This window comes from Notamacropus eugenii, chromosome 6 (genome assembly GCF_028372415.1).
Source record: "Notamacropus eugenii isolate mMacEug1 chromosome 6, mMacEug1.pri_v2, whole genome shotgun sequence".
Lineage (NCBI taxonomy): Eukaryota > Metazoa > Chordata > Mammalia > Diprotodontia > Macropodidae > Notamacropus > Notamacropus eugenii.
Genome location: NC_092877.1, coordinates 256,460,484 through 256,748,841, shown reverse-complemented (window position 1 = coordinate 256,748,841; position 288,358 = coordinate 256,460,484). Strand labels below are relative to the sequence as shown.

Below are 288,358 nucleotides of genomic sequence, written 5' to 3'. Positions count from 1 at the left end.
GGATTTGTTGATCTGTGAAGTTAAGAATTTTGCTCTGACTCAGGGAGGTCTGTTTAGGCAACCATCTTTGACACTAAATCCATTTGTTTTTATTTTACCAAAAAGTTTACCATGTTACACTCGTGACATACTGTAGGCTTCCATAATATTTATAATTTAAATTACATTTATATATAATACATAACATTTACAAATACATAAAATTTATAATAAATATATTTATAATATAATATCACATATGTTGTATTAAAACAATATAGGCATATAATATATTACTAATAGATAATGTAAATATGTGATATTTATATATAATATAGAAATATATGATATTTATAATATATAATAGTATAATGCATAAATATAGTATCAATATATTTATAACATAGTGAATATATAATAAAATAATATAAAATATAATATACTATATAATATATGTTATATAGAAATATATATAAGTTAAATTATATTTATAATCTCACTAACATTTATGGCAAGAAATGTTCCAATATGATCTAATATAGTCCTTGAAGTATACAGGATCTGTCTTTCCATGACAGAATTGATTTTGTGTGTTGGCAGTGGGCTTACAGAATCAAATTGTATAGTCTAAAATTCCCTAATTTTAGAGAATTCTCTAACATGGTAGAGGGATAACAGCCTAGTATGCTGTTGTATATACTTTGGCCAAACTCTGAGGCCTGGTATGAAATCATTAGACAAAGTGGTTGCTTGTGAGATCTTTGTATTTCATTCTTATGGCACACAGGATGGTGGGTCCCCAGAAAACCTTCAACATTTGAGAAAGTAAAAAGAAAGAATTAAAAAGGAGACAAGTGTGAAGATAAGACAGAAAGCTGGATAAAGATACTGATGTAGTGATGGTGAATTATATGATAATTAATTAATTCAATAAATACATATTAGTTATTGTGCACAAGGCCTTATAGGGAAAGATACATTAAGGTAGGGTCTGTACCCTCATGGAGCTCCTCCAACATTTCCTTCTTTTTCGTCAATTTGACCAATTTGATGGATGTGAGGTAGAACCTCAAAGATGCTTTAATTTATATTTCTCTAATTATTAATGATTTGGGGTATTTTTCCTCCACATGGCTATTGATAGCTTGGATTTCTTCCTTTGAAAAGTGGCTTTTTTTATCCTTGGACTATTTATCATTTGGAGAATGGAGCCACTGAACATTTATAGGCAACAGAGTTACAAATCAGAGTGATGTTTTAGGGAGATTGCTGTAGTAGCTGTGGACCACATGGAGTGGAAAGAAGGAAGGTCAGAGGCAGGTAAGGATCCTAAGACAATAGTATAGTCCTGCTCTTGAATAGTCAAAACTTATCTTTGAAACATAACATAGGTAAAATTACTTAGGCAAGATAAGCAGGATTTTTTAAAAGCAGGAATTGTGGCAATTTAGGAACATAGATGTGGTTTTTATTATGTGACAGAGTTGAAAAGCAATATTCTTAGAGTTTGGGAATGAATTCCTGCTCTAACCCATAGTGGTTATCTCACCCTGGCAAGTCATTTTCTCTCTGTGTCTCAATTTACAGATCTTTAAAATGGGTATAATAATTCATTTCCTACTTCATAGATTTGTTTGAAGGAAAACTCTGTGAAAACCTTAAAGTTAAATATCAATATAAATAATTATTATTGTGATTATTGCGAACATACTTCCTTTTTTCCATAATTGTTTTTATTTGTGGGAAAAATGTGTACAACTCCAAGTTCAGAATGAAGACAGCAAACACTACAAAATAAAACCAGTAAAAAAAAAAAAGGTTGTGAATTCTTGAATAATTCTACTTGAAGGAGGCTGAAGAGAGAGGTATGGACTAGACCTATGATTTTGTTCGTGTAGTGAACTCTCAAGTGAGGGAACTCCCTTTGCCAATGAGATGAGAGATACACAGAAAGATAAAGGCAGAGATGGATGGGCATAGAGATAGAGGAGGGGGGAAGGGGAGACATAGAGAAAGGCAAAGGGGGAGTGGGAAAAGGAAAATGGGAGGGAGGGAGAGGAGGAAAGAAGGGAAGAGGAAGAGGAAAGAGAAGGTGGAAAGAAAGGAGGGAGAGAGGAGAGGAAGAAAATATGCCTGGAATAAGCATGAAATGGAGGCATGAATCTGTTATTCCCTCTGTCAATCTCAGTTCCCATCCTAGCTCTTATAGAATGAGTATCTTGCCTGATGAGTGCAATTCTAGAATCTCCTCTTCATCATAGCCCCAGCTAGTCTATTCATTCTGTTTAGACAGGTAGAGTTAATGAGAGTCAGCCTTTGTTGGCCTACCTAGCATTCTTGGTCAAGTAGAAGGTCCCTGATACTTTCCTTTGAAGTTTTTGTAGCCTTTCAAGTCTTATGGTAAAGCAAGAAGAAACATGGGGTGGTGTGATCGCCATCTAAAATATTCACACTTTTATGTGAAGTCCTTTTCAGTATTTTCCTCTTATCTGTTTTCCTGCTATTTTTGTTTTCTTCTGTTTGAATATAAGTGCCTGTTACCTTATCAATAGTGTAGTGGAAAGTTATATAAAATACATTTTACATATCATTTTTGTATTGAGACCTCTTCAGATCAGTCTACTGGCTGCCTCCTTTTAAAGAGACCCTATCTGCTTTCTAGATGCAACTTTAAAAGATATATTAAGATTAGTTTGTTTAATCTCTAATTAGTTTTTAATATATGTTTCTTTGTAAACAAAGTAGGATCTTTTGCTGTTTTTTAGTATAATCAAGTGCCTCAGATTGAATCTTGCCTTTGTCAAGCAAAAGTCCTTACTAGGAGTAAAGTACAGAAACAGAGTTTCTTTAACTAGAAACAAAATATGTATTTGTATTATTAATCTGATTAAAGATCTTCCCCACCCATCAATGGGTCTGCCCATTAAAGGGAATTTGATTAGGGCAGATTTGTAGGCAGGTCCACACCTTATGTTTGGAAGTGCTGTCTGTTGATTTCCTGAACTAAGTGAATGATATACATGCACGATTAAAGGAGATTGTTAATTCCTCAAAAGTTGCCTTTCCTTTTTTTTTTATGTTTTATTTTTATTTTTTTATGTAACTTTTAACATTCATTTTCACAAAATTTTACATTCCAAATTTTCTCCCCATTTCTCCCCTCCCCCACCCCAAAACACTAAGCATTCTGATTGCCCCTATCACCAATCTGCCCTCTCTTCTATCATCCCTCCCTTCCCTTGTCCCCATCTTCTCTTTTGTCCTGTAGGGCCAGATAACTTTCTATACCCCATTACCTATATTTCTTATTTCCTAGTGGCAAGAACAGTACTCGACAGTTGTTCCTAAAATCTTGAATTCCTACTTCTCTTCATCCCTCCCTCCCCACCCATTCCCTTTGGGAAGGCAAGCAATTCAATATAGGCCATATCTATGTAGTTTTGCAAATGGCTTCCATAATAGTTGTATTGTGTAAGACTAACTATATTTCCCTCCATCCTGTCCTGCCCCCTGTTGCTTCTATTCTCTTTTGATCCTGTCCCTCCCCAAGAGTGTTGACTTCAAATTGCTCCCTTCTCCCACTGCCCTCCCTTCCATCATCCCCCCCACCCTGCTGATCCCCTTCTTCCCCACTTTCCTGTATTGTAAGATAGGTTTTCATACCAAAATGAGTGTGCATTTTATTCCTTCCTTTAGTCAAATGTGATGAGAGTAAACTTCATGTTTTTCTGTCACCTCCCCTCTTTTTCCCTCCACTAAAACGTCTTTTGCTTGCCTCTTTTATGAGAGATAATTTGCCCCATTCCATTTCTCCTTTTCTCCTCCCAATATATTTCTCTCTCACCGCTTAATTTCATTTTTTAAAGATATGATCCCATTCTATTCAATTCACTCTGTGCTCTGTGTGTGTGTGTAATCCCACCAACTACCCACATACTGAAAAGTTTCAAGAGTTACAAATATTATCTTTCCAGGTAGGAATGTAAACAGTTCAACTTTAGTAAGTCTCTTATGACTTCTCTTTGCTGTTTACCTTTTCATGCTTCTCTTCATTCTTGTGTTTGAAAGTCAAATTTTCTTTTCAGCTCTGGTCTTTTCATCAAGAATGCTTGAAAGTCCTCTATTTCATTGAAAGACCATTTTTTCCCCTGAAGTATTATACTCAGTTTTGCTGGGTAGGTGATTGTTGGTTTTAGTCCTAGTTCCTTTGAGTTCTGCAATATGATATTCCATGCCCTTCAATCCCTTAATGTAGAAGCTGCTAGATCTTGTGTTATCCTGATTGTATTTCCACAATACTTGAATTATTTCTTTCTAGCTGCTTGCAATATTTTCTCCTTGACCAGGGAACTCTGGAATTTGGCCACAATGTCCCTAGGAGTTTCTCTTTTTGGATCTCTTTCAGGAGTTAATCAGTGGATTCCTTGAATACTTATTTTGCCCTCTGGTTCTAGAATCTCAGAGCAGTTTTCCTTGATAATTTCATGAAAGATGATGTCTAGGCTCTTTTTTTGATTCTGGCTTTCAGGTAGGCCCATAATTTTTAAATTGTCTCTCCTAGATCTATTTTCCAGGTCAGTTGTTTTTCCAATGAGATATTTCACATTATCTTCCATTTTTTCATTCTTTTGGTTTTGTTTTGTGATTTCTAGGTTTCTCACAAGTCATTAGCCTCCATCCGTTCTATTCTAATTTTGAAAGAACTATTTTCTTCAGTGAGCTTTTGGATCTCCTTTTCCATTTGGCTAATTCTGCTTTTGAAAGCATTCTTCTCATTGGCTTTTTGGACCTCTTTTCCAACTGAGCTAGTGTATTTTTAAAGGTGTGATTTTCTTCAGCATTTTTTTTTTGGGTCTCCTTTGGCAAGCTGTTGACTTGCTTTTCATGATTTTCTTGCATCGCTCTCATTTCTCTTCCCAATTTTTCCTGCATCTCTCTGATCTGAAAAGGATACTTTAAATATTTCTGCTTTTCTGCTTTTAACTATAAAATTTTTATGTACTAATATATGCTCAATCTTTGTAAGGTACCATGAGAAAAAAGTGTATTCCTTTCCATCTTTCCATTTCCATTCAATTCTCTCCAGATATCTATCAAATCTAGTTTATTTAAAATTCGATTCATTTCCTTAACTTCTTTCTTATTTATTTTTTGGCTAGATTTACCTGTTTCCAAGAAGAGGAAGATAAAGTCCCCTACAATTATAGTACTACTACTATCTCTACCTGTAATTCATTTAACTTTCCTTTTAAAAACTTAGAGGCTATAATATTTGGTGCATATAGATTCAGTAGTAATATTCCTTCATTGTCTGTGGCACCTTTTATCAAAGTGTATTACCCTATTTATCTCTTTTAATTAAATCTATTTTAGCCATAACTTTCTCTGGGATGAAAATTGATACCTTTCCTTTTCCACATCAGTTGAAGCATAATAAATTCAGCTCCAACCCTTCATTGAAACTCTGTGTGTATCTCATTTTTAAATGTGTTTCTTGTAAGCAATATATTGTTGGATTCTGATTTTTAATCTATTTTGTTGCCTGTTCCCATTTTATGGATGTTTATCCCATTCACACTAAAAGTTGTAAGTACTATTTGTGAATTCCCTTCCATCTTATTTTATTTTCAGCCTCTTTCCCCCCTATCCCTGTGGTTTTTTTCCCCTTACCCTCTTATTCCTTATTTTACCCATTCCTCTAAAGTATTTCCCTTATCTATTTACCCCACCCTTCTAATCTTAAACTATACACCCTTCTAAACAAATATGATACAGATACCAAAACCAGGAAGAGTAAAAACAGAAAAAGAAAACTACCAACCAACTTCTTTAATGAATGTGGATGCAAAAATCCCAAATAAAATCATAGCTAAAAGATTACAATAATATATAACAAAGATTGTACATCGTAATCATTTGGGATTCATAAGAAGAGTACAGGGATGGTTAACATAAGGAAAACTATTAACATAATTGATAACATCATGATAAAAGTTTTAAAAAATCATATGATTATATCAACAGATACAAAAAAAGAAACTTTTGATAAAGTTCAACTCTCATTTCTGTTAAAAAAACACTTGAAAGTATAATATAAGTGGATTCTTCCTTAAATTGATAAAAAAAAAAGCATTTATCTAAAACTATCAGCAGGCATTATTTGTAATGAGAATAAACTAGAGGCTTTTCTAGTAAGATCAGGTCTGAAACAAGGATGCCCATGGTCACCAATATTATTCAATATCATGTTGGAAATCCTAATAATAGTGATAAGAGAAGAAAAAGAAATGGAAGGAATCAGTGTAGAGAATGAGGTAATAAAACTCTCTCTTTTTGCAGACAGTATAATGATACTCTTGGAAAATCCCAAAGACAACTAAAAAATTAGTTGAAACAATTAATAATTTTAGAAAAGTAGCAGGATAGAAAGTAAATCCACATAAATCATCATCATCCCTATATAGTACAAACAAAATTCTGCAAGAAGAGATAGTAAAAAAAAATACCCTCTTTAAAGTAATTCTATAGTACTTGGGAGTGCACCTGCCAAAACAAATCCAGAAACTACATAAACACAATTATAAAAAAAAAAAAACCAGATTTAAATAATTGGAGAGATATTGTTTATGGATAGGCAGGGACAATAAAATTTAAAATCACAATTTTACCTAAACTAATTTGTTTATTCAATGCCATCTCAATTAAATTACTGAAAAACTATTTTGCTGAATTAGGAGAAAAATAATAAAATTCATTTGGAAAAACAAAAAGTCAAGAGTACTAAAGGAAGTAATAAAAAAGTGTAAAGGAAGGAGTTTAACAGTATCAGATGTTAAACTGTATTATAAGGTAGTAATTACTTAAAAAAACTACCTGGTATTGACTAGGAAATAATAGAAAGGTACATCAATGGAATAGAGTAGATATACCATTTATAGCAACAAATAATAACTTTGTGTTTGAAAAGTGTAAAGACTTAAAATTTTATGATAAGAATTCATTATTTGGTTAAAATTGTTGAGAAAACTGGGAAACAGTGTGGCAAAAATTGGGCATGGATCAATATCTCACACCATTTACTAAGGTGAGATCAAAATGTATACATTACCTAAATATAAAAAGAGATTTTGCAAGAAAATTAGAAGAACATAAAAAATATTACTTATCAGATTCATGGATAGGTGAACAATTTGTGAACAATCAAGAGATAGTAAAATTAAGTATGAAATGTATAATTTCAATTACATTAAATTAAAAAGAGTTTGTGCAAATACAGCAAACATAGCAAAAAAACCCCCCCAAATATAGCTATGATTAGAAGGAAAACAGAAAATTGGGAAAAAAATTTTATAGACAGTTTATCAGATAAAGGTCTCGTGCCTAAAATATATAAAGAACTTTGTCAAATCTATAAGAACACGAGTCATCCCTCAGTTGAAAAATGGTCAAAGGATATGAAAAGGCAGAAATCAAAATAATTTATTGTCATATTAAAAAATTGCTCTAAATCATTATTGATGAGAAAAACACAAATTAAAACAATCTTGAGATATCATTTTACACCTACCAGGTTGTCTCAAATGTTAGAAGGAGAAAGTGACCAGTGTTGGAGAGGATGTGTAAATATTGGGACACTAATTCATTGTTGGTAGAATAGTAAAATGGTCCAATCATTTTGGAGAGAAATGTATATATATATATATATATATATATATATATATATACATATGTGTGTGTGTGTGTATAGAATTATGCCTGAAGAGTTATTAAACTACCTATGTCCTTTGACCCAACAATACACCTACTTGACCTATTTCCAAAAAAGAAAAAGAACTCATATGTACTAAAATGTTTATAGTAGCTCTCTTTGTGGTGACAAAGAACTGGAAATTGCAGGGATGCCCATCAATAGGGGAATGGCTCAACAAGTTGTGGTATATGATTGTGATGAATGCTGCTGTGCTATAAGAAATGATGGACTTGATGATTTTAGAAAAACATGGGAAGACCTGCATGAAGTAATGAAGAGCAAAATGTGCAGAACCAAGAGAACACTGTATACAGTAACAGCAATATTGTTTTAAGAATGACTTTGAGAAAATAAGTTATTTTTTCTATTATACGTTCCCAAATAAACTATAAAAGATATGAAGAAAGATGCTATCTGAATTCACAGAAAGAAATGACAAATATAAGTATTTATAGGATAATTTTACATATATACAAATATATGTGTGTACACACATACACACATGCATATAAATATATTTGTGCCTAATGGTAGCCATTTCTAGGGCAGTGTGGGAGGAGGGTAGAAAACAAAGAAATTTACCTGATAATTTTGTTGTATATTTCAAAGCAATAGCAAGTTGTGCATTGTAGATGTGCAGTTTCATGCACAGTCATCTTTTTTAATTGTACTATGTTATGGAAATGCTTGTTTTATTCCAAATATCAAAAATAAAATTAAAAAATAAAATATGCTTTATGAGAGTTCAGAGATTTTCAAGATAAATTTTTACTATACTTGTTTTTAATCTTGCAGAACCTAACCCTTTAGATTAGTTTTCAATCAATCAATCAATCAACGTATATTAAACACTTATTATGTGTTTAATCACATCACAGTTTAATCAAATCACATCACAGATTGAAAAGAATGACTAATTGTGACTGCAGGATGAATTTTGCTGAAGGTCATTTGAGAGTGGGAAGATATTATAAACAAGATGTTGTAGATGTCATCTTGTATAACCTCCCATGCTATGTTGGAATTCTGTTCTTTCAAAATGATTTTATTGATTTGTTAGATCACTTCCATTACCAAATTTATCCTCCCCTCCCTACATTATGTGTTATTTCCTATAACAAAAAATAAAAGAGAAAACAAAGCAGTTCAACAAGTCTAATCAGCTAATCCACTGAATCTGACAATTTATTCAATGTTTCATATCCCTAATCCTTCATTCTTCCAGTGAAGGTACATTTTCTTATTTCTTCTTCAAAGATAATCTCAATACTTAAAATCAAGTACCATTCAGTTGATTTTTTTCCCCATCCTTTTCATTTACATTGGTGTACTCATTAAGTATATTTTCCTGGTTCTTCCTATTTCACTCTCTATTGATTCACATTAGTCTTCTCATGATTCATCATTTCTTTCAATACAGACATGATGAATCCCTTCTATTCTAGCCTAGACAGATGGTCATCTAACTTCTGTTTAAACATTTCCCCATTATAGGGAGTTCCCTATGTCATGAAGCACCCACTCCTTTGTCCCATAGCTTTTATTGTTGAAATAAATATACTTCCTTAAATTGGGCCAAAGTCTGTTATTATTTAATTTTCACCCATTTTTCTTAGTTCTGTCTTATGGAGTTACACAGAATGCAGTTTATCTGTATGTACATTTCATTCTATTCAATTTCCTTCTTGACAGTTCACATCTTTGAAGATATTAAAGATCATATAGGAGAGTATATTTTAGTTATGGTAGTGTTTGATAGCAGGAAATATTGATTTTAGTCCCACTGTAAGAATTGAAGATTTTATGTGTAGGTTAAAAAAAAAATTTCATAACTTCATGAAGCAACATGATTTGGTAGAAAGAACATTGGATTAATAGTAAAGGAATTTCTAGTTTTGGCTCTCTGATTAGCTAAGCAACCTTGGGCAAATCTTTCTCTCTTTCTGGCTCTCAGTTTCCACCTTTGTGAAATGAAGGGATTGAAATGGCTTCCAGCTTCGATAGCCCATGATTCTATGAACATTCATTTATATTTCAATAGATGTTCATTAACATTTATAAAGAACCTTGGTTACTTGTTGTCTTTTTCCTTTTTTGGTTCTATGGGACAGAATAGTTGGAGTCTTTTAAGGGAACAAGTCATCACCCTTCTGTTTTTTTTTTCTTATACGGAGACAGTGTGGCATTATGGGAAGACTTGTTTTAAGAGTCAAGAAATGTGCTCTTTAATCTCAGTTCTGCCACCAACTAGCTGTGTGACATTGGACAAATCATTCAGCGTCTTTAGCCCTCTGCTTCCTTATTAGTAAAATGATGGAATTAAATTAGATTAGCTAAAAAAGTACCTTCCAACTCTAACATTTTCTTACTGAGTCAGTTTTATTTCTGTATTGTGAATCAGAAACTTTGATTTTGTTATTTATTCCATTTGTATAAATTAATGGGTACATTACATTCCCCCTCCAAGGAGCTTCATGCACAGGGCAGTTCTGCTTATTTTTATATTATGTCTGTTATCAGTGCTAAATGTGACTATCCATTGTCCATATTGAACCTGACCTTTGCAGTCTTGGATCCCACCTGGGGCCAGCATAAAAATAAATAAGGAAACCTTTGATGTCTTCTTGTGTTTATACAATGTGGGGCTGTGAGGAGGAGGAATAGGGACTCAGACACTCCCTATTTCAAACACAGGCAGCCAATATTGTATGTACTCATCACTCTCAGGTCAGTCTCCTCATTGTCCCAGTAACACCCTGTGCCTTTGTATATTCTGCTCCAGTCAAATGAAATGCCCTTCTCTCTTCCTTCCATTTATTTCATTTCCACCCATCCTTCTGCCTTAGCTTTACCTCTTCCATGAAGCCTCCTGTGACTACTACTGTATTTGCTTTTCTCCCTTTTCTACGATACCATAGCCTTTATCAAATAATCTAACACTTTAATTAAATATGCTCGCTGTCTATTTTTCTCAAAGGCTTTGAGTCACCTGTCTCCCGGACTCTATGAGGGAATCCTTCTGTGTCACACTTACTCTGTTTCTCCCACAACCTTCTAACTATGGTAAGCATGAAGTGTGTGCTCAATCAGTAATTGAAGGCTCAGAACTGGAGGTACTATACCTATAATGACATACTTGTAAACTGTGTGGCTAGTTGTGTGAATTTATTTTCCTCTTTTTTTATTCTTTGTTTTAAGGAATGGCTCTCTTGCAGGAATGGGGTGGATTGCAAATGTAGATTCTATAAAAACAAAAGATATCGATGAAAACTTATTAAAGAAAATCTCTTTTAGGTGGTTGATGGGTTGGTGTCCCAAAAGAAAGAATGGTGGTAGCTTGGGAAAAGCAGAAGAAAACAGGATAACTGAGGGACATCCTACATACTCCATTGGTATCCGTTGGTATATGGCCAAGAGAAAGTGAAGACAGATCCCAGCAAGTTGAATGGATCCTGGGTATTGAACTTATTGGAGGATGTGGACAAAGTTATATAGGATTGACAGAAATGTATGAGTTGTGATATGCATGTTGGAGGAAATGCTCATATTGATGGGATTACAGATTCATTTGAGTACTCATTCAAATATTACACACACACACACACACACACACACACACACACACACAAACACATACGTTAAGTTTATCTCTGCTGTGATTCTCCTCCATAGACCACGAACTTAGCAATACTGCTGCTTAGGACCTTCTATTTCTTGCCAAATAAATTGTGATAGAATAGAAAGCAGACCAGATATGAATTCAGAAGACCTGGGTTCAATTCCTTGCCTTGCCACTTAATTAATTAACTGAATATAGGCGTGACCCTGGGGTAATTTCCTCAATCTCTTTAAGTCTCAGTTTTTTCATCCATTATATGGCAGTGAATGGGGATGAAGATTGTACTAGATGACCTCCAAGATCCTTCCCAGCTCTTAATTCATGATCCCACAATAAGAGTGTATAGAAAGATTTTCTAGAGCAGTTGTGAAGTAGAGAGTAGAAACATGGAAGCCTGGGGTGAAGCTCCCTCTTTTCTGTACCTATAAGGGCACATTGCCAGACCTGTCACAGGCTGTAAGGGCATAATGAAGCCCACGATGCACAGAAACATACAATGTGACCTTGTTTGAGAGCTCTTGCTTCCTCTGAAAACTTGCATGTAATGAAAGGATTCTGTAGTCCCAATAAAATACCTGTAGGAATTCCCAGGTTGATCAAGAGTCCCCAGGTTGAGAAAAATCTGTGACCAAAATTTTCCAAGTCTTGCCTCATTCCAAAGCTCACATGTTTTGAAAAGAATGAACCAAACCATTCAGCCAGACTTTATAAGGGGCTGGAGGTGGAGTTTGCTAATTACACTTGTTCCATTTCTGAGATGCAAAATCCTTACACAACTTCAACAAAACGTAACTTGGAAACATTTGAGAGCATAAAAGTGATATACTTGTGTCAAAGAGAGAAGGAACTTGTGGTCTAAGTATGATATATCAAAGGGTTTAATAAAAGCCCCCAACTCCAAAGCACGTGGCATATTCACAAAAGGGATAAATTACAAAAATAACTTTTGAGTCACTGTTGCGTTTTCTTCAGCTGGGGTCTCTTTAGTGTTCAAACTTAAGGTCATAAGGCTGCCTCTTCTACAGTGCCTTTATGTGTATGTACATATTCCCAATTTTGTATGTGCACATACATAATACAGTAGCTTAGTGAAATCACTATAGGGTACAAATATTTCTGCCTATTCTGAGGTTCTCAGACATGTTTCTTTTATTTTCCACTCCCATGCCCTGTCCAATATAAGCCACCGTTCATAACTCTAGCACAAACTTGGCAGCAAGGTTGCATTTGCTATTTTCTTACATTAAACTCCTCCATCCAGCTGTATCCGTTTAAGGGAGACTGAACAGCCTTGCACTCAACTTTCTTGCTTCCTAAGGGTATTGAAAACTCATGGGGAGCTCATAATTTATCAGGCAGTGAAAAATAACTGAGACTGTCATGTTTCCCAAAGTGCGTAGGTTCTTTGGAGTCCAGGGTCACATTAAGACACACTATATCACTTCTTCCCATCTTTTTATGTGGGTTTGAGAGGAGAATGTCCAGAATTATCACCTATCCAAATGATAAAGCACTTAATTTTTTTTCAAACTGTTTAATCTCATTTGATCCTCCAAACAATGAGGTACATAGTGCCAAGATGACTTCTGAGAGAGAAAATAAGACTTAAGAGGATGTTAAGAGATTTATCCAAAGTCATGCTACCACTTGAGAGAAAATTTGAGACTAGAACACATCTCTATGTTATTAGCCCATTGAGCATTATAAGTCACTTAACCTCTCTGAGCCTCAGTTTCCTTTTCTGTAAAATGGGGCTAATAATAGCATTTACCTCATGGGTTACCTCATAGGTGAGACTCAAATAAAATAATGCATATAAAAACTACTTTTGGATTTGTTGAACCAATGAACAAAAAAGTCTTTACTATGTTCCAAGAAGTGTGTTAATATATAAAAATTAAGACAGCCTCTTCCCTCACCTAATAAGGTGAGATAGTATGTATTAGGGAGGGATGAGGTTGGAAAATCACAAGGTTGGTGAGTGGAAGCATAGCATAGATTGACAAACCCTTTTCAATAGCAGTGACAGTATTGGTTTGATTTTGTGTTTAGAGCTGGAAAGCAGGATCGAGTATGGTGGGTTCTATGACTTAATAGAATTCTTCCAACAAACGACAAACAAGTCAGTGATGAATCTCACTAAGGTCTTAGTAGTTCTAGTAGCTGAGTGTTGAATTTCTTGAGTTTCACCTAGGATTACCTTAGAGTTAGAGGCCTTGCAGAGTTGAAGGGTATCTGGGAAGGGAATTTTTTCCACTGAAGACCTTTTTCCCCCTAAGTTCTTCAATATTTCAAACATCTGTGAGTTTATTGGTGGGGGTACTCTTTCCAGTGAAGTGGATCATATGTCCTCTATTCCTTAGAGCAAGGATTTTTTTTTTTTTGGAGGGGGGAAGGCAAGGCAATTGGGGTTAAATGACTTGCCCAAGGTCACACAGCTATTGTGTCTGAGGTCAAATTTGAACTCAGGTCCTCTTGACTCCAGGGCTACTTCTCTATTCACTGTACCACATAGCTGCCCCAAGAACAAGGATTATTAACCTGGGGACTACAGACCTTTATGGTAGATTTCAGGGGATCCGTGAGATCGATTGGGGGAAAAAATTATATATTTTTAATAACCTTTGGTTTCCATTGTTACCCTATTTTAAGCATTTAAAAACATTATTCTGAGGAGGGTCCATAGGCTTCACCAGTCTAACCAAGGAGTTAATCACATAGAGAAGGTTATGAACCCCTACCTTGGAGATGCTTCAGTTTTAATAAACAAATACCCTAAAACCCATATGCTTGTGAGGAGGCTCTCTGAATTTAGACACACACACACACACACACACACACACACACACACACACGCATGCACACACACACTCTAACACTAACATACCACCCCTTGTCCATCACTCAAAGTCTTTCCAGTTTGTTGAAACCTGCTGGAGCTGGCCAAGTTTTTAAGAACACAGGGTTACCTGAATGACATGCTGAAGTATTAGTTTTGGACTGGAGTGGAGATTCACTAAATAAATGGTATCTAACACTCAGCACTTGTATTGCCTTGGAGAGTATTTGTGCCTTTTTTCACTTACGTGCAAAATATCCTACATGTTTCCACAGAGTAATCAGACCTAGTTGTAAAACTTTGCCTTTAACCCTTCCCTCAGGCTTCCTCAATGCCTAGCAACAATACACAAAGCCTATTAAAATTTTCAACTCTTTATTTTTGAAATCTGATGCAAATTTTACTCAGACAATTCTGACTATTCACCTGATGTACCAATGTGTGGTTTTGTTTTATTTTGTTTTTTTTTTAGTTAAATGTAGATTACAGATAACTCCTCCAAAGTTAGCTTTGTGTTTGATGGAATCATAACTCATAGTGGTCAATTCAACCTCTGGGCCCTGATCCAGATAAGTTCTTTCTCATCTTATCTTCTGATTCAAACAACAACCAAGGATTTAGGAATGGAGCCCTCTCTTTTCCTTAGCGGAATATGCCAGGGATCCCTGTCATATCTCAGCAGACACGACTTGTTCTGGACATTAGAAGAACCATGAGACTTTCTAAAGGTTTTTTTTATGGGTAACATCAAGATTGAATTGTCTCAGAAGACATAAGTATATTTGTGTACTTGCCTGAAAAATGTTCTGCATGTTTCCAGGGAGTCGTCAGATCTAGTTGCAGAACTTTGCCCTTAGCCTTTCCCTCAGTCCTCCTGTATACCCATTAACAATTAATTCATCATAAAGACATGCATGTTAAACATGTACTTATACATTATATAATGTTAATCCTTGAGCAAAGACAACTTCTTAGACCCATTTTCTATCCTTTAACCATTTACAAGCTAAGATTGATACACTAAGGAGAAATCAATGTATATCTGATTTTTTAAGAATACATCTTCTGGAGAATTGCTAGAACAACCTCCACAAATTTTAGAAATAACATACTACCTTTCTTTAGCTCCATTTAAAAAAAAATGTTAGCAAGTTTTTATTTTGCATCACTCACAGAAGGGTTACGGTAACAAACAAAAGGAGAATTTTCTAAATTTTCAGGAACTTTTTCAGTTGGTCCTCATGTTGCTAATTGGAAGATTATAGGATATTAAGTCTTAGCTCTTCTCTTTTTTAGTCTTCTGTCTGGTCACCTTTCTATGTAGACTTTGTCTACAGAATCAACAGCTTTTTGCCTGGAGATGATATCTCATTGCTCTCAATGAATCTAGTTTGGCAAAATGGCATCTCAATCCTCAGTGTCTGGGTCCATTTGTCAGATGTTACTCTTCCAACTCTGACTCCCTAGTCCCCAAGGAGTTCTTCTCATCTTCCTGACTGTGACTTAGGGAGAAGATATTCCTTTGTTTATCTGACTCCTCTAGTTTCTTGTGGTTGCAGTCAATATCTTTATTTGTAGTCACCTTTTCTCTATCCAGCTGGCATTTAGACCTCTCCTCTCTGACAGTTACCATCACCTGGTATACCACTGTGAGAGACAGCAAAAAGTTAAGTTTCCACAGAAGTTATTAGTTGATGAAGTCATTGAGAATAAGTCAGATAATAAGAAAGTTAGCAGACTGCAGGTGGACTCAACCAATCAGGAGACAGACAGTGGCCTTGAGAAAGTCACAAAATTTTTGATAGGAAGGTCCGGGCCTGAAATCAGCCTGAACCAGTAGGGGAATATGACTGGGAATAACCTGGAGTAAGCTTTTCTTTACTATGCTTACTTAATGAACTTCATATATATAAGCAGATACACCCTGCATAAAATTATCCATCCATTTTCTGATCATGGGTCCTATGTTAGAGAATATTTGGGAGTGAAGATCATACCAAGGGTGGTTATGTAGTTAGCATGTAGAGAAAATGGTGACCTAATGGAGGAAGAACCAATCTGTCTTCTGTTGGAATGATCTGTTTTGAACTAAAGATATGTAGTTCATCTCACTTCTGTATTCAGCGCTCTTCCTTCCTAAAAAGCGGGGGGAGGGGGGCTTGAGTCCACTTTGGCCAATGTGTTCAATTCCTCTGAATTCTGCTGCAATAAGTTTTCCTTGATACCTTATTAGTGTCAAGCGTGTCTCTAACAACACCAATCAGATTTGCATATGACTCAAAACTGGAAGGATAGTTAATGACAGATGATGGAATCATATTTAAAAATTATTTCAGTAAGCTAACAACCAATTTAACAGGGATAAATGTAAATAAAGTTTAGTATTTTGGTTAAAGAACCTATTAAAAAGTATAACTGGGATAATTGGTTTGACAGCAGTTCATATGAAAAAGGCAGTGAAATTTTGGTTGTGCAAGAAGCTCAATGTGAAGCAAAAATCTAGATGCTGAAAAACATAATTTCACTTTCAGCAATTTTTGGGAGAAATGGAATGTCTCAATGAGTAGATATAATAATTCCATCATGCACTGCTCTGGTCAAATGCCATCTGGAGTGTTATCATCTATTTGTAATCATTAAATCATAAAGAACAGAATGACAGGTTATATTCCAGAGGAGGGTTATCAGGATAGTGTGGGCTCTTGAACTCACATCATATGAATAATGTTTGAATAATCATGACAGCTCCTATGTACATAGTGCTATACAAAGTATTTACCTTACTGCAATCTTCTTAGGTAGATGGTATAGCTATTCATGTCCTCCCTTACCTTACAGATGTGGAAACTGAGGCTTGGAGAGATTATATTACAAGTTGAAGGGCATATAGTAGTGAGAAGAGTATGTAGGTACAAAATGACAGAATCCAAATTCAAGTCTTCTGAGTCCAAGTCTAGTGATATTTCCAGTTCCACTATATTAGGCTTGGGCAGCTAAGTGGTGCAATGGATAGAGTTCAGGTCTGGAATCAGGAAGACTCACCTGAATTCAAATCTGGTCTCAGACACTTATTACCTGTGTAATCCTGGGAAGTTACTTAATTCTGTTTATCTCATCTGTAAAATGACCTGGAGAAGGAAATGGCAAACCATTACAGTATCTCTGCCAAGAAAACCCCAATGAGGTTACGAAGTGTCGGACATGACTGAAAAATAACTGAACCACCACAATATACTAGGTTCACTTACTAGAAGGCATCGGTGTTTTTAGCTTAGAAAAGAGAAGATGAATGAGAATAATTTAACCATAGACCTAAATACTTGAAGGCACCTCAGAGACTATTTAGGTCCAACCTCCTTATTTTATAGATGAGCCTATTAAGACCTAGAGAGATTATGTAATTTGTCCAAGATCAAAGCCATAGTAAAAGACAGGTTTTAAATCTTGGTAGTCTGACTCCAGAGCCAAGTGTTCTTCCCATTCAGTCAAAATTTCTACAAATATTTCATGGTCTGTCACATGAAAGACGGAATCCAGTTTTTTGTTTTGTTCTAGAAAGCAGAACTAGGACCAAATAGGGAGAAGATTCAGAGAGGCAGAATTAAAGGTCATATGAAGCAGGGTTGTGCTAGTAGACACTTAAAAACCAGCTCTGGAGAGGGGGAGAAGTGTATACACAACATACTTTGACATTTAATCTGAATTATTAACATTTTCTCCACCACATTCTCAAATCTAGACAACCAATAAAATAATAAATCAAGACCTGATTTATAGAATCTGTTAATTTCTGATGAGTACGTAAATCCTTACACTGAAAATTTAATACCTGGCTTTACAGAGTTGATTTGAGTTGGTTCCCCCAAAACTACTGAATGTAAGCTTTCTAATAATTAAAACTTTTCAGAAATAGTATGGATGAATAGCAAACTCCTCTTTCACTGAAGGAGATGTATGAATATCCGTATGGGATACTGTGGAAGAGGTTCCTGAATTGGATGGATGGCTGGATTAAATGACAAGAAAGCTTCCTCCTGACTCTAAGATCCTCTGATTTTTGTGATTGTTTTAATATTGTATTAATTTGCACTGAATTGGCCTCCTCTACATGTTCTACAGTACTGTCTTAACTTTATAAAAATATCTTCCCATCATATTGAAAATATTAATGGAAATAAAAAGAGGTACAATTATTCTAAATTAATTCCAAGAACTTTGATATCAAAAGCACATCACTACTAATTGACAAAATTTCTTTCTGGCAAAAAAAAAGTTAGACTAAATAAAGAACCTCAATATGAGGTTATATACTATATATATGTATATATAATATACATACATGTAAATATGTTATATATACATATATGTGTATATATGATAAAACAACTAGGATAAAATTGAAAAGATTCCTCAGTTGAAATGCCAGGAAATTGATATTTTCACTGAATTTTCCCATAAATTAATTGAATTGACCAGATGTTTCTGTAGATGAAAGATGCTGTGGAGAACTGAGGTAATCATCTGAAAAAAATGAAGCAAAGGCACCTTTGTGCTGTTGAGTTTTCTGGATTTTTCTGGTGAGATTGGGTAGTTTATTTTTAGCCTGAATTACCTCAGTAATTATATCATTTTTTTTCTTTTCCCTTTGGATACAGACATTCAGTCCAAATTTCCTCAAGTGACTTTAGAGAATGTTTTATATGTTTCTCTTTCCAAATCAAATCAATTGACTGATGCCAATTTGTTCTTGCCTATAAAGGCCAGTTAATTGCATTAAGTTCTTTTTTTTCCACTTCTGCATATTAACTGATTTTCTTCAGCCCCCTCCCCCCCTTTTCTCCACAGGTGTTTTGTTGCTGCACTGGGATGTGAGAGAGATATGAAGCTGCTGTGAGAAGGATGCCTCTCTCGTCTTCCCAGCTTGCACCTCAGTCAGAGACAATAGTAAGGAACCAAGTTAAACATAATTTTGAAGTGCAAAGATGACCTTTTATATATAATGAGCTTAAACCTGAAACTTTGAAAGATGAGTTTAGCCCACTAGTAACTAGACCAGAGTTTTTGGCTGAGAAAACTAGGATTTTTAAGTATCCTTTTCACTCTTGCAGGGAAAAAGGACAAAACAGATTCCTTCCTGGTGGCAGCAACATCACAAAGGAGCACCCCAACTGTCTCCTTGCTTTTATCTGGTGCAAAAGACACAAAAGAACTGCTCCAACTGGTCCCCTGCCATGAATTCAAAGGGTACAATGAAGAGCCAAGCTGGCAGAATAGTGACTCTCTGTGCTGGCTATTACAGAGGGTACACAACCCCTATTTTATCAATGCATTATGAAGCCCTACCCCTTACCCTTCACCTCCTTTTCCCCACTCCCGTCCTGGATTGAAAAAACTTTAGATAAAGAATCCATGTATATTTTAAAAAATGTTTTAAAAGGGCTGTTGTTTTTTTACACCATAGCTATTTATTATTGTTCACCGCCACCAGTGCTTAACATTAAGCTCTCTTTTGTAACAAAGGAAAATGAAAAAGCAAAGCCAAATAGCCATGTTTGATCATGGGTGTAACATTTCACACCCAGCATCCACGACCTCTACCAAGAGGAGGGAAGGGAATTGCATTCTCTGTTCTCATGAACTCTACAAGCTTCAGTTTATGTACCTTTTACTATTGTTTTCATTTCGACTATTGTACTCTTTTCTATATTGTTCTCCTGGTGCTGCTCATATGAGTCTTTCCAATTAAACTCTGCCTCAGAGGCTTTTCAGAATAGCTAAGTGGTACAGTGGACGGAGTGCAAGACCTGGAGTCAGGAAGACTCATCTTGCTGAGTTCAAATCCGGTCTCAGATACTTACTAGCAGTGTGACCTTAGGCAAATCACTTAACCCTATTTGCCTCAGTTTCATCATCTATAAAATGAGCTGGAGAAGGAAATGGCAAATCAGTATCTTTGCCAAGAAAACCCCAAACGGAGTCACAGAAATCCCAAATGGGGTCCCAAAGAGCCAGACATGACTGAAGAATGACCGAACATGTTAGATGCTTTTCTGACTCAGGAATGTCCTGGAGCCACCATCTGGCTCCAGGGGGCTAATGATTAGATTTTCATTGTGATCATTTAGAGCTTAGAAATCAGCAACCCTACAGTTCAGGGCTTCATTGATTGTTTTGTTAATTGTCTAGACTTAGAAATGGGAAAATGTTAATAATGCAGATTCAACTCAAAAGTCTATCTTGCACACATATGATTTTCCCCTGAGATATTACCAGCACACTCCTGCTTTTAGTAGTTTTCATTTACAGTATTTTTTTTCTTTATTCTTCTCCTGATTGGTGCATGAGTCTTCTCAAATAAACTTTGGTCAGCTGCCCTTTGGCATTATGTTCATTTACATTATTGTGTTTTTTTTCTATATTGTTCTTCTGGTTGGTTTATGAGTCCTCCTAAAATAAACTTTGGTTAAGGTGTCTTTTAGTATTGTTTTCATTTATTTGATAGTAGTCTTTTCTATGTCATTTTCCTGGTTTGATTCATATGAGTCTTTTCAGTTTTTATTTCTTCTGAATCCCTGAAAGGGGCACATATTAAGAGACTTTATTATCCAAAATGGTAAAGAACCTCCCTCCAGGAATCTAGGTTATTACTACTCACTTTACTGCCTTTGGAAGTTTGCTAGGGCTGTTGAACACATCAGTTTACAAGGAGAGAAATTATGTAGAGAAAAAAACCCATTTCCTCTTCAGAAGATAGAGAATGAATATTTGAAATTGGGTTAGGAGAAGATCGAATGTAAGTCAATACAGTAATTTTGTTTTCCTTTAATTAGCATTTTAGTAGCTTGATAGTTTACTGGAACTAAAATAATACATAAAACAATTAATCTCAAGTTCAAGTGCAGCATTCCTCGGGCAGATCATGTAGATCAGGCTGTAAATCTTTCCAGACTCATAAAAAATGTACAATATGTGCCTGCCGTTATTTTAAACAGCTCCAAAGTGCTTTATAAGCAGTTTCAACCTCACAATTTAGAAAGGTAGGTAAACATTAATATCCCAATTTTACAGGTAGATAAACAAGCACAGAGAGGTTAAGTGATTTGCCTGAGGCCACAGAGGAAGTCAGAGATTGAATCTGGAATAGACTTTATGCTACCCATTTCCAGATCAAACCACTAAACCATACTTCCTTTCAACTTGGAAGCATAAAACCTTTGCTGGAATTGTCTTTTTCTCCTCCTCCTCCTCCTCCTCCTCCTCCTCCTCCTCCTCCTCCTCCTCCTCCTCCTCCTCTTCCTCCTCCTCCTCCTCCTCCTTCTCCTCCTCCTCTTCCTCCTTCTTTTGCCCTCAGGGCCAGTTAAATTATGGGTTGTTGTTTTTTTTTTTATTTTTTTCCTTTCAGGAGAGAGTAGTAGCTGTGTCCTTTATCTCACTTCTACAAGTGCCTCCCTAGAACTGAGGCAGCAATATAGAAAGTGCCTACTTGGGAAATTTCCTCCCGATTGGTGGCCTCTTTTGTGATGTCTGATTCAACAACTTTCTCTACCTGCAACCAACAAAGCTGGGCTTGCTCAATGAACCTTCCATTTATATGCACAGTCAAATTAAATTTGCCCAAGCCTTTGAAAGCTTACATCTGTTGAGTATACAATTTGTATTACCATTTGTTCCACAGATGTGTAACAAGACAAATACCTGTCCAGGCTTACATGGGATTCAAAAATGCATACGTTAATCATGTTGGTAGAAAGAGGTTAAGGGAAATACAATAAATCAGCCTCCAAATGGTTTCACTTGGAAAGGTCTGGGAGAACAGGGTTATTTTTATCCAAGGATGCTTTTAATTTGAATCAAAAATGCTTTACCACATGTTCCGCCAGGAGTTCAAAAGGATTGGTAACAAACATTTAATCTTTTTCATTCTGGGATTGGCGCTAAGCCCTCATCAAAAAGCGTATGCAGTCAAACAGCTTATCTCCACTGAGCTGTTTCCCTTAATGTGTTCCTAATTATAATCCGACATATCGCTCACTGTGGCCGATTGAACAATATGGCAGTCATTTCTTTGCAGGCCTCCCTGTTCTTTGAACTGTGAGTACAGAGGACTAGAACAGAACCAGATCAATGGGATTTGAGTGCTGGCGAATCAAGCCAGATGCGCTCTTAGGAGAATGCATTTCCAGCTGTTCTCCAGAAAGGGCCTTGAGCAGACAGCTGGGGACATGGATTATTAGTATTTTTGTTATTATGCTTGCAGAATGTGTTCAGCTTCTTTTAGGAAGGATGCAACTATTCTCTCTTTCTAAATCACCCTCATTGTAGAGTCTCTTAAGGGCTTTAAAATAGAAAAGCTTAATACATAAAATCACAGAACTGACGAGGGAGAACCAAGCCACACTATTCTAGCTATACCCCTTATTTTTAAATACTGCGTTGTGTCTGACTAAAAGGATTCTATAGTTTAAAAAATAAATCATGCTTGCACTGTTAGGTGGGGGTGGGGTGGGATGAGATGCAAAATCATCCCAACTTCTCTGGTCAAGACACCGAAGCAGAGACAGCCTGGTGTTCTCTGTAGTCATAGCAGACCTGAAAATAGACTCCAAATCCCTTGGATTTTCAGGTCGGTATTCTGTCCCCCACCACTAGCTGACTTAAGTAGTCTTGAAGATAAGTAAATCCATAGAGATTATATAATGGAAAGAGCAAAGTATTTAGACTCCAAGACCTGGGTTCTATGACTTCCTATCTCTTTGGGTATTTAACCTCCTTGAGCTCAGTTACTTCCTCTATAAGAGGGGGATAATAGTTGGTAATGCACTATCTATTTATTGCTAGGATCAAATGCAATCATGTATGTGAAAGAGTATCATATTTATAAAATTCTATATAAATATGAATTGTTAACAGGGTACGCCATCCCTGCCACACTGCCTCCTGAAATTTTTATATATTTACTTAATTTTTTAAAAAATTTATTTTTAACTTATGGAATAAAACAAACATTTTTATGACAATACAATAAAAAGATGATTGTCCATTAAATTTAAAATCCACTGTGCACAACTTGTTATTCTTTTCAAATATATAACAAAATTATCATGTGATTGTCTCTTCTTTTTTCCTTCCTTCTCCTCCCCCCCGACCAGAGATGGCTACCATTAGACGCAAATGGTATACACACACATATGTAAACTTATTCTATACATCTATTTATCAGTTCTCTCTGGATGCAGATTGTGTCTTTATTCATATGTGCTTTATAGTTCATTTGAGTATTTGTAATAGACAAAATAACTTATTTGCTCAAAGTCATTCTGTAAACAATATTGCTCTTACTGTATACAGTGTTCTCTTGGTTCTGCTTATTTCACTTCATTATTTCATACAAGTCTTTCCATGTTTTTCCAAAATCATTGAGCTCATCATTTCTTATAACATAGTAGTATTCCATCACAACCATATTCCACAACTAGTTCAGCTATTCCCCAATCTATGGGCATCCTTGTAATTGCCAGTATTATGTCACCACAAAGAGAGATGCAATAAAGATGTTAGAACATGTAGGTTTTTTCCTTTTTCTCTGATCATCTTCAGAAATAGACCAAGTAGGGGTATTTTGGGGTCAAAGCGTATAGCCAGTTTAATAACTCTTTGACATAATTCCAGATTGCTCTCCAAAATGGTAGGATCATTTTATGATTCTACCAATTTTCTACTTCCTCTCCAGCATTTGTCACTTTCCCCTTCTATCATTTTAGTCAGTCTTGCGGGTATTAAATGTTATCTCTAAACTGAGTCAAATTTACAAGAATACAAATTATTCCTCAATTGATAAATGATCAAAAGATTTTAATAGGCAGTTTTCAGAGGAAGACATTAAAGCTATCTATAGTCATATGAAAAAAATGTTCTAAATCACTATTGATTAGAGAGATGCAAATTAAAACAACTCTGAGATACCACATCACACATATCTGATTGACTAATATGACAAAACACGAAAATGATAAATGTTGGAGAAGATGTGGAAGAGTTGGAATGCTAATTCATTGTTGGTGGAGCTGTGAACTGATCCAATCATTCTGGGGAACAATTTGGAACTGTGCCCAAAGGGCTACAAAAATGTGTATACTCTTTGACCCAGCAATATCGCTTCTATGGTTTTATCCCAAAGAGAACATAAAAATGGGAAAAGGACCCACATGTACAAAAATATTTATGTCAGGTCTTTTTGTGGTGGCCAAAAACTGGAAATCGAGGAAATGCCCGTCAGTTGGGGATGGCTAAATAAGTTGTGGTATATGAATGTAATGGAATACTATCATGCTATAAGAAATGACAAACAGTCAGACTTCAGAAAAACCTGGAAAGACTTATCTGAACTGATGCTAAGTGAAATGAGCAGAACCAGGAGAATATTTTACACAGTAACAGCCATAGTATGTGAGGAATGTTTCTGATAGTCTTGGCCCTTCACAGCGATGCAAGGACCTAAAACATTCTCAAAGGACTCTTGAGGCAAAATGCCATCCACATCCAGAGAAAGAACTGTGGAATTAAAATGCAGAATGTTATATTTTGTTATGTTATATTTTGTTTTTTTTCTCATGGTTTCTCCCATTCATTTTAATTTTTCTATGCAACATGGTTAATATAAAAAGGTGTTTAATAGGAATATATGTGTAGAACCCATATAAGATTGCATGCCATCGTGGGAGGGAGGGGAAAAGGAAGGCGGGGAGAAGAAGGGGGGAGAAAATTTTTTTTTATTTAACTTTTAACATTCATTTTCACAAAATTTTGGGTTCCAAATTTTCTCCCCTTTTGTCCCCTCCTCCCCAAAACACCGAGCATTCTAATTGCCCCTATCACCAATCTGCTCTCTCTTCTATCATCCCTCTCTGCCCTTGTCTCCATCTTCTCTTTTGGTGGGGAGAAAATTTAAGACTTATGGAAGTGATTGTTGAAAACTGAAAACAAATTAATTAAATTTAAAAAGTTATCTCTATATAGTTTTTATTTATTCATGTCTATGTATTATATCCTAACTTCTCCCTATCTCTACCCCAGTGGAATATAAGGGCAGGGAATGAATATATTATTATTACCTTTGCATCTCTAGTGTTTAGCATAGGAAGGGACCTTATAGGTCATCCAGTCCTACCTTATGGCTTTTATGATAAGTAACCTGAGGCCTAGAAAGTCTAGATGACTTGCCCCAGGTTTGCAAGGCTAGAAAGTACATAGCTGACATTTAAACCCAAGTCTTCTGTTCAAATCTAGTATTCTTTTTTTATACACTAAACTTTTTATACACTATATGTACAGATTTTATACACTAAATAAAAAGGTTTAAAATCTAACTGGCAGGCAATTCACAAAGAAAAAAGTTACTAACAGTAAAACCAGTCTTATTTACTAAGAATCACAAGTTGAATGGAAGAGGCCAAAGGAATGGGATCCTGGAAGCAGAATATAGTGAGGTTCAACATTCTTGATAAGTAGAGTCTGTGATTTTCAATAATATGTCATTTGATGGGGTGTCAAGAGGGGTGCCTCATCAGGAATATCTTCCCTCACTGAAAGTCATGGAATCTTAACTCTTCTCCTATGATCACTCTCTAAGGTGCTTCTGTTTTCAGATAATATTCTACTAATAAAAGCTGATCATAATAGCTAACATTTCTACAGCGCTTTCCATGTGTCAGGTACTTAAATTTATCATGTTTGGTCCTTACAACACCCCGGAGAGGTAGGTGTTATTACTATTCTTAATTTACAGATGGAGAAGCAGATGCAAATAAAGGTCATGTGACTTGCCTAGGGTCACAGAGTTGGTGAATAAGTTACAGGTTCATTACCAAGCAAGAGATAGAAAGCATTAAGAAAGGTAAAATAGATAATTTTGCTTATGTTAAGTTAAAAAGTTTTTGCACAAACAATACCAATGCAATCAAGATTAGAAACCAAACAGAAAGCTGAGAAACAATCTTTATAGTAATTGTCTCTGAAAAAGGGCTCATTTCTCAAATACATAGAGAACTGAGTCAAATTTATGTCCTTTAAGAATTTGGTATACCACTTGGTACATACATGTTTAGTACTGATGTTACTTCATTGTCTATGGTACCTTTTAGTACATTCCTTCCTCATGTCTTTTAATTAGGTCTATTTTGCTTTTGTTTTGTCTAAGATCAGGTTTTTTGTTTTTGTTTTTCCTACTTCTGCTGAAGCATAATAGATTCTGCTCTGGCCCCTTACCTTTAGTCTGTGTGTGTCTTTCTGCTTCAAGTGTGTTTCTTGTAAACATATTATAGAATTCTGGCTTTTGATTCATTCTGTTATCTGCTTCAGTTTTATGGGAGAATTCAACCCATTCACATTCACAGTTATGATTACTACCTATGTGCTTCCCTCTGTCCTATTTTTCCTCCTGTTTGTCCTTTCCTTTCCTTCCTCAATAGTGTTTTGCTTCCATCTCATGCCTCCCCTGCTCTGTCCTCTCTTTTGTCAGTCCCATCCTTCTCCCTTTATTTAGTCTCCTCCCCTCCTATTTTCCTGTCAGGTAAGATGGATTTCTATATTTAGTTGACTGTTTATAGTATTCCCTCTTTGAGGCAATACTGATGAGAATAAGGCTCAAGTAGTGGGCATAGCCCACTCTCTCATATTCTTCTCTACTGTATTGGGTTTTTTGCACCTCTTGATATGAAATAATTTACCCCATTCTATCTTTCCCTTTTGTCTGCATACTTTTAGCTGTGCTATTAGTGGTACAATTTTTAAGAATTACAAGTATCATCTTCTCATGTAGGGATGTAAATAGTTCAGCTCCATTGAATTCCTTCTTAGGCTTCTCTTGAGTCTTGATTGGTGATAAAATTTTTTGTCCAATTCTGGTCTTCTTGTAAAAGCTTGAAATCTTTTTATTCATTTTTTACCTTGGAATATTATGCTTAGTTTTGCTGAGTAGGTTATTCTTGGTCGTAGTCCTAGGCCTTTGCCTTCTAGAATATCATGTTCTATGACCTCTGATCCTTTAATGTTGCAATCTGCTAATTCCTGTGTAATCCTGATTGTGGTTCTCTAATATCTGAATTGTTTCTTTCTGGCCACTTGCAATATTTTTTCCTTGACCTGATAATTCTGTAATTTGGCTGTAATATTCCTTGGAGTTTTTATTTTGGGATTTCTTTCATGAGGTGATTGGTGAATTCTTTCAATGCCTATTTTGCCCTTTGATTCCAGGATATCAGGGCAATTTTCCTTGCTAATTTCTTGAAAGATGCTGCCCAGGATTTCCTTTTGATTATGGCTTTCAGGTAGTCCAATAATTCTGACATTTTCTCTCCTGGGTCAGTTTTCCAGGTCAATTGTTTTTCTAATGAGATATTTTTTCTTTTTTTCATTCTTTTGAATTTGTTTAATTGATTCTTGATGTTTCCTATAGGCATTAGGTTCCACTTATCTAATTCTAACTTTTAAGGAGTTGTTTTCCTCAATTAGGTTTTGTATTCCCTTTTCGATTTGGCCAATTGTACTTTAGTTATTTTCATGAGTGGATTTTTGTGTTTCTTTTCCATTTGGCCGATTCTACTTTTTATGCAGTTGTTTTTCCAAACTATTGACTCTTTCTTCATAGTTCTCTTGAATCACTCTCATTTCTTTTCCCAACTTTTCTTCTACCTCTCTTCTATGCTATTAAAGCTCCTTTTTGAGCTCATCCATGAGTTCTTTCTGGGCCTGAGATCTTTGAGGTTTTACCCACAGCTTTTTTGACCTTGCTGTCATCTTCTGAGTTTGTGTCTTGGTCTTCCCTGTTCCCACAGTAGCTTTCTATGGTCAGGTTCTTTTGTTGTTGTTGTTTTTGCTCATCTTTCTTTTTTTTTTTGGCCTTTTTCCTTTTTTTTAAATTTGAACTCTGCTCCCTGGATGGAAGGGGAACTGTCTCAGGCTTCTTGTGCCAGGCACTGCAGGCCCTGGCTGTTTACCTGGCTGCAGCACTGATTTTCCTCTGAGGCCCATGAGGGCCCCTCGTGTCTGGTGCTATGTTGAGGGGATAGAGTAAGGAGTGGCTGGTGCTGCTGGAGATTGTAAGGGTCTAGTAGCTTACCTGGTACTGAGCTGGGGTTCTAGTGCTGGTGTCTGGCATATGCTGAGGCCAGTGGAGTGTTTCTACATATCCCCAGGGCTACGCTGAATCATATGGAGGTCTGGCCACTGGAGAAGGCCTGTTTGTCCAGGGCTATAATAGAGCACGTGGTGTTTCTTGGTGCTGGAGTGTGCTAGCTCTCCTGGCTGTGCTGAGGCATGTGGGGGCTCCTGGTGTTGCTTTTTGCCTGCTCCACTGCTAAAAACAATTTTCACAATAATACTAAGTCATTTTAATTTTCAATATGGTAACTATTAATTGGTATAACTTACACAAACAAAAGCACTCTGGGTGAGGGTCTTCAATAATTTTTAAGAGTGTAAAGTAGTCCTAAGGTCAACAAGTCTGAAAACTGTTGGTCAAAAATATCAAAAGCTGCAGAGGGGCGATGAAGGAGGACAATTGAGGAAAAGTCATAGGATTGAGCAGGTACAGTATGGTTAATAACCTAGGAGAGAAGAATTTCACCTGAGTGGTGTGTTCCTAAGCCACACTGCAAGGGACTGAAAGGTGAAAAAGAGGTAGGAATGTAGAAGTCTTTTTCTTGCAGTTAAGTTGAAAAATGAAGGAGAAACAAAGGACAATGGTGATGGTGTGAGGGGATGGTGCTTCAAGTGTAGGTCATTTTTCAAAGAAAAGATAGTAGGTATATTTGTATGTATCAGGGAGGAAGAGAGAAAGATGGATCATAGATTATGTGGCTATGGGCAGACTGACTACCAATCTGATGCATCTGTGATTGGTTCAACCACTTTAGAAAACAACTTGCAATTATTCAAAGGAAATTAAACTTTATATCCTTTGAAGAAGAAAGGGAGCAAGCATTTATTATGGACCTACTGTATGCTAGGCACTGTACTAAGTAATTATCTCATTTAATCTTCACAATACCCTTAGGAGATAGATGCTATAATTATTCCCATTTTACAGTTGAGTAAACTGAGGTAATCAGAGGCTAAGACACTCACACATGGTCATACAATTAGTAAGTGTCTAAGACCACATCTTTACTCATATCATCCTGAGTCTAGGTCCACCTCCTATCCCCTATACCTACCACCCTGTACCGTTGCCTTTTGACACAGAAAATCCCAATACTGGCTCAAGAAAAAAAATCATATATACAAAAAAATGTTCATAACAGCATTATTAGTGATCACAAAAAGGTAATAACAAAATGTATGCTCACAGACTGGGTAATAGCTAAACAAATTATTATTTATAAGTGTGTTGGAAAGTTATATTATAAGAAATGACAAATGGAATTCAAAGAAATGGGAAAACTTTAAGGAAATAATGCAGAATGAAGAAAGTAGAGACAGAGGAATAATATTCATGACTACAACTTTGAAAATAAAGTCAATACCGAGGGGCAAAAAATTTATGGTCAATAACAATGGTGCATGTGAGTATGCTGTGGTGTCAAAGTTAATTAACTTTTTTTGATTTTTTTTTTTTGATGTGGGGTTGGAATGGAATGTTCTTGTTGAAGGGTTTAGACTAGGTATTTGTTGGAATGTATTACAGATCTAGAACTGAAAAGGACCTTGGAGTCATCTTGGTTAACCCTTTCATTTTACAGACGAGGAAATGGAGGTCCAAAGAAGTTCAGTGACTTACTGAACAAGGTCACAAGTTAATAAGCATTAGAGGAAGGATTTAAATCCAGGTTCTTCAGTTCTAGAGCACATGCTTTTCCCATTGTATCACACTTCCTTCTTCAGTCATCCCAAAATAAAATGCTTCAATAGTCTTTTTTTTTTTTTAAGGCAGTGATAGAAGTAAAAGAGACAGACAGATACAAGAGAGATGAAAACAGAGAGACAGAGAAAGGGAGACTGAGAAGTCATTAGACAAGTGAATGGACTGAATTCTCTTTAGAACAAGGCCAGGTAAAATTCCAGAAAATTCTACAGAACTGGTTCTCCATGTAAGAAAGATGACTTGACTATGTAGTGTTCGTAGGGTCATAGGCTTAGAGTTGAAAGAAACCTTAGAGGTTTCCTAGTCCAATTGTGTTACAGAGGAGGAAACTGAGACCCAGAGAGGTGAAGGGTCTTACTGAAGCTCACATAGTAGCAGATGGCAGTAGAGCCAGGACCAAAGCCAAGTCTTCTGATGCAGAAACTCACCTTTTTGATTGCTCTACAGTGCCTCGCCCACTGGGCTCATCAATCCAAATGCACTGCTATTCTATCTAGATTCAAGCTGAAAAGATTTGTTTATCTGTTTTTCTTGTCTTGCCTTTCACTGTCCTGGGTCTATACAGGGGAAAGAAGACACAAATTCACTTTTGTTTTAGACTCTTCTACCCAAAACTCATATTTTTCCATTACATCTAAGGAAATTTACTACATGGAAAACAATCAAATTAAAACTACCAAATATCAAAATCAGGGAATGATGGAAAGATATAGGGTCATGGATTTGACATTTTTGCATAAGGAGATGAAAATAAAAAATAAAATGCTGACATAAGACATGATGTTACTTTTTAATTACTATGGAAAGCAAAGATCCTAACTGTTATAAAACCCCCATGCTTTCATGGGAGAGGGGAGGAACTTGCCTTGGTCAAGAGAAGGGTCACTTCTTTGTCAAAGTCTGGAGCAAAAAAATGAGGAAAGGGGAAGTGACTTGAGAAATATAAAAATTGTAGTATTCCATAGATATTCAATTTTCTTGCTCAGCAGTTCAGATGTCTTATCAATTCAGGCATTATTCCTCTTCAGTTGCATAGTAGACTGTCATAGACTAAATTAGGGTGCCTTTGAGGCTGCATGTGACCTGCTAGGTCCTCAAGTGTGACCCTTTGAATCTTCAAAGAGCAGCACTTGAGGACCTAAAAGGCCACTTGCAGCCCTGAGGCCGCAGATTTCCCATTCCTGGACTAGATGAACCCCTGCCACCCCTGCACCCCACTTCTTTGCATGGAAAATAACAATAAAGTTAATTTAGCTCAACAAGGGTTCCTTGAGCACTTGCTATGTGCCAGGCATTATTAAAGTAGAAAACATGAATTTTAGAGAGAGGTTGGACTGCACCATGATATGCAATAAATCATCCGCATTTTTATGAAATGGGAAGCCAAGCATATTAATAGAGCTCTTAGAAACAGGAAGTGTTGGGGCATGTTTGACTTTTCAATTGAGCTACTCAGCCAGGCTTCGTTAACACCTTATAAAAATGAGGTGCTCCTTATTTTCTTAATGGAAAGTGCTAAGAGTTACATTTAGGATGCCCTGTATCAGCTGTAGGAATTCTAGAATGTCTTTTACCCCACTAACTTTATATCCAAGCAGGGAAATCATCCGGATAATTGAAACCAGCAAGTTTGTTCCCCACAGATCACTCATCCTCTCCCCAACCCCCTTTCCGCTTAGATAATCAGCTTCATTTATCCAGATGGTTTGTCCGTTGTAGACCTGATTTAAAGGCAGATTACGCCCCTTCAAAACTGTTGACATAGAAAAGAGTTGGAAGGTCTCATTTGTTAGTTTTCAGTCTGTATTTCCTGGAAATGTTCAGCCAGACCTGCAGCCCAGCAATCCACACTGGCCATGTGAAACTTAAGGATGAACAAAATCTTTGGTGTTTGTGTGGCTGTCACTTTTCTCAGCAATATAATATTAACTAAAGGATGGGATGAAAATGGAAACATTCTAGTGCCTTTCCCTTTCTTGTGGCCCTAACAAGCCACAGCTGTATCCAGGGGCCTGTCATTGAAGGAGGCTTGTCCTGTCCTCTCACAGCAACCTTTTTCAATCAGATCAAAAGGAAATAGATGAGGCAGAAGGTTTTATCATCAAAGCCAATAGAAATCTGTGGGAACCAATATTTCCACCTAGATTGCTTCAGTCTAATCAGACTGAAAAGGTTTTTCTCTGGTAGGAAAGGAGTTGTTAAATCAGCCCATTTGAGAGTTTAGTCATCCCGACAAATTGGGTGGCTCAATGAGTTTATCCAAGAAAATGAATATGGTGTCAAAGGGGTTTGTGCCCCCTGAGCATGCTTTGCGAAGCTGCCAGCTCCTTCCTGCGCCATTGATTTTCAACATTGAGCTAAATTTCCACCCGAGACTGTTTACTTCACACTTTTACTGCAAATAGCACTCGCCAACAATTTCATGAATGAAACCCAATCTTCTACTAGATTGCCTTTTAAGAAATTGCTAGGCTGAGTGAAAGAGTATTCTGTCATTCTAGAGAGAAGGTAAATAGAAATGTGTCATTCTGCAGCCATTCAAAAATAAATATTTGGCTTAATTACCTCATCAAAGGACTCCGTTTCAGTCTGAATTGTGTGGTCTTTCAATGGACTGATTTCACTGTTCCACCTTTCATCTAACTGATAGACTCAGAGAGAGCACAAAGAACCTTGAAAAACTTCCTTTTGCATTCTTAAACTCATTTTATATGCTTCAGGATCTCATTTTACTTTAGTACTATGTTCATCTTTAGCACCTACGTCTTAGGTCATCTAATAGATTATTTAAAAAATAATATTAATATGAACATTTATTCCTTCCTGCCTGGACTGCTATAATAACCACCCATCTACTCTCATATCTAAACTTATTTCTTTTTATCTCTAACAGTGCTGCGAGATTCATTTTCCTAAAAGTCTGCTTTCAGTATGTGAGTCCCTGATCAGTAAACTCCATGGCTCCCCCTAACCCATAGGATCAAGTCCAAATTCAATATTTCACTCAAGTTCCTTTACCATTTGAATCTAAACCTGCTTTTCAAGCCTTGTTTCATATTGTTTCCTTTCATATGGTCTACACAGCAGCTTAAACTGGACAGCTTGTCGTATCTTGAACATATTCCTTGCTTTCCTGCCCATTTGCCTTTGTTTTCTACATTACTGATGGATGGGATATGCCTAGCACCTACTTGGGGCCTCAGAAGAGCCTACTGTTAAATTTTCAGTGTCAGTAAATATGAAAAATCAAGGATTGATTTACTATTTTGTTGATTGTTTAGACTTAGGAAACTGATAGAGAAAACACCAACAGTACAGATTAAACTTTTTAAAAGTCACATTTTGGAGAGCCGGTTGTTAAACCCTTATAGCATGCCCTTTAATATTTCTTTCTTGCAATTTCACTTATTGAAAGTGAATTGGTCCTTCTGGAATGTTGCTACCTCCACGAAGCTTTCTCTGGTGAATGAATAAATGGATGAATGAAATATTTATTAAATATTTACTATGTGGAAAAAGCACTGTGCTAAGCTTTGGGGATATAAGCTAAGGGTTAATCCCTTTTGCTATAGAGTTCCTTGTCACATCACTTTTCATCTTTTAGTGTGTTCTATAGTTATCGCTATATCTACCATCTCTTGAAAGATTTAGAACTGGAAATGACCATAGGAGTTAGCTTAAAATCTACAAATGTGTACATTAATTTCAACAGAGACAAGGGGTATAGAGATCCAGGTCAGGAGTGGAGAATACTGGTCCTTGGGAGGTAAAAATAGGTTGACAGTGTTAGGCAAAGACAAGGTAGCCTGGGTAGACGGACAGCTGGATAGGATGAAGTGGATCATAGAGGGGGTCTGAGGGTCTACTGGATGTAGTGGGACACAGTATGTTCATGGCACACAGTGAGACTAGAACTCAAATCCCTAGATTTTCATTTCAGCGCTCTGCTGTTTGGAAGGTTCCACAACTACTGTGTTAAATACTAAAGACACCTTTAGCAGCTAAATTAAAAGTAGTTTTGTCTAGGCTTGTGATGACATTGGTGTATGGGAACTCCCAGTCCAAAAACTCCTTCCATTCATGCAGGGTCTTAGAGAGTGTTTTAGGACATAGAGAATTCTACAAACGACTTGTCCATCGCAACACGGCCCATGCGAGATAAAGGACGCAAACCCAGATCTTCCTGGCTTTATGCCTGTCTTTCATCTCTAATTTTCTAATGTTTTATTAATTTTAAATCAATTTTTATTTACTAATTTTAAATTAATATTATTTAACATTAACTAGCTTATTAATAAGATTTATTAATTAATTATTAATTTAATATAAATTAATGACATAGGTGCAATAAAATGCAGAGGATCGGGATGTTGTGTTTATATAGGTCTAACACCAGGCAAGTGTGAAGTCCATGTAGCGGTTCTTTAGTGGCCTTCTCTACCATTAGGGTGCCTACCTTTTTTTTTTTTTCCAGGTACCAGGTGCTCATTTTACTCCCTGCCTGCCCATCACCTCTACCTCCTTCCCACTGGTAACTCAGATTCCTTCTTCTGAGTCCCTCAGCTCTGGTAGGCCAGCTTTTTCCTGATCTTACCTGGTCCAGCTCACCATGCCACTGTCTGGACCACTTGCTAGTTTCTTTTGTGTATTTTCTTTTCTCATTAGAATGTAAGCTTTTTGAGGCCAGGGATTATTTTTGCTTACTTCTATCTGGGTCCCCAGTACTTAGCAATGCATCTGGTACATGGGAAGTGCTTAATATATGATCTTTTTCCCTCTCTCCCACGCCAATCTACCATCCTTGGGCTACAGACAGAAACACACTCTGCCTCTCTCTTTCTAGCACCTTATGCCTAGTACTAACAATAATTATGATGGTCATAATAGCTAATATTTATGTCACACTTACCACATATCAGGCACTGAGTGTGCTAAACACTTTATAATTATTATCTCATTTGAAACTGATGACAACCCTGGGACATGGTACTATAATTATTCCCATTTCACAAATGAGAAACTGAAACAGAGGTTAAGGGGCAGCACGATGGTGCAGTGGATGGAGCACTGGCCCTGAAGTCAGGAGGACCTGAGTTCAAATCTGGCCTCAGACCAGACGGTGACACTCGCTATTTCACCCTGGGCAAGTCACTTAACCCCATTTGCCTCACCAAAACCCCTCACACAAAGCAGCTAAGTGACTTGTCCAGGGCCACTTAGCTAGTAAGTGTGTAAGAATGAATTTAAACTCTGGTCTTCTTGACTCCAGGTCCAGTGCTCTAGAAGAGATAGGGACTGAACCTGTGATTTCACTGTTATAGGGAATTGCCAAATGAGGAAATTCCTTCTACCAATGTTTTCCCACCTTCTCTACAACTTATAGTCTTAGAGAGTTGCTTAGAGAAAGAACTAAGATGATAAGTGACTTGACTAGGGTCACACAACCAACATGTATAAGGGGCAGGATTAGAACTCATATCCTTCTGGTTCTAAGACCAGTTATATAGTAGGTACTTAATAAATGTTTGTTCAATTAAATTTCATTACCCTTCCACTCTATCAAAATATAGCTATCATGTTCTACTCTCTTTTAATTTAGTTATTCACAGTCAGCTGTGAGATTGAATAGTTGTTATGTCAGGATATTAATGTCTGACAACAGCTTTGAGTTACTTTTCCCAGAAGTACTGCATTTCACCATTTAAGGGGATCTTGCCTTAATCCAAAGGAATCTAATCCAATCCAATACATAGTTATTAAGTGCCCACAGCATGCCAGTGAGGGTGTATGGGGTATTCAGGGAGGATTATCACATCTAGTGCTGCTCATCCATCTTTGGTGTCCACCTGTCACCTAACTCTCACCTTGGCTTCAAGAAGCTATAACATGTATAGTGGCCACACCCTAGTAAAAATGTCTCAGCGGATGGGCTAAACTTGGTTGAGGGTAACTGATAGGCCTCAAATAAAATAGAAGGATGTCTACATTAAGCATGTAAAGACTCTCCCCCTCTTTCCTCCCAACCCCCTCCCCAACCATAAAATGGGTGGATGAGAACAATTTGTTCCAGTGGCCATGCTGGTGGCTGAAGCAGGCCCTATGGAGCACTTAGAGCTTGGTCAGACATTGAAGATACCAAGGTTACCCACTGTATCCCTGGCCATCCTCAGCTGTCTTGACTTTTCTCTTGCTTCAATAACTCTGGAAGAAAGAGTGACATTGACAACTTTATGCAACTTTGCCTCACTTAAGTCCAGTTCATGGATAAGTCAAGACATCAAGTTGTGATGCCACTGGTAGTATTCAAAAACAAAGGAGAAACGACTGCGACATTCAAGCACTGGGCTAAATGCTGGGTTTACAACTGACAAAAGGAACTATAGGCCCTCTCCTGAGGGAGCTTACAATCTAATGAGGGAGAGGGGGAACAATATACAAAAGGAGGCAGGGAAGGGGAGAGTAGGGGTGGAATACCAAAGGGTAACTAACTGGGGGGTATCTTTTTCCATGGAGTTGGAACTAGACAGAGCAGCAGATGCCAAGTGGACCCCAGATGTCCAGTTTCTACCCTTTCTATAAAGGAAAGCATCAGGAAGAGTTTGGTGCTATGCCCTCTAACCCGTTAGTGGGAGGAGAGAGAAAGCAGAGGGAGGTGTCATCAGTCAAGGCTTGAAGCAGAAGCATGGTGATGAGATTAGAAGTGATGAGCTTAACCTGGGAGGGGCATCTTGTTTAGTGGAGTTGAAACTAGGTGGAGCAACTGATGTGCAAAGTGGAGTGAGGAATGAATGTCTAAGATAAAAATTTAAGAATTATGGTAGTCTAGTTGGAAGAGATATTTTAGGGAAGTTAGAGTCTTCCACTAGTTCTCAAATTATATTACATATTTTAGAGACAGAAGGAACATTAGTGATCATCTAATTCAACCCTTCATTTTACACATAAGGAAACTGAGGCCCAGAGATGTAAGTGACCTATTTACAACTGGTGGCAGATTTGGTGGTCACCTACTTCATGGACATGTAAGGTTGAACTGAGTTTACATTTTTCTCCACATAAAGGAATTTGAAACTGCAATTTCATTGTAGATCTTCTTAACGTCCTTGTTCATGATAAAATGAGTAAGAGAGGTGAGTTAAATAACTGGGACCAGAAACAGAGGATCGAATGTTGATAATGAGTTAATTTTTGGAATTCAGTGCTCTCTAAAAACTTGTTGATCACATTTATGCACAATAATATAGTCACTTTTCATTTGTTAGGCATTGCCAGAGAAAAAGTTTAAATGTTAAATTAAGTTATTTTAACTGTGTTTCAAGTAAATCTCTATAATGTGACTTTAAAACAGAGTGCACTGAACATTATTTGATCACTTTTTTATTTTTTTCTTTATGAAAATAGTATGTTATGGTAGGAAAGAATCTTAGAGGTCACCTCGTTCAACCTCCTAATTTTATTCTTGGCCCATAATATGGTACTTCCTGTTATTAACATCATTCTTGGAGATGTACGTACATCATAAATGAATAAGAGAGAATTCTCTCCAAATCAGGTGATCTGAGAGAAAACTTAGCCTATACAAATGCTTGGCCTTGATCTACAGTGCCAGGGTGGGTTTTGATTATGTGAGGACTGTCCTTCAGGAAGATGGTGGAAAACTGAGCAAACATGGATTTAGTAGCCATGAGGCAGGATCATATGAAAAAGATGGAATGGGCCTAATGTTAGCATGTGCTTATACTGTTAAGGCAATAAAGAAATAATATAAAAATTTTTAACTTCAAAAAAAATGGCAAGAAGTCAAATTTCCTCAATCTACCAAGATAAATGACTTAATTTAAAAAAATACACCTGTCACCTGTCTATAAATCTGTTTCCTCATCTGGAAAATGATGGAAGTCCTTCTAATCTTAAATATATAATATATACTTAAATATATATTAAATATTTAATTAAACAGAATATATATATGTATAAAATATATATAATTAAATATATAATCCTACAATTTTGTCATGCATATATTTTTAAATGATATTAGAGTGAGGAACCCAGACATCTTCACTAGTTTGTACCTCCTGAGATGAGTTTGTTCTGAGACTTAAATTCTTCTTGGATATCTACTGAGGTCCCTGGGAGAAGGCTCTATTTATATACTTTTATATATATGGCTTATATATTTATGGCTTACATTTATGTTTGCTTCACTTTCTGGCTCAGTTTTATCCTTTCAGGAAAGATGATAGCGACTTCAATGCTCTAATTTCTCCATTGACGGTCACCTCATGACAATGTCCTTGGCACCATCTTCTGTCAAAGTGCTTTCTGCCAGAGTAACATTTTACACTACATTCACCTCCTCAATTACAGAGAGAAGGAAGTCTCTAGGAAATTCATTACCTCCTTAACTGAAGTTGTGGGGGAATCCGGTGTTGATGAGGGGAAAAGCTACCTCCAGTGGTGTCGAGATAATGGGAAGCTTTCTTAGCACGGTGTAGAGGGGTCAAAATAGAACAGTCAAACAACAATTATAAATGTTGTAATAACAGTGATAATAATAATAGCTAGCATTTATATAGCAATTTAAGGTTTATAAATCCCTTGATGTATGTGATCACTTTTGATCTTTACCACAATCCTGGGAATGGGCCGCAAGCCGGCACAGTGGATAGAACTCTTGGGCTGAAGTCAGGAACACTCATCTTCCTGACTTCAATTCTAGCCTCAGACGCTTCCTAGTGGTGTGACCTTGAGCAAGCGTCTTAACCTCTGTTTCCTCATCCATAAAATGAGGATAATAATAATAGCCATCTCCCAAGGTTGTTGCTTTGTGGTTAAGTCATTATAAGGGTGTCCAACTCTTCATGACCCCATTGTAGGGTTTTGTTGGCAAAGATACTGGAGTGGTTTGCCATTTCTTTCTCCAGCCCATTTTACAGATGAGGAAACTAGTCACACCTTGAATGAAGATGAGTGGTTTTGTCATCCAACTTTCTTATTTTACAACTGAAAAGGAGAACTCTAATCCAAATTTCCCTTCTCTAAGTCCAGTATCCTCTTCACAGTACTATACTGACTTTTCTGGTCTAATCTGTTGTTCCTAATCCAGGATGAGTGGAGAAAATCAAATAATCAGACTTCTGTCTAAAATCACTTAAGTCATGTCTCTTAAGGGTAAAGTAGATGATTTCTGTGACTGATTCTGGCTGCCCAGAGCCTTGCTTTACTTACTTGATTTCCAGCTGTGTTCTGGATAGTTGAAGTTGGATAAATGAGATGTTCCCATATAGACAGTTATAAGGCTCTTCATATTGTTTTCATAAACATTTCATTATAAGCAATAAAGGATCATTTTGGATGGTGTAGAAGTTAAAATTAAGGCACAGCTTTCTTTCCTCCCTAATTTGCTTCACTATGGATAACTCATTCCATACAACCCCACTGGGGAAAGAAAAACAGGACGTGGGGTGTGAAAGTGAAACCACATGATGGGTATCAGAGCCTCCACAATTCACACAGACATAACACCTCAACTCTTAGCCCATATGATGGAGGCAGTAAGAGTTGACAAGCTATTTATGGGAGGGTGGGCAGTGGTTGGTACAGTGAACATAGTACATGGCAAGAGGATAGTTGTGGTATGACTTACACTGTTAAAACAAGGCTGTGGTCATGGCATCTGTCCAGAGGCTGATATGAAAACTGAAAAGTGACAACAGCATCCTGCCAAAATCTCATATTGTCCCACAAGCCTTTCACTTTATTCTAAAGGTCAGAATATATCCACACTCAGCCAAATTGACTTCATCAAATCCCCTCTAAAAAAAAAAACCAACAAAAAAACTTCTTGACATAGAAAGTGTCATGCTGAGGAATTTTTTTTTTTTAATAGCAAACCTTTGTAGACTAGGGCTTCCCCAGGAAAGCCTTCGCACCAGAAGGTGAAACGGACTGAAAGATTTGGTTTACTATATGGACAATTTTTGCAGCTAGGCAATTTATGTGGATGTTTTACAAAAATGGAAATCCGCTGTGACAAGTATTTGATAATAAAATCATTCCACACAAGGGCATTTGCACATGAGAGAGGCTAGGCAAGAGAACACTTGGAGTTCAGTGCAATCTGACACCACTCCTCAGGGGCTGGACCCAGCCAGGCCTTCCGTCCCTGCATCAGTCCAATCAAAGGCCTCTTGTTCCCCCCTCCCTTCCCCCCGTCCCCTTTTCTTTCCTTTCCTTGCATTAAAGCTTCTATATCAATATAGGCCCTACATAGGAAAGAAAGCAAGCTCACAGAAAGAGTAAATAGCTTGTATTCTCAGAGCAGAAAGGGAATTACCCAACTATTAAACACAATTAACAAGTGAAAAATGGACTGAGCTGTTCCAGAGAGATTTTCAATTCTGTCAAATAAAAAAGGAACCAGACTGCAAAGTAAACCCCTATTTTATTAGTTTTGGTTAATGAGTTTTTCCATAACCAGAATTTCCCAAATTTTACTGAATCCATAAAGTCTGCATTTGGAAATCTGCTTTGTCCCTCTCACCTCCTTCCCCCTCCACACTTTTCCTCCCCTGGAGGGGGAAAACATTTGCAATCAGGCATTTTGCAATCACCAAAATGTGACAAAGTCACTTTCTGCAGAAGTGCCATGGTCCACAGATGAAAGCACTGGCCTGGATGAAAGGACTTCAGAAGCCCCAGTCTTTGAAAGCAACTTTCCCCAGCTGTCTGAGAGAAAGGATGATGGTATTTTCCATCTCTTTGCCCTAAAGGGCTATGTGGAGGATTGTTCTACCACAGCTTTCCCCTTCAGGGTCCAGCGACACCTGCAAAGTCAGAGGAGAGAGAAAATGCTCCTTGTGGCCTGATCTGAGGGCCTTTCTTAGATTTTCTAGTTCAAATATCTTTTTATCCCTCCCTAGTCAGCATTTCTCAATGCCAGGTCCATAGACTCCATCCCTTCCCCCGCTAGCCATAAATACCCACCTTTGGTTTCAAAGGGGATAGCTCAATTCAATTCAATTCAGCAAATAGTTATTAGGGGCTTACTACATGCCAAGCATTGAGGAAGGAACTGAGAATACCAAAATAAAAATGAAATAGTCCCTGCCCCCAAGGAGCTCTTATTTTAGTTGGAGAAAAGGGTGGAGTAGGATAGGGCAGGAAAAATAAGTACACAAATGAGGAATTGCAAAATACATGTAAAGGGGCAACTAACTGGTCAAGGAGACACTGATCCTTAGAACATGGCTCTCATTTGTCCTCCTAGGTGGCCTTAGAGACAGAGCAGAAGCAATTTATCTGCCTGTGAGCAGAGGGGAACAGGGAAAATGTGACTCCCATTTAGGAAGATGTTTTATACCAGTTACATTAAGCTTGAGCCCATGTTTCCCAGGAACTTTGTGTGCACGTAGTGGGAAAGTTCACCTCTCAGCTGGGAGGAATGTTTGTTTTTTTTTAACTTCTATCCTTGTAATGCCTTCTCAGTAAATATTCCTGTATAAGAAGGGAAGAAAACACACACGCACACACACACACACACACACACACACACACACACACTCACACACAACCAAAGTTATATACAGAAATACATTTTACTCAATAGGGAAATAGGAATTGAAGGGAGGGTAAATTAAGAGAGAGATTAATCCTGAGGAAAACAAACTCCAATTAAGGATGTACAAAAATATTTATAACTCTTTTTAAAGTGGTAAGGAATAGGAATCTGATGGGTTGCCATTAATTGGGGAATAGCTGAACAGTTTATAGTATATAAATGTGATGGAATACTGTTGTATTGTAAGAAATGATGAAAGGGATGGTTTCATAGAAACTGGGGAAAAACTGTATGATTTAATGCAGAGTGAAGTAAACAAAACTAGGAAAACAATTTATACAATGACAATAATATTATAAAGACAAACAAGTTTGAAAGATTTAGAAATTTTGATCAGTATAATGATCAACCATGATTCTAGAGGATTAATGATGAAACCTGCCTCCTGACAAAGAGATGAAAGATGAAGAGTAAAGAATGAGACATTGGGCATGGCCAACGTGGAAATTTGTTTTGCATGGCAACATATATTTGTGCCAAGCCTAGAGGCCTGTATTGGGCTACCCGAGTCTTCCTTACCTCACCTCCCGAGGTCTTCGGCTGGCCACGCCGGATGCACGTATGAGAGAAAGGACGTTCCAGAGTCAAACAGGGGTTGAGCTTTATTACAGGGTTTCGGTCACAAGTGCAGGGGGTCTTCTTTCTTAGGACAAAGAGGGGGAGATTTACAAAATTCTCGGAGGTCGTTTAACTCTATTGTGACCCCCGCCTCCCTGCCTTCCCTGTGAAGTGTCTCAGCCCAGACCTCCTGTTCCTCTGGCTTTATTACTGGCAATTGATTCCTCATCCCTGCCCTTTTCCCAGGGGTTTGGGAAGCTTCTCTCCCCTTTCTCTCCTTCCGAATCTAGGATTCGGGACTCGCTTCTTTCACAGCCCCTTCCGGGTGTACCCCAAAAGCACCCAGGATTATCTACGCTCCCAATCCCTGTTGGGGCGCCAACTGCCAAGCCTAGATTGGGCTACCCGAGTCTTTCTTACCTGTCCAGGTCTTCGGCTGGCCACGCCGGATGCACGTATGAGAGAAAGGACGTTCCAGAGTCAAACAGGGGTTGAGCTTTATTACAGGGTTTCGGTTACAAGTGCAGGGGGTCTTCTTTCTTAGGACGAAGAGGGGGAGATTTCCTAAGAAGGCTAAGCTTAAGGGATTGGAAGTAGAAGTACAAGCGGGGAGAGAGGGGGAGGGGAGAGAGGAAAGAAAAGAAGCGGAGCCCTACTTTTCTCTTTGGCTCCACACGTGCTAAGAGCTTTCTGGCTTCCTCAATCCTACTTAATCTTCAGCCACACAGTTTGCATCTCAATACCGTGCTGTTAGGTAACTAGTGTGCTCCAATCCGGGACGACCTCGAGGGCAGGGAGACTCCACCCATCAGGTATCTCCGGGGGAGAGGCGGAAATACCCGAGCTAGCCGAGCTAGCTCAGTCTGACCTTCTCGAACCCCCGCTGTTCATGGAGGGCCTCATAAGACTCTAAGATTTAGAAGTCCTACTTTTACCTGCCCGAGACTGTCCACACGGAATTGAGCTTCCAGTCCCAACATATTTGTAACAGGGATTTTGTTCTTTCTTTTTCAGTGGGGTTAGGGGGTGGAGGGGTAGGAAGGCAGATTTTTGCTGATTAAAAAAATTACAATTTTAAAAATATTCCTTTATAAAAGTTAATTAACATCAATTAGCTGAGTGTTACTGAGGGAGCACAAGAGAGGGGATTTTATAGCATAGAGCAGGGGCACGGAAGCAGTGGCCTCAAGGCCACATATGGCCTTCTAGGTCCTTGGGTGCAGCCTGTTGACTGAGTCCAAGTTTTACAGAACATATCCTTTTATTAAGGGTATTTGTTCTGTGAAGTTTGGATTCAGTCAAAGGGTCTCACTTGAGGACCTAGAGGATCACATGTAGCTTTGAGGCCAAAAGTTCCCCACCCTGGAATTATCACCTTAAGGTTTGTCCCTAGAATTATGAGGGGAAGAGTAATCAGTTGCTCTCTGAAAACTTAGACTGCTTTATGAGTTGGAGTTGAGAGAAGTCAACGTGAGGAGTTGGGGGAGATAATTAACGATATGAGAAATCAGGAAAGACTGCCTATTTAGGAGGCATTACTTGAGTTAGAGTTTTCAAGTGTCAGAGGTAAAGAAGGAAGCCTGGAGATGGAATGATGGAATAGTAGTTTAGGTGAATAAAATAACTAAAACCACAATTTAATTGATTTTTGTAACACAAAGACAACTAGAAATACCTTAATCGCGTTTATAAATAATAATGTAGTTATATCTTATTTGTCTGGCATTGTTAGACACAATATATTTAAAACTGTATATGTTAGAGCAAATCTATATAATTAATTTAATGTAGCAAACAGATCAGTATTTGAGTGTATGAGGGAAAGAAATTTTAATTTAGAATAAAAAGATAGGCTGGAGTGAAATTGTGAATAACTTCAAATGCCCCAAAGAGCAATTTGTATTTTTGCTTGAGGCAATAAGGAATCCATCACTGAAGCTTCTTGAAGAGGGCAGTGAAATGGTTAGAAATGAATTTTGGGACTATCAGTTTGGCAGCTTTGTGGAGGATAGGTTAAAAAGGAGAGAGATTAAAGACAGGGAAATCAATTAGGAGGTTTGTAAGGGATGGGTGTTAAGAAGCTGAATTAGGATAGTAGGTCATGTGAATGGAAAGAAGAGGATAGATCAAGGGTGGGGAACCTGCAGCCTCGAGGTCACATGTGGCCTTGTAGGTCCTTAGATCCAGCCTTTTGACCAAGTGCAAATTTTATAGAACAAATGCTTTTATTAAAGGGATTTGCTCTGTGAGGTTTGGATTCTGTCAAAGGGCCACACTTGAGGATCTAGAGGGCCATGTGTGGTCTTGAGGATGCAGATCCCCCACCTTGGGATAGATGGAAGATATGTGGTAGAGGTAGGATTGATAGAACTTACCTGATTGAACATGGAGAATGAGTGAGTGTGAAGAGACCAGAGAACACTCCAGATTACAAACTCAGGTGACAGTCACCAAGATAGTAGTCCCTCTCTGCAGAAATAAAGCAGTTTTTCAGTCAATCAGTCAACAATAATAACTAGCTAAATGTTGACTATTGCAGAGCACTTCACAAATGGCATCTCATTTAATCCTTATAAAAATTTGAATATTATCCTTATTTTACAAATGAGCAATCTGAGGGTAGACAGAGGTTAAGTGTCTGAGATAGGATTTGAACTCAGGGCTTCCTGATTCCAGGTCCAGCATTCTATTTACTATGGGCATGTGGTTAGCTAATAAATGCCTACCTATTTACTAAGCACTTACTCTGTTATAAGCACTGGACTAAGTGCTGGGCATACAAAGAAAAGCAAAAGAATTCCTTCCCTTAAGGAGCTTATATTCTAATAGGGGAGATTTGTCCACTCATGTCGCTACAATCCTAGTTCAGGTCATCTTCACCCCTTGACTGGACCTTCTCATCAGTAGGCTTTTAATTAGTGTCAATGACTTTAGTATCTTAAGTCCACTCCAATCCATCTTCCACTCAGCTAACAGAATGATTTTTCTAAAGCCCATGGTTTCTGCCCATAAGAAGCTCACATTCTAAAGAGGGCAAAACATGTATAATTATGTATGTACTGGATATAAATGGAAAATAATCTCAGAGGGAAGGCGCCAGCAATGGGAGTGACAAAAATTTCCCCTTGCAAGAGGTGGGATTTAAGCTGAGTGCTGGAGAAAGTCAGGGAAGCCAGAAAGTAGAAGTGTTGGGGTGTAAGAATGGGGTGGACAGAGCATTTCAGGCATAGGAGACAGCCAGTACCAAGGCATGGACTCAAGAGATGGAATATCATGTAGCTGAATTGTGGAATGAGTGGAGCAAAGCAAATATGTAAAGAATGAACAGGTTGTAAAGAGTTTTAAATGACAGAGGACTTATATTTGATCCTGGAGTTATTAGGGAGACTAGTGTTCATTGAGTAGGGAACTAACATGGTCAGACTTAGACTTTAGAAAAGTCAGCTTGGTAGTTGAGTGATAGATGGGATTATAGTGGGGAGAGACTTGATTCAGGAAGACTAATTAGAAGACTATTACAGTGGTCAAGAAAGGGATGATGAGGGCCTGAATGAGGGTGGTCACTAAGGGAGTGGAGAGAAGGGTTCGTATACCATAGATGTGAAATTAGAAACAAGATTTGGTAGTGACTTGGATATGTGTATTGACTGGGAGTGGAGAATTAATGATGACAACAAACTTACAAGCCTAAGTGATTTAGAGGATGGTGGTGTAGTAAAAGGAGAAGTTCAGAAGGGGTTAAGTGTTCTTTGTTTTCCCAGAGGATATATAGAAGAAGGAGAGGGTCGTGGGGATAGAAACAATGAAGTCTCTTTTGGACATGTTGAGCTTTTGGTGTCTGTGGGACCAAAAGCTAGATGGAGGTATCTAGTTGGCAATATCCAGGAAAGAAGTTAGGACTGGATATATAAATATGGAAGTAATCTACATAAAGATAAAAACTGAACTCATGGAATCTGATGGGATCACTGAGAGAGTGAAGAAAGAAATGAAGAGAGCCCAGTACATAGCCCTGGGGTACCTCCTCACATACAAAGTAGAGAGGACATGCATCATCATCATGGATAGTGATGCAGCAAAGGTGACTAAGAAGGGACAGTCAAGCAGAGCGTTAGAACATAGTTATCGGGTACCACTTCTGAAAAAAACAAAAGAAACACCCCACAGTATTCATCCATAGATTCTGGGTTCATAGTGTTATCTTTGTCTCTGAGGTTATTTTTTTATTAGTTCCATGACTTTCATAGAGATCCATTGCTTAAGTATGTCCTGACCCCTGAGGGGCAGCTAGGTGGTGCAGTGGATAGAGTACCAGTGCAGGAGGCAGTAGGACCTGAGTTCAAATTTCACCTCAGACACTTGATACTCACTAGCTGTGTGACCTTGGGCAAGTCCCTTAACCCCAAGTGCCTCATCCTGGGCCATCTCCAGTCATCCTGATTAATATTTGGTCACTGGATTCAGATGGCTCTGGAGGAGAAGTGAGGCTGGCGACCTTGCACAGCCCTCCTTCATTCAAAACAAAGTCAAGTACAAGTCATGTCATTATTTCTCTGATGGCATGGTCTTCTTCGGCAATGAAGGACGAGCACACACCTGACCCCTGATGTGTCTATATGTAATTCTGAAGGAAGCACAGAGATTTGACATAGTAAGATTTCAAATCCTTAGAAGATTCATAGATGGTGTGCATGACTTCTTTGCATACCATGTGTAATAGGAGTTGGGTGTAGGAAGAGCCTTTATAGGCATTGGGAGGATGGTACGGTCAGATTCTACCTCCAAGCCACATAAACCTGTGAATTACTTCCTTCTAAACTGGTATGTGAGTTTGGTTAGGAAATCAGATTCACCTTACGCTATAAAACATTTTTCAAGCAGCGATCCATGATCCCCTACCCGTGGGTAACTTCATTGCCACTGGCTCCCTTACCCAGGTGACCTTGCCACCCTAACACCTGTGGGTTTGGCAGAGGAAAGTGTTGTGACCTACACTAGGCTTAGACCTCAGGGCTCAGAGGTTTGGCTGGGGCCCTTAGTTTCCAGCCCAGCCAGGAAATTTTCAGCTCCATCCTGTAGCTTTGGCAGAAGGCCAGGGGGGCAAGGAAGTCTGAGAGGTACATGAGGCACAGGAGGGGCCCCTATCCCATTATTTCTTCACACACCTTGACTGATTGCCCTAGAATTCTGGTCAATGTAACTCGTTGAGAGCTTTGTGGTCACCCCCTGCCTCCTTGGAGCCATCCTTTGGAGGTATGTTCTAGATGGCACTTACAATCATTAGAAAACCCCATACTAGGGCCTTGTTTTCTTTAAAGAATTAGTTCCAAATCTTATAACCTAACACATAGTCATGTAAGCTGTATGAAAATAGCCTTTACTTTCAGATTCTTCTATAAACCTCTCCCAATGCCATGTCTTTTTAAGTTGGCCAGAGAAAACAAGATTAGGAAAAAATTCTTTCATACCCTAGAAAAGGAAACATCAGAACTGGATATTAACCCTTTATATATTTATCCACCTTGCCCTTCTTTCTACAAATAATGACATTCTCTCCTCCCCCTCCCCCCTACCCTGTGCCCTTGTCACATATAACCTAGACCTTTTCATTTTTTCTCTTTGAAATCCTTCCTGTTCCAAACAGTGATAAAACTTAGACTTGGATTGTAGCTCTCTTTATTATTAGACTTGGGAATAGGCTTTCTATCTTTTGATTTTTTTTTTCCTCCCCATGGCACTCTGGTATAATGTGAAACAATTCTTTTTAAAAAAAAATCAACCTATGAGGAAATTTGTTTTAAAGAAGGAGGCTGGTATAAAATATTTAAATTATACTTCAACATCTAGAAAGACTGACTAGAAATGTAGGTGAGAAATGTGACTTCCCAAACATAACATTAGTATGAAAACACTCCCTGTACCTCCTTTGAAAATGAGTCAAAAACCCCCAAATATGCAAAAATACAACTCCTCCCCCAAATTTATTGATTGGAGAGTCTTCCAGATGATACAAGGCCCTAAATGATAGCACTGAAAAATTTCTCTAGCTATCCGGAGTTGAAATGGGCGAATTGATAACTAGAGCATCTCAATGCAATCATTGTGAACATTCCTAATGATTTCAATTAAAGATTTTAATATGCCCAAGGGTCATATTAAAATTCAAGTTTATGAAGCAGATAGATGGTCTGATATTAGCATGGAATTCCTAGAGTATTCTTCACTTTAAAGCTCTCAATTCTAGTCTATAGCTTTTCAAATTGGCATCTTACCCTTGGTGGATGTTACATGATCACACTGGATCTTCACAAATTGACATCTTACGCAGGGTGGACATTTTCTTCTTGTTAATCTCATATTTTATCCTCAAAATTTATATGTCTACATATATATGCACTTACAGGTATACGTATATGTATTTCTATGTATACACATACATATATATTTATTAGAGCTAGGAAAGCATGATTTCTCCCACATTTAGTTTACAATTGTAAATTTCCAGATGTTTCTAAGTGTGGGGGTTGCCTGATGACTTCAATGCTTCTGAAGCTCAAGATGGCTGAGTTCATAAACCTGATCAATGCGTCATTTAACATGTCTCTAATTCTGCATAAACCAATGAAGTGTACTCCTCATAAGCAGAGCTAGTCTGGTGACATTTGGCCTGGCCTGGTGCCAGTGGAAACTACTGTTACCAAGGAACCTAGAACTCCCCCCTCCCCCTTCCGCTTACAGAGTTCTACTACCAGGCTCAGTGGAGGGGTAGAGAGCTGAGCTAAATGTGCACACCTGGAGATTTAGTGAAATGGTCTAGCTGTGTAGAGGATCACTGAGACCCAGCCATCCAAAGTTCTGCCCCAAACTATTAATCACCAAAAAAATGGATTGTTCATTTCAGTACTCAGCAGATCTGTATGGGATCTGAACGAAATGGGCTGACTAGAATGTAATCATTGTCAACTGTATCATTCCTTACACCTTTTACTTTGTACCATAGTCATTTGAGACTGAAGGTGACTGCGAAATCTTTGATTTTTGACTCAGTTTTCTTAAAAAAAAATTAAACCAAATGCTTATTTGTCCTCCCACCCCCTCTGCCTGAGCTGAATTCTCCTCCTCTGATGTGTGAATAAAGATTCAAGGGCATAAAGTGGAAATTTTACTCAATATTTCAAACATGCATGAAGTATTTCTTTTGTCACTTTATTTCCCTAATGTATTCATTTGTGGTTACTCACCTTCTCCTCAGAGATCTCCAGGGAACCCCAAATCTGGCTATCTTATGATCTGGAACATGAACCCAGTGCAGCCCCAGTAAATTACATTTTAAGTGTTTACTGGCAAATTAGCCCCTCTTGGGCATGAGAGAATGTTTCAGACTTGAAGTGCCCACATTTTAGACAGTTATTCATATATCAAACATCCCATAATCCTGATTAGGATGTGATGGACTACAGTGGTCTGGGAAGAGGGAAGTTTTGTCTGTTCACTGGGTCTAACAATGCTGAAATGTTTTTTTCCCTGTCCATTCACTTAAACAATGTGCCCTTCTGTACCTCATAAGCACTTAATTTATTCCAACTCTTTGGCCTGACCTGTAATCCCCCTCTCCTTACCCATCTGACCCATCTGTGTTTCATTTCCCACTCATCGGCATCCAAAGAGCTAGGCCCAGGCCCTGTTTGGAACCATTAGACAAAGATTGGCACTGTTCCCTCTTCCTGCACCGCATCCTCTGCTGAAAAAAATGGCCATCAGATCAGAGAACAGAGCCTGCTTTGTCCCCGGCAACCAAGATCTGGAAGTACTTTCAATCATTTGCACTCTATACCCACTCAAACGCATTAATGTGATCAACGTTGGGCCTGTTGTGGGCATTTTTTTTTTCCAGCAAATAGCTTGCTAACATTCCAGGCATGTACTTCCCTGAAAACAAGACTGAGACACAGGGCCCTGAATATTCAATTGGAAAATCACCAAGAGCGAGAGCTTAGCTTGGCACGGCTGGTGTTGATTCTTAATAAGTGACTTCCTAAAGCTGAGGCATGGGGCTTACAGCTTCAATGACTTGTTTGAAAAATATTTTGTAGGTGCCTCATACCACTTTATTTCCTGTGGTATGCGTCATATTGTGAGCTATTCTGAGCCAGCCTGGTTAAGCACACTAACATTTTTTTTCCCCTAGATTGTGGTGTTTAACTAAAAATGTGCTTATACAAGATGAGCTCATAGCTCTGAGCGCTGATGTAGTTTTACCTGCTTGGATACCAATAGCCATGGGTTGCAAATGTGCTGAAAGCGGGGAAACATATCTCACACCGTCTCAAATGATTCCATGGGCGGTCAAGGTGGCAGGTAGTTCTTTGGGGAGTGAGTCTAGGGGTGGGGAAGTTTCAAGATTTCAGCACAATAAATACCTTTCATTTTCATTAAAAGGACTGCCTGTTCCTAGCATACTGAAGTCAAGGTACAGAAGACATCTGGAACATTTGAATAAAATTAACCCTTCCCACCACTTGGGGTAAGGAACATAACCTACCAAAGAACAAAACTGGTTGCAATCATGAGAGAAACCAAGTGCATACATTGAACATATACTTTAAAAAAGGGATCGATTCTTCTGAGACTAAAGTGAGTTGGTTAAAGATAATAGGTTGCCATGATAATCAACAGAGCGAAGGCAGATGAAATTCTCTAATAAATAGTGAGTATAGTCCTGGGCTTGGAATCAGGGGAGGCCTAGTCTTGGAATGTTTAACTTAAATACCACCTCCTTCAAAAGATATTCTCTGATTCTCCAAGTTGTTAGTACTAGGTCCCATCCCACCTTCAACCAAAATCACTGTGTAGGTATTGTGTGTCCTGGAAGGCAGGAAACAAACATTTGTTAGTCAGTAAGTCATTCAATTAACATGAATGAAACACCTACTATGAACTGGACACTGTGTTAAGGACTGGAGGTTAATATATATACACCAACTACGCAGCAAATATTATCTCATCTGATCTTCACAACACTGAGTTAAGTGCTATTATTTCCTTGTATTCACAAATGAGCAAACTGAGGCTAACACAAGTTAAGTGATTTGCCCAGAATTACATAGTAATTGTCTCAGCCCAGATTTGAATTCATTTTTTTTTTACTCTAGTTTCTGCACTCTTATCTACTGTGATACCTAGGTGCCTCTACATATTTTTATTTACTTCCCTGTACGTATATTGTTTCCCCATCCCCACAGAATGCTCTATTAGGGCAAGGATTGCTTTATTATTATTTTTATATGTTCTCAACAATTACTATCTAGTAGGTGCTTAATAAAATCTTGTTTGAATTGAACTAATCATACCTCTGACACTTACCATAGCAAGTCATTTCACTTTTCTCTGTCTCTTTTTTCCCCATGTGTAAAATAGAAATTTTCATACTTGTAGCACCTGCCTCATAGATTTGTTGAGAGGTTTAAGCAAAATAATGTACGTGTCTTACTCTGCAAACTTTAAAATACTTAGCAAAAGTGCACAGAGCACTAGACTTGGAGTCAGGAAGATGTGTTTGAATCCAGCTTCAGACAAACTTTTAAGTTTGCGAACTTTAAAGAACTGTATAAATGCCAGTTACTATTACTAATAATTATTATAATAAATTCTGGCTATATTATCATCATCTTATTCTCATCTGTTTTTATGAAGTTCAGGTAGAATCCATCTGAAGACAAGTCACTCTCCTGCTATTAAGTCTTTATACCTAAAGTTCCATGGATGATTGTATAAGCGGATAAAACAATACATTTTTATAATTTAATAGGAGTTTTCCCATGTGAGTTTATATTCCTTAGACCCACTGAAAGTGTCTCCAGGACAATGCTGGTAGGACCACCAACATAAATACTAGGAGAGCATGACTACCCGGATAACGTACTAACTCCTGTTCCCACATGTTTTAAATTTCATCCTTTAGATCCATATAGTTTGAATGCTTTCCATTTCATGGAGTATGGCAATTAAACCTATTCTGTATTTAAAATGTCATTCTTAAATTTTTATGGAAAAAAATGTTATGTCCAAGAGGTTGTGGGCAAGTTTGGTCTGTAATGTGATCCTCTCTGGTTTTAGGACAGTTCATTTGTTGAATTCTCTGGGATATTTGGTGGGAATGTATGTATGGTATTCAAGTGTATCATCATTGACTTTACGGTAGATAGCAAGCTTCTAGTATGTAGTGCTAGTCAAGTAAACAAGTCTTTTAAATATCCAGTAGAGGCTAACTGTACATTTAGCTGTACAGGGACATGCTGTACAGTTTCTATCACTTTATCAGATAAGATAGATGATCAATATGTATTTTCTGGCATCAGTGGCTTGACGCTGAATCCCTATCAACCCTGCTCCTCTTTCTTGAAACAACTCTACCTGATTTGTAGATGTGAGCCATTTTTTAGATGCTTTTTTGTCAGCATGTTGTCTGTTGAGTTCATGTAGCTGCTGTTAGTACCTTTTGACTCGGTTCTGCATTGGCTTCATATAAATCATTATAAGTTATGTTCAACAAATCCTGTATCATGTGCCTCCGATTAACCTTTATTATTGCTTTGTAGAATGAGGTCTAATTGATCTAAAAATATATCAAAAATACTTGCTGCTGCGGCTACTACTAGTACTATTACTACTACTACTAGTAGTACTACTACTACTGCGAGTCAATAGGAAATAACAGTAGCTGGCATTTATCTAGTTCTTTAAGGTTTATGTATATTTAAAAGTCATTTATGAATGTTATCTCATTTGATCCTCATTGAAATAGAGGCTAATATTACCTCCACTTTCCAGATGAAGAAACATAGGCTGAAAGAGGTTGTATGACTTGCCCAAGATCACAACAGCTGGGAAATATTTAGACCACGTTTTGAACTCAGATCTTCCTGACTCCAAGTCCAAAACTATCCATTATACACCTATAAATAGAGTAGTGCTTCTTAAACTGTCAGTTGTGATCCAGTTTAAGAAGCACTGAAAGGGTTGTGAGTGGAAAAAGTTTAAGAATTCCAGGGATACAAGATTGTCTTTGGAGTTAGGAAGACCTGAGTTCTGTCTTTGAAACAAAATAGCTGAATGACCTTAGACAAATTGCTTAATGTCCTCTTACTCCAATTAACTCTAGACTAAGGCAATTTTCCCCCTTATATATAAATTGCTGGTTTGAATTGGTGGAGTGAATTTCTACCCCAAGGTTCCCATAACATCTTAGGTCCAACCCCCAAAGAACAGCGAAGTGTTATTTCCATATAGATATAAGGGTTTTTTTTGTAGTTTAGTATAGTGGAAAGAGCACTGCATAGGGAGTCAGTAAGACTTATGGAATCTGGGGCAAATTAATAGACTTCTCTGAGGCTCATCTCTGAAAAAATGAGTACAATAATGCAGAAAATAACATCTACTTCACAGGATTGGGGTGAGAAACAAATGTCATAAAATTTAAAATGCTATGTAAATGTTAGATGTTATTATTATTAATTATATAGTATTGTTGACTTGTTTGGAGGGTATATGTTTATCTAGTACAGTAACCCAGCTGTTCATTGGTTTTGCAACACACATAATAATGCATAAAGCTCCATACTCACCAAAAAGTGAGTATGAGACCTACAAAATGAGGAATCTGGCCAAAATTGTTCCCAAGGTTCCGACCAGCTCCAATCTTTTGTGATCTGTGGATACTCAATAAATATCACATATTTTGTTTTCCCTTCCCGGCCTCTGTGACCACTTGTAGACAGTTTCTAGCACAGACTATGCATCCAATGGTTGTTCTGTATCTATTATGCTATAAAACAGTATGTATGGCACTGCAAGATGATTTATGTTTCTACAATGGATGGTCTGATAATAAAGAAGAGAGGAATTGATGCTGGGTGCTGTCTGAGCTGTGTCTGTCTCTTGGGTCAAATCATTTTCCATGGTGCCAGGAGTGGCTGTGGCAGGATTGCTCTGCCTATCTGTGACTTAGGGAACCCACCCTGAATGGAGTCACCACCTGGGGAGAAGCTGTAACTATTGATTTATAGAGAAAGAAGAATTGGGCAGGAACCCACAAGCCATCTAAACCAACCTTAGCTTGAAGCATGCATCTTCTCTTGTGATATCTTCAACGTGTGGTCATTCAGCCTTGCAGGCTTTTAGCAGGGGGAGAGTGTACACTGCTGGGACATCCTAGACCACTTTCAGATAGCTTTGAGTGTTACTAAGTTTTCCCTTATGTGAAGTCAGATTTGCCTCTCGGACCTTTGGGATGGCCTATGAACATGAACAAAGATGAACCAGTCTTGCATTGGCATGATTATACATTCAAGAACTGAAAGTGAACTCTGAGTGTGCCTTTGTAGCAATTCCAAAAATCATGCTTCACTGTTGAGAAATTTGTCAAGCTGCTAAAGAGCTATCCATGTAAAAGCTAGCATGATGTAGGAAATAGGATACTAAAGATGGATTCAGGAAGATCTGAGTTCAAAACCTGCCTTGGATACTTGCAACATGTGTGACTAGGCAAATTGCTTTGTATCCCTAGTGCTTAACACAGTGCTTGACACATAGTAGGTGCTTAATAAATGCTTACTGACTGACAGCCTCTCTGCACCTCAGTTTCCCCATCTATAAAGTGAGGAGGAAGCTTCCAATGTCCCTTTAACCTCTAGAATCCATGATCCTAAGGTATTATATTTAAACTGGGACCAGCTGGGATGTTCTACTATCGATCCTTTTACCCTACTTCCTCCAATTACCTTAGATATAGTCTACATATGCTTATATATATATATATATATATATATATGTGCCTTCTACTTGTACTGATAATTGTAAGCTCCTTGAGGACAAGGAACTGCTTCACTTTTGTCTTTATGATTCAGCCCCTGGCACATACAAATGTTGGTTGATTGATTATTTCATTCAAGCTCGAGAGAGGACCAAGATGACAAGACAGGGCCAAGGAATGATCTAGAGCAGATACACTGGTCATTATGGATATTGAGATGAGAGGAGAAAGAGGGAGAGACCCCCTAGAGAGACTCTAACACTTCCTCACCAGGAAAAATGCATAACAATAATATTAATAGCTATTGACTTTGTGGTAATTAAAGGTTTGTGAAGTACTTTGCAAATATCTCATTTGATCCTCAGAACTATTATTTAAGTGTAGTAGCTACAAGGACCCTGACACATCCAGGATGACCTGCTAGCACAGGTTCTTAGATCTGCTTATCTAAAAGAAAAACAACTTTTGAGGAGTCAACAATCTTTTTTAATCATACAGCAACAGAGAAAATATAGCAACAGAGAAATAAACACCAACTGACAGGGCTTCTAACTGTCTGATCATAAGTAATACGGTCACAGATCAATAGGAATATCCGACTGTCTGACCATAAGCAATACATACATAGTTACCAGGGAGAGAGCCACCAGCATCTAGGTTTTCAAAGGGGGCTGGAGTGGGGGTGGGGGGTCCTTGATGGTTACCTAGAGTCTCATCTGGTCATATCATGCAAACATTCTTTCAAAGCTCCCAAAACAAAACTTCACCACAGAGGATGTATACACTTTTCAGAGCCAGAGGGCATTACCACCCTCATGATCCAGTGACTCATTAATTAACAAAGGTGTGGGCCTTCCTACTAACCAAGGCTTTCTTAATCAAGCTTTCCTGTAATGGGTTCCACTGAGGCCTATTAATGGGCGGAAAGATCTTTCATTAATATAAATCTCATTAACAATACAGGGAGGTAGGTGCTATTATTATATTCACTTTACAGATGAGGAAACTAAGGCTAACAAAAATAAAGTGACTTGCCTAAGGTTGCACAGCTGGTAAATGCTAAGGCACAATTTGAACTCAGATTTCCTTAACTCCAGGTCCAGTGTTCTATCCAATGAGTCATGTAGTTGTCTTAGCATAAGCACAATCTATATAAGATTATCAATATAGAGGTAGAAAGGACCATAGAGGAAACCAAATCTTATGCCTTCATTTTATAGATAAGGAAATTGGGGAAGGGGGTATATATACAGAGAGGGGCAGAGAGAGAGAGAGAGAGAGAGAGAGAGAGAGAGAGAGAGAGAGAGAGAGAGAGAGAGAGAAAATGTCTAAGGTCATAGGTAGTAATTAGTTAAGTTGAGATCTGAGTCTGAGACCTTCTGATTCCTAATCCATAATTCTTTCCATTTCACCACTGTTTCAGGGATACACAAATAGCAAGTAATAAGCCATTACTAATCTGCCAGTAAAATTAGTGAGATGTGCTTTTAATAGAGGGGGCTACTTGGATTCCTAGTTGTATACATTGATACAATAATCTGGTCAGTGACACCTTAGTGACAGCGTATTTAATATATCTGCCAAGATGGATGATTTACTCCCTCAGAGAAATGTGTGAATGAGGAAGATTTTGCCCATAATGTATTAAAAGCAATATTTCTCTGACACTATTTTCACTGGTTGCAATTTTAACAGATGCTGCAAAGTTATTAATTCTTACTGCCAATGAAACCCTAGCCAGCTAATACAGTTAGGTAGGTAACTTGTATTCCCAAACTGCCTTTGGCTTATGTTTTCTAACTGAGGTCTTGGGAGAAGGTTTCTTCAAGTTAAGTTAATAAGAGCCCCTCATTAAGTTCAAGATGTTCTCATTTCCAGTGTCCAAAGCCTCAAGATTAAAATGTTTGGGGGCTATCCCATGGAGATATGGGACTAAACTCATCCAAATTTTACCATATTTAGAAATAAGTAGATTTCATTTTTTCCTGTAGGCTAAATGAATATCTGAGCAGCAACGCATTTCATGTTAATGGAAGGGCAACGTCAGGTAAAGAAAATGAATTTTTCTCATGAACGTGGGTGAAGTTGGCACCGAGCACAGTTCAGTTTAATTCTGGCTTTCTGTACTCTCATTAAAAGCCAAACTTCTGAACTTAAAACCTCTGTATTATTATTCTTCAGTATATTTATGGCAAATAACCTTTCGTTTCATAAATTAAAAGGGGGCGGATCAAGGAGGAGGCAGGTGAGAGAGAGAGGAAAAAGAGAGGAAGAAAAGGGGAAAAGAGAGAAAGAAAGACTGAAAGTTAGAGACACACAAAAACAGATAGAGATAAAACACAAAAGAAAGACAGGAAGAAGAAAGATGGGAGGAGAGAGGAGAGGTTGGGAAGGAGAGAAAGAGAGGGAGTTGAGAGACAGATGGATATACAGACAGAAATAGAAACAGAAAGAGGAGGGTGAGGGGAGGTGAAGGAGAAGAAATGTAGGGAAGGAGAGGGAAAAGAAGAGAGAGAAATGAGAGAGAGAGAGAGAGAGAGAGAGAGAGAGAGAGAGAGAGAGAGAGAGAGAGAGAGAGCCTTTATTCTTTTGCAAAGAAATGGGAAGGGAATATGTGTAATAAAATGTCAGAAGACCCAAACTGCACTATCCATCACAGTTTCTGAGTAAATTTGGAAATAGTGGCTAGAGCAGGGCTGAAGTTCTAAACTGATGACGTTTAGGCTGATTTGAGTTTTCCCTTACCAGGCTCCATAACAGAGCTTTAATGTTTCCCATGGACATAAATTCACTGTAGCTCTCAAGTGAAGACTATGTTTGAGAGAACTGAATAGAAAGCTTGGACTTACTCTCAAGATTACACTTACCCCATCAAGTAAAGTTCCATGCAGCTTTCCTTCTCAGGGCTGCGCACACAGAATTTCAGGAAACAGCAGGGCTTAATTAGGACTTGGGTTTATAGTTTCACCTGAAAAAATACATTTAAAAAAATCATATATGTTTGGCTGTTGAGATTTTCTAGTCAATAAATTCTTGCTAATTAATCACATTAATGGTACTCCTTAAAAGTTGAAACAGAATCAGAAAACAAACCAAATTCCCCATAAATATCAAACATAAAGGCCTATTCACTGATGCACTTTCTGTTTCTGAAAAGAATTTTACAAGTGTGTTTTTTTCCCCCTCTCTGACAGCACACACATACACACATGAGTACACACAGAGACAGAGTCCGCCACTATCTGTGGGTACGTTACACAGCTCATAGAGAAATACAATTCCAGGGACAAATTATTAATGTGGCAGAATGATGTAATTGTATGCTAGCACTTTACTGAGGAGTGCTTGTGAGTGTGGTTCTTTGGGGAGACTGGAGCAGAAAAAAGCAGAAAGACTAGTAATAGCATTTATTCTCCTAGTCTACAAGAAAGAGAAAGAAAGAAGGAAAGAAAGAAAGGTAGGAAGGAAGGAAGGAAAGAAGGAAGGAAAGAAGGAAAGGAAGAAAAAAAAGAGAGGAAAGAAGGAAAGGAAGGAAGGAACAAGTAAGAAAAGAGAAAGAGAAAAGGAGGGAGGAAGAAAGAAGGGAGGAAGGAAGGATGGAAGGAGAAGGAGAATGGGAGGGAGGAAGGAAAGAAAGAAGGAATGAAAAAAGAATGGAACAGAAGAAAGAAGGGAAAAAAAAAGAAAGGGAAAAGGCATGAAAGAAGGAAATAAAAGAGAAAAAAGGTAAAAGGAAAGAAAAAAGAGGAAAGGAAAGGAAAAGAAGGAGAGGACAAATGGAAGGAAAGAGAAAGAAAGAAAAGACAGAAAGGAAGAAAAAAAAAGAAAGGTAAATACATGAAGTGGATAGGTAGGAGACAGAAAAAGTAGAGGCTGGGATGAAGTAAGAATATACTTCCTGCCCATGTTCAGGACAGCACGGAGCTGGAAATGACCTCCAAGATCACCTAGTCCCCCATTTTACAGATGAGGAAATAGAGGCACAAAGAAGTTAATTGACTCAGCAAAGGTTAAACAGGTAATAATAAATAAGGGCTGGGAGGCAAACCCAGGTTCTCTGACCCCTGATCCCAAGTGGTCTCTTCACTATCCAGCACTGCCTTTTATTTTCCACTTTTGCATTAGTTACAGGGAGTGAGAGTCTTCTTTGGATTACAAACTGGATCTCTGGATCTGTTATTTTCTAGTTCTGTGTGGCCCAGACAGCTCAAAATCAGGCTTGCTTAAACCACCCCATAAACAAACAGATCCAGAAACCCACCTCACTTAGGGCTAAGCTCACCAAGAATACAGCTACTACTGTTCATCATTTGAGAAAGATGACCTTTTGGACATTGAAGCCCTAAGCCTCCAAAATGTCATTTGTGGGTGTGTCAAGACGCTTTTTTGAGCCTGGGTTTGTTACAATGAAAAATCTCCTTGGTCCTCCCCTTTTGAAATGAATTATTCCTCCCATAGGGTTCTTTCTGGGTCCTTAATCTTGGGTGGAAAAATGATCAACTCCTTTCTTCTTCTTCTCTCCTCCTCTCTCTCTCTCTCTCTCTCTCTCTCTCTCTCTCTCTCTCTCTTTCTACACACACACACACACACACACACACACACACACACACACACACACACACACACACACACACACGGTTGACAGGCCTCAGGGAGGGAGATGGAGGAATTGGAAGTTTCCAAACAGGAGGTGAATGGACTGGTGTCAGCCCTTTTAAATGCCATCTCAAATGAGATACTCTCTGTAAAGTGCTTAACACAGTGCCTGGCACATAGTAGGGGCTTGGTAAATGTTTGCTTCCTTTCCTTTTGTTTTCCTTTCCCATTTATCACTTGACATAGACCGCACTAGGTTTATCTAGAGAGAGGGTTATGGGTCTGTGAGCATTTCCATTCCAACTCTTTTTTCTGAGAGAGTTTATAACTTCACTGTAAACATCTGATCTTGACAGGAACCTGGCATTTTACTGGCTTGCAGCACAAGGATTTTTGTAGTGCGGATATTAATGGATTTTAAAACAAAAGAAAGAAAAATGGGCTTTTGAACATTTGCCTTGATACACACACACACACACATACATACACACACAAATACGTGTGTGCATATATGTGTATATATGTAGGTATATATATATATACACATATACATTATGAAATTTTTCTTGTCTTAGCATCTTGTCTTTTTCTTTTTAGGTCTTTTTTTTTCTTTTTTAAAGGCTCCGTACTACCTGCTAGTGTAAGGAGACCACTGAGCTACATTCCAAAAACCTAAAAAAAATTACATTTTAAGTAGTTAAAAAGAAATGGTGTGAAATGGTAAAATGCTGTTTTAGACTTCATTATTCCCAGATTTCTAGTAGATCCCAGACAGATAACTCCTGGGGGAAAACCAGAAAGGAAAAGCAAACTTATTCCAAAAATGGATACCTTATATAAGGAAACAACATTCAATGAAGTAAAAGCCCCAAACAGAAAGCTCCCAGACCCACTAATTGTGTAACCTCCTGCCATCTCCTTCCAGGTCATGTCCCTAGGAGTATAACTCCAGCGCTAAACATCTCTTGTAAACTCTCCCTCTACCCCATGCCTTCTGCTCCATAGTATCCACACTTTAGCTCTTTTCAGTGCAAAAGTGACATTACTACTGGGTGTGGAAATGTTTGCTTTAAAGTGAGCACAGTTAAGTAATTACAAGCACAGTCCTGTTACTCACTTAAACTTGACACAAGTTCAGGTATTTAAGTCATCTCCAGTTCCACTTCCTAGTTCACACTTAGTCTGTACCACCCTACCTGTGCCATCTCCTCACCTCGTTCTGTTCTCTTGGTTGTTGAGGAAATAAACTTTATATCAGATTCCTAAGTTCACCTTTTAGTTTTTTGGGGAAAAAAAAGGTCTCCCTGAAGTTTCCTAAAACCCAAATCATTAACTTTCCTGGACTCTTCTCCAAACAAGACTCTTTTACTGCTGCCAACAACTTAGGACATAAGGTCCTGAATGTCCCAGTGGGAGCATCAAGTCAACGTGTTCAAAAGCAGGTTTATTGTTTTTTCTCCAAAAATCTTCTTCTGCTTCTGACTTCACCATTTCTGGTGCTGGCACTAGTATCCCGTGTTCAGAACATCGGGGCTCTCCTTGGGTCTGCCTCTCATTCACCTCATATATCCAATCAGTTATTTGTTGTTTCTATTTCCACAACGTTTTTTGTAGCTGTTCTCTCAAGGTATCTATGTTTGCAGCCACCATGTCAGTATAGGCCATATTACTACTCCTCTGACTTTGGCAATATCCTATTGACAGGTCATGCTACCTGCCTTTTCCAATTCATTATTCACACCACTCCCAGATTTTCCTATTTTTTTTCCCTACTAGATTTGGTCTCTCTTCTGCTCAAAATCTTAAATGATTCTCTATTTACTTTCAAGTAAAGTTCAAACTCTTTAACCTACTATTGATGGACCTCCATAGTTTAACTACCTTTCTATTTTATCTTATAGTATTTCTGTCCACATACTTGTAACATTTCAGCCAGAATAGAAATCTGCTATGACCTCCATGCACCTGGTACTTTCTTACGTCCATGCCTTGTCTTTGCTCTTGCTGTACTTAATGTCAATAACTTTAACCTCTACTGCTCTTTTTTATATATTTAATCATCTTTTCAAAGGTCATCTCCTTAATGAAGTCTTTCCTTATCCCTCCTCTCCTTACCACTTATCAATAATCACCTTTCCTCCTTCAGAGGAAAGCTTTTGACTTGCATGTCTCTTATGTATGTGCTTGGGATGGATTATTTTGTAATATAGTCATTTTGGTGTATGAGGATCTTCCTCCTGAACTGTATGAGCATGAGGACAGCTTATCTTGTGTCTCCCTCTAGGACTCCATGCTCTCTCACTTTCTGTCAGAGTTCTTGCTTAAAAAACACTTGTTGATTTGAACTGAGTTCAACCTGTCTCTGGACATTTTAATGTCAGCTCTCTGCAAGTCCCCAGATTCTCTACAGCAACTCCCCACTCCACTAATTCCACCTGATTGCCTTGAATTTCCTCTCCACATTTCCTGGTCTAATTTCCTTAGTACAAACTTTAGAATAAACATCAGTACCTAAATCAATTCAGCCCTAGCCAGTCTGGAACTGTGCTATTTGGGGGAGGTGGATTTTTTCCCCACAATTTTTCTTGTAAAATTTGTAAGGGAGGAATAAAGTGGGTAACTGTATCCAACAGTACAATGCTTTAGGTGGGGACGTTTTCTTCTTAATATCAAAGTATATCACTTCATCTCCTACAGCATACAATTAGACATCAAATTGCTTGACCCCTCTATTTTATGTAGAATTTTTTTCTACTTATACCTTTGTTAGGTTCCAACATTGATCTCTGGCCTCCTCATGGATTCCAGTTCAAATTGCAGGGCTTTTAATGGTAATTTGTCTTGACTAACTTGCTCTTATCCAGTTTAAAAACTGAGAACTTCTGAAGTTAATTCAAGCCTAGCTGTCCAAGTGCTCAGCATTCCCACAGACCAAGGCAAGAAGTAGTATTGAAGCAAGAAAACATTTAACGGGGACAAGAAAGATATAGGCAACACCTTTTTGCTTGCATGTCTCTTATGGATATACTTAGGATAGATTAACACACATATTCCTGAATGAATATAATGTCTTTTCCACTTCTGCTTTTGGAGAAGCTTGGGGAATGAGTTTCTCCAAGACTCATGTCTGTGACCAGAGAAGGTACATGCTCCATCTCTCTCTGTAGCCAGAATGTACTCCTGGATGGTCCCAGAATAGAAGACTTCATGAAAAGGTCATGTGTTTCTAGGATCCTTAGCTATCCCTGTTTCCCCTTATGTGTTTAGTCTGCAGCCTATCCATTTCTACTTAACTCCCAGTTCTACCATCACCATGAAGGTCCCATCATGACTTGACTCAGATGGTATTCCTTGCTTACTGGCCATTCTTGGTCTCTATTTTAGTTCCCAATATGACCCTATGCTTTACATAGTCACAAAATTTGTAGAAACATTCATTTTTTCATCCATTTTCCTAATGGTGAAAGACTCTTCTTCAGTCTCCATGAATATACTGTGAACCTGCCTCTTTCCGGGCAAAAACGAAGTGGGAAGGCATTTGCATACAACAGGTCCATTATTCATAAAAGCTACAAGATACAACATGTCCAGATAGGTTTAGTCCTTGCTTGATTCATCATATACCACTTCTGGAGGATGACTTGGGACATAGTTGTATTCTTAATGGATGTTCTATAGTAAGTTCAATTTAATATTTTTCCTCCAATTACATTTTAAAACAAAATTTTAACATTTGGGTTTTTCTTAAAGGTTTGAGCTCCAAATTTTATCTCTCCCTCTATACCTCCCTTTACCCCCCACTCCCTGAGATGGCAAGCAATCAGATATAGGTTATACATACGCAATCAAGTAAAACATTTCCATATTAATCATTTTGTTCAAGAAGACTCAAATAAAAATAAAAACAATGAAAGAAGGTGAAAAATAGCTTGCTTCAGTCTGTATTCAAACAATAGCAGTTCTTTCTCTGAAAGCCAATAGTATATTTTATCATTAGTCTTTTGGGATTTCTTGGATCATTTTATTGCTGAGAATAGCTAAGCCATTCTCAGTTCTTAATCATACAATATTGCTGTTACTGTGTACAATATTCTCTTGGTTCGGTTCAATTCGCTTTGCATTAGTTCATGTAAGTCTCTCCAGGTTTTTTTGAAATCAACCTGCTCATCATTTCTTATAGTACAATAATATCTCATCACAATCACATACCACAGCTTGTTAAGCCATTCATTCCCCAATCGATGGGCATCCCTTCAATTTTCAATTCTTAGCCACCACAAAAAGAGCTGCTATAAATATTTTGGTACAAATAGATCCTTCTCCACCCCACCCCCCCTTTATATGTCTTTAGGATATAGATCTAGAAGAGTTATTTCTGGATCAAAGGATATGCACAGTTTTATAGCCCTTTGGGCACAGTTCCAAATTACTTTCCAAAAGAGTTGAATAAGTTTACAGCTCTACCAATAGTGCATTAATGTCCCAGTTTTCCCACATCTCCTCCAACATCCATAATTTTCCTTTTTTGTCATATTAGTCAGTTTGATAGGTATGAGGTGGCATCTCAGAGTTGTTTTAATTTGCATTTTTCTAATCATTTTTTGTATGACGATAGATAGCTTTGATTTCTTTTTCTGAAAACTTCCTGTTCATGTCCTTTAATCATTTACCAATTGGGGAATGACTTGTATTTCTATACATTTGACTCAGTTTTCCATATATTTGAGAAATGAGGCCTTTTTCAGAGATGCCTATTGCAACATTTCTTTTGCTAAGTTTTCTGCTTTCCTTATAATTTTGGTTGCTTTGGTTTTGTTTGTGCAAAACCTTTTTAATTTTATATAATCAAAATCATCTCACATTTTGTAATGCTGTCTATCTTCTTTGGTCCTAAATTCTTCCCTTATCCATAGATCTAACAAAAAAACTTCAATAGTAAGTTCAAATCCTAGGTCCCCAAGTGTAAATTTCCCAAAGGATCCATAATCCTTTTAAAATGATAAAATATGGGAAAGAGAGAGTGCTTTATGTTACCCCATGAAATTCAGAAACAGATGGGCAAATATTTATTCCTGTACTTGTTAACTAACTGATTCACTAACAAACCTGGTATTTTACAAGGCCATTTCAGGACCCTGGTTACTTCTCTGAAACACCAAAGCAACTGGTTGAAAGGTGAACAATTTAACTACTCCACTTGTTGTTTTATCCACATGATGATAAATGACCATTCTGACTGTTTTAAATTTGAACATAATGGTCATATTGGTGCATTATGGAGTCATAAGCCCAGTCTTGGGCAATCTACTTATTTCATATTCATCTTAGAAGAAATTAGATGGCTTAGAGGAAAGGATCCCTTTAAGTTTCCAAAATGATTGGAATGAGAAATAATGACAGTGCTAATGGTAAACAATAACTCAAGGTGATACTGTGCTTTCACATAGATGTGAACATTATCAAAGGCTATCTGGGCCTTATTGGAGGCAACTAGTTGGCACAGTCAATAGAGCACCAAGCCTGGAGTCAGCTAGACCTGTGTAGTTATTAATATTATTATTAGTTATTATTATTAATTATTATTTTTAATTATTAGTAGTTATTAATCTAGTAGTTATTCAATCCAGGCAGTTATTATTTGCTGTGTAGCCCTGGACAAGTTGTTTAACTTCTGGCTACCTCAGTTTCCTCAGCTATAAAATATGTATAATAATTATGAGGACCAAATAAGATAATATTTACAAAAGCACTTAAGCTTCCTAGTGAATAGTAGAAGTTATATATATGCATATTCTCTTCCTCCTTTACTTTTCTGTTCCCTCTATACTCATAATCTCACCAGCTCCTGTGGGTTCCATTATTGTCAAGATGACTTCAAAACTGATATAAGCAGTGTTAATTCTCTCCTGACCTCCAGCCTCTCATTATTACTATACAATGTTTTGATGTTTACATAAGGTAATTCATTTGATCCTTCAACTAATCTGTGAGAGTTATATGTTATGATCCCCATTTTACAGAAGAGGTACTGAAGAGTTAAGTGATGGCTCAGGGTCACACAGCTAAGCGTCTGAAGTAGGATTTGAATTCAGGTCCTGGACTCTATCTACTGTACCATCTAGCTGCCCTCACAGGATTGTATTTGTCCTTCATTGCCAAAGAAGACCATGCCATCAGAAAAATGATGACATGACTTGCACATGACTTTGTTTTGAGTGAGGGAGGGCTGTGCAAGGTCACCAGCCTCCCTTCTCCTCTACATCACAAACTAAATGCTGTACATATCTATCAGGATGCTCTAATGATATTTCAGACTCAATAGGTCAAAAAAATGTATTTTCTCCCAAATCCATCCAACTTCCATACTTCCCTGTTTTTGTTGATAGTACTGCCCCTTTCCATCACAGTTCAGAAATCTTGGAGTCATCCTTTCCTCTCCCTCAATCTCCATATCCTACCTGTTGCCAAGTTTTACTTGTTCTACTGCCACAACATCTCTCATATAAGTTCCCTTCTTTGTCCTCACAGAGCCTCTAATCTAGTTCAGGCCTTCCTCATCTCTTGTCTGCAAGTTTGCCATAACCTTCTAACTTGTCTCCCTTCTCCCAGTTTCTGTCCCATTCAGCCTCTGTGCAGGTACTGAACCAATATCCCTAACACACAACTCTAACTGTGTCACTCCACCATGGAATAAAAAATCTCTGCCATGGAGTAAAAAGTCTCCACTGGACCCCTAATGCCTCTAGGGTAAAATACAAACTCCACAGCCTGGCATTTAAAGTCTGCCATAGTCTGGCTCCCACTTAATTTTCCCATTTTATGTTGTTAGTCCCCTTACACACTACTTATTCCAGTCAAACTTTTCCCTATCCAGGACATTCCTTCTCTTTCCTTTTTGCCTTTGTAGAATGTCTCTTAGGTCTAGAATGCATTTCCTCTTTCCCTAGACCCCTTAAAATCCTTAGCTTTCTTCAAAGCACAGTTAAGGCACTGTCTCCTAAATGAGGCTGTTTTTGATCTCCCCAGTTAAGAATGATCTCACCTTCTTAAATAATTTTGTATTACTTTTAAGGTACTTTGCATTTTCTTTTACGTATAAATGTTATACCTCCTCAGTAAAATATAAATTCCTTAGGGAATGAGACTTATTTTGTTTTTGTGCCCCCAGGACTGAGCACAGTATACAATGTATGTAGTAGGCATTTAATAAATATTTGTTGGATTTAGTTGAACTGAATTGCTTTGAAGTTTAAAAAGTGATTTCCCAGCAACGTCCCTCTGACCTGAGTTTAAATCCCTCCTCTTTCAATTAACTGTGTCTCCTTGGAAAGTCATTCAACCTTTCTGAGATTCACCTTCTCCATCGTAAAAAAAAAGAATACATACAACAGCAAATCCCATTCTATAACAGATATGTACTCAAAACATGTGAGCAAGCTACGAAATAGGAATTGAAAATCTCTATAAGTCCTAAATCTGGAGAGGGAAGCAGACCTCAGTGGCCATATTACCTAACCTTTTTATTTTACAAATGAGGAAAACTGCATCTCAGTGATGTAAATGAGTAGTCCAAGGTCACAGAGGTAGTGATGGAGGTGAAATTTGAACTCCATTTCTCCAGAGATAGTGTCCTTTCCATTGTATCCCACAACTCTGAGGTTTCATCCCACTTCATGGAAATGATGGGTGGGATGAAAAAAGAAGAGAACAATAACTGTTGGAGGAAAACTGAAAATATAATACTGATACACCATTGGTCACCAATCAAGCAAGGAGGGCCTCAGGGTAGAGGTTTCATCATAGTGATAAGACACCAGGCAAAAAGATGGAGGACAAGGAGTCTAGAGAGAGAGTCCAAAAATAATAGAGGAATTCAGATAAATGTGGGAAGATTGTAGAAACTGATACAGAATGACATAAGCAAACTAAGAGAACAATACAACAGCTAATATCAATTTTTGGTTTCAAGGCTTGCACATTATCTCATTTACTTCTTTCAGCAACATAGTAGAGTTAATGCTTTTATGATCCCCATCATACAGAGGATGAGATGAAAGGCTAAAGACCACGTCTTAGATGAAGATTAGGTGAAGGAACTAAGGCACTGAGCTTGAAGTGAACACTTTGTGTAGACATTATCATTGTCTTCAAATATTTGAAAGGCTGTGCTGTACGTAGATGAGATACTAAGCTTTTTGACCTTGATAAGTAGAACAGTATGAAGTATTAGACATTAAAGGAAGGTAGATTTCAGATCCATGTAAGGAGAGACTTGTTGATAATGAATGATTAAGAGCTTTCTGAATAAGAAATGGGACATCTTAGATCAGGGGGTAGCCAATTCTCTATCATTGAGTCTGAAGGACCACTTGACTCTGAATGTTGTAAGTAGGGTATTTGAACCAGACAACCTTATTCAGAGATGGGTAAGATACAGTAGTCTTTGGTCACAGAGTTAGTATTGTGAGCCATGAGATGGCAAGACTTCAATCTTACAGCAAGCTCTGCTACTAAAAACTATACAAACTATACAGAGCACAACCCTAGGTAGGTAGCTGTATTATCTTCATTTTACTGATAAGAACACTATGATAACAGTGGCCACACAACTAGTAAATGGCAGACCTAGGATTTGAAACCAAGGTCCTCTTGATTTGAAGACCAGTGAGTAGACTTTCCTCTACAATACCACATTCACACAGTGAATCAGGATAGACTTGAGTTCAAATCCAGACTCAGATACTGATTAACTAGGTGACCTTAGACAAATCACTTAACCTCTATTTTGTCTTATTTCCCTAACTGCAAAATGGGGATAATAATAGTACCTTCCTTTCAGGGTTGTTGTGAGGATCAAACAAACAATATTTGTAAGGTGCTTAGCAGTATTTGTTACATAGTACATACTACATCCGTACTAGTTTTTTTAAAAATCATCATTAATCATCAGTAGCAGCCACTGTACCACTATTACCATGACCCCCACCCCCCCATCCCCACCCCCACCATCACCACCACCATCTCCCCCCCCCCCATCATCATCATTTAAGGTGGCTGAGCATTTGAAAGAAGAGAAAACGTGAAATAGTTCTCTTCCTTAAAGAACACTGACTACTGACTACTACAATCCTGTTATTTTGGGCAGAACAGGAAAAAAGAGATCTGTGTATGGGTGCAGTCAACCACTCCATTCCCATTTTAACTTTGTTACCGATGAGGAACTGAAGTAAACAGGATTAAGTGACTCCCCCAGGGTCATGCAGCTAGTAAATGTCTGAGTCTGGGTTTGATCTCAGTCTTCCTGACTCCAGGACTGGTGCTCTACCCACTGTGCCACCCAGCTGCCCCCACTTCAAGTACTAGTCACATATATCATTGAGAATTTCCATGGTGGGGATATTCTCCAGGTAGGTACTCTCCTATCATCTAGGTTTAGGTTGATGTTCTTTGCTTTTCCCCTGAGTTTCCCCTCAATATTCTTTGTGTTTCCTCAAAGACTTTTTGTAGATATTAAAAAGTGTCAAACATGTGGCCTTTCCCAAGTGTGCCAGAACTCCATTAAAATATAATTGGGAAATATTAACAAAATAAATAAAATACACTAGAACATAGATATTTTACTCTAAAACTAAGTCAGTATGTACCCTCAGGTATCTTTATGACTGGATTAGTTGCCCTCCATTTCTATTTGAGTTTGATCCCACTCATCTACAGCCTATGAGAACAGTTCTGGGAAATGAACAGATGAGACTTAGGCTAAGTTTGATGGTATATTGAAGAAAGACAACAAAAACCTCGGTCTACCAAAGTTTTAACATCACACCTTTCTATACCTGGGGTGGGATAAGAAAATAATAATGGAAACAAATAAGTGATCAGAGCAGTCCAAATCATAAAAATATTTGTGTCATAGCCATGTCACTTTTAATGCCAAGTATCCAATTCTAGCAATATCTGAATCTAGTTCTTCAACACTTCTTCAAGACAGCCAAAGCCAGCATTTCTTTGAGTAGCATATTTTCAAAGTTTCTGCTTTGGTCCAAATGGATCCCAGAAGAAAGTTCACATATTTAGAAATATTTTTCCCGCAATGCTTTAACAACTGTGCAAAGTTTCTGGTTTCAGGTTGAATATTCTTTTGCATATCTTATGAAGTGGTTGCTTACCACCAATACAGAACTTATGTTCTTGATTTCTCCTTCTAGATGTATAAAATCAATGCAGACAATTTTTGAAGGCTTGTTGATGCTAATATTCTCCAAATATGCCACACTAGTTGATAGCACTTTTCTTTGTACACATTAGACACATCTCATACTTCTTGGACATTTTGTATCAGTAAAATCTATTTCTTACTAGCTCTAGGGTCTTTTCTTGTGCCTTAGATCCAAACTTTCTTGACCATAAAGCAATAAGCCTTGGGCGGTACCAATCGATTTCTGCCTAGTGTGGAATCAGTGCCAGTCTTGTTTAGTATTCCATTGTAAAGCACCAACTTCTTTCATTGTCTTGATAATAAAATGCCTTCAGATGATTGACATTTGAGCCTTTTGACATAATTACCTTATTTCTTATCTAATATTACTTCACAAAGGCCTTTGGCAGATATGTACTCTCTTTTCTAATATTTCACAGATAACTGAGATAAACAGGGTTAACTTAATGAAATGAATTTTACATATGCTATTGGCATGCTATCTGATGGATGGTTTAATCATCTTGGCAAATGGGATAAACTAGGTTGAAGGTTACCAACAGCCTCAAACTCATCTGTGAGTCAGGAGAATGTCTACCCCAAGCATGTGAAGACTTGCCCAAGTGGAATTGGCTGAGTGAGAACAATTAGTTCCAATATGCGTGAAAGCAGCTGAAGTAGCCCTGTGAAGCATTTAGCATGTGGTCACACATCGAAGATGTCAAAGTCATCCACTACATACCAGGCCATTGCCAGTCATCTTGACTTTTGTCCTGCCACTGAACTTCAATGATTCTGGGAGAGAGCCCAACTCTGCCTCACTTAAATCTAATTCATGTGCAAGGTAAGACATCACCCATAATATCATTGATTCTCCTCAAAAACTAAGTGAGAAACAACATCTAGTGGAAGTCTTAAGCTTAGAGCTACAATGCTATCTCTTTGTATTCTAGTACCTTGGGTGTTGCAAATAGTTTTTACACCCTCTGATAGCTTTGGTGTTGTGAGGCTTTATGGATAGGTCATCTGCATTAGTTTTCACTAACTAGTAATGGATGTTGAACCCATAGATAGCTAACGTTCCCACTCATCTCTGGCAAAAAGCATGTACCTTGGCACTAGAGTATAAATTAATGGATTGTTGTCAGTACAAACTTGTAACTTTCATAATATCTCTCTATCTATCCATCCATCCATCCATCCATCTATCCATCTATCCATCTATCTATCTTTCTATCTTTCTACTTTGAATTTCTCAGTGACCTGCTATTGAGAGAAGCTTCATCTTGTGAATTGAGTAAAGCTTCTTGTTATCATTCAGGCCTTTGTGGAAAATGCATTTGGTTTCATATAATTGGCATTCCCTTGTTTGCTCTCAATTTCTTTAAATAAGCCAAGTTAGGTGGCATAGTAGATAGAGCAGAGATTGGCCAACCCAATGGCCAAGTCTGACCACCTGTCTGTTTTTGTATGACTTGGGAGCTAAGAATGGTCTGACCTTTTTAGCTCATGGTCCCCAAAAAACAGGAGGTGGACTGGGCTTGTCTCTTGGGCTGACAGTTTACCTTTCCAGGATAGACCACTGGGTTTGAGACAGGATGACCTGAATTCAAATCTATCATCAGGCCCTTATTAGCCATGCGACTCTGGGCAAGTCATTTAACCAATCTGCTTCTGTTCTCCTACTGTAAATGGTGATAATAATATTACCTACTACCCAGGGTTGTTATAAGGATTAAATAACATAATATTTGTAAAGTACTTAACACAGTGCCTGGAACATAATAATTAATGCTTTTTTCCCTTCTTTCCTGTGGGAAGCAGTTGAGCAAGTCTTTGAAGACTTGTCCACATCTTTCTGTTCACTGGTCTCTGGAAGTTTTGTTGATTTTCAGACAATTTTGCATTTCCTTCTTTCTGCTTCTGTACTTCTTCAATCACATGTGCTTGACTGAGGCCATTCGGTGACTTAGCAAAAGCAGTACCTTTTTTTGTTTTTTAAACAAAATTTCAATAATAGGTGCCAAATCCTAGAAAAGTCCTTAGTTCTAGAAGATTCTTTGGAAATGGCCAAATCAAAAGCTGTTCTACCCTTTCTGGGTCAGTGCTCATACCTTTGCTTTTTAAGATCATTTTAAAGTTTTATTTTTATTTAAAATTTTTCTCCCTCCCACTGACCCTAAATGAATAATTTAAAAAATTCCTCATAACAAATATGCAACATCAAACAAAACAAATTCCCACATTAGCCATGTCTAAAAATGTATGTCTCACTCTGGAATTTAAGTCCATCATCCCTCTGGCAGGATGTAGAATGCTCATAGCTTGTTGAGATACACTGTGGCTCACATACTTCATTGAGACTCTACAAAACTGGCTTTTGTCAATGGAAAGTCTTAAGCCATTTTCCTCTAGGCAGTCCAACACTTTCATCAGTTTTTCTTCATGTTCTTCCAAGGTTTTCCCAAAGACAATGATGTCATCAAGATATTCTAATACTTTCAGGTAATTCATGTCTCTAACTACTTTCTCCATCTTTGGAAAGTTTTTCCAAAACATTTCCAAAGATACCTTGAGGAACGTGCTCAAACTGGTAAAAATCTAACTGGGCAGATGAAAGCATTCTTTTCCTTGTCTTTGTCTCTCATAGAGATCAAATAGCCACTGTGTAGGTCAAATGCAGAAAATCATAGGCTGTGTAACTGGCAATCCAGGGAATCTTGAACTCTCAGTAGTCCAATTTAGTTCTTTCGTTCAAGGTGAGACAATTATCATCTATCTTTTTTCTTTAGTATCTGCACTTGGGGAGGCTCATATGGGCTATTGGATTTTGTGGTGATGCTATTAACCAACAGGCTTTTTTAATGTTCTCTGAGATCATCACAGACAAAAGAGTATTTCTTGATCTTTGTTGGAATGATTTGTAGTGAGTTAGATCTTATGAGCTTCTCTTTGAGGACATCCTACATCCCATTAAAGTAATCTAAATACATTTTTCTCTTGCTAACATTCTGTCTCAACCATTCCTCTCATTCCTCTGGTACTGGGTAATCCCTCAAATAAAATTTCTTTGGCTCTACTTCAGAAGTAGAAAGACCAGTGCTCTTAATTTGACAGTTTAACTCTGTCCTCCTGTTTGTTTCGGCACAAGGTGCTTGGATGACCAATGTATACAGGCATTGTTGCTTACAATATTCTACTAGCATCCTGAAGAGACTAAAATTGATTCCAACCAAAACTGACATTCCATTTATTTAGGTTGGGACTGGGTATACAAAGACCTGAACATCTATTACCTTGTTTCAACCTCCAGTATCTAGACCTTTTCCTTCTGAGATCTTTCCTCGCTTTTAATAGTTCCTCACAAAATGGCTTTGATTGATTTTAGGAGGTGCAGAGGTCCTCTTCACATTCAGTTCTGATTGATTCAGTTAAAAAATATTCCTACTTAATTAAGGCATCAGAGTCAAATGGGATGGTTATAACCCTACTTTTACACTTTAAATCATAATTCCTTGTGTGTAATGGAATGTAACTTGCTCACATCTACTCTCATCACCTTGCTGGTGATCTTCAACTTCCATTATTTTGACATCTGGATAGTTCCATGACTTTTAGGATTATAACATCACCATAAGATTATTAGTATTAAAAATATGGCTTTTGTTTCATTTGTCTGTTGAGCTTATTAAAATAAACTTTGTAATTTCCAAAATTACAGTCTACAAAAATGCATCTAGGAAGAGGCATGTGAACACAACTATAAAGAATTAGGGAAATGTAAATCTAAATAAGTACAGAATTGTTAACTGCTTATGGGCAGACTTAATCAGCATAATAAAATCACAGTTCAACTTATTTATTCAGTGTCATACCAATCAAATTACCAAAAAGTTATTTTGTAGTGCTAAAAAAGTGAAACTCATCTGGAGGAATGAAATGTCAAAGATCTCAAAAGAAATAATGACAAAAATGGGAAGGAAGGGATTTCAGCAATATAAATTTTAAACTGTATTACAAAAGTGTAATAATCAAACAGTTTAATACCAATTAAAGAAAAGCATGAAATGTAGGGGTTTCAATTACTAGAGCAGAGTCATTATACAATAAAAATCACTGGGGAAACTGGAGAGCAGTCTGGTAGAAATTAGGTTTAGACTAACACCACACACCATATACCCTAGAGAAATTCCACATGAATGTATGACACAGACATAAAAGATGACTTCATTAAGAAATTAGAAGAACAAGAAAAAAATTATCTTTTAGATCTATTGGTAGGAGAAGATTTCAAGACCCAACAAGCGTTAGAAAGCCCTGTAGAAGATAAACGGATGAGATTGAAGGCATAATTTGTTTTCATAAATATTGCTGATACAGTTATTAAACAAAAGGAAATACTTTATTGGGGAAATTTTTTTTCATCAATATTCTCTAATGCAGATGTTGTTTCTAAGATATACAAAGAACTGATGTAAATTTAAAAGAAAATAGTCATTCCCCAATTGATAAATGGTCAAAGCATATGAAATGATATTTTTAGAGGTAAAAAAATAAACCTCAAGCTATTAGAGAAATGCAAATTACAGTATTCTGAAGTTGTACCTCACAGCTGTCAGATTGGCAGAGTTAACAGAAAAGGAAAATTGCAACTTTTTGTGGGCCTTCAGGAAAGAGACACTAATGCTTTATTGGTGGAACTGTGAAATGGTTCCCCCCTTCTTAGAACAATAACAAACTATGCACCCAAATCACTAAATTGAGTATACCATTTCTATTAATCATACCACTGGAGAATTAGTTTTCAAAATAAGAAATTAGACTGATCAAAAACCAGAAAGTGTGCTCAGAATCACTATGAGAAAAATGCAAATCAAAATAATCCTAATATTTTACTTAAAATTCATAAAATTAGCAAATATTATAAAACATATGAAAATTCATTGCAAAGGTAAGACAGATATGCTAATCTGTTACAATTAGAGCTGGGGATTGATCTTATATTATTTTAATTACATTGTGCTATCAAAATTTCAGAATTGTTCCTAACCTTTGACGCTGAGTTCCCACTACTGAGTCTATACAACCCAAGGAGGCTTTTGACAAGAATAATTTTATATGTATAAAAATATTCATAGTAGTATTAATTAATATAACAAAAAGCTAGAAACTAAATAAGTACTTAGAAATTAAAGATGGATGAATGAATATGAACAATTCAGTGAATTACAGGAAAACTGATCTGAAGGGATACAGAGTGAAGGAAGCAGGACCCAGTAATTAAACTGAGAAGCAACACAATTTGCATCAAATATAACAAATTATGTTGGCACTATCCTATCAAAGTTAAAAACTCATATTCCTTCCCTTACCCCAGAGCTTCACCCCTTCTCATATCAACTGCTTAAACAATTGAAGTCGACAGTGACAGATTCAGTTGCAAAAACACCATAAAAAGATTTTGCTTAACTGTGTGGAGAGAATGTACTTTGTAAGAGAATGTTTGGATGTTGGGAAATGTTTGTTGTATCAGAACAAAATGTCATTAGGAAAGAAACTCATTAAGAGAATCAATAATAGCTTTAGCAAAATTACAACCTACAAAATAAACACAGAAAAATCTAAAGCACGTTTATATGATAAAATCCAGGAGCCAATAATAAAAGGGGATATTCCACTTGAAATAATTAAAAAAGACATAAAATATTTGGAAGTAATTTTACCAGTTACCAAGCTTCAGTTACAACATGATCCTTAAAGAAATAAAGAACAACTCAAAGCATTGGAAGAATATTCAGTGTTCAGGCTAGTCTATGCCAAGATAATAAAAATGCCAATATTTCCAAAGTAGATTTACAGTTTTGGTTCTATGCCAATCAAACTACCAAGAGGGTGCTTTACAAAACATGATAAAATAATAGCGAAAAATATTTGGAGGACAAAAGTGGAAATAAAGAAAAAGGTAGGAGAATAGATAGCATTTCTAGACTCCAAACTATACTAGAAAGCAGAAGTAACCAAAAACATTTGGTATTAGTTTAAAAATCAAGAAGTAAAATAAGAAAACAGACAAGGACAAATCAGATATAATGGACCTCAATAACCCAGTGTTTGATAAAACCCAAACCAGATATTACTTAGGAGACGATTTTATGTTTTGTAAGAACTGGAAAAACTAGAAATCAGTCTAGCAGAAATTGGACTTAGACCAACATCTTATGCCATATTCCACAATAAATTCAAAATGGAAATGTGCCCTGAATATTAAAGATCATACTATTAAAAAAATTAGAAGAGAAGTAGATCATATGCCTTTCAAAGCTACATGGAGGATATGTATTCTTTTTTTTAGCCTTTTATTTTTTTAAGTTAATTTATTCTAAACTTAAATACAAGAACTTATATACACAATAAGAAAGGAAAAGAAATACATTATAAACTTAAATATTAAAACAAATAAAAAATAAGAGAAGAAAGAAAAAGCATTGCCATGTGCACAGCAGAACTTAGGAGAGAATTCAAAATAGGCAGCAATACGGTGTACATAAATGACCAATTCTAATTTTCAAGGAGTCATTTTCTTCCTTAAGATTCTGGACCTCCTTGTCTAGTGGTTGACTTTTTTTTCACAATCTCCTTTTTTTTTTTGGATTGTTCTTATTTTGAAAAAAAATTTCCTTGGTCTCTTTCATTTCATTTTTAAAGTCTTTTTAATATTTTTCTACGAATTCTTTCTGGGCAGGCAACCATTTGATGTTATTTTTTTGGAGTAGGAGAGGCTTTTTTTTTTTTTTTTTTTGCTTCAGTGTGCTCCTCTGAAGATGAACTCCGATCTTCTCTATTCTCATAGTAACTTTCTATGGTTGGATTTTTTTTTTCTTTGCCTGATTCCTTTAAAAACAAATTGTAGCAGTTTATTTTTTGTAATCACCTCCAGTCCTGGGGAATGGAGGATGATGCCTCTGCTTTCAGATCTTTCTTCAGTTCTCCCCTAGAGCTTAGAATCAAAACAAAGACTTCTGTCCTGTAAGTGCCTATAGGCAATAGAGTCCCTACCCCACCCTTTCAGCACTCACCAGGCATGTGTAGGTTCCTTCTCACCCAGAGCTCTGCAGTATGGCTGGGGCTGGCATTCCTTATCAACAGAGGTTCCCTCAATCTTCATGGGCTTGGATGTCCAGCTCCCTACACAGACCAGGAGGTGACAATTCCTGTGGCTGGAACTGAGGCCACCTCCCAACTCAGCTAGCCCCAGTGCGTGCTGCTTGTTGTTTCTGAGGAACTAGCCTGGTAGGGTTTGTTGTTCACAGGGACCAAATCTCAGTCCTGGAACTTTTCTTTGGATCTTCTGCAGTTGTTCCAGAAGCACCACTTTCTGCCCCAACTCATTTATTTTTAGAGCTCTGTGTTCACCCTGAGGTACTATTTTGTCTTTTTTGTGGAGGAAATCTGGAGAGCTTGGACTTTTCTGACTTACTTTGCCATCTTCCTAGAATCCTCTCTGGGATATGTATTCTTAGCCAAACAGGGGATAGAGGCAATTACAAAAGATAAAACAGATAATTTCAATTAAATTAAATGGAAAAGCTATTGCGTAGATAACACTACATAATAAGAGGAATGGTTTAGAATGAACATTCATAGATAAGAGTTTGGCATCCACTATACATAGAAACTAACAAAAATATACAATACCAAAAAGTACTCACTGACCATGAGGTCAATAATCTCAAGAAAGAATTCTCTAAATCAATAACAATAAGAGGAATTCAAGTCAAAATAACCATGAGGTTCCACTTTATACCTAGTAAATTGATAAAGATTACAAAAAATGGGGATAGTCAATGTTGGAGGGGTTGTTGAAAGACAAGTATACTAATATTTTGTTAATAAAGCTGTGAACTAGTACAACCATTCTGGAAAACAGTTTGTAATCACGCAAATAAAGTGGCTAAATGTTCATACATTTTGACTGAGAGACTCCACTGCTGGGCACGTCTCTCAAAGAAGGCATTGATAATAATAATAAAAAAAGATTCTATATACATCCAAATATTTACAAGAGTGCTTTTTGTGATAGCAAGGAATTGGAAGCAAAGTACATAGTCATTAATTCTGAAATAGCTAAACAGATTATCATACATTAATGCAGAGAAATATTACCATGCTATGAAAATGACGATACGACAAATATAGAAAAGCATGGATTTATAAAAAATGATTCAACTAAATTAAGCAGAGACAAGAAAATATCATACACAATGACTTCAAAAATGTAAATAGAAAGAGAAACAACTACAAAATAATAAAAAAAATGAATGTTGCAAAATTACAAATAACAAAGAAGAGGTTTAAGAAAATTCCTCCTGACACCTTTGCAGAGGTGGGGGATAGCGGTTAAGAGCTATCCAGAACTGTGAAACATTGTATTTGTCACAAATTTTTAATGTATTCATTAGTGTTATTGTTTTTTTTTTCTCTTCCTCTTTTTTTCTTTTTAAAAATAGTTCTTTGTTAAAAGGGATGACTGTGTATAGAAAGAAGAACGCGGGGCGGGGAGAATTTAGGTCATACAGAAACTAAAGATATGAAAACTTATGGAAAAGTCTGAATAATTATTCCTAATTACCAAGTCTTCCTGATGAATTGATAATATAAACTGATTTGCATACAACTTCTGGAGGAATTTACTTGTTTATGAAGTATACCTATAATTTTATAACTAAAATATAGAACGACAGAAACCTAGGTCTTAACTGATCTTTTCCCCCCAGTTATGAAGATCCATTAAGCATGCTGCTTGACTTGACTAAAAAGCTGGGGTTGAAATAATTTAGAAACATTTAATGTTTAAAACATACCACAGCCTTCCTCCTCCCCCCCCCCCCCCCCTTTTAGTAAGATAAGATAGTGGAATCATTAAAAGTACACAGTACCTTTCTGAAATGAGCTGAAAAGACATGAACAGGATCTAGGTGAACTTCCAACGACCCAGCTGTAAGATGATGTATCTACATGTCTACTATTCCATAGACCACAGGTGTATAAATGACTTGCTATAAAATCTTGCTATAAAATCAACACCTTTAAAAATAGTTGTACAGTATTGGAAAGAGTTGGACATAAGTTTGAGCTTCCCCCCATAATCCCTTGTTTCTCTCTTGTGGCATTTATTGTTCTATATTGTTATATTATATTACATTATATATTGGAATGTACCATGACATCTAGCATGTTGATAGGCATTCTTGAATTTGTTCTCTGTTAGCATGGTCTTCCATCTAGTAATCAGATTCAACTTCTATTCTACTATGAAATATTAGAGTAGGACTTTAGGGATAATTATGTTCTTTTGGTGGGTAAAAATACTGCACAAGTATACCTCATTTTAAGACAACTGGTTGTTAAGAAAAAAGAAATTGTTGGATAATATTATTATCATGGTGTCCTTCTCAGACTTTCCAGGAGACAAGACTGAGCAAATGCTTACTCCTCTCTTTTCATTTGTACTTTTCGTACAAATGTACATGCATGTACAATGTATGTTTGAATGTTGCCATCCAAGCTATGGCTCTTTTGCTGTGAAGAAAATAATTGGATTGTTAAAAGTATCAGGTATTTGGGTAGGATGGGTGTGAATCACCTGGGAAACTTGACCCTCCATTGCTTGACCATGCTTCCTTGTGAAGTTCATCTGATTGCACAATATTCCTCCCCACCATTGTCCTGGGGTCAGGGAAACTGACATAAGACAAAACCCATAAAATGCCAAAAAATCAACCAGAAATTGAATTTTGAAAAATTATGCAAGCACGTTATTATTTAATATTTTAACATGAACTTCTTTTTTTTCTTCAGAGCCTCAAACACAATCCATGCTAATACCGAAAAAAATCTTATTTAAACAATTTACATGGTCTTTGTTTTTATATTTTTGATACTCACCTTGAGAAGTGCTGAAAGAGATTGATGCATGCTTGATAAACTTGTCAAGTATTTGTTTATTTGAATTAAGAGGGACATTTTAATTGCTTATTGAGTGTACTGGTATCAGTGGGAAATGTATGTTAAATCATGAACATGAAAGCAGCCATAGACCTTTCGTAGGTAGGAATTACAGCATGGGATACCCTGTGAGTTGTGAGATGTATTCATCATAAGCAAGAAATAATTTGGTTGCTAGTAGAACATAATTTGTTTATTTTGTGCTAAGAGAAAATATGGAAATATACTTAATTCTTCAGTGATAAAGTGAAGCATTCAGGGTGAGAGTTTAAGCATGGAGAAAACTGAATGCGTGTGTAGATCAGGATTCTTAAATCCAGGTTCCCTGGACCCTGAGGGGGGATTTCTATATAAATTTTGGGGGGTCTGGAGTCAATGACCATCTTTTAAATAATTATAACTTTCAAAAGTACAAATTTGAAAACACATAAGAACGTCAGGGGATTCATTATTTGCTCTAATCTGAATTTAATTAAACATCTTACCTGAGCCTGGCAAGCTTCACCTTGTGGAGTGCATATTTTTTTTTTTTATCTATGATTTCATTGATGTAGACAGCTCCCAGTCAATGCAGATTAGCAATATATAGTTTTAGAGAGTTACCTTGGAGAACTGAGAGTTTAAGTACCTTGCCTAGGGTCACATAACAATTAGAGAAGGGAACTGAACTCAGATCTTCCTAATTCCCAGATTAGTTTTCAATATAGTATGCATTGCTGTCTTCATTTTGGCACAATTACTATTACTACTTCCATTTTACACAGGAGAACTGAGGATCTAACTGACATGTCCATGATCACTATGTAAATAAAAATGCCCTCTATTTCAGCAACACTTCCAATTCTCCTTCCCTTCTATTTCCGTCTCTAATTTCTCTATATTCTTCCATAGTCTCCTCAATCTTCTATAAAGGTTAGGATTGACCTTTCAGACTTATGGATAGGAGAAAATTTGTGAATGAACAAAGAGAGAGAACATTGTGAAATATAAAATGGATAATTTTATTACGTTAAATTAAAAGGGGTTTTTTTTTTGTACAAATAAAACCAATGCAACCAAAGTTAGAAGCAAAACAGAAAATTTGGGGAAAATTTTTATCAACAGTTTCTCAGATAAAGGTTTCATGTCTCAAATACATAGAAAACTTGGTCAATATTAGTCATTTCCCAATTGATAAATGGTCAAAGAATATGAACAGGCAGTTTTTGAAGAAGAAATTAAAGCTATATGTAGTCATATGAAAAAATGCCCCAAATAATTATTGATTAGAGAAATGTAAATTAAAACAACTTTGAGATATCATATCATACCAATCAGATTGACTAAAATGATATAAGGGAGAAATGGCAAATGTTGGAAGGGATATGGAAAAATTGGAACACTAATATACTGTTGGTGGAACTGTGAAGTAATTTAACCATTTTAGAGAACAATTTGAAGTTATGCCCAACAAGTTATAAAACTGTTTTGATCCAGTAATACCACTATTAAAAATGTTTCCTAAGGTGGTCAGGGAAAAAGGAAAAGAAACTATATGTTTTAAAATCTTCATAGCAGCTCTCTTTCTGGTGGCAAGGAACTAGAGATTTAAGGGATGCCTATCAATTGGGGATTGGCTAAACAAGTTATGATATGTGATTGTGACAGAATACTATTCTGCTGTAACAAATGATAACTAGACTAATTTAAGAAAAATATGGAAAAGCTTGCATGAAATATTAGACAGAAATGGTCAGAACTAAAAAAAGTATACAGCAATAGCAATATTGTTCAAAGAATAACTCTGAAAACCTAAGTTATTTTGAGTATTATAAATACTTAGATCAACTACAAAGGACCTATGAAGGAAGATGCTATCTGCCTCCAGAAAAAGAACTGATAAATAGAAGTATGCAGAGTATGGTTTTACATATTTACCTCTCTCTCTCTCTCTCTCTCTCTCTCTCTCTCTCTCTCTCTGTATGTAAAATGTTGGCATTCTCTAATGAGTAGTGGGGAGAGACGGGGAGACAATTTGGAACTTAAAATATAATTAAAAAACTAAATTTTAAAAAATGGTTAAGACTGCTTGCTTTAAAGTTGGTTGTCTTCTTTCAAGAAGTAGAAGAACTGATTGGAAACAGAGTCCTATATACTCAGCAACCTAGAACAAACCATAACTTAATAACAAGAATCGCAGGTATATATAGTGCTTTAAGGTTTACAAAATGCTTTATACAAATAATTTCATTGGATCCTCACAGCAGCTCCATGAGTGGAGATCATACAAGGGTTATCTATATATTAAGCAAGGAAGGAATCCAAGACATAGAAAGGTTACATGACTTACCCATAGTCATATCGCCAATGGCTTTTAAGTCACAAAGACAGGATCTGAACCCAATTCTTTTTTGATTCCAAGTTCAGTCCTCTTTCTGCTACGCCATATTGTCCCAGTCAATCTGGGATATTTGGTCAAATGAAAAAAAGTGCACATGCATATTGATAAATTCATAGAACTTATTCAATTCAGTGACATAATTAGATATAGAATATACTTTAGAAAAATTAACATTAAATTTCTTCAGAAAAATAAGGGTTTTTTCTTCTACATGATGAAACGTACACATGATGATACATGAATCAATAAATGATATTCCACAATATCTACAATAATAATAACAATCAGTCAAAAATGTTTATTACATTCTTGGTACTATGCTAAGCACTAGGCATACAAATATGATAAAAAATGACCGTTCCAGCCCTCAAGGAGTTTACGATTTAATTGGGAAAGACAACAAGCAAGAGGAAACTGAAAAGTCAGGTGGGAAGGAGATGGGAAGAGGAAGAGCATATGTTAGAAAAATAAGAGAATTTCCAAAATATCGCAGATAGTGAGAACCTGGGTTCCTTCATGGCTCTGCCTTCCAATCAGAAGGACAGAGAGGGATGATGAGATCTTGTAGGATGATGCGGTTATAAAAGTGAGACTTGATATTTTGCTTAGTATGCGCCAGACACTGTGCTAAGTGTTTTATACATATCTCACTTGATCCTCACAATAACCTCGGGAGGTAGGTGTTATTATTACTCCCATCCTACAGTTGGAGAAACTGAGGCAAACCCAATACCATGCAGCCAGTAAGTCCCAGAGTCCACATCTGAACTGAGGTCTTCCTTCTCCTGACTTACTACTCTTTTCACTACGCCACCTCACTATTTCATACCATGTACAAAACAACATTACAATCAATATAACTCTTTTTGGTTCCGATACTTCAAACTGATGCTGTGGACTTTTAAAAAAGCAGACAATTTGAATAGTTAGGATAAAATTAATGAGATAGATTGTGGAGCATTACTGGAACAAATTGAATTAATGTGTGTGATGTATGTGCTTTCACGTCTAATCTTCTGAGGCACTTTGAGCTCCAAGCACATCGATTAATCAGTTATTGAACATCCCCTTTGTGAAAAGTACTGCGTTAGGCATTGTGGGGAATACAGAACTGTAGAAGACTATCTTCCCTCAAGAAACTTGCATCCTACTTGGAAAGCTCAAACAAAAACCCTTGAAAAGCTAGCTAACCACATAAGAAAAGAGCAATAACTTTCTTTCTATCATCTCTGAGACAGTAAGAGGTTAGTCCATTTTTTAGTGTATATATAGAAACTTGGAAAGAGCAAAGTGACGTTCAAGGTCATGCAACAAGTCAGCTGGCCTGGCTCTTTCCGTACTTGGCTCTGTTTTTTCCATTAATCGACCTATTCATGCATAAAACATGTAGCTGTCTGAATGCTAAGGAATAACCAACCACTTGACCACACACCTGGGGCTCCTAAACATCAGAGGAAGTGAGTGGGATTTGGCAGATCCCCTCCTTTCCCCTTTAGTATGAAGGGAGGAGTACTCTGGCATTCTCCCCTCTACCCCTTGAGTCACTGCCAGACTTCCTTGGTAAAGGTGGAAAAGGGGAACAGGAAAATCTTAATCTCGCTGCAGTTTCCTCTGTCAGTCCTGAACATGGTTACAAGTCCACATGTTTATCATAAACTTTTCATAAAGTGGAAATATGGGAATATGTTATACCTTCTTTTAGCCCTGTGGATTACTGAGTGGCCTAAAACCCAAACTGTTATGTACACACACACAATGTATATACATATATATATATAATGTATACAAACACACATACATATATACACAAACACATGCATGTATACATGTATATAAGTGCATGTATGTGTGTGTATATATATATATATACACATATATATGTATATAAAATGTGTGTGTGTATGTGTGTGTGTGTATTGCAACTGTGCCATCACCATAAATCACTCCTGACTTAAGTTCAAGAGGTAACTGCTAGGTGGCTGAGGGTGGAAATCTACCTTGGATACCAGGACCTTGGAGAAGAAATCATTTGCTAACTTCCTATTTTAGTTAATTTTCCTTGCTAACTAGGAAATAATCATTGTTCTGATCCTTCTGAAGGACTGCAAATGCCTCGCCTGTACCTTATATACTTGCCTCACTGAAGTGAAGCCTTGACTGTCCTGGCCAAGGTATGACTATATCTAAAAGCTTCAACTGCTGATATAGACATGCGAACATGGAGTATTCCACAGACTGTAGCTGAGTTGACAGGCTATGACCCTATTAATAATCATTCTATTGATGTACCTCTTAAGGAGTTGTGATTTCAACTTGTAATTAGTTCCTTAGAAAGAAGATAATACTAACAATTTTATTTTTTTCCAATTTATTGATTTTTAGTTTTCCACCTTCACTTCCATAAGTTTTAAATTTTCTCCCCTTCCCTCCTTGGTCCCTCTCCAAGATGGCACGCAATCTGATATGGGTTCTCCACATATATTCCTATTAAACACATTTTCACATTGGTCATGTTGCATAGAATTATAATGAATGGGAAAATGACTACTTCTAATAGAAGCTAAGGAGAGGGAAGGAGGAGGATATGTTTGTTGGAATCTCCTACCAGTGACCTGGGAGCCTATATATATACATACATACATATGTATATATATTTATACATATATTTATATATAAATATTTATATATGTACACATATATATACACATACCTACACAGATATGTATGCATATTCATATATATACATACATAATGTTTATATTTATGGGAGGAAGATTAAATTATTGTCTAGAGAGCAGGATGTAGATTCAGGAAGAACTGAGTTCAATTTCCGTGTGTTTGATCTTGAGCAAGTCACAATCTCAGTTCCTGAAGCAAATCTCTAAGGCTCTAAATTAAAGAGGAATTGAGGATCTGCATTGGTGAAGGAAGTTCTCTTCATCAAAAGTTTCCTATACTGATGAAATCAAAGTTCCAGGCCTCCTATCCCTACCAATTAAAAAAATTAACATATTTAAGATACAGCCAGGTATAGCATATAGAGGGCCAGCCTTGGAGTCAGGAATACCTGTGTTCAGTACCTCCTTTCCACACACACACACACACACACAACCTCTGTATCCATAGGCAAATCACTTAACCTTTCCATGACTCAGACAACTCCCTAAAACAATTAGTCACACAGTAGTTGTTGAGGGACTTGGTGAGGGGAGCTTCCACACCAGGAGCTCACTACAAAAGTTAAGACAGACATGTCTCTCCATATATATATATATATATATATGTATACTGTAACAATGTATACATTTTCATTCTGTAAAGAATGTGTATTTGAATCTTTAGAAATTATTCTCAGTTTATGGAAGCTATTTTGCTTGTTTTTTTTTTGAGCTAAGAATTTTTCTCAAGATCCATGTGCTTTCCTATTCTTTGACTGAAAAGTATCTTTTGTCTCTTGCAAAATTCATATGTGTTTTATTTGGGGTTTAGGGATTGAATTCATTGGCTCTCTCTAGTCAGCTACAAAAGGTCCTGGGAATCCTGGCAAGGAAGGGGATTTGGGGAACTAAACCCCTGAACCCTGGACCCTGGAAGTGCTGATCATAATGTTCTCCACTGCCGGTTGATCCTTAATTTCCACCTAGCTCTGACTTTTGGAGCTGTGGTAAATGGGAGGCTGCCCATTTGTTAAAGATGTTTCTAATTCTTACTGTGATATTTGATCCAGCCACTTATAAACATACTAGAATGAGAACATGAAAGTCATACACATTTAACTAAGAAGGAAAGTAGTCATCTAGTTCTTCAACATTCAATGTCTCTTCAGGGAAAGTTAACCTCTTAAACTCAGCACTTATCTTTTTTGGCACAGATACCTATATAAATTTGTAGGAACTAAACTTCAAGTACCCAGATGTCAGGTGTTTTTACATCTTTTTGCAATCATCACTTTTAGCCATAACATCTGTGGAACTCAGATTCTTTTTTTAAACAATCAGGATGCTTTTAGCCTGTGGCAGCCTGAGTTTCAATTTTTCATTGAGGAAGGGTTTGTTCTGTAAAGACTTTTGTTGAAGTTCTGACGCAGTCCTTGCCCCATCAACTATTCTCTCTCTTCAACACCCCCTCCACCCTTCAAATAAGAACATTTCTTATGGCCAGACCCTAAGAAAGGCCTTCATATATAGATTATGACTTCACAATTTAATTACCCATCATTCCTTAGAAGCAATTACTGCTTGTGGGAATCATTCTTCCTTCTCCCACAAGGTAAACCAGTCAATTTTTGATGTTTGTAATTTTAGGAAGTCATAAACAACCACAGAAAGTTTGTTTGAACGAACAAGAGCCAAGTGTACTTTGTCAGCTATTTCAAACCATGCTCACTTAAAATGTTTGCTTCTAAAAAGGAAGTATAAGAGTATATATAAGTATAATAAAGAGAGAAAATCAGAATTACAGAATCTTACAGTTAGAAGGTATGTCAAGAACTATCAAATCCAGACCATGTCTGTACTGCAATCTTCTTCATAAAGCCCCCAACAAATGGTCATCCAGTCTTTTCTTGAATACCTTAGGGAGGAGGAAACCACTACCTCTCAGGGCAGCCCGTTCCACTTTTGAATAGCTCTAATTAATCATTGTGATATTTTCCCTAAGATTTAGTTTGAATCTGTTTCTTTTCAGTTTTCATCTCTGGCTCTTGATGCTGTCTGTTAGCATTAGGTAAAACAAGTAAAATCCTTCCACATGATAATCCTTCATATACTCAAAGGTAAATATCATACTCCCCCTCTGTCTTTTCTTTTCCAGCCTAACTATCTCTAGTTACTTCAATAGATACTAATACAGCATGCTCTCCAGACCCTTCCCTGTTTTTGTGGCCCTCTATTGGATACTTTTCAGATCATCAATTTCCTTTTTGGAAATATAGCTCTCTGAATTTAACTCAGTTTTACAGATGTGGAATGTGGTATATACTATCAGACATGGCCACTGTGCTAGTTGGTTTGGGCCAAATATTTTCTGTTTTAGGAGGAAGGGTTTTTTTTGGGTAGAGGGAGAGATGTAGGTATGGGTAATGGCTTAATTGGCTATGAGAAAATGACAACTTTTTTTTTATTGCAAAATGAGGACAGTATCTTACCATTCACATCCATGATTTCTTAGAGTATATTGGTCTTGGCAGTATGAACTCATTGAGGTCAACAAAAGCTTGTCTTAGTATTTCCTCACTTACCTTGTAGTATAGGTTCTTATTAAACAAATCTACTTTCATTCAGTTTTGCTTCCCAATGTAAAAGTGATGTGCACACACAAATCCCCCCCAAATTTTTACTCCTAATCATTCTCAATCCTTCCCAGTCTTAGTCCGTTGCACCGTGCCTTTAGATCCCCTTCTCTATTGTCCACAATCCCCCTTATATTCTTGAACTTTTCAAAGACATCTAGAAAAGGAAGTACCCATCACATACAGATATTTGGTTTCCTGTGCCATCATAGCTGGCCTTGACCCCATAGTCAACCATTTAACCATAACTACTTCCCTACTTCCTAAGAATCCCTTGCTACCCTGATTTTCTATTGCTCCTAATATGTGAATCCTCTTTTCTGGGAAATCTCTGCTATCTGACTTCTCTACTTTTGACCCAGAGCTGTTGAGGAAGCTAGAGAAAATCACAAAATCAAGCACACTTTGTCTGTTCCAGATTTATGACTCATTATCCCATTTGGGTCTTCGCTGGTGCTTATAATCTTCTAATCTGTCCTCATTGATTCCTTTTCTCGTTCAGCATAGCAACTGTTCCAAACTTTTTTTTCTCTTATTTCAAATCCACCAGATTTTACTGCACACTTTTGCTTCACTGCAAAATTCCAGAAGCTCTGCCTCTTTTTTGTGTCTCTTCAATTTCACCCCCACTACTGACATCTACTCAACTACTGATACACACACACACACACATCTATATATGTGTATATCATATATATGTACACATATATATGATGTACACACATATATTCATGTGTATATGTATTTCCATCAATATATGTATGTATTTTTTAATTTAACATTCATTTTTCAATTTTGAGTTCCAAATTCTCCCCTTTCTTCCAGTCCCTCTCCCACACATTGAGAAGGCAGGCAATATGATATCCATTATACATGTGAAGTCATACAAAAAAACATTTCCATGTTAGACATGTTGCAAAAAAAGAGGAAGATAGACAAAGTGAAAAAAAATATGCTTCAATCTGCACTCAGAGTTTATCAGTCTTCTCTCTGGAGGTTAAGGGAATTAAAACACAAGTAGTAGTGGGGATTGAGTAAATGACACTAACTCTCTTTGGATTCAATTCTGTAGCTAGCTCAGGCCCCTTTCTATTCAATTATGACTCTAGTACAATTTCTATCTTCTAAGAAAAGTTTATTCAATTATGGGAATTGTAAGAAAATTTGTTGCATTGTTTGAACCCAGCCCTAAATGGCTGAGAAGTTGTGCCACCTCTACCTGCAGCTTAGAGACCCCTTAACTTAGGACCTAGGTTCTGGTGACCAGAAATCTAATCAGATACAAAAATTGATGCAAGGAATTTTCTCACAATTTTACATCTCAAGTCATCCATATGTCTTATCTGAAAACTGGTCCTGTACTTGTTAATCATCTGTTGTGTCCATGTATCTTTAATTGAATACAGATAATTGGTGGAAAGTGGAACACTTCTTTTTCTGATTTCAGAGAATTGCACCTGTTTGCTCTTCTCTTAACTTGAAAAGTTTCTAATCTTTCCTCCAATTAGAAATCAGATTACTTAGTTTTGTATGCTGGTTAATATTTTGATTAATTGGTTTTATTTAATTGTTTCTTCTATGTAAAAATCTGTCTCAATCTGTACGGAGTCTTTTGACTGACCGGAGAGCCACTGACACATTTATTATGCCTGTTTTTCTAATAAATATTATTGCTTGGATTTTTTCCTCAGTTATCATTAATTAACCACCACAAGATGGATAATGTTTTTATCATGAGCTCTTCAGAAGTGCTGTGGATTATTGTCTTGATAAGAGTGGCTAAATCTTTCATAGTTAATCATAATTGCAAAATTGCTGTTAGAATGTTCTCCTAGTTCTGTTCGCTTTACTTTGCATCAATTCATATGTCTTACCAGGTTTTTCTGAAAGCATTCTGTTTGTCACTTCTTGTAGCACAATTCTATTCCATTACATTTATATATCACAACTTTTTCAGTCATTCCCCAACTGATGAGTATCCCCTCATTTTCCAATTCTTTGCCATTACAAAAAGAATTGCTAAAATTTTTTTTTTCCATATAGGTAGGTTGTTTCCCTTTTTCTTTTTCACTTTTTTGGGATGCAGACCTAATAGTGGTTTGCTGGTTCTAAGGGTTTGTGTAATTTTATGACTCACTGGGCACAATTCCAAATTGTTCTCTAGAATGGTTGGACCAGTTCATAACTCCACCAACATTGCATTCAATTCAGTCATTTTTCATTTGTGTCCAACTCTTTGTGACCCCATTTGGGGCTTTCTTGGCAAAGATATTGGAATGGTTTGCCATTTCCTTTTCCAGATCATTGTATAGATGAGAAAGGGATACAAACAGGGTTAAGGTGACTTGTCCAGGGTCACGCATCTAGTAAATGTCTGAGGCTGGATTTGAATTCAGGAAGATGAGTCTTCCTGATTCCAAGCCCTGTGCTGTATCCACTGTGCCACCTAGCTACCATAATGCCAAAAGTGCGTTAGTGTATCTATTTTTCTCTACCCTTCCAGCATTTGTCATTTTTATCTTCTTTGATATTAACCAATCTGATAGGTGTGGAGTGATACCTTAGAGTTGCATTTCTCTACTCAACAATGATTTAGTGCATTTTATGTGAATATTGATAGCTTTGATTTCTTCTGAAGATTGTATATTCATATCCTTTGACCATTTATCAATTGAGGAATGGCTCTTATTTTGGTGTATTTGACTCAGTTCCCAGTATATTTGAGAAATAAGACTTTTACCTGAGAAAAATGTTGTAAAACAATGTGCTTACCCCCTGTCCCCCACGTGTTTCCTTCTTTCCTTCCAATTTTGACTGAATTGGTTTTGTTTGTGCCAAAATTTAATTTCATGTAATCAAAACTATCCATTTTACCTTCTATGATACACTTATTAACTCTTCCTTTATCTATAGGCCTAACAGGGAAAATGCTCTGTGTTCCCCTAATTTGTTAATGATATCAGCCTTTATATCTAAATCATGTAACTATTTTGACCTAATCTTGGAATACAGTGTGAGATTTACTCTATGCCTAGATTCTGCCAGACTACTTTTCAGTTTTTCCAGCAGTTTTTGTTTGCTAGCAAGTACTTGCCCCCAAAGCTTAGATCTTTGAATTTATCAAACACTAGATTACTATGGTCATTTATTGCTGAGTATTATGTACCTAATATATTCCACTGATGAACCACTCTTTTTTCTTATGAATTACCAGATTGTTTTGATGAATATCATTTTTGTAGTATAGTGTGAAATGTGGTACTCTCTTGAACTGCCTTCCTTCACTTTTTTTTTCATTTATTCCCTTGATATATTTGACCTTTCAGCTTCCAGATGAATTTTGTTATAATTTTTTTCTAGCTTCATAAAATTTCTAGTTTATGGCACTGAATAAATAATTAATTGGGTAGAACTGTCATTTTTATTATATTGGCTTGCCCTACCCACGAGTAATTCATATTTCTTCATTTGTTTGAAGCTATCTTAATTTGTGTGGAAAGGGTTCTGTAATTGTGTTTATATAGTTCCTGGGTGTGTCTTGACAGGTAGTCTCTCAAGTACTTTATACTGTCTGCAGTTATTTTAAATGGGACTTTTTTTTCCCTATTTCTTCCTTCTCGGTTTGGTTGGTAATATATAGAAATACTGATGCTTTGTGTAGGTTTACTTTATATCCTTCAATTTTGCTAAAGTTGTTAATCATTGCAAATACTTTGGTAGTTGATTCTCTAGGGATCTCTAAGTATATGGTCATATTGTCTGTCAAGAGTGATAGCTTGTTTTTCTCATTGCCTATTCCTATTCCTTCAATTTCTTTTTTCTTGTCTTATTTTTGTAGCTAACATTTCTAATACAACATTGAAAAATAGTGGTTATAATCCTTCTTTCACTTCTAATCTTAATTGGAAAAACTTCTAGTTTATTGCTATTACTGATACTTGCTTTTAGTTATATATAGATACTACTTATTATTTTAGAAAAAGCTCCATTTATTCCTATGCTTTATATGGTTTTTAATAGAAAGGAGTGTTTTTGTCAAAAGTCTTTTCTTCATTTATTATTATAATCATATGATTTTGGGTTTTTTGTAATTAATATGGTTAATTGTGCTGGCAGTTTTCTGAATATTGAACCAACTCCTTCCATCCAAATGCCACCCAATTACAATATATGATCTTTGTGATATACTGCTTTAGTCTCCTTACTAGTATCTTATTTAAAATTTTTACATCAATATTCATTAGGAAATTGGTCTACAGTTTCTTTCTCAGCTTTTGCTCTCCCTGGTTTAAATATCCAAACCATATTTGTGTCATAGAAGAAATCTTGTAGAACTATTTCACCTATTGTTTCAACAATTTTTACAGTATTGGAGTTAATCATTCTTTATTTTGGGAGAGTTCACTTGTAAATTCATCTAGTCCTGGAGATTTTTCTTAGAAACTCATTTATGGCTTGTTTAGTTTCATTTTCTAAGATAGGATTATTTAAATATTTTATTTCCTCTTCTGTTTATCTGGGCAATTTGTATTTTTATAAATATTCTTCTATTTAATTTAGATCACCAATTTTATTGGCATATGATGGGAAAAATAACTTCTAATAATTGCTTTAATTTTATGTTCTTTGGTGGTACATTCACTTTTTTCCTTCATTTTGGATACAGGTAATTTGTTTTTCTTCTTTCTATTACAAAAATCAAATTAACCACTGGCTGATTTTTTTTATTGCTTTTTTCATAGAATCAGCTTCTAGTTTTATTAGTTAAACTTTTAAAATATCAATTTTTGTTAATCTTTCCTTTGATTTTCAGGATTTCTAATTGTAATTTAAATGGGAAAATCTTTCTGTTCATTAATAGGACCACAAGACCTACTTAAATCACATGGAAGTGTAAGTCACATGTGGTGGGAGGAGCTTGCTGAATGGGGGAGGTGGAATAAGAAGGGAAACAGAGCTGGGAGGAAGTTGATCAGGCTAGTCTAGAAAGGACACAGGTAGGCAGACAGCTAGGCTCCTGAGTGTTTGTTTGTGGGAAGAGAGGGGGAAGGCTTGGGAATGGCTTTGCCCCCTGTAGTAATAATGGGTATTGACTTCTTGGCTACTATGACTGATTTTGCTTCCTGGTTTTGGAATTTGGCTTTCTTCTGTCTTCTCTATGGAGAGTCTGTTATACTTTGTAATTGAGAATAAATGTTTTTCTTCTGTCTTCTCTATGGAGAGTCTGTTATACTTTGTAATTGAGAACTGTGCCAGCATATTCATAGTCACCACCAGTGCTGTGAATATTGCCTTGGTGATATACACTATTTTAGCATTTTTAATTTGTTGTTTTTCTAGGTTGTCTTAGTTGCGCACCCAATTTATAGATTTGCTTTTATCTCCCTTTTGTTGGTGTGTTTAGAGGTCTATAATTTTCCCTAAATGAGGCTTTACCTGCATCACACAAATTTTTGTATATTATCTTATTGTTGTCATCATCGTTAATGACATTTTTGCTTCTATATTTGTTCTTTGATCCACTCATTCTTTAGGATTTAATTATTTCATTTCCAATTAATTTTTAATCTGTGCTTTCAAGGGCCTTTATTGAATGTAAATTTTATTTCATTATGGTCTGAAAAGGGTGCATTTAGTATTTTGACTTTTTAGCATTTGTTTGTGTTGTTTCTATACCTTAATACATGCTCAGTTTTTGTGATGATTACAGGTATAGCTAGAAGATAAAGATATGCTCCTTTCTATTCCCCTTCAATATTCTCCTAAGGTCTATTATATCTAATTTTTCTAAAATTCTATTCATTTTCTTCATTTTTGTTTTGCTTATTTTATGATTAGGTTCATCTAGTTTTGAGATTGTCCATTTCTCTCTTAAGTCATTTATGTATATTTTTGACCCTTGACAGTAACCCATCCAGCTACAGTTCTATCTTCTTTCCCTTCATTACTAAAGTTCTTAAAAAATAATGACTCCACTTAATGTTTCCACTTTCTAACTACCCACTCATTTTTTAGCCCTTTGCATTTGGGCTTCTGACCTACCACCCTAATGAAATGGTACTCTATGAGGTCATTAATGATCTAACTGACAACTCCAGTGAACTATTTCAATCCTCATTCTCCTTGACCTCTTTACTGTTTTTGACACTTGTGACTGGCCTTTTAAAAAATTAAATACTCTGTCTTCCCTCAGTTTCAGATGTCACACACACTTGGTTTTCCTCCTCTCTCTCTAATTGACTCTTCTCTGTTTTATTCAGTGACTTTTAATCTTCCCAACATCTAAATGTGACTTTTTCTCAAAGCTTTCTTCTTGGACCTTTTCTGGTCATTATCTTGCTTCTCTTCCTTAGCAATCACATTTAATCTTGAGGCTTCAAATATGACTTCAATGGAGATAACTCCTAAATCTCCATCTCTAGTCCTGAACATTTTTTCTCCCTTCAGATCCAAATATACACCTGCCTACAGGATATATAATCATGAATTTCCCACTAATATTTCATATATGTGTCCAAAATGAGCTCCCAATCTTACCTCCTAAATTTCTACCTCCTGTGTTTATTATTTCTATCCATTGTACCTTCATTCAGCCAAGTCTTATGTGTCCATAACTTTGAGCTTCTGTTCTCATTGATTCTTCTCCTCATCTCCCTTTCACATTCAGTCAGTTATCAGATCCTAATTCCATCTCCATAATAGTTACATACACATTGCATATTCTGCATCTCACTGCCACCATGACTCTGGAGGAGAAAGTGAGGCTGGTGACTTTGCACAGCCCTCTCTCTCTCTCTTAAATCCAATTCACTTGCATGTCATGGTATCACCTCCCTGATGTCATGGTCCTCTGAGAATGAAAGACAAACAGCGTCTGTGAATAAGATATCCCACTGGGGTGCCAACTGGCCAGTTGGGCAACACAATGTCTTCTTTCTCTCTTCCTTTCTTTCTTTCCTCCTTCCTTCTTCTCTCCCCCCTCCTTCTTTTCTCCCCCCTTCCTCCTTCCTTCCTTCCTTTCCCTTCCCTCTGTCTACACAGTGTATCATTGCTTAACTTTTGGATGCTCTGCCCAAAAGAATGTAAATCAAAACCACCTTGGCTCTTTGATGGCCCAACAGTAGGTCCCAGGCCAAGCCCCACTTAGCCACTGTTTGTGCCATGGTTGTCTCCGAGTGAATGTAAATAGCCATTGCTTTTATTTTGACCAGAAACCCTGAAGGTCTTCTTCTAGACTGATTTTTTTTGACTAGGTAAAAGAAGCCATTCTCTTCCTCATTTCTTACCCCGCCTTAATCACTGAATTGGTATTGCCTCAGTCAGACTAAGACATATTAAAGACCTTAGCTTCAGAAGGCCAAATTCTCCCATTTTATTCAGGTCCCATGCCAGTTGTCCATATCTATATCTTGGCCCTGGACCCAGATGGCCCCAGAGGAAAAAGCAAGGCTGGTGACTTTGCACAGCTCTTAGATCCAATTCACTTGTAGATCATGGCATCACCTCACTAGCATCATGGTCCTCTTCAAGAACAAAGGACAAACTTTCACTACTGACTTCTTAAAGCACTTAATATTTATCACAGTTCATCTTGACAATTGATTGTATATAAATCTGCATTTTCCTCTTTCATACTTCAAATTTCATCTTCACAGCATGGGATTTTACATGATATTGGGCATGTGGTCATGCTCAGTTATTTCTTGTTGAGTTAAATTGAACTACAAATAGGGAAGGACAGGCAATGGGACAGTAGATGTTTCAATATGTACCTTCAAGAAATGTCTTTCTATTAAGCATTCGTTAGACTCCTTATTTACTTTCTCTCTAGAAAATAAAGGAAGAGACCAAATGTTGCTCCAGAACTTCTTCTATGATTTAAAGTTGTCATAAAAATATATGCAAATATTAATTTCTGGAAGGCAAGAGTCATGCCTTCTTATCTCCTTTCATAAAGTACATTACACAGTGGCAAGCATACGTGGGTATTTAAGAAATATTGTTTTATGATGGGGATGAATCATGTGCTCTTTTATCTTATTAGGAAGCTGGTGTTGATATGCTAAAAAAAAAAGAAAAAAAATACAATTTCTAACTAAGGACAAATAATATTCCCTTCCTTTCAGAAGTTTCTAGTACCTAAGTTAGGCAAGCCTAATGTTATTCTTTGGTTGTGTTGAGACCATACCTTAACATTCACCATCAACCTTGGCCCACTTTTTTTTTTGCTGTCAAGACTAGTCCTGTAAAAGGAAGAAATGACTGGAATGTTCTTCCTTCATTCCTTTGGACTGAAAGACAGATGGATAACTTGAGAGTTGGTTGGACATATATAGGAAAGTGGGAAGCTGTGTGATCACAGGATCAAATGACATAATCTATATAAAATGTTTTGTAAACATGAAAAGATTAAGGCAATGTCATCTGTATGAATATAATCACTACCACCATACTGTTCTTAGTAGATACTAGATAAAATATGGAAGGAACCTCAGAGGTCATCAAGTATAGTCTGCTCGTTTTATAGATCTGGAAGTCACTGGTTATCAACTTACTTTAATCATGTCAGTTAAGACAAATTTCAAAAACACTGGCTCAGGTGTACCTTAATATCATACTTATTATAGGATCATAGATAGAGTGCTAGAAGGAAACTTAGAGGTCATGTATTCCAGTCCCCTCTTTTTATAGATGAGGAAACTAGGACTCAGAAATGTTAAATAGCTTGCCCAAGGTCACACAGGTCGTAACATGACAGAGCTAAGATTTAAATTCAGGTTCTTTGATTCCAAACCCAGCATATTTACAATTCTATCATGCTATTTCTATTGCTTCTTCATAACATGGAAATAATACTGGATCCAAAGGGCTATGTTAGTAGAATACCAACTGTGGGATGTCTACCCAAACTGGAAAAATTCTAGATGTGGGTAGGAGACAGACTATGTGTGTAGTAATGAAAACCCTTCTGGGTAATTAATAATCAATTTATTAATTAGGCTATTTATAAGAAATTGATGATCAGTGGTTTCTCTCCATAACCAAAGATGCCATGGGAGACCCTAAGATGTCTTAAATAAACTTCTGAAAAGGAATTCCCCTGACAAGTGAAAAATCAACCTTGATTGGTGGACATTTGATGAAGAGGAAGCAAGGACAGTGTTTTGGCTTGGTGTTTTATTTTGCTTGAATTGTCCTCAAAAATGTTTTGAACTTTCAGTGCATGCACATGTGTGTATTTGTGTGTGTGTGTGTGTGTGTTGCACAGAAAGATTTGTTGTCTGCTTTTCTCCATTTTCTTACGTTCCTTAGAATACTAGCTCACAGACCCTATATACACATGTAAAGAAAGGTAGAGGAATTTATCCCAACAATTCAATTTCTAAAGCTCACTTAGGTGTCTATTTTCTAGATTAATTGTTATGATTGATCTTACTTCTATTGGAATTAGCTATCAATGACATGATCTTCAAACATAAAGGATGCCTATCTAGAATATATACTAATATTACTTTCTTATTAAATCTGGCACCCTATTTTGAAGAGATAAAAGACCACATCAATAGTTACAAATAATTAGGGCACTATTAATTATTAGTTGAATATGTTTCACAAAGAAAAGAATTTATTTCCAATTTACCACTTGTTTTTCTTATCCCTGTTCACTATTTCAAAGCAGAAGAGAAATTTATTTCAGTCCTGTAGTTTCCAGGCAGCTAATGAAGAACCTGGATATTTTTATGGAACTTGAAACAGGATTATTGCTAGACTATGTTAGCATGTGGTCCAGCATTCACCTGTAGGAAAAGGGGAAAATAATTTCTCATGAAATCATTACAAGTAATAATATGAGCTATATCTCTTTGGTTCAAACCCTGACCATCCCTAATTATGAGAAATAAATTTCATTTTACCACATTTAAGGCAAAACACTGCATGTGAGCATTTGTTAAAAGAATAAATCTCAGTACTGTGAGAATTGTTGAAAGAATGTTCTAATAAATGAGAAATTATATATCATAATGCCCAGAACTATGTTAATGCCAGGTTAAGGATGAGATTTCAGTTACACCAAAGTCTGAAAATTCTGAATTACTGTTCCCACAGAAATCATAAGCCTTCCCCTTGCTGTACACTTTTTTCTCCATAATAAGATCTTCTAACACTGGACAAAGCAATCTTTTATTCAGCAGATCAAGCAATGCAATAAACCAGGATGGAAAGGGATAGATTTTAGGAAGATTTAGTTCTTTTGATTTGCATTAAAATAACACCATTCCTTGTAACTTGGCTATGCTATTCACATTAATGATATTTGTTAAAACAAGAGCCAAGTTCCCCTTGTGCAAGTATTTGTGTGAAGTATTGATACCTATGTAGGAACATATCTGATGGAGCTTGGGTATAAAATATTTTCTAATAAAAGTGAGTCAGTAGTTGTCTCTCTACCTCATCATCAATCTCAAAGAGCTATGTAGACTAATCTAAGGTTCTTATCTATATTAAAATAGACATGTTTTTTCTTAAAATTGAGAACAACTGGTATGCAAAAGAAAAGTCACTGGATTATTAAGACCATGATGTAGGAATGAGATATATTGACCTTGACATTATTGAGGGTGGGGATAGAGAGTAGGGAAGAAGGTATGTTAATCTATGGTCTTTTGAGAAATATGGTCTAAGAGAAATGGGGGTTCAGGGGTTCTCTAAGATAAAGGTCCCTAATAATGACCCAGTGATTCATAAACACTGTATGGAAAAGTGATTAGAGTCTGAATTCCCATAATAAAGAAAGGTATAGAGAATCTAGTAGTCAAAGGGTACATCAGTTCAGCTCAGTTAGTGAACTAGAATCTGCAAGAGGGTGAGAAGTCAGGGGCCATATCATAGGCCTGTGTTTTCTGAGGTCATTGATTGCAATACCCCTAATTGTAAGGTGAAGAAGCAGATTATGAGCTAAGATATAACAATCTAGCCAGTTAATGCCAAGGCAAGATCTAGAACTAAGATACAATCAAGGGCAGGACCTGTTAGGAGGTCAAATCAGAGAGAAAGATAATATATGCGGAAGATAAGGAACAATTGGATGGAAAATAAGCAAATTCTGAAACTGTAGGATGGGTACAAAGGATCAATCCAATGGAAAGAGTTAAAACTTTTCTGAAACTATTCTTTAAAGATACATTGTAGATCTACATTTTTACACAGAAGTGACGGACTTACACAGAAACAGACATACATTTCCAACGTAGGAGTTGGTTTTGTGTACTGGTTTTATAATTTGTTTTCTTTTCCAATGGTGAGGTCTGGGAGGTGGCAGGGTGAGGGGAACTGAGGATTAGGTAGAAGAAAAAAGAAAGGAGGAAGGAAGAAAGGAAGGAAGGAACAAAGAGAGAGAGAAAGAGAAAGAAGAGAGAGAGAGAGAGAGAGAGAGAGAGAGAGAGAGAGAGAGAGAGAGAGAGAACAGAGGATCACTGAGACATTTTTTTTTTAAATGGGAAGAAAAGAGCACATAAAAGGCCAGAAAGAAGGCAAGGCAAGCAGCATACAGCCTTGAAAGCTTCAATATTATATTGATATTTTTACATTTCAGAAAAACAAACTGAAAATAATGTAGGTCAGCAGTTTTATTTATAACTTACTTTTAAAATTCTGTCATATAAATGTGGATGTTCTACTTTTTAATTGTTTAGAATAAAAATACAAATTAATTAAAGAATAAAAGATGACCTGTAGACATAGTTGCACAATCTATTAAAATTCTGACTCATGCATGACTGTGGTAGAAGGACAAACCTTGGCAATGAGAATGGTCACCCCTCCATAAGAGACTGGTGTAAAGAAGAAAATGGGGGTTGATCTCAAAGGATTGTGAGATACAGAGAAAAGAAGGAGTTAAAAGGTAAATGGTCAGTGATGTATAGAGCAGGGTACTCAGCCTGGAGGTTTAAGGGGAGGGGTGATATGACAGATGCGAGGAGGGAAGAGAAGGTTTAAAATACCTTCTATGAGGAACAGGATGTAAAATAATTTAGGGAATAATGAAAGGATTGCTCTGCTCTCATAATGATCCAATTAAAATTAGATAAAATAAATGTGCAATGGATCCAACTGATTCTTTTATATATTCTTATACATGATATATTCTTACATATTATATATAATAATTATATATATATACATATATACATATACACACACACACACACACACATATTCTTCAGCTCTAGTGAGTGTGGGTGATTGGGAATGGAATAGGCAAATGTTGGGAGTAATCTAAAATTGGGATTTAGTAAGGTGTGAGCCTCAGTACACCATGGAAAGAAGACATCTAAGTATAAAAGGCAGAGCAGAATTAAATTAATAAACTAAAGGTCTGAGAATGTGAAGAGAGAAAAAGGATATTTTTTTTATTTAACTTTTAACATTTATTTTCACACAATTTTGGGTTACAAATTTTCTCCCCTTTTATCCCCTCCACCCCCCCAGACCCAAGCTTTCTAATTGCCCCTGTGACCTATCTGCTCTCTCCTCTATCCTCCCTCCCTGCTCTTGTCTCCGTCTTCTCTTTTGTCCTGTAGGGCCAGATAGCTTTCTTGACCCCTTAACCTGTATTTCTTGTTACCCAGTGGTAAGAACATTACATTTGGTCCTAACACTTTGAGTTCCAACTTCTTTAGCTCCCTCCCTCTCCACCCCTTCCCCTTGGAAGACAGGCAATTCAATATAGGCCATATCTGTTTAGTTTTGCAAATGATTTCCATACTAGTTGTGTTGTATAGGACTAATTATATTTCCCTCCATCCTATCCTGTCCCCCATTACTTCTATTTTCTTATGGTCCTATCCCTCCCCATGAGTGTCGACCTCGTATTACATTCTCCTCCCCTCCCCTCCCCTCTATCCTCCCCCCCACCCTGCTTGTGCCCCTGTCCCCCACTCTCCTGTATTACGAGATAGGTTTTCCTATCAAAATGAGTGTGCATTATATTCTTTCCTTTAGTGGAATGTAATGAGAGTAGACCTCATGTTTTTCTCTTGCCTCCCCTCTTTATCCAACCACTAATAAGCCTTTTGCTTGCCTCTTTTATGAGAGATAATTTGCCCCATATAACTTCTCCCTTTCTCCTCCCAATATTTCTCTCTCACTGCTTGATTTCATTTTTTTTTTAAGATATGATCCCATCCTCTTCATTTCACTCTGTGCACTCTGTCTCTATGTGTGTGTGCGTGTGTGCATGTGTGTGTGTGTGTGTGTGTGTACTCCCACCCAGTACCCAGATACTGAAATGTTTCAAGAGTTACGAATATTGTCTTTCCATGTAGGAATGTAAACAGTTCAACTTTAGTAAGTCCCTTATGACTTCTCTTTGCTGTTCACCTTTTCATGGTTCTCTTCATTCTTGTGTTAGAAAGTCAAATTTTCTTTCCAGCTCTGGTCTTTTCATCAGGAAAATTTGAAAGTCCTCTATTTCATTGAAAGACCATTTTTTCTCCTGAAGTATTATACTCAGTTTTGCTGGGTAGGTGATTCTTGGCTTCAGTCCTAGTTCCTTTGACTTCTGGAATATCCTATTCCATTCCCTTCTATCCCTCAGTGTAGAGGGTGCCAGATCTTGTGCTATCCTAATTGTATTTCCACAATACTTGAATTGTTTCTTTCTAGCTGCTTGCAATATTTTCTCTTTCACCTGGGAATTCTGGAATTTGGCCACAATGCTCCTAGGAGTTTCTCTTTTTGGATCTCTTTCATGTGGTGTTCTGTGGATTCCTTGAATATTTATTTTGCCTTCTGGTTCTAGAATCTCAGGGCAGTTTTCCTTGATAATTTCATGGAAGATGATGTCTAGGCTCTTCTTTTGATCATGGTTTTCAGGTAGTCCCAGAATTTTTACATTGTCTCTCCTGATTCTATTTTCCAGGTCAGTTGTTTTTCCAATAAGATATTTCACATTATCTTCCATTTTTCGAATCTGCGTGGTATGTTCTGAGATATCTGTCTTTCTCATAAAGTCCTTAGCATCCATCTGTACCATTCCAGTTTTGAAAGATTTATTTTCTTCAGTGAGCTTTTGAATCTCCTTTTCCATTTGGTTAATTCTGCTTTTGAAAGCATTCTTCTCCTCATTGGCCCCTTGCACCTCCCTTGCCAACTGAGTTAGGCTAGTTCTCAAGGTGCCAATTTCTTCAAGATTTTTTTGGTTCTCCTTTAGCAGGGAGCTGATCTGCTTTTCATGCTTCTCCCTCTTCCCTCTCATTTCCCTTCCCAGTCTTTCCTCCACCTCTCTAACTTGATTTTCAAAATTCCTCTTGAGCTCTTCCATGGCCCGAGCCCATTGGGTGGGCTGGGACACAGAATCCTCGATTTCTGTGTCTTTGCCTGATGGCAAGCATTGTTCCTCCCCATCAGAAAGGAAGGGAGGAAGTGTCTTTTCTCTGAGAAAATACCCTTCAATAGTTTTATTTCTTTTGCCTTTTCTGGGCATTCTCCCCAACCAGTGACCTGACCTCTGAATGTTCTCCTCACACCCACCTCGCCTCCTGGTCCTCCCAGCCAGCGTTTGGGGACTGAGATTCAAATGCTGCTTCCCGCCTTAGGGTTTTTGGCGGGGGCAGGGCTCCTATTCAGTGTGAGAATTAAGTTCAGGTGGTCAGGGGCATGGCTGCCTCTCTGGCTCAGTTCCCTCCGGGGGTTTGTGCACAGACCTTCCACAATGGATCCAGGCTCCCGCCCACTTGGGGAGCCCCTGTCTGCAGCCGCCTCTCAGCTTCTATCTCCCGGGGGGGCCCGAGCCATGGGGGCACCCCACTCCCCTCTCAACCCGCCAAAGAGACTCTCTCACCTACCCCCGTCAGTCACCTGTTGGTGGGGGGGCTTGTGCCGCCGCTGGAGATCCCGTCTCTGGAGCCTTCTCAGATCTGTGCCTCTCGGAGCCGCGGCCGCCACAGGTCCGGGCTGGGCTCCGTGTCTGCAGCGCGACGGACCTTTTGCGAGAGGTTTGCAGGTCCCTCTGTGGGTGGGGGGACCCGCGTGGCCGCTGGAGATCCCGTCCCCGTAGCCCTCTCGGATCTTTTCCTCACGGTGTCGTGGCCGCGGTAGGGCTGCCCTCTGCTCCCCGTCCCGGCGCCCGGTCCACGGCACGAAGGACCCCCCGCGAGAGGTTTGCAGGTCTCTCCGGAACAGAAATCTCCCTCGCTCCAATATTCCGTGGTCTCTGGGTGCAGAATTCGCCCTGGGTTGGTCCCCTCTAGCCGTTCTGTGGTTTCTGGGTTTGGAGCTATGTGTATGTGCGTCTTTCTACTTCGCCATCTTGGCTCCGCCCCCCCCCCCCCCCCCCCCCCGAGAAAAAGGAAATTAAAGAAAGGGTGGAGCTATGAGAGAATACTGGGGGAGGGAGGAATTAAAGTTCACTTTTTCCACTGGAAGTTTGGGGACAAAGGTGACCATTTCTCAGGACTATTATAGAAGGAATTTTTATTCAGATATAAACTGGACTAGGTGAAGGCCTGAGGTCCCTCCCAAGTCTGATATTCTGTGTTTCTGTGCTTTTCAAAAGTACATCATTTGTATTAATAATTTTTAAACTTTATTTTCAATGAACTCTTTTGCATAATAATAACTCACGTGTATGGTGCTTTAAGGAAATTTAGTTTAGAGGGTCTTTTGGCAACCTTCAACTTATCAAGTTCCTCTTGGTGTATAAGCTCCCATCCATTGTTTTCATGGTGGTCTGTTTGGAAATATCAAAAGCACCATAATCTCAGACGACAAAAGGTTGTGTGAAATGTTTAGACATACAATGAAACCAACTCTGACAGCACTGTTATGTGCCTTTCCAAGGAGAATCTGTTGGCTGTTCCCTCCATTTATTTGCAACCCCCTAGATTGCAACTAGATTTGTCATCTAGTTTTGTTTATAGGACTGTCAAGATTTATGACTTTGTTCTTCTAGTAGTGTGGTATGTCTATGTATTGGTCACTAGGTAATGACCTGACATTTAGAATGCTAAGAGAAAAATTAAATTAAATGAATATATAATTGAATTCTAGATAATTTCAAAATAAAAGTGGGAAAAGATTAGTGCATGAAATATGCTGTAAAGTATTATCCATGAATAAAGAACAAGAGACCAAAGACTTAAAAACTCTATAGGTCTCATACTTAAATGTGATTTTTTCTTCAAGAAATGAATTGGAAGGCAATACATATGAAGAACATCAAATAACATCACACACATGCATATGCACATACATATGCAGAAATTGACAATGTTTTCAAACACAAGTAACAACTCATTACTGATGTGGAAGTCACTCTTTTTTTCCCCTTTTTCACTTAAATACAAAATGAAAGGAAAAAACCCATTGCCATGAACACATCAGACTGTAAGAGAGGATTCAATATAAAATAATAAATTTGCATTTCAAAAAAAATAATAAATATATTGTTTTCAAAACTGCCCAGCTTTTCTTTGCTTCATTGTGGGTTTTCTTTTGTTCTCTGATGTGCACTTTTTACTTTATTTCCCCTCCTCCCTCCCCTCTCCTCATCCTAAAGAAGGCTATAATTAAGCATGGGTACACACACACACATACATACACACACACACACACATACATACACACACACACACACACCCATCACACACAAACACACATACTCACACATATGCACATATACATAGATATCTATAAACATACACATATATACACACATATTCACTCATACATATACGTGTAAAACCATGCTATGTTTATTTCTTCCTATCATCTGTTTCTCTGAAGATACATAGCATCTTCCTTCATAAATTGAAGTCTTTCCAAGTTTTTCTAAATCAGCTAGCTTATCATTTCCTATATTACAGCAGTATTTCTATCTGGTTTCAAACAGCATCTTCCTTCATAGGAACTTTGAGGTTAATTTGGGTATTTATAATAGTGGAAGTCATTCTTGAATCAACTATGTCCTGTCAGAACACTGACTTGTTAGAATAAAGGTCAAAATTGATACAAAGCTAGAAGGAAGAATTTTTTAAAAGAGCAAAACAAAGGGTACAGAAATAAAACTACAAACTGAACTAGATAAAGAAATTATTGACAGCAAAATATGGAAAATGTATGCAAGAAAAAGACATCAACGCCAGTTATAACAATTTTATACAGTTAAAACTTTTTCATAACATATGCAAAAACAATTTTTAAAATAAATTTTTTAACAAACTTTTTCCCTCCTTCTCTCTCTCCCTCCTCTCCCCCTTCCATAAATGGCAAGCAATTAAATATAGATTGTAAAAATTCAGTCATGCAAAACACATTTCCATATTATCCTTACTGCAAAAGAAAACAGAACAAAAATAATCCAAGAAAAATTAAGTTAAAAAAAAGTGTACTTTGATCTGGATTCAGACTTTATCAGTTCTTTTTCTGGAAGTGGATAGCATGTTTCATCACAAATCCTTAGGAATTATCTTGGATGATTGTATTGCTGAGAATAGCTGAGCCATTCCTAATTAATCATTGTACAATATTGCTGTTTCTGTGTAGAATGTTTTACTGATTCTGCTTTTTTAACTTTGCATCAATGTATGTAAGCTTTTCCAGGTTTTTCTGAAAGCATACTCCTTATCATTTTTTAATAGCACCATTGTATTCCATGATAATAATACATCCCGACTTGTTCAGCCACTCCTAAACTGATGAGTATCCTCAATTTCCAATTAATTGCTACCACATTTTTTGTCCTTTTTCCTTTAATTTTTTAAATCTCTTTGGGATATAGATCTAGTACTGGTACTGTTGGAATCAAAGGTTTGATTGGTTTGATTGCCTATGGGGCATAGTTCCAAAATGCTCTCCAGGATGGTTGGACCAGTTCACAACTCTGCCAACAATTCATTTATGTCCCAATTTTCCCACACCCCACCAACATTTAGTATTTTATTTTTCTGTAACATTAAACAATTTGATAGGGGTGAAGTGGTACCTCAGAGCTGTTATAATTTGCATTTCTCTAATCAATAATGATTTAGGGCATTGTCTCATATGACTATAAATAGCTTTGATTTTTTTGCCTGAAAACTATCTGTTCATATTGATCATTTATCATTTGGGGAATGACTTGTAATTTGTGTAAATTTGACTCCTTTATTTATATATTTGAGAAATAAAGACTTTGTCAGAGTAATGTGGCATAATTATATTTTACAGTTATGATTTGTGTGTATTTCCCATCATCCTATTTTTCTTCTATTATTACTTCTCTCTCTCTCTCTCCCTCCTTCCCTTCCTACCTTCCTCTGTACGTCTTTCTCTCTCTCTCTGTCTCTCTCTCCTTTCACCCTGTCCCTCCTCAAAAGTGTTTGACTTCTGACCATAACTTCCCCCAATACACCCTCCCTTTCATCAGTCATTCCCCCTTCTCTTATCCCTTTGTCCTCCTACTGCCCTGTAGTATAAGATAGATATTTACACCCAACTGAGACTGTATGTTATTCCCTCTTTGAACCAATTCTGAGGAGACTAAGGTTCAAGCATTGGCTGCTATCCCCCCACCTTCCTGTAAAAGCTCTTACATATTTCTTTTAGGTGATTAACCTTATTCTACTTCTTTCCCCCTTCTCTCAGTGCATCCCTTTTTCTCACTCCTTCATTTTATAATTAAAAAAAAAAATCATGCCATCATAATTAACTCACACCTGTGCCCTCTGCCTATGTATACTACTTCTAACAGCCCTAATAATGATAAAGTTCTTAGGAATTATAAGTATCATCTTCCCATATAGGGATGTAAACAGTTAACCTTTTAAAATCCCTTATGATTTATCTCGCCTATTTACCTTTTTATCTTTCCCTGAAATCTTGTATTTGAAAGTCAAAATTTCTACTCAGCTCTGGTCTTTTCATCAGGAATGCTTGAAAGTCTTCTATTTCATTAAATATTCATTTTTTCCCTTAAAGGATTATACTTAGTTTTGCTGGGTAGGTTATTCTAGGTTATAATCCTAGTTCTTTTGCATTCCAGAATATATTCCAAGCCCTCTGATCCTTTAATGTAGAAGTTGCTAAATCTTGTGTTATCCTCACTGTGGCTTTACAATATTTGAACTGTTTCTTTATAGCTACCTTCAATATTTTCTCCTTGACCTGGGAGCTCTGGAATTTGGTTGTAATATTCTTGTGAGTTTTCATTTTGGTAGCTCCATCAGAAAGTTATTGGTGGATTCTTTCAATTTTTATCTTACCCTCTGGTTCTAAGATATGAGGGTAATTTTCCTTGATAATTTTTTGAAATATGATTTCTAAGCTTTTTCTTTGATCATAGCTTTCAAGAAGTCCAATAATTACTAAATTCATTCTCCTTCATTTTCCAGGTCAGTTGTTATTCCAAAAAGATACCTCACATTTTCTTCTTTTTTCCCTCATTCTTTTGATTTTGTTTGATTGTTTCTTGATGTCTCATAGGATATTAGCTTCTACTTGTCCAATTCTAATTTTTAATGAATTAATTTCTTCAGTGAGTTCTTATACCTCCTTTTCCACTTGGCCAAGTAGTTCCCTTTAGTAGATTTGTGTGGCTCTTTTGCCATTTGACCTATTCTATTTTTAAGGTATTTTCTTCATTATTTTTTGTGCCTCCTTTATCAAGTTGTTGACTAATTTTTTCATGATTTTCTTGCATCACTGTCATTTCTTTTCCAAAATTTTCCTCTACCTTCTTATTTTATTTTTAAAATTTTTTTTGAGCTCTTCTAGGACTTTTTTGAGTCTGAGACCAACTCATAATTTTCTTTGAGGCTTTAGATATAGCTGCTTTGATATTGTTGTCTTCTTCTGAGTTTATGTTTTGATCGTCCCTGTCACTATAGTAACTTTCTATGGTCAGGTTCTTTTTTTCTTTGCTAATTTTCTAGCCTATTTCTTGACTTTTAACTTTATGTTGTAGTTGGGCTCTGCTTTTGGGGTGGAGTGGGCACTGTCCCAAGCTTTAGGTTTTTTTGTGTAGCTATTTTCAGAGCTAATTCCATAAGTTTTCAGTTCTTTTAAAGTGATATGATCCAAGGAGAGGTGGGGTCACTGCTTTCCTGGCCTTTGTTCTGAGTCTGTGAGTGATCACAGGCACTCTTTTCCACCCTGGAACTGTGACCAGGATTCCTGCTCTCCTGTGGTATGCTCTAGTGTGCTAATGCTTTCCTTGCCCTGTAACTCTGCCCTCCAATTAAATTGGAGTAATGCAACAGAGTCCTGAACTCATTGCCAGCAAAGGTCCCCTGTAATCTCTATCTGACTAGTTTTCTGAACCCATTACAGTTTTGGTCTGAGAGCCCTGGTAGCCACAGCTTCTGATTTAGTTTCTATAAAGGCCTGCTGCTGGATTGCAGGGCCAGACTTATGCTGGACAGAGTTCCACTCTCACCCCAGTGAGACAGACTTTACCTGACAACTTGTAAGTTGTCTTGGGCTTGAAAATTGCTTTACCTGTTTTTTGTTGGTTCTGCTACTGCAGAATTTGTTTTGAGGCATTATTTTAAAGTTATTTAGACAGGAATTTGGAAGAGCTCAGGTGAGTCCTTTTACTCCACCATCTTGGCTTCATCCCCTCTCCCCAGTAGAGCTTAAGCAATGTAAATCAATTGTCATAACAATGAACAAAAAGCCTTAAAAAACCCACTGTAGGCAGCAAATACTTGAATTAACAAGTGAAGGCATATGGTAGCCTTCTGCAACCTCAGAATATAAATTCATTTGTAAAATCCTTATGCAGAAAGGTGGTAGAAAGTTATGAGCAGTGTCACCTCATAAAACAGGGAGAAGAAGAGAAGGGGAAACCCAGTCTAAAGAAAGCTTGTTAAGAAATGAAACTAAGCAACACCATTTAGGAAGGACTTAAGGATAAAACAGGAATAATGGCAACAAATGAAATAGAGCAAAGATCTGCTAAGAATTTTAAAACAAACATTTTCACCATTAAGAATGGTGAAGCCACAATATTTAAACTCTATCATCTGTATTCCAGATGCTCTTCTAGACCAGTGTATCTCAAATTTTTTTCATCTCAATAATCCTTAAAATCTTAAAAATTTGTAAAGAACCTCCAAAGGGCTTTTGATTATGTGGGTTATATTGGTATTTATTATATTCAAAATTAAAACATCCAAGTGTTATGAAAATAGATCTTATAATCTGAAAGATTCTTGGGGACTCCTTGAAATTCCTATACCACACTTTGGTAAATACTATTCTAGATGAAGTGGAAATGGAACTGAAGAAGGCCAAGAAAGAAAAGTAGATGATTATCTCATTATGTATAGAAGAGGTCTGTGCTAGAAGCCACACAATTTTCAGGTCTTTGGGGGATTATTTCTCAAAGTATTTGAATCAAAAGTAGGTACCAAAGATATTGTGAAGATATTTTTAAAAATATATTTTTGTCTCCTTGATCCAGCTATACTACTACTAGATATATCTCCACAAGAAATAAAAAAAAGATAAAAAAGTCTTATGTAATATATTTAATAATTATGGTAGTTTTTTTTGTTGTAGTAAAGAAATGAAAACCAAGGGAATGCCCATCTATTTTGAGGAATGGCTAAACAAATGGTATATAAATTCATGGGATATTATTGTTTCATATAAAATGATAAAACAGAAGTTTCAGAGAAATCTGGAAAGACCTATATGAATGAAATGAGCAGAACCCATGAAAACAACGTGCATAATAGTAATAATATTTTAAAGACAACTAACTGAGAAGCTTGAGAACTGTAATCAACACAGTGATCAACCATGATTCTAGAGGGCTGGTGACAAATCTTGCCACCTACCTCTTGACAGGTAAGAGACTCAAAATGCATTTTAGGACATACCTAATATGGGAATTTATTTTGTTTAACTATGTGTATCTTTTTAAAAGGAATTTGTTTTTATCTCCATCCTAACCCCCTCCCTCCCCCCAGTGCTGGGGAGGGGTTGACAGAAGAAGAGGCAATAGAAATAGTATAGAAAAAAGAAAAGAAAAAAAAGAGTTGTCAGACCTTTACAAGTAATAAACCACATCAGATTCAGTCTTTAAAAAAACTTGCTTGAAAGATATGAAGAATAAAATCAATTAATTAACAGAAATTTGTCAAACAACTATTTGCTAGATACTGTGAAATTTCTTTTGTTTATTGTCTATTAACACTAAGAAAGTATTTCATTTGGTAAAGTAGAAGTAATGTCCCATGTGTTTGTCAAAATTACACAGATTCCTTGAAATACACAACAGAGATGACCTTATTCAACAAGCCTTTTGCCATTAAGGGAAGGCATAAAGATGAAGGTGTATACTTGCCAAAGTATATACACCCATATACACTAGAACAGAAAAAGTTCCAGTACAGACTGTAATCTGAAGGGCATTCTTTCTGATGAAGAGCGCTTTCAGCTGTCCCTTTTTTCAGGAGAAAGTGTGCTAATTGTGTCAAGCCCCAAAGTATTGTTGAACCTTCTAAATTAGATGTCACCATGGTCACTTGGCTTGGCAAGTCTTTGAGCTGGAACTCAAACAAAGTTCCTGATTCTAGAATTTGTATTCTTTCCATAACAATATGCTGCCTCGCATCACAGTGAAATTCACTAGAAAAGGCAGAGTTGGGATATATATGGCTCATTACCTTCCCGATTGATGAGTGTCTGTCACTTTACTGAGGAGAAGGTTAGGGTTATGGACATGGCAGGTTGGAAACAACCTCCCACTTGGGTCAGCTGAATCCACACAACAGATCAACCACCACCTCCATCTGGAAGCCATAAGGCCAGCACTATATAAACGAGTACAGGGGATTTTTCCAGTACTGATGGTTCTAATTAGCCCCTTCCCCACCATATTGTGAGGTTATTGCAGCCTACATCTGTAGAGGAAAGGCGCTTATGCAGGAGTTGGCACTGTGTGGAGTTCTGCTCCTGTAGTGTCTGGTGTTTGCTCCAATTCTGCCCTGCTATATGAGTGCTTGTTTTCGTCTGGGCCAATGCCTTGGGCTCTGGTCCAAAAGAAATGATTCTCGTTTTCTATGTTACTAGGAGATTGTAGATCCCAGATGATCTGCACCCCTCTGTGGGTAGCAGAAGGGAGATGAAGGATTGTCCAAGTTGGTCAGGTTTATGGGGTGGCAGCCACAAATGAAAAATTGTTCCTGACCTGTTTATCCAGACTTTCGTTTCAGAGTGTCATTCAGAGGTCCCACCTGTCTCCAAGTTCAAGGGAGCTAGTGGAGTAAAGACTGTACCCTTACAATAAGCATTATATATTTTTGTGCCCTTTGAGACCTCCAGGTTAGTCAACAATTTCTGTATTGGGACTTAGTAAAACACCATTTTTTGGAGGGAGTTGCTGTTGGACCTACTTCCTTTCATCATGACTTCAAATCATTTTCCCTCCATTTTAAAACCTAAGTCCATCTTGTCATTTCTGTGGTCAGGGGGTTTGGCAGCTTTGCTTTCCTAAATTATTGAGACATCAAGAAGAAGGCTCTGAAATGAGTGCAGATGTCAGCACCTTCATTTAGAAAAGCTCAAACAGCAGTCATGGAAAACATACCAGTGCCAGAGAGAGGGAGGGAGAGATTAAAGGAAGTCTAGAAACGACAAGTTGGAGCTGGATTCCGTGGCAGTGGTGCATGCACGCACACATAAGAGGATGTCAAAAACATTGAGAAAAGGTGTTTTTTTTTTTTTTTAATATCCAGAGAAGGTACATTTTATCCATTTGTCAAGCCTGGGAGCTCAGCTGCTTCCAATGCATTAACTTTTTTTCTTTTCTTTTCTTTTTTCTTTCTTTCTCTCTTTTTTTTTTGTTCATTTTTAAGTGACTGAAATGATGAAAACGTGTTCCTTGTGAAGTCTGGCCAAAATACATCAGGAGGAAACAGTATCTGTTCACGTGGTGGATTGGAGTTCACATTCTGATGGGGTATTTTCATGTCAAAACTAGTGTCCCAGTAGTTATGAATCCCTATTCATGTCAGCTTTTAATGTGCTACTGAGGACTGAGGGGTGTTGCCTTTTTTTTTTTAATCCTTTGGAAAGGAAAAAAAAAGAGGAGACAAGAGAAGATGTTAGTTTATATAGGTACCTTAACATAAACTTGAAAAATGATGATTTGTCCCATCACCTGATCTTGGTTTGTCCCTCAGAGGATTAACCAAGCTTTCTAAACAGTGCTAAGACTTGACACATTCATTTTTGTGGACTTAAAGCAGCTTCAGGGTAATACTGCACCCCAAGAGGTCTGTAAACTTGTTAAAATATTAAGAAAGACATAATTGTTAAAAGGCCAGTTCTTAAATGAAATCCCTTGTGGGATATGAAAAATCTCCTAAGGGTTCAAGGAAACAGTGTCGCATTGAAGGCCGATGTTGCTCAGTTCATTTAGAAAATACCATAAACTGCTTTACTATGGGAATTTGCTCAAGGAATCTTTCATTAATAGGAAATATTTGACTGTACGCTGCAAATAAAGCAGTGTTTACATAATTTGTTAAGATCTTTCAGTGATTCAGTATAGTTCTTCTTAGGCCTAAGGTAAGCACTATATTAAACACACAATTTAAAATAATATGTGAATATATAATCATGAAATTCCATTGTAAAAAACATCTTTTTGGGGTTTTTCTAAGGTTTGTTTTATGTTACAGTTCTTTTGGTGTCCATGGAATTCTTATCATGCCATAAATTTTGCTGTTCAAAAATGGCATGAGTTTTCCCTCCTTTGAGATCTTTAAGTAGTGACCGGATTAACAAATTTCAGTTATGTTGGAGTGAGAATTCCTTTCAGGTATGGGTGAGACTAGATGGCTGCTGACATCCTTTCCAACATTCAGATTTTGTGATTGTAAATCATTAGAATGGTAGAATCGTTTCAACTTTAGAAGTCATCTATTCTTCAAGGGTTCCCAGTTTCATTCTAAGATAGACTTAGTTTTTAGCGTTACTTAGTGTGTCTTAGGGTTCAGAGAACATTGGTGAAAACTGACTAATACATCCCTCCATCTCACATGGTATACTCAAATTATGGATTGAGCAGGCTAGCTCCCTTCCCTAGTCACTGGGTCACAGTCAAGGGAATGTTGAGGCATTTAGGCATTCCCAATAACTCTTAGAACTGTTACAAAAACAAAGCATTTCTTTGTTTGGAATGCTCTCCTCTCTCCTCACTTATTCTGACTGCAGGTTTTAAAAATGTTAGTGCTTGAAGAAATCATTAACATTATATAGTCCATTGGTAAAATTGCTTTGTTTTAAATTTTTTATAACTGCATTTTAATGTAATTGATTTCCTTTGTAGTTTTATGTATTTTATTCAATACATTTAAAAACACTATTCAAAATAGGGTTACATAGGCTTTACCAGACTACCAAAAGAGCCCATAACACAAAAATGTTTAACAGCTCCTGAACCAGTCTAACTTACCCATTTTAACACAGTCCTGCCTGTCTTTGAAGACCAAGCTCAAGTTCCATACTCTTCTTGAAGACTTTCTTGAGCAACCCATTCTCCAGGACAGTGGTGTCAAACTCAGATAGAAATGGGCCCCACTCTAATCAATAGTGATGTAGAGCATTTTTTCATATAACTACAGATAGCTTTCATTTCTTCCTCTGAAAACTGCCTCTTCATATCCTTTGGCCATTTATCAACTGGGGAATGACTTGTGTTCTTGTCCATTTGACTCAGTTGTCTATATATTTTAGAAATGAGGATTTTATCACAGACACTAATTGTAAAAAATCTTCTCCAGTTTTCTGCTTTCCTCCTAATCTTGGTTGCATTGGGTTTGTTTGTGCAAAAACTTCAATTTAATGTAATCAAAATTATTTGTTTTACACTTTATAATGTTGTCTATCTCTTAAAAATAAATAAAAAATAAAATTATGCTAACTTAAAAAAAAAGAAAACAGTGTAAAAGTTAAAAAAAAAAAAGAAAGAAATGCAGCCCACTAATTCTACATACAGGGATCCCTGTAGGTCACATATTGACTTAGTTCTGAAATGTAATGTAATCTATATTTTACTGTATTGTTATTTATTTGTCTAAATATTTACCAATTACATTTTACATGTAAAATTGAAAATTTACACGTAAAAATTACATTTTAAAATGTAAACATTTCCCAATTATGTTTCTAGTTCTAGCAGCACTTGGAAGTTGTGTTTGACACCTCTGCTCTAGGAGACTGTAAGACTGTAGATTGCAGAGAGGGTAGCAACTTATATGGGTATACCTTAATTCAGCTCCTCCCCCCATATATCCCTTATCTCCTTAAATGGGTGACATGATTCTGGCGGCAAGAGACTATGTTGTCAGTGTCTTTACTAACCCTACAATGCCCTGCTGGGGTTCAACAAACGTTTCTGGATGACAATAATGTATCTATATGTACACATGGGTACCAGCTGCTGAGAGTCTTAACAGTTGATAACTAGCTGCACCCTGCAGACACATTCACAAGCAAGAATATGCTTTGTTGAGATAGGTTACCTAGAAGCAATGATTCCTGAGCTGTGAGACAGACTTTTCTAAGAATGTCACTGTAACGTGTGTTTGTCCTTCGTTGCTGAAGACCACGCCATCATAGAAATGATGACATAACTTATACCTGACTTTGTTTTGAGTGAGGGTGGGCTGTGCAGGTCACCAGCCTCACGTTTTCCTCTACAGCCATCTGAATCCAGTGACCAGATATTCATCAGGATGACTGGAGATGACCCAGGATGAGGCAATCGGGATTAAGTGACTAGCCCAAGGTCACACAGGTAGTGAGTGTCAAGTGTCTGAGGTGAGATTTGAACTCAGGTCCTCCTGACTCCTACACTGATGCTCTATCCACTGCACCACCTAGCTGCCCCGTGTCACTGTCACTGTAATATAAGTTCCTTGAAGGCGTTTTTGTCTTTGTTTCCCTGGTACATAGGACAGTGCCAAGTACATAGTAGGTTTTTAATCAATATTTTTGATTAATTATTGTCAGACAACATGTAGTTAAGGTATTTATATACTGTAGGAGTCCTTACTCCAATTGATCAGTAGTATTCCCAAGAAGAAAGCTAACCATGTCTCTTCCTAAATGATAAGGTATCCCTGAGACATTGGGATGATTTTCTCTAAGCTATGAGGTCAACCCCCTATTCTTGTTTTCCCCAGTATTAACTGCTCTTTGAGGGTTAGAAGGACCAGGAATGTGCAAATTTTCAGCAAATACTAGGCATTCTGATCAAAGACACAATTTGATCATTGCCTTCTGGGAATTTCCAGGCTCCAGACCATGGTTTGGTGCTAGAAAATGCATCATATGTGGGCCTTGAATGGACAATTGCTCACCTTAGTCTCTGTCAATTAGATGGAAGCTTCTATAGGTTCAGTGCAATGGTGCCACTTGCTTACCTTTGCTCTGAGTCTTTACTCACCTCTGTGGTTAAGAGGGAGAACACTGTGGCCCTGTTCTGAGCCTGGCACCTGAGTCCTCAAGCCTCTCTTCAAAGTGCTGTACCCCCAGTCTGGGGCTGAGATGCCAACCTACCCCAGTTTAACTGTTCCTATTCTGATCTCTTATCTGTGGATTAAATTTGTTGCCTTGAACTGAAAAAATGAATTACTGTGATATTTTCTTAAATTTCTCCATCACTGCTGAGTCCAGCTCTCTTTTTTGATCTTTGTTAGAGTAGTTGTAGGAAAAATTGAGCTGCATTGCTTCTTACTAACTTTGTTGTTCTTCCCAATATCAAATAATTATTGATTAGCACCAAGTATAATTTAATCAATTAACACCAATTGACTTATACAAAGGGATATTTCGTGAGAGATACAGGAAGAAGGAAAGTACAAATCAACTTCCTGAAACCCAGAAGCATGTTTTCTCCTCTACCACTGGAGTTCCTGGAAAGACTGGGTTCAAATGTTCATTGATTTCTATAATGAACCAAATTCACTTCCAAATGCAGGATAGCCAATGGATAAGTACTTCCTCCTGGCTACCATTGTTTTACTGCAGGTCATCAGTCTCAACTGCCTGCAATGTCTGCTATGGATTCCCACCCCTGGCCCTCTGATGGCTCAGTCTTCAAGCAGGTCATTGGTACTTCATTAGAATTGGCTTCCAGTCAACTCCAATATGAACTTCTGACCTTTTAAAGCTCACAAGTTCTAAGTTTGTGAGCTAATCACTTCTCAGCTAATACTCCTGCACCTAGGAACAGGGAATAACAGACACAACAGAGACAGAAGCAACAGCATAGTTTTGCACTTCTGGCTTCCTGTGGGATATAAGTGAAACACTGAAACCATTCCCTCACCTGGGAGCCCACAGTATTTATTCCTCCTCATTTGCCACACAGGAAAGAAAGAGATTGAGTTGGCCCCATGGTAGTCTTTCTTTTCCAACTCAGCAGTCAACCAAATTACACATAGTAAGTGGACTGAAAGGGAAAGCATATTCCAAAATGGAGAATGATGCCCAGCAGCAAACTTACTAAACATCAGTATGAGATCCTTGTGCATACTCCCAGAATTGTGCTCTAAATAACCAGGGCACACATTATATAGCGTGATAAAAATTATAGTCATAGTCAACAATCATGTAATGATTTATGGTTTACAGGGCACAAAATACACACACACATACATGTATATGTACATATATATAGTTGTGTAGTTGTTCAGTCATGTCCAACTTTTCATGATTCCATGGACCACGGCATGCTGGACCCTTCTATTCTCCACTATTTCTCAAAGTCTGTCCAGGTTCATGTTAGTTATTTTCATGACACTATCTATCCATCTCATCTTCTGTTGCCCTCTTCTCCCTTTGCCTTCAAATGTTCCCAACACTAGTGTCTTTTCCAATGAATCTTTTCATTGTGTAACCAAAGTAAGCCTCAGATTCAGTATCCGACCTTCCAGTGAATAGCCTGAATTAGTTTCTTAAAGTATTGACTGATTTGATTTCCTTGCTATCCAAGGGACTGTCAAAGGTCATCTCCAGGGCCACAATTCAAAAGCATTGATTCTGCAGCACCTGTCTTTCCTTATAGCCCAACTCTCACAGACATTCATTGCTTCTGGAAATTTTGCTTTGGTTATATGGATCTTTGTCAGCAAGGTGATATCTCTGCTTTTTAGTATACTATACAGATTTGCTATAACTGTCCTCCCAAGAATCAAATGCCCTTGAATTTCATAGCTGCAGTTACCATCTACAGTGATTTTTGAACTGGAGAATATAAAATTTGACAATACTTCAATTTCTCCTCCCTTTATTTCTCAGAAAGTGATGGAACTCATTGCTAAGATCTTTGGGTTTGTTTTTTTCCTTTTATATTCAGCTTCAAGTAAGCTTTTACGCTCTCCTCTTTCACCTCATCAAAAAGCTTCTTAATTCTTTACTTTCTACTATCAGAATGGTATCATTTGCATATCTGAAATTGTTGAGATCTCTTCTGGCAATGTTAATTTCATCCAGCCTAATATTTTGCATGATGTACTCTGCATGTAAGTTAGATAAATAAGGTTAAATATATAGACTTGCTATACTCCTTTTCCAATATTAAACCAATCAGTTGTTCCACGTTTGGTTCTAATTGTTGTTTCTTGAGCTCCATACAGGTTCCTCAGGAGACATGTAAGATAATCTGATTCTCCTATCTCTTTGAGGACTTGCTACATTTTGTGTGATCCACATAGTCAAAAGCTTTAGTGTAGTCAATGAAGCAGAAGTAGATGTTTTTTTTCTGGAACTCCCTTCCTCTCTCCATAATCCAGTAAATGTTGGCAATTTGGTCTCTAGTTCCTCTGCTTCTTTGAAAACCAGCTTCCTATTCTGGTAATTCTTGGTTTACATATTACAGGAGGCTAGTTTGCAGAATCATAAACATAACCTTGTTGGCATGTGAAATGAGTGCAATTGTTTGGTAATTTGAACATTCCCTTGGCATTGCCCTTTTTTAACATTAGGACAGATCTTTTGCGATCCATTGGCCACTGCTGAGTTTTCCAAGTTTGCTGGTATATTGAGTGCAGGACTGTAACAGCACTATCTTTTAAGATTTTAAATAGCTCGCTTGGAATTCTATCACTTACACTAGCCATACTGTTACCAAGGCTTCTTAAAGCCCACCTAACTTGATTTTCCTGGATGTCTGGCTATAGATCAGTAACCACACCATTGTGATTATCTGTGATGTTAAGATCTTTATGTAATTGTAATTCTTTTGTGTATTCTTGCCACTTCTTTTTAATCTTGACTATTTGTGTTAAACCCCTACCATTTTTGTCTTTTACCATGCCCATTTTTGCAGAAAACATTCCCTTGATATCTCCAATTTCCTTGAAGAGGTCTGTTTTTCCTATAGTATTGTTTTCTTCTATTTCTTTGCATTGCTTTTTAAAAAAACCTTCTTGTCTCTCCTTGCTGTGTTCTGGGATTCTGCATTCAGTTGCATGTATCATTCCCTTTCTCCTTTCCCTTTTGCTTTCTTTCTTTCCTCATCTATTTATAATGCCTCATTAGATAGCCATTTTGCTTTCTTCTTCTTCTTTTTCTTTGCTGTATCTTATACAATATTTGAACCTCTTTCCATATTTCTTCAGGCACTCTATCTACCAGATATAATCCCTTAAATCTACTAATCATTTCTACTTCATATTCATAAGGGATGTTATTATGTGCTAAATAGCACATACCTATGTGGTCTGATGGTTTTCCCTATTTCCTTCCATTTAAGTATGAATTTTGCAATAAGATCTGAATTATAGTCAGTTCCAGATCTTGTTTTAACTGAATGTATAGAACTTCTCTACCTTTATATGAATTTTATTATATTTTATTATTATTTATGTAATTTTATTACAAAGTATGTAATAATCTGATTTCTATAGTGACCATTTGGTGATGTTCATGTGTAGAATAACCTTTTGGATTATTGAAAAAGAGTGTTTGCTATGACCAGTGTGTTATCTTGACAAAACTCTCCTAGTCTCTGCCCTTCTTCATTTTGTACTCCAAGGTATATGTGTGTATGTGTGTATGTGTGTGTGTATTATTTCAAAAAAATGCTGTAGATCTTCATAGAACTGATCAACTTTGACCTCTTCTGCATCAGTGGTTGGAGCACATGCTTATATTACTGTGATGTTGAATTTGTCTTGGATTCAAACAGATATCATTCTATCATTTTTGAAGTTATACCCCAGTATTGTTTTTCCCACCCTTTTATTGACTACGAAGCCTACTCCATTTCTTCTAAGGGATTCTTGCCCATAATAGTGTGTATCATGATCACCTGAATTATATTCACACATTCTTGTGTACTTAAGTTCACTGACACCCAAGTTTTCAATATTTCATTTTTCCGTTTCCTGTTTGACCACATCCAGCTTACTTTGGTTCATATATCTTAGATTTCCAATTTCTGTACAATATTGATCATTATAGCACTGGACTGTCCATTTGCCACCGGTGCGTTTGCATCTGAGCTTCCTTTTGGCTTTGGCCCTTCATTAGTACTGGAGCTCCTTGTGGTTGGACTCTGCTCTCTCCCAGTAGAGTGTTGGACACCTTCAGACCTGCGGGGCTAATCTTCTAATGTCATTTCTTTTATTGTCTTAATCATTTCCATGGGGTTTTCTTGGCAAAGGTACTGGAGTGGTTTGCTATTTCCTTTTCCAGTGTATCATCTTTTGTCAGAATTCTCCACTGTGAACTGCCTATCTTGAGTCACACTGCATGGCATAGCTCATAGGTTCAGTGAGATACACAAGCCTCTCCTCTATGACAAGGCAATGATCCAGGAGGGGATACACACACACACACACACACACACACACACACACACACACACACACTATATATATATATATGATGTGTTTTATATATCTCATAAAATTTGATCACATGAAAATGCTATGTATTCCAGGTATTATTGTTCCCATTTTCAAGATGAAAAAACTGACTCAGAGTGTCAGAAAAAGGTTTCAGACCCAGATCAATCAATGAGTCCAAGTCCAATGTTCTATAAACTCTGCAGAAAAATGTAAATAGTCAAGAGTGCAAGTAAAGGAAAAAAAATGGATTGATTTCTATGCCTGAGGACACTTTTTGAAAAGGGAATAAAATATAAGAAGTAGAAGTGAGAAAGACCAGATCACAAGACTATTTACTTACACATTTATCCCCAAGTGAACCCCAAGTGAAAGTACATTTTTGTTTAAAATCATAAACAGCTAACAGCTCCTTTAGTAAATATTGAGTCAAAGTGCTCCATAACCTCATGTCTATATAGCACCTTCCCCCCCACACCAGATCTGTGATTTTATTAGTGGAGGGAAGTTCCCAGTGAGGAATTTCTTTTACCAATGCAAGTCGAGCACCTGCTTTGCAATTTAGAGTCTTGGAGAACTGTTTGAGACTCTGAGAGATTAAATGATTCAGCAAGTGTCACCCACCCATTATGTGTCAAAGATGGGCCTTGAACCCAAGTTTCCTGACACTGAAGCTAGCTCTCTAGATGGCCTCCTATAGAGGCCTATGCTGTCTCTCCTACAGAAGTTACTATTAAACAAAGGACTTCACAATAGCCCAATGATGCAGGTAACACACATACAATTTTATACCTATTTTAGAATAGAATGCAGACAAATACACCACGAAGAGAGTGAGACTCAAACAGGTCAGGGTGCTTGTCTCTGTTTGGTATGTGGCAAAGCTGGTACCTCAGACTCAGGTTTCTTGACCCCTAGCTCAAGGCTCCTTCTCCTCTTCAGGGGCTGTCTCTTCAGTCTCTCATGTATCATTTCATTCCTCAATTATTCATCAGTTGGCTCTGCTGCTGCCGGCAGCATTTCCTCTTTCTTAAAGAGGTTTCTGCCAAACACAGCTATAGTTCCCAAGCACATTAACCCAAAGAATCATTATCTTCAATCCATCATCTTCATTAATATTTCAAAGGATGGACTCCAAAAGATAACATTATAAATATTCATCTTACCGGTCATTCTTATTAAGGTTTTCTTTTCCTCCACATATTAAATATCATTCTTTCTTTCCTTCCAGATATTGAAACATATGTGAACTTTGATAATTCTTGAGTACATACTAAGAAACAGTAAGTTGTACTCTGAATTTTCATTTGGCCTACATTCAGCATCCTATTTAGATGTAGCCCAGATCTCAGTGGTCATTTCTTTTAAAAGAATTTATAACCTAGATATTCTATGTTTGGCTGAGGGAAAGAAAGATTAGTACCAATTTCTTTCTTTTTTTTTAGTACCTAGAATAAATAGAACAGCTAAGATTTCTTGCTCTGCATGTCCCTTTACAGTTTAGCAAAATCAAGAGAGGAAAATTCACTTGCAATTTTGATATGAGACCTGACAGGACAGGGGCTGCAACTCACAGAAAAATCCTGATTGAAAGATTTATCTCCTGGAAGAAATCCATGGAGATAAAGTGGCTAGATAACAGGGGATGGAATAGCAAACGGTAGAAACTGGTTCTTGCGTTGTGTACGAAATGGCATTCTTTTGTTCTTTGTATAAAATATTCTAAATAACAAGCCTCCCTCCCTATATTAATTGGTGGGATTTAAACATGCTGGATAGAAGGCCTACATGCTTCACTTCTGATTGGCCCAGAGACAAAGCTTGCTAGGAGGAAATAATCATTGCACAATGCTTTCTTTCTGGGCAGGCTGAGCAATAGCAGACTGAAACATAAAATGGGAATGGATCTGCAAAAATCATAGCCTGGCATCTGCAGGCTATCGCTTTCAGAAGTAAAAGCACATTATTAAGCCTCAGATGGGCGATAGCATCCTCTGTTTAACCTCCTCTGAAAAGCACGTCAAACCTAAAACCTTCACATTGTAGTTCTCTGCAGTCAAAGATGACGTAGCCGATGGTGTGATTTTCTCTGTACTTACGTGTGGAAGAAAAGACTGATGTGTGCTTGGCAGCTCATGCCAGGCTGATGAATCTATCCTTTGGATAAAGACTAGGGCCTTTGCCTGCAGGGCCTATCATTTTGCAGCCCTGTCTTTTAGCCTGGCTGATAGCAAGAAGTCTTTGTTATTGCAGTCTCATCATTTAGAGCTGATAGCTTTATGCCTATAGCCATGAATATTATACAACTTCTGAGTGAACGTCATTCTCATCTTGGGATCAGCCCAAGGCCCTTAAATGCAATGAGTATCACTGTAATTGTTGTCATTGATTTGCAGGATAGCCCTTGGGAGGTTAACAAGCACGGTAAATATTGAATAACTCCATGCCATTGTAGATGCCTCACTGGGGCAGGAGCTTTGTAGCCTTTTCATTTGGTATTTTGGCTGTCTTTCTGTGAAGAGATCACTTTTTTGATTCTGTTTCCTAGGCTGTGTTCAAATGAGGTCAAATCTGTCTGTCAATTCAGTCTCAAACTCAGTTCAGTTAAGAATAGACATTTTTAAAAAGTCATACGTTAGTGGAATCTCTAAATTGGAACAGAAATTTTTCTTCTAATATCCTTGATATGTAGTCATCAAGCTTTTGCTTGAAGACTTCCAGAGATGGGGAACTCACTCTGTTCTTAGGCAGTCCATTCTATTTTGGGGAAGCTCTAATTATTAAGAGGTTTCTTTTTAAATCATCCTGAAATATGCCTAACAATAATTTTCATCCATTAGTACTAGTTTTTTCCTCTGCAAATAAGCCAGATAAGACAAATCTTTTCTCCACATGGACAACCTCCCTTTTTTTTCTTCTAAATTTCCTTCACTGGGTCTTCATGGGGCATAGTTTTGAATTCCTTCAATGTCTTGTTCATTGTTTTTTAGATATGCTCCAAATTGTCATGGGAACTTTGACCAACTGCATCTCTAAGAGATTAAAAAATAAACAACTTAGGAGCAGGATCTATTAAATTTCCTTTTATTTAATTCAGGGGATAGTTCTCTTGTGATTCCCATTCTATTATTCAACATATTTATCATCCCTCCTAAGTGGATGTCACTTGAAAATTAGATAAACATTCAACCTTAATCTTCATTCAAGTCACTAACAAAAATGATTAACAGAATGGTGCCAAGGACAAGACTCTGTGGTACTTCCTACAAGGTGACATTTTCTGTTATTTATAAGCATTTGGATGTGGTCATTAAGCCACTCTCAAATATACTTAACCATATCCTCATGCAGCATGCATTTTTGCAAGGAAAAAACAAAGAACTATTGTCAAACTCTCACTAAAATATAGCTAAGTTATATCTGTGACATTTCTTTATCAATATAGTAATACTGTAAAAAAAATTAGGTCATTCTTCCATGTCTTGTTCTTAAAGAGACTATGGCAGTTTATAATGATTATTGTTCCCTCCCTTTACTCACAAGGCTTTGCTTCAATCACACTAAAACCCCCTTTTTAACAAAAAGTTATTCCCATTGGAAATTGACAGTTGCCACTCAGGATGAAAATTTACACAATGGATCTCTCCTTCACAGCTCTAGGGCAATGGTTCTCAAAGTTGGTTAGATAAGATGACCTCAAGCTCCTTTATGTTTCAATACGCCACAATTCTACCATATTCTATCAAATCAAAGACTTAATTTCTCAATGTAATGTAAACTTTGATCAACACATTTTTATCCTATCATAAACAAACTTTCCTCAGGTTATTCCTCAGGTTATCCTATCCAAGCTCAAGAGGAGAAAAAGTTCAGTCCTTAAAAATCTAATCGGTCTCAATTGTAGAGGTAAACTGCCAAATCTTTGAAACTAGATTTGCCCTGCCTTTTAGGACTGTGTGATAAGTGATAGCCCTGCAATGTCAGCCAACTAGAGAGAAGGATGACATTTATTACAAAAGGGCCATTCATATCTAGGCACCATTAGCATTGCTATAGGAAAATGAAATTTGCAGATGAAGAGCAGTTCAAAACCTGCTGTCAGCAGTCTTCCTTTGGGAGGTCACCCACATTTCACTCAGATCAAAGATTTGCAATTACAGATATTAATTGCTTTGAAGCTTATCAATCTGCCAAAAGGCATATGCAACCATCTGATGAACTTGTGGTTACCCTCCAATTCAAGCATACCCAAAGTGTTTTTGCTCATCTGGACAAATGTGGAAGGTGGTTTAATGGAAGAAAGCTGGACAGCAGTCAAACATAAGAGTTCCAGTTACAGTGCCACCTTAACTGTCATCACCACCTTACCCTGGGTGAATCACTTCAACTCACAAAGCCTCAGTTTCCACCTCTGTAAAACGGGAATAATAATCTCCAACAATGATGAATGACCATAGCACAATTTAGCCTATACTGGTACACTAGGAGTCAGGGAGACTGATTTTGAATCTTGTTTCATACACATAGTAGCTTAAGCTCACCTTTGGTAAGACTTTTTGAGTTTCCATTCCTTTATTTATAATGTGGAGATAGCAGTAGCGTCTGTCCCTCAGATTTGAGAGAAGTAAAAGAGAGAATGTGGGCAAATTGCTTGGCAAACATTAAAACGCCATAAAAGTGTGAGCTATTATTACTCTTAGACAACCGCTTATCTTCATATTTTAGTGTAAGAGTCAACCAAATGAGGTAGGTGAAAGAACCTTGAAAACTGTAGAGTCATATGCCAATGTAAGTTATGATAATAAGAGGCTTCTGTATTACAAAACTCCATGGCATTCATATGTCATTATTTAAATGATGTGAGGGGAGATTATTGTTCATGTTTCAATTAGTGATGTTTTAGAATATGTCCTAGTATTTCCCTCTACCCTACCCATGATGGTCCAAGGATAAAAAGAGGAAGGAAGAAAAAGCAAAAGAAAAACCAAAAGATTATCTTCTTGTTCTCATCTGCGAAAATTGGAGATTAGGTGAATGTAACAACATTAAATTCTCAAAGTATTTCTGTGATCTACCATTTTAGAAACCTGTGTCTATCCCCAAAGATAACTCTAATTTTCTGGTACATAACAGCAGCACGTATGAGATAGGTCTTGCAAGTATTATGCATCAATTTAAATTTAAATTTAAATTAAACAATTGAAAGATGAGAAAACTGAAGTTCCAAGGATTTCTTAGGATCAGAAAATTAGGACTAGAAAGGATCTCAGAAATTACCTGTCCCAATACTTCTAAAGTACAGATGGTAAGTAAAATAAGGCCTAGTGAGGTTAGGTGAAGTGTCCAAGTGGGGGCGGGGAGGGGAAGGGGAGATCCGAACCCAGTCTTTCAGTTACGTTTGCTTTTGATTGCATAACTACTAAATGTTTAAAGCAGGGTGGGGAATCTGGCCTCAAGGCCACATGTGGCCCTCTAGGTCTTCAAGTGCAGCCCTTTGATTGAATACAAACTTAACAGAACAAATCTCCTTAATAAAAAAGATTTGTTTCGTAAAACTTGGACTTAGTCAAAAGGCCACACCCAAGAACCAAGAAGGCCACATGTGGTGTCCGAGGCCCCAAGTTCCTTACCCCTGGTCCAAAGTAACATGTTCTCTACTGATTTCAAATCTTGTACTTTTCAATTTATTTGCCTGAAATTTTAACAATCCAGTTCTGAAAAGGCATTTTCAACTTGAATTTTGACTTGATCTGAATGATATTGAAGAAGGTTGTATCAGAGGAGTAAACAAATTGTTTAGTTTCTTGATGTTTCCTGTGTTGGAAATTACAGGGTGGGGGTACATAATCCTTTGGGAAAGTTTTATTGTCACTTTTATAAGTTCATTTTATTGCTGTCCGTCATTCAAGCAAAAACATCAGATACAACTTCACTTTGGAGGGTAGAAAATATTTTGTTTGGCCAAAACCCCCCAACCTCTAACACACACACACACACACACACACACACACACACACACACACATCCCTTTTCTGTGAAGAGCAAAGTTGTTATTCTTTTTCTAAGACCTTCACTGGTTTCCAGATTACTCAGAATTTGATTTCTCCTCATAGATCTTCTCATTTACACCCTTCTAGTCCTTCTCTTTATTCTTTTCTTGGCTGTGCTTATTTCAGTCTGAATCAATTCATAAATATCTTTCCATGTTTCTCAAAATTCTTCAAACTTGTCATTTCTAAATGCACAGTAATATGACAATATATTCACATAATATATCTATGTCTATATATTTTTTCAGCAAATCTCTTGTCAGTGGGCATCTACTTTGCTTATATGGGAAGATTTTATACATATATCTTTAAAAAAAATCTAATTATATCATCATTTGATGAAGAGAATGAACTACAGCTTCAAGAGATACCACATGTAGCTTTGAAAATACATGAAGATGGATATTCTTTTTGCTAAATGGGATCTTATTGTAAACTTCCATGTTTTTCTTTTTTTTAACAGTCTCGAAGGTTGATTTCTGGGTCCAAAATGCCTATAAGTAAGATAGAGGCCCTAATTTCTAACTTCTCATTCTTCCTGGGACTTATAATCATTTAATACTTTTCTTTCCAGGTGCTCAGGATTCTGCTCTTGTGTGCACTGAGGTTAAAGCATACCATTTTGGATATTTAGATAATTAGAAATATGCAACAACTTGAGTAGGATCTCAATTGAACCTTACCTTTTTTTTTTTTTTAATGATTGGTGGAAATGAATTATATCCCATCTTTTTTATCCCCAACTAATGTGAAATGATTTTAATGGAACTATTTCTAGAATTCCAGGGAAATGTGACCCCCTTAAAGACAGGAATTATTTTGTTTTTTCTTTGTGTCCCTAGAGTCTCACACATTATTTTCCATAAACTATATACTTAAATGCTTCTTAGCTTAACTTTACAATATTCTAAAGAACAAATTCTGTGATTTTTTTTCTTTTGGAACCCAGAGTTTATAAACAAACAATACATGTACCCCAGTGGTATGTAATAGAAAGTGTGTTACTGATGTGGTCATCAAGAGAGAATGTGAAGAAAAAAAGTGGGCCCAGGACAGATAATTGTCATATATTTAGGAGACATGACATGAATGATCATTCAGGCAAAGAGTCGGAGAAGGAGGAGTGCTCTGACAGGAAGGAGACAGACAGAGACAGAAAGAGACAGAGAGAAACATAATGAAAACTTATAGAGAAGAGGGAGTCATGGGAGGTGGGGCAGGCAAGGATCTGGCAAAAAATATTAAGAGTGAATGAGAAAAAGGTTACAAATTCAAGAGCTGTTAGAAAGGAAAAAGACCACCTCTTCAGCAAAGACTGGAATAAATAAGGAGAGAATAGGGGATTATATCAAGGGATTTGAGATGTAGAGTAATGGAGATGAGGGTAAACGGACTCTATTTTCTGAGTAAAATCTAAGGACTTTGCTGAGACTGAGGAAAGAGAGGGGTGTGAAAGGCGTGAAGAGAGAAGAAAAGGTTGGTAAGAGTGTTGTGAAGTATGAGACAGGGAATCAGTTAAGGAGGAGTAAAAACATTTTCTTATTGTGAATAGATTAAACAAATGTGTAGGGAACACAGTCTGCTGATTCCATGACATAAAGTAACATTTAGCTGCACAGAGAATAATAGTAATTAATATTAATAATTATTAATAATAATAGTAATAATAAATAATAGTAATTAATGACAATGATAATAAACTAGATTAAAACAATTCTGACTTAGACAGGGTAATGGGAAGTGTGAGAAGGCGGATATACTGGAAGACTTTAGTTAGATTAATGTAAACAAAACGAACTTCAGACACCTAGTGCTGATTTTAAAGGAAAAAGAAACCCATAATTTAATGGAAGAAAACAGAAACTTAACTGCTATAACTAACTATGAATGGATTAAACTCACCAATAAAACAGAAAAGAATTTCAGAATAGATAAGGAAGACTGAATAGTTTGCTGAATATTAGCAACTTGTTTAAAGCACTTATTCCAGTCAAAACTAGGAACTGGAACCAAATGTATTTTGCTTCAGTTTTTTTTTTTTTTTTAAGGAAATTCAGTTGTGATTTCAGATAAGGCAGCAGTAAAACTAATACTGTCAAAGGAGATAAGCAAGGGAATCACATTATGCTTAAAGGAGTCACAATGAAAAAAGAATCATTGTTAAATGCATATGTACCAAACAACATAACATCTAAATTCTTGAAGGCAAAACTAAATGCAAAAAATCAGTAGAGTATTGAAAAACAATCATAATTGTTTTTTACTATTTCTTTCAGAGACAGATAAATCTAATAGATAAATAAGAAAGAAATTATATATACTTGAACAAATTGTTGTAAGAATAGATTCAGAAGATCTATCCTGTGATATTTTGAAAGGAAATAATGAGAACATGCATATTTATCAGTATCAAGTGATTTATGAAAAATGATCATATGCTAGGGCATAAAGAAATTATAAATTAATATGTAAAAGGAGACATTTAAAAATCTTGTTCATAAACAAAAGTATAACAGTTGCTTATACTGTTCTGTATAAGCAACAGAACAGTAATTAATAAAGTGAAAACAAGTCAAAGATACAGATTTAAAGGAAGGCTAAGTATCTTAAGTAATTAGGGGGTTAAGGACAATCACAGGAACAATAAATAGGCACATCAAAGAGAATAACAACAAAATAGCATTCCAAAACTGAAAATTTTAGAAGAAAGTGTGCAGCTAAACCAGTGTTCAGTGGAAAATATTCATCTCTGAAAATATGCATTAACAGCAAAAAAAAGATGGATGAATTGAGCATGCAAATTGGAAAGCTGGAAAATACATTATAATGTCAAATATGACATTTTTAAATCAAGGAACTATATAACAAAATTAATGACTTCATTTATCTGGATGGAACTTTAGAGGACAAAGTAGTCCAACTCCATCATTTTGTAGATGAGTTAAAATTGAAAATAAAAAGACTGCTGAACTGATATGCAGATAATTCTCAGCTGTGTTTATCCAGATCTACCCTCTTATTTGACCTTTTAGACTTGCATCCCTGGAAATTTTCAGCTGAATGTCCTGTAGGCATCTCGAACTCAAGCTATTCAAAACAGAACTCATTATCTCCTCCCAAATTCTCTAGTCTTCCTAACTTCTCTGTTCTATCAAGGGTGCCTGGTCACTCTGACTCTTAAACTAGGTTTCATTCTGAACTCCTCACTTGCACTCAATTCACATATTCTATCTATTGACAAGTTATGTGATTTCTACGTTCACAACATCTCTCAGATATGTCTCCTTCTGTATGCTTACATAGGCACTACCCTGGTTCAGGCTATCATCACCTCACACTCTATTGCTACAGTCTTCTAAATGGTCTCCCTGAATCAAATCTCTTCCTACTATAGTCCATCCTCCACTTAGGTGCCCTAATGATCTTCCTAAAGTGGTTGGGATGTATAACATTGTACTTCCCACCCCATCAATAAACTCCAGGGGCTCTCTGTTACCTTCAGTTTCAAATGTAAAATCCTTTGACTTTTAAAGTCCTTCAAAACCTGACCCTTTCCTACCATTTTAGTCTCCTCTTCCTTCCTTGTCCTTTACCATCCAATGACACTGGTCTTCTAGTTGTTTCTTGTACAAGACAGTCAGTCTCTCAACTCTGCATTTTCATTGATTGTCCCCTAAGTGTTGTTCCTCTACACCTTTAGCTACTGGTTTCCTTTAAGTCTCAACTAAAATCCCTTTTTCTGCAAAAAAAGACTTTTCTTGTACCTTTCATGCTAATTCTTCCCTTTTAAAAAAATCTCATTTCCACATAGCTGTGTGCATGCTATTTCCTTCATTAGTTTATGGATTTCTTGAAGACAGAGACAATTTTTACATTTCTTTACATTCCTAGCACTTGAAGCAGTACCTTGCACATAGCAGGAACTTAATAAAGGTTTGTTGACTGACCAATATTAACCCTTACCTGAAAATTCAGCATTATTATATTACATGAGAGTGGAATAAAGATGTACTTTGACTTCACCTTTGCACTTATTAGTAAAACTTCCAGTACTTTTCCATTATAAATATTGATATTAATTAAATTCCCTTGATCATATGAAATAAAAGTAATTCCATTGCTATCCTTTGAAAGGTTTAAAAAAACACAGATCATTATTAATATTTTTCTGCAGTTTCTGTATTATCTTGTGGGCTTTACTGTTTTAATTTTCATGTGACTAGGTATATCCATTGTTAGGCTAATGTTGAGTGATTTTTGTATCTCATCTAAAAACCAACTTTATCATAATAAATGTTTATCATGGATAAAATGTTGAAGAATTCTTTTTCCTAAAATTTCCATTAAAAATATTTCATCAACGTTATCTAGGGACTTTAGTCAATGATGATATTTCTTTACTTCCTTGCTTTCTGAATTTTTAAAAAAATCATATTTATCTCAAAAAGAATTTGTTGAGTTCCTTCTTTATTTTTGAGAATTATTTGTATAGCACATGTATTTGTTCTTTAAATTTCTATCTGGATCAGGATTTGGGTTCTCTTTGGCGGAGAGGTATAGTTTATTTGTGGCTTGCCTAATTCTTCTAAGTTGAAATGTTTAAATTCTCTATAATTTCATTACTTTGAGTAATTTGTACATTTGTGGATATGTATCCATTTGATTTAAGTTGTCCGTTTTATGGTGTATAATTGATTATATTCCCAAACTCAAATTGGCTTGTAACGTCATCAATTCTGCTATGCCCCCTGTGATACAAACTGTAATCCATCCATGACTGCCTATCCTTCATGAATCTTGTCCGTATTTTCCCATAAGTTGCTACAAGGTGTCCACCCACCAAACTAGATCCCTTTCTTACTTTGTCCTGACATCACAAAGGTACTGGCACTGAATCCATCTGTCGTTACTTGTCACAAAAGGCCATCCTCCTTTTTTTTATCATGTATTTTCTTTATAGCATTTTAAACTCATTCTGCATTGAAATTTCTTTTTGTTTTATGTTGCAACCTGTTCACTTCTACCAAGTACTTCTCCATTACTTTCCAAGGGGTATTCATTGACAGTTTTCAAAAACTATTGTATTTCACATCTTGAGGCATCAAACAGCACCAATAAAACATTGGTATCAAAAATGAAGCTTTGTTTGTTTGAGAGAAATTGGGAGAGAATAGAGGAAATTTGCAATTTCCAGAAGGTTAATTGAGCCTAATTTACTCCTCCTATTTGATTCTGGTCCTACTTGTATTGTTCGCACCAGACACACACACATGCATACATGTGGAGAATCATTATAGATTTCCTGTGAGTCTGTACTATATACTAGGCACTGTGTTAATCACAGGATACAAAGAAGTTAAGGAGAAGAACCAATGAAAAGGTACAGAGTTAAAAAAGGGAGTGACTTATGTAAAGAGCAGCAAAAAGACAAGTGTCATTTTCTTACCAACTGCATCCTTCCCACAAGCACGCAGCCTTACATTAGCATCATCTATAGTATTCTAAGTCATGCCTAAGAAGCAACATATAAACTTCCCCAAGCCTAATTCAAAATCAGGATTACGTAATGCTCTATGACTTGAGCTGTATGTACTTATCTGGTAAACTTTTGCCTATATCTCTTTGCTAGTGACATTTTATGATACAAATGTAATTCAAATACCTAAACCAGAAATGGATAAATCACAGAAAGAGGATTATAAGTCAATCATGAATATTGATTTGAAATGGCATATACATCCTAGTCAAAAGAGAATAGCAATACATACAAAAATGACAATGATGAAATTGGAATTATTCTAGGGACCAAAGGATGATTAAACATTAGAAAATAATTAACATAACTAATATTAAAGTCATAAACATAAAAAAATTCAATTTTATTTAATAAATATGGAAAAAGCCTTTGACAATTTAAATACTCATGCTGAAACTCTAAAAAATATGAGCAAAGGAAATGTGTTTTTAAGATGGTAAAATATGTATTTCTAAGGCAACATCTAGAATTATTTGCAAAAGTAAACACTAGAAGTTTGTCCAAAAAATACAGAAATAAAGACATGATTCTCCATTTCCTGTTGTTCTTTGATGTAGTTCTGGAAATACTAGAGATAGTAAAAAGGCAAGAGAATGAAATTAAAGTTATGAGCATGGACAAAAAAAGATACAAAACTTTATCTGCTGAAAATGTGATGGCATACTTAGGAAAAAATCAGAAAATAAGCAAAGAAAATGATTGAAACAATAGCTGCAGAAGCGTATTAAGATCCAACATAAACACATAAATTGTAACTGTATTTCTATAATGCAATTGCAAAGCTTGGGATGAAAAAGAGAAAAAGAAATGCATTCAAAATAACTCCAAAAGGAATAATATATCTGAGAGACAATTTATGAAGATACCCTCAAGGATGATGTAGATACAATTACAAATCAGTTCAGAGAAACTGGGAATGACAAATAATTGGGAGGATTTTGTTCATAATTGGACCATGCTCCTATAATAAAAATGATGATGCTCTATAAATGAAGTATAGAGTTGGTGCTATGCTAATCAGCCTACCAAAAGAAAACTTCAGAAAGCTAGACAGAATAATTATAAAATTCATTTGATGGAACAAAATTGCAAGAAAGCAGAAGGAAGTAATCTAAAAAAGTAGAAATAAAGGGAAAACAGGACTTTTAAATTAATTCTTCGAAAAAGAGCAATCATAAAAAATGGTACTGGTTAAAAAAGAAGAGAAAAGTAGATCAGTGTAACAATAAATAAAGAAGAATCAGAACTACTTGATTTAAATAACTCAATATTTGAGAAATCTGAGAACATAAATAACTGGTGGAACAGAATGACCAGGAAAACTGGAAAGAAATTTATTTAAAATTAGGTTCAGACCAACATCTTATAACATATATGACAGTAAATTCAAAGTGGATATATGCACTGAAAATTTTTAAAAGTTTTGTTGATATCATATTTTTGCATTACAAATATTTCTGTATTACCCCCACTTGGAAAAAGTAATCTTGTGGCAAAGTAAAACAATTGAACAAAACTAACAATATAGTGACCTTATCTAAAGTTTAGGCAACAGTCTACATTTATAGTACTCTTCCTCCTCCTCTCTATTTTAAAAACATGTGTATATATATATATGTATATATATATATACACATACATATACACACACATATATGTGTATATGTATGCATATACACATATATACATATGCTTATACACACATATATACATATATTTATACACACACACACAAGCACACATGTAGTGGACAGTCTTTATCACTGGTCCCCCGGACTTATAGATGGTCTTGATATTGATCGTAGCTTTTGAAATGGTTTGCCTTTACCGTGTTGTTGATGTATAAATTGTTTTCTCAGTTCTACTCACTTCATTCTTGGTAAGTTTATAAATGTCTTCAAAACAACTCATTTTTATAACATGAATGTTATAGTATAACTTTTCTCCTGGTTCTAATTTCATTCTTTACCAGTTTATAGATTATAAATGTTCTCAAAATTGTTCATTTTTATAATATTGATATTATTCTGTAATTATTCTTCTTTGGTCTGTATCAGTTTATACAAATCTTTCTGTGTCTCACTGAGATCATTTATTTCCTCATTCTTTGCATCAATATAATATTGCATTACATTTATATGCCACAATTTGTTCAACCCTTTCCCAATTATTGGGCATCTTGTTATTTTCTAGTTGTTTTGTTTTGTTTTTGTCACCATAAAAAGAATAGCTATAAAAGTCATTGTGTGCATAGTACCTTCTTATTTGATTTCTTTTGTGTATAGGCATGGCAACGGTATAACTGGGTCAAAGGGCATGAACTTGAGAGTAACTTTTTGTGTATAATAGCAAATTGTTTGCCAAAGTGAATGGGTTATAACCATTCACAGATTCACCAATGTAGCCCCTTTAACATGTATCATTTTCCTTTTTTTCATCTTTGCCTGTCTGATAAATGTGAAGTAGAATCTTAGAATTGCTTTAATTTGCACATCTCTAATTGGTAGTGATTTGAGGCATTCTTTTTCATGTGAATAGAGATAGTTTGTGCTTCTTTCCTTGAGAACTACCTGCTCATATACTTAGGCCATTTATCAACTGCGGAATGACGCATTCTTATAAATTTAAACCAGTTTCTTATATATCTTGGAAATAAGCCCTTTATCAGAGAAACTTGTTTCAAAGATGTTCCCCCAATTATTTTCCTTTAATTTTAGCTTTATTGGATTTGTTTGTGCAAAAACTTCAAAAAAATTTTGTAATCAAAACTAACCATTTTATCTTCTGCGATTATCTTTGCCCCTTATACCTTGCTGAATATTAAAGGACATACTATAAAATATCTGGGAGATAACTGGATCAGATATATTTCACAACTATGGTTAGTGGAGTTCTTAGCTAACACAAGGGATAGAGTCTATTATAAAATACAAAAGAGATAAAGTTGACTGCATGAACATGAGAAATTTTTGCATGAACAAAATCAATGCAAGAGAGGAAGTGCTTTATTGAAAAATAATTTGCTGTCTCAAATATCTCTAAAAAGGATCTCTTATTTAAGAGATATAGGAACTATCAGAAATATATGACTAAGAACTATTCAGTCAGTTAGTGTCTATTAAGCACTGATCTTTTGCCTGGTGCTGTCATAGTTTTCCCTAATATATAAGGTCAAAGAATATGAAAAGACAATTCTTTAAAAGAAGGAATATATACAATGATATTAATAATAATGTTAACAGTATTGTTAATCATTATCAATATAATAAAAATGTTAACAACAGTATTAAAGATGGACTCATCACTAATAAGATAAACAAATCAAAAGCCTGAAGCTTCACTTCCTGTCCATAAAGTTGTGAAGAATGACAAAAGGTCATTAGTTACTATTGAGGGGTTGTGGAACAACAAACACACTAATATAGATATGTGTAGATTGATTTGTGAATTGGTCCTCCAACCATTCTGAAAATATGGTATTATACTAAGAAAATTACTAAGATATCCATAATCTCTGACTCAGAGATAACACTGTTATCCAAGTTGGTCAAAGGTAGAAAGGTTTCATATATATCAAAATTTTCACAGTAGTTAGCAAGATGGGAAAGTACAATAAAGTTATCTCAGATTCAGCTTTGTATCATGACTTTGCTCCACAGTTCCCTTGGCCACAGTAGTAAGTAGCATCCTGGAACTAACATCCATCATCATCTTTCATTCAGAACGCAGCCCCAAACATATTTGTGCTTGAAATTGCTGCAGGCTCCATACGAATAATAGCAGCAATCCTATCCCCTATAGTTCTGTCCTTGAGCTCTGCCCAACCTAGCCTGTCCATACAGTCCTCTACAAACTTCTGCTTCTTCTGAAACTTGAATGAGGAAATATTCTATAGTTCTGTCCCCAGACAATTTTGCCATTCCACAAGTTCTCAAATAAGCAGCTGCAACTTCCCATGATTTCCTCACCCCAAATTCTGGACCACCTTCACCAATCTTTCCAGAGGGCCAGAGGAAGGACGAGCTGGCTCTGTTTTAAGGACTGGTAATACTGGCACAGACTAATTCATGTGCATTCCAGTTGAATCACTCACCAAGCTCCAGGTCCATTTGCACACAGCCCCATTGTGGGTGCTTTTTTTGTCCAGTGCAGAGATTGCTGGGGGCTCACAACTATTCCAACCAAATATAGCATTTGTAAGGACTTGTCATCAGTGATCCCAGATGCTATATTTGTCCCTCAAAGACTTGTTATGTATCTCCTTAACCAGTAACATAGGCAGGCTATGCCTGTCTTCATCTGAACTTCAGTACTTATTGCCTCTGTGACCCCACAGTCACAACCCCAAGACTCAGTCATTCAGTCTGAACACAAAAGTTGCTACAGAGGTCAGCAACAAGAGTCCTTTCATACACGCACACACACACACACACACACACACACACGTGTGTGTGTGTGTGTGTGTATTTATCCTCAAAATACCCAGAGTTCTACACCTAATCATCTTCCATAAGCATACTGACATAACAAATAAAATTCTTGCAACTTCCCCCAAAATATTTTAGTTAATCAATTACATTTTTGAAACCAATTCAATCACTGAAAGAAAAGCTCTTAAACTTTAAAGTTACTCTATCACAAATAACTAAGAGCTACCTTCCACCAACGACTAGCTTCATGAGAAAAACTTCATAGTCTCTAATAGTCCATGGGATAATTCTGAACTAGAGATAACTCTGAACTTTCTCTGTCTTGGCACACAGGGCCACCAGCAGTATGCTACAGTGGAATGACTGTTAAATTTTAAGTCTGTGGATGTGAGTTCAAATCCTCTATCTACTACTTTACTTTGTGTATGTGCTCATGTGCATGTGTGTGTGTATGTGTGTGTGTTTTTTCCTTGAGAAAGTCACTTTAATTAGATGAGTTTCAATTTCTTCATTTGTAAAATGAAGGAGTTGCACCAGATGACTGACTTCTCAGGTCTCTTCTAGAACTAAATTCATAATTTTTTCTATTGATTAGTTCCTTCTACATCCATATTGATCTTTTTAGAGAGTCTCCCATATTCCTTTTCCTTGGAAACATTTCTATTTGTGTCTTTGAAATTTCATTCTTCTCATCTATATTAGGCTAATTTCCCACATAGAGTTTTAAATCATGGAATAATTTTTATTCTTTCAGCCCCTTTAAAACTATTCTCTCATAATCTAGGGTAAGTATCAAGTTGGTCCCAGATTTCCTCTCAACTATCATAAATTCTAAGGTAAAGTAATCTCCTCAAAGTTCCTGTGTTCCACTTAAGAAGAAATTCCTTCTTGTTGGTCAGAATCAACCTTTTTTAAAAAATTTATTTTTGGTTCTCAACATTCTCTTCCATAAGATTTTGAGTTCTAAATTTTCTCCTCCTTCCTCCTCTTCCCCTTCTCCAAGATGGCATGCAATCTGATATAGGCTCTTCATATACATTTAAACAGATTTTCATATTAGTCATGTTATAAAGAAGAATTAGAACTAGTGGAAGGAACCACAAGAAAGAAAAAACAGCAACAAAAAAGAGAGCAAGTAGTACGTTTCAATCTGCATTCAGATTCCGAAGTTCTTTTTCTGAAAATGGATAACATTTTCCATCATGAGTCTTTTGGAGTTGTTTTAGACCCTTGCATTGATGAGAAGAGCTAAGTCTATTAAAGTCAATCTCTGCACAGTGTTTCTGTTACTGTGTACAATACTCTCCTGACTCTGCTTACTTCACTCAGCATCAGTTCATGTAAGTCTTTCCAGGTTTTTCTGAAGTCTTCCTGTTCATCATTTCTTGTGGAACAATACTATTAAGTTGCATTCATATATCACAACTTCTTCAGCCATTCCCCTATTGGTGGGCATCCCCTCAATTTCCAAGAGAATCAACTTTTAATAGGAGTTCTCTGATTCCTCCATATTTTAAAGAATGAAATTTTCATTAAAGCAAAGCAGCAATTTACTAGCCTCTCTGCTTTTATTAGGGAGAGCTCCAGCAAATGTCTAGATATTTGAGGCCTCCTATCCCATTATCATCTGTCTATGCCAAGTTTGTGTTGTGTTTTCCAAACTTCGTTTTATTTTCGCATTTCTGTCCATGTGGTTCAAGCCTTTATCACCTCTTACCTGGACTATTGCAATATCCTTCTAATTGGTCTCCCTGCCTCAGATTTCTCCCTATTTCATTCCATCTTCTGTATAAATGCCGAAATTCCTCTCCTAAAATACAGGTCTGACCATAGCAACTCTCCTATTACTTCTAGAATCAAATACAAACTCTCCTATTTTCATTTAAAATTCTTTACAACTTGGCCCTTCTTAATTTTTGTCTTTTAACACATTATCCTATTCACATACTCTGTGGTTCAGCCATATTGGCTTTCTTGTTGTGCCCAAATAATATTCCATTTCCCATGCCCCATGCCTTTGCACAGATTGTCCCCCATGCCTGGAATGCTCTCCCTCCTTACTCTTAGAATCTTTGGTTTCCTTTAAGACTTAGCTGAAGCATTCATTGCCTCTTCCTGGGAGCCTTTTCCCAGTATCCACATTTACTAGTGCCTTCTTTATACTCTGTATTTGTCTTGTAGATACTGGTTAATATAGGTTGCTTTTCCCAGTAGAATATAAGCTCTGTGAGAGCAAAGGCTGATTTTCATTTTTCTTTGTATCCCCAGCATGTAGTACAGTGCCTGGGATATAGTAAGAGCTTAATAAATACTTATTTATTGATAGGTTGGTCTTCAATATTCTGCTACAATAATAACATTTCTGTCAACTCAAATGTTCTCCATCATGCTTCTGCTCATCCTCAATTTCATTATTTAAGTATATCTTCTTCATACACAATGTTACTCCTAAGGAATACCCATTCAGAGCCATATTCCAGTAACAAATACATCCCAACAAATCTCAGTAACATATATAGGGCTGAATTTGTACACGGGTCTTAACACTTCTATACCTTAATAGACTGTCTACATAAGTTGCTATGGCTTAAAAGAAATCATTTAGCAATCAGTGACTAGTGATGAACTTCTTTGAGCTTACTTAGGCTCAGGGGGCTACATGAGACCTAGTCTTTGAACAACAGATTCAGTTAGGACTCTATTCAACCTCTCCCTCTCAGGATCTGCAAGAGCTTTTACTGCAGTCTTAACCTCTGAGAACACAAGGTCTCATCTGTGCCACATGAGGAAATGGAAAGGGTCTTTGGAGAAAGGTATCCTCACTTAGATTAGGAAAAAAAGATAGACTTTCAGGGTGAAAAGGTCTTGGCTAATATCATGTGAGATGTGTTTTCCAGATTTCCGATCATGATAATCTTGGTCTAAAGCAGCTATCAAAATATCCAGGAAAAAAAGATATATTTTATAATCAGCAAAAAAAAGAGAAAGGTTTTCAAGTTAGGTATCTAATTTGTATAATCATCTGTTTTAAACTGAATGGATTCTTTAACTTCAAAACCAAACAATAGCAACTTTATTGCAACATGAGTAAGTGAGGAGAGGAAGGAAATGTATCAGCCTTGTTAGCCAAGCACCAATGTGCAAACATCTTTAGGGGGCAGGATCTGAATCATACCCATTTCTATTTAAAGATGCTGCTGTCTAACCACCACAATTCATATATGGCATCCAAAAACATGTGAACACTTGTTTGTCTGAAAATAGAATGGTTACATTTGTCTGTTAGTCTCCTTGTCTCCTCACCAGAGGTTCCAGGAATTCAGTCAGACATTAGCTGTGGCAAGTGAGACACAGAAGGATAGTTTCATTCCTCCCCTTCCTGCCTCCAAATGTTGTGACTCTAGGGCTTATGGGAAATTTTAATTACTGGGGATAAATGAAGGATTAGTTCTTATAAGCTATAAGCAGGGGTCAGGCAGGAGCCTTCCCACAGAACAAAGATAAAAACAAAACATGAAAACAGAAAAACCCACAATTTACTGTGGTGACATGGAAAAATCCTACATCTGAAGTTAAAGGGACTAGGTCCTAGTCTAGTATATGTTATTTACTAGCTCTGTGCTACTGGGCTGAGAGGTATTGTTATGTAGAGGACAGAAGACTGGCCTAGAAGCCAGGAAGACCTGAGTTTGAGTCCTGCCTTTGACACTTACTGTGTGACCCTGGGCAACTCTCTTAACCTCTCAGATTTCCAGATAACTTTCTAAGGCTGTAAATTGTAGTCAGTGTGCCCACCTGCATTAGGAGGAGTTTCCTTATATGCTAGATGCTAGTACCAAGGAAATCACAGGCTAGTTTTCTATCCTACACTCCCATCCCCATGACAATGGGCAGCTGTGTGGAACAGTGGATAGAGTTTTTGGTCTGTAGTCAGGAAGACTCATCTTCATAATTTCAAATCTTCCCTCAGATACTTACTAGCCTGGGCAAGTCACTTACCTCTGTTTGCCTCAGTTTCCTCATCTGCAAAATGAACTGGAAGAGGTAAGACCACTCCAGCAACTTTGCCAAGAAAACCCAGATGACAAAAAGTCAGGTGTGACTGAAAAAAACAGCTGAACAACCACAAAAACTACAATGGACAAGACTGAACTTCACTTTCCTCATCTCTAAAATGAGAATAATAATTCTTCTCCCACATCCCAGTAAGGATTGTTAAGGATTAAATGAGATGAGACATATAGTATCATACCTGTATTCTTTTTATTGGGGCTGAATTATGTGGAGTGGATTTGAGAAGCTAGTCTTAACAACTATTCTATCACAGTATATGTTTATCATTCATCCCCATACTGTTATTCTGGGGTAAAATTAAAACCTACCTTACTACCATGGCTTGTGTAGCCAATGTGTCAACTATTTTTTAAATGGGATTTGGGGTGATTTTAACGACCAATTTCCATATAAATAACCCTCCCACCATACAATCAACTCAATTAGTTGTTTATAGAGTTAAAAAAAACCTGGATTGACTGCTTTTTTTCAGTTATAGATTTGCCATTTATCTTAAATCAATCAGTGTATAAATGCATTTGAAATTTCCTAAGATATATGCTTAATTTTTTGAGAAAGCATAGATTCACAGGATTAGAGCTGAAAGGGATCTTGAAAAGGATTTATACATATCAAAATAAATGAAAATGAAAAATAGCCTCTGTCTTCACCAACAATAGAAATTGAAGTGTTACTTTAAGAAACTCCCTAAGTGCAGATTACTCAGTACCAATGCAGATCTGGGCCTCAAAATAATTTACTGTTTTCTCATTTAAAATAACAATAAATAACCTTTGCACAACACTTTAAAAATCTCAAAATGCCTTATATGCACTTGTTATTTGAATTTCACCACCCTGAGATAAGTACCACAGGCGCTGGAAGTGAATAGCTATCATTTACATGGTGCTTTAAGATTTGCAAAATGCTTTAATTTCGTTCATTTTAATCAAAGCTTTAATTGTTTACAATTCATTTTTTCATTCAGTGAACATTTATTAAACATCTAATAAATAACAGATACTGTGCTAGGCATGGGGGATACAGAAAGAGACAGAAGCCAGTGCCTGCTTCAAGCAGCTCACGATCCAATTGAGGAGACAAGCCAATGAATATATTCAGGTAGACTATATATGGGATAAATAGGAAATAAGAGAGGGAAGGTACTAGGATTAGGAGGTATTCAGAAAGGCTTCCTGTCAAAAATGGGATTTTATTGGAGATTTTTAAAAAGCCAGATAGGCCAGTAGGCAAAGATGAGGAAGGAGAGCATCTCTGACATGGAGGACAGTCAGAGAAAATGCCCAAACCCAGGAGATGGATGTCTCATTCATGAGACAGTCAGAAGACCAGGGTCACTAAAGAGTTTGCAGTGGGGAGTAAAGTGTAAGAAACGTGGAAAGGAAGGAGGGACCAGGTAATGAAGGGATTTTATACTCAAACGTGGAGGCAATATAGAGCTACACAAAGAGTTTTAAAACACCTTGACTCGTTCCAGATAACTAAACAAGTGACTATACTTTTGCATTGGGACACAAGTCTCCACTGTGGAGAGTTCTCATACCCATGCTTGAAACCACCAGTCCAAACTCTGCTCTTATCAATCCTTCCCTGGCCACTCCTCCTTCTGCCCCAAGGATAATTCCAGTAAAGAGTAAGTTTCTTGAGGGACTTTTCTTTTTTGTGTATTTATCTCTAGTTCCTAGAACACTATTTAACACATATTATGTGTTTTAAAAGGTACTTCTTGATGTTATGGGATACTACTGTGCTACAAGAAATGACAAGCCCAATGATTTTAGAAAAATATGGAAGGGCTTGCACAAAATAATGAAGGGCAAAATGTACAGAACCAAAAGAATATTGGATACAGTAACAACAATACTCTTTTAAGGACAACTTTGAATGAATAAATTATTTTGAATATTATAAATACCCAAATTCACTATGAAGGACATATAAAGAAAAATGCTATCTGCATCCAGAGAAAGAACTGATAAATAGAAGTATGTATATAATAATTTTACATATATGTGTACACACATACATATATATATGTATACACACATTTGGGTCTATGGTAGCCATCTTGGGGGGAAGAAGAAGAAAAAATGAAGTGTATAGGATAATTTTGTTGTATATTTGAAAAGAATAGTAAGTTGAGCATAGTAAATTTGCAGTTTCTTGAGCAATCATCTTTTTTATACTGCGTTATGGAAATGCTTGCTTTATTCCATAAATTAAAATAAAAATTTTTAAAAATATTTATTGAATTATAGAAGGAAGCAGAAAAAGAAAGGGAAATGGAAAAAAAAAATAATTAGCTGGGGTTTTGCCTTTTATCTCTGAGGTGACTTGACTGCAAAAAGAAGTAGTCAATCTCTCATGGCTGAGCATGAATATTCAATTTCTGGCAATGTGTGAAGTAGGGTTACCATTGTTCAGTATATACTGCTTTTAGGTTCAGCTCCCCTTCAAAATTCAAACTGAGAAGCCCCTGTTAGAGCCCACCCTTGTAAGAAATGTAGAAGGAAAATAAAAATGTTTCACTTCAAACTTGCTTAGTGACCTCAGCCACCAGTTTTGGCTGTCAGCTGTGGAAGTGAATATAAGAAAAAGGCTGAGGGGGTCTTTTAATGTGCCTTGTAGGGGACATATCTCATTGACCCATATTACAGTCCCCAAAGCACCAGAAACAGTGTCAGTAATCAGTGCTAATGAATATACATACCTACCTGATTCATATACTATGCTCTCCTTGGTACTCTTACCTTTTTTTTACATTCATTAACATTCCCATCAGGAAATAAAAAGCTGAACCTTATCCCAAACAAAGCTAAACAAAGCCAACCACAAATGCCCAGGCACCAGTGCTATGAGGACAATTTCCTGAAAAAAAATACATGAAAAAGTGAAATCAACGTTTACTTACTTCTTGCCATTTAATTTTAGCTAAGTGATAACACATGTGTTTCTAGATATTAATAATACATATGATAAATTATATACTTATATATACATTCATGAGCCTATACACATAAAAGAGAACTATGTGTGCATATACACATATGTAGTTATTGATATGTACACATATGGTTTTATGTATATATTGTATACACATATGTATGTATTCTCATATACATATATGTGTAAATGTGTGTGCATATATATATGCACACACATGTGTATGTATGAGATAATTTTGTTCAGAACTTGAAACTAAAGTTTTGTGGCACAAAAGAAATCCTAAACATTGACTTTCAATTATACAATATTCTCTCTATGTTGTGGAGCAAAAAAAAAATTGTGTTTATAAAAGATATTTAGTGTCCCTCATACTTTACACATATTCAGTATAAATGGAAACTCCTATCTTGCACATCTTTCCCTTTGACTAAGGTATTTGGATTTCTAAATCTCATAAAAATGCAATTTTGACATGAGGGATTTTATGGAGCATGTATGTGGTTAAAATCGGTATTATATTTCTATAAATAAAATGGGCTTGTAATACCAACCTGAATTAGACATTATATGCAAACATCTTTTGCTAGATCATTCTCTAAAAATACAAATTCAAGGGGATGTCAATTTTAGCAAATGTAATTACTCTTTAAGGGAAAGCTATTCTGAGATAACTTTTTCATCTGATATCCGCTATCAGATTTAATTTTGTTTTTATTGAATACATATGTAGCAGCTGGAATTGTTCTTGGTTTCAATAGAGTGAGTAGGTGAAGAGTGAATAGCCATAGAATACTGTCTGCCTTGTTGTATTGCCTATGGAATGTCAGATGGTGATGCTAGAGAACCCATTGTTTCAGTGAGTCTTTGGTTCCTCATAAGCAAAATGCTGGGCTAGTAGGAAAGGAACTCTGTCATTGACTTAAAGAATGATAGAGCTGAAAAGGTGAGGGACATTTTAGAGGCAGACTAAGTAGATGTCTGCCTACGCAGTCTGATTTAAGGGATTCTTTAAAGGGTATCTCCTCTACTACTCAGGCAAATATATCTCCTAATAGTTTGAAATTCTACCACTAATAATAATTTTTATTATTATAATAATCTTATTAGAGATTTGATCCCATGCGTTAAGATTCTTCCTGGAAGGAGTCCTATTTTAACACTTGACTAACCCCCTGAATAACAAACATCAAGTTTTTATCACTCATTAGCACCTTAGTTGGATTGTTTTCTCAGACTGCTTTTTCCAAAGTAAGGGAGGTGAGAGAAAATGAGATATAGAACAGGTAAATTTTGATTGGGAAGAAAGCAAAAGAAAAAGTTTTGAAGCTTGGAGGTACAGGACCTGGCCCAAAGGGGACAATATAGTGGGAACCCTGACCAGTAGGAGGTCGCTGCACCTTGTAAGTTTTAATTACAATCTTAAATTCTAAACTGGAAAGGACACCAAAAAGTTTGGGCTGAGGGAAATACTGATAATAGAAATAGAAAGGCACTTCCCTAAGGTCAAGGCTAATTTAGTGATCAGAGATTATACCTCCCACCCTTTCCTCCCAGGTCAGAATACAAATGAACTATTTAAAACAACTTTATGTCTACCTCAAGAATGAAACTGATCCTCAATCTGGTGTAATGTAAAGTAAACTTGAGGCCAAGAAGACCTGGATTGAGATTCTGGATTCATATTTATCTGGTGTCTGACCTTGGGTAAATTACTTAACCATTTGATTTTCAATTTTCTCCCCTACAACCTAAAAATAGTATCTGTAGTACTTATCTCAATGAGTTGAAATAGGCTTCAACTGAGAAGATCTACATAAAGCATTCTATGAAATTTAAAGCACAATTGTCAGATATTTATGTTGTCAGATACATAATAGCAAGCTGTCCACCTTAAGCACGTAATGACAGTAGTTACTAGAGTAAGACAGAATACTGAAGGAAAAGGAAAAGATCTTGAGACTTAAAATGGTCAGAATCCAACATTTCTTTCCCCCGTCCCCTTTTCAGGGCTATTATTTGGATCTCTGGAAAGGAAGCTGTTCTTGAATACCCAGAAAAATCCACTCACCAGTTCATGGGATTTGTTGCAGTTAAATTAACTTCATGTAGTTAGTGCTAACTGGTTTGAGCCTGGAGAGACGAAAGACTACTGGATTTAAGAGACAACTATCTAGGTCTAATCTGAGGTCTTCCACTTACTATGTGTATGATGGTGTAGAGAAGATTGCTATTTAGGTAGAAGTTGGAGTACTACTTTCTGAGGTCTCTACCAAGTCAAACATTGTATAAGATGACACTGGAGAGCTTCAAAACTTCAGACGTACTAGAGTTTTTAAGCTGTGAGTTATGCAATGGAAATTGGTAGTCTGTGATTCATTGCAAGTAAAGAATTACATTTGAAAAGCAGCATACAGAATGTCATCAGAAAACTCAAGGACCAGACATAAATATGGATCCATCACACTTCAAGAGTGAGAGGCAGTGAGGGAATACCTTGTGTGTTCCACTGGTGCCTACACAATATCCAGAGATCCAGAGGAAGGCTCATACATATTGGGTGGGTGCCCTGTGGATGTTTAACAGGAGGATATAAGATATGCCTAGGAAGAATGTGTTTGGGTGAGTTGCCATCTGTATCAATGAAGAGTCTGTATATCAAATGAAATCATAGATTCACCACGTTTGCAAAGTAGTGAAGAGGTCCTATTAGCAACCTAGGATTCACTCCAGCTATGGTGAAATTGGTATGTTGTATGTCGATTTCATGTCTATGACACGAAGGGAGAGATTTGAACTTCTCTGAGGCAAAAACTGTGTTTGTTATGGTCCAAAAGAGCTCCCCTTCATTTCCCCAGTGACTAGAATCTCCCCTTCCCACTGGAGATTTGTGCATTCTCATTGCAATTTCCCATCAATGGAGAGGCAAAGTCAAAGCCTAATTAAATGAAATTTTGAAGAGGTTAAGAAGAAAGCAAGATGGAAAGCTAACTTTTATGTTTTATGTCTATTATTCAATTACTGTGAATCCAAGAGGAGAGGTTTTATAACTTCCCTAAATAGTCTGTTTTAGTGTTTAACAACCCAAACTACCAGTATATTCATCTTTATATTTTTCCTGAGGCAATTTTATCCCAGTTTCACTCCTGCTGTCTTCAGACAGGATGGAGAACATCTGGTCAGCATGCTCTATACATTAACCCTTCAAAGTTTTGAAGACAACTAGTTATTAAGGCATCCCTCAGCATTCTCTTCCCTCAATTCCTTAACTTTTATCATAAAGCTGATTTAAAAGCCCTTTAATTTTCTTTCCTTCCCCCCTTCTGGACAGCATTATAGAATTTCTAACCATCTCTCTAAATATATAGAGATCAGCAATGTATGAAAGATTCTATGAAAGACCAGACCAGTACCAAATAAAATGTTACATAGACCTGGAAAGACTTACTCACCCTCAACTCAACTCATCAGAGAGAGAAAAGCAGTTCCAGAGGAAACAGTCTAGCAAAATCCACATAGCTGAAATTTAAGTGGAGTTAGCAATCATTCCTTAGGATCATAGAAAAGGCATTGAAGAGATATTGTACATATTATTTAGTCTAGTCTTTTTATTTTATGCATGATGAAAATAAAGCTTAGAGGGATAAGCTTAATTGCCTAAAGTCACACAGGTAGTAAGTCACAGAGATAAGATTTGAACTCAAGGCCTCTGACACTCTATCCAATGTTTTTGCCATTACTTACACTTAAATCAATGTATCCATGAATTTATTGACATAGGCATGCAACAAGAGATGCAGATCACAACTCCTACGTGTAAAATTCTTGTTTTTATTCCTTTCTCGGCTGAATTCATGACATTCCTTCCAGACTTTTATATTTAATTTTGCCCCAGAAACCTCTTCACCCTGGAAGCCCACTCTGGTCTCACTTCATACATAGTAGTGCCCTCTTCCCCTGAGGTCTCTCTCTTTGACTGGTGGATTACCCCCCTTCACTCCCAGAACCTCCATTTTAAGGAGGATGCTCAATCCACTTGTGTTTTCATTCCTCTCCAGACCGCACACTTCACAGTGGACTTTCTCTACATCCCCTTTCCAACTTCCTATTATATATTTTATTCCCCCATCAGTATTTAAACTCCTTGAGGGCAAGAATGGTTTTCCTGCTTGTATTTGTACTTTTGGGACTTAACACAGTGACTGCCAAATAGTAGGCATTTCATAAATGATTGTTGATTTGACTTGAATTCTTGTATTTGCTCTCCAATAAATTTTCTACAGATAATCTACCTCTCTGGATGATTTTATAAGATCATAGACAGAGATCTAGGAGAAACATTAAAAATCATCTAACCCAATGTTATTTTATAGATGAGGAAATGGAGGCCTGGAGAGATTAAATAGGTTTTTCAAGGTTAATACATAATAAATGGAAGAACCAGCCTTCTAACCTAGTTTCTCCCACCCCCATTTCCAAATATAGTACCATTTCTACTCAATATGCAGCATTAGCATAGCTCTAAGTCTTGTTAATTTCATCAGCAACAAATCAGCGTCAGTTGGACTGCCCACTGATTGCACCTCACTCTCCCAGAATTTCTTTTTCTCTTTATATTCATCTATCTATTCATCCATCTTATATATCTCTATCCACATATCTATCTACAGTAAATTGTTATTTGTCTTTTGTTTTAGAAGGCCAATGACATCAAGAGGTGATGTCTTGATTTGTGTGTGATTTGGATTTAAGTGAGGCAGAGTGGTGCAAAGTTATCAGTCTCACTCTCTTATCCAGACTCATTGAAGTCCAGCAGCAGAACAAAGGTTAGGATGACTGATGATAGCCTGGGATATAGAGGATGACCTTGGCATCTTTGACATCTGACCAAACTCTAAGTGTTCCTTAGCTCCTGCTTCAGCCTCTCTCATGGCCATTGGAATGAATTATTCTCATCTCCCCATTTGACCAGGAGAAGTCTTCACATGCTTGGGGTAAACACCCCCCCCCAACTCACAGACAGATTTGAGGCCCATCAGTTATCCTCAATCTGGTTCAGCTTGTTTGCTGGGAGGGTTTTACCAGAATATGGTTGCTACACATGCTTACAGCTTTTTAGAACATGAAGATTTGGGTGAGAGATGGACACCAAAGGTGGATGAGCCTGAAAAGGGCTCAGCAGACCCTCCCACCAGAGGTGTTCATCCTCCATGAACAACTCATGCACTCTTAAAGAAAATAATCTATATGCTTATGTATAATTTCTTATTGTGAAATTAACAAAAATTTCAACATACAAAGAAAAGAAAATTGCATGTGAACTAGAAGAAGATGTCGTCTTTAATAAGTAGCAGGGAAAGATTAAGAAACTGACTATTACTTGCTCCATGTATGACCTTGAGCAAGCAGTTTGTCATTCATGGGCCTCAGTTTTCTTATCTCTAACTGATAGGTTGTATTAGATAAGTGATGTCAAACTCAAATAAGAAAGGGGACATTAATCCATACGTAAGAATTCCTGCACCCTTCACATTGACCTAATTTCAAAATGTAATCTTATCTATACGTGATTGCAATTTTTGTTAAATATTTCCAATTACATTTTAATCTGGTTATAACCCCCTTGGGAGCATACAACCCATGGGCCATGTGTTTGACATCTCTGGTATAGGCAGTTAAGTTGTATCATATAGAAAAAAACCCAAGAAACTAGATTTGAAATAATTTTACATTAAACTGAGCTACATATTTCTTGGACTTATAAAAAAAGAATAAAAGCTCCTTTCTAGTTATGAGATGGGGAGTTTGGTGATTTAATTTGTAAGATTTCTCATGGCAGAAAAACGAGTCAGTCAGTCAGCAAGCATGAATACAACTGCCTTGAGAGGCATCTGTAATGCTATGGTCTATCAGAGAAGGCTGCCAAATATATTCCACAGAGTATTAGAAGGACACTAGGGTATAAATGTGAGGTATAGATCATGGTACCTATTTACAGGTTCTGTGACAGTTACCTCAAGCTGGACAGACCACAAACTTGAAGGCAAGAACTGTGTGGCACTATGTGAGGGAAAGAAACAAAGCCTCACCGTACTTTGGACCCTGCTTGTATCCAGAAGTACTGGAGCTTTAATCAGGAAGGAAAGCAACAAGGAATGTTGTGCTCCATTTTGACATGTCAACATAAGGCAATGCCTTTGTAAGAAAAGAAGTAATCTATATTAGCAACAAAGCCCAATAGCAAGAGATAGAAAGAGAAATCTCATTTAAAGCTAGGGTAGACGCTATAAAATACTTGGGAGCTTACCTGCCAAAACAAACCCAGGGACTATATGAACACAATTACAAGACACCTTTTGCATAAATAAAGTCAGATCTAAGAAAGTGGAAAAACATCAGTTGCTCATGGGTAGGCCGAGCTAATATAATAAAAATGACAATTCTACCTAAATTAATTACTTATTTAGTGCCATACCAATTAAACTATCAGATAATTATTTTCTAGAGCTGGATAAAATAATATCAAAATTCATCTGGAAGAAGAAAAGGTCCAGAATATCAAAGGGACTAATGAAAAGAAATGCTAGGGAAGGTGGCCTAGTGCTACCAGATCTCAAATTGTATTATAAAACAGCAATTATCAAAACCACTTGGTACTGGTTAATAAACAGAAGGGTAGACAAGTGGAATAGACTTGGCATTCAAGACACAGTAGGCAAGGAATATAGCAACCTCCTGTTTGATAAACCCAAGGACCCCAGCTTCTGGGATAAGAACTCATTGTTTGACAAAAACTGCTGGGAAAATTGGATAACAGAGTGGCAGAAACTAGGCATAGACCCATGCCTGACACCGCACACAAGAATAAAGTCCAAATGGGTACACGATCTAGATATAAAGATTGGTACCATGGACAAACTGGAGGAGCAAGGAATAGTGTATTTATCAGACTTATGGAGAAGGGAAGAATTTTTAACTAAAGAAGAGATAGAATGCATTATGAAATGCAAGATGGATAACTTTGATTACCTTAAACTGAAAAGATTTTGCACAACCAAACTCAATGCAACCAAAATTCGGAGGGATGTAGTAAATTGAGAAAGAATTTTTGCAGCTAATCTCGGGGATAAAGGCCTCATTTCTGGAATATATAGAGAACTCAGTCAAATGTACAACAATACAAGTCATTCCCCAATTGATAAATGGTCAAAGGATATGAATAGGCAATTTTCAGAGGAAGAAATTAAATATATCTCTAATCATATGAAAAAATGCTCTAAATCACTTTTGATTAGAGAGATACAAAACAAAACGACTCTGAGGTACCGCATCACACCTATAAGATTGGCAAACATGACAGAACAGGAAAATGATAAATGTTGGAGATGATGTGGGAGAGTTGGAACACTAATTCATAGTTGGTGGAGCTGTGAGTTCATCCAACCATTCTGGAGAGCAATTTGGAACTATGCCCAAAGGGCTACAAAAATGTGCATACCCTTTGCAGCAATATCGCTACTAGGACTGTATCCCCAAGAGATCATAAAAAGGGGAAAGGATCCCACATGTACAAGAATATTTATAGCAGTACTCTTTGTAGATACCAAAAACTGGAAATCAAGGGGATGCCCAGCAGTTGGGGAATGGCTGAATAAATTATGGTATATGAATGTAATGGAGTACTATTGTCCCATAAGAAATGATGAGCAAGAAGACTTCAGAGAGGCCTGGAAGGACTTATATGAACTGATGCTGAGTAAAAGGAGCAGAACCAGGAGAAATTTGTGCACAGCAACGACCACAGAGTGTGAGAGTTTTTTCCGGTAGACTTGGAACTTTGTAATAATGCAAGAACTTTAAAAAAAAAAATAATTCCCAATGGTTTTCTAAGGCAAAATGCCTTCCACACTCAGAGAAAGAACTATGGAATTCATTTGCAGAATGTAGCAGATCTTGTTTGTATGTGTGTGTGTGTGTGTGTGTGTGTGTGTGTATTATGTTTTGATTTGTTATATGATTTCTTCCATTTATTTTAGTTCGTCTATACAGCATTACTATAGTGAAAACGTATTCAATAAGAAAGTATATGTAGATCCTATATAGAATTGTATGGCATCTTGGGAGATAAGCGGATGGGTAAAAATATAAGCTTTTTGGTAGTGATTGTAGAACATTAAAATAAATAAATAAATTTTAAAAAAGAAAAGAAGTAATCACTGTTTAATTTAGATGAGAGATTCTCAGCTTTCATCTTATTCATGTCCAGAGCTTATAATATCAGATACTATAGAAAAGAGAACAGATAAACAGAAGAGGGAATCAGCCCTGACAAGTAGAAAGTGAGCAAACCTTATGGGAAAAAAGTCACTTAACTTTCTTTGGGACTCAGTTTCCTCATCTAAAAGGGAGATGAAATTAAATATTATATTCAGTCAACAAACGTTCGTGATAGATAATGCAAAAACAAATTTTTTTTAATGAAAGGCTCTGCCTTCTATTCTATTCCCAGATAAGTCATTGTCAAGGTAAGTCAACAAGGATACACATGCATGTATGTATGCACACACACATATGCATATATGTATGTACACACATGTATATTTGCATATACAAACACAGACACATACACATATATATGTATGTTTGTATGTGTATGTGTGTGTATATATAAATGTGTATATTTATGTATGCCATGGTGAATTCAGGGGTGGAAAGGAGGATATTAGCAATGAGAAAAATCAGTAAAAAGCCTTTAGAATGAGGTGGCAATTGTGCTGAGTATGAAGGAAAATAGAGATTCTGAAAGGAAGACGTCTGGAAGAGAGCCAGTGCAAAGTTACAGACACAGGAGATGGAATATGAACAATTAATCAATAAATATTTATTAAGTGCCAACTATATTCCAGATACTGTGCTAGGTGCTGGTGATACAAAGAAAAAGAACGAAAGGAGCTCTACTGTAAAAGAATAGGAGAACAAGTAGGCTACATTAACAACAATAATGATAGCAATTTATAGCACTGTAAGTTTTTACATTATGTTGACTTATTTGTTAGTATATTGACTTATTTGATTCTCACACCCCTGGGAAGTAGGTACTGTTCTCATCCCATTTTACATTTCTTCCACTCGAATCAGTCAGCACTAAGGCTATTCCGTTTATTTCAACCATGTTAACCAGTTAGGTTGCTATGGGCTTTGCCTGTTATGGTTGATTGTTAACACGATTGCTCAAAACCAAGAAAGAAATCTGATTTTAGGTGTGTTTTTTTTTAAATCTGATTTAAAGAAATGAAACAGATTTTTATCAGATAGGAAGTGCCATCTTGGACATGATCTTTATTATTTTGAAACTTCAAGTACCTAGAAGCAGAGAAACTATTATGAGTATATCAGAAAAAAGGAAGATTTCAGTGCCTTAGAGTTTCTCTCAAACCTAAAATCCCAAACCTAAAGCTTCATTTGATACCATGATCTCAGGAGTTGTTAAGGACTATACACTATAGATTTTTTGGAAAGCTATGTCACTTATTCTATCTTTCTTAATGGAAGGTCACTCTGACCTTCTAATAGAAATGTCAAAGGTTGTTGATAGATCAAGAAGAATTAGCATACGTTTGTGACCTTTGTCAATAGCCCAGGGCAATAATTTACCAGGGTGACCAAGACAAGGTCTGTTTCCTCAACAGGGTGACTGCCAAATGAAAAAGGATCCAGGATGTTATTCATACCCAGGTGTTGTTGGATTGGCCCTTTTAACACCTTCTCAATCACACTTATAATGGCAAAGGATGTTTTTGAAATTGTGAAACTGGGAAAGACTTGCTATGTCTAGGCCCTAGATTTTTGTACATAGAACTGACCATTGCTAGTAGTTAGTCATTAGTATTGTCTCAAGTAGTAATTCAGGATGTTTGCCACCTAAGACTAGGTCTCAAGTGCTCCTCACTTGTTTTTTCCTTAACAAGCCAGGTAGGGAAGTAGCTCAAATCCCTTGAAGTCTAGTGTAATCCTTCATCACTTAAAGTAAGCTATCTTCAATAATGAAGGAATGAGCTTATGTTTGGGTGGGATATTGGGTAGATTTGAGGAAAGTTATCATAACTTGATAATTGTTTTCCTAGAAAATATATTTTTCCAGGAAGTCCTATTGATTTTATACTCGAAGTGGAATATTTCCTAAAGTAATTATATATGGATTATACCTTTGTATTTCTGTAGTACTTAAGCTTCCATAAAACTTTCATAACTATGATCTCATTGTCTCCAAAATTTTTTATTCAAATAATTTTTCTTCAGTGGCATATCAATATGTATTAAATTCTAAATGTAAGAGACATTTACATGTATTTTCTATTACTAATCTTTACTTCGATTTAATTTATTTTGATTGGTTAGCTCTAAATATTTTCTTTTAAGAAGACTTGAAAACAGCAATATGTCAATTGTTCTGAGATATCAATGAAATTGACATCATACCGCCTTCTCTTAGCACAGATTTTGCACTAAGTGTATAGATCCCTTCTTATCCTAGGTGATCCTTGTTATTTCCTCCCCTTAAATTCTTCACAGGTGAACAAAAACATGCTAGTGACCTTCCTTCTTAAGATATGGTGATATTTGCATGGGCACCAATGGGGCACATGGAATGCCTGTTGGTTATCACTTACTTTTACTACGTGACTATCTCATCTCCTTTTCTGATCATATATTTCCTTGATTATGCCTTAATATGGTTTGGAGTTAAGACTACATTCACAAAAGCTGTGTTAGAATATCATAAGCTCTAATAGGTTCTACCATGTTGGAAAGGCTCTGGACTTATTAGCAATGACAAGCTACTTCTTTCTAAGGACTAGTCTAGTCAAGTATATGGAGTTTTCATTTGATGGCCAGTATCATATATGTCTTCTGGCTTGAATTTCACAGATCTTTCACACTTCATGTTATATAAACAAGAAGAGAGGTCACACCTGTGTGGCTTTCTTCTCCCACAAAATAAAAGTTATCCCATCCAATCCCAGCTATTTTACTGGGTGGTCTACTTATAGAAATACTGGGCTGGGAGTTATGAAGATTAAGTAAGATTTTATATCTCTCATATAAGTGCTTCTTCTCTTTATTTTTGTCAGCAATACAATTAGACAACATGTGCTCCCTGGGTATTGAGCTTTGTCTCAGACTAAGTTTTGTCTGAAGTTGAGATATATGTAGGAGAGGATGGAGGGGGTGAAGCAGAGAGGGGTAAAAAAGTTAAACACTAAAGTATTAGAATGAACAAATGAATAAAAAAAACCGCTAAGTACATATATATGTCAGTCACTCTGTTAGGAACTGGGGATACCAACACAAAATAAATTCCTCACGGAATTTATATTCTAATAGAAGAAGGCAACACATAGAAAAGTATGGTGACCCAGAGAGGGTCATTTTGCTGTGAGAAGTCAAAGGTATGGTGAGTGAAGTAATGATGACTGATAGAACCTTTCTAGGAAAAGGAGTATTGGTTTGATTACTGTTTCTAGAGCAAGAGGTGGAAAGTATGAACAAGAGGGGAAAAATGGTCAGAGAGTAGTATGATGGGACTGGGGTTGACTTAATATGGTGAATTTGCCCCAGTTAGGAAAGACAAATCCCCAGAGCAGAAGTTAGATGACCAGTTTGGAGGTCTGTGGCAGGTGCCTGGTAGGATGGTGACCAAAGTGAGAAGAAGATTTAGCACCTCTCTTTGAGAAACTTAAAATATAATTTGCAGGTTCATAACAGATACGTATACAATTATACATACATATACAATAAAAAGAAAGACAATATATACAATAATACGTAAACTGTGTTCAAGTGCTACCTTGATATAAACTGACTTTGAAACCGTGAGCAAATTTCTTAATCCCCCAGAGTTCTAAGTAACTCTTTAAGATTGTAAGTTGCAGAGTAGTTGCAATGTAGTATCAGAAGTTTTCTCACTGTTAGACTCCTATCCCGCCATGTGTGTATTTGGAGTGAGGGGTATAAAACGCCCTGACCTTTGATTTCATTGTTAGAATGAAATGATGTTAGGATAAAATAGAAATAAGGGTCACTAATTCATACAAAAGGATCCCTGTGGGTCTCATATTGATTTAGTTTTAAAATGTAACAGTATCTATATGTTATTATATTTTTGTTTATTTTTGTAAACTATTTCAAAATTACATTTTAATTCTGTTCAGGAGACTCTTGGGAATGCTGGTGATCTGTGGGCCATGTGTTTGACACCTCTGGTATAATGAGTTCCTGGTTATGAAACTCATGCTATTCAATGCAGATCAGCATGTTCCTACAATTTATAGTCTTAGATAATTCCCTGGGATTCCTGAGGGGATAAATGATTTATCCAAGATCACATAGACAATAAGTGTGCAAGTCTGTGTCTAAAGCTATGTCCTCTGTTTCCAAGAGCTAGTAGCCTTCAGGATCAGTCTTCACAGGTCTTCACCTAGGTAATTTTATGCTATAACTAATAGTAAATTTATTATACATTTGAGTTTTCTTACAATAAGATCGTAAGAGCAACAGACAGTGAAGAAAGCCCGTTGATCTTCCAGACCTTGGATGAGCCACATGTAACTACTTAGTGTTAAAGAATTTGGAGATTTGGAGTAATGTGACTTACTCACTATAAGAAGCTGAGCTCAAACCCTGGCATGGCTTGTCAGAAAACTCGGACACGGAAGGGATTGTTTGGATAGTACTGAACTGAGGTCAAGGTGAAACTCGAATTCAACAGTCTTACAAAATGTCTCATGTTTTAATGTTTTAAGTATCAATCTCCCAGATCAGTATAAAACTAGTTGTTACTATTTCATCTTTAAGTCTTTGTCAGTGCAATATGTGTGACACTTTTTTTAAATGTACTTTGTGGAAGAAATAAATTGCTGGACTATATCTGTTCTGATTTGCATTTTATGTTGAGTACCTTTCTACTTTCTTTTAGAGAAATCTCAGACATGAAGCAAACTTAATCGCTAAATTATTCTCCCCAGGGCTCCAGAGTGGGGGGCATAAAGTACCAGAAAATGGCTTTAAGGTTCAGGACACTTCTTGCTCCTGCCTCCCATCCTCCAGACAACCCAGTTAGAGTAAATGACTCCAGAACTAGGAGCCATTGCTGCTGTTTCTCCTTCGTTCATCCTTGACATCGATCATGACAGCAGGAAGTTCATACCATGACTGGTAAGTTAATTGGATTGAAGAGGGGAAGTGATGTGCAAAGAAGCCAGCCTCAGTCTCTCCTCTGGAATCATCTGGGTCCAGTGGCAAGATACAGACCAGGAGAAATGGAGATGGCCCCTAGAACTAATTGCCCCTTGAGGAGGAAACCTTGAACACAATAGCTTTCCTGAGATGAAGAGTAGTTATTTGCTGTAGCATATGTTTCTACCCTTTTCATCTTCAAAATTGGTATTTTCAGTTTTGGGGGGAGGTCAATTTTTTTTAAACAATGATTCACATTAAATTTAATATTGTTGTTATAACAACACTTCAAGGACTTGTAATTTCACTCTAACCTAATCCTTACCTGACTTAAGAATTGCTATCTCAGGGTGTGGCCACCAAAAAAAAAAAAACAAAAACTCATCAGCTTGTAGGTCAATCCAGGGATGAGCTTACCCAACTTGGCTGACCCATTTGTCAGAAGTCAAACACACAGTCTATCACCAACCCGATATTCAAAGTCTTTATAACTGGTTGTGTTACAGCTCTTCTAACCAGTGAAGATAGAAGGTTATGCATAAAGCCCTTTGAAAAACACAAAGCTCTTTAGCTGGAGATAGCTCTTTAGTGGAGATAACTGTACCCTGTGCAACCATCTGTGCTGTTACATGTGTACCACTTATCCAGATCTCTATTAGGGGCTTATTTTAAGTTCTTCCTCTTTCTTTCCTGACCTCTTACTTTATAGGTCTCCTTTACATACATATTCTTTTCCCTTCCCCCTCTTGGTCAGAGGCTGCAAGGCAATGACTAGATCTCCATTCCATCCCATTCTTGTATCCGTCCTTTGGGTATTGAGCAACTTTCTCTCCCCTGATCTCCCATGTACAAAACATTCTTGCTCCTTTAGGAATTTATAACAATTGACTTTATCCGATTTTTTTCATAGGATCATAGGTCCTAGAGATGCAAGAGACCTTAGGGTTCATCTGATCCAACCCACTCATTTTACAAATGAAGAAAATGAAGTCCAGGGACATTAAGTGTCTTACTCAGGCACATGGGTAGCAAACATCAGAGGCAGAATTCAAAGCCATCCCTTTTAACTCCAAAATGCTTTCCACTATAAAACACTTACTCTTTTGCATTGAAAAACTGCTTCTTTCTCTGTTTCTTTTTTCTATGCCTTTATGATTTTAATATCCTTTTGTCCCTCTCTCCATACTCTCTTTCACCATTTCCTCTAGTTCCTTCCGTTATTTAATAATCCCTATAATCTGAGTGGCTATTGGCCTTTAGCCTTCTGTGGCAGCACCCACTCTGGTTGTCCCAGTTCTGTGTGCTTCATTCCCAGCCAGCCTGTTGTGACCTGCTTTAGGGCAGCTGGAATCCACGTGATCCTCTTTTCCACATGATTTGCACCGGATGACATTCTTACACTGTATGCTATTATACCCCTGCTCTCCACAGTTAAAACACTTCAGCATGTTACAAGCCATGCTGGAGTGCTCCCTGGAGCAACATTTGTAGCAGGTGTGTGGCTTCCCTGTGAATCCATGCAAAAGGGAAAAAAAAATCCAGGAAGATCTTTCATCCCAAACTCCCCCTGCCAGGATTCCTCTTCACATCTGCTTTCTCCCCATTTAGACCATAAATCTCCATAGAATTTTATTTTGACAGGTTATATCAGCCATATCATGTGGTCTTCACTGGCCTTCATTTAGCCCACAGAAGGAACACTCACAATCTTTATCCAGTCTGTGGAACAGTCTTTTCTTGAGCAATCTTGTGTCTTCACCTCTACATGTTCATTCCAAAAATCTACCATCTCCTGTTCCTAAAGCTAACATCAAGTTCTTCCATGCTTTGAGTTTCAACCCCCTCTCCCCCATATATACTTGGCTTGGTTCCCAGAGAATTATTTATTAATGCTTCCACCACACAGTCCTTACTGTGAACGTTTATTTATCTGAACCAGGTATCTCATTCTGCCAGTCAGGACATGACCTAAGTGTGGTGAGAGTAGATAGCTACCTATAGTCTTATAATTTTGCAGTTATTCCCTCAAAAAACAAACCAACAAACCAACCTGGGGCTGAAAATATCTTCTTCACCAGTTTGCTGTGTTGGTTGGTGGATTAATTCAATCATTCATTCTCTCATGCAACAAGCATTTGTCTTTACCCTCAAAGAGCTTATAGTCTGGGGGAATAGGAGAGCATGTACACATTAAAGTATGACAGAATGCATCTGAATTAAAGATAATGGAATTTCTCTCGGGGGGATGGAGAGAAGTGCCACATGGAGCATCAGAAGAGGCCTCCAAAAGCAGGAGACACTTGAGCTTCATTGAAGTAACATAGAGATTCTATAAGATAGAGCTGAGGAGGAATGAATTCAAGGCACAGGCGATAGCCTATTAAAGGCAGGGAGATGAGAAATAAAGTGACCAATATGAAAAATAAGTAGACCAGTTTGGTTAGAGTAGAGGACATGGAGAAGAGTATTGGGCTAATAAATCTGGGAAGGTGAGGGAAAATCAGATTGTGAGGGGCTTTAAAAGTCCATTGATCAATCAGCAAGTATTTATTAAACATGCATTGTGTTAGGGACTATGCTAGATACTGGTGATCGGGAGACAAAGGTGAAATAGTTACTGCCCTCAAGGAGTTTACATTATGTTGGAGAAGAAAACATGGACACATAAACATATGAAGAATAAATGCAAGATAGGTTATGTAGGGAGAACATTGGCAGTTGAGGAAAGACTTCACAAAGAAGGCAAGTGTTTGAGTTAATGTTGAAAATATGGATTCTATGAGGCAGAGGTGAGGAGGGGATGCATTCCAGGAACAGAGCGCATGGAAGCTAGAGATGGGGTGTCAGATTGGAGAAACAACAAGGTCAATTTAAGGTGACCAAGTATGGGAAGAGAAGTAATATATAATGACAGCAGAAATGTAGACTGGGGCAAGGATGAGAACAGCTTTTAAAGCCAAATGATGAAGTTTATATTTTTATCCTAGAGACAATAGGTATTCAGGAGGGTTTATTGAGTTGAGAAGTGACATGATCAGATTGGTGCTTAAGGAAAACTACCTTGGAAGTTGCATAAGAGGATAGACTGGAGTGGGGAAAGACCTGAGACAAGGAGACCACTTAGAAGGGCATTGCAATAGTCTGGTAAGGGGGATTGAACAAAGATTATGACTGTAAAAAAACTGAGGACAGATGCAGGAGACATTGTGGAGGTAGAAATGCCAATATATGGCAACTAGTGAAGTTTTCATTTTATCCTAGAAGAGAGAAGCAGACAGAAAGAGAGAGAGAGAGAGAGAGAGAGAGAGAGAGAACACAACCAGAGCTTCACAGAACTGTACTATAGGCATATTGCTTTCACTTATGGGGAGCAGGGATTGGAGAAGGGAAAGCCCAGATGCAAGGATTCCAATTAGGAGGCTATTCCAATAGTACAGGAAAGAGGTGATGAGGGCAGAGATATGGAAGATATTGTAGAAATAGAATCAACAAATCTTAGCCACTACTTGAATATGAAAGTTAAAGGAGAAGGATGACTTCAAAATGGTGAACCAGAGTAACTGAAAGAATGGAGGGGCCCATAAATAGGTAAGCTAAGAAAAGGAGTGGGTTTGAGGTAAACTATAATGAATTCTGTATTGTACATGTTGAGTTTGAGATGCTTATGGAACACCCAAGTGAAGATATCCAGCAGGCTGGTAAAATAAGAATGGTGTTTAGAAAGAGTCTAGGGCCAGATACATCAGTCTGGAAGTCACCTAGATAGGTGTGATAGCTGAATCAATGGGAGCTGATGAGATCATTAAGAGAGAGTATGCAAAGAGAAAAGGAGATCCGGGACAAACCATGGGTGCAACCACACACAGAGAGTAGAACATGGATGATGATCTAGCAAAGAAGACTGAGAGGAAGTGGCCAGATAGGTAGGAGCAGTATGACAAAAACTCAGAGGAAGAAGCGATCTAGAAAGAAAGAGTGCTTCATAGTAACAAATGCAGCAGAGAGCTCAAGAAGGAGAAGTGCTTAGAAAAAGGACACCTGTTTTGGCAATTAAGTGATCAATAAATCTATAGGGAACACTTCCAGTTGAATATGAGATCAGAAGCAGGGTACAAGAGGGTGAGCAGAGAAGGGGAGAAAGAGCATAGGCACTGAGTACAGCCATTTTTTTTTCTAGGAATTTGACTATGAAAGGGGATATAGACATAAGATGACTACTGGAGGGGGATAGTAGGATTCAATGAAGGTCTTTTTTAATGATAGAGGAGATCTAGGGATATTTTTAAATCATAAAGAAGTGGATAAGAGGTTGAAAATTGGGGAGAAAGGAGAGATTAGAAGTTCTAAAGAAACAGGAAGAGAATGAAATCAATGATAAGAACAGAAGGAATTAAAGCAGAAAGTCCAAGGATGATCTCTTCTTAGGAGATTACAGCATAAGAGAAGGGAGTGAAGGACAAGGGAAAGAAAGCTTTCCAGTGTGGCTTAAAATATTTCAGTGAAGTATAAGGCAATGTCATCTGCTGGGAGGAAGGAGGGGGTGGTGTCGGAGGCTTGAGGAAAGAAGAGAACATTTGGAAGAGAGACTGTGGGCGCTGAGAGGGAAAGGCAAGCCTGCATAAGCAGGAAGGAACCAGATGATTTACATAATGCAAATCTGTAGTGGACTCAACAAATAGAGTTCAGTCTCTTCTTTCAGCAGCATTCAATGAATAGTAGAGAAGGTGTACTGTACGAATAATCTGGAGTTGGGGTTTACAAAGTAGTAAGTAGTGATACGAAAACAGTGGGGACATGGAATTTAAAAATAGAGTACATTATAAGGGGGAACTAGTTAAGTATCAGGTTAAGATCTTGATGGGAGGCAAGTGAGGCCAAATCAGGGTTGATGGCCTGGGGAAGAAGGGAGGGGTGGTATGACTGGCAGTTGTTTGAAGATGGAGAATTCCAATGTCACTCTTTTGTGGTAAAGATATTTATCTATCAAGCCTTGTTCATCCTCCTACTCTCCAGTTCCGTATTTTAAACTGTCTATTGGATATCTCACTAGTCCCACTGCCACCTCAAAATCAAATAAACTCTTTTTCCACCCGTTTCCTGTTACCCAAGTTCAAAATTGTGGGGCTCAAAATAGTCTTTGATTTCTCCCTACTCCAATGTCTATCCATTCACCAAATTCAGAGATACTTCCTTAATAATATCTTTTATTAGTTCATCCCTTTACTTTCTCATCTATACCTTGTGTCAACATTACCTTCCTACCTGGTCTCCCTCCTTTTTTGTCTTTCCCTGCTGAAACCCACCCAGAAATCCACTACTGGATTAATTTCCTTAAAATACTGTTTCATTCTTGATAATCCCTGATCAAAAACTATAAATTGCTTCCCATTGCCTTTAGGATAGAGTGAAAACTCATAGACTTGGGAACCCCATTACCTACAGAATAAAGTATAAACTTGTGATCTTTACATTTAAGACTACAATCTGGCTTCAGCTGACCTTTCCAGACTTAGCTCATTCTATTCTATTAGCTTGCTCTATTTCCTCCAACTAGGATGACTTCCCATTTCCTTTTCCTTTCTTAGGTTCTCCTCTCTCTGTGCCTTTGTTTATGCTATCCTTCATATACAGATTACCACTAATCTCTTGACTGTTGAAATTCCTCCCTTTTTTGAAGTACATAATTCAGGTGAATCCTGTTCTTAAATCATTTGTGATCATTTCAACTAAAGGTGATTTCATTCTCAAATTTATCATTGAACTATCTCCAACTCACCTTTGTGTTTATTAAAGTCTGGTTTATATCATGATTGTACTGTGTATGGTTGAGGGGAAAAGTAACCAAGATTTTGTTTCTCATGATGTTTGGATCCAGATATCCCAGGAGTCCATTTCTCAGGAAATCATGTACATAGTTTGCATCACCAAGTAAGAAAACAGATCTAAAGCACTTATGATATCCAGACATCTGCTAGAACTCTTTCTGACAAAAAAAAAGAAGCCAATAACTTCTTGATTTACCTTAGTGCTAAGTCCATCCTTCAAATGATGGAGGAACTAACAAATAGAAATTATATTTTTGGTCTGATTTTCATTAACATGGAGGAATTGGTTACTGTGGTAGAAATTATGAGAACTAAGGAGGAAAGAGACCAATGCATCCAGCCAAGAAATGTTTATTAAAACCCAGTGTATGACTATTCCTTCCTATACTTTGTAGGAGAGTAAAAACAGGCATAATTTGACTTGCATCCTATATTTTGGGAAAATAAATTTCAAAGGCTTCAAGAGAAAGCTAGACAGGATCATGTAGACTAAAATTCTATACGACAGGGTTTTGTATTTTTATTTTTTTGTTATCCTAGACCTTTTGGTCAGTCTAGTGAAGTCTATGGACCCCTTCTTAGAATAACATTTTTAAATTCATTAAATAACAAACCTAGATAATAAAGATAATCTACCATATTGAAATAAAGCATTCCCCACTGACCCCAGGTTAAGAACTTGTCCTGTAGGGGAAGTCTGGCCAAGAAGGATAAGAAATTCTAAAGAACAGAATCCTAAAGAAACAAAAGGAAACAGTTCCGCTAAGAAGAACAAAAATAGGAGTTGTCTGAAAAGGCTGGTGTGAGTACAGAGGGAACTCAACAACTGACAAGTTCTTTAAAGGTATATACATAAGATGGAAGCAAGTGAAAGTAACAGACAATGAATATGAGCATGGCATGATCCTATAAAAATAGTGTCTAACTTGAAAAAACTCACAATGATCAGAGACTGGTAAAGAAGGCTAAGTATGACAAAAAAGTTTCTTTAAACTGTATTAGAAGAAATTTAAGGATCAAAGGAAGGACAGGACATCATCTTGGGGTAGATGAGATAGCAATAATTGACAACAGTAGAAAAAGTGTTGCTTCATCCTTTTTCTCATTTTGCTTTCTCTGCAGATGAAAATTACCATGAGACTGAAAATAACAGAATAAAAATTATTAATAAGGAATCAGAAAAAAGATGTTTCAGGAGGTTATAAGTAGCACCTAGCTTACCTTTAGGAATTCAAATTATAAGTGAATAGAATGAGGACAATGCGGTATACAGTAATAACAATATTGTACAATAGTGTATTGATCATCTATGAATGACAACTATTTTGAGTAACACAATGATTCAAACTAATTTTGAAGGACTTATGATGGAAAATGCTATCTACCTCCAGAGAAAGAACTGGTGGAGTCTCAATACAAATCAAAACATCCTTTTTAACTTTATTTTTCTTGCTTTTTTTTTTTGAGGGAAGACCTGTGTTTTCTTTTGTAACATGGTTAATATGAAAATGTGTTCTGAATGACTTCACATGTATAATCTATATCAAATTGCTTGCCTATTTGGGGCAGGGTAAGATGAAAGTGAAGGAGAGAATTTGGAACACAAAATTTTAGAGAAAGAATGCTAGATAAAAAATTTACATGTCACTGAAAAAATTTTAAATAAAAAATGGGGTTAGAAGAGGAATTCAAGTCATGTAGGACAGATGAACTATATAAAAGAAGATGTGATTGCTGAACCACTAGCAATGAAATTGGAAAGATTATAGGGAACCAGGAAAGATGTAGGAGAGATACTATAGGACTACAATATGACCAATGTCCTCATTTTCAAAAGAGGAGAAAAAACAGAATCTGTGAACTTCAGTCCAGTAGACTTGATTTAAATTCCTGATAAAATTCTAGAATGGATCAGTAAAGAGATGGTAAAAGGAAACATCAATTTCAAAAAACCAATATGACTTCATGAGAACAGAACATGCCAGATTAACATTACTTCCTTTTTTGAGAGGGTTATTAAAATGATAGATCTGGACAAGGCTATATATATAGGAGAGAGAGAGAGAGAGAGAGAGAGAGAGAGAGAGAGAGAGAGAGAGAGAGAGAGAGAGAGAAAGATAGATAGACAAATAAGGGTTTTATCCAGAATTTAGCAGCACTTTTGGTAAAGTATCTTTTCCTAATTTGCTTTATCTAATTTGCTATCATATATAGTCACTTTTTCTATTATATTTTGTTATAAGCCAAGATCTGAAAGTGTTGGGTTATAGGGAAGGGAAGAAAATATACTAAAAATGACTGGGGCAGAAAGCCACCAACAAAACTTTGGTCAAAAAAAGCAAAACAAGAAAACAAACCGTATTAGAACAAAGATATCTGTTAATCAAAGAAGTCCACTAGCACTGAGGAAGACATCCTACATGAAGACCAAAATAAGGTAGACTTCTATATAGATATTACTCTGAATGTTCTTCTTTACAGATGAAAATGTGTTAATTTCATTAAGTCTCTATAAGTTAGAAGTCTTCTCAGAGAAATCTATAGCAATGAAAAAAAATTAGTCCAATCAACTATATAGGAATAACAAATTGGATGAAAAATAAATATTGTCCAGATTGCTATATGAGCTAGAATAAATGAATGAATCTATCAATATGTGTAAAGTATTCAAGAACTTTTTTATTAATCTAACTGAAAATGTCAAAAAATTTGAGTTGCCTCAAGTTCCATAATGCAAGTTGCTGAACTAAGTTGAGAACCTAGATATCCTGACTCCCAACCCCAGATTTTTCCACTAGACTGTTTTGTCTCCCAGTACATCATCACGGTGCCCCTCAGACATACACAAGCTAATGTGCAACCAGACAGCTTGGGCTCATTTCTAATCTCTGTCTACAAATACTTTCCCCATTCCTATTCATGAAGATTCCACACAGCTTATCCCTCTCTACCTGAGTCACTAATTGAAAGCATTTGAGACTGCATTGTATGAAACACATGGGCCCACCCAAGAATGTCCTTCCACGTTTCCAGTCATACAAACTGTAGAAAGTGTTTTCTGGATGAATCTGAAGGGAAGCCAGACTTTGAGTGGGAAAATTCCTTCCCATCCCTTATCCTCACTGGCCTGTAGCATCTCTGGCATTTGCATAAGTGCAATTGCTTGGGAGAATTTGACAGTCAGTAAAACACTTCAAGACCTTTCTGGATGAAAGTAATCCTGGAAATTCATTAATGCAGCCTCAGAAATAAACATTTAGTCAGTGGTCTCAAGTGACTAAACTTGCAAATGGTCATCTATTAAGATGGAGGTTACTGCTATAGAAAATAAAATATGAAAAAGCACCTGATTGGCCAATACAGAAGATAAAGTTGTGGCTCCACAGACTTTTCAATAATTGTAATCTGTATTCCCTTATCCATCACTCTCTCACTCTTCAGTAGTAGCCTTGTTTCATAGAGAATGTTCTCACATACATGAAGGTCTCTTGATTTGGCTCTGTGAAGATGTCTATGTCTACATGACCATTATAAAACATCTTTGCACATCCTTCTAAGTTTCTTCAACAGAGGTGTTTTGGCTCCTTAAAGTATCTTCTCCAACTGTGGCTCAGGTTCTAAAAAGAATATTAATAAAGATTTAGGAAAGAGGAAAGGATCAGTTTGGGTAACATCAATACAGTATGGAGGACTTTAGATTGTTTTAAAATATATGCCAATGAATATATCAATGTATATGCACATATATATTAATGTTATATGCCATCTCAATGTAAAAATATTTAATAAGATCCATGATTTCATTGATGTGTCTGCTCCATCAACTGATATAGATTGCAGGCCCCTACACGTTAGTAGATTCTTACCTGAATTACCATGGCCAAAAAAATTTCTTATCTGATGTTCAGTTTTCTAATGAGGTTCTTTCCCTTAAATAAAATGGTTCTCAGTGATAAACATTGACGTCATTAAATGGCCCATATTCAAATTCTTACTAGTTTGTTAGGATCTGAAAGTGCCTATTTTCTAAAAGAACCCTAGAAGGTCCAGTCACTTTCATATCATGATGAGGTATCAGAGTAGGATGTTAGTAGAAACTTTATGTCAATAATTAATTAAAGATCTGCTAGATTCTTTAAGAGATTTAGAAAATTATAAGAACCATAGCATGCTAAAAAAAAAAATTTACAGTTTTAATGGAGTGAAAGTACTATGTAGATAGAGAAAGAGAGAAGAGAGAGAGAGAGAGAGAGAGAGAGAGAGAGAGAGAGAGAGAGAGAGAGAGAGAGAGAGAGAGAGAAGTACATAGATAGAGTGAGTAAGTAAGTGAGCAAACTTTTGTTACATGTTTACTATGTGCCAGGCATTGTGCTGAGCACTGGGAATTAACATTTTCAAAAGAAGAAATCCTAGCTCAGTAGCTATATGAGAAATAATTTAAATTAAGAATAATTAGAGAAATAAAAATTAAAATAATTTTTTGGTTCTACCTCACATTCATCAGGTTGGACAAATGACCAAAAAAAAGGAAAATGACAAATTGGGAAGGGCTAGAAGAAACAAGCATATTAATGTGTTGTGGGCGGAATTGTGAATCGGGATAATCATTTTAGAAAGCAATTTGGAACTATGTTCAAAAAGTAATTAAACTATATGTACCCTTTTGCCCACCATTATGTAACACCATTATGCCTATATCTCAAAGAAATTTTAAGAAAGAAAAAGCCATCCACATGTATAATATTTATCACAGTTCTTTTTTGTGTAACCAAGAAATAAGTACTAATCAAGTAGGGACTAGATGAAGAAATTCTATCATATGAATTTAATGGAGCACTATTGTGATCTAAAAAATGATGAAACCATTTTAGAAAAACTTGGAAATACTTCTATGAACTGATTCAAATCATGGTATAAGGAATGGTGACTCATTTCAGAAAATATGAGGAATACATGTGTGACTTGGTAATAGTGTGAGGTAAGCAGAAACAGGAAAAAAAAACAGACAAATAACGTTGAAATACTTAAAAACTCTGATCGAAGCAATGATCAACCATGATTCCAGAGGACTGATGTTAAAGAATACTGTCTACCTCCTAACAGAAAAGTGAGGAGTTCAAGATGAAGAATGAGAATTACATTTTTGAACACTGTCAATATAGGAATTTGTTCTGTTTTACTGTGCACATCTTTTATGAATTTTTTCTTTCTTCAATAAAAAATAGGGAGAGAGAAGTTGGAAAGTAGAGAAAATAAATGCTTGCTAATTCAAAAAATTAAGTAAAAAACACAAGCAATCAACAAAATCCCTACCTTCAAGGGGCTTACATTTTAATAGAGGAAGTTAATATATAAAAAGGTACCAAGAAGAAGGAAGGACTGGGTAATATTAGAGGCATAGTGAGGAAAAAGTAGGAAAGTAGCATGGAGGAGTGTTCTACAAGGTAGACTCATCTACAAGAATCAGGGATTTGGGGATTAAGTCCAAGTTTCCTTTGGGAAAAAGATAAGGATGATGGCTAGGAAGAAGGCATGGTGTGTGAATAGGCTGGAAGTGTGTGTGTGTGTGTGTGTGTGTGTGTGTGTGTGTGTGTGTGTGAGAGAGAGAGAGAGAGAGAGAGAGAGAGAGAGAGAGAGAGAGAGAGAGAGAGAGAGAGAGAGAGAGAGAGAGAGAGGCTCAAATTCTAAATAAGGCTTTTTAAAGTATATACCTGGAGTTTTTAACTAAAATTAATGAATTAGTCTGTACGTGTTCATTGACTCATCTCATTACTTGGGGAAAAAGACAACTTTCTATCTTTAAGCAATAAACTATTAGCCTTGGAGGTCAATGGAGCTTGGGTCTATTGCTCTAAAATACCACTCTCCTACCTCAAAGCAAAGAGGCCTACTGTGCGCTCCATTAGGACTTCTGCCATATACAGTGATTTCCCACAGTTGTCAATTTCACCCCCAGTTCAGGGTTAGCTGCTACTATGTTTTCCTCCTCTTCTAACCTTTCTTTGATTCCAGACATCTCCTCTGGGACAGTTTCTGCCTGGTTTCCAGAGGGCCAATTAGCTAATCTGATAAACTTCTGTTGAATTGAATTAACAAACTAATTATACTAATGTGCTAATGGTAGATGGCTATAGGAGCTGCACAGGGCTAATGAGAGAAAGCTACTGGAGCTGTACAGGGCCCTCCTTCCAATTCCTAGTCAGTACATGTGTTATAATAAGGGCCTTCTGGAGAAAATAAGAAAAAGAGAAGGACTTGCCCTGTGATTTCGTTTATGTAGGGAACCCTCCTCAACCAATAAAGGCCAGCACCATTTTTTCAATTTATTCTTAGAGAGCTGTCTAGAGCAGTGGTGTCAAACTCAAATAAACCATATGCAAGGATTCCAATAGGATACACATTGACTTAGAAAACCATATATTAACATTACTATGTTCTTTTGTATTTTTTAAAGTTCTGTTAAAAATTTCCCAATTACATTTTAATCTTGTTTGGGCCACATCAGGAAGCATAGTTGGCTATATATGATTTGCCACTAGCCATGGCTGCATGTTTAACACCTCCGGTCTAAAGTCCTGAGAAGTTAAGGGCTAGTATTTATGTAATGCTATTAAGTTTGCAAAGCACTTTACAAATATCACCTCATTTAATCCTCACAACAACTTTGGAAGATAGGCGCTGTTAATCTCTCCATTTTATAGAGGAGGAAACTGAAGCAGACAGAGGTTAAGTGACTTGCACAGGGTCACACAGTAAGTGACTGAGGCCAGACGTGTACAGTCACGTAGCCTGCACATGGCAGAGATGGGATTGAAACCACCAGTTCCCCCAGTCCCCCACTCCCAGTCAGTAATCCTGGCTCCAAATCCCCCTTTCCATCCACTATACCATAGCTGCCTCTCCCATCCCCCACTGGAAAGAGTAAATAATTACTGTTTTGGTCTTTGTCTTGTATTAATTTAAATAAATGAAACAAATTAAAAACTAATACAGACAAAATAAATAAAATTAAAATAAATAAAAATAATAAATAAATTTAAAAATAATAAAAAATATTAAATTGAAATAAAAATAAATTATAACCTAATACAGATGAAAATCTGTCATCAATGTATGCTGATGAATATCAATATGCATAACAGATATATTTTAATATACATTTATAAAGCATAATAAAATAATCATATATTTAGATATAGTCATATGCTTCTACATACACAGTATATTAATATTTCTTTAAACATAGATTAATCACTTGACTCTTTTTCTGCTTTCCTTAGTCATGTACTATTGGGGAGATGGGGAGACTATTGTGATGGCCTTCAGAGAGTCTATACCAAGCACGTATATTACAATCTTCACAAAGTTATAGTCAAATAATATTAGTCCCAAATGATGGTCCTGTTTTATATTGTGATTTCACATAAACATGTGAAAGATCATCTTGCCTTTCACAGAAATCAGTGAAGTAGAGAGGGAAGGTGTTTTTTAAAAATTTGCTTTGCAGAAACTGAGATGGATGGAGATAAAATGTCTTGCTGAAGGTCACTTGGTGAATAAATTACTGAGTAGAACTAGAACACTGGTCTTATAATGTCCAAGGTTGTTTTTTTTTCCTTTTTGGAGGGAAGAGTGATCCAGTCCTCTTTCTACTGCACCTTTTTACATTGCCTCTCAATTGCCTATACCCTAAATTGTGTGTTATAGATTGTGAATGACATAGTAATGCTGAGAAGTGAGAACTCTCTATAAGTTGGAGTAGTTGGTAGTAGGGTTCATGAAGAAGAGATCTCATCGAGACCCTGAAAGATATGTTGGATATAGATGGGCAGAGATGAGTGGAAAGGGGATTCCAGTACAGGGTAAAAGTGTGAATCTAGGGGCAACAATGAGCTTGAGTTGTTAGGGATTGTAAAGAGACTTGATTTGACTGGAATATGGAAGGTCAAGGTGAATAAGTAGAATGAAGCCAGATTATGGAAGGCCTTGAACTCTGGTAAGAGCCTTGTGATTTGCAATAGGACACTACTGGAGTCATTTGTCCAGCTACTACTCTGTAACAACACTTCCATAATAGAGGAAATTGAAAATAGCCAGAGTGTTTTCTGAGAAACCAAGATCTTGATGTAGACAGTATCAAAAATGTTATTGTATAGTACTCATGACAAACTTCCTTGAACTTTTCCTCAGGGTCACTGAAGATCTTCTTGAAGAAAATTTGCAAGTTATCCTATTGTTCCCAAAGACAGCCTGTATATGAAGACAGCTATTGCCAAGCTTGAAGCAGTTTGCTTCATCCCCTTCATGCTATAAAGTCGTCAGAGTGTTTATCCTAAGGATTGTAAGCATTCTGGAGTTTTGAACTGGAGGGTTCTAAACATTTCCATCCACATTCTTTATTGGTCAAGGAAAATTTTTCTGTCAAATGAAACTCAAAAACTCAGATGTAGGGCATCAGTTTAAGGGTCAAATATGTACTCTCATGCGTTTGCACATCATAGCAATGGCTAAGATTATAAATCTACGTGTAACTGACATTTATATCATGCTTTAAGGTTTCCAAATTGGTTCACGAGCAATATCTCCTTCATGAGGTAAGTACAACAGGTATTGTTTGACAGATAAGGAAACTAAGGCTGGAAAAAATCAAGTGAGCACCTGTCCATGGTCATACAGCTAATAAGTGTAAGAAGCAGGATTTAGAACCAGGCCTCTCTTACCTCTTAGGTTCAATTTTCTTTCTACTACACCATAACTCAAGAGAAAATTATATCAGTTCAACACAAAAGCAAAGCATACCATCTTCTAAGTTATGGACCAAAATGTTAGCAGCAGAGGGCCAATGTAGGAAATTTTTCTCCTATGGAAGTAGCTAGGATTCTATTCAGTGCATTAATATTTTTCTAAAGAGCATCTTTGTTGTCTGGAGAAAATACTACAATTTTAGGAGAGTAGAGTCCATTGGACTTTTATCATGAACTTGAAGACATCTATGTGCACAAGCAATGTCCAGAGCCCATCACTACACTCCTAGGCCTGGATCTAAATACTCCTCACTTTGCATATGGGAAAAGAGAATTGTGTAATAGATATATTTTTGAAAAGCTGTGTGTAAATCAATTTTATCTCCTGTAAGAGGCATCATTTTAAATGCAATTGCGTTCCTTGTTACATAAAGGAATCCTTCAGTAAATCTTTTTTACAACATGAATAAATCACCCCTTATTTGTTTTGTAAGTTTAAATTTTCTTGTGTCAGATTTTGTTGAATTGGAGTATATCCATAATGAGAATGACCGTGTATTTTTTTTAATCTTATAAACAAGGTTACATTATGAATAAGCTTCAAAGGCTGTTATCAAGTACCATATGTTTTCCTTTCAGTCGTAAAGAGCCATTTCTAAAGATCTAACACAAGAGCAGATGAGCCAAACTGACTGGATTTGGGGATAATTGGATTTTCTTTTCTCTTCACAAAAATTATGCATGCCTGGAAAGAACAGCAAGAATAAACTCCAACGGATGCTCACTAATTACCATTAGCTAGTGCCTGGCTTTTGGAATTTGTTGTAAAAAACACACACACACACATACACATACACACACACACACACACACACACACACACACACACAGAAATAAAACCATTGGCTTGGCTTATAGGAAACTATAACGTTTGGGCAATGATTGGGGAAGACCGAAGTTGAGTGTACTAGGCTTTGGATTGAACCCAAAGGATGTTTCTCTTCCTTGTTTATTTTGTTGAATGACATGATTCAACTCATTAAGGATTTCAAAGTTAAATTAGGTCTAAGGGAAAGTACTCCTCCTTTGCCAAAGCATCTCTGGTTGGAATTCCATTATCTCCCATGATCCCAGACAGGGATTTCCTCCTACTCAGTTCTGAGTAATTATGTGTAAGTAAACCCTTAGTGTTCTCTCAGAATGACTATGCTGACTTGCTGGTTCACCATGAATCATTCATGCAGCAAGCACATTCAGTGAGAGGCAAAGGAGAACTAAAATTGATTTGCAATGTTTAGTTGGAGCATGGGTTTCCAATTCATTTCACTTGCCTGAATGGAATTGATGCAACTTCCTTGAAACACCACACCCTTTCCCAAAATGAATACAGAAGGAAGGAACTGAGCAAGCGCAGGCAATCAGCCCTCTCTGTTCCACCAAAGCTTGGACAGGATCAGAGCTTTAGAGACAGAAGGGTCTTTGTAGGCCATTGACCTCAGTGCCCTCATTTTACAAATGCTAAATGAATGTGCGCTTCAATAAGGGCATAAGAAATAGACACCAAAAACTAAAGCATTCCGGAGAGGTGAATTAGTAGAACAAATACAGATATGGAAAGGGAGGTGGGAACCAAGAAAACATGTTTTCTCCTCATTTCCTTCTGACTCTATAAGAAAACAAAATGCTAGCTAGTTTTATGAGTGTTTCAACAGGGGGACATATAACATTCCTTCTGCTCTACCCTTCAATACAGTACTCCAACTAGAATTGTTATTAGGTTGAATATATATCCACTTAGCCACTAGCTAGTAGATCCCAAGACCACAAACTATCACACATTCCTAAGTGGCCCTCAAAACCATTAATGACTTACTTGAGTATTCAAGCCTCCACAATTCTTTTCAGAGAATAGCAGGGGATATGAATTTAGCTTCCTACTCTTTCTACTCACATACTCCTCTCAACATTCCCAAATGAGTCCCTGACTGGTATGTGATTTTTATGGATGTGGAGCATATGGAGAGCATGCATGGAGGTGTGGTGTAGGGTATAATGTAATGCAAAGGTGTCAAACATCTCCCAGGAGCATGTTGCTGCCAGCACTCCCCAGTACTGCCTGAACCAGATTAAAATGAAGTGGGAAATATTTAACAAAACAAACAAGAATACTATAAACCATAAAGAACATTATATTTTAAAACTATCAATCTGCCTGTAGGGATTCTCATGTGCAGCTCTGTTTCTATTTGAGTCTGATGCTACTGGTGTAAAGAACAGGAACTTTTGAGTTAATTCTGGGTTCAAATCCTCTGACAGTTTCTACATGTGTCACCTTGAGGAAGTCACACAACTTTCATAGGCCAACTTTTCCTAATCTATAAAATGAGGGCTGCAATGGATGGCCTCTGAGCTCCATTTGAAATCTGTTCCTAAAGTCACTCTATATCAGAGCCAAGGGTTAACAAAGACTGAACTTAGCAATAAATGAATCCATTTCTTTTGAGAGAGGAAAATCTTAGAGTGGAGAAATTTTAATGCCACCCCATGAAGGGAGCAGCAGGAGATAAAGATAAAACAGAGTAAAATAAACTCAAACCAAACACTAGCAAAGAAAGAAGGAGAAGGCCAGCTTTGAGGTCACAAGATGTGCTCCTTGCTTACCCATGTGACCTTAAACAAGTTCTCAACTCTTCAGTTTCTTCTTTAAATAGAAGAGCTGAAATATTTGTAGCAGTCCTTTTTTGTAGAAGTAAAAATTGGACACAAAGTCGATGCTCATTGATTGTGGAATTGCTAAACAAATTATGGTACCTGGAATATTTTTATATTGTAAGTCAACAGGCCAAGGTAACAAGCATTTATTAAGCTTTAACTACAAGCAAGGCACTATGTTAAGCACTGGAGATACAAAGAAAAACAAAAACAGTCCCTACTTTCACATTCTAATTGGGGAGATGATATGCAAGCAAGACTGTACATGCAAAACGCATACACGGTATATTGAAGGTAATCTAAGTGGGAAAGCACTAGCATTGAGAGCGCATTGGGAAAAGTTTCCTGCAGATGGAAGGATTTTACCTGAGGCTTAAAGATTCAATGAATATGAAGACTGTGAGGTAGGTGTTAACAGTTATTATTTTCCCCACTTTACAGAAAAAGGAAACTGAGATTTAGAGCATTTAAATGACTTGCCCAAAGTAAACTAGCTGGTAAAGGTCACAAGGTGAGTTCAGTTGCAGACCCCCCTGGCTCCACATCCAACATGTTTGCTACTATACTTGCTATCAAGTACAACAAGCTATCTGAATTCCAACTTAGTTGTAATAATATTTTCTTTTTTTCTAGACTTGGGATTTTATTGACATAGTAGAAATTCCTCCTGCTAATGAAGAATTTAAACTCTTTTGCAATTTATAGTTTTAGAAAGTCCCAGGGGCACTGGAAGATTCAGTGACCTGTCACCTAGCCACAGCCAGTAGTGTCAAGACTGGGACTTTCTGACTCTTAGGCCTACTCCATCTACTTTGTCACAGAATTACTCTAGGTTCATTTAAGTTTCTTAATGTCAGTATGGTATTCAGAACTCCTGGAGATATGCAGTAAATTCTTTTTTTATACAAACTGTAGAGCTACAATACAATGACTCCTTAGTCATCTTTTCAATAGCCTTGTGAGCAGTCTACTTTTTTGGACCAATAACCATGCTCTGGAGGTGTTCATCCTTTCATCTTTACAACTTCTGCCTCCCCTTCTGATTAGTGGCTACCTCCCTTGGATCCTTATTTCTGGAAAACCCCAGCCATCTTCTCAACAGCCTTACCAGTTGCTATGCCACCTCAACAAGGAATCATGCCCTTGAAACTTAAAACATTTTCAAAGGACTCATGATGAAAAATGCCTTCCACATCCAGAGAAAGAACTATGGAATCAGGACACAGAATGAAGCAGACTATTTTCTCTTGTGTTATGTTTGGTTTTGTTTAGTTTTACTCATGCTTTCTCCCATTCATTTTAATTCTTCTATGCAACATGATTAATGTGAAAATGTGTTTAATAAGAATATATGTGTAGAACCCATAGAAAATTGTATGCCATGTTGAGGAGAGAGAGAAGGAGGGAGGGGAAAATTTAAAACTTATGGAAGGGATTGTTGAAAATTGGAAACAAATAAATAAATTTGGAGGAAACAAATGAATTTTTTTAAAAAAAGAAAGAAATCACACCCTTGAGGATGAGAAATGACACTTCTTAGCTCTCTCTACACTCCAGCTCTGGAACAACAATTAAGCCAACAAGGCCTTTTTTCCTGTAAGGAGTGTCTCAATCTCCTCCCCTAGGTCCCCGCTTACCATCCTTGTGACTTTCCTATCTTAAATCATTTTTGTCTGGCCATCATTCTCCCACTCCGTATGTTGTCTCTTCCTATTAGAATGTAAGTTCCTTGAGAGCAAGAGCAATCTTTGCTTTTACATTTGTATCCCCAGAGCTTAGAACATGTAATGACACATGATCAATGTTTAATAAATTCTCTTTTGTGTGAAAATGGACTCATCTCCCTTGAAATTTCTTTTTAATAAAGTTCATTCCAGGAAAAAGGGGGAGAATTAGAATTTGATGGGACATTAGAAGTCATCTAGGTGACTAGATGTTAAAGGTGTTAAATATGCTACCCATAAACGCATGCTACTGAGTGTTCCCTGAACCAGATTAAAATGTAAATGGGAAATATTTGACAAAAAAAATACAGTAAAACATAGACAATATTGCATTTTAAAACCATGTCAATATGTGGCCCACAGGGATCAGTGTGCATGTTTTAGTGGCTCCCTTTCTATTTGAGTTTGATATCATTGATCTGGTATACCCTATTCATTTTAAAGATGAGGAAATAGATAGGTCCATAGATAATAAGTTACATACATGGAGTAAGTGACAGAGCCAGGGCTTCTTACACTTTCCAGTGTACCCTGCTGCTTGTTAAAGAAGAGAGCTACTTCTCACCTCAAAAAGTTTTGATGATTACTACTCTGTAGGCTTGTTGAAGGTCTGGATATGGTATTGACAACAGTCTCCAATAGTCGTTTCTTACCCTGTGCATCAAAGGAGGAACACTTGAATACACCAAGGTTCTGCTGATTGTAGAACATTGGCAAAACTTCAGGTTTAACTAGTTCTGCCTTGGATACTTCCTTTGACTGTAGCCTTCACTTTCATGGGAACCCATCCAGGACAAGCAGGGGAAACATTTTTTCATTTCTTTTGCACCTGCTCAAGGAACTGAAATCATCTTATTTTGAGTCAAACGCTGTTTCCCAGGCTTCTATCTGATGAAAAAATACCAAAGAATCTTTATTCAACAAGTCCTCCCATTCTGCAATCCTGTAGAATTTAAGTGACCACAGAAGTAGGGGAGAGGTTTTCTAGCCTGGTCGTATCAGCCATCTCACTACAAGAACTTGCTTTTTTGGCCAAGGCCTTTCAATCAATTTCAGGTTATTTTTTCTGATCTGCATGAAGGTGTTTAAGAATACTTTGTTTAATATTTAAAAATTTTTTTCAGTTTGTGAATTGTTGTTCATTTTCTCCCTTTCTTAACTGAGGTTGGCTGTTGTGTGCTCTGTGATTGAATCTACGATTTCTATGGAGAAAACAAAGCATAAACTCCCACCAGGAAGTCAAATGAAAAGACGATACCAATGTTTTGTTTTGGTTTGTTTTTTTTCTCCCCCAGTATAGGAAGCTCTTCTTACCAAAGCAGAAGACTTTCAACTTGTAGTCATAGAGAGATTCCTGGGACATAAAGAATTTAAGTGATTTCCCCAAGATTTCACAACCAGGATGTCTCAAAGATAAGCCTTGAACCAAGGTGAACAAGCCTTATATCTACTATCCCAGACTTCTTCTTGATAGTAAAGTTAATGATAATAAAGAGAGCAAAAATAATATCTTCAAGATCTGGAGATGGCAAACATTATGATTACAGAATCAGCTGTGTTTCAATGCAAGGGTCATTTAAAACTTGAGGGTGAAAAGGAAATAACTTCAGTGAGAAAAATAAGACAGCAGTAATACTTCTTTGCATCACAATGTGCTCATTTTTATAAGGTGTAGGGACATGGCAAAAAGATTTAGAGGAGCCAAAATGTTTTTAAAAATTTCTCTTCCTACCCAACATGTGAAAGCAGCCACAGTAAGTGGAATAGATTTGTATGCCTCCAGTTATAGAGGTGTAGGAAAATAAGTGACTTCAGTTACTGGAAAGGAGTATTTGCATTGGATAACTTAATATTTGAAAAGGGGAGGGATAGGGGTGGGCTAGGAAAAGATGTATATTAACATTATCAGATCTGTTACTGATCTGTTCTTCCTTGGTCTTCTTAAAGACATTTTGTTTGTGTCAGTATTCCTAGAGGAGGGTTTATATTTTTTTTTAAGCATTCCTTTACAAAAAAAAAATTCCTAAGTTCTTTAAAATTTCTAGGGAAATCAAAATGATTAGTTGCTTGCAAGTTTGGGCACTCTTCATTGCTACATGCCTTTTCTGATGGTTTTAAGATCAACTTGAGAGTATATAAACTGCTGTGGAAAATACCTTCATTCTCTTCTCTAGAGTACATAAGACAAAAAACAAAATTCACTTAATAAAACATCATTCCTCTAACCAAGTAAAATATGTTGGAGTGTGCTCTTGCTGTATACAAAGTGCCTTGTGTTTAAGGGGAGATGCACTGGAAATATATAAATGGAATGTAGGAAGATTATTCAAGGCTTATGATTGGGTGGCATTTTCTCAAAATTACTCAGTAAAAGGCAAATAAAACATTACCATCTATATACAACAATGTAGATGCTTATATTTTTGAGTTTCTTTCTTCCATTTTTAGCTTCAAATACTGAGAATGACCTTGAGACATGAGGTACTTGATGACCACTTAGGTGACCTCAGACCATCAGCTCCCCAGAAAGTCATTAATTTCCAGGAAACGCCTTGTACCTCAATCACAGTAGGGAGGGTGGTCTAGTGGTTTGAGCGTGGGAGTGGGAATCACGGCCCTTGAATTCTATTTTGGCCTCTTCTACTGACTGGCTGTTTGGCTGTTCATGAGTCACCTTAACCTCAGAGTCTGTCTTCTAAACAGAAATAATGATACCAATGTCCTGTGCCTCAACAAGGATGGAGTGGAGACTTCATTTTCATTTCTCAAATTCTTTAAAATGTTTTAAAAATAGGCACAACAAGATGCGGGGTCAAAAATCTAATATAATTGTTCTTACTCTGTGGCAGATATATTTTAGTTGTCATGATGTAGAAAACTAATTGGATTAAAACATTAAAAATGAGAAAAAATCTGACAGACTTGTAGCAAATTAAGTCTATGTGTGTATGTGTGTGTGTGTGTGTGTGTGTGTGCATATATATACATATATATAATGTATGTGTGTATTTGCTTTAGTCACTTCTTACTTGCAATGGGAAAAAGCTTCTCATCCTGACCCTACATACATGAGGCATTGAGCCCATGGTTTTCCCTGTGAGAAATCATGAACATAATATTAAGAACTGCTCTTAGTTGCAGGAAAAGGCATTTTTAATTCCCAAGAAATCTTACCAAAAAGGAAGTTCTTAGCCTCTGAGACAGGAAGTTTATACATAAATATAATCCTTTTGTAACACAGGATAAACACCCACCTTATAAAGCATACAATATCCCACAATATGTATGCCCTGTATAGCCTACACAGAAGTGGTGCAGCAGGTCACAAATTATATTTCACAGCATATTCAAATCACATTTTTGTCCTATTTCAATCTAAGAAATGTTGGGTATTGATAATTCAAATATGAAAAAAAGACAGTCCTCAAGGACTATCTTCAAGGAGTTTATAGTCTAGTATGTGTTTATGTGGGATGGGATTAATAATAGTGAAATTATCTGAGACATACAAGCAAACAACTACAGTTAAAATAAGATTGAATGCATAAAAGTTAAGCAGTGTAGCAAGAGAAATGAAAGGTTTTATAGAAGAGTGTAAATGAGCTTGAGGGTGGGGAGGAGGAGGGTGAGGAAGAAAGGATCTCTAAAAGTATAGATTATAAGAATAGGCATTCAGGCCATGAGGGATTTTATTTGCAAACACACAAAGGTGGGAAGGAAAGGTAGTTAAGATCATGAACTGCAGATTATCCCGTTTGTCTGGAGTATAAAATTTGTGGTGAGAAGGGAGTAGAATGAGGTCCATAGCTGGAGTTGAATTATGGAAGGCCTTGAATGCAAAACTAATGAGGTTATCTTTCTTCCAGTAGGCTACAGCAAGGCACAGAATGTCATGAAACAGAAGAGGGATGTGACATGACCTGTATGTTAGGAAGATTACACTGGCAGCTCTGTGAAAGACGGATTGGATAGGGAAAATGCTGAAAACAGAAAGGGCAGTTAAGAGGCTAAATACTGTAGTTCAAGAAAGAGCTAATGAGGATTTGAACTAGGGTGGTGTCACTGAGAATGCAGACTAGTGGATGGATAAATGTCAGAGAGGTTTGAGGTACAGAAAGAACGTGGTAACTAATTGGCTCTGGGGGATGAGGGAGATGAATGAGTCAGCATTGACTACAGAGTTCTGAGCTTAAATGAATAGGCAGATGGCAGAGCCATCAAAAGTAGTGGATCATGGGGAAAGGGGGCAGGCTTGTGAAAAAAGATGATGAGTGAAATTTCTGAAGTGTCAGCTGGAGATGCCAAGTGGAGATATCCAGAGCAAGCAATCATCTAAGTACTTTACTGGCATTCAGTATATACTTAGCAGGAATCTAGCCAATGAGTTCATTCACTCCTTCATCAAGGGTGTTTTATAATGTGCCAGGCACTGTGCTGGTGTCAATAAAAGGACTTCACAAACTATAACCTGAATTGGACAATCGTTGACTTCATGGATAGAATTAAAATGTATATAGTGAATGCTTTTAACAACAAAAATTTATGTCCTTTGTTAACCTAATATTTCCATCAAATCTTTCCATATCATTTCAAGCTCTAAACTATTGAGTGGACTGAAATATCCCTAGATCAAATGACATTGATTTATCAGAATTTGCTTGTCACTGAGGCCTGCTCTAGTAAATAGATAAGGCCAATTTTTCATTCTCAAACAGGTGATTAAATAAAAAAATTATGAAGTTCCTACTATATGCAAGACATTATAATAAAGACAAAAATGAAACAGTACCTGTCTCTAAAACAGTACCTGTTCTTTAAGGGATACAAGAAAAATAATCCCAACAATGGTGATTACATCTGGTAGTTACATCAGCTGAACAAGTGTGGATATTTGGGAGGACAATCTCTACTATCTAGCTTCACAGTGTGAAGTTTGTATTCAGTCAAAAGGCTGTACTTGAGGACCTAGAGGGCCACAAGTGACCTTGAGGTCAGAGGTTTCCTATTCCTGGTCTAATACATGTAAGTTTACAAGAAGAACACATTCACATTTTCCAGTCCTTACAGAATATCTGAGATAAACATTTCAATGCATAAATTATAATGCAATTCTAAAAGATTTACATATTGTGGTATATATTCCATTTTTATTTTTTATAGCTATCTCAAAAGATATTCGTTTTGCCTTGATGAAATAAACATTCAGATCAGTGTATCTTACCATTGCTAATTTTCCTAATATTCTTCTAAATTCTCCTGATTATTTTTTGTATTACCTTTTTAAAAAATCAGCTGTTTGGTTGCCATTTATCCCTTGTGAATTATTTATAAATAGGTTTCAAATGCTTCTGAGGAAAGTGTCATGAGATATTTCTTGATATAGCGATTAAAATTGAGATATAGCTATACCAAGGGTTAGCTTTAAACTGAAGAAGAGATTGGTCAGACCTTTGTTGGGTGGAACAACATTTAAATATGACTTCTCAATCTGGCCAACTTCTAGGAAACAAGGACTCTGCCTTCTGTGAATTCTATCCATATCATCCATCCGTCCCATCCATCCATCCATCCCATGAAGCCATTCAGATAAATAGGAAACAAATATTAAGCAATGGAAATCAGCTGAATAACCATGTTACATTCCCCGTAAAAGAAAACAAAAGAGCCCAGCTGAAAAACTGCCTGCTCAACTTACCCAGATGCACAGCTGTAGCTTTATTCAGAGCTTTTAAAAGGCTGAAATCCATTTTGAAAGTACTTGTATTGAGCTAAAAATCAGTGAGTCCAACATCAACTGTATCAATAAAGTGTTCTCATTCCAAAAAAAAAAAAAAAACCAAACTGAATTAGGGGACATTTAATTTAATTTGTTTCATCATAAAATCAATAAAGCTCATTGTTTATTAACTTAATTGGTTTTCAACTTGGCAGAAATACTTCTAAAATAACCTCATTGACTTTTAAACCTTCAATTGGTCCCTGGAAAAGTTGCACCTACCTAAATGCAAATGAGTTCATCTCATTTGCAAATGGTCTAGTTTTTTAATATGGACCTTTAAGTCACATGCACTATACATTTACAGTCTATAGAATGCTAGAGTCAGAAGAGTACTCTGAGAGAACCTACTTACTCATACTTAAGGAGGAAATTCTCTTTTCAAGCATCCCTGTTCTCTCTAGTTCTAATGCCAAGGGAACGGAGATTATCCTGCTCTGACTGGAGATGAAGGCACAAGGGGCCAGTTGCTGCTTTAGTTTGTTAGAGTTAAGTGGGTGATAGCATTGCAAGTCAAGAAAACAGTCCGGTCAGGGGTACACATTAGTAAGCATAGTCATGCTGTAAATGGTATATCTATGCAGTCGATCTATCCATTGCTCCATTGTCTAACCTCTAAAGAGTAACTGAATCAGTCAAGCAACTAATCGGAACTATCCATTAGGCTGAAATAATCGGACTGGTTGGGTAAGTTGAATGATCATCTTGGCTATATAGTCTCATCTTTAATAGGTGAATGAGGTTCCCTTTGGAATGCACTTGAAATTGTGATATACATTCCAATTCCTAGTCCTTGGATTACCCTAATGAGCAATCCTACCTTTCTTTTCATTCAATAAATATTTATTAGACATGTACTATGTGTAGTCAATCAATCGATATTTATTAAGTACTTATTATTTGCCAGGAACTTTGCTAGGCACTAAAGGTACAGAGATAAAAGTGAGACAAAACTTGTCCTTCAATCTGCCTTCAGAGACAACACACGCAAGCCAAAATAAATAGGAAAGAAGGGCAGAGTAATTATGTGAGGGAGGTTCTAGTAGCTAAGGGGATAGAGAAAGACCTCCCATAGGAAGTTGCATGGGGGTTGAGCTTTGAAGGAAACTAACTATGCTGAGATGAAGGAAAACAGGCTATGCAAAGTAACAGAGAAGGCAGCTGGGATGTCAGAAGTGAGGAACCACTGGAAGGTTAATACTATGTCCTAGAAGTGGCATCAAGATTTAAATGAGACATGGCTTCTGTCCTCAAGGATTTTACAATCTTTGGATGAATGCAACACATACACATTAGGTTTTATGTATATATAGCAAAATAAAGTGTTATACAGGTGGGAGGAGGAGGGAAGATTATTTCCAAGTGGAGAAAGGGAGGAATCATGGAAAATCTCATGAAGGAAGTAGCATTTGACCTCAAATTAGATTCAGTGAATAGAAATGGGGTAAAGGTATTCAATCTATAAGAAGAGAGGGAAACAAGCATTTATTAAATCCCTACTATGTGCCAAACACTATGCTAAGTTATTTATTTACAAATATTACCTCATTTGAGCCTCATAATAATCTATTATCCCCATTTTATGGTTGAGGAAACTGAGGTAGAGAGTGGTTAAATGAGTTGTGCATAGCAACTTACACAGCCAGTAAGCGTCTGAGGCTGGATTTGAATTCGGGTCTTTCTGACTCCAGGCCCAGTGCTCTATCTACTGTGCCATCTAGGTGGTGTATAAGGTACAATGTAAGTCCCTTTCTGCTCTAGAATTATGATCTTCTGGAAATTAAGAGAAAACAAGAAGGTGAAGAAGGAAAGAGGAGGAGTGATCAGTAGTATGAAATGCTACAGATTGGTCAAGGATGAGAAAGACCTAGAAGAGGACATGGGATAGGCCAATTAATAGATCACTGGTACCATAAATTGTGGGAATCTTGTCTTCATTCTACTTTCTTCACCTGGTATCACTTTATGTCTTCCCATATTCCTTAGTGTTCTTAATAATTTCTTAGAAAGGGAAGCTTTTTATCATGTCAGCCTTCCAAAATTTGTTCAGTCATTCCTCAGTCATTGGACATATGGAATACTGCTATTTTGCTATAAATAAAACTGTGATGAATATTCAAACAGAAAGCTCATTGAGGACCTTAAAGCAATTTTGGAAGAGTAGGCAGGATAGTTCAACTGGAAAGGAGTAAAAGTAAAAGAGAAATGAAGAAGTATTAGTTATAGCTTAACTCTGCAAGAAAATTAGCTGTGAAAAGAAGGAAAAAAAGGGGACTGTGGTTAATGGGGGGGAGGGAGGGAAAAAGGCAGGTTTTAATTTTTTCTGTTACTAACAGACTTGTGGGGGAAAAAAGTTTATATCCTGGGGGAAGATGGCTGGAATGAGATCAAATTCAGAGATGGAGGAGTTGGTCTTAGCTAGAAGTAATTCCATCTTTTTTTCCTGTGACACAAAGAAAAAGAATTTTACAAAGCATTGAGATGTGGAAGAGGAAGAATGATTCATGACCCAAATCATCTGAGTCAAAGAGGAGGTTAGGTCATCACATATGAATAGCCCCATCTACTGAACCACTAAGATGTGTTCTATGTGGCAAGAGAGAAGTTGCTAATGTAGCTTTTTGTTGAAATGGGCAAAGATGATGAGAAATACAGTATTACTGCCTCTGTGAGTCATCAGCATTTACAGTTTCCTTATGGCAAGTCATTGTATTTGGGGGAAAACACATCCATGATGCTTGCAGTCATATTCAAGTTGTGCAGTCCTAGATTAAAAAGACAAAGCCTTTGTATTTCAACTGGAAATTGTTTTAAAGGGCAAAATTAAATCACATGCTATCTAAATGGTGCAATATTGATGGTTCACAAACATGTTGCTATCCATTCAGTTACTGTTTTGATTTCTCTGCCTGGGTGCTCTGCATGCATACCTCAGATTTTCAATAGTAACCTCTTAAGGAAATAGGGTCCAGGTCTAAGCAGTTCTCAAGTGGCAGTATGGTGTGTTGAATGGAATGTTGAAGACATTCAGAAGACCGGGTCCCACCTATGATACTCACTAGCTATGTGACCATGGGCAAGTAACTAAACTATAAAAATAGCTAAGATTTAGATTTTTCTTTAAGATTTGCAAAGCATTTTACTGATAACATCTCATTTTTAATCTTCATAACAACCTCATAAGATAGGTGGTATTAATATTATTTATTTTATAGTATTTATAATATAATATTATTTTATTTTATTTATTATTATAGAATATTATTTATCATCATAGAATTGCATTATAATTATTTTCATATGCATAATATAATACATAATATGTTATAAATATGTAATGATATATTAAATATATAATAATAAAATATTTATAATATAAATCTATTATAGAATGTTATTTTTCTATTATTTGTCATTTTCTATTATTCTATTAAACTTGACTCAGCTCCCTCCACTCTGCATCTGCTGCCTTGTCTGGTTTCAGCTCCTCAGAACAAGATGCCCCTCTCAGGATAACCTCACCACTTCTAAACTCACCATCATGCTGCTAACTCAGACCTTAATGGATACAGCCTCCCTCAGTCTCCTCTTCCCTCTGCCTCTGGAGCACTAGAAGACAGAGTGCCAAACTCCTCCCAATGCCTTCCTTTATAGAGAGCAGAATCTGAATTCTTAGATCACTCCATCTTGCATCTGCTGTCCCACCTCGTTTCAATTCCACAGAACAAGATGTCTCACCCTCGGGTAGTCCTTGGTGTCCCATCCCCTCCCCCACTTTCCTACTTTTCTTTGTGTATCTTTGTGTATCTTCTTTAGATTATCATTTCCTGGAGGATAGAACTGTCTTTGTTTTTTAATTAATTATATCCCTAGCATTTAACACAGTGCCTGGCATGTAGTAGATATTTAATAAATGTTTAATGGATTGGATCCCTATTTTATAGATGCAGAAAAAGAAATTGTAGGATTATATCTTGCTCCAGGTCACAACTAGTAAGCATCTGAGGTAGGATTTGAATTCAGATCTTCCCGAATCCAAGTCCAAGGGCTACCTAGTCTCAGTTTCCTTATCCGCAAGATGGGAATAATAATATTTGTTGTGTCTGCCTCCCAGGAAACTCAAATGATCTATGTAAGAACCAGTATCTATGTATCTATGTATCTATGTATCTATGTATCTATGTATCTATCTATCTATCTATCTATTTATCTATCTATCAGTTATTAATATTCTTAGAAGGCAGGATTATGTAGTGAAAAGTGCCAACTATACCATGGAGTCAGGAGACCTGAGTTTAAAACCCATACCTGGCACTTACTGTAATTTAAAATCTCTCAGCCTCCATTTCCTCAACTGTGTACCAAGCATAATCATTCTTAAAAATTATTGTTAAGATTAATATTGTTAATATTATAATAATATTACAAAGGTACATAAAGCATGGCCCTTCCTTTCTAGGAATGTGAAGAGATGAATGATAAATTCTGGAGTCAGTATAGAAGAAAATGCTACCTATGCGTTGTTATGAGCAAAGCACTTTGCAAACCTCAAAGGGCTATATAAATCATGGTTACTATTTTCTGTAATTCATATATTCTATATGGATTTTATATTAAAAATTTTATATTAAAATTTGTTATGTTTAAAATTTAATGATGCTATCCTAACTTTAAACACCTAGAAATAAAGATATAGATTGCATTGGCATTGTGTTTTAAAAATCAGTTGAGCACATATTGACCATATTTTTTATATTACAGAAATGGGTCCTGGAGACCTTCTTTTTCTTTCTGAAAGCATAACCAAATTGATTCTGCAAATTTGCATCAATCTGATGAGTTGAATGTTTTCAAAATCACAAATATCTTACATACAAAAGCTTACACTTTAACTCTGAAACAGTTTCATTTTTCCCTAATGCTCTAAAATCTTGATATTCCCCTCCTCTGTAACAAGTGCTTACTATTATAGAAAAACTACGTGGCTCCACTTAGCATTTTGCATAGCTTCTAGCAGGCCAAGTATTTAATCAGACCTTTCTTTCCTTGTGTAGATGTCTAATTTCTGTATGCAGGCAACAGAATTTCTGGTTAAACTCAAGAGACACTGAAGCCTCTAACCCTGGACAGTCCAAAAGTCTCTCCCAGGGTGTTTCTAACGTCCGGACTGCATTCCTTTATTTTAATGTCAAGTATAAATGGACCAAAGCCAACAAAACAGAATTACAGCAAAGCTCTTACACTATTTCCAGATCAGCTAAACCAATTAATACAATTTAATTAAAACATATTTTCCTTCCTTTCTGTCTGAGAGATGGTGAGTACAGCTTTTGTGACCTGGTTTGCAGAATGCTGTTGTATTCTCATTTAATTCTTAAAGGGGCATTTTCAGAGTGAAATCTTGGGCATGTGGCTCCAGTAATTAACCTTGCCTTAAATTTCCCATGAGGCACCCTGGCAAACTGCCTCTTTAAATTATATATTTTTTTTAATCTGGAAAAGGGGAAAGTCAATTTCATTCTTGCTTGTTATTCTTAGAATTTAGTGCCTCGGTAGTGCCTGCGTCCACAATGAACTATTCACATTTCGCAGGCATTGGCCAATTCATTTGAACAAACACAAAATACACCTGCTGTAATGTGAAAGGTCTTTTAATCACACCACAGGATGTGTTTTTACCTTGAATTGGGGTGAAAATTCATAACAGAGGAACAATTCCACTTTTCTCCTTGCCATGAGATTTGTTGAAGTTGTAGGCATGAAAATTGCACAGGCAGCCTCTGAACTGAAAGGCATACAGCTGTAAGAGAGGCCCCGTCCACACTTGGGAGACCTCTTTGCTTTTGCGACTGAGTAAAGATAAAGGGAACCTTTCTCAAATGTTTGCTTTGGGGGGGTCCAGAATTTAAACTCATATTGCTGTCTGAAGGAGAAAATGTCACGTCAAGAGCTTCAAGACATTGCTGCTTGAAGCTGGCATGGGCATTTTGCCATTTTCTTTTTTGCATTTGTTCTTCTGGGTTAAATGCCAAGAGAAGGGATAAGATGGTCAAACTTAAGGGATCTTCAGGTGAGGAAGTTAGTCTCTGCTGGAGATGACAGTGCCCTCCTCCAGCTCTGCCTTTCCATGCTTCAAAGGCACAGCTTAAATACCTCATCTTTCAAGAAGTTTCCCCTGATCATCTCAGCTGGAAAAGGCCTCTTCTTCCTACAAACTACTGTAACGGGGGTTAGACTGGTTGTCCTACAGATTAGCATCACAACATAGGTCCCAGTTACACGTTCTTTGTACTACTCCTATATTAATGGCTGATTTTTATATCATGATTCACAGAAAGTTTGAAGAGTGGTACCTTAGCACCTAGCACAGTGCCTGAGATATTACAACAAGTATTTAATAAATATTTGTTGACTATTTAGGAAGGAAGGGATCTTAAATGTCATCTAATCTCATTCTTTTATTTTACAGATGAGGAAGGAAGACCAAAGGGATTAAGTAACTTTTAAAAAAATCAGCATTTATTAAGTGCCTACTATGTGCTAGGCATTATACTAAGTGCTTTACAAATTTTATCTTATCCCTATCCCCACAGTAACTTTGGAAGGTAGGTGACATTTATTGTCCTTATTTTATAGATGAGGAAACTGAGGTAGATAGAAGTTAGAGGTCATATAGCCATTTAGTGTCTGAGGCTAAATTTGAATTTAGGTCTTCTTGACTCCCAAGTCCAGAGTTCAATCCAGCTGTCCAGTGCCATAGTCAGGTGTCACAGTTATAATTCAAACTCAGTCATCTTAATGCAGACGCTTTCCTCAATATATCAAAGACCATCTTCAGTTGAGTAACACTAGAAGTTTGTTTGGTATGGAGTAAAAGCATTATCATCCTCATTTCACCTATAAGCTCAGAGGTAAAATGATTAGTCTAATGTCACATAATAGAAAACAGCAGATTTGGGACTCTGAATCAGCACTTCTGACTCTGAATTCTGAACTCTTTCTGCTACATAACATCTTGAATTTATGATATATCTCTTCAATTTCCTAGAGGACAGAAGTTATGTCTTAGGTACTTCCGTAACCTCATATCAGATAGCAGGTATTCTTCAGAGAATGGACCTCTAATACTACCTTTGTGGACATGGGAACAGTTATTTCCCTATGATCCTTTGACGTCTCTGGATCTTAGCTTCTTATCTATAAAATGAGGAGTATGAACTAGGTAATTTATGAGGTCCTTTCCATCTCTAAATCAATGATCCAATTATCCTATGAAGGATTCTGTGAATAAGATTGAACTCAGGATCTGAGCTGCAAGCAGAAATTTTATATTACAATGGATCTGGAAATAGTTGCAAAGCTCAGAAACATATAGTAGAACTCCAGGGAGTGGAGGTGGTAAGTGAACTTTTCATCTTTGGCCTCAGCATACAGAAATGAAAATATACCTGATACATATACCAATGTACCTGATCTGAATTGTTCAAGAATGCTGTGGACGTCATATATCCAGATATTAGCAAGGTACCTCACAAAGTCTCTCATGTTCCTCTAGCATACAAGATGATAATATAGTTAGATGGTTTTGGAATTGTTTGTTCCATTTGACCCAAATAGCATTGATTAGTAAATTAGTATGAATGTCAATGGATCATTGAGTGAGCTGGAAGGGATGTTGGGGCCATCTAATTCAACCTAATCATTTCACAGATGAAGAAACTGAAGCGTGGAGAGGTGAGGATGCCCAGTTAACTTGGGGTTTACTGGTTATATTTCTTCCTTCCCTTAAAAAATATGAAATATAATAGGGACGAAAAAAGTAAACACTTTTCCTTGGATTAAAACAATAAGAAATTTATTGGAAAAAAGACCTGAGGTTTTTTATGGACTGTCACAAGTTAGCAGCGTGCTATAACTAAATAGCTAATGTGATATAAAACTGCCTTAATGGAAATATTGGTTGGTTGTTGTCCATCTTCAAAGAGAACCAAAATGACATCACCATTGTAATGTGAAATTTCAATGTGTCTGACTGTGGCTGATCAGACCAACACGAGCTCAGAAGGCTCTGCCACAGATTGGGCACAGATAGTCTGTGTGAATATTTGGAGTGAATATCCCAAATTTGTGCATCCTGCGTTTACTTCGTGCTGCCTCAATTCTGCTTTCCTCAAAGAGCACAGCACATTTTCTTATGTGGGCACGCCATGCTGAGCAGTTTTGTGCCAGTGTCTCCTATGTTGCACAGTCCAATCTTGAGAGAGACCTTGAGAGTGTGCTTGTATCATTTCTTCTGGCCACCATGTGATCGCCTGCCCCATGCAAGTTCTCCATGAAATAGTCTTTTTGGCAAGAATACGTTTGACATTCGTACAACGTGGCCAGCCCATCGGAGTTGCACTATCTGAAGCATAGTTTGAATACTTGGCAGTTCAGCTCGAGCAAGGACTTCAGTGTCTGGTACCCTATCCTGCCAGGTGATCCTCAGAATCTTCCCAAGACAGTTCAAATGGAAACAATTCAGTTTCCTGCTTGGTGCTGGTAGACTGTCCATGTTTCATAAGTACACAATGGAAATGTAATGTTCAGCATGAACGAGATGAAGCGTACTCTGACCTTGTCAGACTCCACCTAGATTATTGCGTCTAAATATGTAGGCAGCATTTTAGTATGGTATTTACGAAGCTCAAAGGGGACAACTAGAATGGTCCTTACCACAGTGTCTGTAAAATAAGCACCTAATAAATGCTTGTTGATTAATTGAAAGAATGAATGATGAGCAACCTGGAAATCATGTCATATGAAGAACAAGAATCTTTAGCTTGGAGAAGGGAAGGCTTAAAGAAGATGTGGTAACTGTATTTAAAATCTAAAGGCCTGTCATGAAGAAGAGGAATTAGAAATGACTGACATGGTCCAAAAGGCAGAACTAATAGTGTGTGGCAAGACATTGCCCCCTGTTTCATATATTTTAATTGACTGTGTTGTTATAATCAAAGCATTTTGAAATGAAAACCACCACAACCAAAATAGCTATAAGGTAGAAAAAAAACCAGACCATGCAGAGGGTTGCATGTGACTAATTCTCTCAAAACACTAAGCTTTCACTCCATTATACACAAAACTCAATTTTTGAGTCATTTTTCAGTTCTTTCTGATTCTTTGTGACCTCTTGTGAATTCTTGGCGAGGATACCAGAGTACTTTATGATTTCTTTCTCCAGCTCATTTTACGTCTGAGGAAATTAAGGCAAACAGGGTGAAGTGACTAGCCCAGGGTCACACAGCTAGCAAGTGTCTAAAGCTGGATTTGTACTCAGGAGAGTGAGCCATTCTGACTTCAGGCCAAGTGCTCTCTCTTCTGTGACATCTACCTTCTCCAGAATTCAATTTATTATAAAATAGATACTTCTTATAAAATAAATATGGGGAGAGCAGAATTATCTGAAGTTAAAAATCTTTGCATTTATAAAGTATGGTTAAGGGCCCTTTGTTGTGTTCTATGCCTTATTACACTCTACATGGCTGCCTCCCTGTCTTTGAATACAGACTGAATAAATTGTAAGATATTGTTGGAGAGGACTGAGATAGTCAAAAAGCCTTCATGGAGACAGCAGGACCTGAGTTGAGCTTTGAAAGATGATTAGGATTTGGATAGATAGGTAGAAGGGAAAAGAGACAGTACTCCAAGAAAAGAAGAATGCCTAAGTATGAAAGGATAGAGATAGCATTCATCATGGTATGTTTACTGGATGATATGAGACTGGACTAATTAGAGTAAAGAAAAATAATTACTTTCCAGTCGGCAAGACATGGAGGGAAAAGCTTGGAATCAGAAAATTTGGCTTCATGTTCTGGGCCTGAATTTTTTTTAAATTTTGTAACTCTAGGCAAGTCATTGAATCTATCTTAACCTCAGTTTCCTAATATATAAACATGTATATTAATACTTGAACTATTTCAAAAGGTCATTATAATTGTAGTATTTAAATCTTAAAGCACTTCAAAAATGTCTTATTATTATTCCTGTAGTTGGAGTAAGTGGTAGTGGTGATAGCAGTAGTGGTGGTGATAGTACTAGTAGTAGTACTACTAGTAGTAGTATCTGTAATATTTTCACATAGTTTTTCAAGGCTTTGGAGGGAATAGGGAAAAAGAAGGTAGGTCTAGTCATGTATCTTGGCACGTATAGTGATCACTCTATATGTCACCCATCAACAATAGAGTTTTTGATTGCCATCTTGTTAGCCAACAAGAAAATCTGTTCTTTCTACACCAAGGGATAACCTAGGGTCCGTTAATCTACATGGTTTAAAAAATATCTTGGTAACTATATTTCAATATAACCGAGTTCCTGTGCAGTTCTATGTATTGTATTTTATGCATTTAAAAACATTATTGTAAGAAGTTGTCCATAGGCTTCACTAGCTTACTAAAGGAGACTATTAGACAACAAAAGGGCTAAAAAAAAAAAAAACAAACCTCCTTCTACATGAAGTGGTGGATTTTTGACCACAGAGACAAAGAAATACACAAGGCCACAACTGTACATCTGGAGTAGACAGAAAACAATTCAGTAAAACACAAAGGCAAAGTAGACGAATGAGTCTTTGGGTAGAGAAAACTCAGTTGCACCCAGTGACGCTCAGGGTTCATAGGAAGTTAATCCTGCTCCAACAGTTGTACTAAGAACTTTTAAAATACCTTTTGCCAAGGAAGGGTATCAACATTTTAATCTACCTTGCACTGATAAAAAGAAAAACATAACAGGGAGAGGTGGAGGCCGGTTTTCTTGGAAGCACAGAAGGGAGAAATAAAATGCTCTTTGTTTGGAGAAATATTGCACCTGCAGTAAATTTGTGGCTGACATCCTTTAGTAGAAATTTGATTTTTCCCTCATTCCCCTGCTCCTTATTATTTTCAAAACTGAGGAATGCGAGGCATGCAAGCTGTCCTCCTTGTCACTGACAAATTTCTTTCTTCAACTGTGAAAGAGAATAGGGCTTCCTCACCTCAGCTACCATCAGCAGCTCAGCTCAGCAATGCACCTGCACCTGGTAACACTAGCCTGGGCTTTGCTCAGCTTCATACTTGTTTGACAGACTTGAGAGATCAATTTCCTGCCTAGCCGGGCCTCAGAGCTGGGGTCCTGTTCTGACAAGGAAGGTCTCTTGCAAATGTAACTGACTTTCGAAGAGGAAAACTCAAACACAGAGAAAACCTGGACATTTGCTAGAAGAGCTTGCTATCAGTATCATGGAGGCAGGAATTAGAGCTACAGGCACAATGGCTTTTGTTCTGGGCTTATTGAAAACTCAAAGTACCCTATCGTGAAGTGATTCAAATATTTCTTATGCATTGGAAGAATTCCACTTGACTGTGGGGATGATGTGTGTGTGTGTGTGTGCGTGTGTGTGTGCATGTGCTGGTGTTAGGGAAGGGATGGAGTGGGGAGTGGTGTATGGGAGGAGACTAGTAAAGACTATTGATTTATGTACTGATTTTACTTATATACTTACGAAAGGAGTAAACATTTTTATGGGCTAGTAAGATTTTGGTACTTATTTACAGAGTTGTAAATCTGGAAATCAGTCATCTCACCTTTTTTCTTGTGGTTCCCTAGGGTGCAACAGCACTTGCTTCCACTGCCCTGGGCCACCTTACCCTGGATCCAGAGGTTATAAAATTAGACTGGGAAAGAACGAAAGAAAGAAAGAAAGAAAGAAAGAAAGAAAGAAAGAAAGAAAGAAAGAAAGAAAGAAAGAGAGAGAGAGAGAGAAAGAAAGGAAGGAAGGAAGGAAGGAAGGAAGGAAGGAAGGAAGGAAGGAAGGAAGGAAGAAAGAAAAGAAAGAAAGAAAGAAAGAAAGAAAGAAAGAAAGAAAAAGAAAGAAAAGAAAGAAAGGAAGGAAAGAAGGAAGAAAGAAAGAGGAAGGAAAGAAGAAAGAAAGGAAGGAAGGAAGGAAGAAGGAAAGGAAAAAAGGAATAAAAGAGAGAGAAAGAAAGAAAAAGAAAGGAAGGGAGGAAGAAAGAAAGAGAGAGAAAAAGAGAAAGAAAGAAACAGAGAGAGAAAGAGAGAGGAAGGAAGAGGAAAAGAAAAGAATGGGGAAGAAAAAAAAGAAGCTAAAACAAAAAACCTTGGCAGTCGTGACTTTATGAAACTAGCTCTGGGAAAAGATAGTTCCCAAAGGCATAGATACACCCACATGAAGCACTAAATTAAAAAACATCCCTCAGGCCATCAGCTCATCCCATCTAGTCATTAATTCTCAGGAAATACCAGGCTCTTCAATCATTATTTGTTTAAAGAATACCTAAAAAGCATTTCTCTGTAACTGCAAATGCACCATAAGCTATGTTTTTTAGAAGAAAGCAAAAGGAAAATGTAATCTTTACGGAATTTTAATCTTTAAATCAAGATGACACATATTTCTTTTTTTTAAATTCAACCTTATTTTATTTTCTGTTCCATACTCTCTCCTTCCCACCACCCCTCCTCCACCCATTGAGAAGGCAAAAAACAAAACAAAGCAAAACCGTTAGCTATGTTTAGTCAAGCAAAATGAATTCCCATATTTAGCATATCAAAAAAAAAGAAAGAAAAAAGAAAGAAGGAATAATGAAAGAAAGAAAGAAAAGAAGAATAGAGAGAGAAAGAAAGAAAGAAAAGAGAGAAAGAAAGGAAGGAAGGAAGGAAGGAAGGAAGGAAGGAAGGAAGGAAGGAAGGAAGGAAGGAAGGAAGGAAGGAAGGAAGGAAGGAAGGAAGAAAGACAGAAGGAAAGAAAAAGGAGAGGGAAGGAGGGAGGAAGGAAGGCAGGAGGAAAGGAAGGGAAGGAAGAAGAGAAGAAAGGAAGGAGAGAAGGAAGGAAAAGAAAAGATAATAACCTTCAGTCTGTATTCTGAACCAATCACCTCTCTGTCTGGAGATAGCACATTTTACAATATGTCCTTTGGAATTACAGTTGGGTATTGTATTGATCAGAGTTTCTAAGTCTTACAAAGTTATTCATCTTTGCAATATAGATGCCATTGTATAAGTTTTCTCCTGGTTCTGCTCATTCCACTTTGTATCAATTCATACAAGTCTTCCCAGATTTTTCTGAAACCATACCTGTCATTATTATTATAGCATAATAGTATTACAACCCTCTCATATACCATAACTTGTTCAGCCACTTCCATTTGTGGAAACACCATCAATTTCCAATTCTTTGCCACCACAAAAAAAAGGTTTCTATAAGTATTTTTATCTATATGGGCCCTTTTCCTCTTTCTTTGATCTTTTGGGCCATTGACCTTTTTTGGTATATTAATGGTGCTACTGGGTCAAAGCATACACACAGTTTATGAGGTTCTTGGTCATAGTTCCAAATTGCTTTATAGGATGGCTAGATCAGTTCATAGCTTCACCAAGAGCATATTAAAACACCTTTCTCCTCTCTGCCATTCCCAAATTCCTTCCAGCATTCATCATTTTCCTTTTTTGGCAACTTTTCCAATCTAATAGGAATGAAAAATAGAGTTGAAATATGCATTTCTCTAATTAGTACTAATTTAGATCATTTTTTCATGTGGTTATTGATAGCTTTGATTTTTTTTCCTCTGACAACTGACTACTCATATCCAGTGACCATTTATCAATTGAAGAATGGCTATTAATTTTTATAAACTTGACTACATTTCCTAACTTAGAAATAAGACTTTTATTTTAAAAATATTGCTGCAAAGATTTTCCCCAGAATTTCCTGCTTCTCCTCTAATTTTAGTTGCATTAATTTTGTTTATTCAAAATTTTTTTGATTTTATGAAATCAAAATTATCTATTTTCCCTCCTATTAGCTTCTCTATTTCTTGTTTAGTCATAAACTCTTCCCCACTCATAGATCTCAAAAGATAATTTCTTCCATATACCTCTAATTTGCTTATAATATCATTCTTTATAAGATGACACAATTTTCAAGGTGATTGTTTTAAAATCAGAGGTTTTGTTTTCATGTGATTGTTTAAGATTTGACATAGAACCCTATGGTCATAAAAGACTATACATGGCATCAAGACCAATCTCCTATCCCCATATAAAAATTCTTCCATGAAAACCTGGTAAAACTTATATGAATTTATGCAAAGTGATGTGAGTAGAGTCAGGAGAATATTGTACACAGTAATAGCAATATTAGATGGTTGGTCAACTATGAAAGACTTAGTTATTCTGACCAAGACAATGATCCAAGATGATTCCGAAGGACCCACGGTGAAAAATGCTATTCACCTCCAAAGAGAGAACTCTGAGTATAGATTGAAACACTTATTTGTTCTACTTTCTCTATTTTTCATATTTGTGTGTGTTTGTTTTCTTTTGTAACATGGCTAATATGGAAATATGTTTTTGCGTGACTTCACATGCATAATTAATATTATTTTGCTTGCGTTCTCAAAGAGTAGGGGGAAAGTGGGATGGAGGGAAAGAATTTTTAATTCAAAATTTTAAAAAAATGAATGCAAAAAATGTTTTTACATGTAGAGTAAAATATTTAAATAAATAAATAAATGTGTGTGTATATATATGTATATATAATAAAATAATGTATTATATATAATAAAAATAAATTATATATAATAAAATATTTATATTTGTAATATAAAATATATAATAAAAATAAACAAATAAATAGATAAATAAATAAATGGATAAATAATCTCTTCCATGGTATCTCTGAAAGATGGTAGATAGGCTATGCTTAAACAAATCTACTGCAAGACAATCCTTTCAATTTTTTGAAATTCCACTTTTTTTTATGGTTCTGATAATTACAGAATCACAGAATCTTAGAATTGTAAGTGATCTCTGAGGGAATACAGTCCAAACTGTGCCCTAAAATGAATCTTCTCTACATATCTCTAATCATTTTTCAGCCTCATATGAAAACTTTTAGTGATTCATGCAACATTCATTGAAGATGTGTTTATTAAATGCTTAGTATATGCAAAGTATTGTGCTAGATACTGGGGATAAAAAAAAGGTGTTTACAGTATTATAGGAGACAGCATGTATAAATATAAATAAATGTAATTACCCCTTGAAGCAGTCCAGTTCACTTTGGGTTAGCTTTAGTTGTTAACTACTTTTAGCTGATGATGCTAATTTCCACTGATTGATTCTAGTTTTGCACATTGAGAGCAAAGAAAAGTGAAGTTAAGTTCTCTTGCATATGGTAGCTCTTTAGCTACTTGAAGACAGCTATCATATCTCCTCTAAAGCTTTTCTTTGCCAGCTAAACACACTCATTTCTTTTACCTAAGCCTTGTATGGTACAAAGTGATGTGATTAGAGAGGAGAGAGACTGGAAACAGGGGGAAAGCATTACAATTTTCCAGAAAATAAATGAATTCTGAAATAAGGTTGTAATAGTAGCAATGGAAATTTCAGAAGTCTAATTGACAGAACTTGATTACTAATTTGGAGATGGAGGAAGAGAGAATTCTCAAGAATGACTCTGAGGTTTTGATACTAGGTAATTGGAGAGTGGGTTTTAGAGGAAGAATGATAAGCTTGATTTTAGACATGGTAAATTTGAAGAAAGATGTTCAGGTATCCAGATGGCAGCTAGAAATCAAGGCTTGGAACTCAAGAAGACATAGAGACCTCGATCTGGGAGTTACCAACATAGAGGTAATAGCTAAAGTCAAGGGCAAAAGACAAAACCATTAAAAAATTGTGTTAATTTCAGAAAATATCAGGATGTGTAGTCTAATATTTGTCCTAATTAATGAAATCCAATCAACAATACTATTGCCCCATAAGTATTACATGATAAAACAAGTACAATGAACTTGGATCACTTACTGCCAATATATTATGAGTATCTTCTATGTTTCTAGAATTTTTCATTTATTATTTGTTTCTTTGCTTTCTTCCATTATTCTTTTTTTGACTTCATCAATTTTATTTGATAGAGAAATCAATAGAATTAGTAATTAAATTACATGAATGCTATTTTAAAAGCAAAGACTGAAAAATAAGATGAATAGAAATGCTGGTTTTACCAACGGACTCTGGATCTCCTGAGTTTAATTATTACATTATTGGCTCTAATCATTAAGTTTCATTTTCCCCAACTGTGTTACCTTGGAGCTAAGCAGGCACATGGATATTCCATTAATTCTTTGAACAATAAAACAATGGGAATAATTGAAAAGTAGCCTTTTTTTAAAAAAAATGTTACTTAGTGACACATTTATTATTTAAATAATTCCTTTAGCTAACATTCTGAAACATTTCGTTACACTGTAGGATGCTTTTATGTGATGCTTTTTATGTGTATTAACTGTACAAATCTAGATGTCATTTAAAGAAGATCAATCAAAATTTTCAAAAAGCTTTTAAGATGCAGAAGGACTGAGAAATAAGTTTATTTTTTATAAAAAGTAGGATTTTCTTATATAAATTTTGGGAATGGCTTTAAGTTTCATACAACATACCATGAAAACTGTTCACCAGGATAGCACATATTTCAAGGATCTGATGAGACAGCAGACCTTGAGTTTCATTCTCTTGTTTCAGTGATGTTATCAGAAATCCTAAGTGTAGTTATTGGTCTAGTTTTCTCGCTATCTTTGTTGGAGGAAATAAAAGTATATCCTTCACCTCACCTCTCTAGATTTTAAAACCTGGAAAAATATTAGTTGAATTTAAATATCTAAGGGTGTAGTTAAATGAGATTGCTTTCATTCTTATTCAAGGTAACAAACCCATCCATGGGAGCTAGGGGATGGAAGTTGGTGGTGGTGTCTTGTGGTCACTATGGCAATCAGCATTAGCTGTGAATTAAGTGCTGGCGTTAGTTTCCAAATGTTTTATCTTTGAAAGGTCAGAACCTTCTGGATAAACCTAGAGACATTACAAACATATTCTTCCTGTCTAAATTCTTGAAGTATAGATATTGCCTTTTATGAAAAGTACTATGGCATAAAGGATAGAAGACTAGCCTTGGGGTCAGGAAGATCTTCATTGTTTGGAAATGGCAGTTGATAACTCTAAAGTTTCAAAGCAGGGTGACTGAAAATACTGGGTAACATCAACAGAAGTTGGAAGGAAGGCCAAGCTTATAGAAACATAATGAGTTTTGCTTAGTGCATGTTGAATTTGAGAGACCTAGAGATCATTTAGGTAGAGAGATCTATTGGACATCAGATTTATAAATTAGGATTCCTTAATGACTCTTAAAAAAGCAGCTTCAGTAGTGTCTTGGAGTCAGAAATAATAGTATAAGGGGATTAGGAATGAATAGATGTCTGGAAAGTCGAGGCAGCAGGCATTAACTAAGAGTTTAGCAGTGGACAAGGGGAGAAATAAAGGGTGATAGTTTCAGAGCATGCAAACGTCAAGAAAAAATATGTTTTCGTTAAAATATTTATGCTAAAATATGTAGCACAGGGAAGACATAGTCATGTTTCTAGGCAGTGGAAATACCAATAGATAAGAGATATTGAAGATCAGAGAGAATATGAGGGAAGGACTATAAGATCACAAGAGAAGACAGAATGGATAGGATAAAAGACACAAATAAATGAGTAAGTGTTCACAAGGAGGAGGTCACCGTATTTTGAGACTAGAGCACAAGAAGAGAGGATGAATGAAAACAAGCAGAAATTTAAGGTATAGAGGGAACTCGCATGGGACAGTCTATTGAAAAGTTCAAATATATCTTCTCAATAAATAGGAAGCAAAGTCTGTACACTGAGAGGATGGGCCTGGGTGTTGAAGTAGGAGCCTGAAGAGATAGAAAATTTTAGAACAGTAGTTCCTTACTATTATCCTTTGGAAGATAAGAAAAATCTAGACAGAGAAGGATTAAAAAGTTTACCTAGTGTTTTTACAGGACTGCAAAAGTGTAAATGGAGACCAAAGAAAACAAAAAGTTATTGAAGTCTTGAGACCTTCTCCACACTGGCCCTCAATCTCTAAAGCAGAAAAATAATTCAGAAATTTCTACTGTCTTTTATTCCTTAATTCATATTCCTTATATTTATAGGATACTTTATGGTACTTCCCCATACAGTATCTCACAACACTCAATAAATGAGCAAGTCATTTTTTATGTGACTCAAGTTCCAAAGCCCATTGGTATGGGCCTCTCTCTTTCAAATTGAAGAACAATGCTCCATGCCTCCATGAGGTATGAGGATGGGGTAGGGGCAAGAAGTTGGTAAGAGCAAGTCTGGACTCTATAGTCTTTTGAGACTCTTAGCTCTCTTTGGGTGCTTCTAGCTCCCAGTGTCCAAAGTGAAGATGTATAGGATTCCAACCTCCTTTCAGGTCCATGAGGATATAAGACTCTGAGAAGTCAGCCAGAGAGGAGCTACAGGTCTTTGATCATGTCCCTATTCCTAGTTTGCTACAATAGAGACTCTGGGGAATTTTTCCTCTTGTGTGAGATCTAGGACTCTCTCTTGCTTGAGCTGACTTACATTCCTTCTGAGGCAGAGAGCACCTTCACTCTGTGTTAGCTGGTATATATTCTCCTAAGTACACTTTTGCTGATTTCTGTTTTGTTATTGGCTCAGACAAAGGGGTTTCTTTGCTATTTGCTATGTGAACTCACTGTGGAACTGGCATTTAGGGGAAGGGAGTCAAGCCTCAGATACGGAGCCTGGTCTTCCTCCTTTCCCTTTCAACAAATAGCAATCAGGAGTTTAGTTTGAACCTACACGCACATACACACACACACACACACACACACACACACACACACACACACACACACACATATTCCCTACACTAATACTATTTAAGGAAGCAGACAAATCTAATTCTACCACAGCACCCTCTCTCTCTGAGGATGGCAGAGTACCTCACCTTCTGGCCCCAAACTTCTGCTTCCCCTCCTGGCAGGAAGTCTCTCTTGGAGAAGTGTGGGGGGAGGATGCACAGAGATAGAGGTACTCGTCTCTTCGAGCCACACATCACACCCAATATTATGTTTATATATTCATTTTACAGATGAGGAAGCAAATATTTCATCTCTTTGCTAAAGAGAGATTAATCAACACCAGATTAGAGCACAAGTAGCAAAGCACTTTCATTTTTATCAGTTCCTCAAACTACAAAAAAATATTTGAAGCTAAAAAGAGCCTGAATCATGTTCAAGACCAACGAGATGATGTTCCCTCAGTGAGCTGCCCTATTCAGTTCCCACCTGGAGCATTGTGTTCGGTTCCGGGTATCACATTTTAGGAAGGGCATTGACAAACTGAAATACTTCCAAAGGTGAGAAAATAGGCTAGTGAGAGGACATAGAGACACTGCCACAAAAGAAGCTGCAGTTTTTTAGCCTAGAAAAAAGAATATTGGAGATGGCTAGGGAGAGGAGGTGGTAGGGATAGAAGTGAAGGGGAATGCTGAATGTGATAACTGTTAAATATTTGAAGGGAAGTCATGTAGAAGAAAGTTAAAACTCATTCTGCTTGTCTCCAAAAGACAAAACTGGGAGCAATAGGAGGGAGTTTCAGATTTTGCCTTTATGTGAAGAGAAAACATTCTAAAAATTAGCCTTTCAAAAGGGCTGACTTGGTAAGTGGTGAATTTACCCATCATTAGGGATGGCCACACAGAGTCTGGATGACAATTTCTTTAAAATGTTATGGAAGGGATTCTTATGCAGGTAAAAGTAGAATTACAGGATCTCTGAGGAGCCTTTTAACTCCTCTCCTGATGAATGTGTACGCAAACAGATTGTCAGGGTTTCATATTAAAAGATAAGACAGATCAGGACATATGTTCTTGAGCTTGTCATTCAGTCATGTTTGGCTCAAAGCCCTTTTGGGGTTTTCTTGGTAAAGATAGTGGAATGATAGTGGATTTCCTTCTCCAGTTCATTTTACAGATGAGGAAACTGAGGCAAACAGGGTTAAGCAAGTTGCCCAGTATCACTTAGCTAATAAGTGTCTGAGGTCAGATTTGACCTCAGGAAGATGAATTTTCCAGACTCCAGGCCCAGCATTCTTTCCACTGTACCACCTAGCCGCATTCTTGAGTTTACTTCTTTGAATTAAATATTGCGCATTTTAGTCCTGTGTATTCTATAAATATATTCCCTATGTTTAAGGGCACCTATATATGTGGTTTACTGTGGATGGTAAATTCCATAAAAAAACTCTCTAGAAACACTGTCAAGATCCTGGATGAAATATAAAAAATAATGATAATAATAAAACTTAAAGAAACTTTTTGGCTTAGGTATTGCAAGTATTGTTATTAGCATTTTACAGATGAGGAAACTGAGACTTAGGGACACTGTCACTAGCCTGAGAATGCAGCAGACTGACTCTAAAAATGAATTTGGGGCACAGAGTAATTGAGAGGTTGTAGAATCCCAGGGGCCTCCAGTAGATCCCAAAAATAGCCTTCTCATCAGTGGAATTTACATCTTGGACATCTTTAAGAATACCATCTGGCTTGTATGCGTTGGTTGGAATCCTGCCAGGAGGCAAGGGGCCAGACTACATGACCTCTCGAAGTCTTTTCTAGCTCTTTGATAGTATGAGTCAATGATTCCAGGCTCATCAGATGGAAAATCTGCATAGGCTACAGAATTTTGAGAGTTTTCATTATCATCTAAATAAATGATGCTAGTTTAACACTTTTTCCAGTAGAAAAATCCCTAAAGTTATTTAAAAATTTCTTTTCAGTTTAAGTTTCTCTAATCATATCAGCTATTACTCTATATCTAAAACAATTTGCACATGGGTTCTGGTTTTAGCTTTGTCCTTCACAAACTGTGCCAGTCACTTGAGCTTTCTTAGTCTCAGTTTCCTCATTGATAAAATTGGGGGTCAAGACAATCTTTAAGTCCCTTCCAATTCTAACATTCCATCATGCAATTGAATTCAATAAGCATATAAAAATATGTAATACATTGTGCTGTGCCACTGTGGGAGATAGAAAATTTAGATAAGACACAGTCCCCATCCTTATGAAATTTATAGTCTAATAGAGATAAAAAAGAACAAGCAGATAGCCACAAAACACACCATTTCATTATAAACACACCAGGGAAATACAAGACAAAGTGCTACGTGAGGTTATGGGGAAAGGTCATTCCTCACAAAAGGTTTTGGGTAAGGCCCCATGAAAGAGGTGGCATTAAAGTTGGACTTTAAAGAATGTGCAGTAACACAATAGTTGAAGCAGAGAGGAAGGAAGAAGGAAATTCCAGGGATAACAAACAGCATTAATCAATAAATGTTTAAATGCCCAATATGTGTTATGGCTTCGTCTAGGTGTAGGAAAAATAAACACTGAAAAAAGATGAAAAAATAATCCCTTCTTTCAAGGAGATTACTGGAAAGACAACTTGGGAGATCAGAGAAGGATTCAAGATAAAAGTTTATGCACAAAGTTGGGAAAGCATGGGCATATCCTGGGGCAGCAACTAGTCCAGTGTGGTCAAGGGCACAAGGTGCAAAAGGGAGTAATATGAGATGAGGCTAATTCTGTGCATTTTGCAAAATGCATGTACATTCTCTTTGGAGAAGGGCAGAATTTATTGATTTCCTCATCAGTTTGTGTTCTACTTTTTCCTTTGGCAGGGGATCAAGAATCTTGGCGACATTATCAGGTAAAGAAACACCACTTTCTGCTTCAAGACAGAGTCAAACTCTGCAGTTTTATTACATCTCTTTTTTTTTTCAATTAATTTCGTACTAAAACCAAAAAAAGTATTGCCATAAAAACTAAATATAAAATAAGTATACTTGGTAATATGTAGATACAGTTGAGGGAGGGGAAGTCTCAACTATTAAGAGGTGAACAAATGACTGCCAACTATATTTATATTCATGAGAATGTTTTTTATATTTCTGCGGTTATAAAAATACAGTTTGATGTGAACATAGTAAGAAATTTATTCCTGAATAGAATATATAAAAGTATAAGAATCTCATGATGAACATATATGCAATGCAATCAGTCATTGAAATTGACAAACAAAAGGTACACAGATTGAACATCTGCATATTTAAACTGCTAATTTGAGCAATATTTATCCTGAAAGACTAAGTAAAAATATTTCCAAAATAGCCATGTGAAGTTACTTACTGATCTCCTAACTAAATCATAGCATTTTAAAGTTGGAAGGGATTTATGGAACCAAGAAATATAAGGAACTCCTCCACTTGCTACTTGTGTGAGCTTGAATAAGTGACAACTGCTTTGAGCCTTGACTTCTTCCTCTTTCTCTGACAAAATAAAGGGCATCATCAGTCAGTTGACTTCTAAGGTTCCTTACAATTCTACATTTATTATTCTATGATCTTTTGATGATCCAATAGTTCAAAGTAATGGAGTCAGCTATTATAGTCAGAGGTATATCTACCTTTTTTTTTTCTCTGCTATAGTAAGGACCAGGACTTCAGCATCTGGTGAGAAAGGGAGACTTATGGAAGCCCCTACAGAGTTAACTGTTGGATTACTGCTTCTTATGAGACACTATCTGGAGCCAGGGTTGGCCCAAAGGCTATATTGTCTCACTGCACAGAGTCTAAAAGTTATACAGACAGTCACATACTTAGACTTCCAGGATGTTAGACAGTTCTGTACATATATATATATATATATATATATATATATATATATATATATATATATATATATATATATATATATATATATATATATATATATATATATATATATATATATGTACACACACACACACACATATATATATACATATATATACACACACACATACACATATATGTATATGTATATATGATGGATAATATTATAAAATAACATATCAAAAACCAATTTAAGGTTTTTAAAAATCCTTCCAATGCCCCTTTAAGTAGGTTAAAGGTCATGGCTTTTTTTTTAAAACCAGAGGATATGTTAAAATAGTATCTTAACCCAGTTCTTAAATTAGAATTGGACAAAAGGACAAATGTAGTCATTGTAAAAGAGATATAAGAGGAATTCCACAGATACCCAAATTATTCCTCACAAAGGTTACCACAAGAGCTACTCTTGTGGAAAAGTGAACCATGAGTGGTTGGTTGTTAGACATATTGGTGCATTAAAATGAGTTGGTACTAGAACAGCCACACGGAATTGGGTGGGGATGGTTCAGCCTTCAAAGAGCTGAAATAACACATGACAGGCCACACAAATCCATTATGGTTTGAGGATCTTTATGCTTTGTGGACATGATGCTAAGCATTATGAACCCTAAGGACTTGTGGCATTCCATCTCAAGTTGGTACAACAGTGAATCTTGCGTAACATGCTGTCTGAGTCACTAATTCTACTCATATCTTATAATATGAATTTAAGCCAAACCAAAATCAAATCTTGTGCCACCATCTTGGAAATAGAGTGGAAACAATGTTTGGAAACTACTAATATGCAGAGGATAAATGAAGTCAGTTGAAAATATGTCTACTCTAGTGCATTTCTAACCTTCTCTGAGGCCTATTGTGGTATAGTGGGTAGAGTACTGTGCCTAGAGTCAGGAAGATTCATCTCCCTAAGTTCAAATCGGGCCTCAGACATTTACTATCTGTGTGACCTTGGTCAAGTCACTTAACCCTGTTTGCCTCAGTTTTATCATCTATAAAATGAGCTGAAGAAGGAAACGACACACTACTCCAGTATCTTTCAAGAAAACCCCAAATGGGGCACAAAGAGTCAGACACAACTGAACAGCAATAGCTTATGTACTGGTTTCACCTGTGATTTTATCACCTCTGTTGCTATGTCACTACCCATGGTACATATAAGCAAGCAAAGTCTCCTTTTCTTCAGCAGCCACAGTATAATCACAATACTGTCATCCCCTTTGTGTATTGAGATGCTAACTATGGCATTCTGCAGCCAGTTGGAAGGTCTATGAAATCGGCTTGAGATTAGGCCTAAAAATAAACGTAAAGAAAAGGAATGTCTTATTTGCTCAGATATTAGGACCAGCTTGAGGCACAGACCATCTTGGCAGTCATTGTCAGACCTCCCTGGTGTCTGAGGAATTGCAAGTTCCATTCCAAATCCTTTCGGAAATTGCCAGTTTGATAGAATAACATCTCAGGAAACCACTCGAATTGAACATATTTGTTGTTTCATGTTCTGCCAGTCAAGTGCCAGAACAATGATAGGACATTGGAAAAGGTCAGAACTCTGGCTGGGGGGAGGGGAGAAGCAAAGTTTACAAGGTGTGTGTGTGGGGTGCACACAAGAGAATCAAATGCATTTGAAATAGGAATTTTGGGGGTGTTTTTGAGAAATTAAAAACAAAATATATCACACATGACAAGTTTTTTGATTGCCCACTGGCCAGTGGCATGATGGTCAGTATGTCCATTTGGTTTTACAATTTAAGTATGCAATTTGCTTTTTGCTGACATAATTCTGATTGCCCTGATTGTAGATGTCATGGAAGAAAAATCCCACAATACAGATGGGGACTTAATATGGAATTCTCTGTTAGTGACTAGTTCTTACACCTTACTTTTCTTTTATGGAGAATTTGATCTAACATTTCTACTAATAGAATTCTATTTACTACATATAGATTTTAATAATAATTTTTAAGATTTAATAATAAACAATATTAATCACTTTTAATTGGGTATTTCAAATAAATAATTTAACTTGTTTTTGCTGTTCCAGATTTGTGATTTCAATGCTGAGGAGAATTCTTCATGAGGAAACTCCACCTGTCAGTGTAGATTGATAACTTTTCTGCAATTTATAGTCTTAAAGCATTTCCTGGGGCACTGAGATGTTAAGAGGCATGCCCACAGTATCAGGGTATGTCAAAAGCAGGACTTGAAAAATTCAAGTCTTCCTGGAGTTTGAAGCTAGCTACCATGTCTCTTTAGTATCATCTATTATTATGAATTGCTTTAGAACTAGTCAGCTCAAGCTGTATCCTTAAAGTAAGATGAGGATTATTTTTTGGAAAACATTTTTCTAGATTTTTCAAATATCTGCATTTAATAAAGCCCTAGAGGTGATTCATAATATTCTTGGAGCAGTGCATCATTGCAGAAGAATTGGAATGGAGACATGTTTCATGAACTCCTATGCTAGCCATTTTACAGAACATGTGTCATAAATTCCCAGTTCTGTTCCTTCTCTCCAGTTTTGGATGATTTCCTAATGAGCTGGAGGGTAAGTTTATAGAGTTTTTTTTAATGAATCCGAACCTTTGATAGTTCTTAACATTTCATTGCCTATGGTTACCAGAATTGTTAGTATTATTTAAAGTCCCGTTAATTATTAGGGAAATCTTTGTTTCATCTCCCAACAAGCAGAAGATATTGAGCCAAACACGTGCTATCTATTTTTACAGTATTGTTCTGCATCATTTGTATGTTGAAAACATTTGATACTTATTAAAAATGAATGTAGTCATTGGTCTACTTTCCCCCCCATCAGTTAAAAAACATTAACTTCCTTTCTAAAAAAACTAAATTACATGTGTTTTGGCAGAAGCATAACAGTGCAAACAAGACTTCCCCCACCCACCCCATTTCCAATATAATTAACATGTTCTAGGCATTGGGAGGTGGGGAATAGGGAGAACAAATCCATAAAACAGAAAGCTCAAAATAAGTTTGATCCAGCCATCCTTTGGGCAACATTATTTGCAGCTTAATGTCTTTTTCCTTTCCTTTCCTTTCCTTTCCTTTCCTTTCCTTTCCTTTCCTTTCCTTTCCTTTCCTTTCCTTTCCTTTCCTTTCCTTTCCTTTCCTTTCCTTTCCTTTCCTTTCCTTTCCTTTCCTTTCCTTTCCTTTCCTTTCCTTTCCTTTCCTTTCCTTTCCTTTCCTTTCCTTTCCTTTCCCTTTCCTTTCCTTCCTTCTTCCCTCCTTTCTCCCTCTCTGTCTCTTTCTCTGTTTCTGCCTCTCTTTGTCTCTGTCTCTCTGCTCACCTCTTTTCATCCCTCCCACCCTCCATTCTTTCCCATTTCCCTCCCTCCCTTTCTTCTCATCCTGCCAAGATTGGAAGTTCAGGGGATACTCACTAAGTCTTATTCCGTTACCAACTGGCATAAGAGTTTTGACCTACTCTATTTCCCCCCTAGTTAGATGTGCTTCACTGCCTTCTGTCAGTCTCACTAGCTTATCTTTTTAACATCAAACTTAGCATGGACACCCAATAGACTTAGCTCACTCTTGTATTATGAGTTCCTTAAGACCATGGACTGTATTTTGCCAAATCTTTTTGTATTCTTAGAGCCTTAGCATGGTGCCTGGCACCTAGCAGACATGTAATAAATGTTTATTGTTTGAATTAATTATATTGTGTCTTAGATCTGTTTGGGAGTTTAGGGAAAGCTCTGGAGGGATCTTTTTTAGAAATTTTTAAAAATGATTTAATGCAATGTTAAATTTCAGTTAGAGTCTGGAGAAAATAAAATATATATTTTTTCCCATCATGTTCACAAACACCCTAAAATCTATTCAGGGACCCCAGGTTAAGAATTCCTGGCTTATTGGTACCATTTTCATTTTCTACAATTTAGAGATTCTTTTGAAAATGATTCATGATTACTTTTGAATACCACCGGTAATAATTTTTTTCCATTGTAAAAAACACACCCTCCTCCCTGTGATGTAGAGATATATTCAAGGTAGAAGTAGTGGAAATATCAGTTTGCTAGATTTCCTTTTTGTATAGATATGTTCGATTTCTTAGAGTATCCACACAAAAAGTTGATATTTTGGTTCATTAGCTAATACTCTAGTGATCTAAAAGAGTTAACAGAATTTCAAAAATGTCTAGTTTGGTGCTTCTCATACTCATTTGGCTATGGAACACTTTGTGACTGGAAATATATTGATTCAGTCTACAAGTATAGAGCCACCTACCAGTCAGAGGTGGATATATTAGTCAGAATTAGGATTGCAACAAAGAGGACATTTGTGAATGTTTCTCTTTATATAGATAAAAAACATCCAAGCAACCACATATTTGATGGTATGAAGAGAATGTGTCTTGGAAGAGGGGTTTAGAGATGATGATCTTCAACTCTAGCCTATGTGCACTGATCAATAACCACATCTTCATCCTTCAGCCTGATTCTTGGTTTGTCACTTTATTCATTCTCAGTCCATGTTCTAAGATAATTGAGAGCATCTTCTGATATTGCCTAATGAATTAATAGAAATTCACAAAGTCTCTCATTAATCAATCAATTAACACTGAATCTTCAAGCTGGAGAAACCTCTTCTTACATAAGCTTTATTTCATCTTCTCTCAAAACCCCTGGTCTCATAAGCCTTAAATAATTTACAAGTTACATAACTATTGATAGTGTAACAAACAATGTAAACACATATTCAAATATTTTAAAGATATTATACTAAGAAAAATTACAATTCTGGAGACACAATCCCACTATTGAGCTCTCTCAGGATTGCAAGACTTTGAGCAATACATTTTGACACATAAACTGGGCCTAGTTTAAGAAGAAAAACAAAAGCTCATTGTGAAAACTTGATTGTCCATTTTTATAATGCTCTTGGGATCCAGAATAATCTGGAGAAAGTGCGTTTGTATAGTTCTGGGCAGGAATAGATAAAGGGAACAAGTAATGCCTCAGTCAAAGGTTCACCTTTTTCTCATGAATACCAGGCCCAATAGTCCTGAAAATAGGAAGTAGAGGTGAGCCTAAGAACAGGTGGGAGACCTGAAACCTAACACAGCTCTACTTGAGTTAGAGGAAACCCTCTACTGAGTTTTGAGAAATAGCGGCTCTTTCTGAATGATTCAGTAGCATTTGTATTTTCTCATGAAAACTCCTATTTTCATCCTGTAGAACATCAGAGTTCTTTAGAAATACATTTTGACGAATGTTCTTAGAGATACCCAAGTAATAACTTCTCTATTTAATTATTCATTCAATGAATATCCAGTGGCTCCCAAATTAAATCTGTCCATACTCCTGAAATCCCAGGTCCTCCATAAGTTTGTTCCAAACTACTCAGTTCAATTAAATTTAACAAATTTTTACTATCACTTACTATGGTCAAGGTACTGTGCTACATGCTGAGAATACAAACCTGGACAACAGAGTTTCTGTCCTCAAAGGAATTTGTAATCTCATGTGATTCTATTATGTAAATAATTTCTTTGTGAAAAATAACATATTTAGACAAATATAAGAATAAACATTGATACAGATACCACGTGAGGTAGGGTTTGATAAAGAAAAAAAGAAGAGTCCAACTTTACCTCATTTTGCTTCCAGTCATATAATCTGCTTTCTTTCCAAATCGAACCATTACTCAAAACTCACTATTACACACTTTTCTCTTTCTCTTTTCCATCTTCATAGGTTTGTCCACATCAGCTCCAACATCAACATTTGCCCTATATTTAAAATGTCATCAGTCCTTCCATCTCTGTCCATTAAAATTCATCCCCATTCTTTAAGGTCTACTTCTTTCAAGACAGAAGTATTCTCAATAAAGGTATTGAGAAAAGAGTGCCACATGTGAAATCTGGGGACCTCAGTTCAAATCTGGAATCTCTTATTTATTGCCTGCATGACTAAAAGTAAATCATAAAAGTTTTGCTCTTCTTTGTCTGTTCTTCATCGTAAAAGGAGGGGACTAAGGGAGATAGCTTTTCTGGTCTTTTACAACTCTAAATCGATGATTGTTGGATATAAGGTAGTACTTTGTACCTCCTGAGGTACTTATATCCTGGTATGCAGTAGGGTTATTTGTGTTACCTGTCTCATCTTCCTTAAAGACAGGGACCATATCTTTGGAACCCCCCTCTCCCTATCCTAGTTCCTAGCACAATGTCTTGCATGTAATAGGTGAATGTAATTGTATATCCTTAGCTATTTTATTATAATAATCATGGGACTTGGGGCATCTTGTAATCACTGCTTAAATGAAACCTATCGATTTCACAGCCACATTTAGTGTTTTTTCCATGTGTAACATTTATAATGGAAAGTTCCACCCTGAGGCTATTGGGCAATTTCCCCTTTGGTTACTCTTTCTGTTTATAACATTTTCTTTTTCATTGCTTTTGAAAATGAGATAAAAGTCCTCTACAATAAAACTTAGGTGCAAGTAAAATTAACACAGAAATCCACAGGAACTTGATTCAGGTTAAAAAGGAATCTGTTTCATTGAAAGTGGGGGCAGTGTGTGTGTGTGCGTGCGTGTGTGCATGGATGCGTGTGTGTGTGTGTGTGTGTGTGTAAAGTACTTATTGGGCACAATAGCATTATAGTAATATCAAATCAACGTTTTCCGTGAGTATTCTTTTATTATATTATATATAATATATTATATTCTTTTAGTATATTATGTTGTATTATTTTATATCAGCCTTCTAAGTCAAAAGAAGAAAATTCAGAACCATTATATCAAAACATTCTATTAAACAACATCACATTTGTTACAACTGTCAAAATCACTTGATGTGTATCAAGCAATTCTTTCTACATATATATGTATATATAATGCATATATCATATATGTGTGTGTTATAGCATGAAGTTAAACAAAAACAGTTCTTCCTTCTGGTAGCATGCAATCTAAATCATAAAAGAGATACAAGAGCACAGGCACCAAGCCTGGAGTCAGGAAGCCCTGAGTTCAAATCCAATCTCACTCACTAGCTATGTGAGAAAGTCACTTAAGTTTGTTTTCCTTAGTTTCTTCATCTGTAAAATGGGCTGGAGAAGGAAGCGGTAAGCCACTTTATTGTCTCTGCCAAGAAAACTCCAAACAGGGTTACAAAGAGTCAGGCACAACTGAAATAACTGAATAACAACATAATATAGATAAAGAAAGGATCTTGTAAAATATTTCAGATATCTTTGTTAACAGTTGATTCAAAAACAGCCATGTCAAAGATAACAGCACCCTCCCCCTTCTGTCCTCCCACCTCCAGCAATCCTGAAGGATCTGAACATCTTCTCAGTTATTCTCACTTTCAACCAAAAAATTGGATTATTGGGGGGCGGAGCCAAGATGGCGGAGTAGAAAGACGCACATACACATAGCTCCGAACCCACAACCCACAGAACGGCTAGAGGGGAGTAACCTACGGTGAATTCTGCACCCAGAGTCCACGGAATATTGGAGCGAGGGAGATTTCTGTTCCGGAGAGACCTCCAAACCTCTCGCAGGGGGTCCTTTGCACTGCGGACTGGGCACCGGGACTGGGAGCTGAGTGCAGCCCTGCAGTGGCCGCGACACCGTGAGGAAAAGATCCGAGTGGGCTACGGGGACGGGATCTCCTGCGGCCACGCGGGTCCCTCCATCCACAGAGGAAACTGCAAACCTCTCGCAAAATGTCCATCGCGCTGCAGACGTGGAGCCCAGCCCAGACCTGCGGCGGCCTCGGCTCCGAGAGGTACAGATCCGAGCAGGCTTCAGAGATGGGATCTCCAGTGGCGGCACAAGCCCCTCCACCCACAGGTGAGGACGGTCAGTGAGAGAGTCTCTTTGGCGGGTCGAGAGGGGAGTGGGGTGCCCCCATGGCTCGGGCACCCCCGGGAGATAGAAGCTGAGAGGCAGCTGCAGACAGGGGCTCCCCAAGCAGACAGGAGCCTGGATCCATTGTGGAAGGTCTGTGCATAAACCCCCTGAGGGAACTGGGCCTGAGAGGCAGCCCTGCCCCGACCTGACCATCTGAACTTAATTCTCACACTGAATAGCAGCCCTGCCCCCGCCAAAAGCCCTAAGGCGGGAAGCAGCATTTGAATCTCAGTCCCCAAACGCTGGCTGAGAGGACCAGGAGGCGAGGTGGGTGTGAGGAGAATATTCAGAGGTCAAGCCACTGGCTGGGGAGAATGCCAAGAAAAGGGAAAAGAAATAAAACTATTGAAGGGTACTTTCTCGGAGAAAAGACACTTCCTCCCTTCCTTTCTGACGAGGAAGAACAATGCTTACCATCAGGCAAAGACACAGAAATCAAGGATTCTGTGTCCCAGCCCAACCAATGGGCTCAGGCCATGGAAGAGCTCAAAAGGAATTTTGAAAATCAAGTTAGAGAGGTGGAGGAAAAACTGGGAAGAGAAATGAGAGGGATGAAAGAGAAGCATGAAAAGCAGATCAGCTCCCTGCTAAAGGAGAACCAAAAAAATGTTGAAGAAATTAACACCTTGAAAACTAGCCTAACTCAATTGGCAAAAGAGGTTCAAAAGGCCAATGAGGAGAAGAATGCTTTCAAAACCAGAATTAGCCAAATGGAAAAGGAGATTCAAAAGCTCACTGAAGAAAATAGATCTTTCAAAACTGGAATGGTACAGATGGACGCTAAGGACTTTATGAGAAAGACAGATATCACAGAACACAGCGTGAAGATTCGAAAAATGGAAGATAATATGAAATATCTTATTGGAAAAACAACTGACCTGGAAAATAGAATCAGGAGAGACAATGTAAAAATTCTGGGACTACCTGAAAGCCATGATCAAAAGAAGAGCCTAGACATCATCTTCCATGAAATTATCAAGGAAAACTGCCCTGAGATTCTAGAACCAGAGGGAAAAATAAATATTCAAGAAATCCGCAGAACACCGCATGAAAGAGATCCAAAAAGAGAAACTCCTAGGAATATTGTGGCCAAATTCCAGAATTCCCAGGTGAAAGAGAAAATATTGCAAGCAGCTAGAAAGAAACAATTCAAGTATTGTGGAAATACAATCAGGATAGCACAAGATCTGGCACCCTCTACACTGAGGGATAGAAGGGAATGGAATAGGATATTCCAGAAGTCAAAGGAACTAGGACTAAAACCAAGAATCACCTACCCAGCAAAACTGAGTATAATACTTCAGGAGAAAAAATGGTCTTTCAATGAAATAGAGGATTTTCAAATTTTCTTGATGAAAAGACCAGAGCTGGAAAGAAAATTTGACTTTCTAACACAAGAATGAAGAGAACCATGAAAAGGTGAACAGCAAAGAGAAGTCATAAGGGACTTACTAAAGTTGAACTGTTTACATTCCTACATGGAAAGACAATATTTGTAACTCTTGAAACATTTCAGTATCTGGGTACTGGGTGGGAGTACACACACACACACACATGCACACAAGCACACATACATAGAGACAGAGTGCACAGAGTGAATTGAAGAGGATGGGATCATATCTTAAAAAAAAAAAATGAAATCAAGCAGTGAGAGAGAAGTATTGGGAGGAGAAAGGGAGAAGTTGAATGGGGCAAATTATCTCTCATAAAAGAGGCAAGCAAAAGACTTATTAGTGGAGGGATAAAGAGGGGAGGCAAGAGAAAAACATGAGGTCTATCCCATCACATTCCACTAAAGGAAAGAATAAAATGCACACTCATTTTGATAGGAAAACCTATCTCATAATACAGGAGAGTGGGGTACAGGGGCACAAGCAGGGTGGGGGGGAGGATGGAGGGGAGGGCATGGGGAGGAGAATGCAATCCGAGGTCGACACTCATGGGGAGGGAAAGGATCATAAGAGAATAGAAGTAATGGGGGACAGGATAGGATGGAGGGAAATATAGTTAGTCCTATACAACACAACTAGTATGGAAATCATTTGCAAAACTACACAGATTTGGCCTATATTGAATTGCTTGTCTTCTAAGGGGAAGGGGTGGGGAGGGAGGGAGTTAGAGAAGTTGGAACTCAAAGTGTTAGGATCAACTGTAATGTTCTTACCACTGGGAAATAAGAAATACAGGTTAAGGGGTCAAGAAAGCTATCTGGCCCTACAGGACAAAAGAGAAGACAGAGACAAGGGCAGAGAGGGAGGATAGAAGAGAGAGCAGATTGGTCACAGGGGCAATTAGAATGCTTGGGTTTGGGGGTGGAGGGGATAAAAGGGGAGAAAATTTGTAACCCAAAATTTTGTGAAAATAAATGTTAAAAGCTAAATAAAAAAAAAATTGGATTATTTCTGACCTATCATCTCTTCCCTCTGGATTTTAAATTATACTCTGTTGGGCCCAAGTGCTGCTGGGAGTTTGGGACCAACTAGACTTTCCTAACAGTCTGAACAGCCATTTGACTTCCAAAGGTAAGACTGCTGTGCTTCTAGTGATTATGTGGATAGTTAATTGCAAAACTGGCTTGGTTGATTTCCTATAGCTCTGTGATCTTTACAGTAGTTTAAAATGACCTTCAGCCAATGTCTTGAGTGTTTGGTCTATAACCTTCACCTACTTGAAAAAATTGAACCTGCAGAGATAGGTTTTATCCCTCCCCCTGAAATTTCCCTCTCCCACATCAGACAGAACACTCCATCCTTCTCTTTTTGATTTGGATATCCTGTTCTATGCTACAAATAAATAACTTCCAGAAACTCTGATTTTGTAGTAGCTTCTAAGATGAGCATGGTTTTATTCAGATCCTATATTAATTTGTCTGTAGTTCAAATTGTAATCTTCTCTCCCTCTCCCTACTTTTCACTTTTCCTCTTACCTTTAAATTTGAGATGTGTTTTAAAAAAAAAACTCAATACTTATATTCCTTATTTCAGACAACTACTACTGTCACCACTGTTCACTATTAATTCCAAACTAATAAAAATCTTCACGACAATTTTGAAAGACTTAAAAACTCTGATCAGTACATTGACCAGCCAATATATCAGAAGCTCCATGATGAAACAAGCTATCTATTCCCTGACACAGTGGTGATGGATACAAGGTGAAAATTTATACGTGTGTATTTATATATGTACATATGTATATGTGTGTATATATGTATATATTTATGTACATATATGCATATATATATATATACTTGGACTCAGCAAATATAGGATTTTGTTTAGCTTAACTTTTCATATTCATTATATTCTCTCTCTGTCTCTCTCATCTGATTTTCAATCAAAATAAAATTTAATTATTTAATTATTTAAGTTCTTTTAAAGTATTCACTGAAATTTTTTTTAAATCCCCACTTACAGTGAAAGAATTGTTAGGTATAGGAAAATGCCAGTGATATCCCATTTTCCCCATTTTCACTCATTCAAATAACATTGCTCTTTCGCCTTTACTTGCACAAGGTCCTCTCAGTGTTCCCAAATCTCATAGTCTATGTTGTGTAGCAGAGTGCTAATCTGTGTTGCTGCTGTTCTGAATGAGTGGTCAGCTTGTTTGTACTTTGCTGTGACTTGTACTTTTTCTTGGTCACTTTAAGTCTTGCCAATGATAACATCTTGTCTTTTACGTACAGAGTTTCCCAGGAGGGGCTCAGTGGTGGTGGTGGTAAAGATGGAGGAGGAGATTATGCCTCATAGACCTAGAACTGGCCACAAATAGTTGTCTTCAGTTCTTAAGGTGAATCATGAGGATTTTCTAATATTGACTCAAAAATAATCCTACTTTGTTATACAATATTTGAGGCAGGAACTGCTAGCAAGAAGTGTGCTCCACAACAAACATTGCTCTCTCCAATCCCTACCAGAACCCATCTGTGATGGGCTTAAACGACATCTTCCTTGGAAGATTTGCTTCTCTAGCTTGTTAGAGCATTGCTCAAGAGTACTGCTATGTGAACTTACCTCCCCAAACACATTAACACTTTTAAAGCCAGGACTTGTATTTACAGTAGGTGGCTTGGTAACAGTGGATAGAGCTCTGCACCTGGAGTGAAGAAGATCTGAGTTCAAATCTGTCTACAAATACTTACCAGCTTTGTGATGCTGGACAGCTCATGTAACCTCTGTTTGCCTCAGTTTCCTCAACTATAAAATGGGGATAATAATGGCATCTAATTGCTGTGAGGATCAAATGAGATAATAATTCAGTCATGTCTGACTCTTCATGACCCCATGGACCATAGTAGGCGAACACTATCCATGGGATTTTCTTAGCAAAGACAGTAGAGTGGTTTGCAATATCCTTTGTCAGGGGATTAAGGCTGGCAGAGGTTAAGTACTTGCCCAGGATCACAAAGCTAGTGAGCATGGGAGGTCAGATGTTTTTGAACTCAGGTCTTCCTGACTCCAGGCTCTGCATTCTATCTCCTGAGCCACCTAACTGTCTCCAAGACAAACAGAAGTTAAGCATCTTGCTCAAAGTCACACAGCTAGTAAATGACTGGGGTCAAATTTGAACTCAGGTCTTCTTAACTCCAGGTCCAGCAATTCATCCTCTGAATCATTTAGCTGCCAGAGCATGGCATATAGTGAGCTCAATATAAGCGTGAGAGATTATTAGCATAGGTATTCTCCCAGTATATAAGAATGGTCTGCAAGGAATTTGTGTCAAAAAAAAAAATCCAGTGTTTTTTGCATGTGAGGTTGTGATAAAATGTTTCCCCATATTCACCCCCACCCCCATTAGTTTTCCTTTAATGTCAACAAAACTGTCCTCAATTCCTAATCCCTGAAGAACATAAAAATTCTCACCCACATGGAATCAAGGCCCCTCTGACTTGGTGCATCACTGAAGACCACAGAAGTTACTAGATCCTACCCTGATCAACAGATGTGTTTCTATATGGAGACAAAGGAGGGACGTACATTTGTAGAAAGTAGGTGCCACGACATCTTTGTTGCATAACCTTGATACATAAGGGCAAATAAGCCTCCTTTTTGTTAACTAGTAAATGACTTGAGTGTCTGATATTGCCCCCAAATCAAACCTGAACTAACAGGTTCATCAGGCTCACCTCTAACAAAGGTTAATGATTAAATAAGTAGAAACTACTTTAAAAACTGAATTCTATTCAGGTGGCTAGAGGAGAACTAAATGATTGATCAAGAAAGTAATCAGATTTGGTGAACTGAGCTTAGCAAACTGAGCCACAACAGCCCCTTTAGGATATCTTAGAAACTGAAGTTCTGTAGATATTTTCATATGTATACAGTTGTGGCTTACATGTCTCATATTTCCAATCACTATCTAGCACTCTGCTAGGAACATAGTATTTGCTCAACAAATGTTTGTTGATTGATTACATTTCAAGAATGTGTATGTTCCTTTTCCACCACTACTGAAAATGTCTAGAATTTGTCAGTTAAGTTAGTGCTGAGTATGAATGTCCCCTGAATTAATCACTAATTAGCCTTAATATTGCAGCATAAATTTGACAAACTATTTCAAACAGTTGCAGGATCCACAAAGTTTCAAAGATTAAAATAGGAAAGTAAATATTATTCTTTTTAAATGGATTTTAAAATTTGAATTTGTTGATGTTTTTAAAAAATTTTTTTGAAATGGTGGAAATATAATAAATGGTCAATTACTGACTGGCTTATTGATGGAAAAACTAGCTCTTTTTGCTGAGGATTATAAAGGTATTAACAGACTTTTAGGATACTAACCACATTTTGGGAAGTTGAAGGAAAAATTCATATATGTCTGAAAGTTCTGTCCAAAAGAATATGAAAATAAATAAAGATCAAAAGAGATATTATTGGTAAAGCTCTTAGCCTAGTGCCTGACATATGATAGGAACTATATAAATGATAACTATGATGATGAAGAAAATGATATCTTTCATTACCACCCTCTTTCCCCCAAATTTCATCCATGCAGTCATCCTGTCATCTCTCACAAGTTGTACTTTAACTCATCTCCCTACATCCAGTCCTTCTGCTCTCCAATCCACCTTCCACATAGCTGTCAAATCAATATTCCTAATTTGTACTTAGCAGTCCAGTGGCTTACTCTTGCCTCTAGGATAAAATATAAACTTCTCTCTCTGTTTGACTTTCAAAGTTTTTCACACTCTGACTCTAACCTATCTTTCCAGGTTTATCACACATTACTCTCCATGAACCAAATGTTCCTGCCAAACTGGATTTTTTTTCTCTTCTCAGTATGCTGGCATTCTATTGGCTGCCTCTCTACCTTTGGACAGGCTTTACCTTTTCCCCATGCCTAGAATGTACTACCTTGTCAATTTCCCCTAATGAGATTTCTTACTTCCTTCAAGTTTCAGCTCATTTGTCTCTTCATATTATAAACCTATACTGATCTCCCCAGCTTTTGGTACCTTCTCCTCAATTACTTTCTATCTATCATGTATATGCTTTATATTTGGTATTTTGTCTACTTCTTGACTTTTTACCTTAAGAATGTATGCTCTTTGAGGAAAAGAACTGTTTCACTTTTTAACTTAGCACAATGCCTAACACATAGCAGACTCTTAATAAATGTTTATTGAATTACCATATCATATTTGCAGCCCCAGAATCTAGAGCAATTAATGGTACATGGAAAGTACATTAATTGAATGGATAAATATTAAATTAACTTGTGCTTCCATATTTAAAAGACATATAAATTTGTTGGTTTGGATACTCTTGTCACAATCTCCCTCAGCCTTAGAAGAAATGTCTTTGTCATTCATATTTTTTTTTTTTAAAGTTTTACCCCACGGCCAAGTGGTGTTGAGTCTTTTTGAATATACTTAGGTTGGTCCTTGGATGACAAATTACAGTCTGTTACTGGGCCTGTATTAGAAGACTTTCCAACTTAGTGCAATAGGAGTTTGTTGGCGTAACCTCTGAGAACACAGTCACTTCCAAACCACAATGAGACATCAGTGTAGGAACTGAGTGGAGACATTCTATCAACCACAAACAACAAACATATTAAACTACTACTAGGCACTAGACACTACATGTGAAGAGAGGGAGAGGATATAGGGAGGAGGGGAGAGAGACAGAGAGACAGAGAGACAGAAAAAGAGAGAGAGAATAGAGAAGCAGAAACAGTGACAGAGAGGAGAAAAAGTAGAAAAAGAAAGAGAGAAAGGAGAAAAGAGGAAGGGAGAGGAGAGGAGATGACAGGAGAGGAGACAGAGAGTGACAGAGAGAGATGGAGAGACAGAGATGATGATTAATGAATACCCAGAAAAGGAAGCAGTGATCAACAAAGGATCAGCATGACTTCAGTAAGAACAGGTCATGCCAGACTAAATCAAGGGAATGCTGTAGGTATGACTTACCTAGATGTTAGAGGATATCTTATGATATTTAGCAGAAAAAAAAAGTACAGAAATGTGGGTTAGAAAATAAAAATTAAATGGATTTTGGATCCAATGAGTAGTCAATGGTTCAAAGTCAATGTTCAAAGATGTATGCAGTAGTGTGCCCCAAGGATCTGTATTTGACCTTGTCTCTGAATGATTAGCATTCTTTTTTGTTTATTTTATTTTTGAACAGGAAGACAAAGCAATTGGGGTTAAGTGACTTGCTCAAGGTCACACAGCTAGTAAGTGTCAAATGTCTGAGGTCACATTTGAACTCAGGTCCTCCTGACTCCAGGATCGGTGCTTTATTCACTGGACAATCTAGCTGCCCCTTGAATAATTAACATTGTTACAAATGACTTAGGCAAAAACTTAAATCATATCTTTATCAAGTATGTGGATAACAGAAAGCAGGGAGAAATAGGTAACATACTTACAGATTAAGTCAGGATCACAAAAGACCATGAAAGGCTAGGCTATTGGCCCAAATCTAATGAGATGAAATTAAATAGAAACAAAATATGAAGTTGTTTACTTGGTGTCCAAAAAATTGACTTTTTACATACAAACTGGGGGAGCCATGGTTACACAGAAGTTTGTTAGCAAAAGATCTGGGGGTGTTAATAGACTGGAAATCCAAGGTGATTCAACCATGTGATGTAGTCATAAAAACGTTAATATGACCATGGGAAGTATGAAGCAAGCAACACTTCCCTGAATAAAAAGATAGCAGTTGCAATGTACTCCATATCTGGAATACAGCACATATAGACCCCTCTTTTTATGACTGCCAATCTGGGTGGGCAAACTCCCAAGACATCACATCACCAGGTCCTGTTTTCATTTGCCACAAGGTTAGGCTTTGCAATACAGCCTGCTAGTCTGGGTTCCAGGATGCTACAAGACATAGGAGCGCTGACTTCCAAGAGGCTTGACTTTTGAGGGCTGGGTGAAGACTTCCAGGGCTAGAGTCACTAGGTGACCTTGAATCTTTTCATCATCTGCAGTTATTAGTCTCCTCTGCTAGACCTTTATTCGTGTCTCATCCATTCACTATGTCTCCTCCCTCTCCCATGGCTCATTCCTGCTCCCTTTTTCCTTTCTGTACTCTCTTACTTGGTGATTTCCTCAGCTCCTATGAGTTCACTCATCATCAATGACTCCCTTAATTGCTAATACTGTTGTCTCTGAAATTACTTTGTATTTTTTTTAAGTACATTTTGTATTTGCTTATTTGTGTACATGTCATTTTCCCTGTAGAAGGTAAGCTACTTGAGTAGTAGCAGGTACTCTGGATCCCAGCTCTTGTTTTCTTCTGTAGTCATTGTTCTTTTATCTTCACTTTTCTGTACATAGTGCCTAGCACCTAGTAAGACAGGAGCAAGGACTGGACCTGAGATTTCATTGACATAGGGTACCTCCATATGGAAAAATGTTCTCTACCAAAACAGACTGGTACTTTTTTTGCCTTCTTTGTAACTGGCAGTCTTAAATATTTTCCCAGAGCAATGAGAGGTTAAATGATTCGCCATGGGAAGCGTAGCCAGCGCATGTCAGAAGTGAGATATGAAGCCAATTCTTTCTAGTCCAAAGGCAGCTCTTTAAGGACTACCATAATGATTCTCAGGCACAAAATAGATAAGCCATAAATACTTGTTCAGTTGAACTGATGCTTATTCAAAGACATAACACACTTCTTAATGATTTGAGTGCACCATTTCCAATATGCTGCCTTGATAAATGACTCACAGCTCTCATACTATAAGGAGAGATTGAGGCAGGGAGATTATACATAAAGAATCTCCAGAATAGATGAAAAGGAGTTTGTCTGAATGGTATGATTCCACTTCAAGTGACTTCATACAGCACTTTTTTTTTTTGACATCTCTCTAAAGCACTGATCATGTAATATCAACCATTATAGTAATCTATGTTTGAGTTTTATACCCCAACTATGAGGGTCAAGAATTTTGTATCATCTAAATTCTGTTTCACCTAAACTTGACATTCTGCTTTGCATAAAATTGATACTTAGTAAAGGTTTGTTGATTGAATTAAGATAATGAAAGTTTTTATATTTGTTGGAGAGCAGTTTAAACCAATGAATGATGGGATATTAGGGGAAGCACAACAAAGTGGAAAGCAGGATAGAGAGAGATACAGGAGAGATGGAGCTACACTCAGGAAGGATGAAGGTAGAAAGGAGGATGGCTTTAGGAAGGAACAGCAACCATGAATTATGGATAATACATTGGCTAGAGCAGACATCTTGCTCATGGGGAGCAACTTGTAACTACCATCCAGAGACACATTATAGTGAGCTTTCAGAACAACAAACATTTCAGGCTATCAGTTATTCTCCAGGTACTCTATTGTGGGAATTGGGTGGTGATTACAACACAAGTTGCAAAGATACTTACAGTTTGATCCTAGTCCTCAGAGCCAGAAAAACCCATAGCGTACCCTATATAGTCTCCCTCCTGCTTAACTTCTTGATCCTGATCTAACTTAGACAGAGATACTATATGATGCTATAAATTTGCTTGGCCATGGCTTCCATATTTCAGCCTTTTAGAATCTTTTTCTTTGTTTTGTCTCTACCATCTATCATTGTTGATCGTAGCATAGCTCATTCTGGCCTACGCATGATCTAAGAAATCACCTCTTGGGGTCCTCCCATCACCACCCCTTTTCCAGGCCAACTCCCAACAGGAAACATCTAGATTTTAATACCATTTCTTAAACTTACTACTTTTGTGGCCCTGCACAGAGCCTTGGTTTCTGCATATGTAAAATGGGGATTACAATAGCACTTGTATTTGCCTACTTCATAAAGCTGTTGTGAGAAAAAAATTGTATAAGAATATTTTTTTTACTCCTGATTCCTTCCTTTCCCTTGTCCCAAGCATTTAGTAGGCATTGTGTTTTGTGAATTCTTCCTTCAGTGTTTTTTTATGTATGTATTCAATGCATTTTCATGTATTTCAATGTATTAAATGTATTTTAGTTCAATAAGCATTGCACTAAGCACTGAGAATACATAAACAAAAATGAAATAATCTTTTATTTAAAAATTCATATTTCATAAGCAATTCCCCAACTGATAAATGGTCAAAGAATATGAATAGGCAATTTTCTGAAGAAATCAAAGCTATCAAAAACAGTCGCATGAAAAAATGTTCTAAATCATATTGATTAGAGAAATACAAAATAAAATAACTCTGAAATGCTACTTCTTACCTGTCAGATTGGCTAACATGCCAGAAAAGGAAAAGAAAAACTGCTGGAAGGGATGTGGAAAAATAGGTACACTCATGCACTGTTGGTGGAAAGGTGAACTGGTCCAACAACTTAGGAGAACAATCTGGAACTACACCCAAAGGGCTATAAAACTGTGCATACCTTTTGACTAAGGAATATCACTACTAGATCTATATTGCAAAAAGCTCAAAGGAAATAGAAAAGGACCTGTCTGTAAAAATTCTTTTTTTGTGCTGGCAAAGAATTTGAAACTGAAGGAATGCTCATCAATTGGGGAATAGTTTGAACTGAACAAATTTTGGTGTATGATTTTAATGGAGTACTATTCTGCTATAAGAAATGCAGAATGGTTTCAGAAAAATCTGAGAAGACTTATAGGAACTGATGAAAAACAAAGGGAACAGAATCAGGACAACATTGTACATAGTAAAAGGTATATTGTAAGGATAATCAACTTTGAAAGACTTAGCTACTTTGATCGACAATGGTCCCCAAACCCTTCTAATCAAATGTGGAAAAGCAGATCCTTTTCAGATCAAAATGCAATAAAAATAATTTTCAGTAATAAGCTGCAGAAAGATATTGAAAATTAATTAGAAGCTAAATAATCTAATCCTAAAGAATAAATGAGTCAAAGAATAAATTATAGAAACAAATAATTTTATTAAAGAGAATGACAACAATGAAACAATATACTGAAATTTGTGAGCTGCAACAAAAGATGTATGTAAGGGAAAACATATCTCTAAATTCTTACACAGACAAAATAAATAACAGATAAATGAATTGGGTATGTAGTTTAAAAAAGCCAACAAATTTTAAATCCTAAATTAAACACCAATTTGGAAATCTTGAAAATCAAAAGAGAGTAACAGAATTGAAATTAAGAAAATCATTGAACTAAGAAACAAAACGAGGAGCTGATTTTAAGAAATAATCCAACATAATAGATAAACCATTGGTTAATTTGATTTTAAGGCAAAAAGAAGAAAACCAAATTATAAGTATCAAAAATGAGGAGTGAATCTACAACCAGTGAAGAGGAAATTAGGAGCTATTCTGCTCAATTATGTGTCAATAAATCAGACATTCTAAGTGAAATGGATGAAAATTTACAAAAATAAGTTGCCTAGATTAAGAGAAAAGGAAGCAGAGTACTTAAATAATCCTATTTTAGAAAAAGAAATTAAACAAACCATCAATGAACTCCTTAAGAAAGAGTCCCCAGGACCAGACAGATGCACAAATGAACTCTATTAAACATTTAAACTATTGATTAGAATACTATATAAACTATTTGGGAAAATAGGCAAAGAATGAGTCCTACCAAATTCCTTTTATGATACAAATATGGCACTGGTACCTAAATCAGAAAGAGCAAAAAAGAGAAAGAAAACTGTAGATCAACTTCCTTAATTTTAAAATTTTAAAAATTTTAAATAAAATTCTGTCAAGGAGATTACAACAATATATCACACAGATCATACACTATGAGCAGGTATGATTTATATCAGGAATGAAGGGCTACTTCAATGGGAAACTATCAGTATAATTTGCCACATCAATAATAAAATTGTCAAAATTATATAATTATCTCAATGAATGCAGGGTAAGCATTTGACAAAATGCAACTCTGATTCCTGTTAAAAACTCTTGGGGCGGAGCCAAGATGGCAGAGTAGAAAAACGCACATACACATAGCTCTGAACCCACAACCCACAGAACGGCTATAGGGGAGTAACTCACGGCAAATTCTGCACCCAGAGGCCACGGAATATTGGAGCGAGGGAGATTTCTGTTCTGGAGGGACCTGCAAACCTCTCGCGGGGGGTCCTTCACGCTGCGGACTGGGCGCCAGGACTGGGAGCTGAGGGCAGCCCTGCAGCGGCCGTGGCATTGAGAGGAAAAGATCCGAGTGGGCTACGGGGACGGGATCTCCAGCGGCCGCACAAGTCCCTCCACCCACAGGTGACGGGGGTCAGTGAGAGAGTCTCTTTGGCGGGTCGAGAGGGGAGTGGGGTGCCCCCATGATTTGGGCCCCCCCGGGGGGTAGAAGCTGAGAGGCGGCTGCAGACAGGGGCTCCCCAAGCGGGCGGGAGCCTGGATCCATTGTGGAAGGTCTGTGCATAAACCCCCTGAGGGAACTGAGCCTGAGAGGCGGCCCTGCCCCGACCTGAGCATCTGAACTTAATCTCACACTGAATAGCAGCCCTGCCCCCGCCAAAAGCCCTAAGGCTGGAAGCAGCATTTGAATCTCAGACCCCAAACACTGGCTGGCAGGACCAGGAGGCGAGGTGGGTGTGAGGAGAATATTCAGAGGTCAAGTCACTGGCTGAGAAAATGCCCAGAAAAGGGAAAAGAAATAAGACTATTGAAGGCTACTTTCTTGGAGAACAGACATTTCCTCCCTTCCTTTCTGATGAGGAAGAACAATGCTTACTATCAGGCAAAGACACAGAAATCAAGGCTTCTGTGTCCCAGCCCACCCAATGGGCTCAGGCCATGGAAGAGCTCAAAAGGAATTTTGAAAATCAAGTTAGAGAGGTGGAGGAAAAACTGGGAAGAGAAATGAGAGAGATGAAAGAAAAGCATGAAAAGCAGATTAGCTCCCTGCTAAAGGAGAACCAAAAAAATGTTGAAGAAATTAACGCCTTGAAAACTAGCCTAACTCAATTGGCAAAAGAGGTTCAAAAAGCCAATGAGGAGAAGAATGCTTTCAAAAGCAGAATTAGCCAAATGGAAAAGGAGATTCAAAAGCTCACTGAAGAAAATAGTTCTGTCAAAACTAGAATGGCACAGATGCAGGCTAAGGACTTTGTGAGAAAGCATGATATCACAATACAAAACCAAAAGAGTGGAAAAATGGAAGATAATGTGAAATATCTCATTGGAAAAACAACTGACCTGGAAAATAGATTCAGGAGAGACAATTTAAAAATTTTGGGACTACCTGAAAGCCATGATCAAAAGAAGAGCCTAGACATCATCTTCCATGAAATTATCAAGGAAAATTGCCCTGAGATTCTAGAACCAGAGGGCAAAATAAGTATTCAAGGAATCCACAGAACACCGCATGAAAGAGATCCAAAAAGAGAAACTCCTAGGAATATTGTGGCCAAATTCCAGAATTCCCAGGTGAAAGAGAAAATATTGCAAGCAGCTAGAAAGAAACAATTCAAGTATTGTGGAAATACAATCAGGATAACACAAGATCTAGCAGCCTCTACATTAAGGGATCGAAGGGCATGGAATAGGATATTCCAGAAGTCAAAGGAACTAGGACTAAAACCAAGAATGACCTACCCAGCAAAACTGAGTATAATACTTGAGGGGAAAAAATGGTCTTTCAATGAAATAGAGGGTTTTCAAATTTTCTTGATGAAAAGACCAGAGCTGAAAAGAAAATTTGACTTTCACCACAAGAATGAAGAGAACCATGAAAAGGTGAACAGCAAAGAGAAGTCATAAGGGACTTACTAAAGTTGAACTGTTTACATTCCTACATGGAAAGACAATATTTGTAACTCTTGAAACATTTCAGTATCTGGGTACTGGGTGGGAGTACACACATACACATGCACACACGCACACATACATAGAGACAGAGTGCACAGAGTGAATTGAAGAGGATGGGATCATATCTTAAAAAAAAAATGAAATCAAGCAGTGAGAGAGAAATATATTGGGAGGAGAAAGGGAGAAATTGAATGGGGCAAATTATCTCTCATAAAAGAGGCAAGCAAAAGACTCATTAGTGGAGGGATAAAGAGGGGAGGTGAGAGAAAAACATGAAGTCTACTCTCATCACATTCCACTAAAGGAAAGAATAAAATGCCCACTCATTTTGGTAGGAAAACCTATCTCACAATACAGGAAAGTGGGGGACAAGGGGACAAGCAGGGTGGGGGGGATGATAGAAGGGAGGGCATGGGGAGGAGAATGCAATTCGAGGTCAACACTCATGGGGAGGGATAGGATCATAAGAGAACAGAAGTAAAGGGGGACAGGATAGGATGGAGGGAAATATAGTTAGTCCTATACAACACAACTATTATGGAAGTCATTTGCAAAACTACACAGATTTGGCCTATATTGAATTGCTTGCCTTCCAAAGGGAAGGGGTGGAGAGGGAGGGAGGTAAAGAAGTTGGAACTCAAAGTGTTAGGATCAACTGTAATGTTCTTACCAGTAGGAAATAAGAAATACAGGTAAAGGGGTAAAGAAAGCTATCTGGCCCTACAGGACAAAAGAGAAGACGGAGACAAGGGCAGAGAGGGAGGATAGAAGAGAGAGCAGATTGGTCACAGGGGCAATTAGAATGCTTGGGTTTGGGGGGGTGGAGGGGAGAAAAGGGGAGAAAATTTGTAACCCAAAATTTTGTGAAAATGAATGTTAAAAGTTAAATAAAAAAAAAAACTCTAGAAAGCAGAGTGATAAATAGAGCTTTCCTTAAAATGATAAATAGAATTTATCTAAAACCCAAAGCAAATATCTGTAATGGAGATAAACTAGAAGCCTTCCAAACAGATTTAGGTAAAGCAAGAATGCCCATTATCACCACTATTATTCAATATTGTACTAGAAATGTTAGCTACAGCAAAAAGAGAAGAAAAGAAAATTGAGGGAATTAGGATAATCAATGAAGAAACAAAACTATCACACTTTGAAGATGATATGATAGCATACTTGAATCCTAGAGAAACCATTAAAAAGCTAGTTGAGATAATGATCAACTTCAGGAAATTCTGAGGATGTAAAATAAACACACATAAATCATCAGCATTTCTGTAACTTATCAGCAAAATCCAGCAACAAGAAATAGAGAAATTCCATTTAAACTAAACTGTAGAAAATATAAAATACTGGAAGAGATGAGTGGGGTCTACCCAGCAAAATACACCTGTAACCTATATGAGCACAATTATTAAACACTTTTCACATTAATAAAATCAGATCTAAAATATTGGAAAAATATTAATCATTCATGGGTAAGCCAAGTCAATATAATAGAAATGACAATTCTATTTAAATTAAAATACTTATTAAATCCAACCACCAAAAAATATCTTAAACAACTAGAGAAAATAAGATTAGAATTCATCTGGAAGAACAAAAGATCAAAAATAACAAGGGAATTAATGAAAAAATGTGGGGAAAAAAAGTGTCCTAGGTGTAACAGATTTGAAACTTATTACAAAGTGGAATTGTGTAGTTATCAAAACAATCTAGCACTGGCTAAGAAACAGAGTAGTGGATCAGCAGAATAGATTAGGTACACAGTAGTAAATGACTACCATAGTCTTGTATATGATCAACACAATGATCCAGACTTTGCAGACAAGAACTCACTATTTGACAAAAATTGCTGAGGAAACTGAAAAGTGGTTTGGCAGAAACTAGGTAAAGACAAGATCTCACACCACATACCGAGATAAAGTCAAAATCAGAACATGATTTAGACATAAAGCATGATACCATAAGCAAATTATGGAAGCATGGAATAATTTAGCTGCCAGACCTATGGATACGGGGAAAAAATGCTATCAAACAAGCGATAGAGAGCATTACAGAATATAAAATGGATAACTTTGACTGCATTAAATTTAAAAGTTTTTGCATAAACAAAACAAATGTAGCCAAGATTAGAAGGAAAGCAAAAATGGGGGAGAGGGGGAAGATTTTATATCATTTCTGGGATAAAGGCTTCATCTCTCAAATATATAAGGAATCAAGTCAAATTTATTAGAATCTGGGTCATTCCCCATTTGATAAGTGGCCATAAAACAGGCAGTTTTCAGAAAAAGAAATGAAAAATGTACTAAATCGCTATTACTAGGAGGGTATCTAAGTTAGATTAACCACTGATGGCAAGGTGGCACGGTGGATAGAGCTTCGCACCTAGAGTCAGGAAGACTCATCTTCTTGAGTTCAAATCTGATCTCAAACATTTGCTAGCTGTGTGACCCTAGGCAAGTCACTTAATTCTGACTCAGATCCTCATCCATAAAACGATCTGGAGAAGGAGATAGCAAACCACTCCAGTTTCTTTGCCAAGAAAATCCCTAATATAGTCACAAAGATTCAGACGCAACTGAAAAGCAACTCAACAATGACAAAAACAGCAACCTATTCACTGTAGAAAAAAGAGTTAGTCTAGTACGACTTGTTCTAAATAAATCTACGATAGCTAATAGGTTTTAATACTTACCTTTCCAAGTGCTCAACAACCATCTCTTCAAATACATTTTAGAAATTTGTCTGAAATAAGAATCAAACTTCCGGGATTATAATTTATAGCCTCTTTCTTCTTCTCTGTTTTGGATTTTAGAAGAAGATCTTTGCATGTTGAGATTGCATCATGTTTCAAGCTTGTACCACCCCTTTCCCTAGCACAATGCCTTGCATATAGTAGGAACTTAATAGATGCTTTTCAGTTGGTTGATTCGTTGACAAAGTTTGCCTTTCTCAGTCTCTTTTTTTTCTTCCAGGATTCTTCAAAGATTGTTATGGCAGGTATTTCTGACCAAATAATGCTGATAAGGAAAAAATATGTCAAGTAACAAAAAACAAAAACTGATGTGGCTTCTTGGACAGTTTGTTGATAAATATTTTTAAGAGAACAAGTATGAAAGATAGAAAAGGCACAATAAAATGAAAAAATATATAAAAGGGTGGAAGAGAGTAATGTTAAGACAGCTATGTATATAAATGAAGTCTTAGGAAAGACGGTAAGGACAAAAAGAAGGGTTATATTACTATAGATTGAGAACAAGAAGTTGAAAAAATGATAACTTGGAGATAGACTATAATAACTAAAGACAGATGAATTGCAGAAATACTCAACTATTTAGCTTCTGTATTCTTTAATTAACAGAATGATCTTCATATAGTTAAGGATAAATATAAAATAGGAATTGGAAACTAAAATCCAAGAAAAAGAAAATGGTGGTAAGAGTGGTTAGTTGCCTTAAATGAAATTGTTACTAATGAATGGAACTTTTACTTGTACTTTATGTTGTCAGAATTTCATTTTTGGAGACAATTAGGTCAAGGGCTTGTGAAGTTAGCATACATAGTTATTATTTGTGTCTCAGTTGGTTAACGTTAAAAAAAATTCATTTCTAGTCTGTATAGTAAATGCTTTAAAAGAAGTATCACCTGACCAAAAATTGGAATTGTTTTATGTGATATGAACTGTGTTAAAAATGAAAAATAAAAACAAACAAAAAAAATCCAACAAATCAGAATTTCATTCTTGAGGATCTTTCCATGAGGTTCTACCTGAAAGCTTTTGAAGGTTGTCCTCTCAAAAGGTAAGGTACATATCAGATGGTGCTCAGCTTTCACTTCCTCATTTGTCTCTAATTTTAACAAAACATCAGCTTTCTCCCAAGATTTTCAATGTATTCATTTTTCCAACTAGTTCTTTACTGTTCACAAGTAGGTCTACATTAGTAATTGCCCTTATTATTTCTCTTAACTTATGAAAAAAATAAAATCAGAAATTTAATAATCATTCTGCTTTTAGCCAATGAGCTTACATCAAATATCCAAATGTGCGATCTAATACTAAGACACTGCCTTGTCTTCTCGTCTACTCTTAGAATCCACTCAAGAAGCTGGATGGCGAGCTGGATAAGAGTGTTAAATTAAAATTCAGAAAAACCTGAATTTCAATTTGGCCCTGAACACAATAGTTGTATGATTTTGGACAAAGAACTTAATTTCTCTCAACTTATTTCCTAATCCGTAATATGGTCATAATGATAGCCCCGACCTCACAGGGTTGTTGTAAGTATCAAATGACATAATATTTGTAAAATATTTCACAAATTTTAAAGTGCTGCATAAATGCTAACTAGTATTATTATATTGTAGTATTATATATGTATGTATGTGTATGTATATCATTATAATATTTTAATATTATGATAATCTGTTGATTGAACTTAAACCTTAAGAACCATAATTTTGTCTTCCAGCAAGTTTTTCTTAAGTTAATATTTGAACTTAATTGTGATAGTTATAAATATAGGCATATATTTATATATACATGTGTATATATACACACATAAACTTCATATGTGCATATATGCATAAATGTATAAATAAAAATATATTAAGGATGAACTCCTAAAATTCCTTTTCTTTTACTATTTACAAAACCTTGCAGCAGAGTCCCTAAAATGTTCAACTCTCATATATACTAAGTTCTTAGAAACCTAAATAATTACAGTATCCTAGATTTTAAAATATCTAGGAAGATAATTTAATCTGGGGAGATCATTTGATCTATATGATTAAATTTAATTCAATTAGGAAAATATTTAACAAGTGCCTAGTATAATCATTTTATGCTATATGCTACAGAAGGAGCTGATTTTAATAAAACATGGTTTCTGCCCTGAAAGACAGATAAATGAATAACTATGACATAATTTTGAATATCATAAATTTGGAAGAGAGACAAAACTTTTAAAAGACTAGTAAAAATTCAAGGTTGAAGAGATAATTTCTTTCTGGAGGGAAGATGTCACCAACATTTGCCTAATGCAGGAAGCAAAATCTGAGCTAGATCTTGAGAAATGGAAAGATACCAACTAACAGAGATAGAGATCGAGGCAGAAGCATTCCAACAACAGGGGACAGTGTGAGAAAAAGCATGGTAGTAGGAAAGAGTAAGATTGAACTTAGGAAGGAGATATAACCCATTCCGGCTGGAAATTGGAAAATGGTAAGATAAAACAAGACTGAAAAGGTCAACTGGAGCCAGATTGCAGAAGGCCTTGAAGGCCAGGCTACAATGAGGTTAGACTTTTCTTGACACGTAATGGGAAGTCATTAGTGATTTTGATCAAGACAGTGAGGTGATCCAAGAAGTTGTTCTTTAGAAATAACATTCTAGTATTCTAAGGTTGGCATAGTGAGAAGTTAAAAGAACTATTGTAAAAATTTATTGTTCATTTGTTTCAGTGATGTCCAACTCTTCATGATCCCATTTGGATCTAGGAAAAGATACTGGAGTGGTTTGCCATTTCCTTCTCTGAGTCATTTCATAGATGAGGAAACTGAGGCAAACAAAGTTAAGTAATTTGCTCAGGGTCACGCAGCTAGTGAGTATCTGAGGCTGGATTTGAGGTCAGGAGGGTAAGGCATTCCCTTTACAGTGTCACCTAACTGTCCTACTGTGATAAAAGAAAAAGTAAGTCTGAAGTTTCACTTGTTTAGCTTGTTAAGGGTAAATAAATGGACATGGCCTGTCCTGATGAGAGGAGTGCACTGATTGTGCCCTCACATTAAGTCCTGGATATTTGTTTCCTATAACGCCTCTCTCATTACCTAAACGCCTTTGGTTTATATTGAATGCTACAACAAAGATGCTTTATTTCTACTTGCTAGATCTCATTTCTGTCCCTTGTTAACTTCCTATCTCTTCTGGGTCTTTCATACAAAGTTCAGACCTTTGACTGAAATCTTCTAGGTCCTTTGTCAGTTGTATCTCACTCTATCCTTGCTTTTCTCCCTTCACAGAAATATTTTATTTTCTCCTTCTGCTCTAGTAAGACCAATTAATTAGTTCACTTAAGGAGAATCCATTCACTTTCTGTGGCCTGTCTCTTTAACTTAGCTCAAACTATCATCCAAATCTCATAAAGCTTTTCATTTCCCATTTATTTCAGCTCAGCTTTCCCAATACAGTTTAGGGCCCCTTCCTTCCCTGGCAAACCTAAGGAAATATTTAACCAGTTCTCCATTCCCTTCTTCTCTTTCTCAAGTATAACTGTGTTTAATCTGTCAATTCTCACTGGCTTAACTGTATTTTCATTATGTAAGTTTGTAAATTCCATGAGTGCTAGGGCTGCATTTGCTCTGAGTTCTCCTACCAGCTTACTCAGCCATCGTGCACATGAGAACAGCTCTAGCATGCTCAAATAATATTAACTACATAAAGACAGTGATTGTCATTTCCATCCTAAAGGTCAGTAATTTTTATCAAGCTAAAAGTGATTCACTGTGGTTTAGCAATGCTGTGTGTGACATGCTCTGCTCTGCCACTAACAATGACATTACAATAAACGCTCCCTCCCTTAACTGCTAATTTGAGTAATTAAGCTATTTTGTCATTATGAGAATGTTTTGTTAACGTGAGGGAGATCATAATTGTTCTTTGTTCTGAACATTATAGTGAATCAAAGGGCAATACAATTATATCGGAGAAAAATATAATCGAGCTTTTTAATGAGGTGGACATGGAGTCTTTTCAGTAATGTATTAATCTGCTCTAGGCCAGATTATATTCATTCGCACAAAGATTTCTGCATCAATAACTTAGACAATTACTACTCTGACGGGAGTCTGTCACTCATGCTTTCTATTGAGGAGTCCAAATTCATATTCACTTCCTCCTCTGTTTAAACAGAAACTTGGCAATACTTCTATTTCTGAATAACAGATTAACTAACCTGCCACTGAAGGGGCCTTACACAATGGAATCAGGCCTAAGAATGGCTTTGGGAAGGAGGGAAAGGAAGGGGGAAAATATGTGTGCTACATTTGCACACAGAATTTACTCAGGTGGAACTCTGGCTCCCAAGTGCTTCCCAGTTTTTCAGTTTTAGAACAATTTGCATTACAGGTAAAAAAATACAGAGCTAAAATGAGAGCAGTACTGAGTTGCCACTAACATAACCAATTGAAAAATCTGGTCAAACTTTTTTTCTTTCCTATATGTGCCAAATAACAAGTTTATCCTTTTTTTTTTTTTTAAACAGTGAATTGACTAGTTGTTTCAACTGGCTGAATCAATCGATTGTTTATACTTCCTGTAGAAATAGCCCCGTGCCTCAGTCCTCATGCTAACTAAGCCTGTGGAGACTAGAAAAGAAATGAAAAGTGGAAGCTAAGCAATGAGCCAGGTAATACAGAAGAAGCAGAAAAAAGACTATTGAGAAAACATGAACTCTGGTCTGAATCCCCTGACTGTGTCTCCACTGATCCTGTTCACTGTATAGTTGCTTGAATTTCTACTTCAGAAAAAGTGTCTTAAAATGCAAATAGCTTTGGACTCTTAATAGAATCCAATATGAGAAATGAGACCTTTTGATATTTCAGGAGCATATTAAAAATGAATCTGTTTTTATCCATGATGCATCATATTGCACTTGGAACAATCCTGAGCTGAACATCAGACGAGATACCTGGGTTCAATCCTTCTCTGACACTGACCAGCTGTGTGACCACAGACAAGTCACCTGTCTGAGACTCAGCCTTCTCCTGTGTAACATGGAATAATACCTGTAGTACCTAAATGAGCTGGTTGCAGGGATTCAGTGAGGTAAGGCATGAAAAGCTTTGTTCAGACCTTGAAATTTTCATAGATGTTAGCTATTGCTATACTTCATAATCTATGAGAAGGGAAAATATAATGAATAAATCATACAATCTAGTTTTAGAGTGGAAGGGATCTTAGAAGACAGCTATGTTAGGCCCCTCATTTTATAGATAAGGTAACTGATGCCCAGAAAAGTAAATTGACGTATGATCTAAAGTCACATATATTTTCAGTGACAGAGTTGAAATGTGTACCCAGTTCCTCTGACTCCCAATCCAGCCCACTTTCTGCCTTCCTTACTAGTTAATAGTCCTTTGATAGTCTAGTTTTCACTGGCCCTTGACCTAAGCTTCTTAGCATTAGATTCTACTGATGCCTCATTGTTGATTGTACTTAACCAGTCTGGTTCAATTCTGAGATCTGGTCCTTGCTTACCTTATAAACAAACTCTTTGGCTTTTCATCTTTTGGCCTTTGACATCTTGAATTTGGATTATATCTCATAAGAATAATTTTATTATGAGAATTTCATGATATTTCTTGTTACATCCTATAGTATCATGAACCAGCTCTTGAAATTTCTTCTCCAGATAATTGAGAACAGGGGTGAATTGCTAAAAAACTGTTGTCTCTCAAATCAATCAAAAAGAATTTATTAAATACATGCTATATACTAGGCACTGTACAAATTTCATTCTTTGAGAACCAGGATGTTCTGGATTGTAATTGAAAAAATTATGGGGAGGGGAGGAGCCAAGATGGAGGAGTAGAAAGATACACATATGCTAGCTCCAAACCCACAGCCCATAAAATACCTGTAAAGAAGAACTCCCAACAAATTCTGGAGCAGCAGAAGCCACAGAACAACAGAGCAGACAAGATTTCTGTTCCAGTAAGACCTGAAAAACCAACACAAAAAGTCCTTCGCACACCGGACCCGGAGCAGAGCCCAGCCCTGCCTTGGCCTTGTGGCACTGAGAGGAGCAGATCCAAGCAGGCTTCAGGGACAGAATCTCCAGCAACTGCACAGGTCCCTCCACACACAGGTGCCAAAGGTCAGTGAGAGGGTCTTTTCAGCTCGCCGAGAAGGGAGCAAGGTGTCCCCATAACTCAGGGCCCCTCGGGAGGCAGCAGTAGAGGCAGCATCAGACAGGGGCTCCCAAAGCAGGCAGGAGCCTGGATCCATTGTTGAAGGTCTCTGCATAAACCCCCTGAGGGAACTAAGCCCCATGTGGTGGCTCTGCCCCCACCTGAGCAGCTGAACTTAAACTCACACTGAATAGCAACCTCACCCCGCCAAAAGCCCTGAGGCTAGGAAGCAGCATTTGAATCTCAGACCCCAAGCCCTGGCTGGTCAGATCTGGTGGCGAGGTGGGTGTGGAAAGGAAACTCAAAGGTCAAGTCACTGGCTGGGAAAATGCCCAGAAAAGGGAAAAAAAATAAGACCATAGAAGGTTACTTTCTTGGTGAGCAGATATCTCCTCCCATCCTTTCAGATGAGGAAGAACAATGCTTACCATCAGGGAAAGACATAGAAATCAAGGCTTATGTATCCCAAACATCCAAAATAATTATTCAATGGGCTCAGGCCATGGAAGAGCTCAAAAAGAATTTTGAAAATCAAGTTAGAGAGGTGGAGGAAAAACTGGGAAGAGAAATGAGAGAGATGAAAGAAAAGCATGAAAAGCAGGTCAACACCCTGCTAAAGAGACCCAAAAAAATGGTGAAGAAAATAACACCTTGAAAAATAGGCTAACTCAATTGGCAAAAGAGGTTCAAAAAGCCAATGAGGAGAAGAATGCTTTCAAAAGCAGAATTAGCCAAATGGAAAGGGAGGTTCAAAAGCTCACTGAAGAAAATAGTTCTTTCAAAATTAGAACGGAACAGATGGAGGCTAATGACTTTAGGAGAAACCAAGAAATCACAAAACAAAACCAAAAGAATGAAAAAATGGAAGATCATGTGAAATATCTCATTGGAAAAACAACTGACCTGAAAAATAGATCCAGGAGAGACAATTTAAAAATTATGGGACTACCTGAAAACCATGATCAAAAAAAAGAGCTTAGACATCATCTTTCATGAAATTATCAAGGAAAACTGTCCTGATATTCTAGAACCAGAGGGCAAAATAAGTCTTCAAGGAATCCACAGATCACCTCCTGAAAGAGATCCAAAAAGAGAAACTCCTAGGAACATTGTGGCCAAATTCCAGAGTTCCCTGGTCAAGGAGAAAATATTGCAAGCAGCTAGAAAGAACAATTCAAATACTGTGGAAATACAATCAGGATAACACAAGATCTAGCAGATTCTACATTAAGGGATCGAAGGATGTGGAATATGATATACCAGAAGTCAAAGGAACTAGGACTAAAACCAAGAATCACCTACCAGCAAAACTGAGTATAATAGTTCAGGGGAAAAAATGGTCTTTCAATGAAATTGAGGACTTTCAAGCATTCTTGATGAAAAGACCAGAGCTGAAAAGAAAATTTGACTTTCAAACACAAAAATGAAGAGAAGCATGAAAAGGTAAACAGCAAAGAGAAGTCATAAGGGACTTACTAAAGTTGAACTGTTTACATTCCTACATGGAAAGATAATATTTGTAACTCTTGAAACTTTTCAGTAACTGGGTAGTTGGTGGGATTACACACACACACACATACACACACACACACACGTACACATGCACACATGCACACACACAGAGACAGAGAGCACAGAGTGAATTGAATAGGATGGGATCATATCTTAAAAAATGAAATTAAGTGGTGAGAGAAATATATTGGGTGGAGAAGGGGAGAAATGGAATGGGGCAAATTATCTCTCATAAAAGAGGCAAGCAAAAGACTTTTTAGTCGAGGGGAAAAAAGGGGAGGTGAGAGAAAAATAGGAAGTTTACTCATCGCATTTGACTAAAGGAAGGAATAAAATGCACATTCATTTTGGTATGAAAACCTGTCTTACAATACAGGAAAGTGGGGGAAAAGGGGATAAGCAGGGTGGGGGGGATGGTGGAAGGGAGGGTAATGGAAGGAGGGAGCAATTTGAAGTCAACACTTGTGGGGAGGGACAGGATCAAAAGAGAGAATAGAAGCAATGGGGGGCAGGATGGGATGGAGGGAAATATAGTCAGTCTTACACAACGTGACTATTATGGAAGTCATTTGCAAAACTACACAGATAAGGCCTATATTGAATTGCTTGCCTTCCCAAAGGGAATGGGTGGGGAGGGAAGGATGAAGAGAAGTTGGAACTCAAAGTTTTAGGAACAACTGTTGAATACTAATCTTGCTACTAGGAAATAAGAAATATAGGTAATGGAGTATAGAAATTATCTGGCCCTACAAGACAAAAAAAAAGATGGGGACAAGGGTAGGGAGGGATGATAGAAGAGAGGGCAGATTGGTGATAGGGGCAATTAGAATGCTCGGTGATTTGGGGCGGGGGGAGGGGACAAATGTGGAGAAAATTTGAAACCCCAAATTTTGTGAAAATGAATGTTAAAAGTTAAATAAATACATTAAAAAAAAGAAAATTAAAAAAAGAAAAAATTATGGGGCAAATAATGTTTTTGACTTGAACTTTAAGCATTTAGTTTGAAATAATTTACTCTTTCATGTCAGGAAGATGCAAAGATGAAATAAACAAGGCTAAGATGGTAGAACAGGATGAACAAAAAAGATTGTGAGGAAGAGTTTGGGATGGTTTGATTAGCTGGAAAAAATGAGAGTAGAAAAGCATGTTTGAGGGCAGCCAGGAATCCAAGATTTGGTCTCTCCAGTAGCCAGTTGAGTAAACATCTTGTCTGGGAAAGGGCACATATGTATTTTGCACTAATAAATGTGTTAGAACCATAGATATTTAGAGTTGAAAGGAACCCAAGAAATGATCCAGTACAATTCCTAATAAATTATTATTATTTTTCTGCAACTTTCCTAACAGGTGATCCATCAGACTCAATAGAGAATCCCCAATGAACAAGAAATCACCACTCCCTCAGGTAATCTGTGAACACTATAAATTGTTAGGGAGTTTTTTCTTTTCACCAATTTAAACATCTTTCTTTCCAAAATTTCCACCCATTGGTCCTAAGTCCTCTAGTGTCATACAAAAGAAATATAATCCCTCTTCCACACGATGGACCTTCAAAGACTTGAAAGAAGTTAGCACTTTCTTACTAACTCTTCTTCTTAGTAAGTTTCCTCATATAACATGCTTTGGGGATGCATTATCACCCTAGGCATCCTCTATGATATACTCCAATTTTACATAATTAGTATATCTATTCCAAAATGTGGTACCTTGTCTACCACTTGTCATCTGATGATGGCAGAGTAAAGTAGTACTATCTCAAGGTATATTATATTTAAGTATTTCTTGCTATTGACACTATTCTAGTAATGTTATTTATGATCAAATTAGATTTTTTTTGTTTGCCATATCACTGGATTGACTGGAATTAAACAGAAAGTCTGCTAATACAGCCATAATTTTCACATAAGCTCTTTTTAGTCATTTCTCTGTGATAGTATGCTTATATAATTATAATATCTAAAAATAGGATTTTACAATTATTCTTATTGTTTCTTTTAGTTAGTTTCAACTAATCCTTCTAATCTAACAAGGTCATTTCTGATCCTAATTCTGTCATTTAGAATGTTAATGATCTCTTTTAGTTTTATATATCATGCAAATGTGATAACCATTCCTTCTACATTTTATTGTTTGCTGGCTTTATCATAATTATCTTATAGATATATGGTATATTATCATTACACAACACTTTCACACCCATTTTTTGATTTGATTTTTATAGCAACCTTGTGAGTTAGAGAATGAAAGTCTCATAATCAAATTTCATTTAAGATAGTAGTGTGAAAAGTCATAGAGGGATTCAGTTCTCTAAAGATATTCTAATAAAAATATAAAATAATGGTACCAGATCAAATTTGAATTAAGAAATCAAAGAAATTAAAAAAAAAAACAGAAAATGTATTTGTCTATGACAGAAAGTATAGACAGAATGTTACAGGCATTGGGGGAGGGATCTGATAGGGAAATCAGCCTGAGCACAGGTAAATAGACTAGAAGCCTGTCAGAACTCTGACTGAGATGCTCAAAGGGAGCCTGAAAACTGCAACACTTTGATCTGCAATGATTAGGAGGTAGAGAGGCCTGAAATCTGAGTGAAAACAAGCCAGGGGAAGAAATCAAGGTCAAGACTAAACAGCCTAAAAGTTCCATCTAAAAATTCAAGGAAAGGATCCAACCTGACCCTGACACAAAGTCCCAGACTGAGAACTGAAGCTGGAGATATGAGTAAACAAAAGAAGACAGTCACAACAAAGAAATGACTGGTAAAAAGATAACCAGGAGTTAAATCTAGTAGAAGAATGTAATTCTACAAATAGAGAAAGCTGAGTGATACAGTGAATAAAACCCTAGACTTAGAGTCAGAATAGGCCTTAATTCAGATCTGACCTTATACATTTAATAGCTGTGTGACCCTGGGCAAGTCACAACCCCTGTCTGTTTCAGTTGCCTAATCTGTAAAATAGGAATGAATAATAATTCCTACCTCCCAGGGGTTTTGTGAGGATAAAATGAATATCTATACAGTACTTAGCATAGTGTCTGGCCCATAGTAGATATTTAATTAAATGGGTGTTTAAAAAAATACTAAAGAGAAGAAAATAGTTAACCCATAAGAGTTCCAAAAAAAGTTGGAAAATATCTACCTATTGGGAGGAAATCAACAATATAGTTTTTAATTTTACTTGAGAGAAGCCTAAATAAGATGTGTTCTGGTCTCGGCTTTTCCACTTACTATCTGTGGGAGCTTAGTCAAGTCACTTAAATTTATTCATCCTCCATTTCCTTGTCTGTGAAAATGGTTGTCAGTTCAGTAAAAGAAAGCAAAACAAAAGCCCTTTAAAATCCTAGAAAACAATAAAAATAAACAATATTCTTTTAAAAGACTTAAGTCTTCTCATTTCAGTTCCAGAATTCCAGCCCTGGGTGTCAAATCCACCCTACCCCACCTCTTTATTCCCACACACATACATACGAACACAATGTTCTGCTTGCTGAAGCCCTCATCTGGTCAGTCATTTTAGCTGGTCCTCCATCATGCTTCACTTTTTTCTCTGGATATCTTATTACTATCTGACTTGTTTCCATATAACCATCTCTACCCCCTTTGAGTTTTAGACCTATAATTAATCAATACTTCCACCAATCCTGGGAAAAATACGATAAAATACAAGCTACTATTATAATATATACAAAGAGGGTAGCACAGTGCCTAGCACATAGTAGTTGCTTAATAAACGTGTTCTCTTTCTTAACATTTATATGGTGCTTTAAGCATTCACACTTCAAAACATTTCCCAAATATCTTCTCTTTTTATTCTCAATAACACCTATTAAGGTAGGTAATGCTATTGTAATTATCACTCCCATTTTACAGATGAGGAAATTGAGGCTAAGAGTTTATGTGACTTGCCCAAGCTAATATAGCTAGAATGTATCTGAAGGTCAATTCACATTCAAATCTCCCTGACTCCAAGTCCAGACTTACTGCTATTTCACCAAGCCACCTCTGTGCACAAAGTCATTTCAAAAGTGCTAAAAACCAAGGGGCTCAGAAAAGGCCTAATGTAAAAGAGGGTACCTAACTTGTCCTTTGCAGTAAGCTAGTGATTTTATAAGGCAGTTGAAGAGGGAGTGCATTCCAGACCTAAGGGATAACTTATGCAAAACTATAGAGATGATAATCCAAGATAAAAAGCAATCTTTGGTTACTCATTTGTTACCGTATTAAGTCATCACAGACTGAATATTCCCACTTCCTTTACATGATTCTCATTTGGCATGCTTTCAAATCCTCTCACCTTTCCGGTTACCCAATTAATTGTTAAAACTTTGGGTATAACAGAGAAGAGACAGGATTTAGAATGGGATATATTTTGTTGATCTGTATTGTACATCTGGGTAGTTAAGTCAAAGATTTGCCATTTAAATTGCCATTTTAATAAAAAGTCACCATTTTATTATAACTGAAATCTCCAAGTCTTCTGAGACTGAAAGGAAGGGACCTATCCAAAAGCATTTTGGATAACATGGTAACATTTCCTGCTAAGAAATGTCTAAAAAGAGTACTTAATAAATTGGATTGCTATGACAAACATCATTAAAGATATCTGATTCCACTGACAGTGATGGTGTATGCACCCTAGAATTTCACCTTATTCCAATTAAAACATGGAGGTACACAAAAGCATATCCTGGCAACTGTGACAAAACTGATTTGGATATTAATAACTATTACAATTTAAAACATTTTATTAGAAAAACTGACCACATCTTAAGAAATCATGAAAAAAATAAAGCTTATAGGCCAGTTGATTCACATGGGGCTACAAATTTTAAAATGTATTTTCATTAATTTAATGCATAAAAAAGTTAGCAAATGCTTATTATGTGCAAGGAGCTGAGATAGCAGGTGAACAAGATACATTGATCAATGCTCACAAGGAACTCACTATTCACAATTACATAGATGATAGAATTTACAACTGGAAAGTACTTGAAAGAGCATCTAATCCAACTTTCTTCTTTTGCAGAAGAGAAATCTAGGGTCCAGGGACATTAATTTACTCATCAAGATCATACTAGAAAGAAATAGCAGGTTTAGGAAGATACAAATCAAAGACCTTATATAGCACTTACTATGCTTCAGACACTGAGGATGGAAAGGCAGAACTGTGAGCCCTGTTCTCAAGGAGCTCATACTATGATCATGGAGATGACATTCAAACAACTACATACAAACAAGATATATACAGAGGAGATGGAAGGCAATCTCAAAGGAAAGGCACAAGCAGCTAGAGGGGATTAGACATGGCTTAACGTAGAAGGTAGGATTTGACCTGTGTCTTGAAGGCAGATAGGGAAACAAAGGCAAAAGTGAGAAGGGGGAGCATTCAGGCTAGGAGACAGCATTGCAAAGATACAGGAGATGAAATGTTGTATATGAGAAAAAGTAAGTAGGTCAGTGTGGCTGGATCAAAAAGTCTCTGCATAGGAGTAGATTGTAAGAAGACAGGAGGGGGCCAGGTTATAAAGATCTTTAAATGCCAGAAGATTTTGTATGATTGACCTTGGGGATCAAATATATAAGAAACAAATATCCTAGAGAGTCACTCTAGCTCATTGGAAGGTTATTGGCAACTGAATGGAGGATGGATTAGAGTGGGAAAGAACTTGAGAGAGGGAGACCACTTAGAGAGGTAATGAGAGCCCAAATATGAGGGAGACCACGTGAGCAGGGAATGGGGGATGTGTATGAGATATGTTGTGAATGTTGAAATGGCAAGACTTGACAATGGATTAGATATGTGAGGTGAATGAGAGTGATAAGTTGATTATCTTAAGGTTCAAAACTGGGTGAATGGGTGGATGGTTGTATCCTTGTTAGTCCTAGAAAAGTTCAAAAGAGAATATATTGGTGGAAAGACAAAGAAGTCTGTTCGGGCATGTCTAATTTGAGATGACTATCAGACATTCAGTTTGAGATGCCTAAGAGGAAATTGGTGATGTGTGACTGTCTACAGCTCAGGAGAGAGATGAGAATTGGATAAACAGACCTTGGAAGTCTCTGCATAGAAGCAGTAATTGAACCCATAGGAGTATTGAGTGAAAAGAGAAGGACAGATCCTTGAAGGATACACACAGTTAATGAATGTGAAAATGGATGAAGAACTCAAAACGTAGACTAAGCAGGGGCAGTCAGATAAATAGGATGGAAAAGAAAGCAGGGTCATCAAAATCCAGAGAAGATAGAGTAACCAGGACAAGGTGATCCACAGTGTCAAATACTGCAAACTTCAAGAAGGCTGAGGACTGAGAAAAGGTCACTAGACTTGTCAAATAAGAGATCAGTGATAACCTGGAAGACGACAATTTCAATTAAAGAATAAAGTTAGAAGCCAGATTGCAGAATACTTTCAGTTATTATTGTTTTGCTGAATGTACTATTGTTGTGTTTCATTTGTGGATTATATTTAGTCTCCTTGTACTATGACAGACCTCTTAAAACAAAGTCAAACAGATAAATAAAACTAATAGTACAGCAACCTCACCTGAAGTACATGCAGCATTTCATATCTAGAATACTACATTCGCCTATATTTTAAAAGAATAAAAATCTATTTTTTCTCCCTACTACTGCCTCACCAAAACTTATTGGAAGACAGAATTATTGTTCTTAAAGTAAGCCCAATCAACAAATTATCTATCATAATATTGAAAGAAAAAATTATCTTTCTTATAATATGGACAATCAAGCAAAACAAATTTTGCCAGTGACTGTATGCAAGTACATATATATGTGTATACCTATACATATATTTATATGTGATATGCATGTGCATAATGTCTCATTCCATACCTTAAATATATCACTCTCTGTAACATATAACATGTTTCATTGTGGATTCATAGGCATTGTAGTAATCATAATTTTCACTATTTTCAATTTATTTTACGTTTAATATAATTGTATAAATTGTTCTCTCATTTTATTCTTTATCAACTTATAAAAGTCTTCACAATTGTTCATTTTTATAATATTTATGTTAGAATACAGATTGTTCTCTTGATTCCTCTCATTTCACTCACTTCACTTCAAGTCAGTTCCCATGTTTCCCCAAAGCTACTGAAATCATTTCCTCATTTCTTACACAGCTGTACTACATCATAATTTATTCAGCCATCCTTCAATTATTAGAATCCCTTTAGTTTCCAATTTGTATATTTCTGGCCACCACAAAAAAGAACTGCTATAAATATTTTTGTACTCCAAAGTTCTTTTCCTTTCTTTGATTTCCTTTGAGCATAGGTTTAGCAGTGGTATCACTGCTTTCAGTGTGGTTCAGCTTAGCTTTCAACATCATTTATAATAAGAGGAGCAACTGCTACATTTACATAGTGCTCTCTTCACAAGAATTCTGTGATGAAAGTAGTATGCCATTGTACAGATGAGGAAACAGCCTCAGGGGAATAAAATGACTTTCCTATGACTATAAATCTGGTAAATGTCAAAGCCAAGAGTCAAAGTCAAATCTGCTAACTAAAAATTGTGGTGCTCTTTCCACTAAGACACAGTGCTTTACAGACCTAGGAATCAGGAGCCCTAAGTCTTAGTCCCACTTCTCCTACTGATTGGCTCTGGGGCCTTGGGCAAGTTGTTTTATCCTCTGTGGGCTTCAGTTTTTTTAATCTCCAAAATTAGAAGGTTAAACTACGTGATACTTAAGGAATTCCTCCAGATTTATAACTCACATGACATATCCATCCAAAATGTCTAAGCCTTGAGGCAGATTCAAGGCAGCTTATTTTTTTAAGTAAAATTACCATGAAGTCCAAAGTTAATATTTTAAATTGGACTGATAGTGTCACAAGAAGGTTACTTTCTTTAAAAAACTAGATAAGTACTTATGGCATTTGGGAAACTATATATGAATAGTTGCATTAGATTGGTAAATTGGTACAGCATTTTAATTCCCCAAATGCACATTTACATGGTGCTTTAGCTATAAGGAGTAAAAACTTTCATCTGGATCTGAGCCATCCATATTTGCAAGTGAAAATGAACACAGAATCTTGGAAATTCATGACCACTAACAAACACAAAGGTCTGTTTATTTATAACAGACTCTCCCTTGGAATCATAGTGACCATATTTCAGAGGACAATGGGAGTCTTGTTACAGCAGAAATGAAGGACCTAGTCAACCATCCACCTTGATAACATGACTCCAGAGGAACAAAATGATGAGGGACCCTGAAGACCCTTCTCAAAGGGCTTGAAAGACTTCAAAGAACCAACAGAAACTGAAGATAGAGAACGTATGTAACTGAAGGTAGAGGATGTATGTGGTATTCTGGGTCTTCTCCTTGATGGTTCCATGTTAACTTACAGACTAATATTTCCAGCCTATTTTAAAGAAAATCCAATCTATTTTTAAAGAAAACAAATAAGGAACTTATTAGGAAACATTATTAGTATTGAATAGTATCACTATCCTCCTGTATAAGAAATATGTCCTAGGGAAGGCACTAAACTAAAAGTCAGACATATTTTAATTTTTATGTGTTCCTGCTGTCCTGGTCCTATAATTTATATCTCTAAAATGCCAAGTTAATTCTCCCTAAAAATGGATGTTCTATAAGCAATAAACAAACACTCCAGATTTTAAAAACATTCCATGCTACTTAAAACTTCCCATCTTGCAAAAGACTGCCCTCATTCAAGGTTTGATTATAGTGGAAGTCATTCACTTATCACAGGTTGGTGGTTTGGTGGGTGAGGCATGCTCTCATTTAGAACGGGGAAAAACTAACTAGATCTGTATTTCTTTAAAAAAAAAAAAAAGAAAAAAGCTTGGGTGCTGTGGTTAGCACTCCCAGAGGCCTTCACCAAGATGGACTGCGTACACATTTCTTGCATGATGCTTTGCCTGTTCATTTGAGCCATCTAAATGTTGAGTGATATTACATATGAAAACCATAACATGAAAATAAACAGTGTTAGACGAATTGGCTTTGACCTGCTCTACCACAATTTACAAAGTGTTTGAATGTACTGTCTGCTGCATCTCTAAGAAAAGCAGAACCCAAGAAAACAGAGGGCAGATGCTCAAAGAGTCATGCTCATGGAAGCATGAATGCCTTCTAAATGCATAATTATCAAGAAAGGAAATTTAAGATCAAAGTGCCCTTATAGTACTTAATTAAATGTCAAGCTCTAACATTTATTTATTTATATTCTTGAAGACTTTTTATTTCAGTTGTAATCTTAACTTCTATAGAAGTTACACCAGAGATTTACACATGAGAAGCAACCAGTGTCATTTACTGTAGATTATTGGTGACCTTCCTAGGATTCAAATAACAGGTCTTGTTCCTGGAGTAGCAACACACAAAATTCATACCTGCTTATTGCAGTTTTTCAGGGCATTCAGTTTTGGGGGTTTCTGTCTTTTTCTTCCCTAGCTTTTCCATTCTCATCTCTTTTTTTCTTCAGATACTCTTTCAGTCCCTGTGGCTAAGCCATTTTCTTTTTCTGATGTTTTCTCTTCATTTGTTATGGGGTCACCAGCCTCTTGACAAGAGTATATGTACTCCCTTAATGTCTCTCAAACCAAAGTACAGCTGCAGGGGTTAGGGTATAATCCCCGCCCTCCCATCTGGAAAATTCACATAAAATTTTTTGGCCCTCCCTTCATACCAGAGAAGTCTGAATTATTATGGTATTAAAAGATAAAATATGTTGATATTATACAATATAAGACATATGTCTTAGGCATTTCTGAGTTTCTAAACTTTTTCTGGATCTTCATGCGTCATCTGTAGCTTCTACAAAAAACCCCTCAAAATCCCATTTAATTATGTCAGCCCGTGATACATCAAAACTGTGGGGAAAGTCATGAAGTTAAAGGGATGACTATTTCCTCATAAAAGTTGGGATTTTCCTTTGTTTTCTTTTTGAGGGTCTGACTTATGATAAGCTCTACAACTAAATGTTATGGGATGGACCTGATAAATCCTAAGTATAGTAGGATAGAGTGGGTCCCTCATTCAAGGTACTCTGGAGTTGTTGATTATACTGTTAGGAAAGATAATAGAGTGCTAGACTTGGCACAAGGAAGACCTGAGTTCAAATCCTATCTCAGTCACTTGTTAGTTTCATGCTCTTGATGAATCCTTTAAGATCTCTTTGTCTCAGTTTTCTCATTGTCAAATGTTAATAATCACACCTACCTCAAATGACTGTTATGAGGATCAAATGGAATATTATATGCAAAATGTAAAGTGCCACTTAATTGTTAACTATTATTTTATTGTTATTCACCATTTTTTTTTTGAAGACCAGTGATGCCACAGGTGGTGTCTTAACTTGCAAGTGAATTGAGTTTAAGAGAGGCATAGTTGGGCAAAGTCTTCAGCCTCACCCTTTCCTCCAGAGTCATCAAAGCCCAGTGGCAAGACTGGTGATGTCCCAGGACGCATTGGATGACCTTGGAGTCTTCTGATGTCTCACAAACTCTAAGTATTTCACACACTCTAAGTGCTTTCATGGCCATTGGAACAAATTTCTCTCATCCACCTGTTCCACCTGGGGAAGTCTTCACATGCTTGGGTAGACATTCCCTTAATTTAGTACATGGTTTGAGACTTGTCAGCTACCTTCAACCTGGTTTAGCCCATCTGGTATGACCACTGTCCATGCTACAGCTTCTTAGAGGCACCACAGGTGAGAGTCGAGTGACAGCTAGACACCAAAGATGGATGAACAGCTCTAAAAAGAGCTTGGCAAGGCATCACACCATAGGTGCTAGTCTTTCTTCAACAACCTATAAACCCCATTCAAGATCTCAGATCTCCTACAAATATTCCACCATTCTGCTAAGAGGAAAAAAAAATACTTCTAGACTTGATTCAGGAATTCACAGAGGGACCACCAGATGCCTGCAGAGATCCTTGTATATGCAAGATTCCCAGGCTCAAAATAGACCAAAGAGTAGAAGGAAGAGAAGGGGCAGCTGTCCTTGGAGCCTTCTTGACAGTTTCAGGACTTTCTGTGTGAATTCACAACATCCAAATATGGAAAACATGAGCCTTCCTCAAGTCCTGTTTGGTCTACATGAGAGCAACTTTGGGGAATTGTGGATGGCTCTGTACCACAGCACTCCCTGTTCAACTTGGGCAGCCTATACTTTTTATGAGAGAACCACCTCAAGGCATCCTTGGTGAGTGGGTCCAGCGCTACACTCCTGGAGACAGAGCCTGAGGCTGGCCTAGTCCCAATAAATGTCTGAATCTAGCCCTACCTAGCAAAGAAAATAGCTCCTGGCATCCCAGGCTTTTCCAGAGGTCACATGAAGCCAAGTTGATGAAGAAAGACCACGGACAAAATCTAACCTGAGCAGTCCCTTAATTTTGTATAGAAATGTCTCTGAGCCCAACAACAGGGTTAAAGACTCCATAAAAAGCCTACAACAGAGAGAGGTCCCAAAGTTTTTTGACAAGAGGGAGTTGCTATGCAGAGTCCAGGACCTTATCAACTCCAGTGTACCTTGAATGAGGGACAGTCTGTCCTATGATGGTCAGGACTTGTCAAGTCCTTCTCATACCATTCAGTTGCAGAGCTTGCCCCAAATCTGGCCCTCACAGAGAAAACAAAGAAAAATTCCAACTACCATGAGAAAATACAAGTATCCCTTCTACCTCATGACTTTCCCCATCATCATTTTGATATATCATGGGCTGGCATAAGCAATAAATGGGAATTTGGGGGGTTTTTATAGAAGTTACAGATGGTACATGAAAGCTCAGAAAAAAGTTTAGAAGCTCGGAAATCGATAAGATATATGTCTTGTATTGTATAATGTAAACATATTTTATCTTTTAATACCATAATAATTCACATTTCTCTGGCATGAAAGGAGAGCCAAAAAATTTTATGTGAATTTTCTAGATCATGGGAGTACTGTGTCCCTAACACCCAGAGCTGTACTTTGGTTTGAGAGACATCAAGGGAGTACATATACTCTTGTCAACAGACCCCATAACAAATGCAGAGAAAACATTAGAGGAAAAGAAATTCCTTGGCTACAGGGACTGAAAGAATATCTGGAGAAAAAAAAAAAGATGAGAATGGAAAACCTAGAGAAGAAGGACAACAGAAAACTTTAAAAACTGAATGCCCTGAAAATTAGAATATGACAGAGAAAAAACACTGATTCAACAGCACAAGAAATAGCACAACCAAAAAAAATTTAGAGAAAAAGTAGAAAATCTAAATAAAATATTATCAAAAACAGCTGAACAGGAAAAGGATAGACAAGGAAAGAATTATTGTACTATAGAAAATTATGATCAGAAAAAAAGTATGGATCACATATTTCAGGAAATTATAGATAAATTGCCCCAAACTCCTAAAAATAGAAGATAAAGTGAAAAAAATTAAAAATCCACATCAAAAAGAAACTGAAAAAAGGAAATCTCCCAGGAACATCATAGAGGGAATCTATAGTTTCCAAGTCAAAGAAAAAAAATATTCCAAGCAGTCAAAAAACAAAGGTTCACATACCAAGATTGTACAAGACTTATTAGTTGCAACTATAAAGGCAAAGAGACCTTAGAATATGATATTTCAAAAAGAAATAGATAAAGGTTTAAAACCAAGGATATCTAGCAAAACTAAGTATAATTCTACAGGGAGCAAAATGAATCTTTAATGGAATAGAAAACTTTCAAACATTCTTGATGGAAAAAAACAACAACAGATTCAAGTATACATTTGGAAACAGAAATGTAGATGAAAAGAGAAAATTTAAAAGTATAAATTTTTGTATATTTGGAAGGAATTATGTGGGAATGATTTTTTTACACATTAAAAGTTGAATAAGAAATGAATGTTTTCTTAGAATCCTAGTATCTTTAAAGGTAATAGAAAAAAGTTACTATCACATTCTTTGTGGGTTATTTAGTTCAGTTTTAGTGTTCTTAGCAGAAGATAAAATAGAAAGGACAGGAAATTTTACTGGGGAAGGGAGGGAAATCATCACTGCCTAACAGAAGTACATAAGATGAAGAGTGTGTAGTGACTGAGGAAAGGTTGCCAAGAATGAACATCTCTTGGATCTTACTCTTATCTGAATCAAATAAAGAAAGATTTAACACAATTAGACATTCACAAAATAGACCTTGATTCAGAATTACATAAAAATCAAAAGGGAATTAAAAGGGATTCCTATTTAATTGGACTTAAAGCATTGAACCTTTTGGAACACTTATTACCTTATTTCACCTCCTTCAAGTGGTCTAGTTTTTCCTTTTATCTCCAGTGTTTGAGTTAACTTTATCATTTTAGGCTAATGCAATTTTCACTTCCACCCCCAACTCAGAAATGAGCTACAAGTCTTTTTTGTTGCTAGAGAACCAGTCAGCCAATAAAACATTAAATAGCTATTACATGCAGACACCATGCTAAGCTCTAGACACACACACACACACACACACACACACACACACACAAAAGTGGGAAAAGATAGCTCCTGCCCTCAAGGAGCTCACAAACTACTGAGGGAGACAACAAGTAAGCAAATACATAAAAACAAGCTATATGTAAGATACACAGGAAATAAATAAGAGAGCATGGTACAAAAATTAAGAGGAGAAGGGAAAGGCTTTCTGTAGAAGATGCAATTTTTGTTGGGGTTTAGAGAAAGCCAGGGAATTCAAGAGGTGGAGATGAGAAGGAGGAGCAGATAGACAGAGACAATGCCTAGATCAAATAAAGTTGTAGAGTCTATTTATGGAACAGGAAAGAGGTCAGTATTACTGAACTGAAGAATATATGGTGAGGAGTTAGGGATGAAAAGACTGAAAAAGTAAGAAGAGGCAAAGTTATGAAGAGCTTTGAACATCATTCAATGTTTTTTGAATGTAATTTAAAAGACATTCAAACAGAAGAATTTGTATTTGATCCTGGAGACAATAGAGAGCCACTGGAATTTACTGAAGGAGAGAGGTAGGGAGTGGCACAGTTGAACTTGTACTTTAGAAAAAGCGCTTTACAGGTTGAATGGAGAATGGATTAGAGTGGGTGAAAACCTGAGATTGGTAGCCATTAGCAAGTTATTGCAAGAATTCAGGCATGAGGCAATGATGGATAGGAAACAGAAAGGGAAAGAGAGAGATCTAAGAGGAAGAATAGGGAGGAAAAGGAATAGTCATAAGCAAAACAAATTGGAATGTTGAGAGGTGGAACATAAAGGGAAGATTATTAAAAAGAAAAAATAGTAAAATTCTGGAGGTCAGAGACTAAGGAGAAGAGCTGCCAAAGAGAGAAAACAGTATTTTTTACTTATGAGATCACAGGTTTAAGACAAGTTCCCATCTATTCTATCACTATATTTGGGAAGGGGATGGTGAGAGCAAAGAGAGGAAAAAACACAAGAGAATAAGATGAAGGGAAATATGTAATTAATAATTATAACTATGAATGTGAATGGGATCAATTCACCCATAAAATGGAAACGAATAAAAGACTAGATTAAAAAACAGGATCCAACAATGTGGTATTTACATGGAATGTGCTTGAAACCCTAAGAATCACATAGACATCAAAATAAGGGGATAGAGCAAAAGCTATATTTCTTCAGCTGAATTCAGAAAAACAAAGGGAGTGATCATAATTACAGATAAAGTTATAGTAAATATAGATAAGATAAAAAGAAATAAGAAGGAAAATACATTGTGCTCAAACATAATATTATAATGAATCATTACTTAATATACATATACCTAATAAGCAGCATCTAAATACTTAGTGGAAAAGTGGATTGTAGGGAGATTTAGGTAGTATAACTATAAAAGTGATGAACATTAATGTGCCCTTTTTACATCTAAAAGTATCTAACAACAACAAATCAAAAGTCTGCAACTAAAGAGCAACATAGAAATTAGGAAAATGTAAGAAGATATTAATAAATTTGAAAGGAAAAAGACAACTGAATTGATAAAAAGAAAGCTAATAAAATATTTAAAATCAACTAACCTTATTTTTTCTGATAACTGATGAAGAATGAAATGATCAGAACAAGGAGAAAAATTTATACAATGCTAACATCATTATAGAGAAAAACAAATCTGAAGACTCTGAAGTTCTCTTCAACACAGTGATGCATCCCTAGTTCAAAGGATTAAAAATGAAATATACCACTCACCTCTGAACAGAGATGATGAATTCAAGGTGCAGAAATAATAGTGTATTTTTGGAACTTGGTTAATGTAAGATTTTTGTTGTAGTTGCTGGATTTTGTAGATATGTATTGAGGGGTTTGATTTTTGCTTTGTGTTTTGACTATTCTTATGGTGGAAGACTGAAGGGAAGGACCCAGTAAAAAATGTAACTTGAGAAATAAAAATAATATACAAAAATAAAGTGAATCCCTCTTCTATTTGAACTTTATTAATGATGTTTTCTATGACTGAATTGGACACCTGTGGCTGATACTGAGATCACATTAAGCCCTAGAATGCTACTAAGCACCCCAAATGAGAATCACAAATACTCAAAAGTAGGTTCTAAAAATCCACATGAGAAAAACAAGTTGTAGTGTATTATTGTGATGGAATACTACTGTACTATAAGAAATGATGAGCTCAATCATCTCAGAACAGCATGGATTTTCACAAAATGGTGAAGAGCAAGGTGAGAACCAAGAAAACATTATATGCAGTAACAGCAATATTGTTTTAAAAATTACTTTGAGTGGCTAAGTCATTTTAACAATTATAAATGCAAAATTTTTAAAAGATATCAAGAAAGATACAGAGAAATAACCAATAGATATATAAAATAATTTTACCTATGCACATATGTGTGTATACATATACACATATTGTACGCATATGTCTATATGTGTGTATGGGAGTGTGTGTGTATATATACATATACACATATATATTCATACATATATGGATATATACTACATATACCTATGTGGTCTAACGGTAGCCATCTCTAGGCTGGGGGTGGGGAAGACAAAAAGGGAAAAAAAGATAATTTATTTGATAACAATTATATTTTTTAAAAGGAATCACAAGTTATACATATTAGATGTGAAGTTTCATGTACAATCATCTTTTTTATTATACTATGCTTTGGAAATGCTTGTTTTATGCCATAAATTATACTATTTAAAAAAAAAAAGAAAACAAAGAAAAACCAAATGGTAAAGGATAACAATATATCTGACCATGACATACACTTAGATGAATAGTCCATTCAAAATATTTCCATACATGCATCTTGGACAGTCATTGAAGATGGACACTGAACTTAATCCGGGACACAAAAGCACTATGTGTCCAAAGGATGACTTGAATTTAGGTCTTCCTGACTCTGAGGACTCTCAGTGTGTCCTATAACCCTTCTATGAAATAGAGAAGAAAATTTATGCAAAAAGTAGCTTGCATATGCTCAAAATCAATAAAACCCATTAAATTCAAGTCAAACCTTATCTATCATTTCAATATATATTTTTTTAAATCTTCAAAAGTAAATTTTCTTTCCTAGGTTTTTTATTTGCAATTTCCTTCTTCTCTACTGGGGATAATGAGGATTACATACATTTTGACTGAAAACTGAAAGTGCTATGAGCTTCAAACAAAATGTACAAAGGTGAAATTGCCAGGAGATCTTGGAAGGCTCTAGAGCTCAAATTAGTTCTGATTAGATTAGGATAAACATTCAGATTTTGAGATGGTTATTAAAACTTCAATCCCACCAACCTCTCTCATTAAAATAAAAGAGCTATAATTCTGGCCCTTAATAAGGATATCACTATATTGAGATTCATTTTTCTATGTATACTAATGGCTATAGACATTAAAGATCATCATTAAAGTTTATATCTTCACCTTTCTACATGAGGAAATAAGTTATAATCAAATAGAAATATGTCAACTAGAGAAAGATAGAGTGTCTCTCAAGTTTTATTGATCTTTATCACTTTAATGGGATTCAAATGGAACTCATCTTTCTCACTAAAATAGTTTGACACAGTTGCAATTTTAAAAACATGATCCTTTGAAGGCAAATGCATGTTTTACTTTTTGCTTCATACACACATTTTTAAGAATTAATCAAAGAGGGAGCCAAGATGTCAGAATTAAAGCAGGGACTTGCTAGAGCCCTCCCCCTAAACCCAGTCAAATACCTGTAAAAAAATGACTCTAAACAAATTCTGGAGCTGCAGAATCCACAGAATGACAGTGAAACAAATCTCCAGCCCAAGACAGCCTAGAGGGTTGATAGGAAGTGTCTATTGTACAGGCTGGGAGCAGAGTACAGTCCAGCATGGGCTACACTGGCACAGACTAAACTTGAGCAGACCTCAGAGGGACTGAATCACTGGTACCTATGTTGATTTCCAGACTTCTCAACCCCAAAACACTGAGGACAAATTGGAAGGTCAGTGGAAAAATTCTGTCAGACCTGTAAGAGGGAACAGAGTGGTCTGGCCCCAGCCCCAGGGCTGCAGAGGGAGTGGAGGAGCCCACAGCAGCCACAGCAGCAGCAGAGGCAGGGGCAGTGGCTGTTTCTGGAGTTCTAGACCCACAGATTGTGGGGGGGATTGAGTGACTGACAATACACTCCCATACCTCCACAGGATGCAAAGAACTACCTTGACAAAGAGCTCAAAAGTCAAGAAACTGGTTGGGGAAACAAGCAAAAATGGGAAAAAATCAGACTATACAATCTTTGGTGATAAGGAAGATCAAAACACATAACCATAAGGAGACAACAAAGTCATAGCTCCTACATGCAAAGTCTTCAATAAAAATGTGAATTGGTCTCAGACCATGGAAGACCTCAAAAACGACTTTGAAAATCAAGTAAGGGAAGTAGAGCAAAAATTGGGAAGAGAAATGAGATGAAAATGAGTCAACTGCTTGCTAAAGGGAACTCAAAAACTGCTGAAAAAAATTAACACTTTAAAAAAATAATCTAAACCAAATAACAAAAAAATCCAAAAAACCAATGAGGAGAAGAATGCCTTAAAAGGCAGAATTAGCCATATGGAAAAGGAGGCCCAAAAGCTCACTGAAGAAAATAATTACTTCAAAATTAGAATGGAGCAGATGGAAGCCAATGACTTTATGAAAAAATCAAGAAATTATAAAATAAAGCCAAAAGAATGAAAAAATAGCAGCCAGCATAAAATATCTCACTGGAAAAACAACTGAATTGGAAAATAGATCCAGGAGACACAACTTAAAAATTATTGGACTGCCTGAAAGCCATGATCAAAAAAAGAGCCTAGACATCATCTTTCAAGAAATCATCAAGGAAAACTACCCTAATATTCTAGAACCAAAGGGCAAAATAGATATTGAAAGAATCCACCAGGGGGCAGAGCCAAGATGGTGGACTAAAAGTAGGGACCTGCTTGAACTCTTCCCTCAAACCCCTGCAAATATCTGTAAAAATTGACTCTAAACAAATTGTAGAGCAGCAGAACCCACAAAGTGACAGAGGGAAGCAAATCTCCAGCCCAGGACAGCCTAGAAGACCAACAGGAAGCCTATGTCACACTGAGCTGGGAGCAGAGTGGAGCTAAGTTCAGCATGGGCTGTGCCAGCACAGATGGGGATGGATTTGACCTCAGGGAACTGAATCACTGGCAGCTGTGGTAGTTTCCAGACTTCTCAACCTACAAATGCCAAAGACAGCGTAGAAGGTCAGTAGGAAGACTGTCAGATCTGAGTGGGAGAGGGGTGTGGTTCTGCTGGGGTCCAGCCTCAGCTCTGGGGTGGAGGAGGATGTAGCACAAGCAGCAGCAGCTTCCAGAGCTCTGGGCTCACAGATGGAGGGGTATTGAGTACCCGATTCAAAACCCCCAAAGCCTGGGACAGTACACCCATACCCACTCCCATCAGAAGCAGAATCCTGCCTTGACAAAGAGTTAGAAAGTCAAGTATTTGACTGGGGAGATGAGCAAACAGAGGAAAAAAAGTCAGGCTATAGAATCTTACTTTGGTGATAAAAAAGATCAAAACATACAGCCAGAAGACAACAAGGTCAAAGATCTTACATCCAAAGCCTCCAAGAAAAATATGAATTGGTCTCAGGTCATGGAAAAGCTCAAAAAGGATTCTGAAAATCAAGTAAGAGAAATAGAGCAAAAATTAGAAAAAGAAATGAGAGTGATGCAAGAAAACTGTAAAAAACATGTCAACAGCTTGCTAAAGGAGACCCAAAAAAACACTGAAGAGAATAAAATATAGACTAACTCAAGTGGCAAAGAGATCCAAAAAGCCAATGAAGAGAAGAATGCCTTAAAATGCAAGATTGGACAAATGGAAAAGATGGTCCAAAAGCTCACTGAAGAAAATAATTCTTTCAAAATTAGAATGGAACAAATAGAAGCTAATGCCTTTATGAAAAATTGAGAAATAACAAAATAGAACCAAAAGAATGAAAAAATAGAAAACAATATGGAATATTTCATTAGAAAAGCCATTGACCTGGAAAATAGATCCAGGAGAAATCATTTAAAAATTATTGGACTATCTGAAAGCCATTGTCAAAAAAAGAGCCTACACATCATCTTTCAAGAAATTATCAAAGAAAACTGCCCTGATATTCTAGAACCAGAAGGTGAAATAGAATGGAAAGAATTCACAAATGACCTCCTGAAAGAAATCACAGAAGTAAAACTCCTAGGAACATTGTAACCAAATTTTGGAGATCCCAGGTCAAGGAGAAAATATTACAAGCAGCCAGAAAGAAACAATTAAAGTATTGTGGAAATATGATCAGGATAACACAAGATTTATCAGCTTCTTCATTAAGGTATTGAAGAGCTTTGAATATGATATTCCAGAGGTCAAAGGAGCTAGGATTACAACTAAGAATCACCTACCCAGCAAAACTGATTATCATACTTCAGGGAAAAAAGTGGATATTCAATGAAATGGAAGACTTTCAAGCATTCTTGATGAAAAGACCAGAGTTGAATATAAAATCTGACCTTCAGATGCAAGAATCAAGAGAAGCATGAAAAAGTAAACAGGAAAGAGAAATCAATTTATCAAAGTTGAATTATTTATATTTCTATATGGAAAGATGATATTTGTAACTCATGAGACCTTACTTAGCATTAGAGTAGTTGGAGGAAAGGCAGACAGACAGACAGACAGACAGACAGACAGACAGACAGACAGATAGATAGATAGATAGATAGATAGATAGATAGACAGATAGACAGATGGCAGAGGGTGAGTTGAATATGAAGGGATGATATCTAAAAAATAAAATTAAGGAGTGAGAGAAGAATATATTGGAAGAAGGAGAAAGGGAGAGATATAATGGGATAAATTATCTCACATTAAAGAAGAAAGAAAAAGGTTTCACAGTGGAGGTGAGAGGAAATGAGTGAACCTTAATGTCATCAGATTTGATTTAAGGAGGGAATAACATGGACACTCTATTGGGTATCTTACTCTACAGGAAAGTAAGGGGAAGGGGACATGGATGAGGGATGATGGAAGGGAGGGCAAATTGGGGAATGGAGTAATTAGAAGCAAAACACTTTGGAAAAGGGACAGGGTCAGAGTTGAAAAAAGAATTAATGGGGGGCAGGATAGGATGGAAGGACATATAACTAGTTTTTCACAACATCACTATTATGGAAGTGCTTTGCATAACTATACATGTATAACCTATATTGAATTTCTTACCTTCTCAATGAGAGTGGGTGGGCAGGGAAGAAGGAAGAGAATTTGGAACTCAAAGTTTTAAAAATGGATGCTAAAAATTGTTTTTACATGCAACTGGGAAATAAGATATACAGGCAATGGGGTATAGAAATCTATCTTCCCCTACAAGAAAATAGAGGGGAAGGGGATAAGAGAAGGGAGGGATGTGATTAAAGAGCAGGCAGATTGGGGGAAGGGGTAATCAGAATGCATGCTGTCTTGGGTGGCAGAGAGGAGAGATAGGGAGAAAATCTGGAACTCAAAATCTTGTGGAAGTAAATGTTGAAAACTAAAATTAATAAATTAATAAATAAAAAGGTATCACTAATAAAAAAAAATTAAACAAAGAATGGTGGCACTGGGTTGGTGAGGTACCATTTACTATAACCACAGTGGATCTCACCCTTTAGACGACATCACTGGGCTCGAAGGTCAATCTATATTTCCAATCTATATATTTGTGTTACAGCTTCTGAAGGTCCACAGTATGAATTTATTAGACTTAATTTGCAAGAATGACTGCATGATTTTTTAAAAACAATCAGGAATTCTTTTGAGGATTATGCAGAGCAGTCAGGAATTAGAAAGATGTTCTATAGTCTTTTCAGCCAGCTTGATTTGTCCTAGGTAGAAGAGATTAGATTTTTTTCACCCTCTCCCTGATACATGACAAGTATTACTAGTGGGGGAAATTCAATATTGGTATTTAATTCATTTTCCTCTCTAGGACTTGCCAACTAATTCAAAAGTTGGTCAATAAAGCCATTTAATCATTTCCTCCCAGAAGTATATATTTTCAAAAGATCTATAGAAGAATATTATTGTTTCTAGGATCAAAGATGTAAGGGACTTCAAAGGGCTCATTTTACTATTTAGGAAACTGAGTACCAAATAGGTTAAGTGATTTACAGTAGGCCACATAGACAGTAAGCATCAGAGATGGGAAATAAGCATAGGTCCTCTGTCTACAGAACCTCTTTCCACTGTTCTGAGTTCTGGACAACACTGAAAAGTCTCCCATTTATCCCTCAGTGATGAAACTCTTTTAATCTACAATACTTAAGAAAATAATTTCCTGAGAAAATAGGTTCACTAGCATTTAATCTTGCAAAATTTTCCCATAGAACCCCTTAAAAAGTATTAGAAAATAACCTTTCAATTTTCCTGGGCAGTAAGGAGAAATGAATACTGCTCCCATTCCCACTTGTGATTCTATAAAAAGCATTTTGCCTACCATAACAATCATCATTCATGAGCACTGCACACATATGGTGCTGTGCAAAACACTCCACAGAGCAAGTCCCCCAAGTCATCTTTAACCTTTCAGAACTAAGGGGTTTTAGGAAAAGACTCTTTGTGTGAAGGAAAAGGGACTAAAGTGAGCTTAAAGTTACCTCTCCTTTATCCCTGTCCTCCTCCTACTTCCTTTAGTAATTACATTAGATTTTTTTTCCTTTTTAAATCTGGGAAAACTCAGCTTTGTTAGACCATCTGGTTTATAGTGGAGTGCTTTTATTCAGTTTCCCAGATGGGTTGAATAAGACAAAAAATTTTAGTGACTTAACTTGAATTCACACGGTGAGTCATCTGCTTTCAGCTTGAACATGACAAAGCTTGGGATTTTCAAGGTGTTCCCCCACCCCCTACACTAACTTAGAGATCACATAACTTTCAGTAAGTTATTCTCTGAAAAGAAAAGAGTAGGAAATATACTTGTGACCAGTGATTTCATTTGAGAGTTCTTTAAATATCACCAATGTAAAGAACATGTTGCTCTTCCGAAAACATAGCTTCTCTGGGAGTTCCACTTTAGAAGTTTCCTTTTATTAGAAGCAATCACTGAGATATTATTCTAGAGACTATATTCCATTAGCTGCTCTTCCTAGCTCTAGTCTCTCCCCAGTGTAATCCATACTGTTGGAATAATCTTAAAACATCTAAATATAGGGAAGAACAAGCAATAGATTTGGGCTGGAAGAGGTGGGGAACAAGCATTTATTAAGTACCTACTATGTGCCAGGCACTGTGCTTATGAATGTAACCCATTCATAATGTAACCCAAGTGCCAAAGCCCTCTGTTACAGGACCCTCTTCTAGAGATCAATGCCCAACCTGCATGAGGAGTGGGGTAGAGTTAGAAAGAAGAGAAAGAAGAATCCCTTTGGGATTTGCATTCATTTCAGAAGCTTCAGTCTTCCAGGTTCAAGAGAAAAACTGGACATTACCAACCCCATTTCAGATTGCTGAAAGAAAAGTAAGACTCTGGGACAACATGGGAGGATCTAGCAGTTTTTATCATGTCCCTAGCTTCAGCCTACTATACTAGACACTTCAGGGAATTTTCGTGAAGACATATGTAATCTGGAACTCTCTCTTGGTTGAGCTGAATTATGTTACTGCCAAAGGGAGTGCTGCCTCATTGTGTATTGTCTGGTAAATATTCTCCTATGTATACTTCCTCTGATTTCTGTTTTCTATCAACTTGTAAAAATGGGTTTTTTTACTGGTTATTTTGTCTATTCATTGTAAAACTGATCGTGGTGGGAAGAGACTCATCTTGAATATAAAGCTTGGGTCCTACTTTTACCATTAGTGAACTGTGATCAGAAGTTTAGCCTGAGCCTGAAAACCACATTCCCTAGACGAATAACATTTATGGGAGCAGATAGATAAAATTCTAAAATGGTACCTCCTCTAAGGAGAACAGAGTAGTTAAGCATCTGGCCCCAACTTCCTGCTTCCACTCTTGTGAGGAATTAAAGTCACCCTTGGAGAAGAGTGGGGGAGAGACATCTATTTTATCTCCCTTAAAATCACCCACCAACCTCATACTACGTGTGGAGGACAATCCTCACTACACAAATACTATTTCATTAGATCCTCCCAGTAACGCTGAGAGGTAGATGCTACTATCTTCATTTCACAAATGAGGAAAGTCAGGCAGACAGCAGTTAAGTGACTTGTCCAAGTCACACAGCTAGTAAATGTTTGAGATCCCATAGTATCTGCCTCAAAGGGTTGTTGTGAGATAAGTGGTTTATGAAGTGCTACAGAATTATATGTTTACTATTCTACAATGCCCCCAGTAATATATATATAATGGCTTTCATTCAAGTCTTACATAGGTTCATGTACAAACTATTATCCACTCTATCAGATCAAATGCAAAGTTTTTAATCTGATATTAAATGTCTTCCATTTTGAGTCTAATATCCACAGCCCTCCATTATCTGTTCTACTGCATGTATCACAGTATTCATAATAATGCCATACATTTGGATACCATTTCATAGACTGCAAAGCAGTTTTGTTACCATTTTCTCCTTTGATATGCTTGCCTGCATTGTATACACTTGAAGTTTTTTGTTTTTATTTTTATTTTTGACCTCTCGTATTTTGCATATACATGATTGTCCTTCTCAACAAGGTAGTTTTCCCTCCTCACCTCCTATTAAAATTTTGTACCACTAAATTCTCATTCAAGCTTTTCTGGTCTATATTTATTTTTCCTTTCTCTGGATCCCTATTGTACTCGCCCTCGATATGTCATTTAAAATTACGTTACGTAACGATTTTGAATTGCTCAGAGATCACTTTCTTATGCTTAGTTTGTCATTCAGTTAAGACTGTGAGCTTCTTGAAGACAGGAACCATTCTTCTTTTGAATCTCTCTTTAGTATCTGGCACAGATTTTGAATTCAATAAATACTTAAAAGATTTGATTGTAAAAATTGGAGCTTTTTAGTATAGAAACTCTTGGGTCCAAAAGTTCTTAACAAAAGTGGCTTGTACATTTGTTTACTAAATTATAAAAATAACAGTGCTGCATTAGCCTCAGCATTGATATGAATCTGCCTTTGTTGAAAGAGTATGAGAGGTACTTAAAACTTTTCAATTTAAAATATTTTTTTCCTGCCTGAGATAGTGGCTATAGGAATCAAAACCATTTTTGTGCATTTTAATAGTCATGAAATTTTCTGTCCAATTTCTGAAACCTTTTTGAGATGGTGTAGAAAAACATTAGACCTACCTGTAGAGTTAGGAGAGATCTGAGTTTCAATCACGCTTCTTTCATTTAATGGCTTATTCAATATGGGAAAATAATTTTAAACTCTAGGCTTCCAATTTCTTATCTACAAAAGAAAGGCAATAATATCTGCTGTGTAGAAATTAGATTTAGAGCAGCATCTTACACCATATTGCAAAATAAGCTTAAAATGCCAATGTAACTATGGCACCAACAAGATATTTACAGCGCCCATGGCGGCCATCAGTATCCTGGTGCAGTTCTGAATCACTAAATGCCACAGAATCTCCACATGGAAGACAGAAACAAAACCTTTATTCAGACACCTGAAAGCCAAATCCATCATAATTCATACACAATAACAATGCAGAGGACAGCACCAGCCCCAAGCCTTCCCCCTGCCAGGCTCCCACAAACCAGCTCCAGTACAAGCAGGCTGTCCCAAACAAAATCCCAAACAAGTTCTTTCACTCATGATAGTCAACAGCCTGCTTGCCTGCATCCTTCCCAGCTCTGACTAGCCTCATGACCAAATCTTCCCTCAGCTCTGCTCTAGCTTCACCTCTTCCTGTTCCACCCTTCCTGCATCACTCCCCTACCTGTTCCATGTGACTCAGGCTTTCATGTGACCCAGGCAGGTCATATGGGCCATTAATGAATGGGAAAGATCTTCCCATTTAAATTACCATTACAGTAACATGAATATTAAAAATCATGTCATGAAAGTATTTAGAAGAGAAGCTGATTATTTCTCTTGCATAGCGATGAGTACGATGTTAATTCTTAAGCAGAAAAGTTATAGAGTCAGTTACAATGAACAAAATAGATCATTCCAATCATGAAATTTGAAAAGGTTTTACTTGAACAAAATTAATACAATTAAGATAAGAAAAAAAGAAGTAAAGTAAGGGGGTAATTTTTATCCTAAATATCTCTTGAATATCTAAGAAAAAGAGAAAACCAACAAATATATGAATAAAAACCATGCCCCCAAATTCGAGGTCAATGAATAGGAATAGTTTTTAAAAGAATTGTGAACTATTAAAAACCATACAAAAGAGTGTTCCAAGTCTCTAATTATGAGATTAAAGAGAATCAAAAGAAACTTGAGGTTTTACCTCATACCTAGCAAATTGGCAAAAATGACAAAAGATGAGGATAGTGAATGCCAAAAGAACTGTGGAAAGACAAGCATAGGAATGCAATGTTGGTAGAGCTATGAATTGCCTGACCCTTCTAGAATGCAATTTGTAATTATACAAAGAAAGTGACTAAGCTTTCCATACCCTTAAACCCAGAGATTCCATTGATAGGCATATAACCCACAAAGGCCAAAGACAAAGAGAAAGGTATCTTATATACCAATGTATTTATGTCAGTACTGAGAGAAATGATAATGTCTCTCTTATTTTAAAAATCATTTACCAATGGAGAGATCCAGGATTTTTTTTCATCCTATTTCCTCATTCTCTACTAAGTCAAATCAGCATTTGAAGAATAGAGGGGATAGTGAGATTGGATTAGTATTCTCATCAATCTTGTTCAGACCTCACCCAACTAGGAAACTTTAGATGGAATCAAATGGTCAAGAAATTTTAGTCTAAATGAATTTAAGTCCATTGTGTGCCACTCAGGATTGAGTGGGGGATAGATCCTTTGTCTAAATGGCCCAGGGCTAGGGGTGGTCTGGGAGTAAAAATCACTTAATCAAAGTTATATCCTCTATCTCCTCATTAGAAAAGTCCATCTCTCATTATAATAGTCATTCTTCCTACTAATTGTTAATCAATCAGAGTTGATTGCCATCTGTCAGGAACACCCAGTTTTCCAAGGGCATATGTGTCAATAGGCCTGCATGACTCAACTTTAATTCACAAGACATGGTCAAAGGACCATCCTTTTGTTAATTGTGCACTAGTCATAATTAATAAAATAATTAATTGCTCAGAAATCATGTCTCTTGAACGTTTTTATACATCTAAGTATTATTTGTGGTAGCAAAACAAACTTCCACTTCAACTTCAAAGGACTCATTTTACAAAGTTTGGACATTCATTGACTGGGGAACAGCTACACAAATTGCGACATGTGAATTAATAGAATATTACTCTGTTGTAAGAAATAATAACCATGATCAATACGTAGAAGCATACAAAGACATATAAACTGATAGAAAGAGAAATAAACAAGAACGAGAAAAATAATATGCACAATAACTACAACCATGTAAATGGAAAAAACAATAGCAAAAATGTTACATGTGTATGCGTATGTTACATGTACACATATATGTACATATACATACGTAGTATATATACTTTCTCTCCATATATGTATACATGTTTGTGTGTATACATATATATGCTAAATGATGTACAAATATAATTATCAATCTTGGCCACAAAAGAGAGGTAAGAGAATGTACTTCCCCACCTTTGTAGAGGTAGGAGACCCTGGTTACAGAATATAGCATCCCACATCAGACTTTTTTAATATGTTTGAGGAAATTCAATGGTTCCCTCCACCTCCCCACTGAGCCATACCAGCTGATTGTCACTAAGATGCTACGAATCACGGAACATCATAATCTCTGAGAAATCAATCTTGAGTGATCCAAATAACTCTTCATTGTTAAAGAGATGAAGAACATGTTTTGGTAAACTGTATAATTCAGGCAAGCAGTCTGCAGCATACTTCCAACAGTGTCCTATATGAAGTGGCAAAGGGGGTAGAGAGAGAGCAGCACAGAGCTGGACCTGTGATTTCATTGGAGCTCCTCTTGTGGAAACTCTTTTAGCCAATGTGAATGTATAACCATTCTGCAATGTATAGTCTTGGATAGATACCTAGGATATAGGAAAGGTTAAATGATTTAACATGGCAGCAAAGTCAAGTATATTTCAAAGGCATGACTTAAACTGAAGTCTTTCTGACTCAGGCTTGTGAAACAAGAGGAGAGATATAATGGATGCTTATCAGGGAAATGTATGATTAGAAAACTAAGTGACAGAAGTAAGCAGAAAGAGGTTCAGAAGGTGATGTAAAAAAACTTGGACAATGTTAGAAATACCTTTTGTATTTGAAACTGATGCACCAATGTAAACAAAGCATACATAGTGGAGATTCACAATTTCATAATTGGAATTCTTCTTCTTTGAAGAGGGAAATGTCTCTGTCTATAGATGTTTAGTAGTTCCAGTAGCTAGCATTTGTCTACAACTTTAAGGACTGCAAAACATTTTGTAAATACATTTGATTCTCACAGCAGCCCCAAGGGATAAATTTGCTTAACATCCCCATTGTGCTGATGAGGAAAACTAAGGATTACCTAGGGTCACAAAGTAAGTATCTGAGGCTAGATTTGAACTCTCTCAACCAATCTGGGTCTAAGATTTCCTCTTCCTTCTCTAAGAAGTTGCAAAACTGAATAAATGAAACTAAGGTAAACAGAGGCTAAGTATGCAGGGTCAAACAGCTAGGAAGTATCTGAGGTTGGAGCTGAACTCAGACTTTCCTGATTTCATGCCTTGCACTCTATCCACAGTACTACTCAGCTCCCTCTAGATACGTTTGTCATATTCATAATAGTAAAAAGGAATTTTTTAATGAATTTACTATTTATTTTTAACATTCTTTTTTTTGAATACTGAATTCTCTCTCTCCCTTCCTTCTCTCCCCCATTCATTGAGAAGGCAAGCAATGTGATACATGTGAAACTGTGAAAAGCATATTTTCATACTAACTATGTTGTCAAAAAAAGACAAAAATGAAATGAAAAAAAATTTGCTTCAATCTACACTCAGAGTTCATTGGTTCTCTCTTGAAGGTAGAAAGCATTTTTCATCATGGTTCCTTTGGAATTGTCATGGATCATTTTCTTGATCCAAGTAGCTAAGTCATTCACAGTTAATCATTATTACAATATTACAATGTTCTCCTGGTTTTGCTTACTTTACTTTGCATCGGTTGAAATAAGTCTTCCCAAATTTTTTCTGAAATCATCCTGTCATTTTTTATAGCACAATAATATTACATCACAATCATATGCTACAACAACTTGTTCAGCCATTTCCCATGAGCAAGTTCTCAATTTCTATTTCAAAACTTCAAAAAGAGCCACTATAAATATTTTTGCACACTATAGGCCCTGTTCCCTTTTCTTTGAACTCTTTGGGATACAGAACTGGGTCAAAAAGTATTCAAAGTTTTATAGTTCCAAATTGTTCTCTGGAATGATTGGACCAGTTCACATTTCCATTAAAAATGCACCAATAACTCTATTTTCCCACATCCCCTCTAGAATCTGTTATTTTCCTTTTCTATCAAGTTAGCTAATCTGATAGGTGTGAGGTAGTACCTCAGAGTTATTTTAATTTTCATTTCTCTATTAAATAGTGATTTGGAGCATTTTTCATTTGATTATACAGTTTTTATTTCTTTTTCAGAAAACTACTAGTTAATAACCTTTGAACATTTGTCAAATAGAGAATGGCTCTTATCTTCTAAATTGGCTCAGTTCCCTATTTTTTTGAGAATTGAGGCCTTTAACAGAGAAACTCGCTGTAAAATTTTCTCCCAAGTTTCTTGTTTTCAAAAGGAAAAAAATTAAAGAAAGAAACGGAGACAACCCAGTCAGTAACTGAGAACGACGGGTGACATGATGGACTATTCAATGTTTCTGTTTATACCCATAAAAATAAATAAGGAAAAACTCCAGCCCATTGGGTAAATCTTCTGTGGAGGGGCCATGGAAAAACATGGAAAAGAACTGCATAAGATAAGAAGATATAGGTAGGTTGTTATCTGTACTAACAGAGGAAATAACATATCTCAAAGGTCAGAGAATTATGATCCCCAGGATCAAATCCAGGCTATCTATTTTGCCATAGCTTGTGAGTCATATAAAAACAGATGGTGGACAAGATTTGACCTGTCACTATACTCTATACTTGGATGGGCTATATTGCAACCCCTAAATTATATCATAGACCCATTGGCATTTAAGTAAAATGATCTATATATGTGATCTATTATACCAGTAGCTGTTAGAAATAAAACTATGCACCAGACTCATTTAGTTACAAACTGCCCACAGAGACGATCACCTCTGGTTTTATAATTTGGTTTTATAACAGTGATACAGAAATGAAAAGTTCTTTTCCCCCTCATTATATGCCATAACTAGCCAAAGGATGGTAATAGATGAAAAATATTCTCCCAATCACATACACCTCATCAGGAGGCTGGTATGGCCAGAAGGATGGTTTTCAGATTCTCACTTCAGAAACACATGGAGTTGTTCTGAGGCAACTGTGTACTGTTTCTTTTAAAATAGCACCAAACATCTGGGAGCACGATTCTATCTGTCAAACGCTATCAAAAGAATGGTATGTCTTTTTTTTTTTTAATTTAATTGAACCCAAACCTTATGGAGTGGTAAAAAATCTGTATTGTATTTTGGGAGTCTAGAGTTTTACATTTGTAGATACCCATGTTTAAGAAAGAAGGGGGTAGGGGAAAGCCCTTTTTCATATACACCACAACCTCTGAATGCTGCCAAATCTGATACAGGGAGGAAAGGTGAGGTCAACATATTGAGAGAGTACGGAAGAATCTCACTGATCATCAGTTAAGTATTTCCACCCATAACAGGTATTACAAATCTCTTTTCAAAGAAAAGCACGTGTGGAACAGTCCATAAATTTTCTTTTTTCTCCCCCAGGATTTTTTTTCTAAAGGCAAGTATTTCAAATGCAATAAAATATCTGCTTTCATTTAAATGAAGCAGGTATTATAGTTGTCCACTGTAAATTTGTAACAGCTCTAGGTTGGGGCACCTCTCACTATATCTTGTTAGTGTCATTTAAGCAGGCACAGACCTGGGTGGTTTCCCAGTAGTTCTAACCACAATACTTACTACAAATTAGTTTTATAATCAGGTCAAATCTTTCTAATACTAGTCTTACAACTCTACCATACTCTATGTTTTCTATGTCAATTTGTCACTTCCCAAATTGTCATTATGGGATTTGGGATGACCAGACTTCAAGAAGTATGATTTCATGAGGCTGAACCCAAGGAATTAAAGGGGCTTCAAATATCAAACCTATATACTTAAGATTTTTTTTTTTCTCAGAGAATAGAACTTCTTTTGCCTTTCTTCCATTCCAGGCTTTTTGATTCCAAATTAAACAACTGGTCCATGTGTGGCTTTGAAGTCATTTGCCATTGTCCAGCCATACTGGAATGTACATAAACGCTTTTCTACCCACACTTTATTTAAAGCATTATTCCTAAAATTTGTTGTTAGGGATCGCCAAGTTGGCAGTGTTGAAAATGAGGAGAGAGCTAAGTTTTCAGTAATCTTTTATGGAACTAACATGGACAGGGGTATTTTACATTTTGTCGATATGTTTCATGACTCCATCTTTCACTTTTCAACTAGATCTGGCATCATTTAAATACAACCAAAGTGTACTGTTCCAAGAAAATGTTAGATTAAGATTACATGTGAGAAATGTGAAAGAGTAACAATGTTAGCTTTTGCATTATGGCACACAAATCTAAATATTTGTAATGTGCAGCTTCTGGTCCAATTGTAACATGGCCATCCCCTGACCTACAAGTACCAGTGGTGTGACAAGCACTTAATTTGAGAATAGTTCAGCTATTGCTTGTGTACAAAATGTCAAAGATGATCAAGAATTGCATTACCATCAAGTAAGATCCTTGGGAAACACACACACACACACACACACACACACACACACACACACACACACAATCAATTTTATCTCTTCATCTGAGAACTGTAATTAAACCAATACTGCTATTGTTACAAGAAATGGTATGTCTATCAACTCCCTTCTGCTCTATTCATCATCCCTATGATTTTCCACATCAAAACAACCTTTCATGATCACCCCTCCCCCTCCCCCCCCCTCCCCCGTATGTGTTGCCTTGCCTTTTAGAATTTAAGATCCTTGAGGACAGGGACTATTTCACTTTTTTATTTGCATCTCCAGCACTTAGAACAGTACTTGGCACATTAGAAAGCACCTAATAAGGGATTCTTCAATCATTTATTCATTCAATAAGATTTAATGTAGTTATTCCTGGGTGATCCCATTATTATTTCCAAGTATTATTCTTCTCAACTTTGTACAGACACTAGAAGCCTAGAACACAAAGATCACTCTCACATATTTAACAAGTCATTTGGCTCTAAGTACTTTAGTATGGATCTATTATAGAAAAGGCCACTGAAAATCTTTAGACTATAAATTCTCACCCTTGGGGACTCTCTACCCTGGAGTTCCTACAAAATTTCTAAAGTTCAATAAATGTATTAAAAATTATTTGGGTTGAAGTTTGAATATCAAATAAGCCAAACCACTATTTCATTTATCACTCAGCATTATTCATGTCCTCTTATACACTGTCAGCAACTGCAGACTTTTGGACAACTAATGAATGTATCATGTTTAACATCTAAATATTAATATGAACATCTAGTTACACAAATTCCATGGCTGGAATTCTTTCCCTTCTGGTCTTTGCCTCCTCCCTTCTTTGATTTCCTTCAAGTGTCAGCTAAAATCCTACCTTCTACAAAAAAAGCCTTTCCTAAGCCCCTTTAAAGGTAGTGCCTTCACTCTTGATTATTTCCAATTTAGCCTGTATATATCTTTTTTTTTTTGCATATTTTCTCCCCCATTAGACTCTGAACTCCTTGAAAGCAAGAAGGTTGTTTTGTTTTGACTTTATTTGTATTCATAGCACTTAGTACAGTGTTTGGCACGTAATAGGCATTAGTAAATAAATGCTTCCTGACTTGACTTGTCAATCTAGGCTGTAGGTACGATTATTGTATAAATGGAATGTCTTAACAGTAATCTGAATATTTTAAAATGTCTTCGTGCAGAAAATGTAGAGTTGTATAATACCTAAAATATTGTGAGTTAATAATTAATAAATAATAAAAACGTGATTTCTAAGAAGAAATTGTCATCAGCATGTGGAAAGCAATTTTTTCCATTAGCTTAAAAGCTAATATCACAGGAAGGGAATGAGTTTAATTAGCTACAACAGAAGACATGGGCTTCACCAGAGCTGAGGGCATTTAGGTGTGAGTCAGTGCAGTTAAGTGAAGCAAATGCTGGTCTTTAGTCAAGAGAGGGCTTGATTCAAATCCTGCCTCTACTTGCTTTCTTAACTCTCTAGGCAGTCATATATGGGGTGTTCATGGAGGACTAGCACCTCTGGTGTGAGAGCTTTCCAAGCCCTTTTCAGGACTGCTGAAGTACCTTCACCCAACTCTCACCAGTGACTCCAAGAAGCTGTAGTAATGGCAGCAACTACATCCTGGTAAACCTTCTTAGCTGACAGGCTAAATCAGGTTGACGGTAACCAAAAGGCCTCAGACCTAGCAGTGGGGAAGGGATTTATCTACCCCAAGCATGCAAAGACTTCCCCTGGTGGATTGGGCAAATGAAAATATTTTGTTCCAATGGCTATGAACGCAGCTGAAGCAGACCCTATGGAGTGCTTTGAGCTTAGTAAGACATGGAAGATGCCAAAGTCATTGCATCCCAAGTCATTGCCAGTTATCTTGATTTTGTCTTGCCACTGGACTTTGATGACTCTGGAAGAGAGAGTGGGGCTGACAACTTTGCTTCACTTAAATCCAATTCACACATTGGTCAAGACATGACCCTGTGATCCTCTTTGAAGGATGAACAACACATCTGAGCAAATCATTTAACCTCTCAGCATGAATTGTTTCACCTAGAAATTAAGGATTGTAACAATACCTTGTGAATGAGGATCAAATGAGATAATATAAGTATTATATAAATATCATTTATTGTTCATACTGTAAGTGAGTGGGTCCAATGCACTGCAGTGAAACTCAAGAAGGCCTACACTGCTTAATTAACTCAACCAATGAATCAAAGATATAAGTTAGACTCAAATAGGTGCTTAAGCAAATTGGGAAGAGTGAAGTGCTTTCACTATTGAATGAAAGCAAGTTATATCCCATAGGAAATATTTTAAAATTACATGAGGAAGAAAATTAATCACGCTATTTGGAGTTACATATATATATATATATATATATATATATATGTATATATATATATATATATATATATATATATATATGTAACATAACAAGTCAGTTGTGAAGCTCACAGTCTAACATGAAAACAACGAAACTTCTTGAGCTTCCAGGCTCAGTAGCACCATCCAGAGACATATTTTTCCATCTATATCAGAGGGTAGCAAGGTAATGGGGAGGGAAAGGAGGGAGAAGAGTGACCCCAGAAGGTTTGCTGCACTCTCTTGCCACTATTGACCAAGTGACAACCTTGTGACTTCAAAAAGTCAAAAGATCTGGAGTTCCTCCATAGGAACCAGTAGCTTGACCCCAAGTAGCAGTAATTGATGAAAATATCTGCATCAGGGTCTGAGAAATACACTGTGAACACACTGGACACACCAAGAAAAGGCAGTTTCAAGACTCTACAAGGACTCTGACCCCTTCAAACTCTTCAGAGAGCTAAAGAGAATGACGTGAAGACTCCAAAAAGGGAGAAAAGAACTCAAAGTGCCAGGACGTTCAAGGTATGTTGTTGTTAAATATATTTCTTAAGGCTGTGTCTTGCTACTTGTATACTTCTGGTTTTAGCACATTCTCTATAGGAACTTTGGAAGGAGTTCATTTTGGGGTAGGAGTGTGCCCCTAATTGAGGGAGAAGAAGGGAGAAGGAATGTTTTGCAACAACTGTTCTTATTATAGAATATACCTTTTTCTAAAAGTTAATTGAGGCTACTGGTTGACATGCAGTGTGGAACACACTGGATGGGGGCTTGTGAATGGCAATATTAGAAAATACCATGAGCCATAAGGCTTACACCTAGAACTTTGAGAAGAGTAGTAGTCAGATGTTCTCTGAAGATCAAATCAGAGGAGAAGTAGCCTCAGAGGAGAATCACAGATTTAGAGTTCAAACTTCTCACTTTATAGATGAAAAAAACTGAAGTCCAAAGAAGAAAAGTAACATTCAGTGCCTTAACAAAAAATAAAAAAACAAAGAGAAAAAAACACACATTCCATTAATTTTAAAGTGTCCTGATTTGTCAGAAAGTTCTTTGTCATCAAGCATAACATTTTGTTAATGCAAAAATGCATTAGGTAAGCTACCAAAAATTTTGATTGAGGGAATAGACATAATATGCTGATTTCAATCTCAGCATTCCAAATTCCTAATTCATGGTTAATGGCCAAGGAAGGAGACACATAGCTCTTTTAAAATGGGTTTAAAATTTGAGTGATGACCATGCTTTATTTATTATTTGAGAATGAGTACCTTCATAGAAAAATAATAAAAGGAAACCATAAATTAGAGTTCCTAATACCTATCCTCTATTTACTATTTCCAATTTATTCCATCTTTTTTTGTACATGGTTATTTATATGTATCTTCAGCAGTATACTATGAGCACCTCAAGAATAAGGACTGTTTTTTTGCTTTTCTTTGTATTACTACAAATTAGCTCACTGCCTGGAATAAGCTTAATAATGGCTTATTGAATGGCTTTTTAAAGTGACTTATCCAATAAAAGTTTTAGAAATTAGTGTGTTAAGCAGTATCATTTTATCATTGTAATCAGCCCAATTCTTTCTAGACACACAACTCAACAAAACATCTTCAAAGCTGTGTAAATAAGAAACCATTCTTAATTCTCCTACACTCATGAACAATGCCCAGAGGGTTTCCTCATCTAGCCACTTACACCTTTAATAAGAAAAATTGACCTAAATACATCCCAGACTTAGATTATTCAACTGCCACAAATAAGGTAATAATTCAGTTCTTTTGCTGGTAAGTTAGTCTGCCAGAAAAATGTTTCCTTTGTCAGCTAGGCAAATTTTATTTAGATATGTTAAAAATTAAGGAGCGAACATTTATCAGAAACGACTGAGGCAAAAGAGACATTATTTTCTAGGGGTGCCACATGTCTATCAGATCTGGGCAGACTCCTGGGAGCACGGAGGTACTGGAAAATCACTAGGATCAGAATGAGGCCAAGTTCGAAATCCCAGCGCTGAAACTAGCTATCTCACTTGGAGCAAGTCTCTTGCCCTATCTGGAGTTTTATTTCCTCACTTGAAAAAAGGACTACTGACTTCTAAAGTCCCTTAAAATCATGCTAACTTACAGGCAGCTGAATGCATTTCCACTTGACAATATTTTGGCCACAACTACCAAAGAATAGAAGCTTTCATGAATAATTGATAGTTTACATGCCATCAAGATTGATGATAGTTCGATATCACCCCTCCCCACCCTACCCCCAGTCCTGGACTCCCTAGTCACTCACAGTCTTTCAAAGGAAGTTTTCTCTGATAAGGACCAAAGTTCGTTGCTGTCTGCTGGCAAGGCTGATCACCCATGTCCTTCCTCACTGCCAGATATTGCACCAGCACTTACTAGATATATGACCCTGGGCAAGTGATTTAATTGTTCTAGGCTTATTTTTTTTCTCTTTAATGGAGGGAACCAGCCAATGAGGGTCCAGTCCTTAAAATATACTCCGATTTCCCTATTTTGGTGGGTAATAAGGAGGATGTACAGATATTCTCTACCTAACTCATGGACCTTTGGGGAGTATTTTCTTGCCATGAATGAATAGGGTGGGATGGCCAAAAATCTTATGGTTGGATGAGAAATAAGAAGAATCAATGACACACAAGCTGTTGAGCTGGAACCCCTAATGCAGACAAAAGGAGTGATGGGCCCCTTGCCTGGCCCTTTTTTCCCTTTTTTTTCCCTCCTGGATACAAATGAGGTTGAACTTCTGCAAACCAATGGATAGGAGAAATGTTGAATACCCCATATTCCCCAAATCCCATCACTATGTGACAATAAACCCATTGTCTTTATTTATTTTATATTTCTTTTTTCCTGACTTTAAGTGAATGAATAGTCTGAGATGGAAGACTGGTGGATTCATTCTTTAGAGCTACCCGAGATCTCAGAGTCAGGAGCCAATTCATGGCCTAGAACAGAGAAAATGCCTAAAGAACAGAGGTAGAAAGATAGTTATCTCAGGAACAACTGCAGCTTTAGGGATCACAATCCCTAACTTGGAGCAAAATGCTATCTATTTCCAATTGATTCACTGAGCCTATTCAAGAGTTACAGTGAAGGGAACCTCATGAGGACTTCATAAAAAGAGAACAAGATTTTTACAACAAGAAATCAGAAGCATCCCATGGCCAAACATGTTCTCAATGTACTTTAAGTTTGATCAGAGATCTTCTGTGTACTAGGGGGTGTGCACCCCCAAATGTAGGTATTGTTTCTATAACAATTGTCCTTGCTAAGCCTGCTTAGTAAATGCCATTTTTTAATAGCTACTAAAGATCTTCTGCTTGAGTGATATTAGAGAGTACAACAGATGGGGGCTTATGAACCTCAGTTCTAGAAACTCCAGTCACTCAGAGTTAATTTCAGAACCATAAGTAGGAACAGTCAAATACCTGTTAGGGACCCCACCTGGCAGTTAAAGTTGGGACAGTGTACCCAGAGGAGGTGCTATAAAATTAGGTCATTGGATTTGACCTCTAAGGTCCTTTCTGGCTCCAAATCCAAAATCCTATAATTTATAATTTTATAATCCCATAATCTTACTGGAAAGATATAAAAATAATTTGCTTACTACCCCTTTTCAGGCAACTGAAAAGTCTCCTGGTTCTGTGCCTTCTCCTCCAAAACTCTGAATCTAAACTGAAGAGAAGCTAGGCGCTTTCCTGTTTTCCTGAATTAGTTACTTGTTTAATATCCTTTCAGCCAAGACTTTACACTACTCTGTGTATCAAAATGAGGGAGTTACATGGTAGACTTAGTCGCATGCTGGACATGGCATCAGGAAGACTTGAATTCAAATTAGGTTTGAGAGGTTCTCTTACCCATTCTCAGACTCAGTTTCCTAACCTATAAAATGAGGATAAAAAGAACACCTATTTTGCAGCATTATTCTGAGGATCAAATGAGATAATTTATGTAAAGTGCTTTGCCAACTTTAAAGGACTTGGATTTTTAGATATTATGATATTGGGGGTAGGCAAGGTTCTTCTCTCACAGCTAACACTATCTCATTATAGCTTTTTGAAAATGTCAGCCACAGATGAGATTCTAGGAGTGGGTTCTTTGTATCTTTATATCAGGAAATATAATTAAGAAAGATTTCTTCTCTTAATCTACACCTAGACCTGCCAGAGTCAGTCATTGACTGTATATTCACTGTAATCAATGCCTCTACCCAGTTCTAGTTTCCTGAAAATTTTCCCTAGAACAGAACTAGATGTGCCTCCATAAGAGATCACCATTTACTTGCCCTGAAAGAACCAGGTCATACCTAAAGTTCTTCATTTTACTACCATTGGGTTGGAGGCATATTGTGAACATTACAGGGGGAAAACGGGGGCTAAATATTAATATGCTATTTATTTTGGTAGCAGTTAATAGATAGCAAACATAAGCCAATACATCTTCTCTATTACCTAGGTCTTAGTATCCCTGATATTTAACTCCAGAAAGAACAATATGTGCTACAGAGTAGATGCCATTTGAGTATGACTAAGCCTGAGGCAAGTCCTCTTTCTATGAGATACTTTGCCTAGAAACCCTATTGAAACCACAAATACCAGCCCCATCATTCCTCCCTCCACCATGGGGAAGGTTTTTCAGCTCTAATGGTAGTCCGATTCTGTTTAGATCCAATTCCATGCCTGACCATCTTGCTCTAGATATCAGGATATTCTTAGGGCCAATGAAAACTGTGCAGAAGTAACTACGATTTCTTTGGGTCATCTAGAGATTGTTTGACTCAGCTCAGTAGCACAATGGATAGAGCACTGGGCTTGGAATCAGGAAGAATTATCTTCATCAGTTCAAATCCAGCCTCAGACACTTATTAGCTGTGTGACCCTGGCCAAATCACTTAACCTTGTTTGCCTCAGTTTCTTCATCTATAAAATGAGTTTGAGAAATGGCGGAATCATTCCAGCATCTTTGCCAAGAAAACCCCAAATAGGGTCATGACGAGTCAGACACAGCTGAAATGACTGAACAACAGCTATAAATGAGACTGTTAACTTCCCTCGAGCTAAAAACAGCTTGGTGACACAGTGGTAGAAGGCTAGACCTGTTGTCAAGGAAACCTAAGTTTAAAGCCAGCCTCAGATGTGTACTAGCTGTTTGACTCTGATGTCTGCCCTCAATTTATTCACCTATAACATGTGACTAATAATGACACCTACTTCACAAAGTTGTTCAGAGGATCAAATGACATAAAATCTGTAACTTAGCATGGTGCCTGACACTATTGGTGGTGGTTAACAAATGTTTTTCCCCTCGCTTTTTCCTTTGTACATCTGTCAATAAAACCTGTACCTGCAAACTATCCATATGCTGGTTCCTTTGTGCCTTGCCATAAGAATATCTGCACATAGGATTGATGGTATTATATTCCTCAAAGCAAGTATAGCACACAGTTACTCTTAGGTTCATCTCAATAGGGCAGATTTATTTCTTTTTATAGCTCACCTTCATAGAAATTCTATCACTTGGAAATATAGTTAGTGATGGAATCGCTTATGTTTTTGTTCCCAAGTAGAGAGCAAATCTCTCTAACCATGGACTGAGGATCCAGCCCTGAGAAAGGTCCCTCTCTCCTGTGTAGCTCCCATTGTACCCTCATGCAGTAAACAAAGAAACATGGAACAACATTAGGACAGAGACAATTGCAGGTCTTTGTGAGAAATAATATTAAATCTCACAAACATATCCTTTAGCAGAATAAAAAACTCAGAACAGAAGTAAGGTAGGGGTAGGACTTGCCAGCTCCTTTTATCTGTTTATTTTCTGCAAAGTGCCCCTGCTACTACAGTGATCCCTGAGATCAAAACCCATAGTCACACATACCTATCTTTGTCTATTTCAGAAGTCTTGAGGAGGGACCTGGAGATGGAGAAGACACTGGCTGCTTCCTCAACTGTGCTGCTGCCATAGGATGGCCACATCTTCACCCTTCTCTCCTCCTCCTTGACAGTCCCAAAACACTCAATGTAGCCCATACAAGAAAAAAAAATGACACCCTCCTGATCAAGGACTGATTTTACATTAGCTTTCTCTCTTCTCAAACTGGGAAGAACCAGGGATTTGTGGTCAGTCAACACCTTGCCAGAGATTGTTACATAAAGAATTGTTATTTGGTATTAAGAATGTTTCAATTCAGTCATGCCTTTCAAATGAGACTGGTGACCCTTATTTTCCAAATATGAAAATCTCATTAAGATTACATCTATCCCAAGACCTATGTGTAGTTTTTGATGAGTGCTGAAAATAAAGGTTCATATTTTCAAGGCAGTTCTTCTAGTTACCAGATCATCCTCATACTTATGAAGCAATGACGGATAAAGTTGACATTGTTATGTGTCTGATTAACTACGAGCTTCTATTCCCAGATGTTCTTCCCCGCTCACGGATACAACTTATGTGTAGTACTCTAATGGACTCAACCTATTAAGTATATGAGAAGATGAGGAGAAGGTATTCAAATGTGTAAAGACAAGAATCCTAAGATTAATGGAAGAAGACAACATGTTACCATAATTCAAATTTAGGCTAAGCCATTTCCAGTAATTCATCTAGTCTCTTAGGACTGTTTCCAAGGAGACAGTATCAATTGTGGTTGGGAAATAGAATCCCTCTAAAGAAGTGAGCACTATTACAAGAACCTACTCATTTGGCTTCTTGTGGCTGATGCTTCTTGCATGAAGGGTCTGTCTCTGTTCTGATTTTTTATATAACTAGATTTTTCACACCCTATTTGTGTGATGGACCGCACAGTACAACCCTGATGTGGAACTTGATCCTGTTCATCTACCCTAACATAAAGATGTTGTGGTTTTTGTTTTCAAACTTAATAAAATATGACAGGGCAAACACAAAGAGTTAAGGCAATGGTTTTTAAGTCTCATTAGCATAAAATCCAAGATAAGCCAGAGGGTAGGGATCAATTGTGTTGAACATCTTTATCTTTTTGTGTTGATTCTATAATGGGGCTTAGCTCTGAGTATTCACTGCAATTATCTTTAAATTGGCATATTAAAGTCCTTAATGTTTACGTCCTAATTTCATTTTCTAGAAGAACTCCAAAGACAAAACGGTCATGAAAAGGTACAGCTGAGAGGATAAAGCTTAATTTTTGAAAAGAGTGATTAAAAAAATAACTTTTTTTCTGTGCAAATATGCATCTTTTAAGAAAATATGATCTTTGAAAATTCATATTTACCCAAAAGATAAATTATGGGAGAGAAAGAAAGAGAAGGAAAAAAGGGAGGAAGGAAGAATCAAGGGAGAGAGGGATGAATTGAGGGAGGGAGGGAGAGAGGGAGAGGAAAGAAGGGAGAAAGGGAAGAAGGAAGGGAGAAGACAGCAGGGAAGGAGGAAAGGGAGGAAGAAGGAAGTGAGGAAGGAAGAAAGGAGATAGGGAAGAAGATAGAAAAGAATGAGGAAGGGAAGGAGAGAGAAGGGGAGTGGGAGAAAGAAAGGGAGAGAGGATTTATAAAGCATTTACTATGTGCCAGGCATTGGATTCCTTTAAAGGACAAACTACCCTCATGAATTTATTTATACACTGTTTTGCAAAACAACATATATTGTTTAACATGAAGTATACCAATATAAAGGATTATAACATACATTTGTATGCCCCCAATTCTTTAAGTACCACACACATACAGGTAAGTCAGCTACATTTAAATTTATAAGTTCCATAATCACCCAGAAACACATTATTTCATAGAAAGCACAATTAATCAGTCCTCATGGATAGATTCTCATTTTCAGAAACATTCCATTCTTAAAGTTTTGTATTAAATAACAAAATTAGAATTAATTCCATACCTTGGAAAGTCTTATAACCCTTATAGATATTCTGAGATAAATCACCTCCCCATCAACTCAGTGATCATAACTCAAAGGGACTCATTTTCGACATGCCAAGATAAATAGCTTCCTTTCTTCTAAGACTATCCTCTTGGGTATTTCAAGCATAGATTCCCCTCATAGCATCACAATACTGATAAGAATGTAGCAGCCACTGTTCTAAATCTACCTTGTTCCCCCTTAATAGCCAAAGAGAGAAGGATTCTGTGAGGGTTTCCCTGTTCTTTCTTTTTTCTCCTCAGTTCTCCCAGAAGACTTAGGATCCTGAAACAATGAACAGGAATGGATAACTGTAACCAGACCAGAGCTTTAAAAGACAGCAAAAACTTTATAGAATTCAAAAAGATAGGAAAAACTATATAATATTTTAAATGTCATGTGGCAGTTCATCCTTTGAAGAAATATTATACTTGATCTTTTTAAAAAAATGTGGAACCACTATCAGCCTTCTCCCAATTCTGAAACACGTTAGATCTGTATAAATATGAATTTTCATATATCAAGACTTTTCAAATGTAGTGTATTCACAATTAAAATCTGTGCATTTTAAACAGCCACCTCATAAATCAGGTTTCCTTCCAGTTCATTTCAACAAAAAAATTTTTAAATCTGTTTCATTGTGTTAGGTCCTGAGTGAGATACATAGAATAGTTAAAGTATCAGATCTGCCTTTGTGAAACCTACAGATAAGAAGAGAGCGATACACTCTATACACAAATAACCATAGTGTAAAACAAGATGTGATATATTCCTAAGAGAAGAAGGTGTAAATACGGTGTTATGAGAAGTCTGGGGCTGGAAAGACAGGCAACTCTACTGTAAGTGATGTAGGCAATCCCCCAAATACCTTGAATCACAATGAAAATCACAGAACTGATGGGGGAAGTGGGGTTAAGAGCACAATGCTCAAAAATTTAGAAAAAATGATAAGAACATAATAAGTGGTTGTATGTTCAATGGTTAAGAAATACATCAATACTATAATTAGTGACAGTGTCAGCCTTGGGCAGTTGCTGTGCTTGGACCTTGGACTGCATGAGTAAGTTGGGTAGCTCATGACTTACTCCCTCTGTGGATATTTAATTTTAAAACTTCCAGAAATTGAGAACAGGATCCCCCAAAAGGGTTAAATAAGAATTATAAGGAAATTCTAACTGTCAACCAGAATTTAGGGGGCAGTTAAATGGCACAGTGGATAGAGCACCAACCTTGGAGTCAGGAGGAGCTGAGAGTTCAAATACAGACTCAGATACTCACAAGTTGTGTGACTCTGGGCAAGTCACTTAATCCTCCCCCCAAAAAAAGACCCAACTTGGATACTATCTCCTTCATGAACTCTAAACATAATCCTAAATGCAATGGATTAGTACAGCACACACACACACACACACACACACACACACACACACACACAAACACAGTTATTTAACTTAGTCTAGAGGCACATTTCTTGATTTTGTTCAGCTCCTTTTAGATCTGGGGCAGAACATAACTGACTAAATGGCTTTCTGCCTGACATTAACAAGAATAGAATTTCTAGTCACTTCTCCTTAGCAGATAAGCCCTGAGATGTCTAGCAGGTGACTCTGAAGAATAAAAGACCAGACATTGGTAGCAGAGAATTTAAGCCACCATAAGAATAGTGTAAACACCCAGCAGACACAGCTTGACACTCAACAGGGAGTGAAAAAACATTTATCAGAGACAATAAACCCAATAGAAAAGACATACTTAGGTAGAAAGCGAAAGAGCCATACAATGGCATCACCAGAAGACATCGATAGTGTCAATATCAGAGGTGCAAGTTGCCAGGATCACTTGTGGATTACCCACATATGTTCCTGAATTATACTTCTGCATACATGTTCTTTTGCCAAATATGCTCTCCAGGTGTGCCTTCCATGTGCTCTATTTGGTCACACATGTTCTCTGCAAATGCATACAATGTGGGGAGGGAATTTTTTCTTGTCACTTCATTTGCTATGTTGTTTGATTAAATATATTTTGCTTAAATTATGGCCTGGTAGCAAAAATGAATGTATCAGTTAAGAGCTCATGAGCTGTGGTTTTGACTAGATACTGAACCACAGAGTGTCTGAAACCTGGGGCAATTTTATTAAGCTAGGTTCACATTTGAAAGGAGATGCCCCAAGGGCTGTAGCCAAAATTATGACCCATAAGAAAAACCCTTAATTTTAGAGAAATATTAAGTTAAGAATACATTTTGAGCAATCTCCTTAATCCTGTTTTCTTTTATTCCATGTTTCTTATTGACTTCTTGAAGGATTTCTTTTGCTGACAAAATAGGAAAGTTTCCACAATTTTAATAGCCTCTGATATCATATCTCTAAACTAAGGAATCTAACTAACTAACCATGAAAGACTAAAACTCACTCAAACATTTACAAATGTCAATCTGCTGGATTTAGAAAACAATAAAGTAACCTCTCAAGTACCAACTTGTCCACACACTCAGGATACGTGAGCTTCAGAACAAGAGAGTGTGGTTCCTTCCACTACCATTTGTCTTTCTGTCAGGTATGTTCTCTATCTCCCCCTATGAAAATGTCATTAAATTAAATTTAAAGTTAAATATTTAAAATTAATTTGAGGCCCCTCAGTTGGGCAATGGCTGGACAAATTATGGCGTATGCATATAAGACTATCATTTTGCTATAAGAAATGACAAAAGAGACAGGTATAGGGAACCCTGGAAAACTTCTATGAACTGATAAACAGTGAAATAAATGGAGCTCAAAGAACAATTTATTGAATATCAGTTCCATTGTAAAGAAAGAGCAACTAAGACTTAAGAACTCTATAATAACCAACCACAATTCTAGAGGACCCATGATGAAACAAGCTACCCCCTCCAGAAAGAAAGATGCTGGACCCAAGGTGCAGAGACATATAGTTTTGAACATTCGCCAATGAAAGGAGTCATTTAGGCATTTCAAAGAAGCAAATACACAGAAGAGAAGAGAAGGAAGGCCAATAAATGGATGTGAAAGGAAAAATAAACTATAAAATAATGATGAGTTTTGTGTACAATACTCTTGTAATGCTTTATTTTATACATGGAAATGCTTATCTTACTTGATGTTTGTTAAGTTTGTTAAATTCAGAGTAAAGATAAATAAAATATTCTGGAAAAAGAAAACTAACTCTAGGATTCATAAAAACATAAGACTCTGGCTTGGTATAGAGAAATAGTGGATTAGTAGAAATACCACAATGAATATTTTTCTAGTCTTTCCTTTCTTTTAAGACCCAGTTTAGGGGGCAGCTAGAGGACACAATGAATAGAAAACCAGTCCTGGAGTCAGGAGGAGCTGAATTCAAGTCTGGCCTCAGACACTCACTAGCTGTGTGACTATGGGCAAGTCACTCAACCCCAATTACCTCCCCTCCCCCACAAAAAAGACCCAACTTGAATACTGTCTCCTTCAAGAAGTCTATCCTAACCATTCTCTATCCCTATCCACAGGTAAGTGTTCTACATCAATGGAGATTAAATTCAAATAAAAATGGGGGCCACTAATCTGTACAGAAAGATCCCTGTGGGCTGAATATTGACCTAGTTTTTAAATATAGTAGCATTTAGGTTTTATTACATTTTATTTTTTTATTAAATATTTCTCTATTACACTTTAATCCCATTGCATTCACTCTTGAGAGTGCTGTAAGCAGCATATAGTCAGCTATGTGTTTCACACGTCTATATACTTCCTTAAATTTTTCATAGCACTTTGTTGCTTTTGCCTTTTTATCCCTTGAGTAATAGTTATTTCCCCTCCCTTTATTTGTGTGCTCCTTGAGAGTAGGATCTATGATATATCCATCTTTGTATCCCTAGCATATAGTAGGCCTTTAATGGAAATTTGTTGAATGAATGAGTGAATGAATAATTCAATGATATTATTGATACGGAAACTCTCTCCAAACAATGTGGATCATAGTTATTCATGTCTGGGTGGAGAGCATGTTTGAATCCTTTTAGACAAAAAGAATAATAATCTAGTGATCAGCCTCTACATGCTTGGGTTTTTTTTCTAGGTTAGGTGAGCATGATCCTCAGACAGCATCCAGTGCTTGTAACCTTTACAGATGTTTTCCATTTATACATGGACTTGGTAGGACCAACCTATATAGGAGCTACTCATTCTGAGACCACTCTTCTTACAGACCAAGGTGATAGAGGTGAGAGTTCCCCCCAGGTATCTGGGGCAAACATTAGTGGTTTTGTTCTTACTATCTATTTAAAGTTAATACAATCTGTCGCAGGTCATCTGTTTGTATGAAACTAGGATGTTAATAACTAGTAGCTAACAGAGGAGGGGGGACCCCCTGGAATGGGGACTTGAACCTTTAGCAACAAAGACAACGCTCACCCCTCAGGTATACTCTCTAGAATCCTGAAGGGAAGATATAAGCCTCCCTTGCTTTGTAGGTGCTCGGTACATGAAAGTACAGTCATCCCTTCCACATCTCAAGGGTAGGGGGACAACACCTTCTTGATCTGGAAAATCTGAGTAAAATTTTTCTGCCCTCCCTTCATGCTAGAGAAGATCTGAATTGTTATGGTATTAAATGATAAAATATGTTGATATTATGTAATACTATACATATATTTTAGGCATTTCTGAATTTCTAAACTCCCAAAAAGTTCTCATTTAATTTCTTATGCCAGCCTGCTATATATTGAAACCTCAATGGAGAAAGTCACAACAGCCGACAAGTGAATGTTTCAGACAAGTGCTACAGATGTTATTAGTTTCCTTTATTCAGAGCTATTTCAAGTCAAAGTTTACAAAGTCTGAAATTCCCTTCTTTGATCATAGTGTCTTGTCCTTCTACCTGTATCAGTCCCTTGGGCTTATTGAATCTGGTCGCATTGTCCCTCCTGTGTTCTCCCAGCTATTGTCCTTTTTCTGACTTCACTCATCCTTTTACCTGGCCTTAAACCCAGGTCACTATTTTCATCAATGCTACTTATTTTTTAAAAGAAAACCTTCTAATAGATCTAATATAACCAACATTGTTTTTTACTGCATCCCTTCCTCCTATCCCTTCCAGATGGCATTCCCTTATACAAATGGAGGTGGAGTGGTGGTGGTGGTGGTGGTGGTGGTGGTGATAGGGAAACAGTTGTACAAAACTAAGCGAAGCAATTGCACATCCTTAAGTCTTTCACCTCTACAAAGAAGTGGAGGGCGGTGTCTTACCATATGTCTTCCATTATAATGATTAGGTTTAGTCATTGTAACTTCTCAAGATTAAGTTTCAATAGTTTTGTTCTATGCTCAGTGTCAGAGACACTGTCATTCTCCTGGTTTTGCTTACTTTGATGTCCATTGATTTGTATGCTGTTCCCATGTTTCTCTGTATTCATCATATTCATTGTCAAAAACAGTAGTAATATTCCATTACATCATATATCACAGCTTACTGGGCCATTTCCTAACTGGTGGGTGCCTACTTTGTTTGCAGTTTGCTGCAACTGCAAAGGTCCTTACTATATATATTGTAGCATCTGTCACAGACTTTCTTGGGTAGCCTAGTGGTGGAATTTCTGGACACAATTATCCTTTATTTCTCTGCTTCTTTGACATTCTCATTCTATTGATTCTCGTCCTTGGGTCAGATCTGTCATTAGCTTTTTCTACTTCTACTCCTAGTCAACAAACAAGGCCAAAGAAAGTCAAAGTTATGCCAGTTAAAATTCCTGTTTTCTGAAAAAGGATAAGGAAAGAATCTGCTGGGTAAAGAGCCAGAGTATCTTTTTTCCAGAGACAGGGAACACCTATTTTCTCATCTGGAGCCCCAGGAGGCAAACAACAAGATATTCCCCCAGTTTTTACTGACTTCCTCCAATATAAGCTTATATTTTGTTTATTTTGTACCACTAGGGGGCATCCCATGAGGTCTAAAAAAAGAGGAAGTAGGGAGTTGGGAAGATGATAAGGAGAATTATGGATTTTATTCTTCCAAGTGCTTTTGGCATAGTCTTACCTGAATCCCTGGGAGAAATAAATGACCTTTCTAGATCCTTTTCAGCCATATGACAATAAGATTCTATACGCTATTTCAGGAGTTCTAGTGAATACTCTGGAAAAGATTTTTCCTTAATATGTTGTTTCATTTTTGTATCAAGGAATTGCAGTTTAATTCCATAGAAATAGAAAAAAGCATCTTTCATCTTCCTAGACAACATATTTGGTGGAGATTTTGTCATACGAGTTTGCTTTCTTCCTAGCAATTCCACAAAAATTGTGTTTTAATTCATTTCATTTCCCAGAGAAAATAAATCACAAACAATAAGATGTATCAGGGGGCTGAACTGGGAATGAATTGGGAGGAGGTTGCTTGGTTTACTTTTAGTCATGTGTGTTTATGTCAGCTGGGTTGGGGAGAAGGAGAAAAGGTAGGCTTGTGAAGAATTATGAAAAGCAAAAGTTTCTGCTAATGCCTATGCCTTCACAACGCACAACGACATTGTCTTCCTTTCTGCCTGTACCTCTAGTCCTAAGCAACCCCCCATCTGACACATCACCTTCTTGAGTTACAGACAGTTGCATTCCTTAAAACCAATGACAGTCACAATGAAAGAGAAAAGAGTCTCTAAAGGAAGCAGCTGTCAAGATGGCTAGACTCTAAATTTGACTTATCTTGACAGTGGTCATGTTTATAATGGGTAATGCTCAAGATTAATTCTTCCCTTCCTTTCCCTCTTCCCCCCTTTAAACTCTCTTAGACAGATGACTACAATATGGAGTATAAAGCAGAATGAAGGCTGACTTTCTGTACATGATTCACAAAATAAGAATCACAGAATTTCAGAGTTGGTAGAAGCCACAAAAACTGAGACATATACATATCAATAGAAATGCCCTCTATGAATATATCACACAAGTTGGCCATCCATCTTTCTTCTGAAGAATACTGAGGAGGGGAACATCTATGCTTATCCAAGGCAGCCAGTTCCACTTTTAGGCAGCTACAGTTAGAAAAAATTTTCCTTACATTCAGACAAAATATGCCTCTCTGCACATAAGGCTTTTCCATGGAGATCCTTATAGAAAATCAGGGCTATATTTTTTTAATTTGGGTAGTAATAGTATAGCACCAAGGACACTCCTATTTTTACATATGTGTACATCCTGAGGGGACAAAAGCTACATCAATTTAAAGTACTCTTTGGGTCTGCATCTACTCAAAACCAAAACTCATGAGCCCCTACCAGTACCTGTGTTTTGACTAGTGATCCAGAAGACACAATTAGTTCAAAGCAAAGACATTTCATAAAACAAAATAAGAAAATTATCAATAAACATTTACCCTATAAATGTGAAGTATGCTCTCTCACAAATATACATATCATTATTAGGAAGATTGGACAGTCACAGTGATCACACATGAGAAGGATACATATCAGAAATGCAGTGGCCAGGGCACTTGGGTGGGGGATCACACATATAGGCAATCTATGTGATTAGGGCACATATGTGGAAAGGCAACTTATGCTTCTCATTCATAAGGCTGCTGCTGTTTTCTACTTATGTCCTTTCCCTTCATTGGTGGGACAATTCAGCTGTTCCTTGTTGTGTCTGAATGTGCATGGTGGGCATGGCATCTCCACTGCTCCCCTGGTAGGCATCCACTCCATGCCTAAGCTGCTCCCTGACTCTCTACTGCCACTCTTCTGCTAGAGTCCCTGACTGAGGTGCTACTTTTCCTCATAAGAAGAGATCCAAGCTCTGCCATCTCTCTTTTAGAAGTGACACCAAAACTAATGGCCTTTGCATAGAGAGCCATTGGATTGGAGTAAATATGCATTCCATAATGGAAGAAGACCTATCCACTTCTAGAGTAACAGCCTTAGGGGCTAAGTTCTTTTAGTAGCACCGACCAGCCAGCTAGCTAATTAGAGCCCACAGCTATTTAGCCCATTTTTTGAACTCCATTCTTCCTACTAGCAAAATCCACATCTTTATCCCAAACCCCAATCTATTTGTGGTTAAGGAGTCATTGTGATTCCCACTGTTTTCATTAGGGACATCCTGTGTCCCTAAAACAAACTTCTGAGGACTCTGCCATAAAAGCTGTGTGGAAGCTGGAATCAGAAGCCTATTTTTCTTCTAAGAACCTCTTTGGAACGACATTCCAAGCAAGCATAGAGCTAAGCAAAGATGGCAAGGTCGTTATCTTCTAGCCTTCTAGCCCACATCCCTGCCTTTATTATATGCATAGCCAGAAACATAGAAATCAAGCTTTGTGCCCCTCTCTAGTAGATGTAGTAGGTGTTAATTTTCATTATGGAAGACAAAATACAAAAGCAATTATAAGTTTCTCTAAGGTAATCTGCTATAACAGAACTATTTAAGAAAGGTCCATGATATCTGCCAGACTTTAAATTGTACTTTAAAATTATACACAGTAACCCTCGTCATCAAACTCAAATTTCACCTCCCTTTGAGGTATGCTCCTAAGTGCAAGAATATTCACAAGAAATGATGAACAAGTTTCTGTTACAGGATGCAGCTGAAAACTGTAACTATTATTGTTCCTCCTCTACACGCCCATCATTTTTTATTTTGGTAATTTTAAAAATTTTAAACAAAATGAGAAAAAGAAAAAAATGCTTTCATGTATACAGCAGAACATAAGAGAGGATTCAGTATAAAATGATAAATTTCCTTTTCTAGAAAACCTATATAATAAATATTATCCTTATCATTTCAGTTCTTTCAAACATGAAATATGTGAAACACTACTGCTCCTTTAATGATCATGAATGTTAGTTATAGATAGTTGCAGCTACCTAAGGAAAAGGAGGAAAATGCATGAAAACTCCTTGTTATTTTTTCATACAACAATGGCAGATTATATATGTCATCCTTTACCCTAGGTTCATTTTGGAGGATCTGAACTCATGATATGACACTGGAATAGAGGTGGGGTGCATATTATCTTTAGGAATACTTGTGGGAAAGAGACAGTGGTGAAGTTGTAATACTTCTAATTTCATCTGGATATCCACAAGTTGTAGACTGGCAATTCACAATAACTTGTATCAGTTGCTAGAGGATTTGAGCTGTAAGGCAGCCTTGTTCCAGGATTTAGCACAAAACTGAAACTGCTATTGCTAATCATCTATTTAGAGAACTCTCCTTTGTGTTTCTAAATATTTAGAATTTAAAGATAGCAACTCCATTAAAACCATAAAGGAAAGACACAAAAGCTATAATTCTCTGTTCTCCCTATTTCAATCATATATTCATTCATCTAGCAATTAAATAGTGTAAATAGCCTTGTTTCTTCCTAATTCTCCCCCTCTGCAAATGGTTTTATTTTTTAAAATAAAATAATAAGGTTCAAGCCTATGAAAACCAACTCATAGTATACATTAGCCACATGCCTTACTTCACTGGATTGTCAGATCACCAACTTAGAACTGGAGAAGACCTTAGAGGTCATTTAACACAACTCTCTTTATTGTGCAGATAAGGACACTGAGGCCTGAAAAGATTAAATAACTTGCCCCAAATCACATAGGGGCAATAGAGCTGCAGTTGAACCCATATCTTCTGATTCCATGTTAATATAATTTATTCCATTGTATTTGAGCAGCCAAAGAGGTGGGGCTTGGAGTCAGGAAGACGTGAGTTCAAAATAAGCCAGGCTCAGACTATCTGAGTGACCCTGGGCAAGTCACTTACCCTCAATATGCCTTAATACACTTGAGAAAGAAATGTGAAGCCACTCCAGGTCTTTGCCAAGAAAACCTCATGGACAACATGGCCCACAATGTCACGAAGAGTTGGACATGACTGATCAACAACAGTGTTCTCTGCCCTATCACTGACAAAGCAATTGAATAAAATATAGAAGAAAGATGCCAGCTTTTGTAAAAGAAAGACACTAGCAAATTTCATATTTGGGCAAAATGGAATATCCAGTAACAATGCTAAGTGACCAGTTGTCACTGTCCCAGACATCTCCAAACTATGCCAGCTATACTGTGCACTCCCACCTTCCCCGATAGTGACTCAGGCTCCTGTCCCTGGAACTCTGGACTCTGATGGGTGAGCTTTCACTTTCTGTCCCCTGGATCCAATCTGCCCTACCATTTCCTGGTCATCTCCAAACTATTTGTTCTTCAAGTTGAGTTTCCTTATATATGTAGTCTTCCCCTGTTAGAATACAAACTCCTTGAGAGCAAAAACTGTCTTGGTTACTTGTATCAGTAGCTCCAGCAGTAAATACAGTGCCTAAAACACAATAAACATAATTTATAAATAGTGTTCACTCATTTATGGGTAAGGTCAGGAATAGCCTGTACCTGTGATTTCAGTCTAAGCTAAGAATGGTTGTTATAGGACATCTCATCACCATTACAGGTATAGGGAATTTCCTGGTGTGATATGGATGTTCCCACAACCACTGACATTCAGCATGTGGTTTGTAACTTGGGATCTTAGAATTGCCCAGAACCCTAAAAGGTTAAGTGATCTGCCCAAAGTCACACAGTGAGGTATGTGCCAGAAGGAGGATTTGAACTTGGTCTTCCTCATTCCAAACCCAACACTATGTCCACTATGACACATTGTACATTACATACCTAATAATCTTAAAAAGAACTTCAAAATGTCAGAGCAGATTTTGATCCACCGATGCTCAATGTATATATGCAATTTCAGTCATTTCAAAATGATTCCAATGAGCCCTTGTAGCCCATCAAGCCTAGTCCTTCTATACAATGCAGTAATCAGGGCAAATGATATTTCAGAGTTTAGCATGACACAATAGGACTTCAAATAGATTATTGGTCTGACAAAGAGGCATGATCAAGGGCTATAGTGAGAAATGATTTTACTCATGTATATAGATATAACTTTCATTTGGAAAAAAAATTGTGAGGTTAATTTGGGGCAGATGAACAGGAATTTCTTCTATTGTTTTGGGCACAATAAAGTTTTCAGGAATTTATAGCCTTCTAGTTGAGGGAGTATAGGAAACCTACCTGGCAAG

At 36.8% G+C, this 288,358-nt stretch overlaps 2 long non-coding RNA genes across 2 annotated transcripts; both read right to left on the bottom strand.

Moving 5' to 3' along the window:
- Positions 1-40,491: 40,491 nt before the first annotated feature.
- On the bottom strand, positions 40,492-48,896 carry LOC140511358 (uncharacterized). The gene is made up of 4 exons (XR_011969514.1): positions 48,500-48,896; positions 44,603-44,696; positions 42,648-42,766; positions 40,492-42,312 (listed from the first exon to the last, which is right to left on the bottom strand). It is a non-coding gene; the product is annotated as an uncharacterized lncRNA (long non-coding RNA).
- A 62,197-nt stretch (positions 48,897-111,093) lies between these two features.
- LOC140512803 (uncharacterized) lies at positions 111,094-277,430 on the bottom strand. Its single transcript, XR_011969922.1, has 4 exons — positions 277,286-277,430; positions 260,307-260,409; positions 142,195-142,312; positions 111,094-111,557 (listed from the first exon to the last, which is right to left on the bottom strand). It is a non-coding gene; the product is annotated as an uncharacterized lncRNA (long non-coding RNA).
- Between the last annotated feature and the right edge of the window lie 10,928 nt (positions 277,431-288,358).